This window comes from Podarcis melisellensis (genome assembly GCF_964234715.1).
Source record: "Podarcis melisellensis genome assembly, chromosome: 1".
NCBI lineage: Eukaryota > Metazoa > Chordata > Lepidosauria > Squamata > Lacertidae > Podarcis > Podarcis melisellensis.
In genome coordinates this window covers 35,093,757-35,328,663 of record NC_138528.1, presented here as the reverse complement: position 1 = coordinate 35,328,663, position 234,907 = coordinate 35,093,757, and the positions used below count along the sequence as shown (strand labels likewise).

At 40.9% G+C, this 234,907-nt stretch overlaps 4 protein-coding genes and 1 long non-coding RNA gene across 20 annotated transcripts; 2 read left to right on the top strand and 3 right to left on the bottom strand.

The window, feature by feature from the left end:
- Positions 1–4,762: 4,762 nt before the first annotated feature.
- HECTD1 (HECT domain E3 ubiquitin protein ligase 1) lies at positions 4,763–73,525 on the bottom strand. 12 transcript variants are annotated; one of them, XM_081888642.1, is made up of 43 exons: positions 72,965–73,525; positions 58,286–58,552; positions 50,543–50,777; positions 49,448–49,675; positions 48,144–48,425; positions 47,512–47,800; positions 47,227–47,303; positions 47,041–47,139; positions 46,167–46,281; positions 45,215–45,389; positions 44,716–44,854; positions 44,074–44,244; positions 43,234–43,456; positions 43,101–43,145; positions 40,393–40,656; positions 37,014–37,090; positions 35,027–35,161; positions 34,461–34,607; positions 33,417–33,511; positions 32,325–32,430; positions 30,755–30,889; positions 29,898–30,037; positions 29,165–29,488; positions 28,456–28,622; positions 28,046–28,222; positions 25,052–25,888; positions 22,627–22,848; positions 18,530–18,663; positions 16,450–16,606; positions 15,717–15,939; positions 15,025–15,079; positions 14,601–14,783; positions 14,030–14,240; positions 13,852–13,901; positions 12,131–12,258; positions 10,703–10,904; positions 10,428–10,565; positions 9,706–10,313; positions 9,224–9,302; positions 9,011–9,104; positions 8,736–8,886; positions 6,782–6,926; positions 4,763–5,748 (listed from the first exon to the last, which is right to left on the bottom strand). In XM_081888642.1, exons 2-43 carry the CDS (start codon positions 58,423–58,425, stop codon positions 5,611–5,613), a joined length of 7,740 nt encoding a protein of 2,579 aa, XP_081744768.1. In that variant the 5' UTR covers positions 58,426–58,552; positions 72,965–73,525; the 3' UTR covers positions 4,763–5,610. The 12 variants fall into 12 exon arrangements, with proteins under 12 accessions (XP_081744768.1, XP_081744766.1, XP_081744760.1 ...); XM_081888640.1 differs by having other exon boundaries at positions 13,852–13,937; positions 47,515–47,800; positions 72,965–73,523; XM_081888634.1 differs by having other exon boundaries at positions 13,852–13,937; positions 72,965–73,522.
- Positions 63,885–97,262, top strand: LOC309357131. Its single transcript, XR_014163037.1, has 3 exons — positions 63,885–64,404; positions 65,081–65,143; positions 97,121–97,262. It is a non-coding gene; the product is annotated as an uncharacterized lncRNA (long non-coding RNA).
- Positions 82,088–141,609, bottom strand: HEATR5A (HEAT repeat containing 5A). Of its 3 annotated transcripts, XM_081888777.1 has the most exons (37): positions 141,488–141,609; positions 134,372–134,598; positions 133,728–133,939; positions 132,327–132,435; positions 131,540–131,689; positions 129,657–129,831; positions 126,971–127,131; positions 124,308–124,563; positions 122,320–122,475; positions 120,454–120,704; positions 117,943–118,054; positions 115,921–116,073; positions 115,392–115,491; positions 113,801–113,910; positions 112,348–112,511; positions 112,089–112,264; positions 110,709–110,814; positions 109,582–109,772; positions 108,432–108,591; positions 106,842–107,031; positions 105,507–105,676; positions 103,986–104,012; positions 101,148–101,286; positions 99,591–99,770; positions 98,535–98,774; positions 97,100–97,281; positions 96,541–96,609; positions 95,655–95,834; positions 95,044–95,275; positions 93,924–94,172; positions 93,190–93,317; positions 92,820–92,967; positions 89,040–89,312; positions 88,647–88,871; positions 87,402–87,553; positions 85,901–86,114; positions 82,088–84,268 (listed from the first exon to the last, which is right to left on the bottom strand). In XM_081888777.1, exons 2-37 carry the CDS (start codon positions 134,495–134,497, stop codon positions 83,970–83,972), a joined length of 6,165 nt encoding a protein of 2,054 aa, XP_081744903.1. In that variant the 5' UTR covers positions 134,498–134,598; positions 141,488–141,609; the 3' UTR covers positions 82,088–83,969. The 3 variants fall into 3 exon arrangements, with proteins under 3 accessions (XP_081744903.1, XP_081744904.1, XP_081744905.1); XM_081888778.1 differs by lacking the exon at positions 103,986–104,012; XM_081888779.1 differs by lacking the exons at positions 133,728–133,939; positions 134,372–134,598; positions 141,488–141,609 and adding an exon at positions 133,315–133,652 and having other exon boundaries at positions 132,327–132,427.
- Positions 141,610–147,281: 5,672 nt separating this feature from the next.
- Positions 147,282–152,511, bottom strand: DTD2 (D-aminoacyl-tRNA deacylase 2). 2 transcript variants are annotated; one of them, XM_081889060.1, is made up of 3 exons: positions 151,650–152,511; positions 149,284–149,353; positions 147,282–147,768 (listed from the first exon to the last, which is right to left on the bottom strand). In XM_081889060.1, the coding sequence occupies exons 1-3, from the start codon at positions 151,953–151,955 to the stop codon at positions 147,443–147,445; spliced, it is 702 nt and encodes a 233-aa protein (XP_081745186.1). In that variant the 5' UTR covers positions 151,956–152,511; the 3' UTR covers positions 147,282–147,442. The 2 variants fall into 2 exon arrangements, with proteins under 2 accessions (XP_081745186.1, XP_081745187.1); XM_081889061.1 differs by having other exon boundaries at positions 151,692–152,136.
- A 10,740-nt stretch (positions 152,512–163,251) lies between these two features.
- NUBPL (NUBP iron-sulfur cluster assembly factor, mitochondrial) lies at positions 163,252–233,816 on the top strand. 2 transcript variants are annotated; one of them, XM_081889014.1, is made up of 11 exons: positions 163,252–163,417; positions 164,727–164,874; positions 165,672–165,706; positions 193,323–193,413; positions 200,919–200,958; positions 201,066–201,156; positions 214,490–214,583; positions 216,540–216,625; positions 225,620–225,740; positions 229,815–229,897; positions 232,028–233,816. In XM_081889014.1, exons 1-11 carry the CDS (start codon positions 163,304–163,306, stop codon positions 232,088–232,090), a joined length of 966 nt encoding a protein of 321 aa, XP_081745140.1. In that variant the 5' UTR covers positions 163,252–163,303; the 3' UTR covers positions 232,091–233,816. The 2 variants fall into 2 exon arrangements, with proteins under 2 accessions (XP_081745140.1, XP_081745141.1); XM_081889015.1 differs by lacking the exon at positions 163,252–163,417 and adding an exon at positions 164,254–164,477.
- Positions 233,817–234,907: the final 1,091 nt, after the last annotated feature.

The following is a 234,907-nucleotide window of genomic DNA, read 5'->3' as shown; positions in this document are numbered from 1 at the left end:
GGGAAGAGTCCCATGTATCAGGGCCAGCGTCTCCTCCAGCAGGGAGAGAAGATGAGTCAGGGCTGACCACGCCTCTATCGGAGAGTGGGGGAACGGAGGGGAAGTCAGGTCCAGCTAGCCTCCCCGAAGGGGGAAGCAGTGACAGGAGCAGTGTAACAGTCAGGAGGAAGGTTGCCGGCTGGGCGCGAGCGCCAAGTTCGAATGTACAGGCGGGCGGGACAGCAGAAAACCCGGATTGGGAACCAGGTCCTAAAGCCCGCCGGAGGCAGGGGGAAGACTCAGGGGACTCAGCGTCAGAAGAGTCTAGAAAGGGCAAGACCCCAGCGGACAGGCGGAACCAGAGGAGGAAAGAGCAAAGGAAGAGGTGGAGCAAGGCTAGAGTCTTAAACTGGTGTCTGGGGGGAGGAGATTCAGACGGAGCTTCAGCGGTCTAGAGTTTGAGACGTAGAGCTGCGCGCTGCGGCTTTGAAAGCGAAACTGAACTTCAGTAAAGACTTTTGTATATAACAACGAACTGGCATTGGTCCTTGGTGAGCTGGGACCTCGGGCAGCTCTGACAGGTGTGCTTTGACTACATGCAAAAGCAACCATGTTTGTCTAAATTGCAGAACTCTAGCATCCATTGTATATGAAAGTGGACCCTAAACCACAAAACCTTATACCTTAATAAATGTATTAGTCTTTAAGAGTTAACACCCTGTGTAAGTCTTCATTTGACTTTGATAAAAAGGCTCCATTGTTCACCGAACTCGTGTGATTCCTCCCCTAATTCCAAAGTGGGGGGGCTCAATAGGTTACCTTCAGATCTCTGATCTCTGCCATGATCTCCCTGGAAGGGAAACTTGTACCTGGGCCAGGAGAGATTGAACTGAGACTGAAGATGAAAAGATGTGATGATCAGATAGATGATTTAGCACCTTCAGGGAGTGTTTCCTTAAGTTTGGTCTAACCATAAACTTTTTACCTCCATCGAGGGTTCCAGATTGTATGTGGATGTAAAAACCTTTTGAAAAAACTAAAACAAAGTTTGAAGACACATCTGCAGGGAAGTATTTCATGTAGATTGGGTGTAATGGTTGTTGTCAGGGGATACAGAGCTTTGAGCTACTTAGCTGACAAGATAGCTCCCCTAGAGCATATTGAGGCTCTCGAGGAAGCTTGAATAGCAAGGGCAGAACACAGTGAATGTTATCTTCTATCTGTTGGCTTCTTGAGGCCAACCTCTGGGGATAAAATCTTTGACAGCACCATGACCAGGGCATGTAGAAAGTGAACTTGTAACACGTTCAGAGTACCATGGAAAGCATATAAACATTTTACTAGGGTCCTCCATGTACTCTACCTTTGAGGAGGCTTCATCCTATCTCATCATGTAATCAAACACTTCTGAAAAATAGGCTACTGATCCTGTTTCATCCACTAGCTCGAGAGCTGTAAGCAAATTCTCTTTGTCCCCCTGATTAAGCTGAAGAGTTTTGATGCTTTTGACCAAAAGCCTGCTGGGAAACCACCTACTTGAATAGGTCCAACTTAGCAGACAACTGCCTCCATCTCCCTGATGCTTTCACTTGTTAATGTAGTCTGGGGTACTAAGGGGAAAACATCCCCCAAATGCAAGACCAGAGTGGGAAAAGGAACTAATGATCACACCCAGGTTTTCTTCTCCACCATCCTTGGAGAGAGACAGACAGACAGACAGAAGCTATACGTGGAAAACAAAGAAATGGGACTGCGAAATCCTTCCTTTGCATTGTGTTGAAGAATGAGAGACACAGCTATTGATGGGTTAGCTCTGCCTTCTTCAAATGTGCTTACAATGCTTGTGTGCTTAATCCAAGTAGGACTGGTGGAAGCTGCTTGATTCACTGTGCCAAGAAGCCAGTGGGCTAAGTCAGGATGGCATTTCTTCTGATTCATGGTAGGAGTGGGGGGACAGAGACATTCCCCATCTGGAGTTAGCTTAAGAAGACTGATTGCCTATCTGGCTAGTATTGAGGAGCTTACTGGCCTCATTGCATCTTTCAGTGCTCAACGGTACAATGCTACTGTTATGGTGCTTAGTGATGGTTTCGTAGATTCTACCAAGCGCAATGGTGGGGATAGATGTGGCTTCCTGGGACGCTAAGGTATTTAGAAGGAAAAAATTAAGAGGTTGGGATTGAGTGACCACTGAGTTCTGTCACTTAACACCCAAGAGGCCAATTAGTGCTGCTGGGCGGGACCTATTCTAAAGAAATTTATGGACTTGGCCCAGGAGCTTCATCTAAACTGTTTCTTATCCCATCTATACATCGACAGAGAATGTTTTCTTACTAGCAACCCATTTCTGTAGTTTAATGTCAGATGCACTGCGGAATGAAATTAATGTCTAGCAAAATGAATGGGTCTGGCTCAACATTCCATACACCTTTAATGTGAACTAGAGCTCCAAGTGAAGATTACGAAGTGGCAACTGCTCAAGCAATCTCCACTCTTCACAGTGGATGGGTTAAGGGAGTGGGGCCTACTGCTGTAAACATATCAGGCACAGGACCTGGGATATTAAAGATTAGGCATACAGTAGGCACACAGCGGGTGGTGCTGTGGTCTAAACCACAGAGCCTAGGACTTGCCGATCAGAAGGTCGGTGGTTCGAATCCCTGCGATGGGGTGAGCTCCCATTGCTCGGTCCCTGCTCCTGCCAACCTAGCAGTTCAAAAGCACGTCAACTGCAAGTAAATAAATAGGTACCACTCCAGCAGGAAGGTAAACAGCGTTTCCATGTGCTGCTCTGGTCTGGTTCGCCAGAAGCGGCTTAGTCATGCTGGCCACGTCCTGGAAGCTGTCTGCAGACAAACGCTGGCTCCCTCGGCCAGTAAAGCGAGATGAGCGCCGCAACCCCAGAGTCATCTGTGACCGAACAGTAAGGGGTCCCTTTACCTTTAGGGGAAGGCACACAAGCCCAAGAAGTGCTACCATGACTTACCTTGAAGATAACCTACATGATAATTGGCTTTTTGGGTATCAACTCAAAAACCATCCCTGTACTTTAAAGGGGCTTGAAGTAGTTAGAGCCAGTGTAGCTGCTGCTCCTGTCATCCGACTGCTCACTCTGTGCAACTCTTCTAAAGAGTGCAGAGAAGAAGAGAGGCATCTTTTCATGGCTTATTATGAAGATGCATCTCTTGATTGACTCTTGGCAACTCTACACAGACACATAAAAATTACAGGATAATTCAACACACCTAAGAGTGGCTTATTAAATATCCTAATAGGTCAGTTCCGAAAACAAAATCTTACCAGCAGTAATGCAACAAATGAGGCATTATAAGCACTTGGGGACATGACTGTATTCTGGAATATTAATTATTCTAACCTCCAATAAGGGCACTTCCCTGCATTCAGTTTAAATAGTTGCCTTTGTTTGCTGACAACCCATTTTTGTATAGTGGATTTACAGCTTGATTGCTAAAGTGATGAACTAGCAGTGATTGAAATTGGCTTGTTGTGAATGTTAAGAAAGAGTGCATTCCTCTGGTGAACTAAAAGCACCTGGAGATTAAGCAGTTGGTGCTATTGAAAGTAATTTATCTCAACATAATGGTGCATCAGTTCTTTAGAAAAGGATATAATTTCATCATTAAGGTTAACCAAAATATGTCTGTATGTGTCATATCCTACTAATGCAATGCATAAACAGAATGGTATAGTGAGAATGATTACTGCCAATCTTACCTTGAAGTACTATTACCTTTTTTTGCTTTGCATTCAGGTTTTGATAATAATGGTAAATGTATTATCTAAGTTTGTCAAGAAAGCAATGTTTTCACTGGGGTATTCCTGCATTATAGGGAATTGGACTAGATTGGACCCTCAGTATCCCTCCCTACTCCAATTCTATGATATAAGCACTCTTGTGCCAGCGACGTATCAAAACACTGTGAACTTGACACTGGTTATACAAGGGTATAAGGCCTGATATTGCAAAGATATGTGTTGCTGATGTTATTCAATAATGTTAGATTCTACAGCTAAATTATGTGCAAAACCGATCTTCACTGTAAAAGACTACCATCCCATTTTATTTATATAAGAAAAATCCAACTACATTTACTAGTGAAGAATTACCATATTTGCAAGATAGGTTCTTTCAAATTAACACAAACCAGGAGTTATCCTTTATTTAAAATATTGCTGTGGTCAATAGGCTAGTCAGGCTAGCAAGATTTAAAACCACCTGACTATTTGTTTGCTGTGCTAGTAACAAGCTTACAACTATGAAGGATCTATGACTCTCAGGAGTGGCTTCAAGCAAATATTATGGGCCACAGGAAGAAGGGAGACATTTAACTCTGCAAGTGTGCAGAATGCCTTGTCTAAGAAGAAATACCCAAAACTACCAGATACAAAACTACCTTGAACCAGAAATGGTTTTGCATGGATTGCTTCTAAACAAATCAGCAAATGCAATTTAAAGAACTGATCTGGAGTTTATTAACTAATGCTAAAATTCACCTGGCAAGGCTGCAAGGAACTGTAAATGTAATACATTGTAGGGCAAAGCAACTGGCTCATGGGACATAATGCATTAACAGCCACCTGCTATTCAACTGACCTGATTTTTAAAAAACCACTGATATTTGGAGCCCTTTTTGTACTTTTAGAGGAGTTTTGGAAACAGAACTGTGTAGTACAAGACCAAGTATTTTTATTTGAAGAAATAAAGCATTAGAATTCAAGGCACTATTCTGTATACTAACATAACAGAAGAACTAGTAAGCGGTTTCATACGCTGCAAACTTTTTAATGATTAATGTTGAGCATACACATTGGAAATCTTTTTTTAAACTTCAAACTGCAACAAGTTAAATAAATGTTTTTAATATACAAAGAAAATACAACCAAAAGTAAAACTTGCTTTAAAGTGGGCCTTGCACCAGGGATCAGTGTCTTTTAAAAGCTTTATTGTTGAGCTGCACGCACGCACACATACACACATACAAGGATTTAATCTTTATAGCAGGGCATTTAGAAATCAAAATGTATTCCCACTTGAAATAATAATAAAAGGTTGTGCATGATTATACGCAAACACCCCCCCCCAACACTAGCATACTCCTATAGTGCAGGCACCATGAAAGGAAGGAAAGGAAGGAAAGAAAGCTTGAGATGCCCAATGACTAAGTTTTATGGAAGCAGATTTCTGACCAGTTAGCTTAAAGCCAGCAAAACAGGGATCAGTGATGGCAACTGTAGTGTACAGGGTATTAAACACTAAACTTTACACAAATACACTGTTATAAATCTTGTATCAGTGAACACTGAAAATCGGCAGATCTGCTCTTTGGAACAGTCAAACATTTGCTTCAGCTTCTGGTTGCACAAGCCCTTGGAAGCATCACACAGTGATCTTGCCTTTTTCTTGCTGGCTGTGTAATTCATTGGGATTTGTTTCATTAGCAGCTAACAATTTTTCCATGTGTTTCCAAAGCCTCATGGATGGGGTGGGGGAAAGGCAAGTCTCAGTAGAGCACAGCGTGGAGATTGTATTTTCTGCACATACAACACAAGAGGCTTCACTAGTTATCAATGCAAAACCAGTTTGTCATATCCTGTGTCCTACTCATCAGCTCAGTTGAGATGAAAGCCTTTCTCCATTGTAGCAGCTAGCAGGCGCTCTCGCATAATCTCTTCAGAAGAATACTCAGGCAACTTAAGGTAGTGCACACATGTATTCACAGATGGGTAACTGGCATCCGTAGCATCAACCTGTGAATAAAAATCCACAATCAACTTTTAAAATAGTGAGTGTAGTGCACATTTTCTTTTCAATTCTGTGTTGTTAAAGGTAAAGGTACCCCTGGCCATTAGGTCCAGTCGTGGATGACTCTGAGGTTGCGCGCTCATCTCGCACTATAGGCTGAAGGAGCTAGCGTTTGTCCGAAGACAGCTTCCAGGTCATGTGGCCAGCATGACTAAGCCGCTTCTGGCGAACCAGAGCAGCGCATGGAAATGCCGTTTACCTTCCTGCCAGAGCGGTACCTATTAATCAACCAGCAACCATCCTCTGCTACCACTGTTGGAATTCTGCCACTCGGTCAGAGGAATGTGCCCTTCTCAGCCGTAGGCACCGGCAGATATTCCTTGGCGACCTCCCCGCTGCTACACTGCTGATAAGCAGCCGAGGTCTCGGCGATTCTTCCCAGAAGTGTGAGAAGAACACACCGTTCTTCCTCTCTCCCCTTTGGTGTCCCCCAGGGAGGGGAAAGAAGCAGACAGAAATCTATTTACATCTTTTATTCCTGTCTTTCATATCAGTACAGAGAAAACATGTCTGCACTCCATAGCAGTTAGAATAGACTCCACCCATGTACTTCCAGTACGGGTCATATGACACACACACTGAGCTAACATCCGGTGCTCAGTACAGAATGGACTGCCCCTTGGTTCCCATGGCAACAGTCACAAACATCCTGTTTGGCTTTCCAGCCACAAGCAGCTGCCTTAGCTGACTGAGCTACTAGAGCCTTTGCTTGCAGCAGCTTTGGTGCTTTATGGTAACAGTCTGCCCCCCCCCAAGGTCTGAGGGACAGTGGACTGGCCCCTTGCTGAAAAAGTTTGCTGACCCTTGCATTAACAGGATCCATGAAGACCTCTGCCAAAGGCCTGACAGGCACCTTGTGGAGTGCAAGCCATTTCTGAGTACAAATGTGTGAGCTATCTCAAAGACAAAACTTCATAAAAAATATCTAACACACCTTTGCTTAGATATATAGTCAAAACTTTTAAGAAATGGCCATACCTTGCGTACAACAGTGAGACGGGGATGTAGATTAGCCAGGCCTCCTGGGGGAAGTGTTGAACAGCCAGTTGTGAATTGAAGGAATGCTTTTCTTTCATCGGAAGACATGCCACACAAAACTCTAACGAACCTCAGGAATCCAGGACTAAAGCACAAAACAGAACGGATGTTAAATATACCTACAGTGTTGACTATGTGTTGCATAATCAAACCAGTGTTAAACTAGTGCATGAGCATGCACACACTGCATCTGCACATCACAATACAGTGGTACCTTCATTCTTGAACTTAATCCAGTCCAGGAGTCCGTTCGACTCCCGAAATTGTTTGAAAACCAAGGCGCAGCTTCCAACTGGCTGCAGGAGCTTCCTGCACTCAATCGGGAGCCACGTTGGACGTTCAGCTTCCAAAAATGTTCACAAACGGGAACACTTCAGGGTTTGCGGTGTTCAGGAGCCAATTTGTTTGACAACTAAGCTGTCTGGGAATCAAGGTACCACTGTACACCCTAGTTGTTAAGTGGTTCCCACTTCACTCTTCCCCTAGCACAAGCAACAAACCATGCACCTGGTTTAGCAGCATTACAGTCAAACTGGGAATTGTGGTTTGTTTTTGCTCCAAACCAACCATCACATGAAGCCAAAAGTGGTTTGTCTGGACTGAAATCTTAAACCAAAGGCCACGGTTTGTTACTCAACTGCTCCATAATGAACTAAGTGTCAAATGGTTGACATAACCAAATGGCTTTTAATGCTTGTCTTTTACAATATTAAATTCCTAAATAAATCACCTTATCAAAAATTAGCATTTGAAGATAAAGATATGTCTGTAGGTACACTTTATTTTTGTTCGGGGGCGGGGAGATTATTATTAAAGAAATGTTTGCCAAATATTACATGACTATGTTAGTATGTAAACATAGCATTTCCCTGTCTTCCTCTTTGCTGGCATGAAAGTTTATTTACTTATTGTGTGTTCACTCCTACAGCAGTCTCCTCCTCATTACCTACACAGACCATGAAAACAGCATACAAGCATCTAGTTTCAAGTCTGCATGAGGTGGACCAATGCTCAGAACATTGTGAAGCAATACCTAACCATGTACCTTTAAGCCTTATCTTATTTACCTTCCCCTGCCCAACACCCCCCCAAAGGAAGACAGATTGCACAATTGAGATGTACCCATGTAGACATCAGTTCAGTGAACTATAAAAATCTGATTTTGTTTTATTACTGCACCAAACAGATCAAACCAAGTTGTTTGACAATATTCCATTTACTGTGATTTTCTAAAAGTATTTTCTGCTTTCTTTTCATAATAGACAAATTACACTTTTAAAAGCAGGGACCTATTAAACAGCACCTTCAAATGAATTGCTATCGTGAGGAGATGACAAAAGTTCCCTTTTATCTTGTGTTTTACACTTGTTATGTTTCTTCTCCACACCTTATGAAGGAGACCTGGTACATGTGAAGAAGAAAAAAACCTTGCTTGTTCTAGCCAGCTTAATAATGAAGAATTCAGAGACAGCTTGATAGAACTATCCAGCCATAAACATCAATGTGGGAAAAGTGTCTTGAGTATGTAAGCCTGCCACCCACTGGGAGATCAGTGGCATATGCAAAGCTGTAGACACCCATTTGGATAGCAAGTGCTGCTCAAGTGAAGCACCACTGAGTAACAACACACTCATATCCAGAGGAGTGTATGGAGTGTTAGGTGAGGGGTAGTACCTCTGGTGGGGGACATGTCATGCTACTTCTGGAGTAGCCTGTCCACCTTTGGTCCCCCACCCTGCACTCAGCTCTTACCGGAGGCTCCTAGAAGCTGTCAGGTGCAATTATCTAGATTGAATTTTCTGCACTTGCCACACATTTTCAGTGTCAACACCCCACAATTCCTTGTTGCCAAATCCTGAAAGTAGCGCGAATATCTTGCCACTGGGTGAAGTACCTGTCTCGAGTGTAGCCAAGCTTAGGTTCTGTGTAGTTTATTATATCTTCAGCTGCCCATGATGGTGACTGATTTCCACAAAGAATCATCTGCACTTCTTCATGACTGAAGGAACTCAGCTTTTCCATTGGAAAGACTCTGTTGAAGCCATCTTGAAATAAAAAGTAAAAAAGCATAAGCACGAGCTGAGAACCATGTTATGTTTGAAATTCCTTAACTGATAAATATTTCCTTTAAATGGTTAAACAGCCCATATATGCTAGTCAGTTACATACCTCTAAAAGCGTCCATCTGTTTCTGTATGCCAGAATGCATGCAGAAGTCAAACATCAGATCCACGTACTCTTCTGCATTATCCATAGTAACCAACTGTAACGAAATCGATGTAAATAGACAGAGAATGTTTACATTACATCACATCACATCACAGAAGAATTTTGGGGAAATGAAGTAATATTTAACTCTCATATGAATAATTTTTCCTCTACCTCATCTTCACCACCAGGCTTAAGATCCACTGCTGTAAAGCCATATACTCTGGAAGAAGGGCAAAACTGGAAATTCAGCCTGTAAGGTAGGAGATGGAATTAGTAGATACACAGCAATAGTGGAAGAAGACATGCTTTGCATGAAAGAGGGCCTAGATTCAATCCCTGGCATTTCCTGGAAGGGTTGGGAATTCTGTCTGAAACTCTGAAATGCTGCCATAAATCACTTTGCATCATATTGAGCAAGATGGAGAAATGTTTTGCGTTTGTACAAGGCAGTTTGCTTTTCTCTTAAGTGGGAATTATCTCACAAAATTGAAAATTCCAAACAGGAACACAGTAGAAACGATATGGATAAAGCACTTAAAAAAAAAATTCTCAGTGTATGTAACAAAATGTCTAAACATGCATAGGTCAATTTATTATTCCATAAGGCGGCCACATGTATATATGAGCAAAAGGGGGGAAGTGTAATCCCTTACCCTAAATCTTCTATGCTAAGAGAAGGTCCTGTTCCTGATGGGTTCTTCATCATTAGTTCCTGCAATTTAGTATTTTTCTCGTCTTCTGAAAGTCCTTTGTTGCTTAATATTAGACGTCTCTTTATTGCAAGGTCTTTAATTTCTTTTAAAAATTTTGCTCTGTGAGGGTTTACCAATTCAAAATCTTCCCACGTTAAAATCCCATTAAACCAAGCTGGGGGTTTAGGCTTTGGTGGATCAAGGATAAATTCTGATTTGGAATCTTCTTCAAAGCTTCCTACTGAGAGAGAATCGTGCCCCTCTTCCGTAGATGCCTCTGATTGACTTTCTGTGCAGTGCAAGTCTCTGTCACCCCGCGACTCATAAATCAATTTGCTCATATTGCTTTTAATGTCTCCCATGCACATGAGTTTAAAGAATGGCTTAGAAATAGGCAAGTCCACCAGTCTGTTGTCTTGGATGCATTTGGCTAAGAAAATCCCCAGAAAGTGAAAAAGTTTGGTTATTCTTTCAAGTTCATCACTATCCTGTGGAAATGGTGCTGTGAACAGACCACAAGATCGCTGTACATAATATCCTGGAGGTTTTAATCCACCACCTATATCCACCTGTTTAAAAAACAACAACAAAAAAGTGAAGGAAAGTGTTAGGGTATTTAAAGAGATACACAAACAGAATGTATCTTATCAGCTCTGCTGACTGATTACAGAGACAAAATATACCTGACGCGATTCATCATCCGGAAAGTCATCATCGCAGAGCCATGCTCCCAGTTCTGTCCTCTGGAATTCTGCTGCCACCAGTGCGTAAAACTCCAAGGTGGGTCCCAATCCTGTTCCTTCTTCTCCCAAAAACTCCACCTGGAAACCAGAGACCACAACAATAGTACTAGCTGTCTTTTGGAATATATCTTTTCTAATAAACAACTGTGCTCACTTAACACTACACAAGTGAGAGACACAGTAAAGTATTATTTGTTAAGAGGAACCTATTTTACCTCTAGGACTGACTTTCTGTCTGCATGAATCTGCATTACATTTTCTGCCCACTCCATCAAGGATTCACCACGTGGAACTTTTACTCTTTCATGTTTAAGGCGCCCAACTCTGAATTCTCCTGGATCATCTCTTCGCACTGTGCCTGTAGTTCGCGTTCGCTCAACAGTGGCCTCACGTCGATTCTGCAGCCACACTATTGCTCTGATATCAGAAAAATTGCAGATACATTGCTTTAAAACTCATATGGATAATGACTCAGAAAAGCTTTTTAATGAGACCTTCCTTAGGCGACTGTTTGCTTTCAAAAAATGAGTTTTAAAAAAAATACATAATCTATAGTTTATAAAATAACTAGGTTTAATTTTATTAATTTTAATATTGTAGATTTTATCATTGTTAATACCCTGCAACCTTAGGGTGAAGGATGGGTAAGAAATATTTCAAATAAATAAAAAAATAAATGAGATCCTTGCAACAGCACTGAGTTCAATGGGACAGGGTGCAGCAAGGCTGGGAGAACCATGGGTTGGCACTCCCTGTCTCCCACAGATGACACACATATCTGCCACAAGCTACCCCCAAATCAACACCACCTCACCCTGCCCCATCCCAGCAAACACAACACGGCCACTGCTGCTCTGTCCCTTCTATCCGCAGACACTGTTGCTGTTGTCACAGCTGTGATCTCTTTTGTCAGTTGCTATCATTTTGCCAGAGGCTATGCTGGAGAACTGCCTCTGAAGACTCTCTCTCTCTCTCTCTCTGTCTCTCTCTCTCTCTCTCTTTCCTGACTAGCTTTCCTCAGCCTCTGACACCAGTGTTTCCTTATTATCTTTCTGCCTCCTCCTAGGTTCTGGCCAACTGATTGACTCCTCTCATTCATCTGACCCTCAAACAGTGACATGCCTGCACTTAAATTCACTTCAGTCAAACCCTCTAACCAATCATAAGGTTATCCTTGGAATTCTGAATTCCCATTGGCCAATAACCAAGAATCAATTATTTTTAACAGAATGTGCACTAAACGTCCTCTCACAATTAGACATTTTCCATACCCCCAATTCACACAAAAGCTAGATTTTGTTGTTAATGGCCAGAATAGAAAATTTTGCAAATTTGTAACCAAAACACCTCTTGTAGCAGTCTAGTTGCTTCCTAGAAAAATGCTAGCTGAACCCCCTCATTACTATCATTTCTGACTATAATTAGAAATAAAAGACCAGAGTCCCCCACCTTCACAGTGTTAACCATTTTCAAACCAAACAGCATCCATATCATAACAGAATTCTTGTATTTAGGTTTAGGTTTTACTACCTAAAAAATCAATTTCTTCACAAGGAAACACTGATATTCCAAATGCTGACATTAAAGAGATTCAATATTCTGAAACTGCAGCAAAGAAGCAACTTGCTTGTCAGGTTTCTTACCTTGATGCCCCAAATGCTGTACATGTGAAATACAGCTGTCGAGTTTCGAATGGAATTAAGAAAGGGCACTTGCTAGTTATCTGTTCACACCAGTCTGGCAGAGCTCCGCTTGCTAGTGCCAATGGCTCCTGTAATTTAATACACCCACTGTTTAAAATGCAATGTCTGAAGAACAAAATGTATGATGGATAAATAACTATTTATGCATTCATATTTTTCCTACACACTCACCTTATACCACTAGTTTTTGTACTTTGTAAAAAACCCCACAATTGTTGTAAATAGGATGGTCATAATTAAATAAACATCTACTACTGCATGTTGTAGAAAATGGTTTGTTCTAAATGCATTCAAACGTCTCAATATATCATCACCCAACTTGACACAAGGGTTCCCAAGGTGGGGGTGGCAGTTTTTGTGGACATTGGGCTGTCAACCACCATTCTGAATCAAGATGGAGATTCAAAATGTGACTTTGGTGTGACTTCATCTGATCCAGGCTTCCTCAAACTTGGCCCTCCAGATGTTTTTGGCCTACAACTCCCATGATCCCTAGCTAGCAGGACCAGTGGTCAGGGATGATGGGAATTGTAGTTTCAAAACATTTGGAGGGCTGAGTTTGAGAAAGCCTGATCTGATCTTTGGCATGATGGGCCCAAACACCACTGATTTCAAACTCAAGATTTCAAACTCGGCAGAAAGGATTCTGAGGCGGGAGTGGCTTGCTTTTGTTCATGTTGGGGTACTAACAGCCAGTCTGAATAAAGATGTCAGTCTGAAAGAGGACTCTGCCTGATTTTTGGCATTGTTGCTGCTGGCATCTGTCTGTGTCAAGAGACAATGGAGTGTGCCTCTGGGGGTGAAGTTAAACCGCTGTGTTAGCAGCACTGAAGTTACTTCCCCAGGGCGCAAGCCTAGGCAGTGTGTAGGGAGGTCCTGGGCTGCCCAGATGACAAAAACCCACTCTTGGCCTTGGGCTGGGGTGTGTTCACACAGTCCCAAACTTTACAAATTACAGTATCCATTTTTTTTAAAAAATAATCCTGCTTTTTCAAATTCCAAGGAAACGTTAGCTACTTCCTGCTAGTACTAAATAAAGTAGCAGTTTTCTTAAATGTTAATCTGTCATTTTTAATCACTGGATGTGTTGTATTCATTTATTTTCCAGCTTTCCTCCAAGGTGTTCTAACTTATGGATATCCTACATTTCATTCCCATTTTTATCTGCAAAATAATCCCGAGATAGATTAGGCTGAAAGGAAGAAACTGTCCAAGTTCACCCAGTGAGCTTCATGGTTGAGTGAGAATTTGAATCTGGTGTCCACAGTCCAATGCTGCAGCCGTTAACCACACTAGACTTCATGCTTTTATAACAGTGCAATTTAAAGGAAATTCTAATTCTTTTATGACTTATGTCAGTAAAATCCTACCAATCTATGTTCAGTTTTCAAGATCAAGGCTGCAATTAATTGAACTGTACAACTGACTCAGCTTTGGATGCCTCACCAAAGCTCCCTTCCAGAACATGTCAAATTTCAGTATCAAGTACCATGGGCCATCTAAATAATGAAACAAAACCAGCAAATGAAGAAAAACCACATTCAAATAATTTTCACTGCTTCCTTTAAATAAGATGATATTTCAGACTTCAACCATCTACAACAGCTGCTATGAAACCAAAATGCCTCAGAAATAATCTCAATAATAAATATATATATTACCTCAATCTGTTGAAGAATTTTTGTGGTGATTTTTTTGCTTGTGAATTCATCTGGTGGGAAATTAAACTGAAGCTGTTCATCTCCTTCTGAAATTATTAATAGAAATGAATAATAATGTACTAAAAATATGTTTCCTTTGTGGAAGCTTTTAGGGGGAAATGTATTACATCCTACTTACCTTCTTGAGAATTTCGAGTTGAATAAGGGTCACTTGCAACAATATACAAAATACGGAGCAACTGTAGAACATCTTCTACTCCGCAGGAATTCTGTCCACTACCAGCTTTGGCTTGAGGCTGTTCTTTTATTGAACTAAGAATGTCTGAGTTCTGAAGGGTGGAAATAGCTCCCTGGCTCAAACTGGACTTTGATCCATGTTCACAAAAATCCTGTGTAAATAAATGAATGAAAGGAAAATAAATACATAGTAAAGGTTAGAACTGCGATGTAATTATTTTGAACTTTGAGATAGAGAAAATGTAAACATGGTTTGCATGATGCAAATACTCAGCCTTTAGCTGTTGTTAGGCACTATATTATTATTAATAATAATATAATACTGTGTCTATTCAAAAGCATACAAAACACTGGAGCTGGAAAAAGTTAAACATGAGGGTCACACGTAAACGTATTTAACCAGAGTAAATTGCATTAGTCACACATCAAGTCCTTCTGTCAGGACTCATAACACGATGCAAAATAAAGCATAGACATTCCCCAAATCAATACTTTTAGATGCAGACATATACCTTGTATGCAGCTATGAGTTGGGAACAATTTCTGTTTTTCCTAATGCTTTTATTAGTGCCGGTTAATTTCCAGTGGCGCAGAAAGGCTGAATCCGCATTCTTCTGCAGGTAGGTTATCAAGTCATTCTTTGGTAATTCATCAGTGCCAAGGTACTGTTCCACATGCTCTATTGACCAGCAACCCTACAACAGGAACCACCAAATGTTGGTATTTCCTGGTTGTAAAGTTTGAAACATTTCACATGCACTACACACATTTCTTTAGGAACATGCATTTACAAACATTCTTTAACATATCTTCCATTCAACAGAACTCAGTTAGTGTAGCTTTTTAAAAAAGCTGCTGCTTTTTTTTAAAGTGCACAAACTGCACAAAAATCTGTTGACAGCCACATAAGTATTGAAAAGTTAAGATTTATCTCACCATTTTCCCACTTTCTTTCTCTTTATCAGAATCCTTCATTTCTCTGTATACAATTCTAAACATGAAAAGATTTAGAGTTATTGATGTACTGGCTTTCTACAACAGAACGCACTATTTCCAAATCAGTATGAATCTTGCGATATAATTTAAATTGTCTTCTGCTTACATTCTGCATAGTAAAATAATTCTGAATGCTTTGCTGCTTGCCACACAAGAGTAGCATTGGTGAGTCAGCCAATGATGCTTCTTAATACTAGACTGGCAAAGCAGCTGATACAACGCATTCCAAGAATTCAACTGCTGGCGCAACAGCTCTTAAATCTTGTTTATAAATTCTTTAAACTATAAAAACCATGAATATATTTTGAATTACAGGCCACCTTGAAGCACAACTATTCATTTTGATGTAGCAAGTGCACTCTTTATGGTAAGAATTCTTTTATCGACACTTATTTGTTACAATTTCAAAAACAATATAAGAACCCTAACATTGAAATGTTAAGGCAGGGGAAAAGAAATGATGCCAATGTTTACATAAGACTACCACTATCCAAACACTACTGCCGCACAACCATCATCCACAAGGTAAGAGATGACATAGCAGCAGTTTTTGATATATATTGTAAATATACATTGCAAAAAATGCAGCCATAGACTGTTTTGGATACAGCATCGGATTTTAAATGTCTTACGTGTATGTTGGCTCCCAAATTCGTCTGAGCTTATCAGATTTCACGTTGCCATTGCAGGAAAGTTGTAGCAATTTTTGAACATAGTAAAAGATAGTTGATCGAAAATTTGTTAGGGGCAGCTCAACCTCGCGAGATGTACCAAGGCCTGTAACTTTCAAGGTGAGTGCTAAACGGGGAGATGGTGTACACTCAACTTCTTCCAGTAGTTCCAAATGGGGTGTGCCTGTAATCAGTTATAAATCAGTGCAATGAGTAATAGGTTTTTTTAAGTCTGTAACAACTTTCAACATCTCACATATATTTCGTGATATCATAATTCTTATCTAGACCTGAAAATAAATTCAAAGTAAAGACATCTGAAATTTCACAAGGGGGAGGAGGATAGAATAAGCATTTCAGTTTTACCCTGTTACCCTTACATGGTACCTAACTCACTCATTCAAATCTCACTTGCTTCAGACCCCAACTCCTTTCTCCATTCAGCACCTCATTCTCATCAGCTTCTTCCCTGTGAAAACAGTGTGTGTCCCTCCCCTGCTACAATCTAGATTTGTGAAGGGAGAAAGTTTGGGAAGGTGGTAGGTATCTTAACATGTCCTCCCCCAACCTAGTTGTGTCTCTCCTCCTCCAATCTCGTTCTTCTCTTAGGTTCTTTGACATGCTTGTGTATTTATACGTGTATATTATATATTTATACTTCGCACATGGTTTTTCAAACAACTCATGGATATACCTGGGGGAGGGATTTCAAGATCAGTTGTCTGTTGAACATTAGTACGGCCAGGTCTAGGATCAAATGCAGGTACTAAAGCAGAAAACTGACGTTTCAAAACATAATCATCATCCCATGTTCTTCTACGTCCTCCTTTTGTTTCATACTCTTCTTCTTCCTATTATGCAACAAAAATGGCAAAATGAACAAAAAAGTTATTTTCATTTTTTAAACCCACACTGGATTGACAAGTACAAAAACTATCTATTGCTGCTGCTGTTGTTAATTACTAATTAATTAATTAAATTTGTATACTGCCCTTCACCTGAAGATCAAAGGGCAGTTCACAAGATGAAAATACAAAATGAGATCTCAAAATACAAAATGAAAGAAGAACAAACCAATAACCCCTCCTCCCACAAACACATTTAAAAGGCCATAGAATGTCCAATCAGCCAAAGGGCTGGTTTAAGAGAAACACTTTCGCCTGGCACCTAAACATATGTAAGGAAGGCACCAGGCAAGCCTCCCTGGGGAGAGCATTCCACAAATGGGGAGCCACCACAGAAAAGGCCCTCTCTTGTGTTGCTGCCCTTGGGTCTCTTGTGGACGGGGCACACTAAGATGGTTGGAGGTTTGGGTCAGTCCATACAAGGAGAGGCAGTTACTGAGGTATTGCTGTCCTGAGGCTAATAATAGTAAATTTTATTTATATCCCACCCTCCCCAGCCATATCCAGGCTCAGGGCGGCTAACATCAAAATATAAATACATTAAAAAATAAGATTCAGCAATCAACTTTAAGACTTTATAGGTCAAAACCAGCACTTTGAATTTGGCTTGGAAACGAACTGGTAACCAGTGCATTTGGGGCAGGATCAGTGCAATATGCTCAAACCATTTTGCCTGGGTGAGCAACCTGGCGGCCAAATTTGGCACCAGCTGAAGTTTCTGAACTGTCTTCAGAGACAGTTATTTAAGTTGGGTAAGCCATGAGAATAGCATGAGAATAGCTAAGTAAACAAACTGAACTTGCTATACACTGCAGATTCTCACCTACAATTTCAAAAACTTAAAGCAGGGGTCAGCAACCTAAGGCCCATGGGCCAGAAACGGCCAACAGAGGTCATTTGACCGGCCCGTGAGCCGCCCCTAAACCCCGCAGTGCGGGGGCTCACTTCCATGGCACCGGAAATCGCGTCTGCGCACGCGCAGATCCTGGAAATCAAGGGCACGCGCACTAACACACATGCACAATCCGGCCTACATAGGGATCTCTGCAGGACCAATCTGGCCCAGGCAAAGATAAACCTTGCTGACCCCTGACTTAAAGCATCAATGCTATCCTGTTTAACTTACTTAAAATGCACAAACATAGCTGTCACTTGTTTAGCCAGATTTATAGAGGAAATTATGTGAATTCTCATCCTAGATTCTTTTCAAGCAGAATCAAGACTCAGGTTAATCTGGCAGCTACAATTCAGATTTCTAATGAAGATCACATATGCAGTATTTTTGTGGGTGTGACGGTACTCACCAGTATGAAGTACCAGCATATCCTTTTAGGCTGTGCATGGCAGCCACTTTGTAGTGGCACCCACAGAAAAATTATCAAAATACAAGTAGCAACACCTCATTTTTAATGCCCCAAATTGCTACATATAAGCATACAGCTACTCAAGGCTGTTTGCAGCCCATAAGCCATTTCCAAGGCCATATTCTATAAGAGTTCACCTCAGATAATTTGACACTGATATAATGGAATGGGGGAGGGAAAGTACCAAAGTGGACATTTATTGTAGTAGAATCTATTTACATAATCTGTTATTTAGGGGTTTCTTTTGGCATTCCACTGAACTAATATCATGAGGACTGTTATCATTTGATCTGTAAACAAGGTAGAACTTTTGTAATACGCGACTGAAATGACAACAAGCTACTGCTGATGCTTTAAAAACGGACAAGTTCTCTAAATTGACAAAACTGGTCCACGATGAACAACCTACACTATAATACAAATTCAGGAGAGTAGAAGGTTTTTTGATATGGTCCCCATATAACTGCAGATCAGACAATATTGTAAAAATAGATATGAACTGTACCATAACTTCTTCATACTCTTGATCTTCTTGATTGTCATCTTCATTTTCGTCATCCTCTTCATCTGGCTCAGGTAGATCTTCATCATCATCTAACTCCGCTAACAGAGTGCTGGCCCGACAGCTATCAAGAAAATCTACACAGAACACACACAAACCACACACTAAGAACTCAGTTGCTTGTTGTTTGCTTTAAAAAAAAAAAGGATGAAGACTGATTTTGTTCTATAAATTCAAAGCAGGAACAGGAAAAAGAGGCTCAAGACAGTAGAGAAGAAACCTATTTAAGGAATTTTGACAAAGGGGGAAAGCATTTCAGAAAACAACCTGAAAAGGAATGGGAAACTATTTGGAATAAGGTAAGATACTCAGACAAACTGATTCCATTTGTAAGCACAAACCATTAGTTGAAATGGATAGCAAGCCAATAATTTTGCTGCTATAGTTACAATACATGTTTCATAGAACTTATTTCCTTTCATTTTCAAAAACATCATATAATATTAGCAAATTATCTCATAAACCACTTTCGTTCCTGTAGCAATGTGTCAAACCATGAAAAATAAAAACCACAGGAACACCTCTAAAATAGCAGTATTCCAAGTTCTACACTGACAACTACTAATACTGGTACATAGCAGGCCTTCAACCATTCATGAAAGACAGGTTTCCATTTCTTGTTCTGTATTCAGAGCACCCAAAGAACTGCAGGTACATTGCTAACAGCACTGAACCCACAACTGTAATGACACGGGTAATACCTACAGTTTCAAACATGGAAGGATGGGGTTTTTTCACTTTGAAAGCAATTATCAGTCCCATCAAAAATATAGCAATGTACATCTGCCTACATTGTAGGAGCAAGGCAAGAAGGGAATTGGAAAATGGTGCCTTGTTTCCTATACAGGCAGAAATTGTGCATATATAAAAATCCTAACTCTAGGAAAGTCAGAAACTGCACATTTTTTACATACAATTTATGTTCATACGGGATGCTTGTCACATATGAAGCAGTCTAAATCCCAATAGAGCATAATCTCCTGGTTTTATAGGAGCCATTTTTGCATTTCATGGGTCTTTAACTTTCTTAAAACATATTATGGGCTCATCAGATCATGCAAATGGGACTAACCAACCAGAACGTCATCATTAAGCTTGACCTCCCATAACATCTGAACCTGGGACACTGGCTTCTTACTCTCTAATAACCATGCTCTATGGAGATTTTGACAATATATTCATAATTCAAAACTAATGTGGCAAAAACAACTCCTCAGGGATAAAAAAGACAAACTGCTACCCTGATGATCACTTATACCTCAAACATGGCAACTAGCACTCAAAGCAAATTGTAAGACAACTTTCTAAAGTTTATGGCATTAGAACATCAGCCTAAAAGCATCTTTAACAGATACATGAATATATTTGAGAGATGCTTATAACTTTCAAATTCTGTTTCATACTGCACTCTAGGAATTCAACAGGTGCCACTTCCAGACTAAAAAATTAATTCTAATTCTAAATTCTAATTTGCAAAGGCCCACATAATTTCTTGAATCGGTCTGTACTCTCAAAGGATGCCTTACCACAGCCAGCGGCATGCAGCATTTCCCAGTGGCTTCTGCTGATACAATGTGAAGTATTCATTACAATTTCCAGCACTATCTAGGTTCATTCGCCCAACAGCTTGATATAATTTCTATCCCTTAATTCTACCATTCCCTTTTGTCCCCAACGCTTCCCCGAGAACTTCCTTTTCAGCTCCTAACTCAAATGGAATGTATCCACACCAATATGCGGTAAACCCTTTGAGGAATCTTACATTTATTCTACAGTAATAAAGCCTTTTGTTGGGGATCTTATCACTTCCATTTTGTGTGCAGTCACCCCTAAGTACCAAACAGGAAAAGGGAGAAAACTAGCACTCTCTCTGCAGAGCTTTTCTTTCAACCAATGATCCAGCGGTCATCTGTGCAGTGACACAATTTGTTACTATCCGTGTACAAATAACAGCTAGGAACTTCCTAGACCTCTAGCTAGTGTAGCAGATTAGGTGATCCCATCCTACCATTCCATCTCCTAGAACATTGCATTTTTGTGTGTGTGCTCTAAAGGGATGAACAATCTTCCCACTAAGTTCTCTTCCTACCTCCATGAAAGCAGAAGCTCATGTAATATTTTTTTAATATTTTTTTTTGCAGCCATCGCCTAAATAAGCTCTTTATTTTTAATGCTATTCTTCTGCCCCTCCCAGAATTTGGGCCTTCAAATCTCCACTATAATGTCTGAAAGAAACGTTACTATTCAGACTTTTCCTGCACATATATGATGCAACTGATTATTTTAAAGAACTGCTTCAGCCATGGCAGGAAAGTTCTGACCTCCAACAGCTCTGACTGTTGCATGAGTGTCTTAGGAGAAGAATATAATGTTGATCCCTGTGCTTACTGCAAGAAATACACCAAGAAACCTAACAGAACCCATTTGCCCAAACTCCAAATCTCTCTCTGGGAATAAGCATTAGCAAACCAGGAGTTTCTGCTACTAAGTCATTATCCTGTGATTTTCCACACATGGAAAGCTATTTGAAATGACCTCTGTGTGAAAATGATGCATTTAAGCTTCTGTAGGTCTTTACTATTTCGAAGCAAATGTGTGTATGCCAAGCTGTTTTGTTGTTTCCCCATAAATTTGACTACTTATAAGCATGGCACCAGGTGTAAATGTTTCTCTATAACCAGGCCTTTGGCTGATTAAACAATCTATGGTCTTTTAAATGTTCGTGGGAGGAAAGTTATTGGTTTATTTCTGTTTCTCTGTTATATAGTTTGTGGTCTCATTTTGTATTTTTATGTTGTGAACTGCCCTTTAATCTGTGAATGAAGGGTAGTATAAAAATTAATAACAACAATAACACTGGCCAGGTTTAGACCTCGTGAACCCAATTCTCAAGGTCATGTTAGGGGACTTCTGTAGGCTTGTGTGCTCTCTTCTTTCCTGACACATGCTTCCTCTGCTATTTATAGGATTTTCCTAGAGTTTGCTGACATGTTGAAGCTGGCAAACTATGGATAGCTGCCACTGAATTATGGTTTGCCATGTGATTTCACAGTTGTGTTTGTGATCAATTATCAGTACACCAGTACAGCTGACTGGAGATTTTGCCTGTGACAAGGGACCAGGCTAATGCACATGAAACAGTGAATGTGCTGTGGAGATGTCAAATATTATTAACTGCCAATGCCTTTCAACTTAGAATTTTGACAATGGTTCTAATTCATACATGTGAACTTTGATCCATAATGTGTTCTTCTATCAGAATATTCCACCCAAATGGGAGGCAACTCCTAGGGGCCAAGCTCCCTTCAACCCACCCCCCATAACATATTTGAGGGGGCTGAACCCAAATTTGATGGGCATTGCCATTCAAATGGTGTGCATGCACCATGTCTTGTGATCAATTATGCAGGATGGGCTTACCTGGGGACCCCAAATATTTTATTCAAGTTGGCACCCCTGTTCCCACCCAATTCTGGATGGTCCACCAAACCCCAGAAGTCACTTTTGGAGCGGATAGGTGAGCAGGGGTTGCAATTGGAAGATGGGAAAGTCTCATTGCACAAGTGGAATTCTGCTCACACAAATTTGGATCTAAGCCACTGTTTTCAATGTGAACTTACTTCACAGAATCAATAACTGCAGCACACCATACTGAAAGACTAGACATAACAGTGATATAATACATATATATATATATATGGATTTCTGAATTTTTAGAAGTTTTCTTAATAGGCCAAGACATTCAAATCAATTGTCCTACATTTTAAATACCTTTATACTGAAATGCTATATAAAAATATCATAAATACAAAGAATGTAGAGGATTGTGAAGAGCTGATGTTTATAGAAAAGATGACACTGGGAGTAAAAGCCTTTGCTGGGGAACCCTTTATGTAACTAGTAACAGGGTAAACAGCTCCGTTATTTGATATGCTTTAGTAATGAAATAACTAAGTGAGAAACCCATAACAAAAGTAAAGGTGAAAACAGAAAATTATTAATGGGAAATCTGCTTATGTTCATTTAAAAATGAAACTTACCATATAAAGAATATTCTGCTTCCTGACCTGTATCGCTCTCACTAGATGTTGATGTTAGGCTAGTAGTTAGAGTGTTACTAAGTGACTGACCAACAGATAAAACTGTAGTTGCTGTGGCTACATTGCTGCTGCTAGTAACACTGGATGTAGACATGGTCACTGTTGATGTGGTACCAGTTGTAGTCAGATTAGGAAAACTTTGGGCACCCATTAGAGGAGAAGCTATAGATAAAGATATGGTAAGATAAAATAAATGATCCAGAGTAGAACAGTTTGCATTCATGAGTGCTTCAATGTGTTTCAATATTTTAAATAGTCACCAAGTCTATCTTATTCATCAGTGCAGAATTACAGGCCAATGCAAGAAAGGGCTTCAAGTAAAACAAAAGACCAAAATAGAAATCTGCTTGTGTTGAAGCAGCCCACATTCTAGTTTTGAACAAGTACTACGATAAGAGCTAAGTGAATGTAATGCTGCTTCAATCTAGGCAGGAAAAACTGTCACTCCAAGAGAAGAGTCAAACAGAGATTCTGTTAGAGTGATGACATTTGTGCCTCTAGCAATAAGAGGAACATACCACCCACTAAGGGGTGGTCCTAGTGCCCTTTGGAGAATACTGAACACATATGTTGGTCCTCCAGAGATAAAAGAGTGAGTTCAGCACTGCCTTTGGAGAGCCCTTTCCCTTTCTGAGCAGATTAGCAGAACAGTTGCATTAACAAATTCCTCTTGGAAGCAGAGGGGAGGACAGGAATGCTTTCAATGGGAACAATAATCTTTTGTTTAATTTCCATGAATAAATTTGAACTTTTAAACAGGATTCTCTTGAATAGTTGCTGTAAATAGATCAATCCAAGATATAGTCTCACATTTTCAAAAGCATTGGTAGTAATTTAACTAATATAGAATGAACCAAGAATCATCTAATTTTCTTTATCTGCTTTGGGTCCCAGGTGTGCAAGCAACTGTGTGTGTGGTTTCTCCCTCTTTTCTGAGAATGCCAGAATGCTCTCTTAAAGGAAGAACAAACATCTCAAATCATGCTTTCTTAGTGCATATATACATCCCAATCCACAGTTTGTTAAAATTGTTTTTGCAAACTAAAATCAAATTATGGTTTCAAGTTCTTACTTGGTACCACTTGAAAATCATGATTTGCCAAATAGTTTAAGTTCAAGCATCACAACAAACTTGGTTTAGGTTTACAAACTATGGTCTGGTATTACATTTGGACCATCTTACTACTGACTCTAGTCAGTTAATCCATTTTATTAGCGCTTATCATCGGATAATATGGGGTGGAAAAATTAAACACAGTAAAATAATTATATAGAATAAAACTATGTTTTACTAAACTCATCTTCGTTCAAGTAAGTTTTCACAGTCATGTTTCAACTCGTTTTTTTAAATATAAACATATGAGAAAATGGATTTTTACAATATTCTCTAAAGTGCAAAGAATAACATTTCCAAATAAAGGGAAAGGTGAACAGCAGTTCCCACAAATTTTCAAGTAATAAGGGCACCAGTTCAGTTTCCAATGCACACGCTAGTTGGCTATTCTTTTCCCTTTCATATCAGGCACTGCTCACCACATTAAAAAAAAAGACTAGAATGGCTGCACTTCCATGGCTCAACCCTCTGCCAAGCATGGACCATAGTTGACAAAAGACAAAATAGAGAAATAACTTGTCATCTTATTCTTTCAATATAAAACTAAATCAGCAGTATCTCCTTAGTCTATCTAAAGAAGCCCTTTGTCTACATTCTTAACATTTTAGCCTCGTAGCAAGAACTGCAGTAAAGCATAGAAACAAAAATAAATGGCAGCACATATAAACCTGTGTTTGTAACACTCATTTGTTTTTAAAAAGTATGAGCAACTTTAAGACAACACTATTTTCCCTAAGCTTTTTACCTATTCCAGATGAATGAAATATTTTTCAATATTTTGAAGAGTGAGAATATAAGCACCAGAGTTTCCGAATTAATTCAGATTCAAGCACAACATTCTAAGCAAATTTCTATGAGACATGCATTTATTTCTAGGAACATCACTGATAGATTAGAATTAAGAAACAACTTAATGCTCTTCTAATCTATCCAAAGGATTTCAGTGCTATAAGTACCAGAATAGACTTAGCTATGATGTTGTGGCACCTAGATTTCTTCTTAGCAACGGTATTTACTTTAATTCCCCCTGAAATCAAACATTAAGTAAATGGAGTAAGTAAATCCTGCTGCACAATTCTTTAATTACTGCAGCAAGAGCAATTTTCCAAGACAATACAAAATTGGGGGCAATATAGCTATTATACCACCCCAGATGACTCTTCAAAGTTACCATTATGTCAAGAATGTCAAACCCCTTTCTTCCCATTTCACAGGTGCAGCATAAGTTGACAGGTATTTATTTTTACTTACTTGCAGTGCTCATGACATTTCTTCCTAAAGTATTAGTGTTGTTATCACTGCTACTTCGGCTTAAATTCATGTTGTTAGTGGCATTGGTGCGAGCGATGTTCGCCACTCTCCGGACGAAGGACTCCAAACTAGAGGTTTCTCGTGAGGATAGGTTAGGAACACTTGCACTGGAACTCATTGGAGCCCCAGCAGCCAGAAGTGAACTCACTGATAGTCTGTTACTTGCTGAAGAACTAAGGGGTCTCTGAGAAGCAGCTTCTTTATTTGTCAGCTCAGATACCGAGCTAACATCTGGAGAACTCACACTAACAATTCCCATGGATATAGCATTGGACTCCCCAGTTGTGCGGATTGAATTGTCAGTTCCTAGCTTTCTTTCAACATTTTCATTTCCCACATCGGCTGTCAAGGTGCTGGTACTTGCACTGGACGCTGACCCTACTTCAGTCTGAGGCATGCCATCAGCAGAGGAAAGGACAACAATTGGCTCATGGACATCAGTGCCTGAAACTATATTTTGTTCCATTACATTTTCAGATCTCCGCTCCATTTTTGTCGAACCCAAGCTGATGTCGCTGCTACTGGCCACGCTACACACAGAACTGCTACTTCCTTTTCTACTTGAAGAGCCTGCAGCAGCAGTCATCTTGTCTGGACAGTTGTTTTTCACCAAGCTGCTCCATGACTGCGTTGTGCCTGAAACAGTGGATGAAACAGGTTTGGGTGATGCCGCTGAATCAGGGTCGTACCCTGGGGCAAGCTTGAGGTCAAATTTTCCTTCTGCGCCCATACGGTAAGAGTTAGAGCCACCAGCATCCCAGGTGACATCAATCCAGCCTAGAAAGGGACAGGAGTTTGTGAGACCCAGCAGAAAGCAGACAGGAGCGTGTCAAGACAGTAGCTCCACAATATGGGATCAGCTTCTCATTGGGCCGCTATCTTGAGTCACAGAAATTACTTAATAGGCTTTAAAGCCAAACAAAATAAGAGAAAGGTTTGAAATTCAGGCAGTGTGATCATTGTAGGTGTACTACATTAAAATGGACAGCTCTTACCACAGTTCAAATTAATACTAAAGATCTGAGAATCCAGTCAAAAATGTAAAAAAAAAAATGTATTAGAAGTAACAATTACTTTAATTTTTTAATTCCCTTAAAAGTAAAGTTTGAGCTATGTGTAGTAGAAGTGTGTGGGCATTTAAATGGTTTCCTTATCAGAATACTTGGTAACTGTTATTATGTTTCACATACTACAGTATTTTAAGTTACTGGGGAAAATCCATTATTCTATTTTAAGTCAGCTTGTTAAGTATAGTTGGCCTCCATCCTCAATCATTGGTCAACCACAGCAGTAGTAAATGCAGTTCAAACTGCACCTGAAACCTGGCTTTCCTTTAGGTTGTGGCAAGGCAGTCCTTGAACCTTTATTTAAAAGGTGAGTGGGAAGGGAGGGCAAACAGACCACGCTTGGGTCCAAGGAGCATCCTCGCAGCTTCCTTCTGCTTATGATATGAAGACCTTTCTCTATGCATTATTTTAATTACATTTTAAATAACCGACTCTCCAGTTTTTGTTTAACAATTATTTCCTGGGAAGAAGATTTTTAGTTGATATGGGAACTAGAGAGAATTGTTTTCTTGGAACTTGGCCTCATATGGTTCATAGAGTGATGGATTCAGAGTGGGGGAGTTAGTTAATCAAATCTTGAATGCTAAAGAAGACAAGCACATTAAAATATCACCACAAAATATTCTATCTACTTTTCTACTTCTTTCTAATTTTCAACTACTTTTCACAAGTATTTTTAAGTGAATAATTATTAGGATGATTTTTCTGCATAATAGGAGAATGATTATTCTAAAGAAAAGATACACTTGAGATGGAGATCTTGAATGTGGCATCATATCCTTCCTCAAAAAATAGATTTATAAATCTAACTGCTATGGCACTGGAAATTTAATACCTGCCTCTTAGCATTCCCCACTTGGTTTAATCATATATTAGTATTAAGAAAACAGAAACTTGATCCCAGCGAAGCTAGTAAGGTAAGAAATGGCAGAGAACTTGACAAAAGCTGAAGAAAAAGCAAGTTGCAAATGCCAAGCCAGAAAAGGGATAGCAAGGTATTCTGATATTATACAGACAGGAAATATTTATTCTTCTTAGACACTGGATCAATTATTCATACCCATAATGCAACACACAAAATATAGGAGCAGAAATGCCACAGCTAATCTGTATATTGGAGTTGCATGTAATTAGCACAACTTGTATGTAACACTGTATTTTATGGACATGTGAAAATCAAATGTGAGTGGTGGTACTTTACTTCCCCAAGGAATACTGTTCCAATAAGACCTTGTTCTTGATCTCTAACCATCAAGTAACTCTAACATTTGCTTTCTTGAAATACAAGTTTCCCAAAGTACAAGTCAGAATCTCCTAGAACTAGGTAAGTTAGGTGTGACTAATACCTGGGGGAGTTTATGAACCTGTTTGTCCATCTTAATTTCTGGATGCCTCTTGAGGTCAAGAGGCAAGTGATATCTTAGGACTTCTTACCCACCCAGCAATTAAGTGAGAGGTTTTCTCCTGGTTTTTCCAAGGAATTTCACTTACTACTTCTGCAAATATTACATTATTCACAGGCTCCCTTTGTGCCCTGTTTTTCTTTCACTTTTAGGCAGTGATTTTAAACATGCTTTTTGATTAACAAGTTCCATCACTATAAGGAAAACATATTTTGAGGTAGAAATGTTTAGAACTCGGGTGCTAATTTTATCTGAAGAAGCTCAAACACGTTTTCTTTATGTCAGCAGGTCACTATGACAAATGCACTCTTGATTTAACATGACCAAACGGTACACTATTTCCTTTCTGTCTTTCTTTTGATTTCTGAATCTATATTTCCCTAATCACCAAACTAGAAAATGCAGTGAACTACTATAAATAACTTGTGGAATAAAGAGAGCTAATTGTTTAAGCAGTTGCTCACCATTGTGCAATTCGCCTGTAACAGTGCCTTCACCTTGTGAACTACCATCCTGATCTCTCCATTTCCAATCAATTCCTCTGATGACACGGGCACCTGGAACCATGTACTTCAGAACCTGAGAGCGTACCAGTCTCCTCTGCCTTCGCAGATTAGCCTCTGCTTCTTTAGCTGCTTTTCCTACATGCAATCAAAACTAGTGATGAAACACTGCTGGTTAAGCTATCTATACAAGATTTAAGCATTCCAACTTGGTGGCAGGTATTTCAAACATCAAACTGATATTTTGATCTTAAAATATGCTTAGAAACATGCTCTAGATTGGCACTAAGTTTTTGAAAAAGTTCAATTCATGGCCTACATTACAATAGCTGGTGGTAAGAACAAGAAATCATTCTATCTACATTGCTTACCTAGCTGATCCTCACACACACCATTCACAGTGCCATAAAGTTCAAATCCAGATAGAGAGAGGTAGTGTGTTTGCCCACTGGCATTCTTCCCCATTTGCTTAATTCTTACATGCCTCCAGCCTTGCTTCTCATCCTTTTGTAGATCTAGTGGCCATGTTGCTGTTGACCTTTACGTTAGTTTGGGGAAGTTGAAGGAAAAAATTAGGTAATGATAAATTTAAAAGTCATGACAAAAACACAGAGAAATATTAATTAATTGTATGGTGGTTTTCATGGATCAAAAAGACCACCAGTTTACAAACAGAAAATTACTCTCTCCATTATACCATCACATGAATTAAATTTTTGGACATAACATAACAGACATGTCCTGGAAATTCCAGATGTATGGCAGCCCTAACATAACACTAAGCCAAGAATCGTGGTTGTTTCATCTATATGCTAGAAAAACAGCCAAGGCTTGTGTGATCCCAGTAAGCCATTAACTATGGTTTACCCTGTTTAAGCCAAGCCACTGTGGAAGGCCAACTTTTTATTATTCAATGAATTTCAGCACAGTGAAGTAAATCCTGGACCTAATGATATCAAGAGGCTAATTTCCAATTACTTCAGTAGACTGAGAATGGCCCATACATTATGGGTACTAAATTGATTGTCATAAGCGTCAGAAACAACAATGGTCCATGTAAATGTAAATATTTTTACATACCCTGGTTCATTCAGACTGCAGTCATCAACATGAGTATATAGAGTAGTCCAGTTCTGTCCATCCTTAGATACTTGAAAAACCCAATTTCTGAGAGCAGATCGTCCATAACCACGAGCATGGCGTAATGTGTAAGCTGATGGTATCACCCAAAGACCAAGGTCTATAGCAAACCATGCATTTTTATCATCGTTAGTATGACAATTCAGAGCTGAACTGTCACGGCTTAAGATGTCTTCCAAACGGCCATAAGGCAAATTTCTTCCTTCTGAAGATGTAACTACCACCAGCCCATAGGCAGCCGGATTTACCCACTCATAAGCTGTTCTACAATAGAAACAACGATGTCACTATTACTCATGAATATTTATTTAAAGCATTTTAACTCCCCTCTTCAGCTGAAAAGACTTCCAGAGCATGGGAAAATAATACAGACTTAAGCATCAGATCTTATAAGAAACTGGGATGACAACAGTTCAGAGAGCCTGATGGAATGGCCACAGGCAAGTGATAGACAGTATAGTCCAAATTTTAAAACCTAAAAAAACAAAAGCTAATATGCCGTGCATACTGCAAACTATGTCCCAATAATACATTTTTTAATCTAAAAATGATGAATGGAAAATCCAGTGTTGCCCTTGGAAAATATTCAGAATTGGCCTGCAGGTATTTAAATACAATGCTATTTCATTCAAGATTTTAGCACTGTCTCAAACTGAAGTTACTGAAATCTTACTTTGCATTTGTTCCAATCCAGTAAATAATTCCATTTTCATCAAAATCATGCTGGTGTCTGAAAATGAATGTCTGGCCTTCTCTGAGTTTTCGTACAAAAACAAATGATGATCTATCAAAGTCATACCACTGCTTTGCCACCTAAGGAAAAAAGAGGCAACAAAAATGTATCACATAAGTATATAGTTTATTATCATCATAATTATTTATATATCACTTTTTGGTCCAAAGACCCCAAAATGGCTAACAGCATATTAATACACAATCAAAATATACAGTAAAAAGGTAAAGGGACCCCTGACCAGCAAGTCCTAGGCTCTGTGATTTAACCCACAGCGCCACCTGCATCCCCTAAAATATACAGTAAAGCACAATTAAATGTCATAATTCAATCAACAGAAACAATTTAAGACACAATGTAAGAGAACAAGAAAGCCTTCCCTAGCTGGAGGATTAGTGGGTGCTCATCCCAACTCCCACATCTCACACTTGAGGACTAGAAACCTGAACAATGACAAATAACTACAAAAAAAACTATCACCTCAAACGGAAGAATTAATGTAATTCTTTCTGTAAACATGATAGGCTGGATCAAGAACTTGACCCAAATTTGACCTTCCATTCACATAAGCGGCTGAGATTCATAAATGCTCCAAACAGAAAAGACATTCACCAGTGCCTCCTGCCTTTTCCCATACGGTTCCCAAGGATCTCCAGACCCTCCAGGACAACTTTTCAGGGGCACAGGAGAAATAGGAATCTACAAAAACTGCACTTCCTCCAGTGGAAACTACCATGGGCTGAGCTATGTGTAGGGGTAGTCTGAATCCAACCTGGGGAGAAGAGGAGTTTGCTCACCATTTTTAGGAGGTATTGCTCTAAAGATTCCACAGTTGCCAAGGGCTCCATTTTCAACATTCGACCTGTTCTGTCTATTAAAGCTGTCTCCCCAGAAGCACGCTCCAAGCGAAACCGCAACCGTCTCGTTAATATCTAAAGTCAAAGCAACAATATTTTTACTTAGAAACATCCCTTTCATTTATAACAATTACTAATGATTATGTTTTCAAAGTCAAGCAAGCATTAATAAACTAGGAAAATCAGCACAACTGACAAATCTGCATAAGCACTATACACACACATTTACACAAATGCACAAATCCAACAGCATTCTTACTCTAGTAGAAAGTCTTTCCACTCATGCGTAGTCTGTTTTGGACTCAGTGTGACAAAGTGACTGACATTGTCCTGTGTGGGCAGGCTGCAGCTGTTTAAATTCCTATCAATAACATTTTATGGCTCACTAGAGTTCATATGCTTGTCTGTATCTTCAATATTCACAATTTTTTCATATTGTAATACAACCCCAATTACATTCCAAGTTCTTTCACCAGGAAGTTCTTTCACCAGGTCTTGCAAAAGGAACAGCACTGCTACATTTTCTTCTTCCACTCATAGCTCTTTCGACCCGAGCTGATTATTAAAACTTTTATTTATTTAGAATGTTTTTATACTGCCCTTCATTTTATTTAGGGTGGGGTACAATATAAAACAAACACAAAAAAGGCCAAGGAAGGTCAGGAAGGAAGCTCCCACACCCAACAATTTAAGAGTATAGGCTGCTATTTTTTTTTACTTAATACTAAGAATTAATATGACCAGAAATGTCTTGTGAAATCACTTTTCTATTTACAGCAATTACAGTGGTACCTCGGGTTACAGACGCTTCAGGTTACAGACTCTGCTAACCCAGAAATAGTACCTCGGGTTAAGAACTTTGCTTCAGGATGAGAACAGAAATCGTGCGGCGGTGGCACGAAGCCCCACTAGCTAAAGTGGCACCTCAGGTTAAGAACAGTTTCAGGTTAAGAATGGACTTCCAGAACAAATTAAGTTCTTAACCTGAGGTACCACTGTATTTACACAACCCTGCCTGGATCCCCAACTAGAACCTTCAAGCGTACACAGCAGCAAATCTAGATGATACCCATATGTGTTTGTTATGCCAAACCCACATTCCATAAAACTTTTAATGGGTGACACCCAGAGTTGTGCAGAGTGGAACTTTGCAAACCGGCTGCTCTGGAGGGTGGGATTTTTTCTATATTCCCCTTGCCCCAAAAAATCAGGTCCAGAGGGCTGGGGACCCTCCAAAACAACATGGTAGATGGTGCTGGGGGCTATAGAAGGAAGGGAGAATTGTCAAAAAATGCCTCTCCCGCTTCTGCCTATGAATTTGTCCAGTTTGCAAAGTGGAAGACTCCACTGGATCTGATTGAAACATTATAATAATGAAATAGGGCTGTATCCAACTAAAGTAGCTCGGGACAACTGTAATTTATGGAAATTTATAGGAAGAATAGCAGAGAAAAGCCACAGAAACATTTTTATTAGAATGCAGTAAATTTCTACCATATTGAAAAGTTACCTGCAGATTATACGTTGATCCTGGTGTATCATACAAGTGTAGAGGTAGACGTTCAATAGATTCTAATACTGCTATGAGTTTCCGAATTAATGCAACTGCTGGACGACTATGAACACAGAGAAGACAAATGTTACTGTCTATAATACAAAGGGCTTTGAAAAATGAACAGAAGTTATGAAAACTTCAGAGTACAATTACAACTTCAAAATGTTGTAGCGATGACAAGCTATTTTAAAAACCTAAACTCTGCCTATTTGAAAACCGAACTCAAGCCAGCTAGCAACAATAAACACGATCCAACAATATATAAAACAGAGATATTGCAATGGTTTGACATTATCAGAACAAGTAACCACAAGCCTCAGACTTCTGTGCTCCCACCACACAATGGCGAGAAAATGTAAACCAACAAAATTTGTAACAAATCATCATTTCTCATTACATCATAGTAGAAACTGCTGTTTGTTACTATCAATATTATAAGCCGTGCATGGAAACTATAGAACTTCCTATTCATACCTGCTTGTTATCACAGCAATAATGCATGATTTGGCATATATCTGAATCAAAGCCAGGTGCATTGATTCATCAAATGTCAACACTTTAATTTTTTTTAGATCAGCTTAAGCAATGTTTAAAATGCTTTGTACTACATATCAAAGCTCAAAGCTATTTTTAATTATAAGATATTGCTTGGAGAATCTGAGATAAGGCAATCTAGCCACAGTTACACATACCTTACATCTCCACTAGGTTAGATTACTGCAATGTGGTTTTACCACTCTCATTTTTTATTGTAACATTATTGTGTTGTTATTCTGGCAAAATTATCTTAGGGGTCTTGTGAGGGCCGGAACACAGTACAGTATATGAATTATTCAATAACTAAATATATGGGCAACACTCTGTTTAAATGGGATCTACAACTGCAATCAACACTGATGTGGTAAACACTGGGCAATTTAAATACAAAAAGCAGCAAGTTATGTTCTATAGCCTAAGACCAATATGCCTTTTACTACTGAAAGCTGAGTATAAAAAATAGTTGTGTGCACACATTATTTTTCATAAGGTCAAGAACAACAAAATTACCTTTCATCATCTTCATTTTCACTGAAAGCTGTTTTGAATACATTTATTCTTTCCACTAGCTGACTACAATCTTGTTTCAAATCAAAATCCACATTCTAAATGAAAAAGAGGGAATTGTTAAAAGAATGGTTGCTCAAAATTTGGGATTAGGCTATTATGGCTAACTTAACTAGTTACGCAAGGAGAAAACCAACTTCTCAAGCACTGCCTGCCAAAGTGACAATGAGAAAGGGGGAGAAGTCAGACGCATAAATCACACAAGTTTTGAGGAAGAACAAACATTAATTTTTGCTTCAGAAAGACAAGTATCTAATTCTGGAATGCACTGAAGTTTGTAATAAAAATTGTGACTGTGAGTGACAGTCTCCTGTTGCTCCAAATACCATCAACTTGAACTGCTCATCTCTTGCAACAAGCAATAAATGTGCAGCTCTATTGAGGGCAAAGAAACAGCAAGTGTTAACAACACCCACCTATCCTAACAGCACCATTTCCAGCATTTTTAAAATCTTCTCCTCCTTCACCTCTTCTGATATTTGATATGTGATTTAATGAAAGTAAAACAAGTGTTTATAGCCTGATTGCGAGGCTGCATCTTCTCTCTGAAAATTCTCTTTTGTTTTGTGGGCAGCGCTGTCTGCCCAAAGCATGGTTAGACCACTAGGGCAAGCACTAGGGTAACAGTGCTGGTGCAAACAGAGCTTCATGTCTCTTGACCCCTGGTTCTTTTTTAGGTTAAGTTTAAGTGAAAGCATTTCTCACAGCTAACAGACTACACTGTAGATATTCCTTAAGAAAATTCAAAACTTTTTACATTAACTGTGATTAATACAGTTTCACTGCACTCTCCACCTGCCCTGCCCCCCAAAGCTCAGGTGACATACACAGTTATCCTTCCTTCATCCTCACAACAACCTCATGAGGTTAAGTTAGGCTGAAAGATGAAGTTAACTGGTCTAAGATCAGCTAGTTAACTTCATGGCTGTGAATAAAGACTTGGCTCCCTGGCTCCCAAGTTCCCACTCATTCTGCAATAAAACTTACATTATTCAAAACAGTAAGAAGAGCCTGCACCAAGCCACTGCTGCACATTTCATATGGTGAAATAGTATTTTCATCCTTCAGAAGGACAATTAAGTTTTCCAGAGCAGTCTTCATTAAATCTCGCCAAGTGTTTTCTCCCTCAATAAACTGAAAAAGAAAATCAGATAATAGTGGCTCCATTCACTTTATGGTATTACACAACAGTAGTCTAACTGCGGAAACAAGAACTTCACAAAAAACTACTGCATACATACAGTAAGCAGTACACTTCACATAGCATGGTGCAGATTTAAAACTACCATTTCCAGATCAGGCTACTGTTATCTGCCACTCATCCTATTTCATATGCAAATTCCCGTGGCCCACTTTGACCTGGGCTTAGTTTTATGAGCAGCTGTCAACAGCCCAAGTTAAAAGTAACCTGGAAATACTTCTAAACTCACTTTGAGAATCTGCCAATACCATCAGACGAAGACAGATGGATTAATTTTTATGTCTGAATCAAGTCAACATTAGCAACAGCAGCAAATTACGCTTACCGCTGCAATTTACTCAATGATACTTACCTGCCTATTTGTATGGAGCTCCCATGAAGATTCTAATTGTGTTGCTATGTTCCTCAGTGTTACAACTACACCTCTAGGCATACTTTCAACAGCTTTGAAATGGTCATCGTACAAGTCTCTTGCCATAGTTCGTACCTGAGCATCATTTAAGAAATCAGGATGAATTTACAATTTCAAAGCAAATGAAATATTTTCTTGATATTTATGAATGCCAACCCTGGATCAGCTTCACTTGGAATGACAGTACATAAGAAACCTCCAATTGAGTCAGAATGCTTTGTATGATTTTGTCTACAATGATAGCCAAGGTTGTTTTCGGCTTTACCATGTGAAATGCTTTTGTAAATGGAGCTGCCAAAGATGGAATCTGGAAACCTTTACCTACAAAACATGGGCTCTAGCACTGAACTATCCCCCACACCCACAAGTCAGGGTGTCAGTTACATTTCCCCTAAGAACCCCATTAATCTTGGTTTGTTAAACCAAAATCCATTGGGGACTTTGCTCAAGGCTGTCTGCTAAATGTTATGGCTACAGATTTGATGTGTTTTTAAGAAGTGCATTTCCCCAACTTATTTTCAGACCCAATCCAAAATGCTACCTATGTACCATACCATAAAGTCATAAACAATCTGCTTGAAGGACTCCCAAGTGAACTTTATCCATCTGTTCAAACCATCTTCTGAAGTCTTGCTCCAGGTGATAATTTATTCAAGAGTTTTTAGAACACACTTTTTTTCTTCATGTTGCCTCCCTGCCCTCAATCTTCCCAAGGATGTCTGAAAGGCACCTTCATTCACTGGGAGATGCAGTCAGGTGTGTCCCTCCCAATAACAGAGGGCTCTATGATTCAGTAGAGGTTTCTGGGAGTTTAAAGGGAGGGGTGGTGATTTCCCCCCACAAATTCCCCCTTTCTCTTGCAGTCCCTTGCTGCCGCTGCCACCACCACACTGTTCCAAAGGGTCCCCCTGCCCTGTTGATCTGATGGCAGAGTGCAGGGAGGTGGGCTGCAGAAGGAGAGGGGAATAACCTCCTCTCCCCCTCACTTTCCACTAATGGAAAATTCTCCTGGATGAAAGAGCCTCTCATCAGCAGAGGGGGACAATACATCTCTGTAAACTTTTTTTTGGGGGGGGAGGGTTGGAAACAAAGGTCTTTGAGGAACTATAATTCTTGGTGATATCTGTCACGGCTAAAATGGCCGCTGTTTCTTTAATGCTTAAAAAGCTGGGTCAGCATGAGTCAGCGGCCTGCACTGGGTTGTATATATAGAGTGAGGAATGTTAGTTTGTTGTTGGGTTGGTTGGTTGGTTAGTTAGTTAGTGAAAGCTGGTAGTGTTGGTGTGTACAGTTGGTCAGTTGCTTTTGCACAAAGACTTTTAAGAATAAAAGCAGAAAGCACTCTGCAAGGATATTCTTGTGGACTCTCTTATGCCAACAAGGGTCTGAGAACCAGGCTAAGGAGATAAAGGGAGGTCAGAACCCTTTCCTTTTTTTTTTCTTTTTTTTTACAAACACTGACAATATCTTCTGTAATCTGTTGCTTCTTGAGGCTGACCTCAATTAATACTAATGTATTAATGCATTTTTGAATGGACTTTAGATTTCAAGTGAGACACTCTAAATACTGATGAAAGTGGAAAAACAAGTTTTGATCCAATGTTGCATGAGTCCAGTACTATTCACACAACAGAACTCCCCCATCTGCCTCAAAATCTGCTCTGCAGGTGTAGGGCAAGTAGGCTTGGCTGAAGGGGAGGCCTGGCGAACCTACCTTGGCTGAAACTTCCTCATCACTGCTCTAACAAATCCTTTAACAGATCTCATCACAGAAGTGAGAATTAATTTATATGCTTTTTAAACATAGATAGGCTAAGTATCTAAACCACTTCAAGCCAGCAGCTAGCATGTACAAGAAGCAATACAGAAAGTAACAAACTGAAATCCAAATTCTCCATTAAAATATTTTAAAAACAAACATACTAACCTTTTGTTTGGTTTTTTCCGACTTTGATTTTGCCTTTCTTCCCCTTTTGCCAGTCCAACCAGTCACAAATTCTGATCCTGCAAAATATCCAGATGACAGGATATTATGTTGCCAGTTCATTTCTGTCCTCAATTCAAGGTGCTCACACTACTGTTTAAAGTCCTATACAACTTAGGCTCCAAAATAACTGAATGATTGCCTCCTTGCCTACAACCCCTCTCCTGTTTTCAGATCAGCAGAGAGGGCCTTCTTGGTAGTTCCATCACACTCAGAGGCTGGGTCTGTGTGACCCTGAAGAAGGCATTCTCTCTGGAAACCCTTAAGTTATGGAATTCCCTCTTTACAGATGTGCATCTGGCAACTTCATTGTATGCTGAAAACATCTCTCTTTAACCTGGCTTTGACACTTAAGATATATTTTTAGGATCCATTCCAGTTGTGTTTTTTTTAATATTTTTTATTAAGGATTTTCTTGTTTTACAGAAGTGTAGTGCCTCGTATTTTTTTTTTCTTCTTCTTCCACGTAGCGTTTTTACAAATCTGTTTCATTTGTTGAGGCATTAGGGGGAGAAGAAAAAAGAAAGAAAAAAGAAAGGGGGTGGAGAGAGGGAAGATGGATGGGGGTGGGGTCGGGTGGCGGTGTTTCTATTATGTTTAATGTATGTAGAGTTTGGTGTCAGCGTTGCTTGTGTTGTTCACTTGTGTTCCTTTGGTGGTGAGAGAGGTTGGGGTTGGCCTAGGGTGTGATTGTTTGCTTGTGATTGGCTGTGGTGATCTTTGTTTTTGTGTGTGAGTGGGGTGGGTGGGTGTTTTGGATCAGGTTAGCCATACTGATTTGTATGCTGTTGGTGGATTATTGTCATTGTCCTGTTGGGCTGTGTATGTGATAAAGGGGAGCCATACCGGGGTGAAGGCGTCTTCTTCTGTTTGTCCCCGTGTCAGTTTCAGTTTATTAGTTAATTTTTCTAGTAGGGCTGTTTCCCATACTATTTGGAACCATTGGTCCATGCTTACTCCTGACAGGTCTCTCCAGTGTCTGGTTATGATGTTTCTGGCTGCTGAGAGCAGGTGGGTTATGAGTTCTTTGTGGTGTAAATGGGCATTGTTGTCTTGGAAGATGTTTAGTAGGGCCAATTCTGGGGTGATGTCTATTACTTGCTTAGTTATTTTACATATTTCTTGTATGGCTGTTGTCCAGAATAGTTGAATTTTGGGACACTCCCACCACATGTGGAGGTATGTGCCTGTGGAGGTGCACCCTCTCCAGCATTTTGGTGAGGTTCCTGGGTGTATTAGCGCTAGTTTCCTTGGTGTTAGGTACCACCTGTAGGTGAGTTTCAGTGTGAGTTCTTTTCGTTGATATGGATTTAAAGGGGGGTTTAGACCACATTCTGGTCCATTGAGTGGGGTTAATCTCATAGCCTATGTCATTCTCCCATTGTTTTTTGATTGCGTCTAGGGGATTTGCGGGATTTTGGAGTAGTATTTTGTATATTGCGGATACCGTCCCTTTACCGTTTCCCTTTGTTGTTAGGAGGAGGTTTTCGAAGGTTGTCAGGGGCCTAGTTGCTGCTGATTTTACTGTTGGGTTGTTTAAGAGGGCATGTAGTTGGTGTTGTGTTAACCAGGTCATTTGGGTGTCTTCTAGTTTGTCTTGTATTTCTTGTGTTGACAAGGGTTTGTTATTTTTATAAAAGTCTATTAGGCGATATAAGCCTTTGGTTCGCCAGGTTTTTGTCTGGAGGTTTTGTGCTGCATGGTAGAATAATGGGTGGTGCGCCAGGGGGATTAGTGGGGATGGGCTTGGGGATAGTTTGCCTATTTGTGTTTTCCATGCTTTGAGCATGGTCTGTGTGTACCTGTTAAGCGTTGTGGGAATTTTCTTTAGTTTGTTTGGGAGGAGTGGGTATGTTGTGGTGCAGGTGTTTTCAATTGTGTCCCTCTCTAGGTGTACCCATTGTTTTGTCTCATCTTCTAGTATATATGGGATTATATGGCGTATTTGGTTGGCATTGTAATATGCTTCTATGTTGGGGATTCCCCATCCTCCTTCTGAGGTGGGGAGGGGCAGGTATTTGGAGCTTATTCTTGGTTTTTTATGTGAGAATATGAAAGAGTGTAGTTTTCTCTGCCAACTGCGAAGTTGGGTTGAGGGGATCCAGATTGGGAGGGTTTGGAATAGGTAGGTTAGTTTTGGGAGTGTGATCATTTTGATCATGGCTATTTTGTCTGAGAGAGTGAAATTCATGTTATTCCATCTCTTTAGGTCTTTGTTAATTTGTCGCCACAGGGGCTTGTAGTTGTGGAGGTACAATTTATTGAGGTTTCTGGTTATTTGTACCCCTAGGTATCTGAACTTGGTGTGGCAAAGTTTTATTTTGGTGACCTTCGTGAGTTCTTTTTGGGTGTGAGGAGGGGTGTTAAAGCACATAGCTTCTGACTTTGTAAAATTTACCTGTAGGCCCGACACCATTGCAAATGTGTTGAGTTCTCTGATTAGGGAGGTTGCTGTGCTTATGGGGTCTGGTGTTGTGACCATTAGGTCATCTGCAAAGAGCCCTAATTTATAGGTTCTGCCTTTTATTTCCACTCCCTTGATGTCTGTGGCTGCTCGGATGCGGATTGCTAAGGGTTCCAGAGCCAGGATAAATAAGAAGGGATCCATTCCAGTTGTGATTGCAATTTGTTCCACGCTGTTTTAAATGCTGTATTTTATATTGTTGTAACCCACCTTCTGGCAACAGGTGGGAAATAAAAATGATGGTGATGGTGTTACCCCTACACTGGCAGTTTAGACATTACAATCCTATTCTCACCTATCACAGTTTGGTAGATCAGGAATACACTGTGACCCCATGTGTATCTTCTCTCCTCTATCCTTTCAAGTATGTTTAATGTAAGGTTTCCCTGGTCTGTTAAACCAGTTTAAGAAGACAAGAACCATCTACTGGATCAGGCTAATGGCACATCTAGTCTAGCATCCTGTTCCTGAAGTGGCCAACTAGTTGTGTATTGGAAGCCCCAAAAGAAAACACTCCCCATTTGGGCTTCCCAGTAATTGGCATACAGAGTCATATTGCCTCTAATGGTGGAGGCAGAACATAGCCATTGATAGCCTTATCCCCCATAGAAAGTATAATCTGGATTTGGAGTCATAAGTATAATTCTCTTTTAAAACCATTCTAGTTGGACACCATCATTACTTCTTGGAGCTGTAAATTCCATAGTATTGGCCAGATGGCCAGGGCATCCAAACCAGGAAATTATGGCTTAAGTGTTCCCTTCAAAGCAGATTTATTGAAAAAAGAATGTAATTTCTGACCAGGCCACTGTAGGTACATATATGCGATTACCTTATTACTCTCATCTACATACTCACCTAAAGAGGTTTCAGCAGCAAATGAATGTTTAGTTCCTCTATTGGACTCAAAAACAAAACCTGGAAGATCTTCTTTTAATATTGTAGCTTGCTGACCATCTGAATTGTGAATAGCAATTTCTCCTTCCTTTAGACACGTAAGAGACCAATTCCCCACTGTGAGTTTAGCTGGGCCTGGGACAGATAAAATTGGCTGGCTTGTTGTGGATGGTTTCACCTGGCTTCGGGCTCTCTGTAACTTCTCTAAAAATTCACTTCGACTTTCTGTTAAAAAAAACACACAAAAAGAAGTAAAGGCTAACTAGCATTTGATTTTTAACTATCAGAAAGTAATAGTTTAGTTTCCATGAAGCAAAATGGGTGGGCATTCAATGCAAATTTATGTTGTAGATTCAAGTTCTCAGGATAGATATTTCTCACCGGTCTCCAATATCACAATATAGGACAACGGAAAATGTCTACTGGCCAATGGTGAAACTTTTATGTTTTGGAAATCATTATATTATACATAATGATAAAATATAAACAAACTGAATAAACTGAGCTAGTTGTTAAAATCCATTTCTACTAAAAGAAATGCATGGGGGGTGGGGACTCAGATTTGATGGAGAATGGAAGCATCCAAATTTTGGAACTAAACAAAAAAGAACTGATTTAATAGGAAAAGAAAACCAAATGCAGAGTTGTAGTATGGAATTCTGGGAACTGTAATTAACTGTTTTAATAGCAAAAATGTCAGTGTTGTGTGTTGTACATAACTGCGTAACATATAAATACATTTTATGTTTATGTATTTACTACTACATTTTTAATTTCTTTGCAAATAAAATTCATTACAATGTCTAAATGATAAAATACACATTACCCATGTTGATTGGGCAGACACTACTGACAGCTAATGAAGTTGAGTTTTGCTATATGGTCATGTCCAAAGTACCTTCAGTAGACATTTAGGAATGGTTCATATGGCCTCATACCATCACCTTAAGAACTGGTTAGACTTTCATGGAAGCCCAGCTTGTTTCAAGTTGTGCTTTCATATGCACAATGACTATATACAACTGCTGAGGTTTCCATTCTAACAATGGCAGTATGCAGAAATGCAAAATCACATATGTAATGCCATCACAGCTTGTCATCCTTAATCCCTCACAAAAATGTAAAAAGAACAATCTTAGGCATTCAATGTTAACTCATAAGTTCCCTCTCCAGACAATAAGACTACTTACTGTAGTTCCCCATTCTCACTCAATGCTCTCCACCCTGGAAGTTCACAGTATTTTTCTGAGCAGGTAGAGAGTTTACAAGCTTCTATACTTCTGTGTACCAGGGTAGTCTCCCAAATATGTATAACTCACACCTTTACTTTTTGGCTGCCTGTTTTCTTTTGTAGACTAGGACAGGCATGGCAAAACTTGGCCGTCCAGCTGTTTTAGGACTACAACACCCATCATCCCTAGCTAACAGGACCAGTGGTCAGGGATGATGGGAACTGTAGTCTCAAAACTGCTGGAGGGCCAAGTTTGGCCATGCCTGACCTAGGATATTCACAAGAATGATATAATCTCTGACTACAAGTGTTTTTGTCACAAGTAACTGGGAACCTTCAAATCAAGAGTTCTACTGTGCCTTGTGTTAAATCATGCAGTGTGACCAAAAAAAAAAAGAGGAAGTTCCCAGGGGAAGAAGGCTAGGAACTCTTTTTAGGTTCTGAAGCCGCTCCCTAAGCAGCCAGCTGACTGGCCTGACCTGAAAGGACTATCAAACCCTTGCGGCAGATATGGGATCTGCATGGGCAAATGGTCAGCTAGTCTGGCTGGCTCCTATCTCTGGCTCCCATTCAATTGTCTTTAGGCCCAAATCTCAGAAACTCATGTAGCCAGCCTACTACTTTACCAGGTCTCTATAGTCCAGCATTATAAACAGGTATCCATTATAAATGAAATATCCATCACAACCGATAAGGTGTCAAAAAGTGAATATGAAAGCAGAGATAGCTGTCTTTGCATTTACATGATCCCTGCAAATCAGGAAATTAGCTGAAAATTATACTGCCAAGTTATGTTGCTATAGCCTTATGTTGCTATAGCTTTAAATTCTATCACCCCAAATCTAATAACTGATAAAATTAGCATGAGATAATTAAAAATCTATTTTATGAATAAGTAGAGTTTAAGAACTGAACAGAAAAGCTTTGACCGAAGCATCAGAACCAGCCTGTAGCCTCACACTACTGGAAAAAGCAATTTCCTGAGAATTTGAATCAGAAGATCTATTACAGCAATTGTTCAACGGAATAAAGCAATCTTACAATTCACTGCACACTTGGCAGTGAAAAGGGGGCAGCAAGCAATATCAACTATGTTTAAGAGCTACAGATAGCTTAAGTACAATGTGAAACTTCTAGCTCAATGTCTTTCAGTTTCTCAGTTCTGATCCACCTGATGAGAAACTTTGCACCACTTTTCACACACATGCAATTTCATTCTGCTAGCAAGTTGCAAGCCACGTCATCATCATTCCAACTTGCTTTACCTGAAATGCAGTGGATTACCACTAAATATTGCCTTTTAATTACTGTTTGACTAATATTAGTATGCATGGAAAGAAATGAAGACAGAATGAAGCTAAGATGTTCACTGAACACAGTTACAAAGAAGTCAGTTGCTGTCACATGCTAGTTGACAAAAGCATCACAATAAACTGACCACCTTCCACCTGTTTACATCCTTTACTATTTAGTGAGCCAATTCCTGTAAAAAAGAATGTCTCAAAATCAAATATATAAAATGTAAGATTCTTATGATATCTTTAAAGTATTAGTTGAGAACAACATTGTACCTGAACTATCAGATCCTCCTTCAGGGCTGCCACTGGAATACATTGTAGCCAGCTTCCCATCCAAGATAAATCTGAACCAGCCATTGCTACCATTTGATAGCTCCAAAGCTGCAGAATCACTCCAAATATACAAGCAGTCTCTTCCCCTAATGATTGACCAGTCTCTCCAGTGATAGGGTTTACCCTGCTGCAACTCTTTAGCATCTTCTTGAGGTTCGTCTTCCTGTAAAGCAAGATAGTTTAAATTCATTGGCTGTGGAATTCCTTAAGGAATAAATTGTAAAACACAACAAGTATATCTGCAGGCTACATTCTTACATAAACACTTAGAATTTCAGGAGACACTGTCTGAATATAATATACAGAAAGACACTTAAAAACTGGTACAGTGGTACCTCTAGTTACGTTACTTAATTCGTTCCGGAGGTCTGTTCTTAACCTGAAACTGTTCTTAACCTGAAGCACCACTTTAGCTAATGGGGCCTCCTGCTGCTGCCGTGCCACCGGAGCACGATTTCTGTTCTCATCCTGAAGCAAAGTTCTTAACCTGAAGCAATATTTCTGGATTAGCGGAGTCTGTAACCTGAAGTGTATGTAACTCGAGATACCACTGTATCTTAAAAGCATACTAGAGACACAAGACAAGTTTGCCCTTTTCTCTCCTATCCAAGCAGAAGGCAACAGACTGCAGCACCAAAAAAGTTTCTTAAATGAGTGTTAACACATTAGGTCCAGCAACCCATTACTAGAATTTAATGTACTTTTCACTGATATTTATTCATATTAAGGCATCCCAGACAGCAGTTGGAACATATATGCATTCAAATATTGCATACTTACTTTTTCTGGTTTAGATTCTTCTTCATTCTCATCGTCAGAGGTTGGTCCTGCCAAAGTTGAAACTTTACTTATCACACCAAGCCTAGCGAGCTGATCCAAGAACAGGTCACCTCCTTTATCAACCAAATCTCTTATAATCTGTAATGCTAGCAAGTGGCCATCATCGTCATCCTGTAAAAGTTGCACAGAAGTAAAATAAAAGGGATGTACAGTAATTCACTGTATATCTTGATGTACAGTTAAACATTTATTACATAATTAACACCCACCACTCCCAACAGAAAGGCAATCACTCATGGCCATACCACTGCAGGAAAGTGTTAAGTCTAATTTTTGAGAAGTAATCCTTCTTGAGACAAGAAATGTAGGGCCATTTCACAGATTAACAAACCTACTGTACACCCAACAGGGAATCACAATCAATCCCAATTCCAATGGGATATTTCTATACGAAGCATCACAAAAAAATCAATCTCTTTGCTTCTTATACTGAATCCACTTAATCTAATCTATTCAGAGGCACATCTAATTTGTTCTTAAACTTCCAGTAACTTCCTGAACTAAGCATTTCAATGCTCCACCACACATAAAAACTAAACTGATGTCATTAGAAAAGAAAAGAAATAGAAAGATAACAATTACCTCTTGATCTAGAACAGTAGCAGTGATCTCTACCAGAACAGTAGGCAAATTATGCCCAGCATCAGAATCACAAACCTCTTTTAGAAGAGCTTCAGAACAAAAATGAATCATTTTTCTAATGAGAGCAAGACTTGCTTTCCTTTTAGAAAGAGAGAGAAATAATATTTTAAAGAATGAAACGGGAAACATACATACTTAGAAGAGCACAACATATTGGTAAATGCATTGAATTGCTACCCACTTTACATGCTGTCTATTGTTATCATCAGGTAACAAAATATTCTGACTCTGGCCAAGCTACAAGCTGGACTTGGAGTTGGGTCATTGCTGATTTGCGTTTTTCGAATTCCATTCAACATACCACCATATATAAATCATCCAGATTTTGCTTTGCTTTTGGCTTGGTCATTCTTGAAAATCCAGATCCTTGAAAGTATTCTAGCCACACAATATAGCATGTGAATCTCCACATGTACACACAGCCCTTTCCCCTTTGTACCTTATTGAAGGCAGCATAGTTTGTTGAAAAGTTTGAGCAAACACAGGCAGCAGTCTTTTCAAATATATTGGTGCCATTTCTGGATCACCTCTGGGCTCATTTGATTCTTCTTCATCTTTGTTTGAATCTTTCTTTTTCTTTTCATCGCCTTTGTTAACTGGACACATCCAGTCACCTATAATTGTAGACCACTATTAACACTGTTATGAGTTTCAAAATTGTTTTAAAGAAACCACATATAAACAATTTCCTTTCCAATGCAGATACAGACTAGGATAAGACTCTTCACAATAGACTACTATAGATTTGTCTAGTATTAGGATCTACATCTTATATTCTATTTCCTATCTCTGGGGAAGAGTGCACATGGTTACATAGCTGAAAAGGCAGTGTCCATGCAAAGACAGAGGTATTGGCAGACTCTGGAGGAATCCCAAGTTTTACAGAAGTACAAAGAATCTTAAAGAAAAACCCTTGCCTTCCTGCCCCTGTCACGTGAAGAGGGTTGTAACCCAACCCATTCTCCTTCTCATCCACCACCTAAAATGTTTTGTTTTTGTGTGCTTGCGCCTACAGGATTTCAGTTGGCCTGCTCATACCATAGCATGTAAAGCTTCAGAAAGAAGTGAGACAAGACACTGCCATGTCAGGCTGTTGTTACTCTTCTGCCGCAGACTATTATGGCATTTTTTTCTGGACATTTGGCTGTCATAGCTGTCTTATACTAGTTCCATTTGTTTTGAAACAGGACAACAATGAGCTTATGGCTGAATGCAGTCTATTTCAAGAAAACTGATAATAAATAATCAAACTGATAGAATTTTTTTTAAAAAAAATATACTGCTGAAATATTATCTTATGGCACAGATTGAATTCTATCTTATTAAATTCAACTTAAATTCAACCATTGCTTTACTTTGACAAAAACTTCCTGGAATCTTTTTACACTAACCTGGAGATTGAAGAATAGCCACTACTTCACTGTGCCCTCTTTCACGAGCTTTGTCCAAAGGAGTCTTTCCATCTTCATCTCTCAAATCTGGATTGGCACCATGTCGCAAGAGAGTCTAAAAGCAAGTTATTATTACCAGAATTACTGGAATAAAAAAGCTACTCAGTATGTCAATGGTACAATTTAGGTTCCTCTGACTATGCACAGAACAGATTCATGACTTCCTCCCTCCCTCTCCTAAAGGGCACCATCCCTTACTTACTATCTGAATCAAGTCACAATATGTTGTGATATCTAAACCAGCTGGCTACAGTTTGAATTATTGCTCCAAACCAGAATTGATTCTAGTTTGGAGTAAGCACTCCTACTAATTTGCTGGTTCAGCAAATGGTTACATTCTCTGGAGAATGTAAGAACCAAATGGTTAATGTTTTTGATTTTGTGTGGATGGGGAACAGTGGTGGAAGGGGAGATGTTCTACGAGACAATATAAATTGGTTTCTGATTTCATCATAGCAAACTGGTTTTTGTTTCAAAAACTAAGGAATGCTTTACAGAAGGAAGGAGGACATATACACTGCTCTTGCTCAAAGTAATCCAGATCACTGAGGGTTGTCTGAAGGCAGCTATTGAGATGGTGAGATATGTTACATTGTTATGTTTTTGTGAAGAGTTTTGCACAACTTTCATATTTGCCAAGGGCACAAACACACACTAAATAAATGTGTTTCCAAAAAATAAAAATCGCATATGCCAAACATGAAGTATTAAGGGACAGGACACTTTTAAAAAACACATACTTCAGCTGATCTAAATTGCTGATAAGGGATGGAATGATTTGTTATGATAGAAAAGATAAATATTTAAAAATCACCTTTGCTACCTGAGGTCTTCCAAAACATGCTGCATAATGTAAGGATGATGACCGCTGACCCCTATTAACATCAGCACCTCGTTCACAGAGAAATTCAACCTGTTTACAGATGAGCAACAGTTTATTTTTACTTGCATCATTTGCTTTATGCAGAAAATCAAAATAATGTTTCTTTTCCTTGTTTACCATTTCCTGAGTTCCAAAAGCAGAGGACCAGTTTAAGAGAGTTTGTCCTACATCATCCATAAAATTTGCTTCAAAAGCTAGAGAAGTGGAAAAGAAAGTGTCATTATATGTTTTCAACGATATAAATGAAAACAAAATGTTAAGTCTCAGTATTCTACCCTGCATATCAAACAAGCTAAAAATAATTTTCAACAAAAATATTATTCTTAGAGCCCATCCATTATAGAGATAAACATTAAGAAGCAAACTAGAAATTACAATGTCAAATAAAGGTCATTTGCTTACCACCTGTGTCAATAGCATCTATTAGGGCATCGGTATCTTTGCTGCGGATGCAATCTATCAGCTGCCGATGGGAACGGTCTCCAGTACTATCAAGTCTACGCAATCCTGGGATTCTGCCTGTAGATCCAGCACTAGACTTTGGCAAGGCTTTCCGTCCTTCAAACAGTAGCACCAAAAGAAGATCTACCAAACGCATGGTATCAAGTACACATCTTTCATCACCCTGCAATGCACTCTCTATAGAATCTGGAAGCTCAGATCTTAGGAGATCCTGGAAATAATTAAAAGTCTGAACAATAAAAATATACAGGACTTTAGAAAATCCAATGAGAAAGGGATTGCATCTCCATATAAAAAAGCTAAATTTATTATTTATTATTATTATTATTTCAATTTACATTCCATCCTTCCTCCCAAAAGAGGTGAGGGAGGGAGTATAAGCAAAGTTCAAATGTAGCAGTAACAATTAACATTTTAAGGATTTTAGAATGTGAAATAAACAAAGGTCTACACAAATTTATTCTTATTTATGATGACAGAAAATTAAAGAAACAAAGAACATACATACAATATCTGCCAAGAAGTAAAGCTTAATTTTTAATAAAATAGCTATTTAACAAAGAAATTCTTACATGTGTTACTACTGGAGATCCTCTGCAGAGTGTTGATAACAGGCTTACAATAGTTGACACCTGGTTACTTAATTTGGAATCTGCAGTTGCAGATGGTGCTCCTGTGCTACTCCGGCCAGGTTTACAGGCTGAAGATGGTCCTGAAGCTGTGCCACCTGCTGCAGCCATTCGAGATAATAGCTCCTCAGTTAGCCCATGTTTGGCTAATGGCGCTGGATCAACTCCACGGCGTGTAAATCGGTCAGCTAACGAAGCAAAACAACGCAGTGCACCATCTGAAACCTGAAGGAACAAATCATATGGTTAAAAAGTATCACACAGACCAAGATTTGAAAGACAGCAAATTTAAAATAAAAGCATCAATATTGACATTTAGTAAATTATACAAGAACACTGTTTCATATCAATCCACAGCTTCTATACTTTCTTAGCTATGAATGATTTCTTTTACGACAACAGTCATTTTCTAATGCAAGTTCTACATAGGGATTGTAATTGGGGAAATGAGACACAGCATTACGTTACAGATATGTGTGGGATGAATAATCTCTGACCCAAACAGCATCCACACAACTGTTCAAGTGCAAATCCTAGCACCTAAGAAAGAATATCACAAATCCTCATTAGAGAGTTACTGTGGTATAGTGGTTAAAAGTATCAGACTAAGACCCAGGAGACCCAGGGTCAAATCTACATTCAGCCACAAAGCTCACTGGTGACCTTTGACATCACTTTCTCTTCTACCTCCCAGGATTTATGTGAAGATAAAATGGGGAGGAGATACCATGTGCACCATCTTAAGCTTAAATAGCAGCTAGTGCTTTTCCATAAATACTTCCACAAAAGCTTGTGCAAGAGTTTCCATAAAAATTAGGCAGGTTCTATGGCAGTCCCAAAGCTTTCATTTGTGCAAAAGTTTGCAGTTATGGAGGAAACTCTTTGGCTTTAATTTCACTCTATGTGAAATTATATTAAAGCACAAAGTGTAAACAAATCACTGTTTACTGATCACAGTGAGTAAAATATAACTTCCACATGTAAAAAAGAACATTTTTTCCCTTCCCGTTTCCATAAAAAAGCCAACTGCAAATCCTCTAATTCTCCATAGGAATAAAAATTAAAAGTTACATTAGAGCCAAGGATTTCATGCTACTCGAAATTAACCCTACTACCATACAACTGTTTACTTGCACTAGCCAGTGCTGGCAATATGAACTAAATTCTTCGTAATATTTGTTATACAGTTCTCAATTCTGGAGTAACCTATTTACAGTGCTTTCAATTACATATTCTAAATTGTTTACCTGATGGTCTTCATGTTTTAACAGACTCGAGAGGGATTCAACACAAATCTCTAATGAGGAATCTTGAGGTTCCATTTTTCCACAGAGTCTGGATACTACAGCCATAGCAGAATGCAATGTATCTTTATGAACCAGGTGCCCACTGTCACGAATAAATGTCAACACACAGTTCAGCCCCCCTGCTTCAAACACAGCGCCTGATTCACGGGTACAGATGAGTTCCAACACCTAGAATGAAAATGGAATTACACAGACAATCATACAACAAAGCATGCATTCTTTCCAATTCAATTCTCCCAGTGCTTATTCACTTTTTATTTAAAATTATTGAATGCATTAAAGCTCTCATGGTGTCAAAAAAAAAAAGCTATAAACATGTAACAGATAGGGGGCTGTGTATGCTGGCCCTGCCCTTCCACCCCAACATTACCCTGTTGAGCAGAAAGATCTGAAGGGAGTTTGTAAGCATGCGTGAATCCATGATCAGGAGTCCTGTGCTGACACACATACAAGCTCTTTTCAGACCTTGACGCTCAACTTGGCAAGTGAGGGCGGGGGGGGGGGGCAGAACTGGAGCACACAGGCCTGCACCTCCTACACATTTACAGTTTTCTAACAACTGAACAGGACCCCAGTTTAAAAAAGTGTTATGCATATCTAATATTAGAACACCAGAAGCAGTTTGTGTCTGGAAGATACACAAGCCTAAGGTAACTGGATAAGACATAGGAGTTTTAACAGGCTATGTCATATATGGCTTTAGCAGTCTCAAGGTTCAAATATCTATGCGCCAAGCAAGATACGTTGCAGAAGATCCACAAACAGGATCTCACACTGGTTTTTAAAAATAATGTTAATAGCAATTGTGGAAGTGCAATTAGATTTCCCACTTTTCAAGACAATTTGTCCACTAAGGCATCTACTTGAGACTGTTTGGGATAAGGGTATATTTTTGCAGAAGTTTTATTGTTTTGCTAAAGATATCAAAATTTAAAGCAATTATGTCCTGGTCTTGTAAGTAGACAACCATTATAAAAACATTTTCTTATCATGGAGCTTTATTTTCTGTAATGAAGGAAAATGAATACACCATACCTTTACACACTGCTCAGCCAAGTCTCTGCTGGTTCTGTTGTTAAGCTCAACAACTACTAAACGATTACAAAGTGCTTTGATAGCACCATCCACTCCCACAATCCGTCGAGTGCATTCCGCTGATACATCCAAATAATAAGTTATAGCACGAGCTGTTACCTCCAATACATTGTCAGGAGCACTTTCATCAAGGAATATTTTGCACAGTGCTGGCAAAAAGGTACGAGGGGGACATCTGCAAGAAGCGACAGATTACATTATACCAACATACACATTTCCATATACATTTCTTTGATCTTCGCCATTGCAGGGGGTCTCAGGGTCCCTTCCAACTCTACAATTCTATGAAAGATTCTATGAGCCACTGTCTAGATTTAACATCTAGACAAAATAAAATGATTACAAACTGTTCTGGGGTCACAGATATGGGCTTCAATGCTAATTTCAGTTTCATGAACAGAACACTTGCCCACTGTCTGAGTCTCCCTCTGCAAAAAAAATGTTCCTAATAGTTGGCTGACCCTCTGTAAGATACTAGTGCCACAGGAGACTACAAAATGAAAACAGAACAGTTAACAATTGGAGGGACCTTCCTGCAAGTGCATAACTGCCTTGGACTCACACAAACAACTTTGGATCCAAACCAATATCCACAACTGTAGACATATATTCTGGTTATAAGCACACCATCTATATCTGGAATGGAAAAGGAAATCTAAACTAGTTAAAAGCCTGTATGTGAAAATATTTTTGTGGTTTTTTTCTGAACTAACAGAGGACCTATGCTTTAATTTCAGTTACATAGTAAACCTCCATTAAAAGTCAAAATCCAGTAATTCAAGGTAACAAAACCGCTACAAGCAAATGACAATAGAGACCACTCTGCACATCTGACACACATTTTGACAGATTTCAGCTCTTTTGTCTGGATACTGTTAAATTAATGCCTTCTAATACATATGACATACTAACTTGGTAAATCTTTGAGTACATGAAGGCTTGCCTTAATGAGGATAATGGTCAGTTCTCCTCCTTGCCTAGGTTGAATAATAGGTTCAAGATCTCATATATGTGTCTGTGTGTGTGTTTGTGTGTGTATGTGTCTGTGTGTATATACATACACATACACACACACACACACACACACACACCCGTGTGGGTGTGGGTGTTGGATATTGTCATGCACTAAATATTGGGGGGGGCATAGCTGAACAGTAGAGTACATGCTTTGAATGCAAAAGGTCCATGTTCAATCCCAGCACTTTCTGGTATTTATTTGTTAAGCCTCTACTTAACAAAGTTCTCTAGGTGAGTTATAATAAGTAAGTTTTCAAAAAGTTGAACTATAGTGGAAACCATAAACCCATTAAAGAGTAAAACTATACAACTGGGGTTTTTTAAAAAAGAACTTTGCACCCCCAAAATTAAAATGAATTTAAAATGAAGCACAGCCTAACAAAAATATGTAAAAGCCCTACGTGAATGGAAAGCTCTTCACTCAGTGCTTAAAATACTACAAAAATTGTACCAGACTCCCTGGAAAGCCTATTCTATAACCAGAACTAAAAGGGACTCAGCTGCATTTGGCAGGGGCAGCTGGAGTAGGATCTCTCAAGATAGATCTTACATTCAGGTGGGGCTGGACAAGAACCCTGGATAATCACTAGCTAGTCAATGTAGACAGAAGTGAGCTACAAGGATGAATGGTCTGAGTCAGAATAAGGCAGTTTTCCTACATTCCTTCCTGGACTGCTAGAACACTAAATAAATTACGATTATGACACATGAAGTGCATGTTTGTGTTATTCTGTATGTTCACTCCAGATTTGTCTACTCAATTCTGAGTTTTCATTCCACAATAATGATTGTGCACAGAAAATTGCTTTGCCTAAAGCAATAAAACCTTTTTCTTTAAAAACCCTGAACTCGGAAAAGATCCAATAAGTTAAGGAGCTAAATGCCTTTAAATTTTGTAATGAAATGGCAGCAAGATAAGTGAATCAAGTTTTCTGCAGATACTCCAATTCAAATAGATGCAAAATAATCACCCAAATTACAACTGTGATGAGAAAAGAGATACAATATTAAGAAAAAATGTGAAATTAATCAGCAATGTGTTTCACTGTCATCACCATTATACCTTTCTAATGGCTGTTTCACACAATATACCTTCCATGGAACTATTTTGTACTTCCTCTATAGGGTGGCTTCTCCGGAGTTTTGTATGTGCCCGCCCACCATTCGGAACAGCCCATACATGAGCTGCCACAAGCCACCACCCAGAATGTTTTGAAGATGCCTGGAGATACAGTGGAACCAATTTGCCTGGAAGAGGCAGTAGGCATTAAGTGGCTTATTGCATAAAATCATGCAAAGTGGCCCTAAACCACTGAAGGTTTGAGTCAACCTGGATGAACCTGAAAGTTTAGAAATTCCACAAATTAAATCTTTATTCTACCTGCAGCCCTACTGAATCCCTAGAGCCTGTCCCTCTCCACATATGGCAACTCTCCATTCTGTCCATTTCCATTGCTGCCATAGGAAGAATTTAAGTACTGTAAAGTTTTGCTCAGGATACATGAGTCTGGGTAACCTGGGTAATAACTTGTAGTGACTAGCCAGCCATCTTGCTACTCTGTAACACCGCATTTGTTGCCTCAAACAGCAAAACCATTTTACTCACTGTCCACAATTCAACCTAAATAAATACTATATTATTCACATTTATTTTTAAATTTATTAGTTCTTGCCAATTACTTCAAGCAAGCAATAGCATATTAACATTGGTAAAATAGCATTAACACGGTACAGTCACCCCTATTGTGTGTAACTGTCTCCAGATTAAAGATTCCACCCTCCTTTTCTGTAGGTAAACATGCAAATTGCATGTTCACGTATACATATAAATAGAAGCACAGACAAGCCTAGGAACACACAGAACTCAATGCCTGAGCAGGGCTGCTCATTTTAGCAAGGAATATACTTTAAAACAGAGACAAAATACACATACACATCATGAAAGAAATACAAGATAAATAACATTACCCCACAGAAAAAGACAAAAAAAATCAATGAATAAACTCTTGAGTTCTTATTTACCTAACAAATGAATCCAGTGTCACAATTAGTTTTAATAGAGAGGGAAATTTAAAGATTTCTGAAATTTACAAACAGAGTAGCAAATAGACAGGAAACACCATGCACCAATGTTACCCATAACCATTTTACTGTGGTAATTGAATAAAGATGGTTCTGCACAACTTCAACTATAAATTCTAGCTCTGTGGTTAAAACTCTGAGGGCGATATCCAACTAACAAGTCCCTCTAACAGAAGTCTGTGCAAGGATTTCCCCCCTCCTCCCCAAATTGGCTTGGTGCGTGTCAAAAGAATCCCCAGAACAGTGCAGGGGGCAGGAAGGGGGGTCATTCTAACCAGCTGAAATGCTTATACTGATGGAACAATTGCCATAGAGCTACAATGAATTTCTCCCACCAAGTCTATTCAAAGTATGACTAACACTGGATATTTTTATTATTTATATTTATTTATATCCTGATGGTTTCCTGGATAGGGACCCAAGGCTGCTTACTTACAGCTAAAATAAAAAGCTAAAAACATAGGGCGGAAGCAATCATTTTAAAATTCAGTGGTAAATGCATCAAAGTATATATAGTATTTAAAACTTTCTGAAGTGTTACTGTGAAAAAAATGTGATGACTAATGATCAGGCTCCCTGAATCACAGTCACAGAAAGGTGACTTAACACTACCAACTAATATTAACAGGACAGAAGGACTGAAATGAACATCACTACCTGTAAAATAGAATGATAGAATGATCTCGATACGAATCCAAGGCAAACCTTTTAACATCACAGTAATCCAAGTTTATGCTCCAACTACTTGTGCTAAAGAAACTGAAATTGACCAATTCTATGAAGACTTACAAGACCTTATAGAAGTGACACCAAAGAAGGATGTTCTTCTCATTATAAGGGATTGGAATGCTAAAGTAGGGAGTCAAGAGATAAAAGGAACAACTGGCAAGTTTGGCCTTGGAGATCAAAACGAAGCAGGGCAAAGGCTAATAGAGTTCTGTCAAGAGAACAAGCTGGTCATCACAAACACACTTTTCCAACAACACAAGAGACGACTCTACACATGGACATCACCAGATGGGCAGCATCGAAATCAGATTGATTATATTCTCTGCAGCCAAAGATGGAGAAGCTCTATACAGTCAGCAAAAACAAGACCTGGAGCTGACTGTGGCTCAAATCATCAGCTTCTTATAGCAAAATTCAAGCTTAAACTGAAGAAAGTAGGAAAAACCACTGGGCCGGTAAGATACAATCTAAGTCAAATCCCTTATGAATACACAGTGGAAGTGAGGAACAGGTTTAAGGATTTAGATTTGGTGGACAGAATGCCTGAAGAACTATGGGTGGAGGCTCGTAACATTATACAGGAGGCAGCAACGAAAACCATCCCAATGAAAAGGAAATGCAAGAAAGCAAAGTGGCTGTCCAATGAGGCCTTACAAATAGCGGGGGAGAGAAGGCAAGCAAAATGCGAGGGAGATGGTGAAAGATACAGGAAATTGAATGCAGATTTCCAAAGAATAGCAAGGAGAGACAAGAAGACCTTCTTAAACGAGCAGTGCAAAGAAATAGAGGAAAGCAATAGAATGGGAAGAACCAGAGATCTGTTCAAGAAAATTGGAGATATGAAAGGAACATTTCGTACAAAGATTTCCATAATAAAGGACAAAAGTGGAAAGGACCTAACAGAAGCAGAAGACATCAAGAAGAGGTGGCAAGAATACACAGAGGAATTATACCAGAAAGAAATGGATGTCTCGTACACCCCAGGTAGTGTGGTTGCTGACCTTGAGCCAGACATCCTGGAAAGTGAAGTCAAATGGGCCTTAGAAAGCACTGCAAATAACAAGGCCAGTGGAAGTGATGGTATTCCAGCTGAACTATTTAAAATTTTAAAAGATGATGCTGTTAAGGTGCTACACTCAATATGCCAGCAAGTTTGGAAAACTCAGCAGTGGCCAGAAGATTGGAGAAGATCAGTCTACATCCCAATCCCAAAGAAGGGCAGTGCCAAAGAATGCTCCAACTACCGCACAATTGCACTCATTTCACACGCTAGCAAGGTTATGCTTAAAATTCTACAAGGAAGGCTCAAGCAGTATGTGGACCAAGAACTCCCAGAAGTGCAAGCTGGATTTAGAAGAGGCAGAGGAACCAGAGACCAAATTGCAAACATGCGCTGGATTATGGAGAAAGCTAGAGAGTTCCAGAAAGACATCTACTTCTGCTTCATTGACTATGCAAAAGCCTTTGACTGTGTTGACCACGGCAAACTATGGCAAGTTCTTAAAGAAATGGGAGTGCCAGATCACCTCGTCTGTCTCCTGAGAAATCTCTATGTGGGACAAGAAGCTACAGTTAGAACTGGATATGGAACAACTGATTGGTTCAAAATTGGGAAAGGAGTACGACAAGGCTGTATTTTGTCTCCCTGCTTATTTAACTTATATGCAGAATTCATCATGCGAAAGGCTGGGCTGGATGAATCCCTAGCCGGAATTAAGATTGCCGGAAGAAATATCAACAACCTCAGATATGCAGATGACACAACCTTGATGGCAGAAAGTGAGGAGGAATTAAAGAACCTTTTAATGAGGGTGAAAGAGGAGAGCGCAAAATATGGTCTGAAGCTCAACATCAAAAAAACGAAGATCATGGCCACTGGTCCCATCACCTCCTGGCAAATAGAAGGGGAAGAAATGGAGGTAGTGAGAGATTTTACTTTCTTGGGCTCAATGATCACTGCAGATGGTGACAGCAGCCACGAAATTAAAAGACGCCTGCTTCTTGGGAGAAGGGCAATGACAGGCCTAGACAGCATCTTGAGAAGTAGAGACATCACCTTGCCAACAAAGGTTCGTATAGTTAAAGCTATGGTTTTCCCAGTAGTGATGTATGGAAGTGAGAGCTGGACCATAAAGAAGGCTGATCGCCGAAGAATTGATGCTTTTGAATTATGGTGCTGGAGGAGACTCTTGAGAGTCCCATGGACTGCAAGAAGATCAAACCTCTCCATACTGAAGGAAATCAACCCTGAGTGCTCACTGGAAGGACAGATTGTGAAGCTGAGGCTCCAGTACTTTGGCCACCTCATGAGAAGAGAAGACTCCCTGGAGAAGACCCTGATGTTGGGAAAGATGGAGGGCACAAGGAGAAGGGGACGGCAGAGGACGAGATGGTTGGATAGTGTTTTCGAGGTTACCAGCATGAGTTTGACCAAACTGCGGGAGGCAGTGGAGGACAGAGGTGCCTGGCGTTCTCTGGTCCATGGGGTCACGAAGAGTCGGACACGACTAAACGACTAAACAACAACAACAACACCTGTAAAATGCTTTTTGAAAGTCAACAGTTTTAAAAACAAATTTCTAACCTATATACCAAAGTGGTTGTATTTAAACTAGTTAAGTTCACTAAGGACCAGAGTGCATCTCCAGTGTCCATCTCGCTAATTTTAAGTTTGTGGTTTTAAGGCTCTCAGTCATAGTAACATACTTTTAAATAGCAAAGATGTTCCATTTTCCTTGACTTTAGGTAAAATATTTTTCCAGAACTAATAGACATAGGGGCTCAAGAACAGGCAAGGCATTCATGCTACCATTTCCCCCCTAAAATTTGTGGTTTCTTAAGCTCTCTGGTCACAACAAAGGGTTTACTTACTCTTGGCAGATGTATTTCATTACAACTAGGAAACTTTTCTAGTTCATAATAAAAAGCAGTTTACTGCTCAGAATAAAAACTTTTAAAGCAATATTGTTCTAATAACAACTACTCTTACGACCCTTTGAAGGAAAGAAAAAATCCTATTAATCTCAAAAACAAAAGGCACCTTATTAAATCTCCACAGTTCTTTCCTAATGTATCAATAAGTAAAGGTATCTTATTTAATAATAGTTTCCAGTCATCCACAGCAACTGACACAATCTAGAGACCTTAAAAATTATTAACTTTCAGTTCAGCTTCTCAGAGGGAATCATGTTTTAAAACATTAAGATATGGTATAAGCACTATAAAACAAACTTGTCCACTATGACCCATAATTTCTAAGGTTAGTACTAAAATCTATTTCAGCTGCAACATTTTATAATTGTTATTTAGTCAATGCACAGCTGAAACCCTCTGCTAAGTTTTAAAGTTAACAGTAACTGAACCGAACACTAATCTTAAATATTTCAGAGCATAAAGAATTAGAAGAAATTGAAATGAAAAATTGATCTTTTAAAAATGATCTTGCTTCTGTCACCTTTTTTGGAAAACACGCTTAATTAAAATTATCTTCCGCCCCCCAATAGATCCATATGAAGTAGAGCAAAAGCTGTAATGCAGATGTTTTTGTTATACCCAAGGATCTGCACGCATGCTAAAAGCAGCAAGCAAGCTCCCAAGAAGGAAATTAGTCCAGCTGCCTCCAGAAGAAACATGCCTTTAACAAGAGTACAAACCTGATGTTAAAACAGATAGTGCTACAGCTGCTCTTTTTTTTCTTACTTCTTTTAATGATCACTACAGGTGACAATGGCTTGCTCAAGTCTGCCTAGAAACACTAGTTAACAGATTCAAACAGCAGTATTTCAGCATGATGTGGATGAAATTGATCAGCAGATGTAAGCCTGCATGAAATTATGAAAATAAAAATTTACTTACGTTTCAAAGCATCGATCCACATTGTCAGACATCAAAAGCAGCATACATAACTGCTCCAGAGCTATTAGTTGCATGTCTCTTTCATCTCCTTGCCCCATCTGCAGCCACTCGAGCAATGTATCTGGGTCCACATCTGCCATGATTTTAAAGAGCTGCCTTTTCTTAAATTAAAAAGTAACCCAAAAATATTTTTAAAATATGGTCAGAATAACTTGAGTGCAAAAAATCTTCCACTCTGCAAAGATCCCAGGTTTCTGTAGTCTTCGCCTAAAAAAAGAAAAAGCAATCCATCAAGAGGTGTACAGTCAAATTTTAAATTGCGCTTCCCAACCGTATCACAACATTTTTATGCTGCAATTCTATACATACATACCCAGGAGAAAGACTGATTGAACTGAATGGAATTTATTTCTGAGTATATGTGTAGATTTGTCAAGCAGATACTTACTGCAAAAAAATATGCATGCTTCAGAAATAAATGTGTACCACAGTATCCTAAGTCTTGCAGTCAGGATAAACTATGCACAATAGATTATATCTGATGATTTAGTGTACTTTATTTTCTTTGTGCTAATCATTGAAAAAGTGCTGCACAGTGTCATCCTTGACCAACAGAATTGGTTTTGTGTTGGGAGATTTCACAAGGCACTGCTAAAACAGTTTCAAGGTTATCATTGGAGCCATAACAACTAGAAACATGTTTAAAAATATCACTATGTAAAAGTGTGTGTGTGTGCTGCCCAAAGATGTAGTAAACAGTGGTACCTCGGGTTACATACGCTTCAGGTTACAGACTCTGCTAACCCAGAAATAGTGCTTCAGGTTAAGAACTTTGCTTCAGGATGAGAACAGAAATTGTGCTCCGGCGGCACGGCAGCAGCAGGAGGCCCCATTAGCTAAAGTGGTGCTTCAGGTTAAGAACAGTACGAACCTCCAGAACGAATTAAGTACTTAACCCGAGGTACCACTGTAATTGGAACAGTACTCAGATATTAAACATTACTCATGTTATTAAAATAATTTATCCAGGGCTGTAAAAGTGCCAAGTGCCTGATCACCCAAGGATACAGAAATAGTATTGATACCTAAGGATTTTAGTTAGAGGGAGCCTGCTGCCTAAAAAATTAATAGTGGTTCCCAGGAATTTGATATGCTTTTCTGCCCTAACTTTTAATCTTCTTTGTATCTTTTCATTCACCATGTTAGAGTTTTGCATACAACACATAGGTTGATTATGTGAAGGTGGCAACATCAAGCCCAGCAGTTCCAAAAAGGGCAACACCAGCAAAATGTCACAATCACAATGTTCCAGTACTTCATCAGTGCTTGTATCTAATACTATGCATTCATTTGTTGATGTTGTAATTATACCTTGTAAGAAATAACTATGGTTGTAAAGGGGAAACGGAACACTAGCAGTTCAAGAACTAACATCCTCTTCCTAAATAATAATCAAGTTGGGTTTTTTTACTACTGGAACATCTACTGAAGCATTTTTTATCTTCCTCTTAGGCTATAAGGTAATGACATAACGATCCCCTCCAAGATGCAAGTCGTGACCACATAATGATTCAAATGAATCCTAAAGACTAAGGATGCCATAATACTGCTAATATGAACAAATATTCCTTAAATATTTAAGGAAATAAAGTTAGTGTGATATCCAATATTACTTAGAGTAGACTCAATGCAATCAATGTACTTGTCCATAAGTTACAATGAGTCTACACTGAATATAACCAACACTGACTATTACCCTAATAAATTTTGGTTTAAAGAATTCCGATTGTTTCTGTTTTCATTCACCTTGACACAAACATCCCTCTAACAGACTGTCTATTTGTAACAGAAAGGGTATGTATATCAGTGAAGAGATACCAACAAATGTGGCAATTACAGGCTACACTAGGAGCACTCTTTTGGACTGCACTACCCACAGCTTCAGCCCAAGCCAATTCATATTTACTTAAAAGTTTCACTGAGCTCAGAGCTGCATCTTTCTAACAGAACATACCCTAAACTCCCAAGAAAGTTGTCCAGATCCCCCAGACCTTCTCAGTGAGCAGAGAAATGATGTCTACCGCCACTGCTATTCCACAGGCAGAAACAATCATCCACAGTGAAGGACAAAGGGAGACATTCTGTGGGTATGTCAGTCAAAACCCTGACCCACAAAATCCTATGAAATCTCACTCTCATGAAATACTCCAAGAATGGTGGCAAAACTATGCCAGCCCAGGAACTAGTGTTATTCCCACCCCCACCATAGCAGTCCATGGGTGGGAGAATTTAAAAAAACCCAACCTCAGTAGGTAAAAGTAATAGCCACTCCTCCCACCTTCTTCACTGGCAGGCAGAAAGCAGCAGTGATTAGAAAATGGTGGTATCTCCACCACATAATATCCCATTACAACTGTGGGACTGGATGCCTTGTTGGTAATGCCCCATTTCTTGGGCAACGTGCTGGAGTGGCCACCTTTAGGTGTTCTTAGAAGAATCAAAGTATTTAGACCAATTTCAGTCTGGCTTCAGGTCAGGCTTTGAAACCAAAACAGACTTGGTTAACCTGATGAATGAGCAGCTTTATGACAGAAACAGGAATAGTATGACTCTGTTGGTTCTCTTTGACTTTTAATCAACTTTTGATACCACTGACTATGGTATCTTGCTGGACCAATGCTGCAGGGTAGGGGGTTATGCTGGACCAACTCTACAGGCGTGGTGTTATGGTAGCTCTGCTTCTACCTGCAGGATAAATTTCAAAGGGCTGCATTGAGTCTTTTGCTCTTCCCCATAGCAGCTGCGCTGTGGGATACCACAAGGATCCATCTTGTCCCCCAAGTTATTTATATCTATATGAAGCCATTTCGAGAAGTCATTAAGGGATATGGAGTTGGGTACCTTTGGGATGGTGATGGCATGACAACCACTTCTATTACTTCTGTCATCTAAGTCAGCTGAGGGTGTGCAGGCGCTGGACCACTGTAATGAACTAGATTACAGTCAATAAATTGTGACTGAATCCTGGAAAGATGAAGGTCCTCTGGGTTGTTGGTTCTCATGTTGGGGAATGAGGCAGACAGCCTGCTCTAGATAGGACTGCACTCCCTTGAAAGAGCAAGTTTGTAGTCTGGGAGTAGTCCCGGGTCCATCTTGTCACCAAAGGTCCAAATGGCAATGGTGGCCCAGAGTGCTTTTGGTCACCTCTGGCTGCCTCACCAGCTACAACTGCTCCTGGAAAGGGATAGCTTGGCCACAAAAGTGCATGCTCTGGTAACCGGTTTACTGAACTATTTTGAAACTTTTTGGCATGGCCTTCCAATGCAATGGAGAGATCAGGGAATGTATTTTGAATGCTATACCTTATTGACTTGATTTACATCAAATTATATCTTTCTATATATGCACTAAGCTATGCATGCCATTCCCACTGCTTCTGGGCATTGCTTACTTATTTATATGTTCCTTAAGTTCTGTTCTTGTTAATTCAATTTTTTATAGTTTTTAGAGATTGATATTAAACTTTATGTCAATGTTGCTTTTAAAAAAATATTTTAAAGTTTTTTAAAAAAACATTAATTGGTCTCAGCGATTTGATAGGCTACTGATATGGATTACTATCTTAATGTATTGCTGATACGTTGTATTACTAGGTTTTTAAAAAAAATCTGATACACATCGCTCTTTCTTATGTATGAAGCCACTTTGGGTATAATTTGTTATAGAAAACCAGTATAAAAACTAATGATAAGCTGAAAACAGCTGAAAAATTCTCACAATTCCCTTGTACTTCAAAAGCTAAATGCTATCTTTATTGGCATATTAAAGCTTCTTACTCTAACATACAAGTAATTACCTATTTTCGTAAACCTGAGGCTGTTCCTGGATCAATATAACCACCACACACAAAAGCAGTTTGCTGAAGTAAATATGCCCTTTCACACATTTGCTTTTATCCTTCCATAAATGAATTATATTACAAACATGGAAAAAGTTAACTGTACAAAGTTTCTTCAGTACTGAAGTATTAGGGAGAGGAAGACTCTCTCCAGAATTGTGCCTTTAAAAAATATACTGATATACTGTTGGGCAAAGTCTGCTTGTGTGTTTGCTTGTGACGTGTTAGCAATTAATAATGTTACCTTTTAACAACATTTGGGGGAGGGGACAAACATAGAAATTAGTCAAACTTACTTTCAACTTGGTCTGCATGAGAGACCAAACTAAAAACAATAGAATAATTCCTGCAGGCTGAAAAACCCCAGGTAACAACAACAACAACAAACGTTGTCCTGTATTAAATACATATATCACAAAGGTAAATCCTTCAAAGGCTGCCTACATGCACAGCGAAAGACACACTTAGCTTAAATAAATAAAAGTCAAACACACAGTCAGGCACACTCTCCGACAAAGTAATAAATGTGGGGGAAGGGGCCACACTTTTGCGGCAAAGCACATGCTTTCCACGCAGAAGGGTTCAGTCCGTAGTATATCCAGTTAAAAGGCTCTTAGGTAACAGGGCTGGAAGTTACCCAAGACTTTGGAGAACCGCTGCCGGTCAGAGTAGATACTACTGGGCTACACAGACCGACAGCCTGACCATGAGGTACCTTCACGCGTTATTTGCCGACCTTCTACGACGAGACTGAATAAAACCAACACCAGACAATACAGCCGGGGATGTCACACTGACTTTTACAGATCCGGCTTGCAATCCAACCCCACCCGCAATTCTCCGAGAGTAAGCCCCGCTGAGCTCAATAGCATTCCCTCCCGAGTAGACACGGTTAGCATTACAACCCCTAGTCACAAAGGAGAGCCGAAAACAACGTAAGGCCACAAGCTCAGGCACCGAGAGGAAGCCGATCACTTCCCTTCGACAGGGCCCGTAGCCCAGGGCTCGAAGCACCTGCTCGCCTCGCCTCCTACTAGGCCCACAGGCCCCAACCAGATCTCTTCGCGGCGGCCCGGACAGGCGACCCCGCTCGCTACCCTCCCGTCCCCAAACCCTCCGTTTCCCCAGGCCTACCAAGCCCCGCCGCGCCTGGACTCGGCGTGGCCTCTCTCCAGCCTCCCCGCTCCAGCCGCCTTCCCCACACGGACCCCGAAGCCCAGCCCGACCCGCCAGCGGCGGAGCCGTCCCGGAACCGCCTGCCTCGGAGCCCCAGCTCTCCCCGCCTCCTCTTCTTACCCGGGCCGGGCCGCGGCGCTCGCGTTGTCTGGCAGCCGCAGGCCTCGCAGGGTGACCCGGTCAGGCGGCTTAGGAAAGGCCGCCGCGAGGCCCCGCCGCGCTCTTGTTTCCTCCTCCCCGCTGCCCGAGTGAGTGACTCGCTCGCTCTCCGCGGCGCCGCAGACTTTCTCCTCAGACGCCGCCGCCGCTGTGGCCGCCTCAGCTTCCCGGCGTCCTTCGCTCACCTCCCTCAGTCCATCGCCAGGCAGCGACGCACCCCGTCCATCTTGATCCTCCCGGCACAAGAGGGGGAGGGGGAGGGTGACGGGGAAGCGAGCGCCACAGACACGAGAGGGGGAGGAGGAGGAGGAAGGGGAGCGGGAGGGGGAGGAGCCCGCCAGCCTCGGAGTCACGCTCGGGCGGACTCCCGGAGCCGCGCGGGGAGATACCGAGGGCCGGCAGAGGGGGCGCTGCGGAGGCCAAGCTCGCGCCGGCGTTTGCTACGCTCTTTCCTTACCCGCCGCCGGTTACTTCTCGGACTGCTTTTCCCTCAGCTTCCTCGCCTCTCCGTAACGTTGGGGATGCGTCGAGATGTGTTGAATTGGAAGCAGCAGCAACAGGAAGCGCCCTATCGCGTTCCTCAGGGCGCAATGGCGAACTTTTATTCTCCCCCCTCCCTCGTTAAAAACGAGGAAGAGAAGCGACCTCCCCTCATATCATATACTACACATGTCTCTCTCCCCACCCGCCTCGGCTCAGCTTCTCCTGTCCAAAGAGGAGCGAACTTGAGTCGCAGCAACAGGCGAACGAGGGACTGGACGAGAGGAACAGAAATTCTTCTTCACACGAGTCGCCATTACCTTGCGGGATCCGCGGCCCACTGGCTCCTGTGGCTTTAAAGCGGGATGTGAGGGGGCGAGTTTATTAACACAACCAAGTTTCTTGGGTGAGCGCAGGGTCCTCCTAGCTGTAGCTCGGAGAAAGGGGTCGCTCCCCTCAGGCCCAACAAGCCTGGGGAATGGGCAGGGGTTATAAGAACTGCAGTTCCGCTGGGGAGGGGGACTTCAGAAGAGAAATGCGGTTGCCTTCATTATATATTTTTTATTTTTTAAAAAATTAAAATACTATTATTTATACTCCGCCCTTCTGGGGCAGTGAGTGCACCTGGCCATTTGGGTCAGCAGGTTGTTCTCCAACTGCATGTACTGCACGCTGTCTATTTAAAGCACATTGCCCACCACCAGAGACCTGTGGGAACTGTTAAGGGTGCTGGGAATTGTCACTCTAGGAGGGTGAACGACAATCTCCAGGGTTATTTTTAGGAAAAGGAAAAGTGCTTTAAATGTATTGGGGGGGGGGTGTACACAGCCTAAGTCAGAGATAGGGTGACCCTCCAGATGCTGTTGGGCTCTTAACTCCTATCAGCCCTATCCAAAGATGCTGGAAGTTGGGAGTCCAACAATTATCCCTAGTCAAGGTGGTCCTGTAGTGTTTTCTCCACTTGAAGAGCCAATCTATGTGGGCAGCAAAGACATCACATTAGAAGGGCAATATAAGGAGTGCTAATTTTACCGCCCAGCATTTAATAATATTTCCTATATTCCTTCTCCCAATGTGCTCAGGATTCAACTCTCCTCACCACAATCCTACAAAACAATTTATACCAAGGGACAATGAGCGGCCAAGTGAGTTTAATTAATTTATTTTATGTTATTTAATTTAATTAATGGTTGAGCAGCCATTTGAGTCTATGTATCTCCAGTCTAAGCCTTATCTGTCTGATGCTACACTGGGGGGGTGAGGTGGGTGACACCTCCAGTGTTTTGGACCACAAATGAAGTATTTCTCAGGGACACCTACATTTCTGACTAGCTCACTGATTCTTCATAATATTAAGTAATTGAGTGTAAGTTCAGTTATATACATAGTATATGTAAATATTAACTAAAAACAAAACAAAACAAGGACAGGGCTCTTGCACCTTGAATGTAAGAGGAGAATTTTAGCAGGTGTAGCTTGTGATGCAATTAGCTCTTCAGTACAACTATTAAAGGTGCAGGAGTCCTGCCCTCTATTCCATCAGCCCCTCCCAACCAATATACAGTGGTACCTTGGGTTAAGAACTTAATTCGTTCTGGAGGTCTGTTCTTAACCTGAAACTATTCTTAACCTGAGGTACCACTTTAGCTAATGGGGCCTCCCGTTGCTGCCACGCCGTCGTCATGCAATTTCTATTCTCATCCTGAAGCAAATTTGTGTTGAATGAGTTTCAGTTGGTAAGGTTCAAGGTACTATTTCTGGCCCAAGTACCACTGTTTGCCAAAGGCACAAATTAAAAGGAGGGAGAAGCTGTCCTAATGAGGGTTTTTTGTGGTTTTTTTTTTTTTTAAGCCTTTGGAGCTTGCTGCAGCTCTCAAAAAATGGGAAATGGAAATGGCACTCTTTATGGAGTAATGTAGTATGGCCAAACCGTTAATTTACAAGGTATGTATATTTCTCAAGCAGTTCCAGGGGAACTCCCAAGCAGTTCAAAAATTTTAGTTAAAATGAACAATTCTCCGGTGAGTACATGTGCTAGTTATGTTCCTTCTCTCTTTAGCATAAAGGTTGATGGAAGCAGAGAGTCCATATATGTGTGACTGCAGTCAGTGGCAGAGCTTCATGCTCCGGCACTGGGGGGGGGGGGCGAAGAGCAGGCGGGGCAGGGCAGGGCAGGCCTGGTGTGTATCATGGGGGTGGGGCATGCTGCCTGCAGGGGCGGGGCGCCCAGCACGGGCAGCCGCAATGGCACTCTACTGGGATCTCGCTGCCAGGGACGGGGCGCTCCCCCCACACTCCTCTTCCTCTGCCAGTGACTGCAGTGTTAACTCATTGGTAAGATTTTCAGAGGCTTCCAGTTTGCTCCACAATTAGGAGAGAACCTAACCATTTCAGCCTCATGGACTCATGGGCAAATTGGAATGTATGTCTCTGTCATTTACACACCAGCAGAGCTATGGGGACAATGCAACTACACTATGTAGAAGGCAAAGCAAAATAATAATAATAATAATAATAATAATAATAATAATAATAATAATATATGTAGAATGCAGTTCTCTGACACCTCATTTCTTTGTATATTAATAATAATAATAATAATAATTGAATTTATATACCGCCCTATACCCAGAGGTCTCAGGGTGGTTCACAGAAGAAAATCAAAATATAAAACCACAAAATATATACAGTAATCAAAATTAAAACAACCCAATAACCCCCCCTGCCAAAATAACCCTTACATTTTAAAAGGGCATAGGATGCCAATCAAAACAACCAAAGGCCTGGTTAAAAAGGAATATTTTTGCAGTAATCTAACCTTGAGGTTACAAGAGCACAGACAACAGTAGGCTATCCTTGTCCAGATAGAGGCGTAGCTGGGCCACCAATCAAAGCTTGATGGAAGGCACTCCCAGTCACCTGAGCCTTGAGCAACAGCAAAGGATCCAGGAGTATCCCGAATCTACAAACCTGCTCCTTCAGAGGAAGTGTAACACCATCAAGAGCAAGCAATCTCCCACCTATCTGGTCTAGGGAACCACCCACTAACAGTGCCTCAGTCTTATCTGGATTGAGTTTCAGTTTGTTGGCTCCTCCAGTCCATTACCAAGGCAAGATACTGGTCCAGCACTTTCACTGCCTGACCTGCTGATGTAAAGGAGAAATAGTGCTGAGGGCCATCAGCATACTGCTGACAACGTACTCCAAGCCTCCTAGCAGTTTCATGTAGATGTTAAACAACGTGGGGTATAAGATTGAGCCCTGTGGAACCCCCACACTGAAGGTTCCACAGGGCTGAAAAGCATTCCCCAAGTAACACCCTTGGGGAGCGGCCATCCAAGTAGGACTGGAACCACCGCAAAGCGGTGCCACCCACCCATAGTTTGGACAGTTGCTCGAGAAGGATACCATGGTCAAAGGTATTGAAAGCTGTCAGGGGGATTGAGAAGAATTAACACATTTCCCTTGTCTCTCTCTCTACCGAGGTCATCATACAGGGGGACCAAACCAGTTTCTGTGCCAAAACTGGGCCTTAACCCTGATTGAAATGGATCCAGAAAATCAGTTTCTTCCCAAAGCGCCTGGAACTGGTCTGCAACCACTCACTCCAAAACTTTGCTTAGGAAAGGGAGATTAGCATTTGGCCAGTAGTTGGTTAGGTTTTCCAAATCCAGGGAAGGTTTCTTAAGGAGTGGTTTTACCACTGCCTCCTTCAAACAGGCAGGGACCACCCCCTCGTAAAGAGGCATTGATCACCTCCCTGGCCCAGCCACCTGTTCCCTCCCTGCTGATTTTTATCAGCCAAGAGGGGCAAGGGTCTAGAGTGCAAGTGGTCACCCTGACTGATCTGAGCACCTTGTCCACATCCTTGAGCCTTACCAACTGAAACTCATCCAACACAACATGATTAGACTGTGCTCTGGACACCCCATGAGATTCATCTGCTAGGTATTGATAGATACAGGCGATTTTATCCTCAAAATGCTTTGCAAACAAGTCACAGTGAGGTACCATTGGTTCTATCACCTCCTTTGGGCCAGCCTGTAAAAGGCCTCGTACAACCCAGAAAAGCTCCGCCGGACTGCATAATGATGCAATGGAGGCAGTAAAGTAAACCTTCTTTGCTTCCTTCACTGCCACTAGGTAGGCTCAGGGGTTATGTCAATAGCCTGAGCCACTCAGTTGTAAAGACATTACAACTTTGACATTATGACATATGGCCACATATGGTCTCTCCCCAGAGTATTTATTAAGTTTAGAAAAGGGAAGGGCCAAGAATATAATCAAAGAAAGACTCAGGGACATTGAAGCCCAAAATGACTTTAATCAACTTCCGATAACTTATAAACTCCTATACAATTCCCAAAGGCCCCATCTAGCAAACTATCTCAAAGTTCTAGACAAATCGCTAAACACCGATGGGCATTTTCCAGGGCCCGCTTTAACACTCTCCCTTCAGCTCTTCTAGAGGGAAGATACAACAAAATACCGATCAAACAAAGATTATGTCCCTGTAACAGCAACGAAATCGAAACCATCAGGCATGTTATCTTATACTGCCTATTATATCGAGACTCGAGAAAAGAGCTGATCAAGCCGATTCTGAGGAAAATACCTCATAGTACAGACGACACCTATATCAGACACCTCTTAGTTGACAAAGAGCCCGAAATTAACAGGCCTGTGGCAAAGTACTGTTACATTGCAACAAGAATAAGACGAGCAATGATGTCAGCAACGGAGTTCAAATTGTAAACATCGAAGGAATGATAATAAACAGTAGTGACATTTGAATTGAATTCTTAAAACCTTAAAAGTCGAAACCTGGTCATAAATATAAGCACCAATTCTGTGAATTGGCCATATTTCCACTGTTATTTGTAGTACAAGACCACTTATAATGTCATATTTTTATAAATTGCTTATAAATTGACCGTATTAAAGATATTTGATTTGATTTGATTTGACATTATGACATGCCTATGTGCTTTTTTTTGTTTGTTTTAAGTATTTTAAGATACTCAGGAAGAAACCATATGCCATAATGTGTAGTCCCTTCCTAGGGTATTGTATGGGGAAAATATGTGCCTCTGGAGAGTACAGTTGCAGTACAGTGCAAAGAAGCCAGTCCAAGGACTACCTCATAAGTAAAGGTAAAGGTACCCCTGCCCGTACGGGCCAGTCTTGACAGACTCTAGGGTTGTGCGCTCATCTCACTCTAGAGGCCGGGAGCCAGCACTGTCCACAGACACTTCCGGGTCACGTGGCCAGCGTGACAAAGCTGCTCCGGCAAACCGGCACCAGAGCAGCACATGGAAACGCCGTTTACCTTCCCGCTATTAAGTGGTACATATTTATCTACTTGCACTTAAGAGTGCTTTCAAACTGCTAGGTGGGCAGGAGCTGGGACCGAACAACGGGAGCTCACCCCGCCGCAGGGATTCGAACCACTGACCATACGATCGGCAAGTCCTAGGCGCTGAGGTTTTAACCACAGCGCCACCTGCGTCCCTACCTCATAAGTATCTGGTGTTTTTTTTTAGTAGAATTGTTCAGTGTTCACTATTTTATTTAAAAGTTTGCACATGAACAGAGTGTCCTGGACTCATTTTTGCATGTAGGAGAAACTGACACAGGACAGAATGAAACAATAGGCTGTTTCATTCATTCCTACACATGAGGCAACCACAGCCTTGAGACAAACAGTTTTCTGCAGATAGACCCACCATGTGAGACATATTTTAACAGTGACTATATACATAAATTGTTGTTTGTTTTCATTATTGGTGAATGTATACACACCATCATTTTTAATATGTCAGAATTTCCCGCAGCATGAAGGAGAATGGGCAAACCTTGTTCATATATGGTTGGGTACATTGGATCTCCTCAACTGTTAATGTGTTTAGGAATGAGGGGTAAACAGGTTGGAGGTTAGTTAACATTCTTAATTGTGTGTGGTTAAATCTGCATAAAATAGAGCACCCTTTAATTTTTTCCTTGGTGTTTATTGTGAACTGCCTTAGGAAGACCTTTGATCATGACATGCATTATAAAAAACCCCCTAAATAATCAGTAAACATTGTGTTACAACCTTCAAAGCTGCAGTTCTGAACATGCATTATATGAAATATAGTTTCTGTTAAATTAATGGGGCATAATCTGCTGATCATGTTCTAGGGTATAAATTGAACTGTTATTCTAGTGTTAGGATTTAGCTCATTAGTTTTAAAACCTGTAATCTGTGGTTCTGAGATCCATCATATTAAGTAGGAACCATCTACTCAGAACATTCTGTATATAATTACTCTCTGCGATTTGCTGTGAAAAAAGGCCACATTCAGGCACACTGGGTCATCACAGTGGCTCTTTTTGTAGAGTTGCATGACATTTTTAGTGAGGCCATTAGTCACAAAAGAAGTTAATAATATAATTAACATAAGATTATAGTTTATTTAAATAGTGGTGACTATGTGGCAGATCCTTCCTGTAGTCACCAGGAAAATGGAAGTATGCAGAGAACCTGAAGACAATGGCAGTTCTTCCACCTCACACAGGACCAGGCAGTCACATGTCACTGTCCTAGGCAGACATCATTTAGGAAGTCTTTAGTTACTCTGACTGACATGTGAATATCATTATAAGTGTAAAATAATGCTGATCTTTAACAACAAGAAGTTATATTTTAATTACCACTGAATGGAAATTGGGAAGATATGTGGATTGTAAAATACTGTATATGACATGAAGTATGTCAGAGAAAGCCGAGATTAGGGATGGCAGAGGAAATTAGTTCACTTTGCATTTTATTTTGAACCTACCACATTCATGCTTCCCAAAACAATATGAGAACTGAAACACAGTTCTCATAAATTTGTACTTCTCCAAATGTTGTGATGCCACATATGCACACAAAAGTGTATATTGGTGAAAATCATGTGCAAAATAAAGGTAAAGGTAAAGGTACCCCTGCCCGTACGGGCCAGTCTTGACAGACTCTGGGGTTGTGCGCCCATCTCACTTAAGAGGCCAGGGGCCAGCGCTGTCCGAAGACACTTCCGGGTCACGTGGCCAGCGTGACAAAGCTACATCTGGCGAGCCAGAGCTGCACACGGAAACGCTGTTTACCTTCCCGCTGGTAAGCGGTCCCTATTTATCTACTTGCACCCGGAGGTGCTTTCGAACTGCTAGGTTGGCAGGCGCTGGGACCGAGCAGCGGGAGCGCACCCCGCCGCAGGGATTCGAACCACCGACCTTTTGATCGGCAAGTCCTAGGCACTGAGGCTTTAACCCACAGCGCCACCTGTGTCCCTTTCATGTGCAAAATACACTCCATTAAATGTTTTGCAAAAATCCCACATACTGGACAACATACAAAAATGTGTATATTAGGAGACATTAACACAAAGATGCATCTGATTGTTCATCTGGACTTCTTTTCTTAAAAAAAAAAACAATAACACATATGTATCTTTTCCACAAACAGGAGCACAAACAAGATTGGATCCATTGAAAAGAGAGAGAGACTGCAATTGACATTGCTGTGTGGAGTGTTCTGTTTAGTATTCCAGTCAGTTATGCCATCCTCCAGGATAGTCCATTCCATTCCCACCCAGTTTCCATCACCTGCCCTGCCCACATCATTGGTCAGCATTCCATGGCTACAGAGCACATTCAGTCTCCATTCAGCTATTCTGGGTTTTCTTTAATGATCAGGGCGGGGGAAGCTGATTGTAATGCCATCAGCTCCTGTTTCAGGTTCCAGGACAGAACACCAGTAAATATTAACTTAACTTTAAATACTAAATCTGGTAAGACACAAACCTGCCTACCTAACCTAGCACAAAGGATTGATAGTGTTCCTGTGGGTGGAGACTAATTTATGAGCTGGGCGGACTGGTGAAACATGAAGATGGGAGTAGTAAATTGTTGGCTTGAGGGGAATTTGTGAGGGTAAGCCCAATGGAACATTTGTCCTTCTAAACCATTTGGCTTATAAACCAAAATAAATTTCAGGCAGTAGGTAATAGGTTACCAGGGCCTATAGAAAGGCGTGAGCCTTGTGGAAAACATTTTGATCCCACTGTTGGGGAGGTTAGCTATTTTATAGCAAATTCAATCAAGAAGTTTAAGTGCCCACTCATTTTTAATTGTTAAATAGGACAGAGCTGGAGATAAGTGATTATCAGAAAAATATTTTAGCTTAAATCTTATTTATTGATGCATAATTAAAATGGGGCAAAACCTACCTGAGATAGAAAACATCAGCAGTTATTCCAAATAGTCTACAGTGAAGCAATTAAAAGGCACTGTGGAGTTGATGCTTTTTACCATGTCACTTTTGACTGTCAATCTGCCATTATTCAAATGATATACAGTTGTTTTAAAAAGTAAAACAAATTGGGATAAATTATTAAAATGGCATTAACAATACAAAATATGTTTATTTTAATCCTTTGGATTTTAGTTTTATTTATGTGCCCCAAAATATCACAAAAACAGTTCCTGCCTCACACACTTTCCCAATTAAATTTGTGCCATTTTTAAATTTTAACATAAACATTTTCATTAGTCATATTGCAAAACACTGCATGACTGATGCTTCTGTGTATCAAACCATTCCAGGAGTCAGAAATCTGAGCATGGTAGAGGTACCCTAAATGACCCCATAGATCTTAGCAACATGGCTTGGAATGACACAGTTTTCCAAGTGTAAGAAGAAGAAAACACATTTATTATACTTGTGATCAAATGCTTAGCAATTTTGTTTTTCTGTACTTCTGCTTTATTCCTACCTAGCACAGAATGCAGAACATTCACCTTTTCCATCTTATCCTTAAATTAATCACCATACAATTCATTTTCTTAAAGAAACAAATGTTTCGATCTGTTGTGCTTTTTCACAGAAAAAAATCATTTCCTGTTTCAGATTATTCTTGTTACAGTCAAAAGGATTAGCTACTTACTTGATACTTCCACTGAAAGGGTTACACAGTATACCGGTAATGTCTTATTCAGTCCAGATGGCTTTTCAGACATCTTCTTGAAAAAGACTTTTATCCAGAAAAGCAAATCCTGCGTTAAATCTTTTTCATTTAAAAAGGGGGGTTGGGTGAAACTTCATATTAAGATCCCAGCAGTTCTCTTTCAGTTTGGCTCTTGTAAAATCCTAGAACATGTCTGAACATAAGGTCAACTTTGTGGCTTTTCCATCGTGCCACTGTCTGTAATCTTGGATCCCGGTAATCACAAGTGCAGCTACGTCAGCTGTAAAGCACACTGTTTACCATTCACCAGCTTGTGCAATGTGCTGCAATGAGAAGTGTGTTAAAGGTTGACTATTACATTCTTCAAATGTTTTGATTAGTCATGTTGCTGTGGTTTCTGCCTGAGGACTGTATGCAATGTAAGTTTTGAAAGTGCACTGTATTTGAAAACATCAGTCTAGTCTTTATATAGCCATTTCTGCTCAACTTCCACTTTCAGACATAACTAACAGCATCTTTCAGACAGGATCTTTTTCAGCTTAAAAAAGAATCTATAATCAAGCAAACGTTCTATAGATGTAGCCTCCTCAAGCTTGTGAGTCCAGCAGACAGGAAGTGAACTCCCTGCTTAAACTTCCTGCTTGTGCCGGGCTAAGAGCTGAAGTGATGAGGAAGGCGTCAACTTTGACTCCAGCCAATCAGGAATTGCAAGAGGATGACATGCAATCATTCTGTGAATGCAGACCCACACTTATTCTAGGATGACTAACACTTTTTCTGTAGTACAGCTTGGCTTCCCTAACCACAATAGCTGTGCATGCCCTGTGGAACTTTTGACTTAGGGTTTTTGACAATTTCAAAAACAGTTTTCAAAGTGGTATTTAGCTGTAGTTTGGTGAAGGGGGGTGAGTCAGTCCCTGTACTTGGCAACAGAGAGCTGGTCAAAGGGAGAACAGAAACTCTTTGTTAGAACAACACCACTTTCTACCAGTCAATGTTTCCAAGCATGATTCAAAGCACTGGTTATCATGCCCCGCAAAGCCTTATATGACTTCGTTTAAGTTTGTGGGACATTAGCAGCCAAACCTAACAAATGCATATTATTGCTAGTTAACATGAGAAGGGGCCTAGTCCACAGAGTTATATTGCTAGTAGGCAGATACTCAGACCATTGAAGTACAATTGGTAGGGAGGGCTCTATATGATGTCATTTCCCCTCCTCTCCTAGAGAGGAAGAAGCATTTGGAATTCTTATTCTTCTCTCTTTTCCTTTGACTGGCATTGGTACAGACATGCTTCCGCTTGCTCCAACTTTATGCACATTCCTGAAGCTGGTTATGCGCGCTCTCTCTCTCTCCCTGTGTATTTGCTGCTGCCTTTGTTGTAAGCCAATGCATGGTTATCATCCCAGCAAATGTCCATTTATTTAAGGAATTGCTTCTTATAAGAGCAATTATGTGTGACTGGCATTTACTGATCTATATGTGGTATTTCTCAAAAGCACAATTTGATGAACATTGTGTTCTCATTATATTGAGGACGCTGATAAAGTATGTTGAAATTCATTGCCAACCAGGCTATGTAGGATCACAACACTGAAGGCTTTCTGAAAATATCTGGAGACGACTTCTTTTTTGCAGGCTGTATCTCAAAGGAAGACTTAGTTTGCAAGTCTGGTTTATTTTGTTGGTGTTGGCTATAGTAATCTGAGTGTCTACTTGTTTTATTATTTGTTAGCAGTATTTTCTTTTGTTTTTTTCTGTGTTTTATTGGAAAGTTTTGTATGTTATGTGCTTATTTTTAACTCAAATGTTCACTAACTTAGGGGAAACATTATGAAAATCAGGGTGCACATTTATTAATAAAAATTTATTAAGGTTTCAAACAGCATTTCAATAAATGCTAAAAACAAGATTTTGGGATACAAAGCCTTTTCCAGTCTCTTATCATTCTTGTATCACCAGTCTGTTGATTTCTAGGAAGTCTGCACTGTGAACATTGTGAGTTGATATCCATGAGAACATACTGTACATATGTTAATCTGGTCCTGCTCTTTCTTCTGTCTCTGAATTAAGGCCCTTCACATGGTCACTGTTTTCAAAGGTGCTCTCTGTAAGGGTCAACCTAGATATGACATGAATTGCATGGATGCAACAAGGTTTTTGTTGCTGTAGTATAAATAGCAACCTCTTGAGTGCAGGGTTGGGCAAGTGAAGTTTATTCCTGCCTCTTTATTCGTGCTACAGCCTGATCAAAGCCGCCTCTCTGCACCTGCTGTTTGCTATTCCCTTCTGCAGTACTGTGCAAGAATCATTATGTAGCACATTGAACAAACAAAAGTAGTGAATATCAGAAAGAAAGCTCCCACCACAAATAGCAACAAGAAAGGAAATTCCGAATAAACATCTGGAATAACTTTTTGAGAGTAAGAGCTGTTTGACAGTGGAACAGTCTCCTTCGGGAGTTTGTGGACTCTCCTCCTTTAGTGGTTTTTAAGCAGAGGTTGGATGGTCATCTGTCTTGGATAGCTGAAGTTCCTACATTGCAGGGGGTTGAACTAGATGACCCTTGGGTCATCTCTACAACTCTACAATGCTATGCTTCTATGATCCTACTATGATTTCACAGTTCTTTAAACAATTGAAAAATTAATGCAGCAAGGAAAGCAATTCAACATTCATAAATCTGATTATAATCAAATATAGTTGTTGAACATAGAACATTGTAAAGTTTAAAAAATATAAATTCATAATTTGTACTTGTTGTTAATATACTGTGGTACCTCGGGTTAAGTACTTAATTTGTTCCGGAGGTCTGTACTTAACCTGAAACTGTACTTAACATGAAGCACCACTTTAGCTAATGGGGCCTCCTGCTGCCGCCGCGCTGCTGGAGCACGATTTCTGTTCTCATCCTGAAGCAAAGTTCTTAACCTGAAGCACTATTTCTGGTTTAGCAGAGTCTGTAACCTGAAGCGTATGCAACCTGAAGCGTATGTAACCCAAGGTACCACTGTATTAATATTATATTTCACTATATTAAATATATTTCTGTTTACGAAACTGTCTTGACATTGTTTCCCTTCTCAAAACCTAAGGAGTTCAACAAAATTTAAGGCTTAATTATTCAACTTCTGGCACTTTTGGTATCTGGAAAGTTAAATCAAATACTTCCCTTTAAAATAAATTAAGGAATTATCTCCTTATCTCTGTTGCCTCCCTGTGGACCAGCTATATCACTACAAGAAGAAAACAAAGTGGAAAAATGTAGTGCAGGAATATCCCATAAGGTAGTCAGTGTGACAAACCTACTTTGTCAACTGATTGAAGCAATGGCCTGCCTTTGAAGTTAATGGGTTCAGACTAAATTGGGTACATGGTGAAAGACTCATGTGATGTTTTTACCACGTCTCACTTCCAGTGCAATGACATTTTGCCATACCACTGCCCGCCCACTTAATCATGTGGAACCTGACACATAACCTTCCACTTAGGCTCAGCTAGGCTGGGCTCATTCAAATCTACATAACCCCCACACTGAATGCTGAAAATTTTTCGTAGGGAGTTTTTTAAAAAGTTCACAAATTATTCAAAAAATGTGAAGAACTGGATTTAAGATTTTAGAAATGAGGAACAAAATCCCTACCCATAGGCCTATGCCCTGAGTTCTGACAAGAAGTACATTGACAGTTCTACAAACCATTGTTTATTACAGTACTTTATGTCTTCCCAGAAAGTCATACGTATTACTGTGATGTCTGGGCACTTCCTTATTCTTTATAATCAACTTATATCTGGCCTATTTCATGCATCTTAAAATCAGTTGTTTTCATGTCTCTATATCAAAGAAGACATTAGATTATAGCAGAGGCAGGCATGATTGAGGCTTGTTGGATCTAGTTTGTTTTTGTTTTGTTTTTTTACTCAAAGTCCAATATCCTCAGTCTCTAGTTACAAAATCCAGTACACAGCCATGTTCCGTTCTCGTGGGCACCATTTCCAAATATAAAAGCTTTCTGTAGTCATTATCCTCACTACTAGCAAAGCAAAGCAGAGCAGAAAATTAATATTCTGCATTTTGCTGTTTCAATAAGCCTGAATCACAGATGGAGATTTTAGAAAAATGAAGAGATTTGTGTCAAGTGGATTACTACCAGCATGGGTTATTACATCAACTAGTAAAGAAAGTAACTGATTTTGCTGGGGGGGGGGAAATGACAATTATGAATGCATAAAAACAAAGAAAGCACAGTATTTGAAAGACATTCATTCCTGGACTTTTAGAATGGGTGTGGGGCTCAAGCTTGGTTCTTCCATAAAGTTCTAATCATGAACACCAAATGTAATTTATCACACTATTCAAGATAATATACACAATTTTTGTTCCCTCTTTTTAAAGTAGGGGCAGAGGTCAAGTAGGCATTTGGAGAATTATGTTGCAAACATATGTTCCATGTGAAGTCTCAAGTTCAGAGTTAGATATCAACCTCAGAGCATATCCTAACATGTTTATAGGTGTGAAAAGCTATGGAAGGATTGGGTGAGATTTTGAACCTGAAATGTCAGCCTTGGTTCACATTTGCAGATATCTTTGTAACACAGATTAAAACACATAAAATATGTTCATGACCAGCCTGGCATTTACCAGCAGCACTGCTGGAAGAGAGGGACAACTGACATTATCACCCCAGTTCTGCACATAGCTGTCAACTTTTCCCTTTTCTTGCAAGGAATCCTATTTGGAACAAGGGAATTTCCCTTTAAAAAAGGGAAACGTTGACACCTATGGTTCTGCATTCTGGGGAGCAGCTAAGAAGTGTTAATGATTTTATGATGGTAATGCCCCTTCTTCTGAATATTCGCACTTGCCTTCCAATGCCATAACTCTCCTGCCCATCACCACTGAGATCCCACCCCCACCCATACCACTTCCCTTCCTCCCAGGCACCTAACTCCAAGGGTCTCAAGGGCCAGGTCATAATGGTTTTGATGATATTCCACAGTTACAGCCAGATGTTATTTCACTTCAGTAGCGAGATTCACCCTATTAAGTACCTCAGCTACCTTACCTTCTAATAAGGTACAGATGATCTAGATAACGCTCCCACCCCAAAAGCCACCTCAGTAGATACCCACCAACAAACCACAATTCAGTCCCTACTGTAGGGCCTACATATATAAAACACAAAATGCAAAAATCTAGCAGCATTACGTTGTTATAAGTGCATTAGTAAAGCACCATTCATACACCATTTAGCACAAGCATATACCGTACTTACCGTATTTTATGTGCTTTGTTTTTTTCTTATCTTTTCTACTAGTAATTGACTGGAATTATATATACAGTATATATATCATGCATATACTTTTTAATTTCCATAGTATTCATCAATAGTATACCAAATCAATTGCATATATTTGCATATATTTTTCTTTAGGGGGGAGGTGGGGGAGATCTTAATCTGAGCAGTCCCTGCCTCCTTAACTAAAAGCTTCTTTCAGCTGGGAATATTCGCCATCTTCAAACTCCTCAAATCCTGTGTGGAAATATGCTTAGCATGAACACTCTCTTAACCAATTGGCATGGGAGCCATTTACATATTGAATGAGACTATGATATGTCTGGCATTTATCACTTCAATCTGCTTCCTGCATCCATGCTGGTGTTAAATGATTAGAGCTAATAGCACAGAGGCATTCTCAGAGATGCACTGGCATAATTCAAGAGGAACAGATGGGAGGTCTGGTGTTTCTCAGGAGGTCCAGGCAGCTCCCTCTCAAACATGCAGCTTTTCACAGGATGCCAGAATGTTCTTGCTGTGCCTTAGCTAATTTTGGAGAAAAACAGTTAAAAAAAAAAGCCAAGCTCAATTTAGCTTTAGGTAGTAAACTGACTGATAGGTGTTCATAAATAAATATAAATGCAAAGAACCAAACATTTTGCTATTAAAGAGAATTTTAAGGGACAAACAGAAGAGAAAATGAGAGAAGTGGAGCGAACGGATGTGCTAGTTTCCATGCAGTAAAAAGTAATGGTGACTTTTTGAGTTGGTTGTTAATTGCCTTACTAAATCTTCCTCCCTCAGTCAGGCTGAAAGTGTCACGTTGTACAGTTACAACAGTCCTTTATAGTTCTGTTATTGGTAAAGTAGGTGGTCTTAAAACATGTCGTTTAATCTATTAAAGAAATTATTCCACTTCAGCTCTAATTTGCTGCTGTTAATAGTCATGTGCACTCACATTTTTGGTGCAAGCAAATCAAAAGCAGTGAAAAAGAATTGGGACTACAATGGCCTAAATTTTTAAAATATACTTGTATGAGTGGCCAAAGAAGAAAGCAACTTGCAAAATTAAACAAACCACACACACATACAAACAAACAAATGAAAACCAACCACTCAAATCCCACCAGGATTATACTTTTAGCATCAATAATTAACTTTAGGCACAAGCCTTAAAAAAGCATTGATCGGAAAGAAGAAAATGGTACCTTGCTTTGGGAGTCAAGAAATACACAAACTTGTACAATCACTGAAATAAACTAAAAGGAAACCCTTTTTTGTAACCTGTAATTAAATAAATACTTAATTGGACTTAAAAATGAAAAATTTCATTCCACTTCTAATATATTTACTGCATAGAAATTCTCCCCCCCCCCATATGTGAAAACTAATGCAGATCCCACACGTTCTAAATATAACAATGAATTGTTTGTTATAATTATGTCTCTTGATAACTGAACCAACATCCTGTAGTTAACATCTATGGCAACTCATTAGGAGGGATGAGCAAGCACAGCAAAATAAAGGCAGGAAGTTGCTTTTTAACTTCAGTGGTTACATAAAATGTGCCAGTTGTTTATACTTGACTTTATGCTGCACTTAATTTTTAAGAGGTGGCATGGCAGTTTTCTAAATTCCCTGGAACTGAGATGGTATCTTCTTCCTAAATGCATTCAGTATAATTACCTATACCCTAGAACCAGCTTAACTAAATCACTTTCCTGTCTTCTCCTGTAGGCTCACATAAATTTACAAAATATGAATGAAAACTACTTGTAATAAAGATTCCGGATAAAACACTTCTTCATAAACTACAGAACTTGCTCCCACAGGAGGCAGTGATAGATAACAACTTGGATGGCTTTAAAAGTCCCAATGGTTTTGTTCTACACCCTCTGTCAGAATCACAGAATTGTAAAGTTGGATCACCTAGTCCAACCCCCCTGCAATGCAGGAATCTTTTGCCCAACGTGGGGCTCAAACCCACCACCCTGAGATTAAGTGTCTCATGCTCTGCTTCTGAATACCAGCTGCTGGAAATTGCAAGTTGTGCGCTGTGGTCTAAACCACAGAGCCTAGGGCTTGCCAATCAGAAGGTCGGCGGTTCGAATCCCCACGACGGGGTGAGCTCCTGTTGCTCGGTCCCTGCTCCTGCCAGTCTAGCAGTTTGAAATCATGCCAGTGCAAGTAAATAAGTAGGCAGGAAAGTAAACGGCACTTCCATGCGCTGCTCTGGTTCGCCAGAAGCGGCTTACTCATGCTGGCCACATGACCCGGAAGCTGTATGCCAGCTCCTTCAGCCAATAAAGCGAGATGAGCACCGCAACCTCAGAGTTGTCCGCGACTGGACCTAATGGTCAGGGGTCCCTTTACCTTTACCTTTAGTCCTGTCATTGCAAGTTTCTCACAGGCATCTGGTTGGCTATTGTGAGGAACAAGATACGGGATTAGATGTGCCATTGGCCTGATTCAGTGGGTTTTTCTCGTGCTAATATACTTTTGCTCCAATTTAGTGATTGAAAAGAGGCTTTCATCTCCTGGGTATTTCTTATGCAAAAAAGAATGTTCTGCATGTAGATGCCATTTCTGGATTTTCCCATTCAGCATTTTCTGAGCTGCCTCTGCAGTTCCTGCTCTTGGACAGAGACTACAAATAAGACTCGCAGCTACGACAGCACAAGTCATGATGTGGGAGAGGAGTTCTAAATCATTTTTTTATTATTATTACATACATGCCTCAAATAATTTCTTATCAATCCTTAATTCTGCTCTAATATGTTGCACTGTTACCAAGAACAAAGTGTATCATCTGTGAACATCAATTGGATATAGGGATCTGCTGGTTTCTTGTGTATGTTGAGAAGGACTGTGCCTTTTGGATCTTGAAAACCTATGCCAGAAGAATATGAGGTCTTCAAAAGGTGGTGGTGGTAAGGAGATAATGGATGGTGTTAAACAAGTGAAGCAACTTTATTAAATAAATACCTGTTGATAAATCTATCAGAGGGAGACAGGCGGACACCCTGAGACCTCTGCTTCCTCTGGACCATCTTCCTCCCACAGCACAGACCCATCAAAAACCTGTAAGAAGGACCAGGACAGGCAGGTGAAGACCTCAAATTGCCTGCTCCAGGTGGTCTGGTTTTGTTTTAAAAACAGGGTTTTTAATGCAGCCATGGCGTTTTATGAACACTGAGAGCTGCTTTGAGAACACTAGAAAAGAGGGGTGCCAATCTGTAAATGAATGAAATATCCATGTTTAGGTATACTATACTAACTCTGAACAACGTGCTGAGAACAGTTGTTCCCTTTATGCTCTACTTGTAAAAGACTGCTGTACATCCACTTCTTACAAGTTCACAGTTACACCACCAATAGCCATGATTGACAGATTTCAAAGCCTACAGAAAGTTCTACCAAGATGTTCAAAATATGGTACACTTCTATTGAAGAATACTTCCTTAGTAACATTTTAATTCTAAATAAAGCACACATATCCACACTTAGCTTTCCTCCGCTCTTTCCAGGCACAGTCCGCAATTTAAAGCTCTGTGTCTGAGCACCCTTTTTTTCTCTCCTTTCCCTGTGGAAACCTGCTCTTTAAAGCTCAATAGGAGCAAACTTCAATGGAAAACAAGGATTGATGTTTGCTCCCATTCAGCTTTAAAGAGTGGGTTTTCATGCCAGGGTATCCCAAATGTGGGAAGGAACAGAAGTAATAGTTTAAGAGACCAACGTGTTTAAAAATGTACTTAAGACAAGGGTTGTAGTTTAAAAAAAAATAAAATCAGGTTTTATTAATAAAATAGCAAGCACACCAATTTAAGTGAAGAAAATTAGCTTTATGTAAATTAGAAAAATGATTTGTTAGAATTTTGTTCAAATGGTCAATTCTGTACAATTTACAATTTTATATACAAAATGTATAGCAAAATACAGTACACATTCCTGAGTCTCAGTTCTATGGATGATATTTTTTATTTTTCTACTAATTATTAGATGGAAATACTGTAATTATCCTAGCATTTGGTTTATATCAGATAATACTGGCACAAAAAGGCAATGGTTGCCAATACAATTCTTAAAACAATTAATAGCTTACGCTATTAGTATAGACTTCTATACTAAAATACAATCCACTGCTAAGATGTAACGTTTTGTTTATTCCAATGACTCATTTGCAACTGAATACAATACAAGCCCACTTTAACAAATCTCCCTTTGATTCCTATGCATCTGAGTCGATACATCAAATTTGCCCATGGGGAGATCATCAAATGATCATGATAGAGAATGAGGTATCTTATGCAGAAAAACTGTGCATCAGAGCAGTTTTCATATTCTGAACAAAATATGAACGCTTTAACCACCTCTTTAGCATGATGAATTTAAGAAGATATTTCCTGCCTAGGTGGAATTTTGTGGATAGTATAAGGTATGTTCAATCATAAGTATATGTGCTTAACTTTGGAAATGTAAATCCTTCAGATAATAAGTGGAGCTTCATTACAGTCATGAGAACTTAAAGTCCCCAATAGTACTTCATGTGTGGATTTAAGATACTCGGAAGTAATTTTACACACTTTTATGGACTATTATTATTTTATTTTTATTTATTAAATTTGTATGTTGCCCTCCATTCAAAGATCCCAAGGCAGTTCACAAGAGAGCAAGAGAACATCCAATATTTTTACTTAATGATGTCATTTGCTAAATTAGCAGCTGGAACATGTTACAGCATTGCAAGGAATTTATGAATTAAAATTACAGTTCAACTGTGATTGCCGTATTAGTATTTTTAACAACTACTGCGGCTTAGTGTTGAATAGTATCCCAGATTTATGTATTTGAGCCTAGTCAAACGATTTTCCAAACCTGGAGCCCTGGTGGCAACAGCTGCCCCCTGAATTAACACTCCACCTTGAGCTAACCACATTTTTGTGCCATTAATCCTAGTGCAAGATATAATTTTTCCTGTTTATGGTCAAAGATGCACATTTACTATACTCCATGGGAGCTAAACGTGAACACGTACTCAGTAATTCATTAGTATTTTTGCTGAAGCAGCTCTCAATGCTTAACCTGCAAACTGCTTTTAAAAATGACAAGTGGTTGTTGTTTTTTTAAAACGTTGACAGTTCCACACTGGGAACTGCTAAACAAAATAATGAGGATAATAAAAAGCAATATAGGGGGGCACGGATGGTTCTGTTACATTGTGCATTGACAAATTGGACATGATTTCCTTTGATGTATTTGTGCTAATATCAAAGTGTGAAATAAATAAGCATGTCAAGGTTCCTACATATTCTAATAAAATCTTCATTAGGTTAGAATGCTGCAGAGTGGCGAGAGAGAATTTAAAGAAGCTAGTAGCATGGTAAAAATAATGATATAAAGTCTGCACACTGATTGAGCAGGAGAAACCCTCTTCTGGATTGGGAACTGTGAATGCACAGCCTATGGGTTTCTCATGTCCACATACAGCAGTAATGGCTGTGAATGTAGTTCCTACTACTGACTGAGTCAGTAGGTAGGCAGGCACATGCATGCACATCTCTGGAATTGGGTTATAATGTGCTGATTTTCAAAGTTTAGCAGATGAAATTAAAATAAAAACCCTACTTCATTATAAAGACAGCTAGAAATGAAAAGGGACAGTTTGCCATCTTTGATCAAAGTGCTTCGGATTTAAAACATTATTCACAGAAAGTTGGTCTTTAGCTGAATACTTTTCCCGGGATTCTTGGAATGCCTAGGTGCTGCCTTGTCCTTGATGCTTTCCTGATTGCCCTTCACGGCCGATTCAAGCCTCGCCTTCATTGGCGGAGATGAAGCCATTAGTTTTTTAAAGACCAAGGAATATTGTGGACCAATCTGCATCAGGTACTGTAAAGCAAACTCATGAAGACTCCTTGCTGAACTTGTAGCTGACCCTAGGGCATTCTCGTCCAAAAGAAAGGAAATAAGGATAGGGAGAAAGCAAGCCACTAGCTGAGTTCCTGTGAAAAATTAAAAACAAATGATTAATACCACTAAACATCATTTAGGCTGCAGTTCAAAACATAAAAGCAAACCCCACTAAACCCAGCAGGATTTACTTCTAAGTAACCATGCAGTGGATTGCACTGTTAAAATCATTGTTGCAACTAGTTATTCAGGGCTTTTTCCCCCTTCCAGGGACCAATCTCAATGTGGGAGCATGGGTGGGTTTTGAATTTAAGCCCTCGGAAGGGGTTAACTAGTGGCTTTACTGTGACAGAAGAGCCTTTACTTCTCCCTGCCTGTAGCAAGTACCCTTCCAGCTGCTTGCCACCTGACCTTCCCACCTTTTCTTAGTGGCACTCTGAGGCCAAATATCTGGAATCATGCAGAGAATTCCTCCAAAGAGTATTTATATACAAAGAGATTGCCAACTATGGAAAAAGGTAAATGCAAAGTTATTAATGGCATTTTAAAACCCAAGTGATACAATAAAATGTATTCTTGACTCTGGCTATAGTCTACAGGCTACTAAACCTAGCATATGTGATTTACACTGACATTTCGCTGACTGGGCGGTTTACCTCCTCTTGCATTGTACTGTGCCACTATTTGGTTTGCTTTGTTACTCGTAAGTTTTGTGCTTTTTCATTTTCATAAGTGTACTTGTTTTAACTGCAACATTTTGCAGCCCTTAAGTTGCAAATAATAAATAAAATACAGATAATAATCATGTCACAGACTTTTAATGGAACGGAGCTGGTTAAAAACACAACAGCAAAAACAGATAATTCTAAGTTAGCCCCATCTATTCCTAATTGTTTTCCTCTGCAAAAGGGAAGGCCATTGTTAATTAGCTGATATATTAACAGCAGCAACACAAAGTTTAAAAACCACACTTTTAATTAGGCTTAATGAATGTGTGCATTTCTCTCTACTAAACAATATCAGCAGGGAGTTCAGCAGTCATGGAACATACTGTCAGTCGTATTGCAGTCCTAGATGTGACATTCAGGTTGCTGGAAAAGAAGCTGGAATCCAGAATGTCCAAGATATGTCGGGAGGAAGAATTTGGATTTGTTAGACTCTGGGTCATGTTTTGGGGGCAAGCTGGGTCTATATAAAATGGAAGGGTCTCACATGTACAGCAATGGAGCCACACCACTCCTTGCTCTTGACATCAAAAAAGGTGAGCAGCTTTTAAACTGGCTCTTGGGGGGAAAACAGATAGCTGGAGAACATCCATTTTGGAATGAAACTATGAAGAAAAGGATGAAAATATTTCTGATCATCCAAGTGGGGACAGGGTAGATCAAAGCACTGAGTGTACAGTAGGATAGACTAGCTGATATGACACAGCAAATCACCAGTTTGGCACCATCTGCTTAAGGTGCACATTCTCTACATAGCACAGCCTCTAGAAGGGTTATTGTGTTCAGAAGGTTTTTCCATCACTGCATGCATTTGCTAGATTAAGCAATAATTTAAAGAATACTTTTAGAAGTAGTCTCCAAGTGATGAAATGTTAACAGATTAGCACTGTCATGAGTCCTCAGCATGTTGTCACAACTGAAATTACATTAACAGAGACATATTTTAATTAGCAACTGATTCCAGATGTCAATCTATTTTGCCCTACAAAAGATACTTACGATGTTCCTCCTCAGCGAGAGCTATAACAGCAGCCACGACTTTTATCCCTTCCTGAATAACCTGAAGTTCAGCAGAATTCTCAGGCTTGACTTTCTCCGTTTCCTGCAGTTTGCAAACAATTGATGATGCCAATGAATGAATGTAAGGATATGAGATAGTTCGATTTGGATACTGGAAAATGGTAAGGAGAAGCTGGTAGCATTTAAGTTGCACCTAAAAAGAAAAAGGGAAATTCCAAGTTAAAACACAAAAATGTAGTATTGGAGAGCACTGCTGAACTGCATTTGGGGGGATGTCCTGTGCATCAGTACATTTATCAGAAGCAGAAGACTGCACCAATGTCAGTAGCAAGATCTGCTTTCAGATACGGCAGGAAAAGACCAGACAGAGTAAATTAGGTGTATTAATGCAGGTGTGTTGCCAGATACCAGCATATATGAGTATACTGTCTTCTTTCCCTCTTTCTGGTAGCTGTAAGCTGTTCTATGTGCAGTGATCCTGAACTTAAAAGGTAAAGGTAAAGGGACCCCTGACCATTAGGTCCAATCATGACCGACTCTGGGGATGCGGAGCTCATCTCGCTTTATTGGCCGAGGGAGCCGGCGTACAGCTTCCGGGTCATGTGGCCAGCATGACTAAGCTGCTTCTGGTGAACCAGAGCAGCGCACGGAAATGCCGTTTACCTTCCCGCCAGAGCGGTACCTATTTATCTACTTGCACTTTGACGTGCTTTTGAACTGCTAGGTTGGCAGGAGCAGGGACTGAACAACGGGAGCTCACCCTGTTGCGGGGATTCGAACCGGCGACCTTCTGATCGGCAAGTCCTAGGCTCTGTGGTTTAACCCACAGTGCCACCCGCGTCCCTGAACTTAAAAGGTAAAGGTAAAGGGACCCCTGACTATTAGGTCCAGTCATGGCTGACTCTGGGGTTGTGTTAGGGACTCCATATTGCCCAAATCAAAATAGAAGTGCTGAGATCTGTACAAAAAACAACAATCCTTCAGTATCAAACAGAAGGAAGCATACTTTTTAGCTTTTCCACAAGATGTACTATATACTATATATGCATCACAGGGGAAAAGACCCTTTCCCCTGTGGCCATTCACTTTACTTCAGATGGTGGAGGCAGCTGCCTTTCAGTGCAAGACGAAGATTTGCCTTCAACATGGGCTGAGAGATTTCCTACTGTTTGGCCCTACTCTTGCCTCAGTGATAATCAGTGGGCTCTGCTGCCTAGTAGGCTGAGGCTGAATGTGGACACCAAAGAAGACTAAGGATGAAAGCAGGAAATTTCACCAGAATAATTCAGGCTCCAAAGTGTTGCCATGTTATTACTGTTCCTGATACCAAACCTGAATGTGAACTTTTATTTTGAGAATCAAGCTGCTTTGAGGGCCTCCTAGGCTATATAGTGAGATTCTAAATAAATAATTCAAGGCTGAACATAAAAACATAGCAATTGTAGAGTTCTAAACAATAAAAACAATATGCAGGGCTTACAATAGGATCTTTAGATTCCATTGCTGACTGAAACTTTTCAATGCAACACTTCTGAAGGCACTCCATGGTAGCAACTTCTGGACTTGTAGACAAAATGAATATTGTGACTGCAGTCAGCAGACTACCTTCATCCAATTCTTGATGAGCACCATCTACCAATTAAAAACAATCTTAAATTTGTGTTCTGAAACTGGAGCATTTCATCAATCAAAATGCATAAATCAAGGTGCTAAGATCAATTGTATCACAAATCAACAGATTTTTTAGTTAAACATAGTTGGCAGATAAACACATATTTTTAAGAATGTACATTGGATACTCTTAAGAACTTTTACTCAGCATGAACTATTGCTGAAGAATGTTTGAGCCCTCCTCGTCGGTCAGATTTCCCCCCCAGTGAATTGTATGCATTTGCTTTTTATTAAAAAGCTACAATATAGAGCAAGGGCAGATAACTTTTCAGAACTTTTTCAGTCATCTACAGTTAAGGATATGCCATGGATGAGACCTCTGCCTAAGATCATGGAAAGTTGTTGGCCAGCCCAAATAGGCTGGATAATGGGCCAGATAGGTCATCTGTCTTAACATGACAACTTCATATACATTACTACTGCTACTAATACCATGTATCTTTCCAGAGCTGAGCCTTACTCAGGTGTGCTCTGGGAAGCCTCAACTCTGATTAAGTCATTCTTCCAGGGAAGTCCATTGGGAGAAAAAGAAGGAAAGGTGTGAACAACGAGTGGCATCCAAAGGCTTTTGAAAAAAAGAGAAGAAAAGTGAGTAGAAGGCAGGAACAGAAGGTGCTCGGCTCTAAAAAGATGTACGACATCAAAATGGTAGAGAAAGCAAATACAGGTATGGAAGAAGGGTCTGACAAGGGGAAGAAATGTGTGTAAGCCAAGTTCTGCCCAAAGTGCAGTGGGATTGAGAGAGCAAAGTAGGGACTCTGGGGAGAGGAGGCAGCAAGGTCTAAGAAGCAGGAGACCATAAGGGGAGAAGAAGCCAGCTCCCTACCTTCTTCAGCAACCCAGCTGTCACATACCAGTTACTAGAAACTTGTTCAGATGCCAGACTTCGTTTTTTGTACCCAGACAGTTCTAGTACTAGACAGAATGTTGCATACTACTTACTAGGAATCACTCACTGGTGTGGTGTTTATGATATTTAATTGTTGGCAGACCTCATCCCCCACTCTTATACTGTCTTGAGTTATATACCAAACACCTTCCTCAGCCTTTATACCTTGATCCCAAAAGTTAAGAATAGTGACCAAAGCACTGCGGAGCATTTCGTTCCAAGCAGTCCGGCTCTTCTCTGCCCGGGCCATGGGAGAAGACAGCACTCCTTTAAGAGCTTGTAACGATGAAGCAACAGTCAAAGGCAACTGGCCTGTGGGTAATTTCACAGCAGTTTCTCTGAGGACTCCAATAATCAGATACAAGATAGTAGGAAGAACGGCAATGCTTCCTGTAGGATATGACAAGGGGGTGATTAAAATATCATGGTTAAGAAGAAATAGCTTCTGGTGCACATTAAACAAAGGATAAACATTGAGCTTGCATTCCTAGAATGGGAGATTGGTCCCTACACTGCCTCTTTCTTCCTCGCAAATGAAACATCTTGGGAGCAACCTACCTTCTGGTGAGCAGACTGCAGGAACATCAGAGAGGATTCCTAATGCCACTGATACTAGTCTGCTTCCATTCTCTGATAACAACTGAGGCTTTCCAGATGTAATTCCAGGGCTGCCCGTTATCTTAGGGTTCAGCTGAGGCAACTGCCTTACGAGAATGCACACACACATCTCCAGGGTTGCAAAGACTAAGGACTTTCCAGGTATCAGCCCTCCCGTGTCTTTCCCTTCTCCAAACTCCGGCAATGTTTCCTTCTCTTCAGCTCCGTCATCAACTAAAATGGAAGGACAGTGATAGATAGGAGTGAGGCCTTGTCAGCATATAAGCACCTGGGCCGAGAGGTCTCCACTTGATCTGCTTACCAGGCTGAGTTCAATGTGTTAGTAGATAAAGCTCTTAACAACTTGAAGAGCAGTTTACCTACAAGATCGTCTTACTCCATATGCGCCCATGCAACTGCTTCAATCAGGAGAACTGGCCCTTTTACATGTGGCACATAATATCTACACCACATCTGAAAGATCTTGATCTTTTAGTGTGGCCGCACCAGGACTATGGAACTCCCTGCCTATTGATAGCAGGCAGGCACCTGCATCGTATTCCTTTTGGCACCTGCTGAAGGCATTTTTATTTAGCCCCAGCACCTGCGGCTTCTTTATTTATATAAATATTTTTGTACACTGCTTTCCCATCATGAGTGGTTTCCATACAACAAAACATTATTATTAATAATAATAATAATTTATTATTTATACCCCGCCCATCTGGGCTGGGCCTGCCCAGCCACTCTGGGCGGCTTCCATAAAAACCAAAAATACAGTAAAATATCACACGTTAAAAACTTCCCTGAACAGGGCTGCCTTAAGATGTCTTCTGAATGTCAGGTAGTTGTTTATCGCTTTGACATCTGCTGGAAGGGCGTTCCACAGGGTGGGCGCCACTACCGAGAAGGCCCTCTGCCTGGTTCCCTGTAGCTTCGCTTCTCGCAATGAGGGAACCGCCAGAAGGCCCTCGGCGCTGGACCTCAGTGTCCGGGCAGAATGATGGGGGTGGAGACGCTCCTTCAGGTATACTGGACCGAGGCCGTTTAGGGCTTTAAAGGTCAGCACCAACACTTTGAATTGTGCTCGGAAACATACTGGGAGCCAATGTAGGTCTTTATTAAACAATCACCATCAAAATACAATTAAAACTCCAATAATAAAACCTCAAGTACACGTTTTGCTCCTATACACCAGTAATGAGTCCTGTCAGAACTAACAGCATTGAGAATATATACCTCGCATGCAACTCCAGAGGAAACTGGACACATTTATCAATGTCGGTCCCATATAAGTAATAATAATAGTTTTATTATTTATACCCGGCCCATCTGGCTGGGTTGCCCAAGGCATGAAACAGATGTAAATGTTGTGTGCTTGTGTTATAAATTGGGTTTAACTTGGAGGGTTGCTTTTATTTGACACATTATTTTGATACTGTGAATTCTAAGATACTTGGAGTTCTTCAGAAAGTAGGCAAATAAATAGAACAGGACAGTCACTTCACCCTTGAGGGATAGAAACCTCCTGTGCTTTTAAAAAGGAAGGTTCTCCCAGCAGAAACCATGCCACAGAGTTCTTTTCTAAAGCATTTAAAAGGCAATGCCACATATATTACTTATGTAAATAATGCCATCTATGGAGATGATGCTTTACAAAGAACAGGTCTGACAGGTCCCTACCTCAAGGCTCTTACTGTCTAATAACAGACACAAAGGAAGTGAAAAAGGGAGGGAAATGGAAGCAGAGGTCAACAGGGAAAGAATCTATAATTGCTTCAGCTGTGTGCACTTGGATTTTTCCTGCTGTGGAGACACACAGTTTGCAAAACAGAACTCCATGTTAACATGCATCACAGCCAGAGTGGTGTAGTGGTTAAGAGTGGTGGACTCGTAATCTGGTGAACCGGGTTCAATTCCCCGCTCCTCCTCATGCAGCTGCTGGGTGACCTTGGGCTAGTCACACTTCTCTGAAGTCTCTCAGCCCCACTCACCTCACAGAGTGTTTATTGTGGGGGAGGAAGGGAAAAGGAGATTGTTAGCCGCTTTGAGACTCCTTAGGGTAGTGATAAAGCGGGATATCAAATCCAAATCCAAACTCCCAATTTAGCTTCACTCCTGCTATAGCTGAGTGAAGAGACACAGAGACTAGGGCTTGTCGATCAGAAGGTTGGCTGTTCAAATCCCCGTGACGGGGTGAGCTCCCATTGCTCGGTCCCTGCTCCTGCCAACCTAGCAGTTCAAAAGCACCTCAAAGTGCAAGTAGATAAATAGGTACCGCTCCAGCGGGAAGGTAAATTACGTTTCCGTGCACTGCTCTGGTTCACCAGAAGCGGCTTAGTCATGCTGGCCACATGACCCGGAAGCTGTACGCCGACTCCCTTGGCCAATAAAGCGAGATGAGCGCCGCAACCCCAGAGTCGGTCACGACTGGACCTGATGGTCAGGGGTCCCTTTACCTTTAACTTTTACCTGCTATAGCTGTACTACAAATTCACAGAGTAGTTTTATTCCCAGTTTTACTGCTGTGCCATAGCATGAGGATTCAATACATAAGAAGAACACTTGTGTAAGCACACCAAAGGCCCGTTTAATCCAGCAACCTCTTTGCCTACAATGGCAATCTCTCCACAGAAAACTGCCACTTAGAGGTGTATGCTGCTTCTATACCTGGAGGCAGTACATAGTCATCATGACTAGTTGTTGCTGGTAATTTTATCCACCATGAATTTGTTTAATCCCCTTTTAAAGCCATCTAAGGGGTAACAAATTCCATCATTAACTGCACTGTATGAACTTACTTTTCTTTGTTTGTCTCCAATGCTAGAAACTGCAATTTTGTGAGGATGGTGAGAATGTTTGATTTTCTTAACTCCCTTTCACAATTAAAATTGGTGAGGTTCTTGGGGAAGAAAGAAACAACAGTTAAGTTGTTTCACTTGTAGGGTATGAATGCCAACTGTTAAAACAAGCTACAGTGGTACCTCTGGTTACGAACTTAATTCGTTCCGGAGGTCCGTTCTTAACCTGAGGTACCACTTTACCTAATGGGGCCTCCCACTGCCACCACGCCACCAGTGCACACTTAATTTCTGTTCTCATCCTGTGGCTAAATTCTTAACCCAAGGTACTACTTCCAGGTTAGCGCAGTCTAACCTGAAGTGTTTGTAACCCCAGGTGTTTGTAACCTGAGATACTACTGTATATTAATTCTGATGCATATTATGCTTGACAGCTATGTTCATTATTAAAAGAAGGGATGGCTTAAATTACCATCACTAACTAAAATAATCCTATATGGGTGCAGCTCCCATTTTCAGAAAGAATCTAATGCAGGAAAAATATGGAAATAAATTAGAAATACAGGTTAAAAATCTACTATTAGCATTATGCTACCGGTGAAAAGAATCGCAGCAATTTATTTATTTTTACCTACCATGGTCATAAGATATTTATTCAATTCTAACACATAATAAGAAGGGCCCTGCTTAAGGGAGGCAGGAGAAATTTGAGCCAGAGAAGAGAGAAGCATGAAACCTGTGTGGCTCGCAACTCCCAACCGTTTATTATGTGAGATCTTGCTTGTTTTTAATTGATGTTGGTTGTCTCCTGTTTGTTTGTTTTTTTGTATTTTGCTTTGTTTTTATGAAGTTTTTATGTATTGTCCTCGATCGTTTTTATGTAAGCCACCTTGTGCGTGGAAAGCCAGCATGTTAAGTTAAATGTCATCAAGAACAATACCTTCTGCACTTCTCCGTTTTTCCTTGACATGTTCCTGAGCTGCAAAAAGAATCTGTCGAACAACTTCCAGAGCAGCAAGCTGAATGTCAGGGGACTCTCTTGTCACTATAAGCCGATGTAAAACATTCAGCAGCTCAACACTCAGCTCCTGTATAAAGGGAAACAGGAAAAGTGTGGAACACACAATGCAGCAACACACAAGGTGAAATGTATCACAGAGGCTATTTCAGGCGGCCTTCACATTATGTCATGAGAAATCACGATGAGAGAAAACGAAGGAAGCAATTTCTTAGAGACATCGGATAGAAGCAATTATTGTTAACACAGAACAATTCGTAATTCATACTTAGGATTTCCAATAGATTGCTACCTGATCACCACCAATCTTAGACCTTGGCCAAGGAACATCAAGCAGCACCCGTAAGGCATGTAGGCAAGAAGTAATATTTTCCATTCCTGCATCTGACCGAGGAGAACATAGAAATTCCACACTAATTCCTAAGAAGAGAGAGGAGAAATTATGCTGTGAACAGAATCAGAGTTGAATTTCCAATAAAACACCAGTCAATTGACTGGCTTGGAACTATCTGGCCCCTGAAATTTGACTTGTGCTGTTGTTATCCATCTTTTGGTGCCAGATGTTTGCACCAGGCATTTGAAATATGATTTTTACTGGGCCTGTGCTAGGACGAGTATATATTAGTACTCTTCAACTCTATGTTACAGTTTTGTTTTGTTTTTAATTGTTATACACCCTGAGATCATTCAACATGAAGGGCAGATTAGAAGTCTTTTAAGAAATAAGATATAAGTAAATAAAATTCCAATTCCCAGAGACTGGGAGAACTGGGTTTCAGATCCTCTGACATTCTGGGTTAACAGTTCTCAGTTAGATGGTACAATTAGCTCAATTAGATGGACCACTGGCTTGATTCAATGAAATAACGGTGAAATTCTGTAGTAATCCCATACAATGCAGAATTTTATCAACAGTTGCATATTAACCACTTCAACATGTGCCTAACAGCTCATACTGATTTCCAACAACAATCAGAAAAATTACATGAGAAAATAACACCAGGAAAAGTTCATGCATTTACTAACCCAAAACAAGATGAAATCTATCAGTGTTCACGTCTTCAGGTGATTTTACAGCAGCTCTAGATGTTGAATCTTGACACATTGTAGTTGGGGTGACAGGTCGAGAAAGGTTAGTTAGACCTTCATCTGAGTCACCTACAAGAAAACCTGTGCTGGTAAGCCACAATGCTGTTGCATGGAGAATCAATGCCCAGGAGTTTTGATAGTGTGGTCTTGAATTTTCAATTGTCTCTGCAGTATAGAAAGCACCACCTACAATTAAAAGCAGCAAATGTTTAGCATATTCCAAACAGCTCAAGGTAGCTTTGTATTTACTACTTTAATTACACTTTTTATGGTTAAACAATGAGGAAGGTTTGGCTAGTTATTCTTTAAAAGTAATATTCACAAATCATCAAAGATGACTTCAGTAAACTTCTTTTTAAATTCTGCAATCTTACAGGCATCTTATCACTTAAGCATCCACATTTTGAAAAATTTCATTTAATTTTTTTGCTGACAACATGTTACTGGCTACATTCTAATTTATGGAATAAGGCCCAAACTATGTGGCATAAAAGTTAATATATATTTGAGGAATGTATTTTATGTGTATGTATTTTGATGAACTGAGTCATGGGGGTGGGGAAGGGTGGGTGGGTGTCTGTGTGTGTGTGTGTGAAATCAACAGTGCTTAGTTTGTTTTTGGTTGTTTGTTAATCTCGTTAATCTTATTTTGTGGATTATGAGTGCAACAATGCCTTGTGAATCTTATGACTTGTGATGTTTAGCTTAATTTTTAGTTGTTTTGTTAACAGTATTTTACAGAAGGTGGTTGTTTTACTGTTGATTTGTAATTGTTTTGCTGATGATTTGTTGGCTTTGCTGATGATTGGTTGGACAGTGTTCTCGAAGCTACCAACGTGAGTTTGACCAAACTGCGGGAGGCAGTGGAAGACAGGAGTGCCTGGCATGCTCTGGTCCATGGGGTCACGAAGAGTCGGACACGACTAAACGACTAAACAAGAAAAATTCTTGTTATTCTTTGTAAGCTGCTTTGTGACTTGTGTGAGTGAAAAGCAGCATAGAAATATAATAGATTAATGAATGAAATTAAATCGTATTGTTCTATTTGCCTGCCTACCTTCAGCAGGAAGTTGAGAGGCAAATTCTGGAGGCAAAGTTAAGAGAGTATAATCTTGGAGTGCAGCAAGCCAGAGTTTGCTCAGATTGCCCAGATCTGCTTGGACTAGCTCCAGAAGTTCATCCACTGGAGATATTTGATCCCTGCAGCTCTCCTCTGTGATGTTTATTACCAAGGGTGGTCTGTTGACGTCGCTTTGCTTTTTCTGCCTTTGTACTGCAACTATATAGACCTGTTGAAACAACAACATGAAAGGACAATCTCATCGATAGGCCATTGAATATAGGGGCAAGACCTACTGGGAAGTGTTGCTGAGTTGTATGCCGTTTCCTTGAATAAACAGTTAACTTCACTGGCAACTGACTCTGCTTCTTCGTGCTGACTTGCATCTGACTCCAGCCCTGACAACTGAACGGACCAATGGTCTAACTCAGTATAAGCAAATAGAAATGCTCTCCAAGTCCTTGAACATCAGGGTAAAATCCAGATGTTTTTGCCAAACACCACAACTCAAAACTAGAAGTTGACCCCTGTAGATATTCAAATGTCTGATCCACAAGTTATAACTGCAAAGTGCTAGTGCCACCATAAATATGTACATTAAAAAGTACCTCTGCCCAAGCTTTCAACACAGCTAGGATCTCCATAACTGATGTGCCTTCATTGTACAGTTGACTTTGGGCTTCTTGTCCCGCCTGTATTTTGGTCAAGGATGTCACAAGCAATTGATGAACCCTCTGAATGTCACTAGGGTCACTTACTACACCACTTGCTATCCAGGCACTGCAAACCTAGTATGATAGAACAGCAAACAATACAGTTATTTTTGTAATGCTACAAAACACTATGCCTGGGTTTGTGCTCTCTTATTTACTTACTTACTTAGGTTATTGTCAGGGAAGAGTTAGAAGTTTCCAGTTTCTCAGAGGGAGAAAGCTTTCCCCAAGGGGGGAAGGAGAGCAGTGAATCTAACAGAAGAGAGCAAGAGGAACAACAGGGAGGGACCGGCTGTTCACAAGAAAGGCAAGGGTTAAGTTCTAGCTCAGATTCGGAGGAGGGGAGATACAGGCCAGCTCTAGCCAGGAGGTTAGAAAAAAGAGAGGGAAAGCGAAGGGAAAGGTGCCTTCGCCATTTTGAGGGTGGCTGGTCACGGAGAAGCAGAGCTCAGAAGGTATCTGAAATAAGTGACTCTGAGGAAGAATAGTTCAGAACCATTTATAAGACTGTTTTGTTAATACACAATAAAAAGTTATAAAAGAACAAGAAGCATTTGTGTGGTGATCTGAAGAGGGCAACAACCAGTCCTGACAGTTATTAGCTTTCTCTCTAATCTGGCAAACCCATTTTGCACTCAAATTTAATGTTCAGAGGTGAAGCAGTCCCAAATACTAATTTTTAAGAGATAAGATAAAGATATAATCTTTATCAAGTTTTACCTGTGACTGGTCAAGAGTTGATGAAATTTGAATTCTATATATATAGTTTTAAAAAACTTGCCTGGCATGCTTTTGCTGTTACATCAGGTGGTGTTTCAGAAGTAAAAGCCGGTCTAAGCGCTGCACCAACCTAAAATAAAATAATTTGATAACATGCTAAAAAATATTTGAATATTTTGAAGAAACTGGCCCAGTTAACATATTCTTACAAATCTGAGTATGATTCTCTTAAAAGGCAAAAGGTGCAACATGCAAAATTATTCCTAATAGTTTGCCAACTTGATGAACATTTCGGGACCAAGTTATACATTTCAGTTGCAACAGAGGTTTTCTGATTTCTGCTACTCTTTATACTGGTAATTTGGTAAGCTAATTTATAGTAACATGTTATAAAATGTTTTCCAAAAATTCATTTATTTTAGACCAGTTCCACCACACATTCACAAAATCAGCTCTTGATTGACTACAGTGATGGCTACTGTTATAAATTCTATTCAGCCTGTGTAGTAAGACACCAATAATATATTCCTTTATAACACAAGTCTTCAAGTGCAATGTAGGGTTAACTCTTAATATGCATTTTATTTTTCAAACGCCTCTAGAACCAAAAGCCTACTTACATTTGCTTGATATTGTTCCAGAATCACATGACCTGGGAACTCTGGCTCTGGCACAGTAGCAAACTTCCGAACAAGAATTAACAACATCTGAAGGCCAGAAAGACGAAGATGGTCACTGTGATCCGTGGCAGCCATAAAAGCCATGCGGATCAAGTCAGCTAAGTGCAGTACTAGGAAATCATCTGGCGGGGTGGGAAAGAAAAACATCATTTTGTTAATACGAAAAATGTATTTTAGTGTGGACACTTAAAGCATTGATGCCTATCTCCCACCCCCTCTTCTTTCCCATCCTCTGAATTGTACACCTATACATAAATAGGCATCATTTCCTGCTGAACCAAGAAACCACCAATAACGACTGCAGATTGTCAACATTCTGCGCAGAGTCAAAATTTTAGGTGCAATATCTAGAAAAGTTTGCTTCAGTAATATTAACTTCCAGGGATAAAGCTATGTTAGTCTGTAGCAGGGAAAAAAAACAATAAAAAGGTTTGAGACATCTATAAGATGTAACAGATTTATTATGGTATTAACTTTATGGACCAGATTTCATTTCATCAGAAGCGTGAACCATTACCCTCAAGTTGACGTTTCTATATGGAAAAAGCAGGCCAAAATGGTCTTAAAATATAAAAAGTCCATGTTAATTCAATTAAAGTTCAAATGTCTGCAAAGTTACACAATAGCAGCGTTGGATGACAAAATCCCAGGTTTACTCTCCAGTCAAAAAAGGCTCCAGAGTAGTCTAAAGCTACAAATTATAAAAATATTCCCTATCTTGAGGATTAACATCTAAGAAACATTACAGAAAAAGGAGGAAACATTGGGAGGGAGGAGGGAAAAAGGCAATCTCAGGCATTAGTTCATAGTTACAGAGTTACTGAAAATGCCCAGCTGGAATGGAACAGTTTAAGGAGAGGATAAGCAAAATGTCTGGCCTTTCAGCAGAGCTGGCAGAAAGGATCTGTAGAACCATCTCTCTCTCCTATAGTCTGATGGAATGGCTACTGCTAGATGCCAGTTTAGTATATGTAGCAGGACAGGAAGCCATACTGTAGTTGTTTTTTTTACTCAAATGGCCATTTGACCCCACTGTTACATTTCCCCCCACCCATCTATATCCACCTGCCAACTAAGGACAATACAACATGTATCTAACGATACTATCTGCATTAAGTTGACTCTAGTCTCTGAAAAGTTTGTGCCATAATAAATCTACAAACATCTTTGTTCTTCAAGAGTATTCATATTTCTCTTGCTCACAAATGAGCGTACTAACAATAATCTGAATACACACCTCAATGAATGTCTGTTGCAATAGCTGCAAAGAGATTTTGTTGGCTCCCATTAAGCTACAGTTTGTCAAATTAAATTTAGACTGCAATCCTATACCCACTTACTTGCAGTTGATGTCTGCATAAACATGAGGACATACCTCTTGAATCTCTTTGCTTCATTTCTTGTGCCAGAGCTATGTCAAAGTGAGCGTTGCTTGCATTCTCACACTGGCCGATAATTTTACACACACACTCTGCAGCAAATACTCTAGTAGACCATCGAGGATGAGGGAAGGGGTGCAGCTTTTCATTGTTTTCCAAAGCTAATGCAAATTCATCATCCCCTTGAGCTCCCTCTTCTTCTTGGGTAGTGTCCACTGAAGCCACTGTGATGAAATCTGCATTGAGATACAGGGAGGTAAAGTGCAAAGCACTCAATGGATCAGAGTACTGTTGCAGCAGTACCCATCAAAGACTTGGGGTGTATAACAGGCCAGAAGGGGAGCAGGAGGAATAGAGATAGGGAGGAGGAATGAGCAAGGAAATAGAGCAAGAGGTGTGGGGAGTGATGCAAAGGAAACTTATTTATATTAAAAAATGTAACAAAACTACAGTCGTACCTTGGAAGTCGAACGCCTTGCAAGTTGAACGTTTTGGCTCCTGAACGCCACAAACCCAGAAGTGAGTGTTCCGGTTTGCGAACGTTCTTTGGAACCAAATGTCTGTCACTGCTTCCGTGGCTTCTGATTGGATGCAGGAAGCCTTGGTTCCCGAACGCTTTGGTAGTCGAACAGACTTCCGGAATGGATTCCGTTCGACTTCCAAGGTACCACTGTAATAGAAACTACCAGCAGCTATGTCTAGGAAAGTAAAAAGGTCTTTCTTTGTGCCAAGAAGTAGGCACCAGCAAAGCTTTGCTAGGAAGAGAATACCATAAAATTAAGTACCACCACTGAGAAGGCCCATTTCCCTGGGGCCACCTGACTCCCTTCTGATGTCACTGGAGGAGGGTCTCCAATGATCACGCTGCATGAGGCTCCTCCTTTTCCTCTGTGGTCTTCCGACTTAGAAGTTTTTATGAGTCACTCTTCTCACTTATTACATGAAATTACTTGCAAAATAGGTTAAGATATCAGTTGATAGTATGGTCAGTTGATTCATTGATTCATCTAATGAGAAAATCTACTTTCTAGGAAGAAGGCATAAGCACATACCAGCAGAGGCAGCTAGAACATCTTTGCAGAGTTTAAGCCAGAAAGAGAGTTTTTCCACTCCCATTGATATAAGCATATGGCTCAGGGTCTCTCTGATATCTTGGCATAGTTTTGGATCCAGTTCCTTGTCCAATAAGCTCAGTAATGCACCTTCAAGGCCTACTTCTCTGATGTTAATGCCTGTAAAAGCAACAACAGTGTGATCTGAATTCATCTGCCGAGAAACAAGCATGAATCACAGCACGTAAAAGCTGACAAAAGTTTTTAAGTGCAATACTGTGGCAAAATATTTAACCCTGAAATAATATCAAAAGGCTCATCTCTCTAGCATCATTAATGCCCAAAGCATAACTAAAACCAAACACACTTCAAGACATTCCCTGCCTCCATACCATGACTCTGATTTCCCCCCATGATTCCATATAGTAAGAAAATGTCTTGGGGGAAGTGTCATTGTATTATTTTTAAATCTCATTTTTAGAGCCACAGCAATAGACCACTTCTGACAGAGGTAGTCACAATTTAAGGGGAGGAGTTATGCTGATCCCTGTCCATTCAGACAGCAGACCACAAAATAGCAAGGTCAGCATGGGTAGCAGACTCCAAAAGAAGGGTTGTACACTTCCATGCCCCTCCTTCTGTTGGGTTACCTCTATGGCACAAAACCAGCCATGGATGAAGCTGGTGTTTCAACACATCATGAAAGCTACATCCCAGGTTACAATGTAAGTTCAGAAATAAGCTCCTACAAGCCATTTACGTCAATCAAAATACTTATTTATTTCAGTTGTATTCCACCCTTCTTTCCGAAGTGACCCAGCACAGCAAGCAACAAGTAATCATACATCTTTAAAGTAATTCCAATACTGGGAACAGTCTCAGCTTAAAGAAGGAAGGTCTTCAGTAGGCATCAAAGAGACAAGTACAATATAGTAAGGATTACTGTGTGTATCCAGAAAGCAGAAAGCCAGGCATGCCTTTCTGAGCAAAGTGTGCAAATCAGAGACCAAACAGGCAAATAAGAAACAACATGTGTGTTTCTGGATTCTACTGCTTTAGACTGCAAAGTGAGTGATTTCATGCAATCCCCCCCCCCCAAAAAAAACCCCACCCGCCTTGCACATACAAAACTAGCCTGCGAGACAGAAGACTGAGACAGATTCATCTCTCTGGCATGACAGTTTTATAGGAGGATATAGTTTCTGATGTGGTGCAGCAGTCAAACTCCCAGTCCTTCAGTTTGAAGAACTATAGGTCGGAACAGATAAACATGTGCCTTTTGTGCCTCCAAGCAGTCAGTTTGCAATACACAAATATCTGCAGGATTTTGCATGGCAAGATACAAGTTACACAAAACCAAAAAAATATTTAAGAGGGGAAAACATGATGAGTGACACCCAGCTATGGTGGCCTGCTTATACTAGCAGGACTCCCTGCTCCTTCCTCATCTCCTGCAATCCCCTGCGTTCCCCCAGAATCTACTCTGAGGGTTTGGGAGAACAGAGGAGAGAGAAGTCCTGTTGCATCCACTGGTACAAGGTTGAATCTCAATATTACCTGGACTAAAGTCTTCTCTGCTGTCTTTAGCAAGGGCCACAGCATGTTCAGATACCTCAGCTGCCTCTCTTTGTACAAGCTGATGCAAACAAGCTAGTACTGCTCTCCTCAACAACAGATATGAACTAGAGAGATTCACCTGAAATATATAGACAAAGGATGTAATCTGGGTTGCACTTTTATAGGTGGTATCTGAAAGACAGGAGCCTGAAGTTCTTTAAGCAATAACATTTCTGAAACAAAATTAGAAATCAGATATTAGAGAAGAAAAAGCCAGAGGACAGTAGTAAAAATATCTGAGTCAACCTCCACTATCTTGACTGTGTCTGGCTGGTGTTAACAGTTCCATCTATTGTTTCATGTTAAGTTTTTCTGTTGTAAATCACCTTGAACACACTTGAGGGAAAGGTGGGATACAAATATTTGTTTAAAAGCAAACGAACAGAAATATTTCTACTACTTTAGCTATGAATAAACTAAACCCTTATAAAACCTATTTTTGGTTGTAGTCATTTAATAAGCATCATTTATTATTTTGCACCTTCAAAGAAATGCCATTCACATCACAGGCATATAATCATTTTAAATAGAACATTAAAAATGTTATAATATGGCTAGGAAGTTGTCTTTTACTGAATCAGGCCATTGGCCCATCTAGTTAAGCACTATCCTATACTGACTGGCTCTCTGGGGTTTCAGACAGAAGTCTATCCCAACATTACCTATCTGTGAATGATAATATAATAAGGGATGCTATGAATGGTGAAATAATGATGCCTTTCCTACATATACACAGTACATCAAGGATACTGAACTAATATAAGACCAATCCTGGCCTGACTGCATTGACTACCAATTAGTTTCCAAGCCCAATTCAAAGCACTGGTTTTGACCTATAAAGCCTTAAATGACTTGGAACTGCAATACTTCACCCCAAATGATCCAACCTGGACCCTGTGATCATCATCTGAGGCCCTTCTTCATACATGAGAGGTCCGGAGGGAGGCAGCAGGAGAACAGGCCTTTTCTGCTGCAACTCCCTGCTTAGGGAATGCTCTCCCCAGGGAGGCTCATCTGTTGCCTTCTTTATATATATTTAGGAGCCAGACAAAACCAGCCTGCTTCTCCCAGGCCTTTGGCTAATTAAACAACCTATGGCCTTTTAACCTAGGGCGGGGGGATTACTTTTGTTTGTTACTAAGTTACGTATTTTTGTGGTTTTATATTGTAAACTGCTCTGTGATCCTCAGGTGAAAGGAAGTATAAGGTAAAGGTAAAGGGACCCCTGATCATTGGGTCCAGTCGTGGACGACTCTGGGGTTGCAGTGCTCATCTCGCTTTATTGGCCGAGGGAGCCGGTGTACAGCTTCTGGGTCATGTGGCCGGCATGACAAAGCCGCTTCTGGCGAACCAGAGCAGCGCACAGAAACGCTGTTTACCTTCCCACCAGAGCGGTACCTATTTATCTACTTGCACTTTGACGTACTTTCAAACTGCTAGGTTGGCAGGAGCAGGGACCGAACAACGGGAGCTCAACCCGTCATGGGGATTTGAACCACCAACCTTCCGATCGGCAAGCCCTAGGCTCTGTGATTTAGACCACAGCGCCACCCACATCCCTTTGAAAGGAAGTATAGACACCATAACAACAACAACAACAATGTGTTCTCTACCAATGGATATGGCATACTACAAATACCCACTATAGCAAAGCCTGCAGCTCCCTTACATTAGCCACCAAAATATTGCTGTTTCAATACTAATTTAGAGAATTTCATCATCTTAATTTACAAATGCAGACATACTTAAAATGTACAAATTTTGCAGACTCATTATAACTACTCTCAATAAATCCCCTAGCATATTAAAGTTGCTGAATTATATCTAGGCCAGAAAGATAGTATCTACTAAAATTCGAGTTTAAATGGAGGTTCTAAAATTACAATGAGACTAACTAAATGAGCATGGAATTATAGAGGAAGTTAACAAGTTCTTTATCATTTGCTATCTTGTGTCCATTTAGAAGCCTGAAAAATGGGGCAGAGCTGGATGCATGCTACAAAGAAACCTTGTTGGGAGGTCATGTACCTCATTTGTCAATGGGAACTCATCAGAATGATAGGAGTAACAAAAGGAGGTAAAATGGACACAGAAAGTGCTATGCATTCACAGTTAATCAAACCGAGTCTGCATCTAATAATTTCTTACGTTGCTGCATGCACACTAACTTATAAAGGTAATTTGATGCATAGAAAAATATGCCTAGCACATATTTTAGAAACTAAAAAATAATAAGATGTTTGAAGTTAAGATTTCAAGTATACAAATGCTTTATGCAACATTGATTCAAGCTGATCTCACACTGAGATTTATGCATGCTTAAAAAATGCCAGTTCCTTTTTTTATATGAAAAAGCCAAAACACACAAGCTTAACTGCAAGACAAATAACAATGCTGATTTCTGATCTCTTTCATTTTTAAGAGACCGAAAATGGCAAAAACAAACACAGAAAAAAATGCAAGCAGTACATACAAACCAGACATACAAACCACACCCACACACCCTTAAAATGGTGGTCTCCTTTATTTATTTTTTAGTTTAAGATGTTTTAAGTTAAACTAATGCAAAAGTAAAATAGACACAAAAATAAAATATACACAGCAAAGTGTGTGTGCCAGCTATAAAAATGTTAAGAAAGAATTTGGTTAGACCGGAACAAAACATAACTCAACATGCTAAAAGTTTTTCTTGACATTAATGGTTAAATAGAGACAATGAGAAAATTAAAAGAAGAACACTGAAAATTGCTGAAATTTTAACAGTGCACAGAGACCTACCAACACAGAATTTTCCAACAAGATCTCCTGCACAAAAACAAATGATAATCCAGTCATGACAAAACCTAGGTATCAAAACCCATAGTGATCCCAACCTTCAACAATGGAAAACAAATTTACTGCCACAAGATGAGCACTTGCACATTTCAACTTGCATTACTTATTACTCCAGGTCCTTAAAATGAAAAAGCCAGATGCCAATACTAACTGCTGAAAACAGCTTTATTGATTTTACTGTTTTATCTTTTGTAAACCTGCTTTGAGGGTTGTTGTTTTTAAAAAAGAACAACAACAAGCAGTTTATAAATCTTATGAAACAAACAAACAATGAGCTGATAATGTTAAATTGCATTTGAAACCAATTTATATTTTTAAATTTACACCAAAGTACTTGCTGCTTTCTAAAAAGAAAAAGCAGACCATAATACCTATAGCAAGATGGGATAGTTAATATAAGGTCTTAATCAGAAGCTTGGATGCTATGAGCAGTGGCTGCCTTTGGATTGCAGCCAAAAACTGTCAGGAGCGATTCACAACTAGTACTCTGAAGTCATAGGACCCCAACCCAAATGTGCTGCCAGAGCTAGACAGAGAGCCTAATCATCACACAGTCTGATATAAAATTATGCCCACCAAATCTCTACACTGGGGCTCATTGGGACTGGAAGAGTGGAAGGCAGGGAGATAAAAAGTAGGTGGAATCATAACCCAAGTAATTCTAGTTTTGTCCCCATCCTTCTCTCTGGTGTCTTCTACAAGGGGAACACAGAGACTAATGAGGAAGAAGCTGACAGCCAGGGCCTCCCTATGAACTGGTTTTAAGTAAGTCATGTGGGGGCTGAGGAAGGCACATTAGTGGGGTAGCAGCAATGAACTGTCTCTAAAGATTCATTATAAAATAATATGTGGGAGTTTTTTCTCTTGGACAACATTTAAGTCCATATATTTCTATTCAAAAATTTCAGTATTTTAGAATGAAGACATGGCAAAAGCATTCACTAACTTTGTATGTTTCCTATGTCTCATTCCAACTCAGGCAACATTATTTTACAGACCTATCAAGGAATCATTCACTAGGACATATTGTAATGTGATACACAGATGCCATCAACTGCTAGCAATGCTCTTCTGCTGCCCACACAGGACAGTACCAGTAAGTGGTTACACTAAAGGATAAACACAAACCAGACACCACACCAACAATTTTCAGAAGCCAGTGAGAGAACTTTGCAATATCCCAGGATGCTTTGCTAGTAACCAAAGACTCACCATACTTCCAACAAAAATTTATGAATTGTTTCCTCAGAACAATTTGTTCATTTTCAGTTCCCACCCTGAAAAGGCAGGTATTCAAAGAAATTAACCTGCCTCATGGAAGTTGTGCATGTTTCAGTTTATGCATCTGAAAAAGTGGACTTTAATGACTAAAAAAGTATGGCACATTAACAATTTTTAAAGCTGCGGTTCCAATGCTCTGTTTCCAAAGTTACAAAAAAGCTTAACATGTAAATATGTACTTACACACAGGCACCGCACGAGGCTAGACAAGTTTACATGACGAGGAGCAAACATATGAAGTTGCTGAAGGCAAGAGATGGCTTGAGCTTGGACAAGGCAGTCAGGATTATCTTGCATCACTGCACAGCCTAGGAGACAAGATGCCCTCAAGGCTGAAACTGTAGTGCTGCTGCCTATAACACAGGACAAAAAGGAAGGAGAAAGATTTCCCTCTGTCATGTTCTTTTTACTCAGATAGCAGTTAACAACATAAAAAACTGCATTACTATTTGTTCAACGTGTGCACCGCCTACGCTAAATCTTCTAGATTACTTATAACATTTTTAAAAAACAGAAATACATAACTGAAAATACATAGGCTCACAAAACATCAAACAATGAAGTCCCTGCGCTAAACAAAACTATATGTAAAAAAAATTTCCCCATACAAAAAGGGCAATAATAGAAATTACAGAGACAAATTGGCCATGAGGAAGATGTTAACTCTAAAGCCCCAGAACTGTGCAGGGGCGATGCATATTGGGACACTGGCATGGGACTAGAGGGCTTTACCCCTTTCATGGCTGCAGTCCTGATTAGGCCCCCAGTGCTGGCAATTTGCATGAGAAAAAACCTGATTAGCTTCATTAGGAGTTCCTTCTCCCGCTGCCCACCCTGCAGACATGGGATCTCAATCCACATTGCAGCAGGCAGCAGGTGGTTGAACACCTTACCTTCCATGCCAGGGTCCTTGAATGACCTCTCACCCTGCACTGGCTAATTTCTGCAATCAAAACCACACACCCAAGGGCAAAGAACATGGTCAATGTCACTTGCTTGGGCCTCAACCAGATAGTTGATCTAGGCAATCAGGGAGAAGGGCACCTATATGCACCCAGAGGGAAAATTTGCCTAGACCTCAAGACTAGTAGGGGTTCTCCAGCCAGGGGAAAAGAGCACAGGTCATTTGAAGCACTCAAGAATAGAAGCATGCAGGTCACTTTCAATTTATCCATTAAATGAGCTTTGAGGGCTACAAACTACACCAGTGTTTCTGAGACTTGTGTCTCCAGCTGTAGTTGGACTACAACTCCCATCATGCCTAGCTAGCAAGGCCAGTAGTCAGGGATGTTGGGAGTAGTAGTCCAACTACAGCCGGAGACACCCAAGCTAATGGTGTGATTGTGCAAGACTTGGGGGAAAAATTTGTCCCGATATGCAGAAGTCTGAACATTGTTTTAGTTCTTGCTGTACTCCATACACATTTCACTAAGTGAGAACTAGCAAAGCATTATCTCCCAGCTTCATAATCAACAGCCTGGTTCCTGTCTTGTCATTACGTCGCAAATATGTGCATACCTTGCAACTCAGGACCCAAAGTAGCGATAAGTGCATTTAAACAGCGACCAAGGCTTTGATGAACTTCAGCATAAGCAGGAGGCACAGTCAACAACAACATAAGAACAAGAGAGAGGGTAGGTTCCACATGCACGTGATACAGAGGACCGGCAGAATCAATGACCAGTGACAGAGAATGCAGTGCCCAGGTCTGTAAAATACCAAAAATGCTGTGCTGTCACACATACAAATGAACAAACATAAAATAATTCGCAAACTGTGACCAAAAATAAAATTATTGTGTAAAATGAGTGTACTTCCGTGAGATGGTGCTAAATAATATACTAATAATTCAGTATGACAACGTGACTGGAAATGATAGGAGTTTAAGATGAATGACCTGAAGAAACGTAATTGCTCCTCACGGCAGGGCTAAGGGAAGGGAGAAATGAGTAAGTACCGATTCTGGCATACATGAATAGAGACATGATATAAACTGGTATGATGTGAACTTTCTTGCCTTCCTCAATGGTAATAGCCGCTCACTTAACTGCTGATGCGTTTTATTAGGTAGATGAGGGAATATAATTAACTATATGTTATTCCCCTACAGACCCATGTGTGTGGGTTAACAGACAACATGATCAGTTTATATTTTTCTCACAGTCGAACATTCGTCCTTAGCGGCAACAGCATTAAAAGTAAATGAAGGTGAAATACTTGTGTTTACAGCAAAAACAGCTTCAGGCATATGCATGATGCTGGAATGATCGGAGGCACACCTCCTTCATGGCTGGCTGACAACAGAGAGTACTATATGCTTCTTCCTCTCCAGGAGAGGAGGGGAAACCACATCACACAATTACCAATTACATTTCTATGGTCTGAGTCTGCCTATCAGCAATACAGCTCTATGGCCTTAACTCTTGGAAAAGAATATCCATAGTTAGATTTGACTACATTTCTCCCACACCTGCATCTAAAATGGAGATCAGAATAGATGGCCGTAGCACGTGTAAGAGGAGGGGTGTGCTGTCACGCGGGAATCCACGCAGATCAGCTCTAAGTGTTCATGCTTATCTAAGAGCTGATCCCCCCCCCGTGTGTGTGTGTGTGTGTGTGTGTGTGTAAGTTCAGGGAGCAAACACTGTCCTTGCCGACCTGAGTTTGAAAATTCCAGCACCCTCTTGCCCTCCATCCCTGTTTCAGAAGAAGCAAGCAGAGGGTTCAATAAACAGAAGAACTGCAAGGAGGAAAGGATAGTGAATAGGGCACTTTGACCATACACTGATCCTTCGTCCCAGATTCATGTGCCTTTCATGGTGAGTCTTCACTTCCCCCAACTCAGTTCAATATCAGTCACAGCCCACAAGAAGAACAACCAACAAGAGCAACAACAACCAAGTTAACAGCTCAAGGATTTGAAGTCTGCTTTTATGAAGGAAGACATACTTTACAAAATGACTATTAAACAATACTCAAATGAGATAACATTTTTTAAAGGTTTGCTTCTTCACAGTTATATACGGGTGGGGTATAAATAATAAAATTGTTACACTCAAAGCCACTTACACAATAAAAAAAGGAAAAATAGTTGAATCCAATAAATACCTGTACTTCAGGTGAAGTGCTGTCCTGAGATAATGTATAAAGTATTCCAACACAAGCATTCAGGTGCTGAGTGGAGCCTATTCCTCCTAGATATCTATAGAGGGATCCCAGAGCCAAAGAATGTCCTGTTCTTGATATTACATCTCTGGCAGATTTTAGTCTATGTATTATAAAAAATAATAAATAAACTGGGTAAGAGATGCTTTGAGCTCAACATGGTTTTGGGGAAAGTGTCACATACATGTTAAATCAAATGAAATTAGAATGGTGATTATAGCAATGGAGTCCAGCTTTACAAGATAACTTTAGTGAAGCAAAGTGGAAAAAATATGTTACTGGTGTCAAGTCTTCTTATAGCTAAGTGGTATCCTCTGCCCAGAACCCAAAGGAGAAGCTGAATGAATTATTTGCATCAATATTTACAATGGAAGACATACAGTAGCAGATCTCAAATCTGCTTTTGGCAGTTTGCAAACTAACTTTTGCAGGAAGGGAATCTGACGAACTGAGGCAGATAGTAGTGATGAGAGATGAAGTTCTAGGCCTAATACACAAAATAAAAACTAACAGATTGCTGCTGGACAGCATCCAGCTGTCAAATTGCTGACCTTCTAACAAAAATACATAACTTGCCCCTCAGATCAGCTTTCATCCCTGAGAACTGTAAAGCAGTAAATATCACACCAATTATTTAAAAGGGATACAGAGTGATCCTGGAAATTTCAGGCTGGTTATCTTAACACTTGTCCTGGGAAAACCAGTGGTAATTATTGTTAAAGGTAAAACAACCAAGTTTATAGAAGAACAAGCCTTGATGAAGTAGAGTCAGCATGGCTTCTGCAAGAGCAAGGTCTGTTTCACTGAATTTTTCAAGAATGTCATCAAGCATCTGGTTGACACAGTGTACTTGGACATTCGAAAAGCTATTGAGAACCACCGGAACATCACACAGAGGGAAGAAATGGGAGATTTTTTTTCATCTAGCAAACTTAAAAGCTTGCACAGATGGAACATTCATCATAGCATGACAATGAACTCTACCCTTGAAGTTTTTCCTTACTTCTGAGTATATATGCATAGGACCAAGCAGTTCATTTTGTACTGCAGTGCAGTGCAATGTAACAAAACAATGCAATAAGAAGTGTCTTACTTGTCAAAGCTAATTTGCACCAATCCAGCAGTGAAGGTACTGTCAGCAGCTACTTTTGCAAGTCTGGCTAAGGATTCTGCAGCAGAACATCTTAAGAGTGGGTTACTACTTTCCAAGGCACTCATCACTAAGGTCAGGGCACAGCTTCGAATTTCTTCAGAACCTAAATTTCCCTTGCAGCTAGCCAAGTGCTAGAACAAAAAAAGATTTATTTATTTTTTAAAGCTAAATATGTAGATACAGTAGACAGAATTTTACAGGGATAAAGATCTATGCAATATCCCTACAGGAGTAGTTCCAAAGGTCGTATTATTCTACCACTCTAAGCTGCTAAATTTTGGGCAATGATGCCTGAAAAATGAATATAAAATATATAACCCATCTTCACGTGCATGAGCAGCTTATGAGCTGTAGGGAAAAGGTTTTTTTCCAGACAACATCACGCAGATGAAAACAGAGGTGGGTTGCACATATAGCAGTATATTTTTCCATCTGACTCTAGATGCAAGAGGAAGATAATTATGTTGCCAATACAGGACACCTCCAGCTATACAAACATGGTTTCCGTTAGAGAGTTTCTAAACAATAGTGGAATGTGGATTCCTGCATTGCACCAGTTTTTCTCCTTGTCAATGCAGCATGTTTTTAAGGTCAGAAAAGACTGTGTCCATCATGCAATTCCACAGTGTGCACGAGGTTAAGAAATAATAAACGTGCTCAAAACGTTAAGGAGTCTGTAACATGTTCCCTTCAAAAAAAGAAGTGTATAAAGCACCTCTAAGCCTAAAAACAGAAAACTAGGACAAGATCTGGTGGATGGTAAACAGAAAGAGAGAGAAAACATTTTAGAAGGGGCAAGCAACAAATACGCATATTTAAAGTTGCATTTATTGAAATTATATTCAAACTCTAAATTTTCTTCCTGGTGATGAATACTTACAAAGAGTATGGAATTTAATACAATGCCACAAATAATGTGATTTATTTTCAAGGACATAGAGATCTCAGAAGTATTATTCAAATTTACTAATTCACAGAAACAGCACTATAGTAACACCTTTCAATGTTTAAGGTATAATCACTTTTTAGTCAACGGACCTGTTTTTGTAACAAAGGGAGACTCTTACCTTCAGAACATTAGAAAATGCTGATAGAACATTTTGCTGTACTATCTGCTGCCGTGATCCTTTGGTTTGTTTTATAGATGTCAATAATTGTTCTAATACTTGCAACCTTAAACACACAAAAACAGGAGGAGACAGGGGATATAACTAATTTTTCTGTTATTCAACCAAGTTCAGCAGATATCAGGTTGTTGAGCAGAGAACACTGCTTTTGCTGTGGCATGTCCCCTAGTGTAGAACTCACTATTTCCCAATGTGTCCCTAGGGTCCTTTCTCTGGTTGTCTGTTAATCCCAATCTAGTACACCTTTCTTTCTACCTACCCCTTTTTAAAAAAGACTATCATCCAACTTTATCATTCTAAGTAACTACTATAACACTGCATATATTTTATTATGTTTTTAAAAAGTGATGCATGTGAACATATTTGCATATATGGATATACACCCACACTTCCTAAATGAAAAGCATTTTTGTTGTTTGTGTTCTGCATTTTACAAGATATTGCAATATGTAGGCTTGAGAAGACAGGTGGGAAACCAGTAACCATTGCTGCTGCTCCTACAGCGGCTGGATTAATATTCAAAATGGCCAATCACAAGAGGCCGAACAATATCGTTTAACTGTTCTTCCTCCCTACAGCCTATTCTGTTCCTACCTGCTCACCATCAATAGACCCCAATGTGCTTGTTATACCACAGATTGGTTTCACAAATGCTTGTGCACCTGAATTAGAAAATGGCAGGACAGGAAGGTGAAGGAGCTTTATGAGAAGTTGTGTATGCACATGAAATATTAAATTAGAACTAGATTGGAAAACAGAAACATGTTCACATATGTTATTTCAAAGGCAGCATTCCTTGGAATGCCAGTTGTTTTCAGGCTGGGGTGGGTGGGTGAGTGTAGAATGGAGGCAGTGGTGGAGAGCTCTTGCTGTCACGCTCTTTCCAAAAGGACATGGCAGGCCATTACAGGCAACACACTGTGGACCAGGCAGACATATGGACTAATCCAGCTGGACTTTTACATTTTTGGTAGAAGTTTCTGCTCTAAAGGAACCAGAAGGATCAAGATGTCTCAGACTTTTCAGATGGACATGAATGGATTTGGATCTGGGAAAACCAATTTCAAATCTCACCTACGCAGAATCAGGATGGGTTATAGCACCACTTTCTCAGCAATTCTCAATAGCTAATTATTTTCACACATAAGCTAACCTGAGGCTGAAAATTAATTCAGCTTCTGTATAATATTTTATATAGATATATTTTTACAAAGAGTCCTCAGAACACATAACCATTTACTTTTTTTAAAATTCCAATGTGCTGAACATTGCAACACCCTGTTTTACATGCACTAGTCATGATCTTTTTATTGTTTTTACCTTTGGGACTCTGCAACATGGGAAAATACGACTCCAAAGAGACGGGTTGCTGCTCCAATAATGGATAATGTTGGCGGTAAGGGTTTAGGCACAGAACCACCTTCTGCAGCTCTCTCATAAACCGAATATGGGTCATACTCCAGACTTCCACCAGCTATACTGTTAACTAGGAACAGCTGCAAAAATTGGAGAAGTGCAATTATTATCACCAAACATCAGACTACCTTCTCTGAATGGGTCAGTTACTGCTGAAGCATACCTGCTCTTCAATAAATCTGTGCTCTGTCTCCTGTAGTAAAGGACCCAGTAAGTTAAGTTCATCCTGGTGACAGAGAGATGGAAGGTAAGCAGCAGAGGGTGACATCTGGTTATCGGGCTGAGTCAAATCAAGCACTAGTTCTTTGAGAACAGCAGAGAAGCTTCCTGTAAATTAAGGAGATAGAAGAAAATTACTTTTATATAAAACTAGTATCTAAGGATACGATTGGTAAGGTGCTTAAGGATGAGATCTCTTTTTTATCTTTAACACAGAAGAATCAGGGGAAGTGCAAGTGCAGTCTACCACGGCAACACACAAGCCTCATTCCAGGAAATCCATCTTCATGATTATGGCACCTCCCCTGCCAAGTACGTATGGTATTTGGGACTTCTGATAAATGTGGCTTTTGGCAAGTCATAACACTAAACAAGTTAAACAAATGTGGAATGTCAAAACTTCATAATACAGTGTTACCTCGGGTTACATACGCTTCAGGTTACAGACTCAGCTAACCCAGAAATAGTACCTCGGGTTAAGAATTTTGCTTCAGGATGAGAAGAGAAATTGTGCTTTGGCGGCACGGCAGCAGCAAGAGGCCCCATTAGCTAAAGTGGTGCTTCAGGTTGAGAACAGTTTCAGGTTAAGAACGGAGCTCCGAAATGAATTAAGTACTTAACCTGAGGTACCACTGTATCAGGAAAAGGATCCTATTAGCTATTTTGAGCCAAAGAAAAATGTAATGAACAATTTCAGAAAATCCCACTATTTGTAGAGCATTGTGGTCAGGTTGAAAGACAGCATGGGCACAAAAATGAATTCATGTACCTACCTAAAAACACAAGTTACTGAAGTAAACAAACAAAAAAAATGTGTAACAGAATTACACTTTCTTCTTTCGCTTCAACACTTTTTAGCTTTTGTAACAGCTTTGTTACAAGTCAGGTTTAGTTGTACTGAACACAAAAATTACTTTGGAATGAAAGTCATTTTTCTATTTGTATTCAGTGATTATGCGAGCAGAAGGCAGCTTGCATAACCAGTCCTTTTATTTCCCTACTCCATGTCTGCAACCTCCACAAAGCTTCTGTGAAGTGTTGGGGAGCCCTCCTGCAATTGGTTTGGTGTGATGTCTGAATTAAGCAACCAAGTCCATCAGAGCAGGCAAGCGGCATCTTTTCCTTTCCCAGGTAGTCTAAATATGGCTTAAACTTCATTCAGGTGAAACTCTCTTTCCATAAACCACTGTATAAATGGCCTGCCCTCCTGGGAAATAGCTCTCTCAATTAATATTTTGGCTTTATTACTATCTACACATTTGGTATAAATATAAATTCATGATGTTATATTAATTTTCCATTTAAATAAGACTGGTTTGTCCATTTGTCAATAAAACAAAAAGGACAAGAACAAAACCTTTGGAAGTGTTCCAGGGAAGTATTGCTTGATGACTTACCTTCATAGCTCTTTGGAGGCAACAAAGTAAGCAGTTCATAAAGTCTTTTCCTGTACATCACTGCTGATGGTTTTAAAGGATTGCCATAGGTTTTAGTTAGTGAAGGAAGCCTTAAAACATAAAAAACCACATACTAAAGTCAAAAGAGAAAAACATCTATCCAACAAATTCCAGCTACTAGTTTGCTTTGTACCTCACCTAAAATTCAGTGTCTGGAAAGCTTAAAAAAAATTAAAACCACTCTATAGCACTATATATGTACAGTGGTACTTCGGTTCTTGAACGTCTCCATTGATGAACATTTCAGAACCCGAACACCAAAAACTCAGAAGTAAATGATTCCATTTTCGAACGTGCCTCAGAAGTCGAATAGCTTCCGCTGCATGTTTTTTCCATTTTCCATTTTGCAGTGAGCCCTTTGTGCCTTGGTTTTCAAACGTTTTGGAACTTGAACGGTCTTCTGGAACATATTACATTCGAAAACCGAAGTACCACTGTATAGCAATTCTCAAAATATCACTCCCTCTAATACTGAACTGAAGTGAATACAAGACGTTGCATTATAACAAGTCTCATCATTAGTCCATTAAACTCAGTATTGTCTACACTGGCCAGCTGTGGCCTCTCTAGGGTATCTGGCAGGAAGTCCTTCCCAGCTGTATATGGAGATGGCAGGAATTTGAACTCAGGGCCTTCTGCATACAAAGCAGGTGCTCTACCACTGAGCTACAGCCCTTCCCCATCAGGCGAGTCCAGACAGAATTGAAGCCAAAACAGGATGGCAAGAATCCTGCCCTAAAACATTCTAGTAAACAGTTACAGATAGGTAGCCGTGTTGGTCTGCCATAGTCAAAACAAAAAAAAATCCTTCCAGTAGCACCTTAAAGACCAACTAAGTTAGTTCTTGGTATGAGCTTTTGTGTGCATGTATTAATACCCCTCCCCACCTTCCCACTATATAGAAGGGTCTGGTAACTTCTGTTTCAGTGTATCTGAAGAAATGTGCATGCACACGAAAGCTCATACCAAGAACTAACTTAGTTGGTCTTTAAGGTGCTACTGGAAGGAATTTTTTTTGTTTTGATTCTAGTAAACAGTTAAGTCCAGTAAGAGAGACCAAGAAGGTTCAGTAGGGTTTGAACACTGAAGTGTGGTAGGATGAAACAGTCTGCCTGAACTCCTTACAATTTATAGTATTCTGCAAGAAGACATGGCTGTCTGGCTTCTTCTTAAACTTCGTGACTATTCAAAAATGATGGTACATTTAAAAGGAAGAAAGAACTACTGTTTTTTTGTGCTGCAAACACACCAGCAAGGACCTGCTAACCAGTTTCTGTGTCAGATAGAATCATGCACTGACTCTATGAAGGACTGCTCTAGAAGTTTCCAAGCAATATTTTCCTCTCTTCACGTATAAAATTTCAACCTGGATTGCCACATTAGTACAACTATCCGCACAAAACCATTACTTGGTTGATATTTGTAGAAAGCACCAGAGAAATATTCAGTGCTTTTATTTTTTGCTCTGAAATCAACAGCTCAAAATTAAAGTTTTAGTTGAAAATGAGCGCTGCTCAGCAGCAATACTTACTGTGTCAGCAAAGCAACCGCACATGGGAGGGGAGGAAGCAATCTTTGAATCACTTCATCTGTAAGGAGGCCCCCACAATGGACGATAAAACTTTTAATAGCTGGGTATAAAGGACAGTGACTATTAAAAAGTAGAACTTTTATTTTTATAATGAATTATAGATGTATACCTAGAAATCCAACAATAGAATTGTTTCATATGTCTAACAACTATTTGTGTCTCCAAAAAAATGTAAAAAGGCTTAATAAAATAATCTGGTCTATTATCGCTAACTGGTAACATCTATTTCTAAACAGTAGGGTGCTGCAAATGATGGTCAAATTCCCTTTGTTTTACTGTGGAATGTTAAGAACAGTTCTTCTATGTACTTGAAGCCATCATTTCCGCCATAAGTGGGAAACCGGGGAAAAGAGATCCCAGGAAGTATACTGCATATACACACACACAGTCAAAAAGAGAACATCATTTTCCCTTCAAAACGTGAAGAAAGGGGAGAAATTACAAAGCAGCCAAAATAAATTCCACATACCACAGAGAGCACCTGCCCGGCTTTCCAGCGTCACTTGCCATGTAAATGAATCACCCCGGCTTTTCTCAGTTTCTAAATCTTTAGGTGATAATGGGAAAGCACATTTCCACAATAACAGCATTCTTGGAAGATGGTGCTGAACAACCGCCGGACCTATCATATTAATATTGGACATGTTCTCATATTAATACGATGCACTAAAATTCTGATATCAACAACGAACCTTCAAAAAACCACCTGCTAGCTGCCTAGAGGGTTCAAGGATGATGGGAATTGTAATCCAACAACATCTGAGAGGCGTATTTGTTAGCTGAAATGGAACTTCACCAAAAAGGCATAAGCCACAGCACCCAAATGATCTAGTTGAGATTCCTGCATTGCAGGGCGTTGGACTAGATGCTCCTCCAAGTTCCTTCCAAGTCTACAATTCTGTGATTCTTATGAACACAGAGTGCATCTTGCACCTTCACTATACAGTTTTTGGCGCACGCTGAAAATGCTATTTGTAACCCTGGCCTTTGATGCCTAATATATATATAAATAGGGCTCAACCTACTTTTACAACTGCAACTTGGTTTGAATAGTTTTTGATGTTTTATTTTAAATTGCTGGGACCTTGGGATGAATAATGGGTAATGAATTAAAATCATCACCAACACTGTATTGTGCCATGCAGTCTGTAGAGGAGTGGCAGGTGAATCAAAACGCTTGCAGCCCATACTACCACCTCTGCTTTAAACAATTGCTTTTCCTGTTGAGTTTTGCTTACATGTTCCGTTCATGACAGGGCTTAGTACAGCCTGCTGTGCTCCTCTTTCCGCCATATGTCCTCTTGTGCAACAATCAATACATCAATCTAAACTCTAAAACTTTTAAGGTAAAAATGAAAATATTTTAACTAAAATCAGGAGCGTGGCGGCCTCCATCTGAAACAGCACATATCTTGCAGCTTGGTTGGTGCATATGTAGGCCAGTAAAAGGAGCTGATGGGGAAATGAGGAGCTGGAATTAAACCAATCAGCTGTTCAGCAGAGCATAAAGACAGGGGAAACAGAATCCAGCCCCCATCCAAAAATAGGATTCCAGCTTTGTAGATTGGCCTGTGCCTGGGCTAGGCAATTGAGTGTGCATAATCCCTAGCTAGAGGTGACATGAATTATTTTGCATAATTACCATGAGCTCAAGAATTCAGGGAGGAATTCAACCTTGTGTCAGGGCAAGCATTTCAGCTTTCCCTCTCTCCCTAGCTCACACACTTTTCAGAGGGACCTCTCAACCCCCACCCCAGTCACCGTCAGGGGGATGAAAAGCCCTGGTATGCAAGCACAAGTCCTTGTCTAGGGCTTCTGCTGAAGGGATTCATTAGCTGAATCTCACACGTACCTTTTTTTGATGCATATTTCAGACGCCCTCCATGCAGATTGCTTTGTTGTTAATGGTTGTTGTTAAAAGGGACGGGGGGGGGGGAGTTAAGTTTGCTAACTTAAGACTGACTACTATTGTAAAAACAAATGTATGCTGCACTACCGACTTAACTTAACTTTGGTGCTTATTAAATAATTAAGAAGTCACTGGTATTAGAAAAAAAGGTATACAATTTAGTAGGGCTTTAAAGATGTTACAGGCTTAGCATGCGACCACTTTTGCCTGTCAGTGCATGAGCCAACTGGCTAACTTCCCCACCTACTGGGCACAGTATGGAATTCTGATACATACTTACATGTAGCAAAAACAAAGGCATTTAAACCAGAAATGGGCACACTTTACAGTTTTCAATGTATGCCCTTGTGCTGTAATGGGAACACTCTCAGGAGAACGATAATGTTGTAACTATTTAGGTTATCCATGTTCCCAGCTTAATCACCAGCTGGGTGGGAGTGTTTACTGAGGTGAATAATTAGAATATAAAAAGCCAGGATTTCTTCCTTGCAAAATAAACTAAAAAGCCACCATACCAAGCTGATTTGCAGAACGCCACATTCATATATTGAAATAAATAATGAGAGGGCTAGTCAGTCTTACCCAATGTCATTAAAGCAGCTATCAGGAGCCATCCAGATTGCATTCGTTGTATTGAGATGCGGCTATTCTGAGAAGCAGAACGCAACAAATCCTCAGCTACTGTCATGACTGCCTGTGATAAAAAGTGATGTTTTTTGCATTAACAATGAAAATACATAATTAAACACTTTCCGAGAAAGGCATGCATATTGTTTCTATATATTTAACAGCTCCCAAATAGGATAAATGGGAGCTGTTAATAATCGGTAAAATTCCAGAGCAGCCACTTTTTAATTCTGGTTAGGAAGGAAATCTTGTGAAACCTTAAAGATGAACCAATTTATTGTGGTGAAAGCTTTTGAGAGCTCGACTCCCTGTCTTCAGATGCTGTGAAGTGGCCTTCTGCATGTGAGAGATGCATATTATGCCTTCTGACTGGCCACTCCTTTGTTAGGCAATTGTGTTTTATTTACTGTATTTCCCTTGGACTGGCTCCAGAGAGGCTGCTTCAGGAATGGCTCCTTCTATTCACAGAAGGCACCAAGATGCAGCAGAGGCTCCTAGCTGGATGAACAGGGGTGGGTGGACGTGATGTTCAAGGATCCTAAATGATTCCTTCGGCCTGCAGTCTGTACATCATTTTTCATGTTGCCCTGAAGGGTCCTACAACCCTGGAGGACAGCTTTTCAGGGAGCTGCAGGAGGACTCATTAAAGATCACCTCCCTGTTCGCTCAGAGCAGAACTCTGTTCAGAGAAATTCTGGACTGAACCTAATTGTGATTGTTTTAAGTTACTCTTCTTTTTCTCTTGTAAGTCACGCAAAAAAACCTCTGGTAGTAATAGTATTTATGTATGCATAAACAAAACAAAATGTTGGTTTAGAGGCTTAGAATGGTGGAGGGGATAAGCTGGCAGTCTCTTGTTACTGAATAAAATACCCATCAGAACTTGGGATGGAAGCGCAATAAGGTATGCAATAAGGATTTAATAGCAATAGCTGTTGTTTCCAGATGTTTGGACCTCTACAGTGGCAGCAAATGCTTACAATAAAACTGCCTCCTATTTTGCTCGAGATCCCATTGGATTTTTTTAAAAAATGACAATGGCTTGAATATTCAGTTTTTAACGAAAATGTATAAACTGCTTGTGCATATTTTCTACAAAACCAAAGTAAAGCTTCAGTTACTTATAAAACATGATTATAATACACAAACCAATGAAAACAAATATGCATGAAAGCATCGTTAATTAAAACAAACATAAAATCAAGAAAACATTTAGAACAAATTTCACTACATCATGTGTCTTGCTGGAGCATAAAAATGTTCAGCTGGTGTCTTAAACTGTATAGTAAAGGCACATGCTTAAAGTCAACAGCCAGGGAGTTTCAAAACAAAGGTGCTGCCATACTGTTCTCCATTGCTCCTCTTTAGTTAGGCTTGTAATTGAAGGTACTGGACAGATAAGCACCTAGATTAGACTTATTGGACAGTCACACTTCAATTCCAGAGGGGGATATTGAGATGCATATGGCATGCAAGCAAGACAGCTGGCATGCAAGCTACCCACTTCAGATCCAGAGAGGTAGCAATGAAAAACAGAAATAAGATCCCTTGCCAAAAAAGCTCCCATCTCCCACCACAGAGAAGCAACTTATCTGTGGATGTACTTCTAATTAGCCGTTTTAAAAGAAAATCTTTTGCTTGGCAAGGCCAAATGGGTTTCACTTCCATTGTTCAGGAACACAAGGCTCAGATTCGCCCCCCCCCCCACTCACTGACAAAGCTGCGATGTCTGTGGGAAAGTGGTGAGCTATGGTAATCTGCCAATTTAAACTAATACCACGCCAGGATGAGGTTATGGAAGTTTGAGTCTTTTAAAAGAATTTCACCAGCTCTTAAAGAGATGGAGAGAAACTCCATGAATTCAGAAAACATCAAGCGACATCCTCAGATGAGAATTCCCCCATCTCTCTTAGTTCAGTCTTTTATCGAGAGCGCTGTTAATTTCTCTATTTAAGAGACAGTAGTTGTTAAGATTTTCATTCTTTCACTGACCTTGTGTTTGTTTTGCGTGTGTTTTTTTTAAAATCAATTCACTGAGGATTATAGTCTGACCAAAACCAAAGAACATCACACTGAGGCTTACCCGAGAGTAAATGCCATTGAAAACAATGGGGCTTACATGCCAGTAAATATACTTGATTGTGCTGTTAGTTATATATGAAGAATAGAAATCAACACTCTGTAAAAATGATATATCAGTGTAGCTAAATGATACATGGATGGAATAAAAAAATCTTAAATCTGGTGCGCTCAGTGGTTGTGTTTCATAAAGCATATGGTCTAATACATTGAAATAGACCAAGCAGTCATTTTAAATATTCCAAGTTTTTCAACACTTTCTTCATCATGCACAAATATTCCCTGCAGTGAGGAACAGGCTGTTTAAAAAAAATGTTGTCTATAGCTGTATCAAACAGTTAATTCTGCCCTTGCACTGAATAGCAAGACCTAGGTTCAAATAGTTACCTTTCCTTTGCAATGTGGAATTCCTAAAGGACACATTCTGACAGCTCCCAGTAGAGCAGCAACAGCAAAACTGTAGCCAGTCACTGCTTCTGGGGAGGATTTGAGTGCTGTGAGCCGCTCGATACAGCGATCCAGAAGTGGCGAGAGAAAGCAGGGCAGTGCCACAGCAATGCAGCGCAAACACCATGCTGCTGCCAGCTGAACCGAAATACTGGGGTGGATAATAATGGACACCACTGCATCCAAAACTCCTGGAAAGTCAGAAATGTTACAAAATCAGCACAGCAAATTTACAGGAACGGGAACTGAACTAGATTCACAACTGACTTCTGAACACACGAATGAACACCATACTAAGCAATTCTAGGATGCTTCATGTCATAAATTCTAGGATGTTTCATCTTGCTCTTGACCATGTAACTGCTAGTTTTCTCATCAAGCTCAGAAACTTCAAATATTTTAATTATCTTTTCCCCCTGTTTTCTCCTGCTGTTGGTCAAGCCATCTCATTTTCTCTCTACGTACACCATCACTATCTTATGGCTTCCTACATTGACTACTGGCGCAACATTCATCTGATATGATGGTGCCCATATTATAATTTTCTGCTCATTTCTTTACTCTTTTAATTGCCATCCCATCGTCCCTCATCTTCATTTAAGCTTCTTGAACTTACTTTCAAATTGTTCCACAGTCGATATTCTCTCCCTGTAGCCTCTTACCTGCTATCTAGATACTAAAGGATCCAATCTTCTAATTATATGTAAGATTACTCTCTCTTTTATTTGCCTTTTCACTTGCAGCTCCCTATCACTCAGATGTTCTACCTAACATCCACTTTTCCTTTATGATCGCATCGAAGCACACACACACACCCTTTCAGGTGTTTTCCCACAGACACTCCTTCCCCTTTTACCTCCCCCCTGCTTTCCTCTTGAAAAAGTCTAATCTTTGATTATAAACCTGGAAGAACACCTACCAACCACAATTTCTATACAGGGCATAGTGACTTTAAGGTGCTTTCTAACTAATGAACATTATTATTACATAACATTATTGTAATGTTGTACAAAGCTAAGTTACTTTTAGTAGGGGAAATAATTCTGAGAAACGTATCACAATTGCAACAATTCACCTTCAGAGTCTGCTGTGAGTACTGAACAGCTCTTTTCTCATTATATTTATTTAAAATACTCTTTTTGTAAGATGTGCAGCCAAGTTCTAACATTTTATTTAATTAGAAACAAGTATCGCTATTTTCAGATAACAGTTACTCCTAAGTAAATGCAAATAGGTTAAGGCCTAAATAATGATTATATAGAGAATATACCTATTTTAACTAAGAGCCAGAGTATTTTGTGTCCTGCATACGGTTTAAGAAAACAGAGTAATGAACTTCAAATCTGTGTTGTTGTTGTTATTTATATACCACTCATCTGACTTCAAACAAATTATAAAACCACAGGAAAACATCAAACATTAAAATCTTCCCTAGACTTCCCTTCATATGTCTTTGAAAAGTCTTGACATCTGACAGGTGGGCTTTCCACGGATTCCCACCCTCCCCTTGACAGCATGAAAACTGATTCCAAAAGCCCACTCATCACAGATCTCCTACATATTATCTGAACCAACACAGAATCTTTATCCAATAAGGATTTAAAACACAGAGAGAGAGAGAGACAATTGGGGTTATCTCAACCTGTATTAGAATTTGCTTTAATCCTACAGCAAGTTGGATTAGACCAAGGTACCCTTAACATTTTGTTTTCTTAAACTGATTATTTATATGATGAGTCCAAAGTTTCAATGATCCAAAACATACATTTCACAAAATCACGGAGAACAAAAGGTATGATCCATTACCTGTACTAGAATCTTGTAGCACAGGTGCAGCGGTAGTGCCTAAATTCTGAATGAGGTTTCCAAGCTCTTCCAAGGAACATATAAGCATATGTTGGCTTGCTACCACATCTGTTGTACCAACACGGGTTTCCACGTTACTGTCACTCATGGCAGCATCTAGGAATATGAAAGAATTGTGTGATCTTTGCTACATTAGACAAAACAAGAGACTTAAAAGACTAGGAGGAGATGGCTGGTACATCGACCATATCTAATACAGTTTTGCAGTAAAAGCGGGGCTCCATTAAAACACTGATGGCAGCAGACATTGAGTAGCAAAAAAATAAAGATCAGCTGACAACCAACTTTGCAGATATTCTCTGCATCTGCGCATGTGTAGAGGAAAATAGACATGTGCTTGTTAAAAGAGTGTGGAAGACAATATTTTGATGCCATGTTGCGGCAAACATATAGGCCCAAATCCAGAGAACGTTACTCACACGGAAGGACAGCTGAAATTAATGAGTCAAAGCTAACTTGCCCTATTGATTTTAATGGCATGATTAACTTCCTCTGAATTTGGGCCCAAGTCAATTGAGAAGAAAAAGTAGGTAGAAGGGCACTTCAGTCAATTACCGTAACTGGTGTGCACATAAAACTCTCCCAATCGCTTAGACATGGAAGCAGTTCGTGGAATCCCACATTCCATTCTCACAGTCCCTTCCCTTTCAAGTGTGAATAGTCCTTACTGCTAGTACCAATCTTAACCACATTTAAGTTGAAGAAGAGTTGGCTATTAACCATTATTTGAATCAAGGGTTTGAAGCCAATTTCAAAATTCTGATTAACAGTAAGCCCTGGTTAAGCAAGCTACCTCCAGATCCTGCTTCAGAACCAAGCACTGAATATTCTCAGTTTTGAAATGTATATATTTGAGCAGCAATGAGTATATATTTGAGCAGCAATGGGCCCATACATTCCCAGAGGCCCTGTCTTCTCATACTTGCCCTGAAGAATGGAAAACTGGTACTGCAGACGATCCCTGCAGTAAGTAAGCAGGGCTTAAAGTCATCACCTATCAAGTGGTTGTCAGTGCTGTCAAGCCCACTGGATTGTCATAATCTAGATTCCAGCATTTCTGACACAACGTTCATAGATGCAGTGTACAAACACAAACCTCCCATTCTGAGAGAGACTAATGGACCATATGGTTATTTTATCTTGATGATGACTAGCTTGATGCCACAGGGAAGTTCATAAGCAATGAATATGTGCATGATTCCCACACCAGTGGAAAATCCTCAACAGCTAGAAGTCAGTGGTACACAATAAGGTAAAAAGTAAAGGTAAAGGACCACTGGACAGTTAAGTCCAGTCAAAAGCAACTATGGGGCTGCAGCGCTCATCTCGCTTTCAGGCCGAGGGAGCCGGCGTTTGTCCACAGACGGCTTTCTGGGTCATGTGGCCAGCATGACTAAACCACTACCGGCGCACGGAGGACCGTGATGGAAGCCAGAGTGCACAGAAACACCGTTTACCTTCCCGCCGCAGTGGTACTTATTTATCTACTTGCACTAGCATGCTTTCAAACTGCTAGGCTGGGAGGAGCTGGAACAGAGCAACAGGAGCTCACCCCGTCACGGGGATTCGAACCACTGACCTTCTGATTGGCAAGCCCAAGAGGCTCTGTGGTTTAGACCACAGCGCCACCCGCGCCCCTGGTACACAACATGCAGTTCTGACTCCCATGGTGTTTAGTCAGTCATCAGACTTACCTTCCACATAATAACCCTAACCTAAATTATGGTGAAATAGTAAAGGAACTCACAGGTATTTTAATTATTATTCTGAAATGAATCCCAAAGGGCCATGTGGATTTTTTTCCAGATAAGGCATCGCTGGAGATGCAAACAGTACTGCATAGCCTTCATGAGCAGATTAGGAAATGATACAAAGTACTAGTGAAAAGGAGGGGGAAGGGAGAGCACATAATCTTGTTAGTCCCATACCCACAACTTTCTTCAGCTTCCAGATGGCTTGACAAATCTCCTTGGCAGTTGCAATTTGAGCTTTCCCCCCAAGAAGGCCTCCTACTGTAGCTCGGAGGATAAATGAAATACAGCGGCGGCGACAGATAGCGTCCATCTGAGTCTGAATAGCTTTAGGGTGAGACTGGGAAACGAGGTCCAGAACATGGGAAAGCAAGGCAGAAAAATTCCTTTCAAGCCACTGCCCTCCCAGCGTGGAGATAAATACCACATATGCCTGAAAGAGATTTGATTAAAATGCAATGTTTTTAACATCAAAATCTTCTCCAAAATATAATGCAGTATTAAAGAAGTCATAAAGGCTACCATTAAATAATATTAACAGGACACCAAAATAATTTTGTTGATTTTTTTTTTAAGACAACATGTTTCCAGCTTCATTATGTGAAGTAAGGTGGAAACAAACTGGCTTTTAGTCATCTAAGCCAAATTTAGATGCTATGTTGGGGGCAAAAAACTGCTTTAAATTAAACCAGTAGCGACAAGGCAGCTAGTTCATTCAGCCTCTTCCTCTCTTATATTTAATAGCAGAGCAAGAGAACCAGCTATTACTTGTTATGTAAACTGTTGCATTTGGCATCAGTATGCAAGAACTTCCAGCAATTTAATATTCTGCATGTAGCACCCACATTTAGTGCAAAATGAAATTTAAGATTTATTAGGTTACAATAACCTACACGCTTGTGGGAATTAGGGCATTTTTACCCTCACCCTACAGGTTTTATTTTTTAAATGTTTGCCATGACTGGACTATTCCTCCTTATTACAAATGAATTTTAACTGTTTGCAACTTCATGAATCAGAACAGAATGGAAGAATATAGAGAGCCCTTTTGCAACCGTATTCTGAAGAAAAAATTATCTTACTGGGTATCAACTTCTAATCAATGCAGTTAATAGGTCAACCTCATAAATACTACATCCACATTGAGAATCACACTGGGAAGAAACACACCCAGAAAGAAAATCAGTGTTGCACAATGCTGACTGTCCTATCAGCACAAGCATTGCAGAATGCCAGATAGAATTATCCACCTCTCCTCCTCCTGAGCACTGTTTTCAGGGTTCTCCTGCACCCCGAACCAATTTCGGGGTCATGAGGGAAAGAAAACCCGTTGCATAAGTGGAAGCCCTCACACAGGACTTTTGGTGACAGGACTAATTAGGTGTATCCCCACCAATATATTGATTTAGTTGCGAGAAAATTATTTTATGGCAATCTAACTTTAGAATTAAAAAAAAAGGTTTCAACATTATTTTATTTGAGCATAGAGAAAAGAATAAAAAGTAGTTGGAGGACACGATCTTTTGTAGTTTAGCTGAATACATTTTCTAAGCATATTCCCCTCAGGCTTTAGACATGAAAACACAATTATTTTTCTTCAAAAATGTGCAGCAGAAACAGCACTAAAATAATTTTCCTGAGTAGCCTGCTACAGGTTCTGGACTTCCATGTATGATGGAATTGTTTAAAGAAGAAACTGTAGCTTTATTTTTATTTTAGTTAGGGTATTTTGAAGGGACAGCTGGCCTCACCATGCAGCAGGGTGATTTGCTTGTTGGACGGTGTGGGGAGAAGAGAAGGAATGAATTAGTGTTTCAATAATCCAGCAAAAAAATTTAAAGCATTGGCCCTACTGAGGAGGGGATTGGGTGTCACTTCATACTGGCACCCTATGAAGGGCAATCAATTAACAGATGGCAAAGTATTAATCCCCTCCCCCATACCGGATTTGCATTCATGTCACAAAAATCCTCAGCTCTACTGACTCTGTAACAAAAAGTCTCAGAGACTAAATTGCTAAATATGAAACTGCTCTGAGATTAGTTAGTTCTCTCTGCCATGGCTCTCTGTCCTTGACAGTCACTGATCTGAAAAAATGTAAAAGATGTGTCATTTAAGTTGTTTTATTAATGCTTAATGAAGGAACAAGTTCTTTCAGACATCAGCTAAGAGCAATTACATGTTTGTGGGAAACCAGTCAGGCTCATGGTTTGTTTCTCACACAAACCACGAGTGAAAGCCAAGGTTTTCGAGAGAAGCAAATCATGAGCCTAGGTTCAGATGAGGCAACAAGTCAAACCATGTTTCCCAGCGGTGGAGCAGCAGCAAGTGAAGGAAGAGCAAAGCTCCTGCTATTTCAGCAGCCTGCACAAGCGCACTGCTCATTCACATCAAGCCATAGTTTATTTTAACTAAGGTTTAATGTGACACGCGAACCAGATCACAGAGAAGGCCTCACCATTGCTAGCTGCAGAATATAATAGCTCTTAAATGAAAGCAGAAGGGTTTTTGCATGTTAAGAAACATTTTTTTAAAAAAATATATGAAAAGACAATGAACTAACTCAAACATTATGAAAGAAAATTATAAACATTAAAATAATTTCATTATTAGCAAATTAATTTCTCTTTCAAAAAGAGAAATGAGCACCATTAGTGTCCAAGTAAAACACTGGGAAATATTAGAAGACAAGTAATTAGTCTTCTGTATAAGCCTGTAAAATATTAACATGTAAAATCAATTAACTAGTTCAATACACACTACCACGCAATAATACTTTCACAGAAAAACAAAGCAAACAAATAAAATAGTAACTTTTACAATATATAACATAATCAAACCTGAGTGACTCCAACTCTAACATCCCTGCTGACCGAGCTTGTCCCTTTCAGAATATCACCACTGGCTCGTAGAAATCCTGTACTTCCCCGAAGGAAACCTGTACCCAGAAGTTCCAAGGCTTCTTCAAATGAGATCTTGCGAACATTTTGTCTGGCAGATGCTTTTTCAATGAGAGGGGGAAATGCATCCACATTTATTTATTAGTTTCTACTCTGTGACAACAAAGTCTCAGGCATCATAACTAAACTTAAACATTCAGTTCATACGACATAGTTATTGGGTTAAAGGTCTGAAGTTCAGTCTAATCCTATGAACATTTATCTGAAGTAAATCTAAATTCATTGGACTTTCAAGTATGCACAGAAGATCATGGCGTATGTGTTTGAGCCTTATGTAACCACCTTGGAAAACCATGTATACCACCTTGAGCTCCTCAGAAGATAAAGGAGGTATATAAATGTAATAAATAAAACAAAATGGAGACACTGGCTGAAGGCACATATGGATAAATATCAACGAACATAAGCTTTGGGAGGAATACACACAGTTGTCAGTGCATGCACTCACAGGAACATTTTCATTTGGTTTCCTGGATGAGGAAGATGGCTTAGCAAGGCTTATAAACAGTATAATTCCTGATCTAGGTAAACTACAGGGTTGTTGTTTATTTTTACTACAGTACGTAATGGAAGAGATGAGTGAAAGCAAACACATTTTACTGGTAAGTTTCAGGCTTAGAAAACAATATTATTAGTTTCCAAATTTATCTAAGGGGAGCAGCAGACCTAGAAGTAAAACTTCAATATCATGAATCATTCTAAGTGTTATTGAAATGAGAATGGAGCACATTAAAAGAATCCAAGTTGGATCAGTTGTCCGCTAAGGAGTGCTTCAATTAGGAACAGGCTATTCAAGTTGAAACATGACTTCACAGTCATTCCTCCCCTATATTAACTGCCATTTTTCTCTCTTTCCTTCTGTTATTCCCTGCCTTGTCTGCCTTGGGTTTTTATCCACAGTGATGCCCATTTTGCAACACGATAGATCATGCCAATGCTGCTGACTCCTATATCCCGTGGATAAACTGTTATAGATTTATTTACATCTATAATCAACCTCTTTAAAGGTAAAGGTACCCCTGACCATTAGGTCCAGTCGCGGACAACTCTGGGGTTGCAGCGCTCATCTCGCTTTATTGGCCGAGGGAGCTGGCGTACAGCTTCCGGGTCATGTGGCCAGCATGACTAAGCCGCTTATGGCGAACCAGAGCAGCACACAGAAATGCCGTTTACCTTCCCGTCGGAGCAGTACCTATTTGTCTACTTGCACTTTGATGTGCTTTCAAACTGCTAGGTGGGCAGGAGTTGGGACCAAACAACGGGAGCTCATCCCGTCGCAGGATTTGAACCGCCGACCATCTGATCGGCAAGCCCTAGGCTCTGTGGTTTAGACCACAGCGCCACCCGCGTCCCTCTTTAGCTACAGCCAAATGCATCATATGTATATAAACTTAGCCATCTGAAATCAGTTTCCAGTTGTCAACTGGAAGTATAGATGTGGTCAGGTTTATGGGTGGGTTTGTATAAGAATGGAAAAGTACAAGCACCAATCTTGCTGAAACACTCAGCACACATCTGATTTCTAGGGTGTAGGGCAAAGTCACATGTGGAAAAAGCTCAGACAGTGAGCCAATGGGGTACTGCATTTGAGGTACACCACCTTGTACGGATGCCAAGGTTTTAAAAACTAGAGAAGTATGCTCAGGGTGTGTGGGTGTGTGGGAGAGAGAGAGAGAGACAGAGAGGTCTTTAGGACTAAAGCCCTGCTCCTATCAATATGAGTTTGAGAGTATGGGCTTACAGAACACCATTGCTACTTTTAATTTCTACTACCCTGAGAATGGTGCTGGAGGAGACTCTTGAGAGTCCTATGGACTGCAAGAAGATCAAACCTATCCATTCTTAAGGAAATCAGCCCTGGGTGCTCACTGGAAGGACAGATCCTGAAGCTGAGACTCCAATACCTTGGCCACCTCATGAGAAGAGAAGACTCCCTGGAAAAGACCCTGATGTTGGGAAAGATGGAGGGCACAAGGAGAAGGGGACGACAGAGGATGAGATGGTTGGATAGTGTTCTTGAAGCTACCAGAATGAGTTTGACCAAACTGCGGGAGGCAGTGGAAGACAGGAATGCCTGGCGTGCTCTGGTCCATGGGGTCACGAAGAGTCGGACACGACTAAACGACTAAACAACAACAACACCCTGAGAATGCAAGAAACATATGTTTTGTTTCTTCTTTGTATGCTTGTGTGAAGCTGTGTGCATGTGTCTTTCAAATGAAGCTATTGTTAAATCCCAACCGTATATGTTCTGATTGCATTTTAATTCCAGCAAGTGACCGAAACCCTCACATGGCAGGAGGGATCATATACAATATATTGTCATTTGTTAAAACCACATCTATTTTGAAGGCTGTTCACTATTTACTGCAGTTTGCCAATGATTTCTACATTACAGCCCTGTTTTTAGTGACTGATGTTTTAATGTATTTTTAATCTTCTGTTGGAAACCGCCCAGAGTGGCTGGTGAAACCCAGCCAGATGGGTGGAGTATAAATAATATATTATATTCTTATTCTTATTTTCTCACATCGACATAGGAAGAAAGAAACCCTAATAAATTTACCTGTGCCGCCTTGTTTAGATGTTACAGCACTCACTAACACACTGCCTAAAAGCTTAGAAACAGCAATTCGTACACCATAATTCGACCCTTCAAATGACTTAAAACACAGAGTTACAACACTATCCAGGTCTGTACTCCACATAAAACTTGCTTCGCTCTGCAGTTCAAGAAGACACTATACAAAACAAAAACAAAAACAGGGCAACAAGAAGAGAAATAGGTTCAGTCTTTTTTGCACAAGTACAATGCAATGAACTGTCTTCTGCCAGCTTAAGCTGGTGGTCCAACTACCACCCTTATCTAAGCAAGGATAACCTGCTAAAGTAATCATGTTCTGCTGATCTCAAGATTGCACTACTGCAATGTGCTTTATACGGAGCTGACTTTGAAAATGGTTCAGAAGCTTCGATTAGTACAGAAAGTGGCTACACAACCATTGACAGCTTTGAGGAACACAGATCAATTTGTTTGTGGGGTTTTTTGAATTCTTGTATGTTGTAAAATCAATTACTGTTTTTCCGTGCATAAGACTAGGTTTTTCCCCTTAAAAATAATGTCAAAAAGTTGGGGGCGTCTTATACACGGATACATCTCCCTCCATTTTCTTAAATCAGAGTCCCCCAAAATAGGGGGCGTCTTATACATGGGGGTGTTGGCTATTTGCAGTATGGAAGCGCTGCAGAGAGCTTGCATTAAAAAGGGACTCAAAAATAACTTAAACAAGGTTTTAATAAGAAAAACAAAAACTCCTTAATCACTAAATACATCAACAACAAACCAGACCCAACCACCAAGCCATCCCCCAGGGTAATGGGAGAGCTAGGTACTGCTCCTTATATACTACACCCAATTGCTGACACAGCTTAATCAATACAACTCAGCAGCACCTGCTATGTTTCACAGCTGTAAAGCTGGATCTCCTTATTTTGCTCTGGCCCTTGCTCTGGCCCCTTAAAGACATACACATCGGGTGGAACAATGATGAACCTTTACATTTAAAGAAAGCATTCAACATCTTATCTTATAGACAGAAAAATACGGTATATAAATAAAATTGTTTTTTTTAAATGAAAGGAGTTCAACCTCACTGGTGTACATTATTTTAAAGTATTCTAAACTTGGCAGGGTGATCCACTTTGGTGACAAGATATTAAACACCTTCTGGGCCAGAGTGCTAATACAAGTTTGTAATATATGGGAATGAATAGTAACTTCAAATCACACAAATTCAAACCGTTTTTTAAAAAATCTGTTCATGTGAATTTATACTTTGCTTATAAATTGACTGTAGACTGACCACAGGAAGGGAACTTAAGCTCCTTGAGGAAAAGGTGAGATATAAATGTAAAGGAAAAAAAGGATAAAATAACAAAACTTGACCCGATTACTAAAACATGTGCTTTTTACTCTAATCTGTGGGGCTTTATTTATACAATGGCAATGAAGACTGCAAAATCCTATGGCCTTTAAAAAAATTGGGGGGGAGGTATTGGTTTGTTGTTTTTATTTTGATTATATATTTCGTGGTTTTATATTTTGATTTTATTCTATGAACCACCCTAAGACCGGGTGTAGGGCAGTATATAAATTCAATCATAATCATGATAAAAAGTACAGCTGGATAAGATGTACAAATTCTACAATACAGGTTGCACAGAAAACTGACCAAAAATACAGCCATTTATGTTCATGGTGGAAAAAGCTTCCTAGCAAAAATATTACATGGATGTATTTTTTTACCAACTGAATTGCAAAATGTAAAAAAAATCTTTTCTGTGCCGCGAGAGAGATGGAGACAATTGATTTTCTTTTATCCTCCATTTAACATATGCAACTGTATACAGGAAGATTAATTACTAAAAACAATTAATAGGGCACTTTACCTTTGCAGCAGCACAGCGAACTGCCATTGATCTATCAGTTAAGCATGAACGGGCAGCTTTGTAAATATCTCTGTGAGATGGAATAGCAGCAACTCCCAGACCTTTCAATATATTTTGCAAACTTAGCATGATCTCATACCGCCCTTGAGACTAACAAGACAAGAGAAAAAGGTCATGTGGTTTTCAACTAAAGGACATTATTTTATCTACTCATTAGTTACATTTTCATCCCATTCTTCCTTCAGCAAGTTTAGAGTAATGTTTTTAGCATTACTGAAATCATGTGAGGTAAGCTAGATTGAGAGATCTTGCCCAAGGCCCCCTTAGTGAACTTCATGGCAGGAGTGGAAACTGGAAGATTAATTATCTCACACAAACCGCAGCATTCTAGTCTCTGCACTATTCGAGATCTCAAATTCTGTAGGAGGAATACTCTTCTAAAGCAAAACAAATTTATTTATGAAGTTTGATTCAAGACTAAGTAGCTTTGCAAGTATGTTAATGAATTAATCATATTATTTCATCTTATACAATAATTTATGCTTATTTAAAATTCATTCATCCATTCAATTTATATTCTTCTCTTCCTCCCAAAGGAGCCCTGGGAAGCAATAGAAAGATGATTCTAAAAATATGCACCCAAAGGTAATTGTCAAGCCTCATAATCAAACAGTACTCTCCTATTGGGAAACATTTTCTCCTAATAAATATAATGTTCTAGAAATAAGTCTTCTTTGGACATTTTTTCCAACTGTCAACCCACCCAACCAGTTCCATGCTTCCTTACCTCTGCATTCTTCATTGCTTTAAGGATATTCCCGACAGTATCCACAAAGCTGTTGCCCAAAATTCTTCCCAGTTTTTTGTACAAATAGCCCAAACAAACCACTGCAGCACTTTTTAAAAAACAGAGAATTGGAAAGGGGGGGGGAATGGCAGTCAATCAACATATGTTTAACAAAATGTTCTTAGTAAGTTATACGATGCCAGCATTTTATCATGCACAACTGAAGCTTACAATTACAAAAAGCAATTTAGTATTAAATTACTTAGGAAGTAAACTACTGTATTGCTAAATTGCATGATCAACACTTTTTTTAAAAAAAGCTAAACTGATTTCACAATAATACAGAAAAAGGAAAAAATTGGGTGATCCTCTTTCAAGGCAGTTTACAACTTAATGGATCTATCTGAATAAAGAAATAAGCCAGATCACCAGGGCAGCCATGTTCATCTGCTCTGTCACAAACAACAGGAGGTCTGTGATGCATAACCCACCCCCGCAAAACCAGCGACATTGTGACATTGGCATAAACTTTAATATCAGGCATGTCTGAAAAAGTAGGCTCTTGTCCATCCCTGTCAATATCAGTTAGCACAGCTGGGTATCTGTCAGGGCACATAGCTGAAGCCTAGCTGTAGTGAGGGGGAGCAACAGCCACTGTTGCTTACTGTTCTCCCCTCCTGATTTGCCTTGCCACCCATTAGAGTGTGCCCAGCAAATGCAAGTAGGGGGGCAATGGTGATGGCCATAACAAGCAACAAGCCAACATAAATGGGTGTGATGGACTAGCCCATGTGGACCTGCCAATGATCAAAGCTACGAGGCCAGAAGGATCCCAGCATGCCTTTTCTATCTCATTGGGATTGAGCTTTCTGGTCCTCATCTGAGCTTGAAGGGATTTTTCTCAGCAGGACTTCCTCCTGCTCTCTCGTGATTCCAAGACCGTGTATGCATTCTTGGAATGCAAGGTATATTGTAAGCCTTCTGGAACATTCATATATTGTGAATTCATTTCCATATACCTAGCAATGATAACATTTTTCATGGCAGTCTCTGCTACCATATCGGCTCAAACTCTCTAGCTGCACCAAGGAATATGGGATCTGTTTGGACCATTCTACTCCATCACCCTATTTTAGTCTCGTTCCTGCAAAGGGATGTAATGAGAGAAAAGGAAAGGAGGAAAGGGGAGGAAAGGCCTGTGTGTAGGACAGTATAGCAAGTGGAGCCCACTATGACTCTCTTGCCTGGGTCAACAGAAACCGGAAGTCACTCCCGCTATCAGTTTCAGAGCTCATCACAATCAATTTGTTAGTTTTTATTTAATGCGCCTCATCCACTTTGCTGTTTTAAAATGAAGGAGGAATATTCTAATAAGACTTCACAGGACCTTTCCAGACTTACAGTTTTGTCGGCAGATAGCTTGGTGAATCATCTTTACTGCGAATAAGTTCATTGCATTTATCAATTGTTTGGTGCACAGAAAACGTGTCCCCAGTGCTATATATTATAGCAAGATTCTTGGCAATAAGCTGTCTGGCAGGAGGTCCTGGGGAACTGGTTAATAAAGATATCAGCTGTTCAACAAGCTTGCTCTGTTTTTCCTTTATATCAGCCTGAAAACATAAAAACAGTAAGCAGTTCGTTTATTTATTTAAATTCATATACCGCCCTTCATCACTAGATCTCGGGCAATTCACAGAATAAAATATAAGATAAAATACATAAGTTTGGTTTTACAGTTAGAGACAAGGCTAAGTTCAAATTGTGGTGGGGTCCGAATGCGAACATCCTCTGCTTGAAAAGTCTCACCCCTTTCTGAACTAGGCTCAGACCCATTCAAGTCTAAGTCTGTCTCAAAATCGGATGCACACACACCACACAGCTCCTGCCATCTAGCCAACCCTTAACAGTCCCCTATCTTTGGCTAAACAACGACTTCTCCCCAGCACACACTGGATAGGATTGTGGTCCACTTAGGGGATAAAAGTATGTAAAAAAGACAATTTTCTCAAAATGTTTTTTCATTCCAGTTGTACAATACTCACCCGGCTGGTTGCTGGCAAAAGTTTTTCCAAAAACCTCAACCACTCGAAAACAAACTCTGCTTTCTGAAATTCGCCCAGTTGGTTATAGGCCTCCTTATTAAGTAAAAAGCTGTGAGCCAACTCCATGCCTTAAAGCGTTTCTTTCTCACTATCTGAAAGCCACTCATGAAGACACAAGACTGTAGCTAAGGGATATTAGTATTCACAGGATGAAAGTAACGGAATACCTGCACAAACACAAATATATTAAATCACAGATATTTAAATTTTAATGCTAAATCTTAAGAGCTTCTCCTCCAGCAAAAAAAAAAAAGTCAGAATGAGGTACAGTGATCACTTTTGCTATAACATTTGTAACATATTGCTGTTATTTATTCAATTTACACCCCATCCTTTCTCCCAAAGGAGCCCAGGGTGACACATTTCAACTGAAACAGCACCTGTGGAAGTCACCAGCATCATAGGTACAATTTTATAGCTGCCAAACATCTAGAAAGGATGTACAGTGGACACTTGGGCTGCGAACGTGATCCGTGCGGAATGCACGTTCGCAACCTATAGCGTTCGCAAACCCAAAGCAGCGCGTCTGCGCACGCACGGGTTGTGATTTGACGCTTCTGCGCATATCGCAGCCTGAAAAAGCAACGTAACCTGAAGCTTCTGTAATCTAAGGTATGACTGTACAAGGTATTTTGCTTCTTCTCAATATTGCTAATTTGGAAGACGGTGCCATAAATTACTTCTCAGCATTGTTAACATCATATGCATCAGAAGGAGAGGCTGCTGGATCAGGCCAATCTAGTTTAGCATCCTTTTCTCATAGTAGCCAATAAAAAATGTCTGAAGGAAGAAATACTGTCACAATACACCTTACTACTTTATGAGATGAAATAATTATTTGGGAGTTTCAAGAAAAACAGATAAGCAGTGGTATCACAACTCACAGAGATTTCAAGCAGCAAGTTGCATTTGCTAATAAGCCCTGACTCACACTATTGAGCAAGCACACAATTAGCAATATTACAAAATTACATGGAAAAGGTAGCCAGGAAGGAGCCGTTAGACAGTCCAGATCATGTGCTCATATTTACTGTAACATTTGCTACATTATCAGTGCACATCAAAATGGAATAGCTACATGTAGTGCTAAACACCAATTCTACATGAACAAAATGTAGATCAATATACACCAACATCCTACTGCTATAAATTAAGTATTTTTAACTGCAGAATTACACGTGTCAACAACGCCTGAACCATCCAGGTTAAAGAAGGTTGATCACATCTTTTAACACACATCCCCTTGATCTGGAGACTCCAAGGACTGTGAAACAAACACACACACACACACACACACACACACACACACACATGGACTAAAGAAAGAGCTATGCTTGAAAAATATATTCACCCAGGTTCAAATTACACCCAGAGCTAGTACTTGAGCTAGGAATACAAGAGTACTGTAAATGACTCTACCTTCTGAACATGAATCAGTTATATGATGAACCACAATTTATTTTTGCTTTCAGTTTTAATTGGAATTTATAAAGGAGGATATAAAACACAAAATCTGGTAAGCCCCCCCCCCCTTATCAAGATACAGAGGTCGATTTATTTCCTTCTGAAAGTAGATTTCCTCAGGAATACTGGTTTTGGGGTACAAATATATGTATCTTGGATGGGGCAGAGGGAACAGAAAAAATAAAAGAGGATTCTCCATAGGACACAAGGATATCTTCTTTATGTTCTAACAGAATGAATTAGTGGAGGAAGGGAGGAATTTCTACAGCTCAGATGAGAGCTAAACATGAATGCAACTGGGCAGTCCTGTGAGATCTGATTATCTGATGTAATTCAAGAGAAAGGTCCTATTTATTATTTATACTGTTATGCTAGATGCTTTCTAAACATAGAAATAAACTCCTCTGGTGTACAATTTAAGTTATCTATAATTTACACTTAGGTTGTGATCTTTCTAAGCTCACTTAGGAAGTATTATTGAAATCCATAAGCTTAATTCCAGGTAAACACACAAGATAGACAATTCTCATGGAATTTTGCAAATTGCGCTACATAGAAATGATGCCTATATTTCTGAAGTTATATTTCAGGGGTAGCATGGCAAAGCAAACGGATTTGTGAGCTGTGGATTCCTGCTATTCCCCAATGCTATGCAGCTACTAGGTCCAAACTGGCACAAGTCTTTCAAAGACACAATGAGACATTTAATGCTATCCAATGTCTTAGGAATTCCAGTGGCATCTGATCCAAAATCTCCTAGCAATGTGTGTAGGCATAGCTATCTTTTTACCTGGTGCAAATGTGGTTCTGTAGACATATAAGGATTTGTTTCCACAATAGCCCAATGTACATGCCCAGTTTGCCACCTATACAATCAATTTCTGCTGCACGTATTGAAACAAATAGTGTTTATATTTCAAACCTGAGGAGTCAATCCTATACACTTACTTAGGAGAAAGCCCTAGTGAACAAAACGGGTTTACTTCTGAACAGACATGAATTTGATTGTGTTGTTACATTCTAGCAAACACATGAAGATAGTAAGGAGTTTAAGTGTTGTGTGTTTGGGCTTTAACTTAAAATCTATAAATTATCTTTGATAGCTTTCCATATTACTGTCTGGATAATTTATTCATAATTGTTTGAGTTTTCTCTTTTTTCCTGTGCATTCACAAGTACCACCAAGACTAAGTTCATCGTAAAGGTATGTCTTATGTGTCTTGTTTGTTATTACGTAATTTTTGTTATTTGAGAAATCTCAATGAAGTTTTCTGGACAGGACTGAAAAAAAGCATAGGGAAAATCTTCCTGCATCATAATGTATGTATATGTATGTATGTATATTATTTATTTAAACCAAGAAACCTTTTTACTGCCAAATTCTGTAACTTGGGGGGAGGGGAAGTGTTGTGTGTATGTGCTGCAATTTCCATGCTTGCTCATATAAAGGAAACACCCTTTTTCTGTCTAAGGCTGCAATCCTAACTCCATTGTCTGGTAGTAAGCCCAACTGAATTCCACAGAACTTACTTCTGAATAGACATGGCTAGGATTTCACTGTAAGAATAATTGCATACATATATAAATGACAGTGCAACTGCAACAAGGAAATAAGATTGTTTATACAAGGTAATTTTTTCTAATAGCAGGTGGCAGGGTATTAAAACTTCTTTCTACTGAAGAACATATACATTCATGAGTGGCATAACCTACATAAAGGTAAAGGGACCCCTGACCATTAGGTCCAGTCGTGACCGACTCTGGGGTTGCGGCGCTCATCTCGCTCTATAGGCCGAGGGAGCCGGCGTTTGTCCGCAGACAGCTTCCGGGTCATGTGGCCAGCATGACTAAGTTGCTTCTGGCGAACCAGAGCAGCACACGGAAACGCCGTTTACCTTCCCGCTGGAGCGGTACCTATTTATCTACTTGCACTTTGATGTGCTTTTGAACTGCTAGGTTGTCAGGAGCAGGGACTGAGCAACGGGAGCTCACCCGGGAGCTTGACCTTCTGATCGGCAAGTCCTAGGCTCTGTGGTTTAACCCACAGCACCACCCGCGTCCCTTATAACCTAGATAAACCCAACCAAAGGTTTCCCGCTTTCCCTGTTTCATTAAAGTGCATTCAGACTCTACATTTCTGAGATTATATCTACCAAATTGACAAACCTAACTTGAAGTTATGATTGCCATTGCTCTTGTATTGCTTTGTAAGAATTTACTAAGTTCATCTTTACTTCTCCGGACAAGACAATGTCCAGTTCTCCATTTCCAAACTTCAGGCTTAATTGATGCTGCTTATGTTGCCAAAACTGCACTGTCCACAAGAATGGAACCCTGAGGTTTGTGGAAACACCAAAAACCTTTAGGGCTGGAAAAACATGAGAGAAGCACCCAAACACCCCATGAGTACTGAGTAGGCTCACTGGCCACAGAATGCTGAGTGGCTGTTGAGGGTGGGAAAGGAGGATCTTTGAGGAGGGCTTGGCCAACTGGCTGAAACACACTGAACAAGAGCACTCAACCCTGCAAAAATTTGTTGCAGGTCCCACTTGTACTGTATATTCCTATCCCATTTTGTCAGATGAAACAACATGTCGGTTCTGTTATTTGTAACTATGATAAAATAGCACTGGTAAATGTGATTGTAAAGAAATGGAATACATTTAAGGAACAGCTCCTCCTGATCTAAATGCCAAGTGCTATGTATTTTGCCTTCCCTTCACCACCTATCCCAGGGTGGACTTCAGATTGAAGCCTACAGTAGAATAAAAAATATTAAATAAAACCTTTAGGTTCCTAGTCCAGCCGTCCATTTTTCTTAACATGCTTTCCAGATACGGAGGTCATAAGGATTTCTTTTCAACAGCAAAGCTGTGCCTTTTTTACTTCATGTAGCAACTTTCAAACTCTCATTTGACATAGCCACATCAGCAACTAGAAATTGCTTCTGCAGCTTGGTAGATTGTTTTTGCAAAGTTGTGCTTTGCTCTCTCTCCCCCTTGTTCCTCAAAGAAAGGCTGCAATATTGCACATGTCACCATTCAAACATCACAAACAGCAGGAGCATCATTTTCTTGCTGATAATAAAAGAAAGGAGGATGTAGCATTTGACTTATTAGGAGTTAACTCCTAATAAGCATCCCTCCCACCAGGCCAACCAGTCAGTTCCTGGTTACCAGGCTGTACCATACAAGTCAAGAGTCAGGCAATAATACAGATAAAATGTAGACCACTCTGAGAAATATATTGATACTGAGCCCTAGCTGTGCAAGAATTTTCACTGACTCTTTACTTGGAAAATTTCTCTCTCTGTGTGTGTTACCACTTGCTCTCTTTCAGGAGAAACTTACAATGAAAATGAAAAATGAACCCCACCTTTCCTTCAGAGGAAACTTTCCCAAACTGGCACCCTCCAGATGCTTTGGACTACAAGGAGGTTGGGAGCTGTAGTCCAAAACATCTGGCAGGTACCAGGTTGGGCAAGGCTGTTCTAGAAAATTCATGATGGCAAAACTGGCAACCTCCCATTCCAACGCTGGCTAGACTCAACCAGTGATAACTTTAACAACGTTGTTGCATCCTGTGCCTTCAGACTATACTGTTGGTCTAAATGGATACAACACACACAGAAAGATATCCACTAGGCTGCATATCACAATATATACCAGCAGAATTAATACTTAGCCATTCTCATTTTGTCTTAAGACTTTACACAACTTTGTGTTCAATACTCCCCAGTAAACCACTGAACTGTGCTGATTCTGAACATGAGGCTGATTTCAGAAACAGCTGCTAACTGGGAATGGGTGCTGGAACTATGTCTTCTTGGTGTTGAATCAGCATCATCGACTTCTGATCCATTTCTGAGCTTAATTCAAAGTGGGGGTGCTCACTTTAAAAGTTTAAATACAAAGCACTTGTTGGATCATATTTTCCTATACCAGTCTGACCAATATCACCCTCAGAACTTTCCTGAGTGTGCCTCCATCTTCTAAGGTACGGAGGGTAGCAACTGGGGAGACAAGCATTTCAGTTCTTTGGGAAGTTCTTCCCAGAGAAAAGTTCTCTGGCAACTATGTTGATGTCAACTTGGCACCGGGTATTTTTATTCACCCAAGCTTAGGCACTGTTTAAGTGTTATCCACGGTGACTTAATTATGCTGAATGTTCATTTACTCTGCAGTTTTGCTGATTTTGTGCAGTTCATGTATTGTTTATATTTTGCTAGAGTGAACCCCTCCTTCCAAGGATGTCCATGTGATGAAGGTGTAGCTAATTAATCACATGAATAAAAGTAACAGGGCATTTCCTAACGTGCACGCTCACGATCTCTGTGTTGCTCCTTAACACACTATGAAGCTTAATACAATTGTAAGCCCCAGTGAGTTCAACGGGAAGGAAGATTGCAAGCTTTAAGCTTTTCTACCAACCAAGTGGTTACAGGGTGGTTAAAGGGTGGGCTTTTCCAACACTTTTGATCTAGGTTGTATGTACAATCTTCTCAGGAAGACGTAGTGATTGCCACTGACTTGGACAGCTTTTAAAAAGGATTAGAGACAAACTCGTGGACATACTGACTCCACTGTCAGAGGCAGCATGCCACTGAATGCGAGTTGCTAGGAATCAAAGAGTGTACAGGTGGGGGGCCTGCTGTTGTGCTCAGGTCCTCCTTGCAGGCTTCCCATAGGTATCTGGTTGGATGCTATTGAGAAAAGGATGCCAGACCATTGCCCTAACCCTTTAGGGTTCTTGTTATGTTATGATGAACTCCAGATTGACTGTTCCAAAGTAAAACAAAACAAAAACAAAGTGTCCTCCTCTGTGTCCTCCTAAAGGCCTGACAGAACACGTTTTGTACAAAGCAACATGATACGGGGCAGCCAGAATCTCTTGCCCATTAGCAGCCTGTATTTATTTATTCCACAAGCCGCAAAATTACACCCTTACAACTTGCATTTAGTAAGTCTAGAATAGCCACCCCCCCATCCTGCTCCATACTCAGAATCAATAGAGGCATACAAAGATGATTACTTTACACATAAAAATAAAAATTCAGGGCTACCAGCCACCCTAATAATAAGAATTCGACAGCGAGTAACTCGTCCTCAGCCTTAAGGGACCTCGAATCTGTGCTTAGCTCTGCAGGCAGAAACTGGTGCTTATTCCACATATCCTGAAGCCTGACCCCACGAGGACTTCCACTAGCAGCTTTCCTGGGGGAGATAAGGGCACTTCCCTTATCTTCCGGGGCTTGGGAATATCTCTTTTTCGACCCAAGCAACCCCCAGCCCTTTATAAGAGGTTGACACTTTTCTTCCAACCCGGCTACACTTTCCTTCCTTGTCCGGAGGCTTGGCAAGGACACCTGAAAAGTTTGAGGTGACGGGTGTCCTGCCTTTGGCTAGAAACCAATTCCAAGGGGGGACTGGTCGCCGTGGTCCCCTCTCTCGACACCAGTTCTTTATTGAACCTAAAGTCTACCCCCCAACCCGCCTCACCCTCCACCAGCGGGGAACAGACGCGTGTCCCCCCCCCCCAAGCAGCTGAATCCCCTCAGCCCGCCCCAGAAACCTCCCCAGCGGAACAGCTTACCTCCGACCAGCGCCCCGACGGGACTCCCAGGCGGCCAGGGTCGGCTCCTGCGCCTCCTCTCCCCGAGAAAGAAAGAAAAGGAGGAGCTGCCTCCGCTCGCCGGCCTGCAGGCAGCTTCCGCGGGGGGAGCCGGGCTGCGTGGCTGGCACCGCAGGGTGGGGTCCCAGGCAAGCCGAGCGCTCCCTCCGCTGCCGCTTCTCACGGCGAAGCAGGGAAGCCCCGCGCCTCCCCGCGGATCAGCAGCAGCAGGAGGACGACGAGGAGGAGCCGCCTCTCGGGGCGCCCTCCCTCTTCCCCGCGGGAGCAGCCGCTCAGGGCCGTGCAATCGGGCCCCGAGCCATCGAACGCCGGCGGCGGCCAAGCGCAGGCCTCGCGCCCCGGGAGAGGTTCCCGCGAGGAAGGTGGCGCGGCGGGCCGAAGCTCCCTTCCCGGATGGCGGGGCTGCTTCAATTCGCAGCAGGCGCCCCCTCCTCCTCCTCCTCCGCACTGCCTGCTCCCCCCTTTCCACTTTCTCTCTCTCTCTCTCTTCTGACAACGCTATGCTGGTCTGTGCTGTAATCAATAGGCGTGCATATATGTTTTATTTATTTATTTTAACTCGCCTGAAAGGGGTGAAACCGTTGTCATTTGTTTTCGCAGGAATTATTGACGAAGTCGGATCCTCCTCCCCGCCGCACCATGTTGTCTTCTGTCTTCTCACACCTACTGCGCTCCCTTTGCCAAGGCTGAAAAGTCTCGGCCTCCACAAGGATGGATTGGTTTGGAGCCGGCCCCAGGCAACCACAGACAAATAACTCCGCTAGTTCCGCTCTGGAGTCAAACTTTTCTTTCATTCAAGGCCAGGGCCATTCCTTTCCTTAAAAGAGAGACTGAGACTGAGAGAGTTGGGCTTCACTTAGCAACCAAAAGATGACGACAGGGCAAAGAGTCTTTTAGTTTTTTTTAGCCTGCATTATTTTTTTTATTTTGAGAAAACATTTTCTTGTGGCACTGCCGTCTTTTAAAACATCCACATTCCCTCTTGCGCTGCCACAACTGCCCCCTTTGAAATACATTTGATCTGCTGCATTTGATCTAACTGCAACCACACACAGAATTCTGTTCACAACCCGTGTGCGTGGCAGCCCACAAAATGTTTGCTTCTTTGGACTTGGGTGCTCCAATGAACTCAGCAGGACACTGCCTGGTCATTGGGTTTCGTGCCTCCATGCCCAATCCTGCACTTAAGGCCATTCAATACATTTCCAAGATATTTTGAAAAACATGTATGTGAATGCTCTTAAGAGTGATAATTGGCTCTGGTCGTTGACAGAAACCCAACAACCCAAACAGTAGCAAAACTGATTGTGATAGAAAGTCACTTGGGCTACCTGGAAGCAATAAAAGCATTGAATTGAAACTTAAGTGGCTGAGGCTTGTTTTCCATGCAGGCACAGGTCAAAGTGCTGGTGCTTATCTTCAAAGCACCCTACAGCTTGGGATCCAGGATCCAGAAGGAGTCCCTTAAAGACTGTCTTTATGTTACAGTGGTGCAGCAATAAAACTGCTAACACATTTGCAAAGTTAAGCAGGGTCCTGTATGGTTTCAAACTGGATGGGGAACATGCATAAAGATTCCTGCTTTGCAGGGGCTTGGACAGGGTGATCCTCAGGATCCTTTCCAGCTCTATCATTCTATGATTCCATGTTGCCCCGACTGAGCTAAAGTAGGTGGCAGTTGGGGAGATGTCATTCTTGATTGTAATGATCTGCCCCTGGAATGCTTTCCTCAGAGATGTTGCCCGTTACTTATAAATCCAGGGACGCGGGTGGCGCTGTGGGTAAAACCTCAGTGCCTAGGTCTTGCCGATCGTATGGTCGGCGGTTCGAATCCCCGCGGCGGGGTGAGTCGTTCGGTCCCAGCTCCTGCCCACCTAGCAGTTCGAAAGCACTCTTAAGTGTAAGTAGATAAATAGGTACCGCTTAATAGCGGGAAGATAAACAGCGTTTCCGTGTGCTGCGCTGGTGCTGGCTCACCAGCTACAGCTTTGTCACGCTGGCCACGTGACCCGGAAGTGTCTTCGGACAGTGCCGGCTCACAGCCTCTAGAGCGAGATGAGCACGCAACCCTAGAGTCGGACACGACTGGCCCGTACGGGCAGGGGTACCTTTACCTTTACTTATAAATCTACATAAAAGTGGATTGAGGTATTTTTGGTGTCAGGCACCATATTATTTATTTTAATTGTATACTATTCACAGCTGTGTGGTCACACTTTAACCCACAACATGAGTAAAATACCATAGATTCCTCAAATAGGCAGAATGCAACTGTGAGGGTCTCTAGCAGGCCAACCAAATCCCCTGTAAGCCTGGGTAAACAAAAACATATTGGAGTTTCTGATGGTTTTATTCCTGAAGTGCCTTGCAAACTAGTCACATCAGACTGCAGAGACTTCAGATGTTGCAGACTGTTAGGCAGGTTTCACCATTACCTTAACCACCCAGAATAGCTCTGCTGGATGGCAACTGGAAAAGTAATTTAGATTTGTTGCCATCGGAGTCAGAAATAAGTGCCTTCATGCTGGCCAATTTGTTTCTCCAAATTTGGTGGGCGCAGTAATGCCCACTGTTTGCTCTGAGTGTTTTTTCCAAGGCCAAAGTATCCCTACAAGCATTGTAATGATGACTGTTGACTGAACTCTATCCAAAAAAATGTGAAACAACCTGAGTCACTAACTTCATTCACTTTGTGCTTAATATTACTCATAATGACCTAAGACAGCTGACTGTAACACGAAGGAGTTTTTTTACCGTTAAATGCATCAGTGGAGAATGGCCTTTACTAATGCACTGAATGAGCCAACAATCTGAAGTTCAATCCAGATAAGGCATTCTTGGTGGGTGGCTCCTTAGACTGGATGGAAGGGAGGTTGCCTGCTCTTGAAAGGGGTTTCACTCCTCCAAAGGAGCAGATATGTAGCTTGTATGTACTTCTAGATCCTTTGCTGTTGCTTGAGGTGGCCCTCAGTGGTGTGGAATGCCTTCCATCAGCTTCAGCTGGTGGCTCAGCTGCACCTCTAGCTGGACAGGGATAGCCAAACTTCTATTGTCTATGTTCTGGCAACCTCTAGGTTGGATTGTTACAACACTCTATCTGTAGAGCTGCTTCTGAAGATGGTTTGGAAGCTTCAACAGGTGCAGAATTTGGTGACTAGGTTGCTCAACGGTGCAAGATGGTTTGAGCGTATTACACCAATCCTAACCTAACTGCACTGCCTGCCAATTAGTTTTCCAGGCCCAATTCAAAGGGCTGGTTTGGACCTATATAGCCTTAAACAGCTCAGGACCGTAATGCCTCAAGGACCAGCTCTCCCCATATGAATCAACCTGGACCCCGGGCTCATCACCTGAGGCTCTTCTTTGTGTGCCTCTTCCACACGAGGCCCAGAGGGCGGCAACACGAGAAGAGGCCTTTTCTCAGTTGGTTAGAGCAAGGCGCTGACAATGCCAAGGTTGCAGGTTCAATCCCTGTATGGGACAACTGCATATTCCTGCACAGCAGAGGGTTGAACTAGATGATCCTCAGGGTCCCTTCCAACTCGACAATTTTGAGATTCTGTGGAGGCTCCCCATTTGCGGAATGCTCTCCCCAGGGAGGCTTGCCTGGCGCCTTCATTACATATTTTTAGGTGCCAGGCGAAAACATTACTCTATAACCAGGCCTTTGGCTGATTAACATTCTATGTCCTTTTATATGTGTGTGGGGAGGGGTTATTGGTTTATTCTTGTTTTATTATGTATTTTTATGTTGTGAATTGCCCTGTGATCTTTAGGTGAAGGGTGATATAAAGATTTAATAAATAATAATGAGGGCAGCTGATTATTATAGTCTCCACAGTTCCATTCCACTCTCCCCTTGTCCGTAATCCAAAATGTTGTAATCTCTTTCTAATGCAGCACATTGCAATTGATTAAGCGCCTTACACTCACATTTTAATATGCATGGAATTAAGAAGTTATATCGTGACCAATATCCAAATACTGTTAAAAAGAACATGATGTACTGCTATGAAATTTAGAGCAGTCAAATAGTAAAAGATGTACAGATCAAAGCTATGTTAGGGAATTTACTTTTGTTGATTTTGCAAGTGGTTGTAATATAAGCAAGTGGGGAGCCAACTAGTCATCTACTATCTCATTACATATTGGAATATAGAAGCTCATCATCAAGCAACATGCATGCCTCTGGAATGATAAGAAACAAGCACTACAAGAGGACAGAATAGAAATTATTTCTTTTCTGTAAAAGAGAGTAACTTGATCACATTATTCACCCCAGAGTATCACAGTGCAAGCAGCACACAGGTCAATGTCGCAAACACTGAAAATCGAAGATTCAGTACTATTTATTCACCATTAACAAAGTGTCTATATTTATGATTGGCAATGCTCAATTTTAAAGTCCAAAAAGAGCTGGTGTAGTTTTTTTTTGGGGGGGGGGTTGGGGGTTGGGGTGGCATACAAAGTGCCACCACCAAAAGCAGGAAGAATTACATACCCTAAATTGCCTCTTTGCCAACAAAGGTCCATATAGATAAAGCTATGGTTTTCCCAGTTGTGATGTATGGAAGTGAGAGCTGGACCATAAAGAAGGCAGATCGCCGAAGAATTGATGCTTTTTGAATTATGGTGCTGGAGGAGACTCTTGAGAGTCCCATGGACTGCAAGAAGATCAAACCTATCCATTCTTAAGGAAATCAGCCCTGAGTGCTCACTGGAAGAACAGATCGTGAAGCTGAGGCTCCAATACTTTGGCCACCTCATGAGAGGAGAAGACTCCCTGGAAAAGACCCTGATGTTGAGAAAGATGGAGGGCACAAGGAGAAGGGGACGACAGAGGACGAGATGGTTGGATAGTGTTCTCGAAGCTACCAGCATGACTTTGACCAAACTGTGGGAGGCAGTGAAAGACAGAAGTGCCTGGTGTGCTCTGGTCCATGGGGTCACGAAGAGTCGGACACGACTAAACGACTAAACAACAACAAAATTGCCTCAGCCACCATTTCTCACCCATGTGGATGCCGCAGTGCCAATCTATTCAGCCTGACTCATGCATGGAAGGCTAAAGATCCAAAACAGATGCGCTGTTCACCCTGTCCTCACCTGCTGCATCTTTCCTCAAAGTCTGTAATGCTCTGCTGCTGAAAAGTTACAGAAAAGTTACAGAGCTATAGTTTGGTTCAAGGATGACCTAATCATTGGCATAGGCTGAAAACAAGTAGAGGCCATGAACATGTCTCTTCATCCTTCACCCTTGTTATGGTGGACATCTTGTTTCTTTGTCATGTTAGAGTGCAATCCTGGGAACTGGCTATTACTATACATATTGATTTATTTATTTGTACTTATAGCCCACCCTTCACTGCCTCAGGGCAGGTTACAAAAAAGCAACAATAAAAGAAAAGGTATGAACTCAGTCTACCTTGGCCTAGCAAAGAAGCACTGCAGAATAGCAGTATGTAGGAGAAGGGCAGACGTCTGCTCAGCCAAAGGCCTGGATAATGAAGTTTGTCTTGACTCAGTGTCAAAAAGCACATGGTGGTGGTGCAAAATGGACCTGATGCCACAACCTGGGAATCTCCAAAGTGAAGGCCATCTCCTGTTTCATCACTCCTCAACCCACAGAGAGTGGTGGCATTACCAACATAATAGATTCAAAGACAGTTCTGCAGCTGGGCCTCTTTTTGTCAAAAAACGAGAACCTCTGATTGGTTAGGTCCCATACACGAAGGAGGAAGACATTCTGAGGCACTTTAACTCAAAAGAATTAAATATATTTATTAGCTGGGTTTACTGAAATCTTTTCCTCGCTCTCAAATGCTTAGAATCAATTGAACTATATTCCTTAACACAACCGTGCAACATTCCTTAGGCAGTATGCATGTCCTTAAAAAAAAATCACTTTCCCCCTCCTCAAAACTCAATCATATGACTGAAAGGTCCATTTGTATCCACTTTCAACACCTGCCGGTTTCCATATGTGCCGTACTTGAGAGCAACCCCAGCCTCTGCACATTTGGTATTTGCAGTCAGTTCTCGTTCACACTGAGTCACAAACTGGGAATACAGCTCCATCCCGATTTCCTTTTCAATGTTGGAATGATACTGCATTCTTCTCCCCTTCAGTTTGCCACCCAGCGTGGCCTGGGGTATTACTAATATGCTGCCTGGCAAATCCAGAACAGAAACGTATTCGCCGCTTTCTGTTTCACTCAACTTCACATTCACGAGCGTATTGACTGCAGAGACAGAGAAGGGAAAAACAATTGCAGTTAGTAGGTTTGTGGTCATGCATTAGCAATGCAGCAAGTTAAATTCTGCCCATAAGGACAAAAGTCAAGACACAGGCATCGTGAAACAGGGATAGTACCTGAATTCCAATGTCCAGTTTCCGCTTATACAATAGTGGAGAAGAAGCACATTTACCTGTACATTAGCGCCCTCTACTGGCTACCTGGTATACATTTCTATATCAAGAAAAATGAGCAAGTAGAAAGACTTCTAACCGAATTAGGGTTAAGCCCAATTAATTTAATACTTTTTTACTGTCTCGTAATGGGCCATGAATAAATACTTCTTTTGAACCCTTATTCTGAAGTCTTAAAAGGGACAGCTATGTATTCTCACTTCATTTCACTCTCCTGGTAACCTGGTGGGTCCTGGATTATGCTAAGAGACAAGTGTGTCCTTAAACTTCATAACTGTGAAGGGATCTAAGCTGGGTTTGCCTTTACTCATGTATTGCATTGCAGTACACAAGGTGGTACTTTGTAATAACACAAGTTATTAACTTATTTGGAAAGACTAGTCCAAGCTCATAGGGTTGCATCCAACCAAACTGTTCTGTTAGTGCCAGGACTTGTACTTGTGCAATAGAACTTCTCCTCAATCTCCCTTTCTTGGCTCATGCAACACACCACCCTAAATCTGCTCTGGAGGACTGGGGGAACCCACAGAACATATTGGGGGGCATGTGGGGGGGAGCAAAGAGAGGGGAAATTCCATTGTGCAAGCAGAAGGCCTTGTGCAGTCAAGACTTCTTTGGATATAACCCATGATTAAAATCCTACTTCGCCTTAAGTACAAATGGAAAAGAATTTTTAAGAATCAACCCCTTTGCTGCTCTTCATCACCCATATCATTTGCAAGAGAAGATGATCAAAAGGTAACAAGATGCAAAGGTATGAAGCCCTTTCTGACATGTTCGTGCAGTGGGAGCTAAAGCCAGAAGTCTTTGGCCACAAGGGAATCAGCAGTACCTGTTTCTTGGAAGAACAACACTGGCTACAAGCCTTCTGTAAGGAGAAGGGTTGATACTGAGTGTATGCCACTTAACAATTTTTATTTTCAAAATAAACTGCAGTATAAAAGAAAAGGAGGACAGAAAGTAACAAACATAGTTACTGATTCAGGCTACATTTCCATACTGCCTCAAGCCTTAAGCTAAATATGGCACTGTATTAATAACGCACTCTGCATCAACAAGCTTATTAAACAGCAAACCTTAATAAGAACAAGTTAATTAAAAAGCACATCGGACTTGTATGCAGAATGATTCGGAATGAAATACTTGCTTAGAACTTTCCCTGGAGAGCAATTTTTAATGATTCAAAGCTTTTCATTACAAAAATCTCATGAAACAAGTTCTTATTACTATTTTATGATAGGCTCAATGATGCAGCTGCAGTTATTTGCATATTTTAGTGCCGTTTTAAAATGGCTGTTTTTAAATACTATTTTATCTAAACACCTACCCATTTTGGGAATAATTTCTTCACTAGCCCCTTTGAAGAAGCATACATAGATTATAAGTCCTCGCTGTATCTATTCAAAATAACAAAGAAATATATTTACACATCCATGTTTTTTACTGTAATTAAAAAGATCTATTAATATTGTGCATGAAACCACAATCCTATGCATGTCTTCATAGACATGCATGAGACTTATTCCCCAGGAAGTATGTCTGGGATTTAAACCTTAATTGGGATAACTCATTCATTTCAGTAGATGTAAACTAAAATATTTCTGTATTCAAAATAAAAGCAATTTATTTTCCATGTCTAGATTCTGAAGTAATAGGTAATCTAGGAGTTAAAAGGTCACAAGCTAGATTTCTTTTGGTGGAAAGTTGTGGAAAGTACCATAAAGACTACACTCGAATAAAATTAAACATTTTTATATCTGGGATACATATTTCTTTGGGTCTCAGACGTCATACTTTTAAAAACAACTTCTTCCCTGATAGAGAACTGAATGTTTTATTTTCTCTGTTTCTTGAACAAACAAATACAAAGTTACATAGTTTATTTTGAGACATACACGTGTTTAATATACACTAAAAATATAGACTTAGGTTTTCCAAACTGTATTCAAATTGTTAAATCAGCCAAAAATCAGCCAAGCAGCAAGAATGTTCCATACATTGTTAGTCTCCGACTATCAGTTGAATCTCCAATCACAATCTTCAGAGTACAAATAAGCTGATCTCAGAATAAACATGAGGTGTATTGAAACAATAATGCCTAATCTGCAGTTTAGGAAAAGATAATTAAAAACAAAATAAGCCAACAATAATATTAATGTCACTTCACAATGTCCTGTAACATCTGGGGGATTGTGTAAATAGGATTTTAATAAAAGAATGATAACTATCCTCATTTTTATAGTGTTGCAACACCCCTGTACGGTAGGTCAGAGATGAATTTGAATCCAATACGTCAAATCCGAGTTGTCAAATGTTCACCGCTCCAGGTGCTTTCACAATATGCATGGCCTATCGGTCAATGGTAGACTGCAAGATTCAATTCCTGGTGTCTCCAGGTCAGCCTAAGAAACAGTCCTGCCCAAAACTCTGGAAATCAGCTGCTAGATGAACCAATGCAGTGGTTGTTCCTAAACTCTGTCCCCTGCTCCCCACAACCTGAAAACTGCTGAGGAATCACTTGATTTTTCTGCCTGCTGTAGCAACTGTAAAGTACTGTGCTACATGAATCTAATTGTATTTTTACAGACATGCTGTGGACCACCTGAGCGAAACTCATGGAGGACCAGTGGGAAAAAAACAAAAACAAAAATCCTTCCAGTAGCACCTTAAAGACCAACTAAGTAGATAGGTAGCCGTGTTGGTCTGCCATAGTCAAAACAAATTTTTTTTCCCTTCCAGGTAGCACCTTAAAGACCAACTAAGTAGATAGGTAGCCGTGTTGGTCTGCCATAGTCAAAACAAATTTTTCCCCCTTCCAGTAGCACCTTAAAGACCAACTTAGTTGGTCTTTAAGGTGCTACTGGAAGGATTTTGTTTTGTTTTGACTATGGCAGACCAACACGGCTACCTATCTGTCAGTGGGAAAAAGTTTGGCCAGCTTCCCAAGTTTCAGTAGGGGTGTTCACACATTACATTAAGCAGATGTACTTTCTGTGCACTTGTGTACACTACAGTCGAACTGCACCAATCAACGATTATGCACTCTTCCATACTAGCACCTGAGCACGTGCAGAGACAGCTCGTACCTGAGATCAGTGTAACGTGTGAAAAAACCTGATCTCTACTCAGAATTTAAGTCTCGCCGAAATGTTAAATGTCTATTTTGGTCACTAGGTAGTTCGCTCCATCGTTCCCCAAGCAAAAAAAGAAAAAATGGGGGGGGGGGAGAGGGGGAGACGCCTTTGCAATGCTAAGCAATATGAGAAGAAACCGGGGCTTTAAACTTCACGCGTGAAAACGTCCACTACTGTATTCCGTTTCAAGATTTTGCCTGAGTTCCGGAAGCGATGGGGAAAAAGCCATGGAAGCGAAGTACTTCCGGCACTTGGGGGGGGGGATCCAAACGATTATTACAATAATCCGTATTGACATCGGGACATCTTGATTATTTTAGGAAGCAAGTAGGGTGATGTGCAAATTGAAGATCAATTCGGCGGTGGCAACATTATTATTATTATTATTATTATTATTATTATTATTATTATTATTATTATTATTATTATTATTTTGGTGGGGGTAGGGACGAGCAGGCAGACAGGAGGAGAAAGCGATGATCTCTGCTTGCCAAGTCGGGGGATGCCTTATTGAAATCAAAGCGGGGCAACCCGAGAGATCTGCCCGTGCAGACGTTACCTCCACCCACTCGGGTTCGGAGCCCGGCTGGGCAGGCTTCACTTGCAGCCTCGCGTGCAGGCACTGCTGCAAAAGGGCCCGGGCAAAAGGACCCCGGGTCGAGTCGGCCATGGTCCACGGCGGAGGAAACCGGGGAAGGATGGCGGTCCCGCCTCCCGACCCGCGTTTCTTCCCTTCTACTCCTTGCTTGCAGTCGCTGATGGCGGAGGAAGCCGAGCGACAAGTGTCAGGAGCCTGGAGACGGGACTTCCTGGTTCCTTCTTGATTTCCCCTTTCTTCACGTAGGCGGAAGTGAAAGCTGCTCATTGAAAACAGGATTGTGTCTTGTTAGCAAAGCCTGGAAGGAACAGAAGCCAGAGATAGAAATCGGAATCGTGAAAAGTGCTCTGGAATCATTGGATGAAAGCACCACAAATACTTGGTCAAATAGCCACCGTTTATTTGTATGCCGCCTTTTGATTAAAAATATATATGTTCAAAGCAGCTTACAACAGCAAGGAGAGGACAAATCTTGGCCGGAGGAGGCAGTTAGTGTTAATGAGGTTGCCTTGCTGGCATGAGTCACATAGGAGGAAAAAGGTCCTGCAAGACTGGGCCTTTACATTTGTTTTAAAGCTACAGTATGAACAGTTGATAATGAATGGAAAAATACGGTAATTGGGCCTTATAATATGCAAATAATAAAAGAACATTGGTAAGAATACACATTTATTGGTAGTGATGAAAATGCAAGATCTCACAGAATTCAGAGACAAACTAGACATAAGAGGCACAGAGATGCTGCAATTCCATGTCAAATGCAAACAATTTGTGCCATGAAATTATGGTATTGTGCATGTCTCACAAGCTGCTTGCCATTGATTCCTGAGAATGGGGAGATACCTAACACAATGGCTTCACATCACACTTTGTATCAGATGTTATAAGAAACAGCAAAGATGTATGTAGTGGTGACATCTTGTATTAACTATTATAACCCTTAATTTTTTTTTACAAAAACATGTTGGCGCATTCTACCTGAATGTCAAATCTTGTAAGATTTATGAATATGCAGTGACTGGAAAGAAATGGGAAAAGATGCAAGAATGTATTAATATATCAAAATAAAAATCAGATGATGTAATGCAATGGGGATAGGGAAAATTGAAAGCACTTCAATAACTTTCTCCAGATGTGCTGATTCTCCCGGTTTACTGCTTTACTACCACGTGATACGCAAGAACCAAAGGTCACATTAATCACACCAAACAAACTAGCGATCATGTTACAAGAGTTCATAATGATTTTGCAGAACAACAGTTCTTTCCCCCTTTTTTGCTGGTACTTAGGGAATATTGTACTGGAGACATAAATAAGCTTTCTCTGTTGGTGTGTGTGTGTTCATGTGCATGCAGAAAAGCAGCTTCCGTATCAACCACACATATGCAGTACTGCTGGAGAGAAACAGGAGAAGCGAGGTTTAAGTATTTTAAATAAACCTTTTTTTTAAAAAAAAAAGGAAGTGGTGGCAGGGAAGATGAAGGCAGGGAAAGGTAAAATAAGTGCAAACTGCATAAATGGCAAGACAGTATATTTGTCTGGAATCATTTTTTTTTGTCCTAAATGCACAAATTTCAGACACACCAAAAATGTAAATATAATTGCATACAAGGTTAACTTCTATTGATCCACATGAAGAGGCTACCAGTCTGATTCTACATTAATATGCCAGAGTGAAATCTTTAAACTAGAGGTGGGAAACCTTTTTTTCAGACCAAGCGCTGCATTCCTTTCCAGACAACTTTCATAGGGCCACATGCCAGTATAAATGTAAATGTAAATTTTACCTTTGTACTGTGGCATCTGAATATAGACTGCATTTTTAATCAAGACTTATATTGGCTTATATCTTGATCAGGTTCCTAAATTAAATGGGCTTAGATTTTCAAATGTTTCATGCCAGGCAGAAAAAACCTTGGCAAGAGGTTTTCTCCTAAGACAAGAGGGCCCCATTGATTTATAGTAGAAAAACAATTCTCAAAGTCATAAAAAGGGGAAATTACATATGCTGCCCTTACAGGCTGAAAAAACACAATTAGGAATGGGTAAATAAGTAAAATGATACCAATGGGCCTCATGTTAAACCTTGAGCTGAATTTTCTAAGGCCAGAAGCAAATGGGAAAAACATTTAGCTGACAGAAAAAAGAGAACATTTTTAGGAAATCTTCTAAAGCTGTTTCTTTCTTAAACTGAGAGAGTTAAAAAGGGCAATAAATGTTGGGGAAAGGCAACTGGCTTGGCTGGAGAAGAAGCTTCTTTCTACTTTATTTTTAGGCTGGAAAGGGGGGTGAAAGGAGGGGTGTAAACTAAAGAGGCTTCTTTTAAAAGCTGTGTTTTACTGAGTTCCTTCCTTTTTACTTTACAAAGGCTTTATTCTTTTAAGAGGCTACCTATGATAATGTATGAAATATATTAGCTTAAATATATTGGCTTAAATGTAATTATGCAAAGGATTTAAGAAATGCTAGATTCATAGAGTCATATTGCAATAGGAGACCAGAGGGGCAAATGAGCCTAGCCCCCTTTGCCAGACAGGAGACGCCATCGAACACTTCTGATATATAGTTGTCAGGCATTTGTTTAAAAGACCCTCAAATGAAGGAGATCTTTCAATGTTGATGTGAACTCAAGATCCTTAACATCTGTTGAACATAAAAATGTAAGATTAAACATTTGTTTTAGAAGGCAATAGGGCAAGGAGGGCAAGAGGTGAGCTGGTAATTAAGATTCCATGTAAGATATATTATTACTTATTTGTCATTTATATATATAGCTCTTTGTCTCCCTTATAAGGACAGGAGGATATGGGTGTATCTTTTTGTGATTAGTTATAGCAATCAGCCAATAGGAAATCCAACCAGGCTGATTGAACAGAGGCAGCCCAAGGAGGAGCAAAGGGGGCTGGATTAAGGGAATATAAGTGCTGGCCAGAATGGCAGGAGGCCAGGCCAGAGCTTGGTAACCATATACCACTGAGCCTCTCATTTATTTGTCTGACAAATAAATTATTATTTTAATTTCTCTGTTGCTGCGTTGAATATTTCATTCCAGCTAAGCGTTAACCACAAGCAGGGTGCTACATTTTATGGTGCCTGCGACTCGGATAAGTGGTCTGCTGGAACGCAGCCCCTTCGCCCTATTGGACAGGGTACAAGAGAGAGGATCTCTAAACTGCTTCCCAGCGCGCACTGGTAAATTTTTCCAGGGGGAATGCAGGAGTCTCGTCTGTCTGATACCCTGCCCACTGACGGCGACGGACCGGGGGGGACCAGAGAAATAAACAGGCAACCAGCTAAGGGTAAGTGCACTAAGGGGTTTTGGCCCTCCAATTAATTGGGAGGAAGAGAAGTCCTGATCAAACTTCTGCGTCTCAGTAAAGGGGAACTGAGTACGCTAGGTGGCTGGGTACATCAGATGGTGATCTGGTGTAGGGAAAAGGGAAGATTGGGAGGTAGAGTGTGGTTGAAGTATCTAGCGCATTGCATGTGTGAGAAAGTACAATGTGTAGCTGACCTAAGTGTGGAGTGAGTACTACTTCGTTTCCCAGTAAGGCGTGTGTGCGAGTGACTGAGTGGATACTTCACAGGGCCATACAATGGGAGTTGGGGGTTCAAAGGGGGAAAATACACCTCTTGAATGTATGTTAAATAATTTTAAGAAAGCCTTCTCAGGGGCATATGGAGTCAAAATGACGCCAGAGCGCTTGAGAACGTTATGTGAATTAGGGTAGCCAAAACAAAGTACTGGATGGCCATCCCAGGGAACCTTTGATATAAATTTAGTAAGCAAACTTTGGTCTAACATCACCAAAGAAACTGGAGGGTGCCCAGAACAATTTTCATATATAGATTCCTGGCTGAGCACATTAAATAAAAAAATCCTCCATGGATAAGGGAATGCAAAGTCCAACGATGCAAATTATTGGCTGTAAAAGCCGAAGTTAGGAAAGGAATCTTGCCAAATAAACTCAAACCCATTTTTGAGGGACCAGAGGAAGAGGTGCTTCCACCTCCACCCTATGCTCCACATCGAAGGGAGCCTAATTCAAACCCTCCACCAGTTGTAACCCCAAGGCAAGAAAGTGGAACGAATAATGGGGGTGGAGTCACAGAGCTTGATTCCTTGATAGATTATGATAAATATCTTCAGGAGGCATTGGAGTCCTATAATGAAGCCCAAGCAGAAGTGGTTATTCCACCTGTGAGTCCCAGTAGAACTCCATCTACAGTCTCTTTTAGTGGAACAACTGATTGCCTACCCCAAACCCCTGTACATCCAAGTCCTAGAGAATTATTACAGAAGTTACAGGGAGACCTTAATCGGTCAGCAAGCAATACAGCCAGGCGTATAAAGCTGCTAAAAGAACGCCTTGGGACAAATACCATCCCCTATGATTTGAGGCCCCTAGAGCAAAGTGAAGAAAAAGGTCACGTAGTAGCCCCTCTTAGAAGAGTATTTGATGCACTTGAGGAGCCTGTGCTGGTTAATGGGCAACCTGGACCACGGCCACCTCGAACTTCGACCCTGCAATGTATTCCATTCACAACTACAGATCTGATGAATTGGAAAACACCCCATCTTTCGCAGAAAAACCTCAGGCTATGATGGACTTGGTGACCTCAATAGTAATAGTCCTATTTGGACAGATTGTCGCCAGCTCCTGAATACTCTTTTCACCACTGAGGAAAGGAGAGACATAATTGAAAAGGCACAGATATATTTGCGTGAGCAGGCCAGAGTGGGAAATATTTATAATATTGACCATCATCTCCAGGACAACTTTCCCTTGGAAGATCCTAATTGGGATCCAAACAATGCAATTCACCTGGCCAGGCTTACTACCTACCGCCAGACGCTTGTGCAAGGCATCTGCAGGGCATGCCAGAAGCCCACTAATATGTCTAAAGCAGGGGTGTCAAACTCAAATTCATCGGGGGCCGCATCAACAGTTTGGTCACCCTCAAAGGGCCGGTTGTATCTGTAGGACTATGTGTCCACTCTTTATTTGTATGGTGCATGTATGGGGACATATTTATACCACTGCTGGCATTATATCACTCCGTTTCTCCTCTCTTCTACAATGGGAATAACCATGGCCTACCTCCTAGGATTGTTGTGAGATCACATTAAGTGTGTGCAGTCGGGTACTGCTGCTGCAAGGCTGAAAACAAGAAACCAGCTCCCTAAAATACAAGCTGGCAATAGCCCATTATGTGGGTCAGAGGCGGCTCTGGTGCAAGTTCAGCTTTTCTGCGGAGCTCAGAGAGGCATTTGCCACCCTAACCCACCACGCTCCGTTGGCCCCAGTGTCTGTTGCGTGTGCCCCCGGGGGGGGGGATGATTGCCACGAGGCTTCCGGCAGGTGCTTCACCCAGGAGGGAGAGGGCCCAGCCTGCCTCCATCTCTTACGGCCCTGCACCCCAGGGACCAGGCCGGGCTGTGCCAAGCCTGCAAAGGAAAAGCACAGGCTGCTTTAATATCCCCATGTGCTTGCTGACCCATAACACTGTTTCGTGTTCGGTGCGCACCCACAAAAAGACTTAAGTTGTCACCTTTTGAGCTCCTGTATGGGAGGCCGCCCTCCTTTGTTCAGGATATTCCAACTGACCTCAAACAAATAGGAGACCATGTGACACAGGGACAAGTGCAATCTCTCCCGTGTTTTTGTCTCTCTCCCGTGTTTGTTTGTTTTTTATCTTAACAGGTGGGCCCTCAAGCACACGCCGTGCAGCATTGCCAAGCCGATTCATCAGCTCCAGGCTGGCATAGCATATGGGTGAAAGAGTGGAAACGTGATCCACTTGCACCTAAGTGGCGTGGACCTTACACCGTCCTGCTCTCTATTCTAACAGCGGTGAAGGTAGCTGAGGTGACCCCCTGGATTCATCACTCTCGTTTGAAGAAGTCTGAAGGCAGTTGGACATGCAAAGGTGACCCCTCTAATCCTTTAAAACTGACTCTCTCCAAAAACCCCTGTATCTAGCCCTACCGGGAACGGGTTAGGTCACGGGCAACATTTGACGACCGGCCTGCTGCAGCCACAACCTGGAAGCTGGCTGACCTGCGCACGCCTGAAGCTTGAGGAGCGTCTGAACCAGCGACTGTGAACGGGAAGATTCTCTTATACAATCGATTGACTGCCCCCTTGTGGAACAATTATAAGTGATATTACTCATTGGGGATCCTCGGGATATATGTTTTGGTCTTGGTGGTTCCCCATTTCTGTCACTGGGGGAATTATATTGGGACTAATAATTATTTGCTATCACAATAAGGTAATCTTTTGTGGAAGGAATGCATATGCTAGACATCAACATGATTTTATTATTAATCCTGATCCCTTGGGAAGGGGAAGGGTCCATGAATCTGACCAAATTTGCTAAATATGGATTCCGCCATGACCACAATATGTGGGTAGGCTTAGCTGAGATGATAGCCAATGTTGCAAATAGGACTAATTGCCTTGTTTGCTCTCTTGGGCCAGATGATTCAGAGGGAGGTATGCCCTTATTACCAATACCATTAAGTGCCATTGGTATGGTAAGCGAAATGCCACACCAAACAGAAGTACAGAATTTCCCCGGTTGGAACTCAACTAAACCAATACGAGTTATACCTGTGCAAGGGGAAATCTGTGTGCATAAATCATCAGATGCAGCTGATCCTACCATGATAGGCTCTTCTCATTGCCACTATACTTGGGATTATATTAAGAATAGTCAAACCTGGGCAAACGGTACTACGTATCGAACTCGGAATACCTTGCCCTGTGCACCTCCTTTTATTCATGCATGGAAAGTGGTGTGGAACATAACTGTGACAGAAAAAGGCAATCTAACATACTGCACTGTGAACTCTCTACCTCTTTTGATATTTTCGCCTTCTGTACTCCACGTACCAAAAACCTCAGACCCGATGGTTGTGGTGGATATGTGGAGAATGGGCATACAAGAAACTCCCTTCCAAATGGAGTGGGACTTGTTTCCTGGGATGGGTATTACCACCAATGTGGATTATGCCCACTAGTTCAGCTAAGCGAACACGAAGGAATGCTGATATTTCTCGTATAGCAGGAGGAAGTACCCAAAGTTGGAGCGGTACTGATGATTGGCCACCAGAGCGCATTATAGCCTATTATGATCCTGCCTTCTGGAATCCTGGTGAGCTCATACAAGGGGCACGGGATCCTATTTATAATCTAAACAGAATAATTCGATTGCAAGCAGTAGTGGAACTTGTAACCAATGCAACGGCCCAGAGTTTGAGACTTATTGCACAACAGTTGGATGAAAGTAGAGCCGCCATTTTGCAGCTGAAAATGGGAATGGATTATGTACTTGCCAGGCAGGGAGGCCTATGTGGAGTCTTGAACTTGACAGGGAATGCCTGTTGCTTTAACATTTCTGATAATGGTGAGGCAATCCGTGTGTTGGCTACAAAGATGGAGAATATAGCACATGTCCAAGTACAAACATGGGAAGGATGGGATATGGGATGGCTCACCAATTGGTTACCTAATGTTGCGGGACTCAAAGGGATATTATTGTCTTGCTTGTTTTTCTTGACGGTAGTAATAATGGTTTTATGTATGGTGCCATGTATCATCTCATGTTTTAGAAGTACAATTAGCACCATGATTTCGAATGAAACTCTACCTCATATCATGGCCCTATACAGAGCTTTACCTCAGGAATATGATGAAGATCAAGCTATCAAGGACGCTTGGTAAGCAAGGTCCTTGAGCTTGAAAGGGGGGAATGTGGCATCTGAATATAGACTGCATTTTTAATCAAGACTTATATTGGCTTATATCTTGATCAGGTTCCTAAATTAAATGGGCTTAGATTTTCAAATGTTTCATGCCAGGCAGAAAAAACCTTGGCAAGAGGTTTTCTCCTAAGACAAGAGGGCCCCATTGATTTATAGTAGAAAAACAATTCTCAAAGTCATAAAAAGGGGAAATTACATATGCTGCCCTTACAGGCTGAAAAAACACAATTAGGAATGGGTAAATAAGTAAAATGATACCAATGGGCCTCATGTTAAACCTTGAGCTGAATTTTCTAAGGCCAGAAGCAAATGGGAAAAACATTTAGCTGACAGAAAAAAGAGAACATTTTTAGGAAATCTTCTAAAGCTGTTTCTTTCTTAAACTGAGAGAGTTAAAAAGGGCAATAAATGTTGGGGAAAGGCAACTGGCTTGGCTGGAGAAGAAGCTTCTTTCTACTTTATTTTTAGGCTGGAAAGGGGGGTGAAAGGAGGGGTGTAAACTAAAGAGGCTTCTTTTAAAAGCTGTGTTTTACTGAGTTCCTTCCTTTTTACTTTACAAAGGCTTTATTCTTTTAAGAGGCTACCTATGATAATGTATGAAATATATTAGCTTAAATATATTGGCTTAAATGTAATTATGCAAAGGATTTAAGAAATGCTAGATTCATAGAGTCATATTGCAATTGGAGACCAGAGGGGCAAATGAGCCTAGCCCCCTTTGCCAGACAGGAGACGCCATCGAACACTTCTGATATATAGTTGTCAGGCATTTGTTTAAAAGACCCTCAAATGAAGGAGATCTTTCAATGTTGATGTGAACTCAAGATCCTTGACATCTGTTGAACATAAAAATGTAAGATTAAACATTTGTTTTAGAAGGCAATAGGGCAAGGAGGGCAAGAGGTGAGCTGGTAATTAAGATTCCATGTAAGATATATTATTACTTATTTGTCATTTATATATATAGCTCTTTGTCTCCCTTATAAGGACAGGAGGATATGGGTGTATCTTTTTGTGATTAGTTATAGCAATCAGCCAATAGGAAATCCAACCAGGCTGATTGAACAGAGGCAGCCCAAGGAGGAGCAAAGGGGGCTGGATTAAGGGAATATAAGTGCTGGCCAGAATGGCAGGAGGCCAGGCCAGAGCTTGGTAACCATATACCACTGAGCCTCTCATTTATTTGTCTGACAAATAAATTATTATTTTAATTTCTCTGTTGCTGCGTTGAATATTTCATTCCAGCTAAGCGTTAACCACAAGCAGGGTGCTACAGTACAAGTAGGCTAGTTTTTATACACATTCCAAACCCTGTTTTCCTGTTCAGACCACAAGCATTCGAAGAGACAAACCATCTGGGCAAAAATACTCGCAGTGCAAAGCAGGAGCAGTAAGGGGTGTGTTTGGAGGACCAGATAGAGAGATCTGCTCTAGTTTAAATGGAACTTTGCATCTCAAGGGTTGAACAAACGGCCCTTCATGCACTCTGACTGTGAAGACTAGATTACTATTTTAAGTATTTCTATCCCATTTTCTTCCAAGCAGTTCAAGGCAGCATACATGGCTCTCCTGTTCTCATATTATTCTCAGAACAACCCATTCAGCTAGATAAAGATTGAGAAAAAGTGATCTGCCCCAACAGTGAGTAGAGATCTGCAGCAGCCTCATACATAGTCAACTAATAATAGGGACATGCACCAAATACACATCCACACATCATCACACAAAAGACAACACCTGCCTGTCTGCAATCCATCAGCCCCAGAGGCACAGCTGGCACTGATCCTGTTACACCCAGTCCTCACACATCCCTGCAGGCAAATATTTGAGGTCACCTATGCTGCTCACACTGTTTTCGAAATTTGTGGGAGATTTTTGCCTATTAGCAGGCGCCTTCTGTGCCAACTTTTAAATCCCTGCTGAAAACTTTCCTATTTTGCCGGGCTTACACATGCAATTAAGAATGCATATTTCCACAATGGTTAATTGATGTCTGTTTTTATAGTACGGTTTAGTGTTTTATTGCTGTAAATGGCTTTGATTTTTTTATGACATATTTTTTATAAACAAAAGTAAATATTATGAGTGCTATTCTATTCTTTTCCATGAGAGGGAGCATGATGAAAACCCTTCAATTAAAGAAAACCTCAAAGTAGATTAAAAGCCCTGCTTCCCTGAGTGCAAGGGGGAAGTGGCTGCTTCTTACACAAGTAGCTGCTTCTGCTGGCTTCCATAACTACACTCTCTCTTGGATGCTAAGGTGGTGGATCTATTGCACCTTGGAGGGAGGGAGGGAGAGGAAGATGAGAGGGAGAGGGACTAAGCAAGCAAGTAACCAGAAGTAACCAGTTCCCTCTGAGCAGTGCTATTGGGCCCTCAGGGAATGGGTGCATATGAGAAAAGATAAACAAAGCACAGCCGGTGCCTGCTGGTTCACACAAGACATTCAGAAAGAGATGGTATTAGTTAAAAGCCAGCCCACCCTCCTGCTGTGTATTTGGTGGTGGTGCTAAGCCTAGTCATCAGACTGCCAGAAAAGGAAATGTGAGAGCAGGGGTTGTGTCCTATAGGGAAAAGATGGGCAAAATATTGGAAACAGTAGCATCAGCTTTTTCAGGGCCAGCCCAAGACATTTTGTTGGCTAAGGCAAAGAACCAGTGTGTGTAATGGTTAGAGTGCTGGACTATGACCAGGGTTCAAATCCCTACTCACTGGGTGACCTTATGCCTGTTAGTATCTCTCAGCCTAACCTACCTCATTGGGTTGTTGTGAGGATAAAATGGTGGGGAAGAGCGATGTGGGTGGCGCTGTGGGCTAAACCACAGAGCCTAGGGCTTGCCAATCAGAAGGTCGGTGGTTCGAATCCCCGCGACGGGGCGAGCTCCCGTTGCTCGGTCCCTGCTCCTGCCAACCTAGCAGTTGGAAAGCACAAAGTGCAAGTAGATAAATAGGGATCGCTCCGGCGGGAAGGTAAATGGCATTTCAGTGCACTGCTCTGGTTCACCAGAAGTGGCTTAGTCATGCTGGCCACATGACCCGGAAGCTGTACGCCAGCTCCCTAAGCCAATAAAGTGAGATGAACGCTGCAACCTCAGACTCATCCGCGACTGGACCTAACAGTCAGGGCTCCCTTTACCTTTAGAAAAAGGTGGCATATAAATGAATGAATGAATGACCTCTCCATGTACAAAAAAGCCGACTGGAATGAGTTACTGTTCTGTAACAAAGGCTTCTACATGTGCTTCCATGGGAGGATGGAGGCAAGACCTCATGGTCACTACAACCACCCTGCAGTGTGTCCCCACAGGTGCGCTTTTAATGCTTTAGTGATTTTGTCTGTGTGAACCCACCCACTCTGCCTATCTCTGGGCAACAAACTCCAAATATGTGCGCCCACAAATAGAGAGGGAGGATGATCCAGACAGGCAGGAGACACTCCTTGCTCATGAGAGCACCTGTGCCTAGCAGCAGAATTACTCCTTAATTTCTGCACATCTTTGAGTTTTTCAGGAGAAAAGCAAATGCCATTTGCTTTCCAAGCTTTAGGGATATGCGATGTTGCTGCGGTCTGGCCCCAACCTCCCAACAGCCGTGGGCCCACAATAGTTGCTGTCCGACGATTGATCACATGTGGGCCCTCGGTAGCTTTCTAACGTGACGCTGACCCCTGCACACCAATAGCCTAAAGCCAAGGCAGTGCTAATACTGTAGTCTTTGTCGCTAAAAAGGGATAAGTCCCATTTGTTGCTTGTTTGCTTGCTGCCTCCGTTGCCCGCCCCTTTTGGGGGCTGGGCTGAGGCGAGGCTACGCAGATCCATCGGCAGGCGCTGGGAGGGGTGCTAGGATGGTGGCGCGAGCTTATGCATTGGCGTTACAAACTGCGAAGAGAAAAGCCTTGCCATGGCTCCGGCCAGGCTGGGGAGGAGCCGCGACCTCGGCTGTTTCCGCCCGCTTTCGGGTAAGTGACGCGTGGAGAGCCATTTTCATTTTGGACAGGAGTTTTTTGATGGGGACGAGGCAGGCGGGAGCTCCGCAGCATGTCTTTGTTCGGTGCGTCCTTTTCGTGCCTGGTGGATGAAAGGAGTTCTAAACAGCGGTTGGCGCGAGCTATGAAACCCCCTTTTCAAATTAATTGTACTGCATCCCCCCTTTTTAAAGTGTGTTGGTGAGATTGGTTTCAAGTGACATTTCTATAGCTCCATACGAAGGATTGTTTGGGGTTTTTATTCCTTCTCTTCCTTGTTCACGTTCCAATCCCTCTAGTTGATTTTACCAACCTTAACTTTACTGTCTCCAGTTACTTTTTGCACCACCATTCAATAACCATAATTGCATCTACTAAAGACTCCACGCATATACATCTGCATTAACTCTCACATACATATATAGGATATGTAAACAATCCCCTCCATTCCTCTTCCTTGGACACATTTGCCCATATTCTCTGTTCCACATGCACACCTGCCTCCATCTGTCGGGGTTTCCTTCACTCCCTTTTTCTGAATTCGCACCCAGTTCTGCCAGTACCTCCCCCCTCTAGCACTGCACTTTCTTGCTATTGCTAATCGGAATGTGTTCCTCTGATTTCCTTTCCATTTGCACACCCGCATTTTCATTCTTCTCTAGCAGATCCTATGCTCTGCTGTGTGAACAGACGCAGTCACGCAGCAAAGTACCCTGCGATTCTTAGTTGCACCCATTCCTCTTACACTTCAGGAAGCACCGTCGTTGCGGAGGAGGTACTTCCGCTTCGCCTGCATCCATTTCTGGTCGGACCGAGAAGGCACCTAGAGGTGCCTCGCTGGGCGGCGATTCTATCGTTTTAACCGCTTGCAGGCAGAAGCTTGCTTTTGCTATGTAAGCTGCTGTCTCCAAATCTTCTATGGCTTCACTTCAGAGACGCCACACGGGCATGCATGATGTATTTTGATATGGAAATAAGAGGACTGAAAGCGTTGTTAGTTGCTGGCAGTCCCTCAAGGATGCTAAAATTACTGGCTGCAAACTTTAAAAAAATGGTAAGCTTTCCTAGTTATGCCCACTTGCAGTTTGACACATGTCATTGGTGTCATGCTTGGCTTACAAACGTGCCCTAGGCTAGAGGAACACACAGAGATAATAGAAGTCTTGCAAGGCGTCAGACGAAATAAACGTGCCAGTAATTTTAGTGGAGGAGCTGGAAACTATTTTGCTATCTCTCTCTTTCATACACAGATTTTGGTGTATGAAAACAGTTTAGAATTAGCACGTTTCTGTTTTGTTTTCAGTCATCAAATGCAAACGATGAGGTCCTCAAAGAGAAGCGTAGCAAAATCATGGCTAGAGGACTTCCAAAGCAAAAACCGATTCAAGGAGTTAAGCAGGTGTTGGTTGTAGCTTCTGGAAAAGGAGGTGTTGGGAAGTCAACAACTGCTGGTAAGTTCTGTGTATTTGATTCAGTATATTATTTCCCTTTAATTTGCTTGTAGATATAGGTGTGCGGATATAACAAGCTCTTATCTAACAATGTACACTTCCACTATATTTTACTTTTAGTTTGGATTTAATTTGAAAAGGTTTTTAAATAAATGTTACTCAGCCTGAAATAAGCTGTCAGATATAAGCAGAGTTCTTGTTTCATTGTTATTTGGTACAATTTGTGATGCTCCCTGGATCAAGTACATAGTTGAAACTAGTTAAATAATTATACTGGGAGGGAAAGAAGCTACAATGAGAAATTATCCTCATGTTCTATTGACTTGAGTGTGTCCATAACACTACTTGCATTTCAATATTTCATTTTATGTATTGTAAACAATGAAAATCCTGACTTTCAAATAGCAAAGAAAGGGAAAGAGTCATTTTAGGATTGTCTGTGACTGATTTTTATTAGAAGATGCAATACACAGTTACTAGGTTTAAGATGAATCTGGTGGGAGAAGGAAAATACTGACTTCATACACTTCCAAATAAATTCTCCAATTAGCCATTATGGGTTAGGAGTTTAGGTTCTCTTATGAATCAGCAGCTGATTTAAGAAACATGGAAGTAGGAGATAGGAATACATCATTTTTACAGTGAAGAGGATTATACAGTGCAGTGTCTCAATGATTTGTATTGGGACCCATACTATTTTACTTATTCATAAATGATCTGGAATCAGGGGCTTCTTTCTAAGAAGTGATCTCATTTCCGAGAGGCTGCTTCTGCTAATTTTTGTGTTCTCTTTTCAGTAAATGTAGCCCTTGCACTGGCAGCAAATGATTCGGTAAGTAATTGCCTGATTATTGTTTCAATATTGCTAAATATAAAAATCAATAAAAAGTTACAGATATTAATAAACACTTTAAATTTTTTTATATAAATAATTTTTATTATTTTCCAACACAAAAATACAGTTATGCCAAATTTTCACAAATTCTCACAAATTTGATTCTTTTTAGACTTCCTTCGGCTTCTCTGACAATCATCCATAATTGCTTCTCAGTTTACACATTTCTCTGTTTATATTGCCATTAAACTTCCCTCCCACTCCTATTTGTTTTTTTTTAACAATATATCTCTGTTTTCACAGTGCTTCTTGAAATCCCACCAGTGTTGTTTGCACATCACATGTTCTTTTCAGATATTCAACAAATTTCCCCCAGTCCTCGATGAAGTTTTGGTCTTGAAGATATCTAATTTTTCCGGTTAATCTGTCCAATTCTGCATAGTCAGTCAGCTTCAGTCTCCAATCTTCTATTGTCCGTATCTCCTCTTGTTTCCATTTCTGGGCCAGTAAGATTCTTGCTGCTGTGGCTGCATATTGAAAAAGTTTACAGTCTTTTCTTCTAATCTCATTCCTTGTAATTCCTAAAAGAAAGATCTCTGGTTTCTTTACAAATGTATATTTTAACATCTTTTTCATTTCGTTATAGATCATCTCCCAGAAACCCTTCACTTTCTTACATTCCCACCACATATGATAAAACGTACCTTCTTTTTCTTTACATTTCCAACATTTGTTGCATGTCTTATACATTTTTGATAATTTTACCGGAGTAATATACCATCTGTAAAACATTTTCATGACGTTTTCTTTAAGTACTGTACATGCAGTAAATCTTAAATTCTCTTTCCACAGTTTTTCCCAGTCCTCAAACTGGATATTATAACCGAAATCTCTGGCCCATTGTATCATTACCGATTTGACTTCCTCATCTTTGGTATTCCATTCCAACAATATTTTATACATTTTTGACAAAATTTTACAATTATTATTTATCACATCTGTCTGAAACTTTGATTTTTTTTCAACATAACCCCTTTCTTTAATATGTTTTTGATATTAATAAACACTTTAATAGCTGGTATAGATATATTTTTAAAGTTTGTTTCTGAAATAGTAGTTTTAATTTCAGTAGCTAGCTTCAAATGATATAGTTGAAAAAAGACACCATTTCTTTCACCAGGATTCTCCCTAATACTCATCTTCACTGTGCTGCTATTTCTGTTGTGCATTCTTATGAATTTCACTCCCTGACTACAACGCCACCTGTATGTTCATAGTCTCTTTAAAATGTGTAGATTGGTCAGAAATGGAATTGGAAGTTGTGCTTCTGATGTATATTTTAGCTTTTTTTTTTTTACATTTATATTCCACTTTTCTGTCAAGGAGCTCAAGGTGGCATACATGATTCTTCCTCCTCTTAATTTTATCTTCACAACAACCCTGTGAAGTATGCTGGGCTTAGAGACTGTGACTGATGCAAGGTCACCCCTTTAGCTTCATGGTTGAGTGGGGATTTGAATGCTGGTGGCACTGTGGGTTAAACCACAGAGCCTAGGGCTTGCTGATCAGAAGGTCGGAGGTTCGAATCCCCGCGACGGGGGTGAGCTCCCATTGCTCGGTCCCTGCTCCTGCCCACCTAGCAGTTTGAAAGCACGTCAAAGTGCAAGTAGATAAAAAGGTACCGCTCTGGCTGGAAGGTAAACGGCGTTTCTGTGCGCTGCTCTGGTTCGCCAGAAGTGGCTTAGTCATGCTGGCCACATGACCCAGAAGCTGTCTGCGGACAAACGCTGGATCCCTCGGCCAGTAAAGTGAGATGAGCACCGCAACCCCAGAGTCGTCCACACCTGGACCTAATGGTCGGGGGTACCTTTACCTTTAACTACCAAGTTTAACACTCAAACCACTAAACCATACTAGCTTGCTCTTTAGTTGAATATGTGAAAAACGCAAGCGCTGAAATTGGAATTGGGGATTTCTGGTTCATTGCTCAGTCTCTAAGTCACTGCTCTTTGCTATTTATGCCTGGGTGATATAAATAAGGGTTTAGTGGTGCAATGCAGTAGGCAAGGTGGTCATAATATCCCTTGTTGGCATTTAAGAAAATAACACACAATCCATGTGAATGAATCAAAAATGTTCCTGAAACATGGCAGCATTTACAGCAAATATACTAGTATTAGAACAAGGCTGTCAAAACAAGGTTAAAATGTACTGCGCAAATTTAACAGTGAAAGTTCAAGGCTCTTGAAAAATCTGTCAGGTTTACAGGGGGGGAAGGCAGAGGCAGAACTTGAGAGTAGCAGATGTTGCATTAATATTTGATACAGAAGTAAATTTTTAAAATCATTGTATTGGAATTAATTGCTTGATTGACACTAATAGGAATCACCTGGCAAGTTCTCAAACACTGCATAGAAAGTGTTTCATAATTAATGCCTGGTGTTATTGCAGTGGGTGAAATTTACTGTCGTGACACAATGGGTTAGCAAACAATGAATCATCTTTGTTTATAGCACTTGTGTATGCTGTGTGTGTTTTTGTGTAGTTCTGCTGTACCCCCTCAAATAGGAGCTGCATAGTCATTATTCTTCAGTTTATTTCTACATTGTTAAAATAGCATTTTTAAGAACATGTGGTCATGTTACATTTCCAAAGTACTTACTGATCACAGAAATCTGCATGATAAATGTGGCGAGTGGCGCAGAATGTCAGAGAGTGATTTGCAGAAATGATCTTGCAAGTTCCTGCTCTAATCTTGCCTCCTGCCATCAGATCTCACTTAACTGGCCTTGGACAAGTCACTGTTCTCGTAGGAGATAAAGATAGCTCTCTTCAGCTATTCTCCCTCAGTGTCACATAATCACCATCTATTGAGCGCAAGGGACCGAGCCACCACTCTCTCTGTTGCATCATTGTGGTCAATGTCACTGCTTTCCATGTGCTGCGAAAGAATCCCTGCAGTAGAGAGCCTGCTGTTGTGTAGGCTTCCTGTGTGATTTAGAACCCTGCTATTTATTTCATTTGACCTCACCATTTCTTCTTAAAACTGTGTGTACACATACACCCACTTCTCCACCCGTTACTCTTAATGCACTTAACGCAGATAACACTGAGGTTGACTAGTCAGTGAAAGCTTATACAAAAATAAATGTTAGTCTTGAAGTTGCTTTGTTGCTTAAATTTCAACCAACTAAGAATATACAAGGTAAATTGAGGTTGTGGAGTTGCCTTCGCCTCATCTTTCAAACTTGATGGCGCCATATTTACAATGGATTAGAAATGCTATACAGTGGTGCCCTGCAAGACGAACGCCTCGCAAGACGAAAAACCCGCTAGACGAAAGGGTTTTCCGTTTTGGAAGCGCTTCGCAAAACGAATTTCCCTATGGGGTTGCTTCACAAGACGAAAAAATCTTGTGTCCCCCGGCGGTTTTTTTTTGCTTTTTTTGCCCTTTTCCTAAGCCGCTAAGCCGCTTATCAGCTGTTCCGCTGATAAGCCGCTTAACAGCTGATTGCTGGAAGCCGCTTGACAGCTCTAGCACTAATCCGCTAAGCTGTCAATGGGCTTGCTTCGCAAGACGAAAAAACCGCTAGACGAGGAGAATCGCGGAACGAATTCTTTTCGTCTAGCGAGGCACCACTGTATTCGTTCTTAACTTGCAGTGGATATTGTGTATCAGCAATGGGAGGTTTAATAATAATAATAATAACAACAACAACATTGTTGATGATGATGATGATGTTTCACTTTGAAGCCCTATTGGGGAACTAGAAAAATATATAGCCTAAATTCACCACAAGCTTAGTTTGTGAATTTAGGCTGGGCACAGGCTTGGCTTTCTCATTTGCTACAGATACTAGATTCTTCTTATCTATTTGATGGAAAGACATTTGCTGTTATTTCCTGCTGGCAGGCACCACTGCAGGGGTGTTGTGGTTTGAGGTACTGAAGGATTCCCAATGCTAACACTCATAACTTTTACTCTGCTTGTGTTTCAGAACTATAAATCTAGTCTTAGGCTTATAAATTCCAACTCGCCTAAAACCGACTAGTTTATTAATGCTGTGCGTACATGTAGAACTGAATCTTAATTATTGCAGTTTTTTTATTATAAGATCTTTTGTTCTGTTTGGCCCGCAAGACACACCCAGACAATGGTTTCTTGTGCATGTGGTTGGACAATTGTGTGTTAAACCAACAACATGAGAAGCTTTCAAAAATAGTACGTTCATAGTTTCCGTAGTACACATGTGGACTGGGAAGATCTGTAGACTGGATATCTCTTGATTTTCAAACGTGCCACATAGACATGTCTGTACTTTAGTGTGGATGTGTGCACTATTTCAGTTTGATTTTCTTAAATCTACAAAGGTAGAGCTGACTTTAGTACTTGGATTCCAGAGCTGTTCTGAGTTTGTGTATGTGACTACTCACTGCAGATGAAATAATTTAGTTGATGGAAGATTCTGATTCAGTAACGAATGTCAAGGTCATCCATTTCAAGTATTACTTAAAGCAAAGGGAGCATTCGGTCCAGTCCTGGCTCTCTGGATCTGTAACAACTTCGAGTTACCAAATCATTACAGCTGGCTTAGTTAATTAATGACAAGAATGTGCAGTTCTCCGAGGCTGTACTGAGATTTCTAAACTTCTGCTGCTTTCCCCCTGAAGCGAATCGGCTTTGCCTAACTATCCTCCTTTTTAACTGCTTTTTTAGTTTTGACAGGAGATTCTTTTTAACCCTCAGAAATGGCAGTAGCCAATTCTACTCCCCCAGGAGCCCTGTAGGAGAACTTTTGGCTTTTCTGTCAGGCTCACTCGCATTAGGACAACTGTGTATGAAAGCTGCATTGCCCCAGACAATTTATTATAGCAGAAATAACTCGAATTAATAGAAGCCAGGCATAATACATCAAGATTGCTTGTTTAGGAACACTGTATTTTAGTGAGCAAACACCAGCTGTGCATGACTGAGGATGGCCCAAATCCAGTTGGGAAATTGCGCTTATGCTGTCATTGTGCAGGAAAACTACCTCCTCAACCTGTTTTAAAAATTCTTTTTTACTAAGGGCTGTGATCTAGCCAGCCTCCTCCCCACTCCCATTTTGATTTGTGGCAGTAGAAGAGTACCCTTGAGGTTCTTGCAGAAAATTATTTTTATATATAAATAAATGTGTGCCAACTACAGCATAGCTGAGTCAAGTATCCAGCACTGAAGATTGTATGCAGCTCATTTGTCTGTGTACAATCAGCTCAATCTTGCATGAGACATTCATCTTTGGTTGGTTGCCATATTGCCTTTATCCCAAAGTATAAAATGCACAGGTAAAAAAACCCTATGCTTTGCCTTTGGAAAACCATTGCGTGAGAGACGGCAGTCATTGAGGGTTGGGAAAGAGAGAGGTCAATTTTCAGAGAGGAAGATGGGGTTACTCTTGTCACGTTGTACATCCTGGTCCCAAATCCACTTCCATACAGTCTAACTCCAAAATGCATTCTTGCATACACACCTGCACATAGCCTGAAGGCTCTGTTGAGGTTTTTTAAGGAAACCCCCCAAATTGTTGCTTTCTTTAGGAAAACCTGAAAGTTGTTGAGCTTTTGTTAGACATACACCAACCAAAGTTTAAAAAAATACAGTTTTTTTAAACTAAGATCCAGGACAAAGTGCCTCCTTTTGGAAATTCCCCTCGGACGTCAATATTGCCTTTGAAATCCTGGTAATGTCCATGAAAATCCAGACATATGGCAGCCCTAATTCATTCACGATTCCACAGCCTGCCCTACAGCGGCCTGTAAAGCAGACAGTATTAGTAGACTGGGCCCTTCTCAACTCAGAGATTTATGGAGGCTAGGCAGAGAAGTCTGTAGAATGGCCATTCTGAACACTTTAGAATTTTTAAATAGCATGTTCTGAAAAGGCAAAATGGCAGGGCAAGAAAGCAGGGAATGAATACAACCAGGAACAGTTATCTGAAAATCAGAATTGGCCCTGTTAACAAAACCAGGCCATTTTCAGTAAAGAACTCTTGTAACAGAGAGGTTGCCAGCAGAGGGAGTGCTTTTCACCATTTTCCTTCCTATGGGACTCTGGTCATGACATCATCAAATAAGTTTTTTATTTTAAAAATCCACACACAACTCTTTATTAGCAACAGAATCAATCTTAAGAACAGGAAATGGAGGAGCAGAGTAAAAACATGCTAAATAGTCTCATCTGTGAGACTCAATGCAGAGTTGCAGATGGATCAAAAAGTTTCTTCAGCATGTTGGTTAGCTTACACTTCGCTAGATAACCTTGTGCTTGTGGTACCTGCTTGCCTTTTGCTGCTTTCAAATACAGTGGTACCTCGGGTTAAGTACTTAATTCGTTCCAGAGGTCTGTTCTTAACCTGAAACTGTTCTTAACCTGAAGCACCACTTTAGCTAATAGGGCCTCCCGCTGCCACCGCCACACGTTTTCTGTTCTCATCCTGAAGCAAAGTTCTTAACCCGAGGTACTACAGTGGTACCTCGCAAGACGAAATTAATTCGTTCTGCGAGTTTTTTCATCTGGCGAATTTTTCGTCTTGCGAAGCACGGATTCCCATAGGAATGCATTGAAAAGCAAACTTGCAAGATGTTTTCGTCTTGCTAAGCAAGCCCATAAGGAAATTCGTCTTGCGAAGCAACTCAAAAAACGAAAAACTCTTTAGTCTTGCGAGTTTTTCTTCTTATGAGGCATTCGTCTTGCGAGGTACCACGGTCTTTCTGGGTTAGCGGAGTCTGTAACCTGAAGCGTATGTAACCCGAGGTTCCACTGTATAGCATCTTAAATTCTTGAAAAATAAGTCATCCAGGAAAGGGAACATTGGTGAAAATGGTTGCCAAATGAAGTTCAAATACAGTTAAGAAGGATAAAATTTCAGGATCAAAAGTTAGGTCTACGTTTTGGTGTATGTTAAGCCTCATGATTTTACCTATGAAGGCATAATAACAAAGGAATGGACACTTATGGGCATGAATCCTGTCTGTAGGTCATGGCTGTCCTTGTTCATGCACTCTTGCCCTTATTTAGAGAAGATCCATATCTGGAGCCACTCCTGTGCACAGATCTTCTCTGAATTAGGAACTGTGGATGTGGAAATCTTATGAGCATCAGTACACAGGTGTTGCTCATCAGCACTACACCAAAAGCAATGTATCCAAATCCATCTTCTGGCTGTCAATTAGTGATACATGTCCAGAGCTAAACTGGGGCACTTATATCTAGAAGAACAATACTGCTTTACCATACAACAAATAAACACCAGGTCAAACCAGCGTTCTTCTGTGCATTGATTTCTTGAAGGAGTAGGTCTCATTATTCACTTCTTTTGACACCTTAGTTACTTAAGTCCATGGAAGTCCATGGAAGTCCATGGTTCAGAGAACCTCCATTAAGCAAAACATCATTATCTTGGGTTGCAATCCTATGCACATTTGAAGTAAGTCCCATTGAACACAGGGACTTGTGGGACTGGGTTGTTAAACAAATTTATATTTTCCCCACACACACTTCCACACAAATGATCGGCTAATGAGAAAGCAGCAAAATAATACAATTAAAAACAAATAAATATTGTAATGGAAATTGCTAAGAACATCTAAACACAGTCAACCACCCTCACAGCTTATAATTTCAAGGTTGCTAGGAATAGTGTATTTGCTTGGGTGAACACAAATGTTTTGCTTTTTAAATTCCTCCTGAATATTGAGGGAGACAAATTTATCCCACCAGGAGGGCATTCCCTAAATGGGGAAGCCCTACTGCAAAGGTCTCCCCTACTGATTGTCTTGCCTGAGATGCTTGATCTTGATATATTGAGAGGCTCACTCTTAGGTACTTGGGTCCCAAACCATTAAAACCTTGGTGTATTAACACCTTGAATTTCAGGCCTGGTTACACAATGTCCTATTGGGAAGCCCTGCTTACCAACCTGGCAGCTGCATTCAGCACTGGTTGCAGTTTCCAGGCCATCTTTGAGTGCAGCATCACATCGAGGGCATGGCAGTGGGAGCACAATTGGCCCTTTAGGAGGGTTGTTGCTAAGCATGGACAACCAAGGCCACCTGGACTTTAACTGACCCAACTTCTTTCCAGTAGTGCAACATAGGCAATGAGTGAATAACAAGGCTTCCAAACAAATTTTTCCAAAGCAAATTGTGCTTAAGATTTTAGAAAATGTAGAACAAGCTAAACAGTTTAAGAATATTATTTTAGGGGAGGAAAAGTAATTTATGGTTTGAGTAAGAGTGGAAAAAAGCAAATGTTAATAAAGGCAAACACATATACCTATTCAAGAGTGTTTCCTAATAAATTCAGCATTTACTAATTTGCATTCGTTTGTTGTCCGTTCCTGGCTTCTCTCTCTAGCGCTTTCCAATACTTCACCTCTCTTAAAGTGTGTTAGAGCTCTTCAACTTTTTGAATCCATGGCTCTCTTTCTCTCTTCAGTTCTTCCTCAGGGGTTCTCAAATTGTTGTCTGTGGATCAGCAGTGGTCCGCAAGCTTCACTCAGGTGACCCATGGCATGCTGGTATTGAATATTCATATTGACTTTTAATTGTATTCTTATTGCTTATTTTGTTTCTTATTGCATTTTATTGTATTTAAATTTGAATACTATGGAATGCTAATTGTAATACAATAAAATACAATGTAAGATATAAGCTTCCAGTGCAGCTCTTTACAATTGCTGCAAAAGGCAGAAAAATTATTATGTGGTCTGCCAAGTCTGCTGGTAATTTTCAAGTGGTCTATGGGCTGGGGGTGGTAGTTTGGGAACCACTGATTTAACATGTTTTTTCAACTCCCCTCCCAAACTTTTAATCAATCAAGAGGAGAGGAGACTCCTGGTTAAATTTTGGTTTCCCCTTAATTGCAGGTTCTTAGGTTGAACTTAGACCCTTTGTGCAGAGCTGTTTGAGCTAAGCCTCTCCTCAAACTTCTGTCCTTCCTTTGAACTTTTGGCCCTTCTGTGTAGGAGAGGCTTTAAAGCATGGGTAGGCAAACTAAGACCTGGGGGCTGGATCCAGCCCAATCGTCTTCTAAATCTGGCCCGCGGATGGTCCGGGAATCAGCAGGTTTTTACATGAGTAGAATGTGTCCTTTTATTTAAAATGCATCTCTGGGTTATAGTGGGGCATAGGAATTTGTTCATTATTATTTTTTTCAAAATATAGTCCGGTCCCCCACAAGGTCTGAGGGACAGTGGACTGGCCCCCTGCTGGAAAAGTTTGCTGACGCCTGCTTTAAAGCAAAAAACAACCATTTTACAATCTGCTTTGCAACTCAAAAGCCAAACACAAAATGGTTGAAAGTCTTCTTGCTTCACGATTGTGTTGATTCTTGCTGTATTAGGCTACATATGTAGTTTTGTAAAGCCACTTGGAAATGTTTTGATGTGCGTTCTTCACCACAGTGCTTTTATTTATATATCTATGTGCATTGATGGAGTAAAGCATACAACTGTGAACTATTTTTTTTTTAAGTTTTGAATGTTTGTGGTGTCCAAAGATGGCATTGCCATTGCAAAGCTTTCTCATGCCTCTCCCCTTTGCTCCCATGTCCATTCCCGAGTATTCTTTTGGTTTGTTAAAAATGGGAGAACCTGTAGATGGAAAAAGAGTGCTACTTAGGTTTAAGCACAAGCTAGGCAGTTTTCCAAATATTTATCCTTCAAATGGTAATTAGGGGATAAAGCATTAGAGTGACTATTTGAAGGGGTTTGATTAGCTGTGCATGCAGATAAAAGAAATGAGTCATGAATCTTCATAATCAGGTAAATTATGTGTTTTGTCTGAGAACAAAGGAGTTCGAAAATGGTGTTGAAGTCTTTGAAATCTGGCATGAAAATGTGGCTTCCCGATCTCTTAAATTGCAGCTTTCGTACAGTAGACACGAAACAGCATAATCTGTCAGAGTAACTCCAGTGGGTTTTTAAATAGCTTTGTGCATTATAAAGAAACATGATTTTTTTAAAAAAAAAAAAAGAAGTAGTGCTAAATGAGATATTTGCTTTGATCTACATGATTACCTAAAATGGTACTGTCTCCCAATTGACATGTATATCAAGAAGTTCACAGAAAGGAATTGGTGGAATGTGCAGTGATGATGCTAAGCAATGGCTGTGAACAGACATTAATTCTTTTACAGCCTTCAAGATGGCATGATAGAGGTATTATTGCTCACAGAGCACACATTCATTTCCCTCCTCTCTATTCCACTAAGGCTTTGATCAAACAGGATTTGCAGGTTTTTAGTTCTTCAAAATAATAGAAAGCCTGTCTCACCATAGTGGGAGGGACTCTTCCCACCCCAGTATGTGCATTGATGGCCAGCAAGACCTCTGCTATTCTGCCATTCTCTGAAAAGCTAATGTCTGCACTTAGGCTGTGCTTGTCATAACAAGCTATTGAAATAAGTCAGATACAGTGTTTGTATGCGTGTTGATAAATTGGCAGAAAACGCTAATGGGACTTGAGGCGGGCTCAGCACATTTTAATATGTGAAGTTGAACATGCAGTGGTGTCCCTTTTCCTTCTCATTAATCAAGGATACAACCCCTGAGAAGTTACCTGGTGTCAGTGAACTGAAGCCTTGGAAGTGCTAAGATTACATTCTAGTATGTCTAATATTCCTGCCACACTTAATGGCAACTGACTCACCGTATTATGTATTAGGTCTGCCTAGAGTGGAGCAGGGGTCTGTGTAAGGTGTGCATGTGGCTTTTTATTATTATTTTTAAAAGAAGGTTTTGACTGGATGGTTAAGTCCAGTCAAAGGCAACTATGGGGTTGCAGCGCTCATCTCACTTTCAGGCAAGGGTGTTGGTTTCTGCTTTCTTCTCTGTGCAGCGAAGTGCTTGTCACGAGACAGGTTGTTTACATTCCACAGTAATTGCACTGTTGGGTTTCTCACGGGAACGGAGACTGGATGTGACGTACACTGGTTTCCTGTTTTTCACTGTTCTTTGCAGTTTCTTTTTTTTTTTCATATATTTTTATTGAATTTTAGCAACACAAAAAAGAAAAACTTATTTGTATCCCATTACATCTCATCTCTCTTCTCTGTTTAGACCTCCCTCAACTTTCCCGACAATCTTTCGCACCCTCTATCCTATCTACACATTTCTTAGCTTCAACATTACCATTAAACGTTACAATTCTTTCTATGTTTCTCTTTGCGTAATGTTCCTCACTCTTTCACAAAGCTTCTTTGAGACACACTAACGTTGTCTGTTCCTCACATACGATTTCCAAATAATCCGTAAATTTCCCCCAGTTTTCCAAAAATTTCTGATCTTTTTGATATCTTATTTTGCCTGTTAATTTGTCCAATTCTGCGTAATCCATAAGTTTAGCCCTCCAGTCTTCCAGAGTCGGGACCTCTTTTCCTTTCCAATTCTGGGCCACCAGCATCCTTGCCGCCGTAATAGCATATTGAAAAAATTTACAGTCTTTCCTTATTATATCCCTTCTTGTTATTCCTAATAGAAAAATTTCCGGTTTTTTAACAAAATTATATCCTAATATTTTCTTCAGTTCACTGTGTATAGTCCCCCAAAATTCCCTTATTTTGCTGCACTCCCACCACATGTGCATGAATGTACCCTCCTTCTCTCCACACCTCCAACATTTATTACTAATTTTATACATTCTAGCTAATCTTACTGGCGTCAGGTACCATCTATACACCATCTTCATTGAGTTCTCTTTTAGGGAGACACAGGCTGTAAATTTTATGTTTTCGTTCCATATTTTGTACCAATCATCTATTTCTATGTTTTGTCCCAAATCTCTGGCCCATTGAATCATCGTATCTTTCACCCCCTCATCCATCGTATACCATTCTAACAAGATTTTATACATTTTTGAAATCACCTTATGGTTGTTATTCACTATTTCTATTTGAAATTTGGATTCTCTTTCTCTATACCCTTTTTCTTTTTCATCCCTCTTAAACATTTCGTTTATTTGGAGGTAGTGTAGCCAATCATAAACCTGCCCTTTTATTTCCTCGTATGGTTTTATCCTCCATTTTCCCCCTTCCTTCCTCACCAATTCTCCATAAGTCGCCCAGTTGTCTCTCATATTAACTTTTTTAACTGCCAACACCTCTAGTGGGGACAGCCAATGTGGGACTCCGACTTCCAGAATGTTTTTATATCTATCCCATACCTCCAGCAAGGCTCTCCGAAAGATATGGTTTTCAAATGATTTATAACCCTTTTTCTTCTCCTTCCATAAATGGGCGTGCCATCCAGCTCTATTATCGAATCCTTCCAGATCTAACAGCTTTGTGTTTTTCAGGTTGATCCATTCTTTCAGCCAACATAAGCATGCTGACTCATAATATATCTTTAAGTCGGGCAGGGCAAAACCCCCCCTTTCCTTTGCATCTATCAATAATTTATGTTTAATTCTTGGTTTTTTCCCCTGCCAAACATATCTTGCGATCAACCTCTGCCATTCTTTAAAAATCAACGTTCCTTTTAAGATCGGTAGCATTTGGAATAGGAATAACATTTTGGGCAATACTGACATCTTAATTAGAGAAATTCTGCCCCAAATGGATAATTTTAGTCTATTCCATATTATCAAGTCCTTCTTAATTTTATTCCATGTCGGTGTATAGTTATTCTGGTATAGGTCGATATTTTTTGGGGTCAGCCAAATTCCTAAGTATTTCACTTTTTTGACGATTTCAATTCCTGTTTGTTGCTGCAATTCTTCCGTCGCTGATTTCTCCATATTTTTAACCATGATTTTTGTTTTCTTCCTATTTATTATGAACCCCGCTACCTCTCCAAATTTCTCAATTTCATCCAATATTTCTGTAGTTGACTCCAGCGGATCTTCAGCCGTCAGCACCAAGTCATCTGCGAAGGCTCTTACTTTATGTTGGTCTTTTCCTACCGCCACCCCTTTTATTCTTTCTTTTTTCCTTATTGAGTCTAGTAACACCTCCAGAACCATGATGAATATCAATGGGGACAGTGGACAGCCTTGTCTAGTGCCTTTTGAGATTTTTATTTCTTCTGAAATCACACTATTTACTATCAATCTGGCTCTTTGCTCCGTGTATATCGCCTTTACTCCGTTGAAAAAATCGTTGCCCATATCCCTCTGTTCGATGTTTTTCAGCAGAAAGTCCCATGATACATTATCAAATGCTTTTTCAGCATCCACAAACATTAGCATTGCCTGCTTCTCATTCCTAGCAGACAGATATTCTATAATATTTACAATATTTCTCACATTGTCTCTCATCTGTCTGCCGGGAAGGAAGCCTGCCTGATCTTCATGTATAATTCCTTGTAAAACCTTTTTCAGCCTTTCTGCCAGTATCCCTGCGAAAATTTTATAATCCGTATTCAATAGGGAGATTGGCCTATAATTTCTGACTTGCGTCAGATCTGCATCGTCTTTTGGAATAAATGTTATGAGTGCTTCTCTCCACGTCTCCGGAATCTCTTTCTCCTTCAAAATCATATTCATCACTTCTTTCATTGGTTGTGTCAGAGTTGTCTCTAGTTCTTTATAGTACCTTGCTGTAAAGCCATCTGGTCCCGGGGCTTTTCCATTTTTCAGTTTTTTGATTGCCTCTTTTATCTCTTCCAATCTTATTGGGGTGTTCAGTCTCTCTTGTGCCTCTGTTGGAATCTTCTGTACTTCTTTCTCTTTTAAATATCTTTCTATTTTCCTTGTGTTGTTCTTTTCTTTCCTTCTATACAGTTGTTTGTAGAAATCCAAAAATCCTTTCCTAATCCCCTTAGGGTTGGTTATCTCCTCTCCACCCACCTCTATTTTGTTTATTGTATTTCGCTCTTTTCTTTCCTTAGTCTGCCATGCCAGCCACTTCCCTGCTTTATTTGCAAATTCAAAATTCTTTTGTCTTAATCTTTTAATATTCCATTCAACTTCTTTGTTTATCATCATTTCGAACTCCTTTTGCAACACTTTAATACTTTGTTTGATTCTGGCATTATTTGGCTTTTTTATCAGTTTCTGTTCGTTTTCCATAATTTGTCTTAATAGTTCCTTCTTTTCCTTTTCTCTATTCTTTCTTTTAATCGTATTCTGTTGGATAAAGTACCCCCTCATCACCGCCTTGCCTGCGTCCCAGACCACACTCTTCTTCGTTCCTTTGTCCCAATTATCTTCAAAATATTCTTTCAGTTTCTTCTTCGCCTCTTCAATTACCTTTTGATCATCCAATAAGTAGTCGCTCAATTTCCATCTAAACGATCTTTCTTCCAAACTCTTGATTTCTATTTCCAAAGGACTGTGATCTGAGATTACTCTTGGTTGAATTTCTACCTGGGATATTCTCGGTGCCAGCTCATTTGATATCCAAATTTGGTCAATTCTGGACATAGATTCATTTGGGTCGGAGTAGAATGTGAATTCTTTTCTTAGTGGGTATCTCAGCCTCCAGATGTCTATTAGATTACAGCTCTTTATCATTTCAAAAAAAGACTTAGGTAACTTCCCTTCTTTTGAGCTGTTATTCCTTAGTCTATCCATTTCTAAGGAGACCACCCCGTTCATATCTCCCATCAGAACTATCTTTTGGTCTGCAAATTCTAATAGTTTGTCCTCCAATTTTTTGTAAAATTCGGATTTATTATCATTTGGCGCATAGATCCCGACCACTATTATTTTTTCACCTTGCCAATTGATCTGAATTGCCATCAATCTTCCTTCATCGTCTTTAAATATTTGTTGGGCTTCTATTTTGTTTTTGACGTACATTACCACTCCTCTCTTCTTCTTTTTATCTGAGGATATAAATTCATTGCCTAATCTCTTATTAATCAGGATCCTTCTGTGACCCCTTGCGATGTGGGTCTCTTGTAGACAAATTATGTCTAAGTTTTTCTTCTTTAAAAATTGTTCCACCTTGTTGCGTTTTTTCTTTTCATTCAGGCCATTCACATTCCAGTTCCAGATTTTTAAAGCCATATTATTTTACTTAAATGTATTTAGATGCCTTCCTCCTCTTCTTCCTCCTCTTCCTCTCTCGCCTCTTCTTCCTCCTGTTTCTCGTCTCTCTGGCTGTTTTTCCTCTTTGTCTCTTCTCCTCCTGATGCGCCCTTATCCTCTTCCTCCTCTTCTGCCGTCAGCTCTTTGTATTTCCTTTGAAATTTACTTATCTCTTGCGGATTGGTCAGTCTGTGCCTTTTGGTCTTGTAAAAAAAGGAGATCCCCTCGGGGAACTCCCATTTAAATTCTATATTATTCTTTTTGAGAGTTTGGACTATTGCTTTATAGGGGTCTCTCCGTTTCAATAATCTAATTGGAATGTCCTTGAAAATGATTGTATAGCTACCGTCTATAATTAGCCTTTTTTCTCTATTTTTTTGAAGGACCAAATTTCTCATGTCCCTATCTTTGAAAATTATGAGGCAGTCTCCTGGATATTTCTTCGCTTTGTTTGTTTTAACCCTCATTCTGAAGACGTTCGATATCATATTTGCTACTTCACCTTCCTGGAGTTCCAGCCACCGCGCCAGCTCTACTATTAACTTTTGTCTGATATTCTCATTCTGCGTTTCTGGTATCCCTCTCATCCTCAGATTTGCTTCCCGTTGTCGAAGCTCACTCATAGAGATGGCATCCCACATTTCTTCTTGGGTTTTGTTGGTCTCCTGGAGTCCCATCTTAGTTTTATCTTCTTCTCGCTTTAATTCTCTTATTTCCGTTTTTATCTTTTTCATCCCCTCTTCTAATGCTTGGGTTCTTTTATATACTTCCTTAATTTGCCCTTTGAGTTCTCTTACTGTCTCATCTATTTTCTTATCCATTTTTCCAATTCTTGCGTCTACCTGTTCAATTTTTGATTCTAAGTTCTTTTCACTCTGTCTAATTTCACTGAACATTTTTAATATTTCTGCTCTAAAATCAGATTCTTGTTTGGACCCCTTTCTTTCAGTTGGGGTCCCCCCCTCCCCTACCTTTTTCTGCGTGTATGACATTGTGAAATTTTGGTCTGATTCCGCTGAACCGTTTAAATTAAACCCAGTATACCGTTTTTCCCTTCTTCCCACTTCCCGGAGAACCAACTCCCCCCTCCCCCAACAGAAAACTCAATTTAGAAAAAGAATGAGGAAGTCTATATTCCAGTTCCCACTGTCTCCTTAAGTTTGCAGTCTTTGCGAATTTGGTCCGATTTTAGTCTTCTTACTTCTTGCCACCAATTAGGCTAATCCGTTAAATATGAGGATTCCAACTTCACTTCCAAAATTTGATACCCCAGTTCCCTTTTCTTTCTTTCTGAGTCTTCTTGCCCCCAATTGGGCTAATCCCCCTTTCACTGTCTTCCAATCCTGTTTTATCTTCTTGCCCTCAATTGGGCTAGCTCCTTTTGGCCGCGATTGAAATCACTTTCCAGAGGCTCCGGAAGCCCCTTAAACAGCGCTCTGTTTTTCGCTTCCAACCCAGTTCCGATGAGTCGGGTGGGTAGGAAGAATAAATGAAGTAGTGATATATTACAATAGTATATTGTGTTGCAGCTTCCTCCTCTACCGCAAGGGCGCTGTTAGTCCTGCTAGCCAGGGGGGAGTGAGTGTCTTGAAGGGGCAAAAGAAGAGGAGAGCACCCCAAATCTCAAATCTCCGCTGTGTTCTAATAAGGATTTTCTCTCTGAGAGGGAGATAGGGAGGAACCTTTAGTATATTTTGTTTTGTCCACGTCTCTGCTGGGTAGTAAACCCCCTGTCATGCACTCCCCCTCTTATCCCCTCCTCCTTCTCCTGGTACGTGCTGACCGTGGGGAAAATAATGGCGTCTCTTATTTCTCTTATCTTCTCTCACGCAGTACTTTCAAAAGATCGCACTATCCTTTCTTTCCTTCTACCTTGTCGCAGGCTGGGGAAACAGGAACAAAGTCCGTCCAAAGGTTATATTGTTTCTTTTGGCTCTCCCCTTGCCTTCCTCCCCTGCTACTTAATATCCAGCACTTTAGAAAGTTTTCAGGGAGAGAGAGTTCTGTCCGTTAGCGACTCGTACGTTTTTTTTTTCCGCTTTGCTTAGCGCTCTGCGTCTAATGCGATCTCGGGTGAAAGTTAAGCTCTCTTAAATTCTTCTTTTCCAACTCGAATTTTAGCTTAATCAAACTTGTACAGCCTCCTTCTTTAATTCGAAATTGTCCTTTTATCTGAGAATCTAGCGTTCCTCCTCCAGGCTCGGGGCTTCGCTCCCCAGAGGCAGTTATGGCTTCCCTCAGCCCGCTTCCCCCCCCGCCGTACTCTTCGCTCCAAAACGGAGTTACCTGACGGCCGGGGATCAGCGTTTCGGCTCCACGGGAACCTCTGTATCCGTATCGTCCTGCAGATACTTTTCAGGGGTTCGCTGCGCCCTGCGACACCCCTATTTTCCCCCGGAGAGTTCGGGATCCTCCGCAACGAAGAGATCCCCGCCTGGCTCAGAGTCTCGCTAGACCGGAAGTCCCCTGTTCTTTGCAGTTTCAGTTTGAGATTCTCTCCGTGCCTTAGAGGAGAGATGACGCTTTCTCTGCTCCGGCAGAAGGGAAGATGTTTTTCTGTAACTTACCAGCTTTGAACTGTAAATAAAGTAGTATAGAGCATGTTGGCACATACTTCTCATCATTCCGCTGTGCACTGGACACTGCTTATCCCCAACATTTGGTTCCGGGCCCAGGAAAACGCAGTGTTTTGAGGATGAACTCCAGAAGTCGGGCTCCTGGCAAAGGAACAAAGGAGCAAGAAACGAAGTGCCGGCAAAGTATCGGAACAGCAGCAGAGGGACGGAACGCAAGGTATCTGCTCTGCGCGTCAAAATGATTGATGAAGGTATGTGCTACTGCTCCGGGCAGCCTGCCAGCTTCTAATTAATGGCTTTATGGCTGGACTTTGAACTTTTAATAGCCAGTTTTGCCGTGGCAAAGGCAAATGGCTCAGAGCAACACTTTCCTATGCTGGGGGAAATCGAAAGTAACTTTTACAAATGCTGTTGGAGTACAGCAGCTGCAGATGTGACGCAGCATGAATTTAGCGCAGCATAGAGAAAGCACTTGGGGACTTTCGCTTTTGAACTTGCCTTTGGAATGAGGTTTCAAGCAGCTGCAGATAAGCAAAGAGGCTCAGGCTCACAAGCAGAGGCTGTTTTGAATTTGCCTTTGGATTGAAGCAGCTGTACACAGACGCAGCATGTATAAAGCAGCTTGATCTAAAGCAGCATAGATGACGCAGGAGGCAAATGCCAGGGTCATGATGGCTAGCTGCAGAAGGCTGGATGAGGCAAGTGGGGAATTTGATACCACTGATCAGCCAAATGCTCAACTCACAGTAGCTTGTGATACTGCCATGATTCAGAATGAAGCAGATCGCCGGGGTGCTGACTGCATGGGAAATGGGGAGGCTTCACAGACGTCATCCCATAGTGCAGTGGAACCACCAGATGGCGCCAAAGCTTTGAAGGCAGTGAAATGCTACTCGTGTGGACGTCTAGGCCATATGAAGAGGGAATGCAAATATCCCAGGGCCAAGACAGAGCAGCGCAGCGGAAGCTCATCGCGTGGAAAAGGCCAGAGCAAAGGCAAAGGTCCGGTGTCCAGGACAACGCAGCACAAGGCAATGGTCTCACGCTACGCTCCAAAGGTTGCAGAGGTTGCAGAGCTTGCAGAGGTCCAGAAGACGTCTAGATCTTTCTTCGTTGTTGATTCGGCTGCAACGCATCACATGTGCAACGATAAGAGACTGTTCGTGTCTTTTACACCGCAGGAAGGTGCGATTCACCAGGCGGATGACCACACTATCCCCAGTAAAGGCTATGGAACTGTTGTTCTTCACAGTTTGGACTTATCGATACAGGATGTTCTTTATGTGCCGGATGCGAAACATAATCTGCTCAGCGTTGGACAGCTGGTTGAGAAGAAGATTGACGTTTCCTTTAAGAACAATAGATGCATCATCACTAAGAAAAATGATTATCAATTGTATGCTGAATTTGTTGGTCGTTTGTTTGTTTTGTATTATGATGATGTTGTGCAAGATGACACTTGTTGCATTGAAGGTTCTAACAAAAGTTTGCATGCAGAATGTATTCATGATTTTCACAGGAAATTTGGTCATTTGCATTTTGAGGCAGTATCTAAAATGCCTGCCTTGGTTGAAGGTATGACTATTAAACCCTGCAGGTACCACATGAAGTGCAAGGCATGCGCAGCGAACAAGGTGAAAATGGCTGCGAAAGGTAAGGTGTCTAGTAGGCAAGCTACAGAACCATACCAAATTATTCATGCTGATTTGGTTGGACCACTAGCGCCCTCTTTGGGTGGGAATAGGTACTTCATGGTTCTCGATGCATTTTCCAGGTATATTTATGTGTACAATCTCAAGCAGAAATCAGAGGCTTTTCCTAGGTTCAAGGAATTCTGTGCTTGGTTGGGAAATGTGCATGGTAAGAAGATAAAAATTCTTTTCACTGACCGGGGGGGAGAATTCACTTCTCAGCAGTTTGAAGCTTTTCTGGCTGAGGAAGGAATTCAACACGATTTGTCTAGTCCTCGCTCGCCATGGCAGAATGGACTTGCGGAACGAGCAAATCAGACATTGCTTCAAGGGTTAAAAACCTTGCTGCATGATGCAAATCTTCCAGAGAGTTATTGGGCCGAAGCTCTCTCATGTTTCACATACAGTTATAATCGCAGGTTATCTTCAGCGATTGGTTGTACCCCCTATGAGAAGATGTTTGGCAAGAAGCCATACATCAAACACATGAAAATTTTTGGTTCGGACATGTGGGTTCACTCACCACAAAACTCCAAGTTAGACAAGCGTGGATTGCATGGTATCTTTCTAGGTTATCAGAAAGGGTCTTACAGAATAATGATGACTGACTCAAAGGAAATTAAGCTCACAAGAAGTGTTGAGTACAATGCCAAGTGGGGGGAGAATGTGGGAATTTTCCAATGTTATCCTGATGACAGTGATGAGACTGAGGATAGTCAAAAGCAACCGCAACAACCCACACCCACTGATGAAGGTTCTGATTCTGAGTCTGAAACTGAATCGGATGATTCAGAGGATTTCAAGAGTGCGAAAGCCTCTATGCGACCCTCTGAAAGCTCTGATCAAGAATTGGAGGAACCATTGTTCACAATAGGTCGTTTTTCTCCTAAGAAGGAAGAGGAGAATGTTGAAGACTTAAGGCTAATTCGTAGGTCACAGAGAGCCACAAAAGGCAGACCTCCAAAGAGATTTGCTGATGAGTTTGCTAAGATAGCAGTAACAGCTGTTAAAAGCTCCAAGAAGGTATTTGAACCTTCAAGTTTCCAAGAAATCCAGGATTTGGATTCAAAGGAAGCTGAGCCATGGTTAAATGCCATGAAGGCTGAGCTTGATTCCTTGGAAAGGAACAAAACATGGGACCTTGTTCCAGTAGTTCCAGGAATGAAACTGCTTGGAAGCAAATGGGTCTTCAAAGCGAAGACTGATCAAAATGGCAAGATAGTCAGACACAAAGCCAGATTGGTAGCCAGAGGATTTGCTCAGGTACCAGGTGAAGACTATCACGAGACCTACTCACCTACAGTGAGGTATGAGAGCATTAGGCTTATGCTCAAGCTAGCTGCTGAGGAGAATCTACACATTAGTCACCATGATGTGAATACAGCTTTTCTGTACGGATCTCTAAATGAATCACTTTATATGCTTCCACCTGATGGCGTACAGGTAAAACAGGGATTTGTTTGTGCTCTGAAAAAGTCCCTTTATGGTCTCAAACAAAGTGCACGGTGTTGGCACACAAAACTCACTGAAGTATTGTTTTCTCTAGGTTTTAAGCAAGGAAAATCTGATCCATGTGTATTTGTCAAAGAGGAGGGGCAAAAGAAACTGTATTGTTTGTTTTATGTTGATGATCTTTTATTCTTTTGGAAAGATGTCACAATGTACAATAACGCCCTAGCTCAACTGAAAGAGCACTTTGACATGAAAGATCTTGGTGAGGTAAACAACTACCTATCTCTGGAAATAGAGAGAGATCAAGATGGTAACATTCTAGTACACCAGTCACGGAAAATTGCTGATGTGTTAAGCAAACTAAACCTGATGGATGCTAACCCTGTAGACACACCGATGATAACAGGTTATCAGGTAGATGACACTGAAGAAGCATTTTCTGACACTACACTGTACAGAAGTGTGCTAGGCAAGCTAAGCTTCATTGCCAGATGTTCAAGACCAGACATTGCTGTTAGCTGTAATTTGCTAAGCAGACAAGTCAACAATCCTACTGTTAAGGATTGGAAAGCTCTGAAACGCATAGCGCGGTACTTGAAAGGCACTATGCATTACAGACTGAGATTTAACAATCAGAAGTCTGGTGGTCTTGAGATATTTGCAGATGCAAGTTTTGAAAGTGACACTACAGACAGGAAAAGTACGTCTGGAGTTTGCTATAAGTACAATCAGGGTCTATTTGATTGGTCATGCAAGAAGCAAACAACAGTTAGCTTAAGTACTTGTGAAGCTGAACTGAATGCACTGTCTTATTCACTTAAAGATTGTGAATGGTTGTTACAATTGTGCAAAGACATGAAAATTCCTGTCAAATGTCCAATCCAGGTTTACCAGGACAACAAAGCATGTTTGGCTTTGCTGAATTCTGAAGGTTGTAAGCAAAGCACGAAGCACTTGCAATTGAAGTTGCAACATGCTAGGGAACGTATTCAGAAGGGACTCGTAACGGTGTCCTATATGCCAGGTAATGAAATTCCTGCTGATGTATTGTCCAAGATTGTATCAAGGGATCAACACTGTACCTATGTGCAGAAGTTGGGTTTGTACTGATATTGTACGAACACGCTGCCCAGAGATGTTCACAGAAAGGGGGAGGATGTTGGTTTCTGCTTTCTTCTCTGTGCAGCGAAGTGCTTGTCACGAGACAGGTTGTTTACATTCCACAGTAATTGCACTGTTGGGTTTCTCACGGGAACGGAGACTGGATGTGACGTACACTGGTTTCCTGTTTTTCACTGTTCTTTGCAGTTTCAGTTTGAGATTCTCTCCGTGCCTTAGAGGAGAGATGACGCTTTCTCTGCTCCGGCAGAAGGGAAGATGTTTTTCTGTAACTTACCAGCTTTGAACTGTAAATAAAGTAGTATAGAGCATGTTGGCACATACTTCTCATCATTCCGCTGTGCACTGGACACTGCTTATCCCCAACAAAGGGAGCCGGCGTTTGTCCATAGACAGGTTTCTGGGTCATGTGGCCAGCATGACTAAACCGCTTCTGGCGCAACAGACACTGTGACGGAAACCAGAGCACTTGGAAACACCATTTACCTTCCCGCCACAATGGTACATATTTACTTGCACTGGCCTGCTTTTGAACTGCTAGGTTGGCAGGAGCTGGGACAGAGCAACGGGAGCGCACCCCCTCATGGGGATTCAAACCGCCAACCTTCTGATCGGCAAGCCCTAGGCTCTGTGGTTCAGACCACAGCGCCACCTTTTATATTGCTAGACAGAGTGGTGTGGTGAGCTATTACTGTACTGTTAGCTTTAGGAACACCCTCTATCAAGGACTGAGGTTCTGTTTGCCCAATGATAGTAATGTTTTACATCTATATATGTAAAAGTAATATAATAGATTTCCTTAACTAAGGATGTCTGTCATTTCACCAAAAACACAGCAACCACACCCTTAATCTTCACAAGTAGAAAAACAAGCTTCCCCCCCCCCCCACGAGGTACCCCTTACGTTGCAAGGCTATACAACTTGAAAAATCACAACTGCAAAAATTATCTCTTACAATCCAATACTTGGATACACAGTACTGGAGATGAAGATGCTGCACTTCCTGCTTATAAATAGCATTATATGCAGGGGTCCATCAATACGTTAGACAATGGCATCCATAAGTTTAACATGGGCAGTCAGTGGTGAAAGCCTCTAAAAGGTGCCACTGTAGAAGGAAGGTTCTTTAAAAGATGGTGGCAGCATGGGGAAGCAGAGAGTTCCTCTTTCAAAATGGGTCAAGATGCAGCATCAGTAGAATGGATTTGGGTTTGTTACAAACATATGTGCCCACATCTCTCCACAACTCCTCCCTCTAAACCCAACCCGCCCCCCATTAGTGGGCACTGCATGAACGTAGTCTTTTGAACAGGAAACCGGAAACCTGACCCTTATTAACTACCGGTAACAATAGCTGACAGTCAAGCTGATCCAAAATTTGTGGCCCGCCAGCAGCAAGCATAAATACGATGTTAATTTACAGCATCAGATAAAGGCAGGTGATGATTATGGAACACTCAACCTTTGTGACAGATGCCGCAGAATCAAGTTGCAAAGTTGGTACTGCTGAATATAGTGGCCTGGTCAAACCTCAGAATTTGGTGTTGGGTGGGAGTGGAGCTAATGATGGTTTCTGGTGGTTAGGGGATTAGGGTTCTAGGACATGCTGGGGGATTGGGCTGCCGTATTTTCAGCGGGACTCCAAATAAATAAATAAATGAAAAAATCAGTTATTCCTTAATAACCAAAACCACTTCTATAACCCCGTCGCTAAGCTCATGTGTGACTGTGCATTTTAGTGTATCTGAATTATCAGTGTTGAGAAAGGTACAAGTTGAATAAGAACAGCTATTTTTAAGTTCAGAAGCATTTATTGCTTATAACGGAATCCTGCTTTTCAAATACCAGCTTTTTAATAATAATAGCTTAAGGCCAGCACCCTGCTGTGCTAACAGCGGTAGGCTTTTATCCAAAAGTTTCTTGCACAAGCAGAAAGATGCTTCAACTCAGGCAAGGCAGGCGCTTGACTTCCAGTTAAGCTTCTCTTAGTGGGCAGCAGTTTATATCCCTGCCCCTCCACCTCATGACACCCCCTGCCCCACCCCACATGCTTCACCAAAGGGAGTTATAGTTTATTTCCTGCCCGCTCGCAGGGCGGGTTACAACAGTTAACCTACAATGTTTAAAAGTGGTTTAAAAACAACTTGCAATCACAGAAGTAAGGTTGGTTCCAAGAATTATACATCTCAGGTGTCAAAAGCCTGGGGCAAAGAAGTGTTGTGGTTCGAGGACCCGACCCCCGCAACAAGAAATAAATACACAAGGACACGATATATAAGGTCAATGGGCAAGAAAAGGCCACAACTTTATTGATTACAGCAGTGAAAAGGTATTGGCTTAGGCATTGGATGTCTAAAACAAGGAGGGTTTATTCACCAGTAGGCGGAGCCTGTTGATGCTAATCCAACTTTCAACGGGATGGCGGAGAATGAGGCCAAGGAGGGGCTGGCGCCGCAGCATTTAGGATGCTGTAAACAACCCCTCAGAGGCACCTGGTTGGGTGCCTCCGATGGGGGCGGGCGCCAGCCAGGTGAGTGGGGGAGACGGAGCTCGGGCTCCCGCCCACAACCACTCCCCTCTCTTGCAGGGAGGAGAGTCTTTGTAGTAGCTGCTGAATGGCATGGACTGTTGTGCCATTTTAGATGACTTTTAGAAGACACCTGAAGGCAGCCCTGTTTAGGGAAGTTTTTAATGTTTCATGTTTTATTGTGTTTTTAATAATCTGTTGGGAGCCGCCCAGAGTGGCTGGGGAGACCTGGCCAGATGGGCGGGGTATAAGTAATAACTTATTATTATATTTATTTATTGTGCAAAGGTTGCTCAGGTGGAAGGGCAGCAACCCTGCAAATTGGACAGAGTCAGCCTCCCTCAGCCTGCCCCATTCAGCACCGTTCCCTGACCATTGGCGGGGAATTGTGTAGGGCGTTGTGTAGGTCATGGTGGGAAGAAAACCCATCTTCCTCCAGCCATGTTATAGCAGCTTAAGTTGGGATCCAACTCATTCTGGAGTCCAGAACTGGGTTTAGTTTTTCTCAGGATCTCAACCATCTCCAGTGCCAAGTCTAAATGCCATTCTGGTTAAATGCTGCCAGAAATAATTAGTGATTTCAGTTCAGTTCAGCTTCTCTTAAACATCCAAGGAAAATCATTCACAGGTTTCCAAAATTTTCTCCATTGCTGAGCAATTCTTTTACAGCTCGAAAGCATTTCTAATGTTTTAAACCAAACCTGAGAGCAATTATGCTCTATCATCCTGGTGGCTATCTCTTTTAAAAAAACATTGCAGAAGTGTGAAGTTGGAAGGGCAGACCTTAACAGAATAGCCCTCATTCACTGGGAAGTAGTGCTGCAAATAGAGGTCTTGAACTGCTAACGTGTGCTGTCCCTGCAGGGTAAGGAAATAACTTGCTAAGACAAACCTAAAGCTAGTAAACCTTGCCAAACGCTACAGAGAAGATAATGCCTTGTCTATTCTGGACTGCAAATTCTTTTGTAGCCTGGATACAGAACTGGCTACGTTTGAGCATGAAAGCAATATCTGTTTTCTTATGTGTTGTTTGTATTTATCAGCTGCCTATTATTCTAGTCCCTTTAGGCAACACACAGCAAAAATCAATACAATAAAATACTGGATCAGATAAAACAAAATCGGCGTATAAAATCTCTCTCTCTCTCTCTCTCTCTCTCTCTCTCTCTCTCTCTCTCTCTCTCTCTCACACACACACACACACACACACACACACACACACACCCCACTATTGAAAGCACGACAGTAATTACATGGAAGTTAAAATAAAATGCCCAAATGCTGCCAAAGTAGAGACTAAACAATTAGTAATATTGATATTAAATTTGTATAAAGATGTTTAAAAGGCTTGGGGTAAACGGAGAAGTTTTCACCTTCTGCTGAAAAATGTCACTATAAGCACCAAGTGGATCTCTCTGGGGATAATTTTCACAACCAGGGGGCCACCCCTGAAAAGACCCTCTGTGTTTGGCATCCTCAATATTACAGATGAAGAAGGCACTACAAAGTATCTTGATAAAGATGAGTTTGTAGTCACCATATTTCACCTAAAAGGGTTAGTTGAAATGTGGCTACTATATTGTAGCATCAGGAAGCTGGTGGTTTGAATTCCCTAGCACATTTTGATACTGTTGAATAGGGCATAGTTATGATACATAGTTGAATAGGGCTCTCCCACACCATGCTAGTATGTCATCTGTGACAAATGACATAAGACCAACTTTCCTCCTCCTCCTCTTCTACTATCATGTGTGTATGTGTGAATGTGTACGTACCGCCGTACAACGTGTAATATTCCTTCATGCAGTTCTTAAGCTAGACTCTAGTCTAGAAAACTTTATGCCACAAAGCTTATTGATGCTATGGACTTACTTGCTACGTAGAAACATAAGAAGCTCTCTCAAGGACCGTCTCTCCCATATGAACTGATCCAGACTCTGTAATCATCATCTGAGGCCCTTCTTTGTGCGCCTCCTCAGCAAGAGGTCAAAGGGCAGCAACACTAAAACAGGCCTTTTTTGTTGTGGCCCCCGCTTGTGTGATGCTTTCCCCAGGGAGACTCACCAGGTGCCTTCATTACATATTTTAGGCACCAGGCAAGAGCATTCTTCTTCTCGTAGGCCTTTGGCTAATTAAACAGCCTTTGGCCTTTTAAAGTGGGGCGCAGGTGGCGCTCTTAAACCACAGAGCCTAGGACTTGCCGATCAGAAGGTTGGCAGTTCGAATCCCCACGATGGGGTAAGCTCCCGTTGCTCAGTCCCTGCTCCTGCCAACCTAGCAGTTCGAAAGCACATCAAAGTGCAGTTAGATAAATAGGTACCGCTCCAGCGGGAAGGTAAATGGCATTTCCATGCGCTGCTCTGGTTCGCCAGAAGCAGCTTAGTCATGCTCGCCACATGAGCTGTAAGCCAGCTCCCTCGGCCAGTAAAGCGAGATGAGCGCCGCAACCCCAGAGTTGTTCGCTACTGGACCTAACGGTCAGGGGTCCCTTTACCTTTACCTATGGCCTTTTAAATTGTGTGTGGGGTGGTGGTATTGTTTTTGTTTGTTACTATGTTATATATTTTTGGTTTGTATACTGTAAACTGCCCTGTGATCCTCGGATGAAGGGCGTATAGAAATCTAATAAATGAATAAACATACTGCATCAGCTCTTTTGGTCCATCTGGCTTAGTATTGTCTACAGTGCTTCACAGCAGCTCTCCAGGGTTACATACAGAGGTCTCTCCCAGCCTTACCTGGAGATACCAGGGATTGAACCTGTGTCTCTCTGCTTGCAAGGGATATGCTCTACCACTGAGCCATGGCCCTTCTCCAGCAGACTAATATGGCAGTTACCCTGCGAAAGAAGTAATAATCCATCCTTCTCTGAATCTTTTTATTAATATCTTCCATTTATGCCGAGTGACCACTCTTAGTTTTTATTTTACTCAAACTTAAGTCTCAACATCATCTTGTATCCGCGACACTAGTCCAGCTTTAGTTACACCTGGTAACCATTGGTTCCAGGTGGGAGTGTGCTTCCACTTCCTATACTTCCATTTAAGCACATCTTCTGGCCGTGCATGTATCTCCCTTGCTGAGTAGGGTAATTGAGTGCAGTTCTTTCTAGATTTAAAGCACCACTAGTTAATAAGTTACAAAAGTTAAATTAGAGCTGAAATTAACGTTCGCTTACAACTGTTGCACATAACTTTTTCCATTAAGAATGATGTGGCTGTGTGTTTTCCTTCCACAGACAAAAGCAGTTGGTTTGCTTGATGCAGATGTGTATGGGCCTTCCATCCCAAAGATGATGAATTTGAAAGGAAGTCCAGAAGTGACACCAAGTAAGTTTGGATGGATCTTACTCTTTCTCCCCTTCCCTCCCCAATGTTACGAGGAAATCTTGAGAGGCAGTGATTATTTTTGGTGGTGAGAGTAGGGAAAGATGCTCCTTCCTATCTTGCCAAATGACCATAGATAACAATGCCATGGTAACATTAATAGACTTGCATTGCATAAGGAGCCGCCTTTGACCACTGTTTGAAAACTGTAGTTCGAAATCCAGTTTTTAGGGTGTTGCCTTGGGCTGGTTAATGAGAACATACATAGTAGCACTGACAGAGATTCTCAGACTTCTGGTCTACTTCTGAGCACAATTGAAAGTGATGCTGCTTACTTCTTAAAGCCCTATATGACTTAGGACTTGGGGATGTGTTCCCATATCAGCTTGCTCACAAGTTGAGATAATCTTTGGACCCTTGCCTTCAGGTGTCCCCATCATCCAAGGTAGAACGTGTCATAACTAAATAGCAGCCATTCTCAGGGATAACATCTGGAGTTCTCTTCCTGAGTTAACTTTTTGGTGCCAAACAAATGTGAGTCTTAATCCTTCCAGACTTCTTTTAATGCATTTATAGCGGTACCTTGGTTTTTTAACATCTCCATTGATGAACATTTCGGTTTTTGAATGCCAGAAGTAAATGCTTCGGTTTTCAAACACACCTCGAAAGTTGAACATGCCATGCAGCTTCCGCTGAGTGCAAGATCCTGAGGCCTAGCTGTAGGCTATTGAGTTTTCGGTTTTTGAACGTTTCAGAACTCAAACGGTCTTCTGGAACAGATTGCATTCAAAAACCGAGCTACCACTGTATTTGAAAGCATCCTGGTTTCTTTTAAAAAAAACACACCATATTTTAACTGTGTTTGTAAATTGTCCTGGAATTTAGCTTTGCTGAAGGTTGATATGTAAATCTTTAAAACAAATGGAACTACGTAATAGGGATGCAGTTTCCTCAGTGTGGGCGACACAACTAGAATGGAGTAAAGTTGTATGCACTAAAAAAAAAAGCAGAAATGCTATAGTTCTGGTGTTGCTCCTTACCAAGCATTCTAGGGTAGTGCTACAATAGTGTGGCGATGGGGAAATGTGAACGCCGTGTAGCTTCCAGTGTGAGCCCGGCCTGCCACTTGATTGCCTGATCATACAGAAGTCCAGTTCGTGTTATCTTTTGACGGGGTGGTGGTGGGAAAGATCGCACCATCTGGGCCTCTGCATTGTTGGTCAGTGTCTTTAAAAGGGAACTACGTACCTGCATACATGTATTCCCACCCCCTTAACTGAAACCCTGATTGTGCGGGGCTCTCAGTTATGGGAGGAGCCTATGGGCGTACAACTGATTCCATCCACTTCACAGGCATTGCCTCCCAAACTTGTGAGGGTGGGGGCCTCAAAGGGCCCTGCTTTTCTGTGTGTTAACAGTCATGTGATTAGAGCACCCAGATAGGGCTTATTTGTGTGGAAATGAAGAGAGGCTTGTGCTGCTTTTCCAGTGTACAGTTGCAGTGCTGCCGCCTCCCCCCCTCCCCGGCAACCTGGAGTAATGAATTGTGGCATAGTTGTCAGAATAAAAATCCTATAACTGAAACAAATTATGTGTGCTGTACAAATATTCAGTAGCTTGGACAGTAGGGCATGCATGTGGCTAGAGTTAGGCACTGCTTTTGGAACCAGGTAACGCAATAGTTGAGGGGGACACGGGTGGCGCTGTGGGTAAAACCTCAGCGCCTAGGGCTTGCCGATCACATGGGCGGCGGTTCGAATCCCTGCGGCGGGGTGAGTTCCCGTCTTTCGGTCCAGCTCCTGCCCACCTAGCAGTTCGAAAGCACCCCTAAGTGCAAGTAGATAAATAGATACCGCTTTATAGCGGGAAGGTAAACGGCATTTCCGTGTGCTGCGCTGGTGCTGGCTCGCGAGAGCAGCTTCGTCACGCTGGCCACGTGACCCAGAAGTGTCTCCGGACAGCGCTGGCCCCCGGCCTCTTAAGTGAGATGGGTGCACAACCCTAGAGTCAGACACGACTGGCCCGTACGGGCAGGGCTACCTTTACCTTTTTAACGCAATAGTTGAGCCTTGGAACGCAAACCAGATCTGTAAAAGCTAATTGTGAAATGATCTGTGTCATATCCTACCTGGTTTCCTAACCATACGTATTGATGTGGAAGATCCTATGGTCAGGGCCCCATAATAGAGACCATTACAAGTGTTTAATGGCTGAGAAAAATTATCTGTGCTCGTACTTAGTGTTACAATAATGTCTCAAACCTTTGTGGGATAAGAGATTCTTACATTAGTGACATATATTGTTTCATCTTCATGTGAAGATTTGTTATCCAAAGCCCTGGGAATGTCGTGGAATAGGAATAGGAGTAGGAAGAATGCCAAGTAATTGGTTTCTGGAGCTAATCCACACCTTCTGAATCTCCTTACCTGTTAACATTGGACGTGTGTGTTACGGCTGGTTTTATCTGTGTAGAACACAAAATCTTGGAAGATTAGGGCCCTCAGTAGTTTAGTTTTGAGCTCCCTTCCCCCTCAAGGGAGCCCCCCCTTAGTCCATAAATTTTCATTAATGTATTATTAAATGTTTTGCTGTGCCCTAAATGCCAGGCTTACTTAGCTGCCAGATGATTTCTTCCCCTTCAGAAAGGGGTGAGTGGAGTGTCTACTGACAGATAGTTTTTGGGTCCATACTATGTACTTTTGCTTGAAGGGAGCGGTGGTTGGGAGGGAGCCTACATATTCCTTGGGCGATACTGCTAAAATGTACCCAATATTGTGGTAGTATGAAACTAGCAGAAATAAGCAGTTGAGCCGGAAGGACTCTAGGGAGGAATAGACGGTCCAACTTTCATATTTTGTACCTAGCAATGAAAGAGAGATTTCCTCCGAGACTACCCCTGTTTGCTTTCTAGTAGCAGCACCGTCCTAGTTCAACTATTCCAATTTCTATAAAAAAAACTTTTTGAAGAATCTTCAGGAGAGATTAAGTATTTAGTCTCGGACTTGCAAGAAAAGTAGCTGGACTAAACAGCAGCAGTTTGTTTAATTTGCAGACAGAAAGTAGTAAATACTGTCAATGGAGCTGTCCCCAGCTTGGACCACTACGTACTGAATTGCTTTCTGAAGTGAAAAAGCCATTTCCACTCATTTGGAAGCACCATGGTTGTAATTCAGATACGGTTGGTAGCTGTATTTTACTTTAGCGTAAAAACACATAATCTGCAATGCATGTAACATGTTGCATAATAGGACAGAAGGAAGTTTGTGACACAGAAGCTGGAAATTGTGGCTTTACATGCCAAAGAAATAATAATTTGGGGTTCTGTGAGGCAGAAAAGGGACAATCTGTACACACTCTATCACATTCATGTCACCCCATGTGTTGATGGTTGTCTTTTCTTTGGATTTAGCCTGTGAGATCAAGAGATGCTAGGGAAGTTTGATTCTTCATATCACCACCACACCAAGGCATCAGGTCACAGAGAGGGCTCTTTTCTCTTACTTTCACTGGAGGGAGCCTCATTATCTTACAAAGATGGATGATTGCCAGCAATATAGGACTGAGGTGCCGGATGATAAATAACTGATCTCGGTGGTAGGGAAATGATTTAGTTCTTAATTCAGTGTTCTATTCTAAAGCACCTGCAGTGGCTATAGCAAGCTAAGTAGAAATGTAAGTGTTGCCCTTTTCAATTTCTGACATTTTTCTTAGGTATGTTTTGGCATTCTTAACAGAGTAAACAATTTTAAAACAACCACTTTAAGGTCGATCCTGTTTAAAAAATTTTAAAAATGTGTATTACAGTTTAGAAGTTCAGTTATGTTCCTCCCTAGGTTGCCTGCTTGTCTTTTGTGAGGTGGGAAGATTTCTGAGTGAAACTTAAAGCATACCTAGAGAACTGCAGTCTTGCTGCACCTTAAAGGCTAACAAATTTATTATGGTGTAAGGTTTCATGGACTAGAGTCTACGTCATTTGATGCATGAAGTTCCTGAAAGCTGATGCCATAGTACATTTCTTAGCCTTCGAGACGTCACAAGATCCTTTACTGTTTTTGCTGCAACAAACAGAAATGTCTTGTGTCTTTGAACGTATTTGTTGTATAGATGAGTAAATTTTAGCAGCAATGTGGGATATTAAAGGCACTCAGAGCTTTATAATAGACCTTGTTGCTGAGCATTCTGTACGGTACACGTTGTTCCTAACAATGAAAAATAGGTAACAAGTGTTATTTTGTGTGTTCTTCTCAGTCTTTTAATAACTGGCCTTGGCAACACAGCTAGGCTAAAGCACTAATATTTCCAAAAGCATGGGGAGGTGTGTATGATACATGCATTTTACTGTGATGGAGGCAATGTGGAAAACTTCCTTCTAGGTGTATTACTGGTGATGCTCATCTTGAATTGGGCCTTATGTCATTGAGGAGAAGAAAAATCTTAATTAAATCAGAAATGTGACAGAATAGTTAGAGCAACTGTTTTAATGCTTTTGCTATCATTAAATTATAAGGCAAAGGGGAGAAAAATAAGCAAGAAAGCCTCCCAGTTGGTTGATTATGCTAGCTTTTTTGTTGTTGCTTTAGGCACACTTTAAGCAGAGATTGGATGGCCATGTGTCATGGATGCTTTAGCTGAGATTCTTGCATTGCAGGGGGTTGGACTAGATGACCCTTGGGTCCCTTCCAATTCTAAGATTCTATTATTCTACTCCATACTCCATATAACACCGGTCTTGAAAGACCTACATTGGCTCCCAGTATGTTTCCGAGCACAATTCAAAGTGTTGGTGCTGACCTTTAAAGCCCTAAATGGCCTCGGTCCAGTATACCTGAAGGAGCGTCTCCACCCCCATCATTCTGCCCGGACGCTGAGGGCCTTCTGGCAGTTCCCTCATTGCGAGAAGCAAAGCTACAGGGAACCAGGCAGAGGGCCTTCTCGGTAGTGGCGCCCACCCTGTGGAACGCCCTTCCAGCAGATGTCAAAGCAATAAACAACTACCTGACATTCAGAAGACATCTTAAGGCAGCCCTGTTCAGGGAAGTTTTTAACGTGTGATATTTTACTGTATTTTTGGTTTTTATGGAAGCCGCCCAGAGTGGCTGGGGAGGCCCAGCCAGATAGGCGGGGTATAAATAATAAATTATTATTATTATTATTATTATTATTATTATTATTATTATTATGTGGCAGTTCTGGTATATTGTTGCTGCTGGCTCAGGACAGGTCCCTAGAAAACAGGGAATGTTTCAAGTAAACAGGGATAGTTGGACTATTTATTTGCTGCTATTAAATATGCACAAGGCCCCATAAATGCAAATCCTAATTGTTTGGGAAAGGGCTAGTGATAGACAGAGGACCTTCTTCCTTTCAGTAGAAATTTTATTTCATTAATCACATTTGTTCACAGATGGCCTTCAGATCTCCTGAATTCACATCCTATATAGTCTGTGCAGCTGCCAAGTAATAAGAGTTCAAAGTTTATGCTGCAATACTCCCCCTGAATAGCATTGTGGCAAGTGATACCGTTTGTCATGGTAGTCTTTTGTGCTCTTCCTGATGAGACATCGTGAAAAAGTGAGGAGGTGGATAATAATGATGATTTTGAGTGGTGAAAGATTTCAGCTCTACAAAAAGGTGGTGTTCATGATGCAACGGATTCCCAGGCTTCTGAGTAAGCTCATGCTGCAGTCTTATTTTTAAGTAGATGTGGAGGAGTAACTGCTCAATAACTATGCGCTGAAATATAATTTTGGAGAAGGGAAATTAATAGTTGTAATCATGAACTATTGTCAACGGCACCAGCCACTTTAAAATGCACCTTTTAAGTCCTACATTTGTTGCCACATTTTATGTCTGTGGTTTGTTTTAAATTCTAAGGCTGCAATCCATGCTGGTACCGCAGCACCGGAATGCCAAATCTCTTTTAGTTGTGTTTGGTGTTGCAGTTCCCACTGCTGAAAAGGCAAGCCTTTTTTCCCCCTAATCTGAAAAGTGGCTTGTCTCTGCGGTGGTGGGAACCACTATGGAAGTAACTTGAAATAAAGTGCTAGCTGGATGTCACAGTTTCCCCCTTCTGTACATATCCTGTCTGTTTGGTTTCCAGATTCCGCCCCCCTCCCCCAAACATATGAAACCCAAGAAAACATGATGTAGAATTGTCAAACCATGATGATCTACTGAAACAAAGTACAAAGTTCAAATATAATGCTAAGTCAGGAATCATGTTTTTGCTTCTTCCGTGTGCTGGAAGAAGCAAAGCAGCCCCCATTGACATATTAATGGTAAACCATTCACTGCAGATTACATGGCGGGTGAACTTGGCTTACGTACTCATAGGTTTTAAGTCAAAAATACAAATAAGTATGTCTTTGCTTTTGCTAAAGACCCATTGATGTTGGTATACTGTATTTAATCAATCTATAACAGTGCAGCCATAGTCTCCTATGGTTTTCGGCTTTCAGTATAACCAAGCATATAGAGAGAGACGTTTTAAGAGCATCTGTGGGGCTATTCTGAGTGGTGAAGCATGCATAAGGATTAACTGCAATATTAGGAGGCCATAGAGAGGATTGTCAAGAAAAATTGCAGTCTGTGTTCTTCCAGTTCCGTTAATTAGAGAAATAAAATAGAAGGTTGTCCATATGATGACTTTTGTTCCAGTTCCTCCTGATAAGCATTTTTGTGCAGTCTGGGCACCCTAGCATAGGCTGGTAACAATGAATTTTATTTTATTTTATTTTAAACTGCTGAATATTGCAAAAAATAATATTATGCAAGTGCAAGGTTTCTTGAGGGAAAGTGTAGTGTCTGAATGAATGCAAGATGTTTTGCTTCTCAGTGACATGTCATATTCTGTTTTTCATCAAGTAAACTCTTGTTAAGAATCTTAAATGGTACCAAACTTCAGAAAGAAATATATGGAGTAAAGTTGCAATATAATAATGTCAGAAACCACATTTTTGTTGACTTGCTGATGCAGCTGTTTCTTGGGACTCTCCTTAAGTAAGCTTTAGCTACCTTTTTAGTTTGACTGGTAGCAGGTCCTCTCTCTGGATAGAATATTCTGGCTTTAGAGTCTGGTTTATTGGACTCGTCTTCACCCATGTTAAGAAGGTTCTTAGCAGATCTCCAGGTATCAAGCCTAATGTAGAATTGATACAGCTTATGTTCCCTTTAGGCTGAGGGCAGTTATGGAAAAAGATGTAATATCTTGGAAAACAGTCCAATAACAACAACGTATCACAGTTACAGAAGCCAGAAATTACCATGGTTATACTGTATATGTGAGATCTTACTAGGTTAAAGCAACAAACTGTGACTCGTGCTAACCTTGGTTATATGTTAATGTCTCGACTGGCCCTCTGCTTTGCAGTAAAGGCATAAAACTTTGAGAGGGTGCATATTGCTCTTATAAATGCCTCTAGTTTCTACACATTTTCACAGTCATAACGAACAGAACTTACAATAATAATTTCTAAAAATGTATTTTTAAAACACATTTTCCATTCTAGAAAACTTAATGAGGCCTCTTGTGAACTATGGAATTGCATGGTAAGCAATCTGTAGCTTCAAATCCATTTTACATATTTTCTTTCTCTATTTTGCTCCTTGTAACATGTCTGAAAGTTGAAAAAACTATATTTGCATTTCTCTTGTAGTATGTCCATAGGTTTCTTGGTAGAAGAGACTGCACCAATTGTCTGGAGAGGCCCCATGGTAATGTCAGCCATTGAGAAGTTGTTGAGACAGGTAAGGAATTATATAAACATGTTGCTTTTTGAAGAAATTGATTCTCCCCCACCTTTCACTGATAAACCAAGGAAAGATGATAAAGTTATTCAAGCCAGTGCTGATCACTGTGTATGAAAGCATTTTAAAATAAGGCGGAAATACTGAGAACCAGGTTGAAGGATCCTCCCTCTCCTCCCCTCTCACACTGTTCCGAGGATTCACCCAGCCCTCCAGAGCTGATTTGGGGGAAAGCACAGGGGGAGGACAAGGGGAGAGAGCCTCCTAGCACGAGTGGGAATCCTTGTGCTCCCTTCTGCTAGGGCGCTGGGTTAGCTGAATCCATCCCATTGCTCTCCGTTAGTGGAGGACCATAAATTGGTGTCTGAGCTTTGCACGCAGAAGGTCCCATCATCTCCAGGTAGGGCTGGAGAAGACACCTGCTTCAAACTCTGGAGAACAGTTACCAGTCAGTGTAGACAACACAAGGTCAATGTACCATTGTCTGACTTGCTATTAGGTAGCCTTCTGCATTTAGCAACTTTCTAGTCAAATAAATAGTGGATCATTCTGTTTGATAAGCAGCTGAAATTTGCTTTCGTGGACAATATCTATATTAGATCTTTGAAGCCAAGGTTAGATGATATGGCGGACATAGGGCTTCTGCTGAAAGAAATCGCTCCTTGTCTCATTCCTCTTTGTTGTTAGTAACTTCTAATGGCAACAATGCATGGTGGGACATAATTGGACAATTCAAGCAAGCAGTAGCCTATGAAGTGGAACTGAGGCAGAACAAAAACACTCAACGTGTGATGGTACCCATTAAGCCATTATTAGATGTTATGGAGGTGATGAAGGGCTTCTGTTTCCTGTCTGCTGTAATAGCTACTTCCAGCCTTAATTTCTGCCAACCACCTTAAAATAAGATTTTACTCCAACCATTGCTGTTCTTAGTGCAGCACCAGTATTGTCTGTTAACATAAAGATAAGCATAACCACGTAGCACAGCTGGATAAGGCATCTGCTAGTACTGGGAGATTATTACGTGTTTGGAAACACTATTTCTTTTTTGGTAGTGTGGTTTTTAACATATCACAATTGCCTGTGGTGGCGTCTCTCCCCCCCCCCCCCGCCCTTCAAACATGCCTTATTCTTATTCGGTCACTACCCAAAACATAATATACCACAGTTCTGACATCAGTACCTGCTTTACTAACAAGCAGGGCTGAGGGAGACCAAGGATGATTTGTGGGGGTGGGGTTGCAGTAACTGCAATATTGCTTCAGTCAATGGAATTCCCAAATGAGAAGCAGATGGCAGTTTCTTTCTCGTGGGTGTTGATAATGGTGTATACTGAGTTGGTTGTTACCTAGCAACTAAAGATGCAGTTGTAATCTAGCAGATCCAGAAGTAAAAAAGAAATGGTAGTGCCTTGACACCGGGGCATTAATGATTTTCCCTGACAATGGAATTTCACTTGTAGCTGCAAGAAGGCTTTAAGAAGGACTTTCCTCCAATCAAAGCATTTTCCTTTTGTGTATAAACTATCTGCTCCTTAATCCTGCATCAGGACAAATGGAGTTTCCTTTCAGGAAAACAAAATGCTTACAGATACCAGCAAAGACAAGTAGAATCTGTTGAAGAGGAAGGTTTTATAACTATGCAACTGTATACATATAATTGCAGTGTGTTTTCATGAGTGTGTGTTTAAATCTTACTTCTGCTTGTGGCAGTAGGTTATTACTCATAGTTTACCAGATTTAATTCTGTGACCAGGACATTTACATTGTAGAGATTCAGGCATCACATGCAGTAATTAAATAAAATATTTTATTGTTCCAAAGCTGGGTTTGATTGGATTTTCTATGACTCTTATATCCACATTTTATTACTGGTCACCGCAGGTTAAACTACTGTTCAGAAGTTGTTTTTAAGTTTAGAAAAAAAGGGGGGGAGGTTTAATTATTTTGTGCATTAATAGTCTGGTTGTAACTTTCGTTTTACAGCAGAATTGAAAGTAATAGTTTGTTCTGCTCCTCCTTTTCTGGTCACATAAATTGCCTTCTTAATCTTGGTTTATGATAGAATACATTGAGTTTAAGGGGCTCCCAGACATTGAGGCAGGGTTATAAAATATTAAATAAAGATCTCAAGAAAATTAAGTCAGTCAGATCTAATATTCCTAATGCATTTTATTGCAGCCAGTAGAAGAGATCCATGGACTTGCATATAAAACTAGGCAATATTGTGAAATGGCCTTTATCATCAGTTTTAGAATATGAAGTTTCTTTCATAAGGGTGCGACACAGAAAACTATGAGGTATATCATGGCATTTTTTTCCTTATAGAAGTTTAGCAGAATTAGGTTCTGCAGATACTCCCAAGGCAGGTGCAAATACAACTGTCTGATGACATTAAAACTATTCTGTTTATATTCTTTATGGATTCTAAGAGAGCATGGAACTTTTAGCTACTTAGGAAAAGAGACTGCTGCACTGAGACTTCATTATGCTTCTGGAAGAGGTATTCTGGGACATGACAGTTGAATGACGATTCCCAATTCTGTAGTCAAGCCCACTGAAATAGATGATATCCTTTCCATTAGTGGTTGGTGCAGACATAATGATGTGTATCCCCTAGCCCTGCTGCAAATATCCGTAATGTAGTGTAGCATTACCTGGGGGAAGATGTGAGCTCTCACATACTTCCTCTCCTCCTTGGAAACATTCCCCTTTCAGCCTTAATCATAGTTAAAATCTGTGCTCTTAAAACAGTTAATTCTAGCCAGGGCTCGCTCTATTCAAGACTCACTTTCCAAAAACTACTTAAGCCTCTATATTCTTGTATATGCTGTCCCTCTGTAGAGGCATTTTCATGCTCAAATACCATAATTATTATTATTTAAATAGGCTGTAGTGAGGCAATTATTGTAAATACGAATTACAATATACGTTATGGGAAATAACCAGCAATTCAGTAAGTTTTAATGGTCGCTACAAAGCCATCACATTTTTAAGAGATCAGTTGGAAATGTCAACAACCTCTTACATTGTTAGCCTTGAGATTTTCCAGCAGAGTGACTTCAGAGTGAATGCATTTCATCCTCAGATCCATCACTTGGTATAAAGAATAACGTTTTTAGTAACAATAGTTAATAACTGCAGTTAATGGCGCCACTGAAGAACCTGGTTATTTTGTTTGAGTGTGCAGGCACCTGTTTTTGTTGGGTTTATGCTTCGAAACAGATAAGTATTATTTAACAGTTGTGTGAGTAGAAGATGGCTCACACAGCAGACATTTATCTTCTTCTCTTCCCCCACCACAGCTACTGCACTCTTTGAAAAACCTCTTTAGAGAATGGGGCCGGGGGTAGGGAGACTTCCAGTCAGTTTGGGCTAAAGAAAGCTGCAGTAGAGGGTGAGGATGTGGGAATGTTAAGGATAGTAGGAAGGGATATATTGAATAAGTATGTCCTTCCTTCACTCACGCTAGTATGTGATGTAGCAGAGTAGATTCCCCTCAATATAGCTGGAAGCTAGTTTGCAGATTCGTTTGAATCTCTTAGTTAAGATTATTTCCTGGTGTCCCCTTTAATCCCTCTTAAAAGAATAAAGACACGAGAATCTTTCTGAGTAAAGCAACAAAAAAGTTTACCATATTTTTTGCCCCATAGGACGCACTTATTTCCCCTCCAAAAATGAAGGGGAAATGTGTGTGCGTCCTATGGGGCGAATGCAGGCTTTCGCTGAAGCCTGGAGAGCGAGAGGCGTCGGTGCGCACCAACCCCTCTCCTTCTCTAGGCTTCAGGAAGCTATCCGCAAGCCTTGCGAGCCCGGGGGGAGTTACCGCAAGGCTTGCAGGCAGCAGCCTGCAGCCTGAAGCACGGGGCGCCCTCCGGAGGATGCCCTGTGCTTCGCGTAGGTGTCTGCAAGCCTTGCGAGCCCGGGGGGGAGTTACCGCAAGGCTTGCAGGCAGCAGCCTGCAGCCTGAAGCACGGGGCGCCCTCCGGAGGATGCCCTGTGCTTCGCGTAGGTGTCTGCAAGCCTTGCGAGCCCGGGGGGGAGTTCCCCCGGGCTCACAAGGCATGCGGGCAACAGCTTGTTCTGGGGACTGGGGTCGAGGGAAGCTCGGGCTTCCCCAGCCCCGCAAGCAAGCTCCGGGAGCGATGGCGAGGTTGCGCAACCTCGCCATCGCTCCCAGCCCCGCGCCTGGGGGGGGGGGAAATAATTCCCCCTCCCTTTATCCCCCCCCCCAAATCTAGGTGCGTCCTATGGGCCGGTGCGTCCTATAGGGCGAAAAATACGGTACTCACATTTCAGTTCACTATTTGATCCCTGAAAGGCAGGCTTTACTTAATAGTTATATAAGAAACTGAGTTCATCTCTTATATTGAAACTGAACTCATGTGCTGCTGGCGGACAGCAAAATTACACCAATAGAACAAAATGGCTGCAGGAGAGCAGGAGAACAGCAAGCAAGAGAACAAGTGAAGCAAGAGATCAAGACAAACTAGACAAAACTGCAAGAATCAAGACAGAGAAAATGGCTGCATGGCTCGGCTCTTTTATGGAGTCAGCCCGAGCCATGCCCATCTCCCAGATCACATCCAGGGGGAGGATGCTCCAGACCAGTGGAACAGGATGCTCCACTGACTGGATGTTCCCCTGCCTGTGCCCACTCTAGGGAAACAAGGAATGTTGTATTTGACTATACAGTGGTACCTCGGGTTACAAACACCTCAGGTTACAAACACTTAGGGTTACAGACTCCGCTAACCCGGAAAGTAGTACCTCGGGTTAAGAACTTTACCTCAGGATGAGAACACAAATCGCACGCCGGTGGCGTGGCGGCAGCGGGAGACCCCATTATCTAAAGTGGTACCTCAGGTTAAGAACGGTTTCAGGTTAAGGACGGACCTCCAGAATGAATTAAGTTCGTAACCAGAGGTACCACTGTACCAATGGATTGCATCCCACAGAGGATACAGTACAACTCATATGCTGCAGGAATGTCCTCCAACCTTCTGGAGTGGCTGTCTGGAGAGGGCAGGGCCTGAAAGGGAGAATTGAATTTTGTTGAAGGCACAGCCTTCCACTCATGCAGCCATTGGATACCAAACCTTGACTGTAGGAGGGAGGATTAGTCTCTAATCTGTTTGAAATGGCAGGTAAACCTCCCCCGTTTCCCTTGTACAAAGATGATAGACACTGCTGTGATGTTAGCATTTGCTACGCTAATACTATTACACAAATGTCTTTCATGCAGTGTAGGTTTTTAATGGAACCTTCACTTGATATAAATGGAAATAAGTGCCAGAGTGTGAGCTCCACTTTTGATTACATAGACATTTGTGAGTAGGAAAAGTTCACAGAGTCGGAGTGAGGTGACCAATTTTTGTTTTTATTTCATGCAATGTGTAGTTTGCTCTTGCGGTTTTTCAAGCAAAAGCATGAACTCTCCGCAAGTAAGGATTATTGCAAAAAGCGATAACTTTTTTTATAAAGTTTTTTTTGTCTTGCTTATATATTTCCATATGAAAAAGAATAATGAGGGAAACTGTTACTTGTCAAATGATACATTTCCAAAAAAACACTTAAGGCTGCTTCAAAGTTCAGAAGTAATGGCCAAATAAATGATTGGCCATTGGTCCTGGGCTCATATGTGCCTTTTCCCTACTGAGATTTCTTCCTGAATGCCGTTGTCTGCTGTTAGGATCAAAACTGACAAATTGTGGTTTGTGCTCAAAATCAGAATTGGGGAACTATGTGAAGGGGTTTCCAGTTTTGGATTGAAAGATAAGCATAGTTGCCCACTCATATATAATGGCAAACTGTCAATTTCTAGAATAGCAAAGGAGTTGGACTGCATGAAGGGAGATGAGAACCTTCAAATCTGAAGTTCACCAAGCCATGGTATACAGTGGTACCCCAGGTTAAGAACTTACTTCGTTCCAGAGGTCCGTTCTTAACCTGAAACTGTTTTTAACCTGAAGCATCACTTAGCTAATGGGGCCTCCCACTGCTGCTGTGCTGCTTCTGCGCAATTTCTGTTCTCATCCTGAAGTAAAGTTCTTAACCCGAGGTATTATTTCTGGATTAGCGGAGTCTGTAACCTGAAGCATCTGTAACCTGAGGTAGCACTGTATTAATTTACATAGGAGCCAATATACAGAAATGGCTCAAGGAAATTATCATCATGCAGCACTTCACATAGTGCAGCTTGGCTCATATACGTAATAACCAATATTTTGAGGACAAATTATTTATGCTCATCCAGATCCTTCTTTCAAAACTCCCCTTTCCTGTAAAGACTGGCTTAATTGCTTGATTCTGATTCCCAGCTATAACCAAGCCCAAGCACTTTTATATTTATGCTTGTATGTCACTTGCTATCCTTGTCTCACCCTGATCTAAATATGGTTTATTACTGATTCAAGCCAAAGTTCTCTCCCGTTCAGATATAATGATGAACTCTGGTTAGTTTGAAACAGAGAGGTAAATGCTTCTGATCTTCTTGTGGCTACATCAGAGATGAAGAAGAGTGTGTGAGCCCCAGGCATGCTTATGTAGTGCCAAATCATGGTTTAGTGTTCATCCGAAATGGGTTAAATTAATGGGAATAGGCTGTTCACAAAACGTGGCATTAGTAGAAGTGCACAATTCACAGCTTTTCTTTGTTATTCTTCAAATGATACACATTACAGAACGTGTTCTTAAACAGCATTCCTGTGCATCTACACCTTCACAAGTTGCTTGCGTTGCATCATGAGGAATGTGGTGTTTACGCTACTTACTTAGAATATACATTATGTGGATATCTATAGTTTTTAGTTTTAATTTGTTGGTTATACCTGGTGATTGATTAGAACAATTTGCCACAGAAGCTTTCACGATGTTCCTGAATGAGGGAAAATACACAGACACCACATGGCAGTTAATTACACCGCTTTAACAATAAATGTCAAGGAAATGCTTTTTTTAGAAGAAAAAAAAAAGATGAATGCTGCGCTTAAGCAAAGTGCAATTACATTTCCAACATCTGAAATGTTTCACAACACTGTACGTACTCAAGCAGTGAACATTTTAGCATTTTCCACACATGCACAATGGCTGACAGATGGTGGGTGTTACAGGTATAATTTTGTAACCAACACTCACTTGTTTGTTTGCAAGAGGGAATTCCTGTTACCATAATGTTTTGTTAATCTGAGCTAATTTATTCCTACACAAAGAAGTATTTGCATATAGACACATTTCTCAGAACTGATCTTAGAAGAGGGATTAAGGTCATGATTTGCTAGAATGTTGCTTACAAATGAGACTTGCGTGCAAGCTTCCATTTTCTCCCTGAAACAGTCTGCAGGCTGTTTATTTGCACACATTTTCCCTAGCCAGAAACTACTATCAGTCTGATTGAGATGGCTTATCATGAATGGAAGAAAAGGGCTGATAATGTAGAATGCCATCTCTTTTTAATAAGACACAAAGATGTCACCCGCAACCGTTATATGTGAACACACATGCATCTTAGGAGTAGGTATAGCACATAGTACAGCAGTTCAACTGTCGACACTGCAAGTATTGGCCTGAACAGTCTTCAATAGCTAAGAAGCTAGCACCCTGTTACTCCTGTCACCAGATGCAAGACAGCTAGAAGCCGTTGCAAGTATTCTAATTTAATTTACAGCCTTTTGCTTGCTACACATAGACGATAGGTACTGTATCCTAATTTCCAGATATTCATGACATTTGCATGGACATAGCCACATTGTTCTGTGGTGTGATAGGTCACACCCTGTGATTTAAGATCCTAATGTTTTAGATCATTTGTTTAAACTGGCATTTTTATATCACACAGAAAATGTTAAATGCATATAAAACAGGAAATTATTATGAATCTAGAACAAAGTGGCATACTGTGATTAACTGGGACCTAACAGATTTTCAGAAAACTGAAAAAATACTGATATCCATTGGATTCTTTTTTTAAAAAACCATTTGATGATGATGATGATGATGATGATAATAATAATAATAATAATAATAATAATAATAATAATAATAATAATAATAATTTGGGAATCTGATCTAAATAATACTCAACCTCATTTCTGACATTTTAATGGAAATTGTAGTCAAGGCCTACCTGAGTCCTGTGGTTCATAAAAAGTGGGGATGGGGCAAATAAAAGATGGAGCTACACCTCCAGTCATCCTGTGGTGTTTTGAGGAGGAGGAAATTGAGGGAAATAAGATTATCAAGCACTACAGGAACAGTTTCCAGCCTTTTTGGACCAATGGGTACATTTGCAAACTGGAGAAACTGTCACGGGCACCTCATATATAACTGCAGGCAAGCCCATACTACAGCCATATCCTATTGGCTACAAAGTAATGTTAATTTCAAACCTAATATCAGGGGAAGGGGAACCTCTGACCCCTAGGGAAGGTTTCTGTGGGCACATGTATGCTCAGGGGCACTATGTTGGTAACCCTGGTACTAGAAGGAGAAGTGTAGAGAAATGTTGACTACATCCCCAGGTACTGTTGCTGTGCAACTGCAATCTTACTTATTTTGAAGGTTCACAGGAAGTTCATATGTTGTCTAAAAATGAAACTGCTGTTCTGTTGATTGGCAGTCTTCCAATCAAATTGTGACCTTAATGTACAAAAAAGGGGGATGGGACCAGGACCGGATTTAGGTTTGATGAGGCCCTGAGCTACTGAAGGTAATGGGGCCCTTTATATGTCCAGCTGTCCTTTGCTAACAACAAATTGTTGCTGTTTTTTGTGTTGAATATATTCTATATGGTAATTTATGGACCTAATAGGTATCTAAAGCTATTTGCATATAACAAAATATGTATTTTATCAAAGTACTTGTCGAACTGAAATACAATTAAGAAGTATATTAATAGTGAATTTTTTTTGTGGGGGGCAAGAGAGTGGGGCCCTAAGCTATAGCTTGTTTAGCTTATACGTAAATCCAGCACTGGGTGGGACATTGCTTTTCTTTCCTGCTTTTCTCCAGCACAGTATTCAATGGCTTTTTACTGTGTTTTAAGAAAGTTAGAATAAAACTATCTAGTGAAAAATACCCTCAAAAAGACATTGCTCAGTTACTAATACTGTCTTTTCCTGCCTAATGTCTTTTTCATCCATATCTAGTTATGCAGTCTTGGAATACTTGAAGTTTCAGAACTCCTGTGCCTGCTTGCTAGAAAAGAGATTCAGTGCTTTTCCCTTGAGTTCACGGGATAAATTTGTATCTTATCTCTTTCAATCACTCCAGGCATTATTAATATGTTAGAATTAAAAGCTCTTGATTTTTACCTGCTGGATCAGTACTCTACAGTACTTAAGCTCTCCACATAAATCTCTACATCCCCATTTTCAAGTTGGGGGTGGGAAGATATGCCACACTGTTCTTAAAACATACCGTTGGCACAAATAAATCTTCTCAAGAAGAAAAGATAATGGATTTAGGTAGAAAATTGATAGGTACTCTAGTTCCCCCCATGTAAAGGGCAACGGGTCATACTGTGATCACTGCAAAGGGTGGAGTCCCCAGTAGATTAGTAAATGCATGTAGTTTGGGGGCAAGGCTTGTTAGTTCAATGTGTGGAGAAGAAGGCTATTGAATTCCATCAGGTAGCAATACAGAAGGAACACCTGTGGCTAAATAAGGATTACTGTTTCATAAGCAAAAGACATTTTCTTATCATTCGTTAGTATGTTGTGTTTTTTTGCATTTTTATACTGTAAACTGCCTAATAATAATAATAATAATAATAATAATAATAATAATTTATTTATACCCCGCCCATCTGTCTGGGTTTCCCCAGCCACTCTGGGCGGCTCCCAACAGAATATTAAAACAGAATAAAACATCAAACATTAAAAACTTCCCTAAACAGGACTGTCTTCAGATGTCTTCTAAAAGTCAGATAGTTGTTTATTTTCTTGACATCTGATGGGAGGGCATTCCACAGGGCAGGTGCCACTACCGAGAAGGCCCTCTGCCTGATTCCCTGTAGCTTCACTTCTCGCAGTGAGGGAACCACCAGAAGGCCCTTGGAGCTGGACCTCAGTGTCCGGGCAGAACGATGGAGCTGGAGATGCTCTTTTAGGTATACTGGGCCGAGACCGTTTAGGGCTTTAAAGGTCAGCACCAACACTTTGAATTGTGCTCGGAAACGTACTGGGAGCCAGTGTAGGTCTTTCAGGACTGCTGATCCTTGGATGAAAGGCAGTATATAAATGCAGTAAACAAAACAAATATACAAAACAGCAGATTCACCCTATTTAAAGTCGTGAAGTCCAGTGGGTAGTCTTGGTAGGCTGCCCCTCTCTTAATGACTGACAGGAGTCATTGTGAAGATAAAGAAATGGAAAATAGTTTCAATATTCTGCTCCTTTGTGGAAGCATGGGCTAAAAATATAATAAATACTTGAATAAGAAAAGCTGGTCATATTAAGCACCATTTTATACTGAAAAGTGTTCTTGGGTACTTGGCTAGCTTTTTCGTTGTGCATTGTGCACCATCTCTCTCAAATCTTTCAGCACATACAGACCTAATCTACTGCCAAAAAGCACATTTGACTTTTATGTAGCTTTTTACTAGCTTTCTTTGACTTTGTTCTTTTTTAAAAAGTAGAGCTTTTTAAAAAAAGAAGTTGATATCAGCTTCTCCAAACATAAATAGCTTTGCAATATCACTCAGCGATAGATTATATAAGTAAGGTCAATTCATATAGTCTCAAAAAATTTCTATAAATGTGAGTCAGTCACTTTTGAAAACCATACAAAGCACTGAATAATGCTGGATTATGAAATATACACTGTAACCCTCTTAATACTCTTTCTTCATAATTCCTCATTCTGTTCATATTCACTGAAAAAGACATTTTACCTGGAGTGGTGTTGCTCATTTCATTGACTCCACTCTTGTACAATCCGTTCAATATGTCTGACGTCATTACCCTTTTGACAACACTTTTTTTTTAGCCACTTCTGGCCTATGGGCCTAATGAGGCCTGAAAGGCTTCTCCATTTGGCCCACGAGGCCATTTCAGGGAAGCCACACTCACCTCTCCATTACCCAAAGCAGGAAAGACACAGACTGGGTTGCAGAGGAACAATTGTGAGTGCACACTAAGCTTTGAGAGTTTGGTGCTATTTGAATATGGTGTATAACACGCAGATCCTGCTACCCTCTTTCTCCTTACGCGAAAGAATCAGTTATCCAAACATACCCTCCCCCTCTCCTTTTTATGAGGATTACCCGCTCTGGGATCCCACAGCTAATTCTCCCCTGATCTCCCCGCTGGCCCAAATAGGACTAACTTAACCAGCTAGCCCTGGTGATCATCTAATGTTTATTGGATGGATTTCCCCCTTAAATTGATTTTTGAATTCTGAATTTATTGTTATTCACATTTTATACTGTATTTTATGCTGTTTTTTGTTGCATCAATTAAGTGTTTTAAATTTGTTGTTAGCCACTCTGAGCCCGGTTTTCTGAACCGGGAAGGGCAGGGTATAAATAAAAATTTACTTTAAAAATTTATATAAAAAACGCACCACACCCAGAGTTTGCCCACATCCTTACTTCCTTACTTGTTTCTGCTCTGCTGGTTGGCTACAGCCATTTCAGGAAGAAACCATGGAAGTGGGGGGGGGGGGGATAGGAGAAATGATGTACAATTGTACCTTGGATCTCAAACGCCTTGCAAGTCAAACGTTTTGGCTCCTGAACACCACAACCCCGGAAGTGAGTGTTCTGGTTTGCGAACTATTTTTGGAAGCTGAACGCCTGACAGGGCTTCTGCAGCTTCTGATTGGCTGCAGGAGCTTCCTGCAACCAATCAGAAGCCGCACTTTGGTTTCTGAACGTTTTGGAAGTCAAACGGACTTCCGGAATGGATTCCGTTTGACTTCCAAGGTATGACTGGATTTGAAATGTTCCCATAGGAATCAGTGGAAATTGTGGATTAGTTACATGAACAGTCACCTAATGAACCATCTCCAGGGAGTACATTGTGCTCAGTAAGTGGGACCTGTGTGTATCTTGTTGTGCTGCTTTCAGAAGGGATGGGATACACTCAAGCAATTGAGCTCTTGCGTGTGTTTACTCCCTGCTGAAAGCAGTGGAATAGAGTAAAGCACCAAATTCAGGCCACCTCAACAAAGGAACCACCGGGAGCACACCGGTGCTACTCTTGCAGACACAGCTTTGCATTACCTGTGCCTCTTCTGCTGTATGCTTCTGTTTCTAGCTAATTCATTACTCATTTCACCCAAACACAGAATGAGGCTTAGAGTGTACTATCGTGTTTTGGCTCTTGAGTACTGGAAGACCTGCTCCCTGCCTTGCAGGCCTTTTCCCACCTGGCTGAGAGGGCGGGGCCCTGATTGACTCCAGTTACAAAAGCTGAGGCTGCTGAATGGACTCTTGGGCTGGGGTATTGTTTAGGGGTTTTTGTTGTCTGGGGTGGGGGGTGTTGTTGCTATTACTGATACTAATTTTTGCATCTTTATTTTAGATTTTAAGATTTATATGAAAATTGTTCAGTTTTGTTGTAATTTTGTTTTATTTATTACTTATTGCTACTTTTGTTATGTTTGCGATTACGTATTTTTTTTCCACGCTGTGAGCCGTCTTGACCGCGGTTTTAACGATGGAAAGGCGGCATACAAATAAAATGATGTATGTCTCTTTGTAATTAAGCATGGACTGGTCTGAAATAAATGAACAACGAATTGCAGGTTTTAGACAACAGGCAGTCAACTTTCGAAAGGTCACACTTTTTAAGGACAGTCCCCCACCACTTTGAACTCCAGGAAGCTAATAAAATGGGCATAATGTTCTTTCACAAGGAATTAATCTAGATTAAACCATGTTGGTTACTTTGTGCACCTGACTCATTTCTCTGATATGCATTTTAAATTGATAAATATTCAGTTGCTTGGGTCTCTGTGCTAATCTGCCCTCAGTGGTTGGGCAGGCACCTCACGACTACTGAGGAAGGTTTCTACTGGCACAGGCGGCAACTGGCTTGAAACAAGAGTGCTAGAATGATCTTGTATTAACCTGTTAGGCTTTTATGTCAATGGTAGCATCTGATGGAGCTTTGAAGCCAAGAGTATCTCCCCACCTCACCCCCAGACCAGTGATTCTGAACCCTTGCCCTGTGATCTGCACAGGGCTTTATATTTATATATACAGTATATGTAATATAAGCAGGTGATCCTTGGTCTGTGGTGCTGGTGCTAAGAGACCTGCTAGACTATAGTATGTTTGACCCATACATTTAAAATTCATTCTTTCCTGCTTCATCCGGGGCCTTTTCTAGGTTGACTGGCACCAGCTGGATTATCTAGTAATTGACATGCCACCTGGGACAGGAGATGTACAACTGTCAATCTCACAGAATATCCCAATTGCAGGTATCTTTTTTATGGACTTACAGTGCAAGCCTAGCTGTGCCTACTCAGGAGTAAGTGCTGTGGAATTCAGTGGGGTATATTCCTTGCAGCCTTAGTTGTGATTAAGGATGAAAAGCGCCAAGATGCTTTTTGAATGGCAGTAACAATTTCTTAACTTTAGGTGGCGTCTAAAGGGATGCAGAGTGGTGAAGCCATTTCACAGTTTGTCTCATCCCTCTGTGTTGTCCTTTCAGAATGCCTGCCCACCTTCCTCCATCAGAAAAGGTCTTAACTCCCATGAGCTGAAAAATTAGCCATACATTAAACGTCTCCTATTTTCTCTTTAAATCTTAAATTATTTTGGCTCTGGAATTTAAAGAGCAGTTTGATTTGAGGGTGGGAGGAGTGATGGGGAAAAGGGATCTTGAGTAGCAAATATTGAACATACAGGTTGTATTTTATTGTTGTGGCCTGGTCTGAGATTTGCTCAGTGATGAAGGGGGTGATAAAAGTTTTGCAAATAATGATGTCCGAAGTGAAGAACCATGTTTTGCAATCACCTGGTGAAGTGGAGTTGGAAACAATGCTTTGAAGTGAATTGGCAAACAACAGTAAATGTTTCCAATTCATATACAAACACTGGGTAGCAGCTAGGTGTTCAGTATGAGATATATCTGTGGTCCCCAAGTAGCAGCCATGCACAACCTAGCATGCTCAGCCTGCCAAGGCCCCCAACTCCCTATACATCTTGTTGAAAAACATGTATATAATTACTATAAAAAAGAAGAAGAATTAAGATAAATTACTGATTATACTCTAGACTATTGTGGAGAGACCACTTCACACCAGAAGCTGCCTGGCTTGGTTTGCAAAAAGGCAATTTAGATATAGCCAGAAGGAATCCTGCATTGCAGAGCTTTTAAAGTAGGCTTAGATGTCTCTTTCTGTTTGCCTTAGAAGAATCGAACTGTTTTCAGTAAACTGGCTTTTTGCTATTGGCGGAGGGCTGTATAAATAACACTAGCCATAAGTTGGTTTTTATTGAATAATGTTGAAGGCAGAGCAATGAATTTCTACATACAAGATTGTTGAGAAAATGTGAGCCAGCGTCAGTACATGTCAAAAGAAGCATAATCCAGGCAACGTCTTGTTCATTCAATCATCCTTAAAGTAGTTCATCTCTGAAAAGTGATTAGGTAAAAATTATACATTCTGCTTAAGCAGAGCTGTTTCTCAAGTGAATTTCAGTCGCATTTGCTGATTTTAATGATCAAAATAATTTCATACTTATCAGTCCTATTAATCCTGCAGAGGCAATACTGCTTAAGGGGAAAGAATTTGAATCCTGTTCCTCAATGAGATTGTCACATATTTGATTTATGAATATTTTACTATGAATGAATGAATAAATGTGTTGGGAACTGTTAGGGAGTGGGAGGGAAGGAGTAATTGCTAAGTAGGAAATCATGTTTATCTCAACTATAATGGTGGGTTTTTATATGTTTGGTTAGGTGTAGGCAGGTTCCAGAATTGGAAGTTGCCTGAAATGCCTGTAGTAACTTGTGGACTTTAACTACAGTACTAACCATGTGAAAAGAAAGCAATTGAGTTAATGGAGGCAAAGTCGTAATTTCAAGGCATTGTTTTCAGTGGCTGCTTTGCCATAGTAGAAAGTGCTTTCACTTGCGTAAGTTGAGGCACCATATTTTCACTGATTCCCTCCCACCCATGAAAACTTCCAAAGGGTTGGGAGACGCCTTTGATCAGGAGGGGAAATGACATAGAGAGCTGCAGAATATCTGGTTCCCCAATTTGCATGAACTTTCTGCTCAAGCAAAGCCACCATTAATCTTTAATAGAGTTCGATATGTGCTTGCGCATGGCAGTGTTCTGTGGAACGAAACAGCCTAATTAAGCTCAATACTAGCATTCTTGACAATATTGGCTATAACAATGGCATACGTTTCCTTTCCCTAGGGGCTGTGATGGTGTCCACTCCTCAGGATATCGCTTTACTGGATGCACGCAAAGGAACGGAGATGTTCAAAAAAGTGAATGTGCCGGTGAGCCTTTACAAATGCAAGTTGTTTGATCCCTCTAAATAATGGGAATGTTTTAAGAGGGGCATATGTGATCCAGGGGGCCAGACTGGTTACCAACGCATTTTTTTCCCATCTGGTCCCTGGAGGCCCTGTCAACTTGTAACCAAGGGATGGTGATTTTTTTTTTTTTTGCCTGCAATTCAGTCTTAAGGGAAGACCTGGGGCTTAGTGGGTAGAGTGCATGGTTTGCATGCCAAAGGTATCCAGTTTGATCCCTCGTGGGTCTGGGAAAAACTGCCAGCTGCAGTGGGTGGGTGGTCTGATTTCAGTATAAATATACCGAAGAAACTTACAATTTTGCTTATAAGTAAAATCAACTTTCTTCAAAGTTGAAGGAAACCCACAAGGCTAATTGTTCTGCCTTTGTAAAGCAATTGGTACTAGATGCATGGTGTCTGACCATTTGTGATTAATCTGTAGAGCAGGTTTTTGACTCGCCCCCAGAAAGCCATTTGAACAATACAGTGGTACCTTGGGTTACAGACACTTTAGGTTACAGGCGCTTTAGGTTACAGACTCCGCTAACTCAGAAACAGCACCTCGGGTTAAGAACTTTACTTCAGGATGAGAACAGAAATCGTGTGGCGGCAGCAGGAGGCCCCATTATAGCTAAAGTGGTACCTCAGGTTAAGAACAGTTTCAGGTTAAGAACGGACCTCCAGAACGAATTAAGTTCTTAACCCGAGGTACCACTGTAGTGGCCATTTAGATAATAATATCTTAATAGTACAGAAGGTTCTAGTTGTTGATACTTTTTTGGGGGAAGAAACTATGCTTCTTCCCCCCGTATGCTATAAATAACAGATGAGCTCTGAGGGTGATAGCAAAATTATTTCAGAAGTGAATTGTGGGTGTACTGCTTTGCTATACTAAAACACAGTTTTTGTAATCCTAAATATACTACAGTACAAATTAACCTGAAAGTTGCCAACTATACTCCTACATAACACACGTGCAGTTTTCCCTTATTTAGGTATGTTTGAGAAGTTTGAAGGAATGAGTTTTCCCATACAGAGTATTTAAACTTTTAGCTGCATGGCTAAAAAGGATGAATACAAACTCATGGACCTCTTAGGTCTGGCACTTCCAAGACCTGCCAGAAGCCATTGTGCAACAAATAAGGGGAGTTGAAAATGAAGGACTGTAAAGCGTCCTAGTTGATGCAGATCTTGAGAGCGACATTGTTACTTTACAGTGCTTCATAAGCAAACAAATCAAAAGCTTCCCCCCACCCCAGACAATGGGGGAGGACAGCAAAGATGGGTAGGGGAAAATATTTTTTTGAGAGACACCATTCTCAGATATAGTCTCTGGTCTTCAGAGTTGGTGAGGGTTTCTATCACATGTTTCTCCACTTACTGCCACCAAACCCATCTTTTGATTTGAAACATAAGAAAATATGAGAGACAGTAATATTCATTGGAAGAAGCACTGATGGTTAAGTATGAAGCTAATGGTTAAACATGGTAATACTTTAAAGCACAATGAAATATGGAGAAGTAAATAATAAATCAAAGAAGGTATGTGTTATTTCACAGTGTGTTATACTTGTACAGCTAGTACTTAATCAAGATGCAGCTTAGACAAAAACCCATAAAAAGGCTGTTTATCTTCTGCAGTTCCTTACAGAATTACTCATAGAATTTGGTATCTGGGGCAGGATGTTCCTGAGAACAGAACAAAAGTCTCATTATAAAATAGCACGGGCTGAAAGTTATCGGGACATCACTGGTATACATACTATATAACAAGTCAGTTTCAGCCATTTCCACACTGCTGGGTGTTTTTTTGTTTTGTAGACCTGTTTCATTTAAAGATGAAAGCGTTTCAAGACAGATAAACAAATTATAAATAGGACAGAGCTGAAGTGCACTGCCTTTCTGTGGATATGTTTAGCAGTGTCAAAAAACTTTATCCACACCCCTGGTGACCTCCAGAATTTTATATGAAAGGGTTCAAACACGTTTGCTGGCACAGGAAGTATTGCCCTCATTCTTACAATGTTTGCCTTCTATGATAGCATCAAAGATCCAAATATAGCTGTATAGTGCCATGGCGCTGTATTCTATAGGAGTGGCAGACCTGTAGCCCTGAGCCAGATCTTTCCCACCAGATCCAGTGTACTGGCAGTGGGAAAACCTGCACAGAACAACTGCCACCCCAGGGAACATCGGAGCAGATTGGAGTGTTCCTACCTGCTTCTGGAATGCTCAGTCTTGTTATGGTGGCAATGCAAAAAGGAACCAAGGTACCTTGTTCTGCTCCAGTTTGCCACAAGTGAGGAGGGCGGAGGCGTGGGATGAGTAGCACTAGGCCGGAAGGAACACTTTTTAGGTCGCCCCCCCCCCCCCCGCTCAGGGAGTGTTGGCCATGGAGTTGGTTTTTTCCTTCCTAAACCTATCAGAGAGCATGGGGGGACTTTAAAGGGCTTTCTTTAAACCCACCATAACCGTACCATTAGAGCTCTCCAGCGGGAAAGGGACAATGGGTTGGTGGCCTTTGTGTGGCAAGAGTACAAGTGTCTGGGTGCAAATGGCAGTGAGTTTGGGTTGGCAGCGCCCACTTTGGCAGCTCCTACCACTGGCCTTCCAGGAAGAAGAAGGAGTTGGAAGTAGCAGCAGATTGAGCAGATCATAACAAGGAATTTGGGGTGGGTGGGAATTGGGGTGGTCTTGAAAAGAACATTTTTACCTATGTTTGGCACAGCCCTAATGACAAAATATAGATAACCCACACTATTGCCTACCGTTAAGAACTATTCTTCACATGATGTACCCTTAGGCTTAATTAAGAATAGTATCAACCATCTCTGTAAATAGTTTCCTCTTTTTTAAAATTAAACTCTGGCAACTGTGGTGCTGGTTCAATTAGAGCTATGCCCAAGGAGTTCACTTGACTTCTCTTGAAACTGGAGTAGCTTATACTGAGAATGTACTAAGTATCTGATATGGAATCAGAGCTGAAATATCTCATTGGGCATTTGATATTTAGCATCAGTATAATATTATCTTTGATGCAGTTGAGTTGCATCTTATGCTTGCTTCAGCAGCATATATACATAACCAGCTCCATTTCAGATCCATTCCAGCCCTTTTCTTCTGCCTCTGTCTCCCTCTGCTCCCTCCCTTCTGCTTTCGTCATCCTCTGCCTGCCTGCCTGCCTGCCTCCTCCTCCTCCCTTCTGCTGGTTGGGGAGAGGGAAGGCAGTGGAGACACAAGGCAAGCTCCCACCTGCTAACCAAGGAAAAAGTAATTTTGGTTATACATGCAACCCGTGGAACAAACCCTTGTGTATATGATACGTTGCAACTGTACTTCCTATCTGTGTTTGGTATGACACTGTATGCTCTGCCTGAACCTCATATGATGGCAAAACCAAAACACCGCACTTTAATACCACAGGTGAAAATTTGGTCAAATAAGCTCCCTTCAGCTTCAATTCTCCAATGCATGAGGTGGGCAGTGGGGATGAGCATACTAGTTTGCTCCTCCCCATTCCCCCCCATTGCCCTCAACTTGTGCAAGGAAGATGTCTGCGTGAAGCAGTGAGCCTTCTATATCTGTGGAGGCGCTCTGCACATTTTGGAACCCTGATTTTCTAAGATTCTGTTGCGTTTGGGGTGCCTTCACAGATACAGGCAGCTCCCTGCTTTGCACAGTCACCCTCTGTGAATTGTGGGTGACAGGAACGACAATTGGAGGTGGGCAGAGCTAGCATGTTTCTCCGGACTGCCCCTGGCATTGCTTGGAACATGCTGCATGCTCAAAGCTCATCAAACGGCCTAATAACTGAAAAGCCTGCCTAAACAAGTAGCTGGGCAAAACTTACAGATAATTTTTCAGGGCTGGGTTATTTGAAATAGTTCTTTTCCACCTCTCCTGTGCTCAAGGCAACTCACACAATATTTCAGAGATAAAAAGTAAACATTGGGGGGGGGGAATACAGCAGCAGTCATCAAGACACCTTCAGCTCACAGAAGACTTCCTAAACAGATGGGTTTCATAGCTGCTCCTAAAGGCAAGAAGATTGTTCCACAACTACTCAGCTTCTTAGTACTTCTGAGCTGATTTCCTGCAATTATGATATTCAGACAGGATATCTGAAGTGTAGCTCTCTCTCTCTCTTGGTGATCATTCATGGCCAAGTAAGATTGTCTTCCATGAACGCAGGTCCTGATGCCCTTGGGTCCCATCTTCCTGGTGAAATTATATTTGAAGTAAACATTCTATTGTCAACAGAATACTTCTTTCACCATAATCATGGTGCAGGGGTGATTTCAGGGTGGATGGGTTTACAGCTGGGGAGGGGAGCTTTGTGGCAGGCATGTTGTGCCCATATGGTTTTCAAATGTGCCCATGGGGCCCACAAAGGTTGGCAAACCATGATCTAGAGCATTTACGGGATGGTTAGGGCTGACTGAGTGCCAGATGGAAATAGGGAGGAGGGATGTTCTGCTGTATATGTGACAGACACAGACTATACAAAAGAACAGACTGCTGTGTTGACTTCTAATTAGGGCCTCTTTAAAAATGGCTGTTGGCCAGACCATAGAAATTAAGATCAAATGAGCCTGGTTCATAGCTGTATTACAAGAGCCAAACCATGCTCATAATTGCGACCGCAGACTGCAGCCGTAGTCAACCTATATGCTGGCAGGGGAGGTGAGTGTCTGTATGGACAGAGGTGTGTTTGACAGTTTTTATGGCAGCCAATTGCCTTGAATGTGAACGCTAGGTTTCAATGGAAAAGTGGCTTGCTCATTCAGCCCAGTGCAACATAAACTGTCAAAAACACCTCTGGATATGCACACACTTCTTCCCAGCTCATGCATACTGCCGCATAGAATTGCAGCCCTAATCTTGTGCTGCATACCAAAATCAGTTATTTTGTCTGCATTTGTTTTACAGTTTGGCTGTATGTGTTTTAAATATTTATGCTGTGCCTCCAAGTATTACTATTAGATATGAGAGGAGAAGAGACATAATATTTGTTGTACTTTTTCCTCAATTGTTATGCGCTAAGACACACTGAATTGGTACAGGGAGAGGCAGAAGCTATAGAAAACAGTGGTGACAAAGGTCAGCTTCCTCCTCTCATCTTATAGCCAGGCCCAGAAGCCCCTTCGCTGTAGAGATGAAATTGCTGTGTTGTTTCCAATCCATTGTTAGTTTCACCTCAACTCTTAGGCTTTTACTTAACACTACAAAATGGCTGCTACTTCCAGGCTTTGATGCTCTGTTGGTGTTACCCAGAATTTTATCCCTCCGTGAACCCACTGAGTGACAGTATTGCTTCCTCCAGCCATTACCACTCTGGGAATTCCCAACTTTTGATCTTAGACACCACCCTGTGGTTTATGAGTGTTTGCAAAAGGCAACATTCCAGAAGATGAGAGATACATATGTGCACCCCTAGATTGCCTTTCAGTAAGTTCTTTTGAATTCTGGCTTCTGTCCTAGTGAACTTCCAGTATTACGTCTGCGCACCCCCTGAATAGTATGCACATCCAAATGTCCTTTATGCAAAAATCAACCCAGTTTAATAAGTATCCATAATTGGGCTTGGTGAGTTTTCTTTTGGGAGGGGGTTCATTGCCATATGTACTTTTGGGGATTCCTCATACAGTCATATCTCGGCTCCCGAATGCCTTGGGAGTTGAATGATCTTGGCAGTCCCGAACAATCAAAAACCGGAAGTGAGTGTTCCGGTCTTTGAATGTTCTTTTGGAAGCCGAACGTCTGACGGGGCTTCCACGGCTTCCAATCAGAAGCCATTCTTTGGTTTCCAAATGTTTCGGAAGTTGAACGGACATCCGGAACGGGTTCTGTTCAACTTCCGAGGCACGGCTGTATTTGAATTTAGCAAGCATAGCACACATGTGCTAGGTTTATATTACACCAAACTCTTAAGTTAGCCTCAGAAATATAATTTGAAACACTGAGTTCAAATCTGTTGATAATAAATAGGCTTAATACCGCAAGTAAGAGAGGCGATTCTAATGTTTTTCTAGGCTTGGGCAAAGGGGAGAGAAACTCTAGTGTGCAGAATGTGGTTTGAGTGATGAATAAAATATAATTAGTCTCCCCCCCTGTCCTCGTTAAAAAAGAAAGAATTGATGTTACATACAGCCTTGCTAACTTTCCTGACAGGTTTTCTAAGTTAACTCAGTTCATTTAGCTTTTAAAGCGACATCTAATATAAGTGCATTAGATTTTCCTTCAGTAATTTGTCACATCATGCCAGATGTCATTATTTCTGTAGTTTGATTTTTAAATATGTTTCTCTTCTTTAGAGTGAATAGAAAATCATAGTTCTTTCCTCCCTTCTCCCCATCTCCCCTTGTAACTGGTCCAATGAAACTGATGCTTTAAGGGCATAGATAATATTACAGAGAATGTTCACTGTTTTCCTTTAGCTTTGGAATAATTTGGCTACTAACAATGAGTTCACATTCAATTGTCAGTCAAGGCAGCAGATCGCCTTATTTATTTAGCCTGTTGCTCTCAACATACCTACTTGAGAATAAGTCTCATTGCACAAAGTGGGATGTACTTCTGAGTGTACATGCTTAGAATTGCACTGTTTGTTCAGCTCACACCATTTTTTGCAGAGGTTTTAAGCTCATTTGCTTGGCATGAGGGAGCTGAGAGACTTACAAAGTTGGCAGTTTTGAATTTCAGAAAAAGTAGCTCTGACTCGCCAGAGCTTGAAGCAATAATAATAATAATAATAATAATAATAATAATAATAATAATAATAATAATAATTTATTATTTGTACCCCACCCTTCTGGCTGGGTTTCCCCAGCCACTCTGGGTGGCTTCCAACAGAGATTAAAATACATTAAAACATCAGTCATTAAAAACTTCCCTAAACAGGGCTACCTTCAGATGTCTTCTGAACATTAGGTAGTTGTTTATCTCTTTGAAATCTGATGGGAGGGCATTCCGCAGGGCGGGCGCCACTACCTAGAAGGCCCTCTGCCTGGTTCCCTGTAACTGGGCTTCTTGCAGGGAGGGAACCGCCAGAAGGTCCATGGCAGTTGCTCCTTTTGAGTGGGCAGTGATTTGAAATGGATGATGGTTACCGATTTTCTTTCTGCTTGCTCAACCTGTGAATTGTTCATCAGAACTATAATCTTCCCAAAGTAACTGATCCTGCCTGGGATCTTCTTACTGCTCAGAGAATGGTGGGTAAAAAAACATAATTGAATCATGGATTCATAGAATCATAGAGTTGGAAGAGACCACAAGGGCCATCGAGTCCAACCTCCTGCCAAGCAGGAAACACCATCAGAGCACTCCTGACATATGGTTGTCAAGCCTCTGCTTAAAGACCTCCAAAGAAGGAGACTCTACCACACTCCTTGGCAGCAAATTCCACTGTCGAACAGCTCTTACTGTCAGGAAGTTCTTCCTAATGTTTAGGTGGAATCTTCTTTCTTGTAGTTTGGATCCATTGCTTCGTGTCCGCTTCTCTGGAGCAGCAGAAAACAACCTTTCTCCCTCCTCTATGTGACATCCTTTTATATATTTGAACATGGCTATCATATCACCCCTAAACCTCCTCTTCTCCAGGCTAAACCTGCTCAGCTCCCTTAGCCGTTCCTCATAAGGCATCGTTTCCAGGCCTTTGACCATTTTGGTTGCCCTCCTCTGGACACGTTCCAGTTTGTCAGTGTCCTTCTTGAACTGTGGTGCCCAGAACTGGACACAGTACTCCAGGTGAGGTCTGACCAGAGCAGAATACAGTGGCACTATTACTTCCCTTGATCTAGATGCTATACTCCTATTGATGCAGCCCAGAATTGCATTGGCTTTTTTAGCTGCCGCGTCACACTGTTGGCTCATGCCAAGTTTGTGGTCAACCAAGACTCCTAGATCCTTTTCATATGTACTGCTCTCAAGCCAGGTGTCACCCATCTTGTATCTGTGTCTCTCATTTTTTTTGCCCAAGTGCAATACTTTACATTTCTCCCTGTTAAAATTCATCTTGTTTGTTTTGGCCCAGTTCTCTAATCTGTCAAGGTCGTTTTGAAGTGTGATCCTGTCCTCTGGGGTGTTAGCCACCCCTCCCAGTTTGGTGTCAACCTGCAAATTTGATCAGGATGCCCTTGAGTCCATCATCCAAGTCGTTGATAAAGATGTTGAATAAGACCGGGCCCAAGACAGAACCCTGTGGCACCCCACTAGTCACTCTTCTCCAGGATGAAGAGGAACCATTGATGAGCACCCTTTGGGTTCGGTCAGTCAGTCAATTGTAATGGATGGAATTTCGTGTTGCGCTATGACAGTTCTTCTGTCTACATAAACAGCCTGCCAAATGGAACAATCCCGTCTCTTCTCCCCCTGCACACAGCCCTCCAGAAGCACTGATTTGGGCACCAGATTGTGGGTGCCCAGCAGTGTGCGCATTGCTCTGCCACCACTGCCATTGCAGTGGCGCCAGAGAGCCGGCAGAGGTAAGGCACTGAGCAGTGGCAGCCAAGCAGCCCGCATGTGTGCGACGTGACAGTGGGGCACCCCCAGTGGAAATTTTGTGGGTGGTGCCCAGGCACCCAGGTCCCCCAGAGATGGCACCAGTGCTACCCCTGGGTGTTTCCCCAGTCCCCCCCCCCCGAGCCAGTGGGGGTGGAATGGGGAGTTTGGGGAGAGAGGAGGGGGAGGAAATCCCTGGTTCACAAGTGGAAGTCATTGCTGACAGGGCTCGTTAGAGTAATCCTGCACAACATATTTTATAGCATGCTTCATTATCCTATTCATGATGTCAAAATTGTGAAATGTAGACAGGAGAATAATTTCCCTACTGTCTAGAGTGGGGGCACAGCTTTTCTTTTATGAGTAATTGGTAAGTGTCTGGATTTATTTCTGTAAGGTTGGCTAGTTGGAAGAAACTAACCTTTTCTATTTTTTATTTAGCCTCTTTCTAACCTTTCTGAGTTTTTCTATTTGCAAGGTCCTGGGGCTTGTTCAAAACATGAGCCTTTTCCGGTGCCCAAAATGCAATCACGAAACCCACATTTTTGGAACTGATGGTGTGAGGAATCTAGCCTGTGATCTTGGTCTGGATGTTTTAGGTAAGAATGTGGTGATTGAAAGTATTAAATAAGAAAGAAGTAGAATTAAATCCAGAATTATTTGATTGCTGTTTAATCCTTTTGAAATAAATGGACTTCAGGCACTCAACTACTTGCAGTGTGTTCAGGACTACTGTGTTATATAGAAGGAAATGCAGAATATGAATTATTTGGCCTTCATCCTCCACATCCACTGATTCACATCATACATGTTTCCAAGTACAGTGTTAATATGATTGGACTTGCATGTACCACATCATAGGAACCTTTTTTCTGATGAAATTGTGTTCAGAAAGCAGCTGACTCTTTAAAAGAGGGAGCAAGGGAGAGAAAGAAGGTTGTAGTGATCTTCTGTTTCCTGAAAGAAGATGGCTTATCAGCTGGATGAGAAGCAGGTCTCCCAAGTTCTTCAGCTGGGGTGGAGCAGACCTTCCCCAGCCAGGTTTCTTGCGAGGGTGGCTCCCCATGGTTGGATTTGTAGGGAACAGTTCATATGGCTCCATATCCCTCACCCTAGTTGAGGATGAGTGATAGATGCAAGAAGATAGGACTGAGGGGCGGGGGTCCACAACAAAGAGATTTAGTCAGACCAACAGATTTACAGGCAAACTTTAAGTAAGAGTGGGTTGGTTTAACCTCACCTGCCCTTATTCTACCATATTGTCCGATCAAGGCTCTAAGTTGCACCTTCCCTAGATGAACTTTGCCATTTGAAGCCGTTACCTGTTGCTGCCCATCTTGTGGTTTCTGATGGCTTTCTGATGGTCAGGATGCAAATGCAACAGCTTCTGTTGCCTTATCCTCTGGCTGCAGCCTTCATATTTCAACCTCAGGTGTGTCATTAGCAAGAGGAGCTACACATTTTTCTTCCCACAGCTTGGCTTCTTTCTCAAAAACTCCTACCACCACAAACACCCCTTTCCCCATATATCCTCTGTCCACTTACTCCTCTCACCTCACAGCTCCCTCTCTGCCTTTAACCCTGGTCTGTAGCTCTGCCTGCCATGGCCCCTTTCCCCCACCTTGTGCTTTCTTTCGACACCTTGCTCTGCTCTGGAGCCCCTTCAGACTGTAGCTCTCTCAGCTCATAGGATAGCAACGCAGTTATGGCTGAGCAGAGCAGCCACGAGGGCAATTTGACCAGGAGAATCTGGCCCTCCACGCTGAAAATAATTAACAGTCCCCAATGAAAATCATTCTTCTGTGTTGAAGCCTGCAATGTTTCAGGTATAAGCTGGTAATGAAATGTAAAATGTGGCATACCTCAATTAAGCTGGTAAATGAGATAATTGTGCCTGCTAATGATTTATATTTTCACACCGTGCTGTAATTATATCAGTTCATACAGATTATCCATTTAGAACCAGGAAGTGAACTTCATAAGAAAAAAAATTGTCATAGAAGCATTAGGGGCTGACAGAGACCTAGCAGAGCAAGGAAATCCATAATTAAAAGTACACAGTTGGGTTAGCTTGGCTGTCTGCTGGAAGCGTAATGAGGATTGGAGTCTGGGATCTTGTTTCAGCTGTCACTGGTACTGACCACTGGTAAAAAGCCTCCCATGGCAAAACTTCCTGCAATTAGAGTTGATTCATGGTCCTTCTGACGTGCACCTATATATTGGAGCACATAATTAGTGTACAGTTATCTGCATCAGATACGCCAGAGAGTCATGAAACACGATTGCACCCAAAGTAACACTGATCAGCATGTTCCATCAGTGCGAGGGTTTTGAATCATTGAATTATAGAGTTGGAATGGACCTCAAGAGTCATCTAGTCCAACCCCCTGCAATGCAGGAATCGCAACTAAAGCATCCATGACAGATGGCCATCCAACCTCTGTTTAAAAACCTCCAAGGAAGGAGAGTCCACAACCTCCCAAGGGAGACTGTTCCACCGTCGAAGAGCTCTTACTGTCAGAAAGTTCTTCCTGATGTTTAGTCAGAATCTCCTTTCTTGTAACTTGAATCCATTGGTTCAAGTCAAACCCTCCAGAGCAGGAGAAGACAAGCTTGCTCCATCTCCTATGTGACAGCCCTTCAGATATTTGAAGGTGGCTATCATATCTCCTCTCAGTCTCCTCTTTTCCAGGCTAAATATACCCAGCTCCCTCAACCATTCCACATAAGGCTTGGTTTCTGCTTGCACAACAGGATTCCCCGCTGTAAATACCTTCTGGGGTTCCCCCAATCCCCTAGAGGAGATTTGTGTATGGGGGGGTCCCCAATCTAATGCTTCTGACTCCCCAAGACCACTGATTTTGACATCAGTAGCAAAAGGTAAAAAGAAATAAAGCAAGAATGGCATTGGGACAGAGAGGTTTAAATTTCTCCACCAGCCCAGCACCTTGATAAGGATCTAAATTGCATCTTCTCCATCATCAGTTTGATCCTTTTACAAGCAAGCAAAGGATAATAACCCCTTCTCCTCAGTCGATATACACATATAAGTTGAGGAGAGGACTGTGCAAGTGGGCATGTGAGATGACTGATAAGCCCCCCACCTCAGTGGCGTAGCCACGGATGAATGCGGTCCTTTGGCCAAATAATGGTTAGTAACCCCTGGAAAAGTGTAAAACAACAGACAACAATTTATAGATATGTAGGAATGAACTTTCAACATCAAGAATATTTTATCCAGCTTCTGCAGTGTGTGTTTTCTAAATTTTAAACATCAGGTATCAATATTGGTCATCCTTCACAGGTTACCTTAACTTGTTTTCATTTAAGGCCCAAGCCCAATATTTGTGACAAACTTAATGTAACAAACAGGGTACCCAATACTTTTGAGAAAGGGATGGAATCACTGCAGAATCATGGGTGACTGGCTTTTGAGAACTTGGACTGAGCTGCTGGATCCCCAGGCCCAACCTTTCATCACAGCAAGGGGACAAACAGGGGCTTTTGTCTCATGGATGGCAGAGTTGTGGCTCTGGCCTAGGACGCTGCATTAGCTGTGGCAAATGCACCATCAGCTATAGAATAATGGCAGTGTAGCTTCCTGCCCCAGTACCAAGGAAGTCTCTTTACCCGTGGGCCTCTGCACCTGTAAGAAGGGCAGTCCACAGCATCATATAGCTCCTCAGTCACCCTTGCAGGGAGCATCAGATTTCTCCCTTAAAATTGCTTTCTGTACAGCTATTCTTACCATTTTATATATAGATTTGATTTATATTCAGCTGTTGCGTAATAATTGTCATTGTTGGAATCTGAAAAAGTTTAATTTTCCACAAGAGATTTTTGTTTTTAAAGGATGGGACCATCCTGTGTGTTATTGTGACATTTTTCTTTATTTCCGTGGCGGTCCCCTGCTGATTAGAAAAGCACAATACGCAGTTGTTAACTGTTGGAAGGGAAATTAATTGAATATGTAACAAGCACTTAATTAAATCAGTGGTTCCCTAATAACAATAACACTTCCTTTCATTTTGGCAATTAAATATTTAAGCCTGTATTTGAATATTGATTAGGATGTTACAGTTGTGGAAATCAGCAGGGAATGAACTGCAGTACTGAAGGAATAACGTGGTGCGTGTACTAGCTGGAAGCTGGGAAACTTTACTGCGGACCTGTTCTGTGAGCGCTAGGCACTGCATGCATTCGGCTGGCCTTTTAGCTTGAGTTTTGGTATAGCAGGGCCATGGAATTCTGCACTGCAGCACAAATGAATTCAAAGCCAGTTTTTGGTTCCAGACCAGAGTGGAGACTGGAAAGAAAACAGAATGCCCAGTGGTGCATGGAAGTCCGACATGCTTTCTTTTGTCACCCTAAATAGGTCATCGTCTATGAATTTTTGTTCCCATTGGGTAATTGCAGCAGACCAAAAGGGAAAAGACTCTCCATTTCTGTAGATGACTGTAAGGCAGGGTTCTATCTAGCAGTAAAATAAAAAAATATGAATAATGTTTCTTTAACAAACAGTTTGAATGACTTTGGCAGTGCATGTATTTCAGCTGATTTTCATTCAAGTGTTGCTACTTACTGCGCTGAAATATGAGTAACAGCAGTGCTAGTTGAATTTAGGGCATGTATAAAATATTGAGCTTAAACGTCAATTTATGGTCTTCATACAGGTGACATTCCTCTACATGTCCACATAAGGGAAACATCTGATGCTGGCAAGCCCATTGTGGTCTCACAGCCGCAGAGTGACGTGGTGAGTTTTAATGTAGTTTGCGTACAAATCTCGTCTTGTTCATTTTTGCTTTGTTTATTACAGTGCATGTGCCACAGCTCCCAGCAGAATATTAAAAACACAATAAAACATAAAACATTAAAAATGTCCCTAAATAGGGCTACCTTCAGATGTATTCTAAAAGTCAGATAGTTGCTTATTTCCTTGACATCTGATGGGAGGGCATTCCACTGGGCTGGCACCACTACCGAGAAGGTCTTCTGCCTGGTTCCCTGTAACCTTGCAGTGAAGGAACCACCAGAAGGCCCTTGGTGCTGGATTTTAGTGTCCGGGCTGAATGATGGGGGTGAAGACACTCATTCAGGTATACAGGGCCAAGGCCGTTTAGGGCTTTAAAGGTCAGCACCAACACTTTGAATTGTGCTCAGAAAGATCCTTCCGTGCCAAGAAATAAAAGGAAAATTCAGAAGATTTAATAAATAGACCTTAAAGAACACTTTTCACATTATTAGAATTATTCATAGAATAGCCGAAGGCCCAGTTCTATCTGATGATGAATGGAATATTAAACCTGCACATATCCATTAGAAAATGGAGATATTTGTAACATGATAAGCACCCTGTGCAGTCCAGCTACCATTTTATGCCCCCAAAACGTTCCAAAGTGGGGTAAAAAGAATTTGCTCACTGCCTTCCTATCCTAATGTCTAATAACAAAGCCAACAAGATGCAAAAAAAAATTTAAAATGTTGTTATTTTTCACAAGTTTATGATAAAGGAAATAATATTACCCGTGCATTCTTTTAAAATAGAAAATTAAGATATTTATTGTGTCATATTGTCTGTGCTTAGGAACTCTGAGATACCTGTTTGCCTCCTGTGTTAGGTGATAAAGATACATGTGCAATCCTCATAAGGGACCCAGGCATGCAGCTTGCCATGCCTTGTAGTTTCACTGTTGCAACTGGCATAGCTGGCTTCTTTTCAGTTTTAAAATATGTTGCATCATTGGTCATGAAACTGCATTGGTGAAGACTACAATGTACGTCTTGACTCTGCATGTGGTTTTTCTTACCCACACACAGAATGGTCCCTTTGGAATGTGTCCCTTGTGCTTTTTGTGCAGGAGAGTCTTCAGAAATCATAGTTTAGGAAGTGGCCAGGAAGAGGAACCTCTCTTTATAAATCTGTAAAGCTTTAAAGCAAGATAAAGTTCATGCCTTATTTTTGAAGTTGAGGCCCCAAGGTCTTTTGCAGTCCTCTGTTCATCTGTAGTTACACCTTGATAGCATTTCTGCCATTTCTTGGCTGTTTTATTTCTCTTTGCACTACAGAGCAGGCCTTTGGCCTCCAATTGATGGGTCAGGAAATTGTTAATGTTAAGCTGTCAACTTTTTCCTTTGCTAAGGAAAACGCACACCTTTCTTTGCAGAAAGATGAGCTATAGAAAATCCCATTTAGAAACCTCAAACCGAAAAGAACAGAAAAATCTCTAAACTGAGAACATAGTTTATTAATATGAAGACAGTTCAGAATGATAAATGAGAACTGTAAATTTCTCCTTTCCATTTCCCTCCATTAAAATTCTCTTGTTTCACTTCAATCCGTCTTGTGTTGCTTAGAAATGATGGCACAAACAGTTCAGTCCAGCTTTATAATCAGATAAATAGCCCATTAGGAAGAATATGAGTAGGAGAAAAAGTTCAGCATGTGTACATGTTAAGTTTATGAAAAGTGGAATCCAGGTTTGTTGTGGTTTTGATCGTTTCTTGCCTGCTGATGAAGGATGCAACAAGAAGGGAAATACCTTATGAAAAACTCACAAATTATACCCCCCCAATAGCTAATGATCCTATATAGGAGTTTCAGTGGGTACTTGCCAGTGCAAGGTCTCCCCATCCCATCCGGCGAACCGAAATTTCATGGCACAGAAGCTGCATTATTTGTCAACATTCTGTTGGTGACGCATTTTTTCTCTTACAATTAGAAAGTGTCTAAACGTTTCATTACATAACAGCTCAGCCAAGGGGTGGGAGCTGGTTTGCTCGTGACAGAAGACAGCCAGTTTGTTGCCTGTTTTATATAATATTTTATGCTGTTTTACTCTTACCTAGGAGATAAACACATTGCCATTTTTAAATATTTTTACAGGCCCAAGCCTATCTGAAGATTGCTGCTGAAATAGTGAAAAGACTGCCAGTTTCTCCAACTTAAAGCCATATTTTTGAGGTTCTGTGACTCTACCATTTGAAGTGTGGCGTAGGATGTGACAGAAGAAATGATATATTATGGAACATGCCTTATTTTTTATTTTGTCTTGGAAAATTAAATATCAGTACCAACTTAGTGTGATTGTCATATCAAACATTTGAAGCAAACATTCATCATGCTTTAGCAGCAAAAAGCACCAAAGACCCAACACATATTTGGAACTCAAGATTTTAAGTGCATCATTCAGTAGGCCTGGTATTAAAGAGGAAGAGATATTTAAAGTGATTTTAGCATCTTTGTGCAGGTACACTGACAAACACCAGAATGCACCACTGCATGTGTGGTCAGTTTGTTTCTCTCTGTCATGTGTCTGAATTAAAGATGAAGATACTAGAAATGTAAGATAATTATGCTCAGCTTTGAAGAGTTATCATTAGCCAAGATTCACTTATAAGCAGTCAAACAATTAACTAAGAATCCCAAGAACTGGCTTTTTTATGCATTGTCTTATCAGCTTATGTTCGATCATAAGATAATTTTCTTATTGTAATTGTCTGGGGAAATTGCTCCATTTCCTTTGTCTTGTTGAGCCTGAATAAACCCCAAAATCAGCAACAAGCTCTTCATTAAAATTAGATGCATCTGAGATCAGGTTGCCAAAGGAGGAAACAAGTGATAAAAATTAATTACTGATGATTGCATATATGAATATTTTCCCGCTAGGAAATAATAGCCCTGAATCTATAAACAAAAAGATCTAATTGCCCTTTTTTATCAGTGCATACTGCGTGGTTTTGTCTGAATTTCCTACTGCCTTAAGTCTTGCATCATTATTTTTTGCTGATAGAGCCGGTCACAGCAGGGGGAGGGGGAACTGAATATGAATGCATCTAGGATTTAGGCTTACATAAACTGAAAGTATGTTTGTACATAATGGTGTATTAGTGTCTCTCTAGTCAATTCTACATCTTTTTGGTTCATGCTACTATTTGTTCCTGTTGTATAGGTTCTAATGATAATGTACAATGGAATCATACACAGAATAAGCAAGACAACAAGTTGCATTCAATATAGCACTAAGGTGAACATTCCATCAGCACAATAATTTATCCTTCGTGGTGGAACATTCTCCTCCCCTGCTCTCACCCCCCTGCATGCCCTCTAAATCTGTTTCCCCTGCCTTGCAGATCTGGGGATAGCTTGTGCTAGTCCAAAATGTTAGGCCTAAAATTTTACTGGAAAAGGTTATGTGGGTAGCTGTCTGATTTTCAGAGTTTAGACTGAATTCCTGCCATTTTGTTTTCCAGCATATACTATTCAAATAAATACAGTCTCCCTATGAATTCACAGGATCTGAGATAAAACGTAGTAATAATACTATAGGTAATGGGAAATAAGCTTTCTATCAAGGCTTTCCAAAGCAGGCTTCCCAAGGGAGCGAAAGCGAGATAGATTGTGCTGAGGCCTTATTCCAGGAGTGCATCTCTCAGCACCACTAAGTTATTTAGTGGTTCATATTGTAGAGGCAAGGTGCCTCCCATTCTTCCTTTATTCTGAGCTTGATTACGATGACTTTTATAGCACTGATTGGCTTTTGGAGAGACTGGATCCAGATGCACCATTCTCAAGTTTCCATCTTGGAAGGACAAAGGCACACATCTTCTCTCTCTTGTTTATTATACTGAGCATTGGCAAACTGAGTCCATGATTAAAAGTTTCCTAGAGCATCCATGATTAAAAGTTTCCTAGAGCGTCCCATGCGGGACGCGGGTGGCGCTGTGGGTTAAAGCCTCAGCGCCTAGGGCTTGCCGATCGAAAGGTCGGCGGTTCGAATCCCCGCGGCGGGGTGCGCTCCCGCTGCTCGGTCCCAGCGCCTGCCAACCTAGCAGTTCGAAAGCACCCTCGGGTGCAAGTAGATAAATAGGGACCGCTTTCTAGCGGGAAGGTAAACGGCGTTTCCGTGTGCAGCTCTGGCTCGCCAGAGCAGCGATGTCACGCTGGCCACGTGACCCGGAAGTGTCTTCGGACAGCGCTGGCCCCTGGCCTCTTGAGTGAGATGGGCGCACAACCCCAGAGTCTGGCAAGACTGGCCCGTACGGGCAGGGGTACCTTTACCCTTTACCTTAGAGCATCCATGAAACATTTCTTTATTTTTGTGTTGCAAATTTATGTGTTGTGTTTAAACAAGAAAGAAGGAATTTCGGCAATTTAGTAACAATATAAATCAGCAATACTGATTTATAAATCCTTGCATCTTTTATCCATAACAGGATCAAGGTAGCCTGTGCATGCATGTATGAGTGCTATTGTTGCCATGTGGACTTCTGTTTGGAATACACTAGTAAGAGTTGTTTGGCATTCATCTGTCTCAGGAGACAATGGAAGATTATGCTTTCTGGGGTGAAGACAAACCATTGGAGAGTTACAGCACCAGCTGTGGCTGTAGAGACGGATATGAGAGAGACATGTTCTGTTGCAGCTGATGCATGTGTAGCATGGCGTTTCTTCTTTCTGTGCTTCACTCAGTGGTCATTCCTTCTCTGGTTGCCGCTATGGATACACAACCTGATTTTCTCCAGACACTGCAGTTGTCTGCAAGAGATTCCCACATGGTGGGGTTAATTTTGCCATCACATGGAGAAACGCCAGGTTGAACAGATCCCTGTCGCTCCTCGAATGGATTTACGCACTGTCTTCAGTCTCATTGAAGTCATATGAAAGCAACAAGGAGAAGAATACGCACAAAGAGTTGAGAACACAACCCTATTTTACACCACTCTTTATAGAGAAGGTATCTGAGGATGAGCTATCATATTAGAC

Excerpts from the sequence above, each read along its gene's own strand:
- HECTD1 (XM_081888634.1), bottom strand. The coding sequence starts at position 58,425 with ATGGCAGATGTGGACCCAGATACATTGCTCGAGTGGCTGCAGATGGGG. Across the intron at positions 47,304-47,511 it reads AGATGCTATTGACACAGGTG|CTTTTGAAGCAAATTTTATG; the intron begins GTAAGCAAATGA and ends CCACTTCTCTAG. Across the intron at positions 40,657-43,100 it reads ATGTAAACAGGTGGAAGGTG|AAAGTCGAAGTGAATTTTTA; the intron begins GTCAGTTTATTG and ends TTTTTTTAACAG.
- HEATR5A (XM_081888777.1), bottom strand. The coding sequence starts at position 134,497 with ATGGAGTTGGCTCACAGCTTTTTACTTAATAAGGAGGCCTATAACCAA. Across the intron at positions 99,771-101,147 it reads CAGAGAAGACTTTAGTCCAG|GCATTAACATCAGAGAAGTA; the intron begins GTAATATTGAGA and ends TTGCTTTTACAG. Across the intron at positions 95,276-95,654 it reads TGTTGAAAGCTTGGGCAGAG|GTCTATATAGTTGCAGTACA; the intron begins GTACTTTTTAAT and ends TTGTTTCAACAG.
- DTD2 (XM_081889060.1), bottom strand. The coding sequence starts at position 151,955 with ATGAGCAGCTTTCACTTCCGCCTACGTGAAGAAAGGGGAAATCAAGAA. Across the intron at positions 149,354-151,649 it reads CCGAACCCGAGTGGGTGGAG|ATACAGCGAGGACTTATAAT; the intron begins GTAACGTCTGCA and ends TATTTTGAATAG. Across the intron at positions 147,769-149,283 it reads AGAAATTATTCCCAAAATGG|TCAATACGCTCGTGAATGTG; the intron begins GTAGGTGTTTAG and ends CTGTCTCTGCAG.
- NUBPL (XM_081889014.1), top strand. The coding sequence starts at position 163,304 with ATGGTGGCGCGAGCTTATGCATTGGCGTTACAAACTGCGAAGAGAAAA. Across the intron at positions 216,626-225,619 it reads TCAAAAAAGTGAATGTGCCG|GTCCTGGGGCTTGTTCAAAA; the intron begins GTGAGCCTTTAC and ends TCTATTTGCAAG. Across the intron at positions 229,898-232,027 it reads CACAGCCGCAGAGTGACGTG|GCCCAAGCCTATCTGAAGAT; the intron begins GTGAGTTTTAAT and ends ATATTTTTACAG.